Source organism: Trichosurus vulpecula, chromosome 7 (genome assembly GCF_011100635.1).
Source record: "Trichosurus vulpecula isolate mTriVul1 chromosome 7, mTriVul1.pri, whole genome shotgun sequence".
Classification (NCBI taxonomy): domain Eukaryota; kingdom Metazoa; phylum Chordata; class Mammalia; order Diprotodontia; family Phalangeridae; genus Trichosurus; species Trichosurus vulpecula.
The window spans coordinates 242,233,936-242,522,293 of record NC_050579.1 but is presented as its reverse complement, the minus strand read 5'-3'; the positions used below and the strand labels follow the sequence as shown (position 1 = coordinate 242,522,293).

Sequence of the window (288,358 nt, the reverse complement as noted above, 5' to 3'; positions counted from 1 at the left end):
CCTCTGACATTGTCGATCACTCTCTCTTCCTTGATATTCTCTTTTCTCCAGATTTTCAGGACACCACTCTCTCCTGGCTCTCCTCCCGCCTATATGACTGCTCCTTCTCTGTCTGCTTGGCTGGATTGTCTTCCAGATCATGATCCTGTCTCTTCTCTTTCTGTGCCACTTTACCAGGTGATCTCATCAGTTCCCATGGAAATAATCACTATCTCCATGCTGATGATTCTCAGATCTATTTATCCTTTCCTAACATCTCTGCTGACCTCTCATCTCACATGTACAACCGCCCTTTAGCTATCTCAGAATGAATGTCTAGTAGACATCTTAAATGCATTATGTCTAAAAAGGAACTTGTTGGCTTACTCATTACTGGAGAGGGCAGCATCATTTTCCCAGTCCCTCAGACTCACAACCTGGGAGTCTTCCTGGCCTCCTAGCTGTCTCTCATCCCCCAGATCCAGGCTGTTGCCAAGGCCTGTCATTTTCACCTTTGCAGCATCTCTCAAATATGTCTCCTTCCCTCCTCTGACACTACCTTTCTTGGTGCAAGGCCTCATCACCCCACCCCTACACCATTACAATAGCCTACTGGTGGGTCGGCCTTCTTCAAATCTCTCCCTACTCCAATCCATCCTCCATTCAGCCGCTAAAATGATTTTCCTAAGGTGCATGTCACCTCCTTCCTCATTTAAACTCCAGTAACTCCCTATTGCCTCTAGGGTCAAATATAACATGCTCTGTTTGGCATTCAAAGCCCTTTATTTTATAACCTATCCTCCTCCTTTCCAATCTTTTTTTTTTGAGGGGGGAAAGCAGGGCAATTGGGGCCAAGTGACTTGCCCAAGGTCATACAGCTAGCAAGTGTATCAAGTGTCTGAGGCCAGATTTGAACTTTGGTCCTCCTGACTCCAGGGCACTGTGCCACCTAGCTGCCCCCTGACAGGTACTCTGATCCAGTGACACTGGTCTCTGGGACATTCCATGAACTCAAGACACTCCATTTCTCAGCTCTGGCCATTCTCTGGCTGTTACCCATGCCTGGAACGCTCTTCCTCTTCTATTCTGCCTACTGACCTCCTGAGCTTCCTTTAAGTCCCAAGTAAGCTATCACCTTCTACAGGAAGCCTTTCTTAACTCCTCTTAATTCTAGAGCCTTCCCTCTGTTAATTATTTCCTATTTATCTTGTATATGGCTAGTTTGTACATATTTGTTTGTATGTTGTCTTCCCCATTAAGACCATAACCTCCTTGAGGGAAGGAACTGTCTTTTGCCTCTTTGTATAGCCAATATTTAGCACAGTGTCGGGCACACAGTAGGTGCTTAATAAATATTTATGGGATGGATTGATATAATAAATTCTACAAGACTATATTGCCAAGTGAGTGGGGGAGAACAATAGGAAAGTCATTTAGTCTTTTTAAGCCTCTTTTCCTGATTTGTAAAATGAATGAAGGATTACCTCTGAGCTCCTTCCTAGCTTTAGGTGGGATCTATGATGCTCCTATATGGAGAAGATTCAGGACAATAGGAACAAGGGCAAGGAAAAATTATCTCATCTCTGGTCATTTTGGGGGACCTTCTATAGCTTGGACATGCTCTCTTTGAGTTTTAGCCAATAGACCTTGGATATAGGTGTAGCACCAAAGTGAAGGTCACAAACAGAATCTGGAGAAAATCTATGTGGAAAACATCCTTTGGTGTATTTAAATCACAGATTCAAACAGCTGAGCTCAAGAAAAACCCAGAGTATCCTAGTGGATTTAGGAGGCACTGCTATAAAAGAAAATAAAAGCCCACACTCTGACTGGGGTCAAAGAAGTAAAAGGCAAAAGTTCATGAGTGGGTGGAGAAAAATTACATTGTATTCTTTGGAGGGCTTCCTGCCTTCAGATATTCCAAAACCTTCTCCTCCAACAAACTGAACAGTTGAAGACAAGTGAATAGCCCATTCTGATTGAAAGTAAAAGTTTTACTTTGGGTTTAAGCAATATTCACATTTTTTTTTTGCTTTTATCAAGCTTTCAGAGGGTCAACCAGGGAGAAGATCACATTCTCTAGGTAGTAGTCACTGTTACCTAGGTCATCGGGCTCATTCTGCCAAGATCATAGCAGCATAGAGTTTAGAGCTAGAAGGAACATTAGAGCCCATCTATAATCCAATCCTCTCCCCAGGTTTATAAATGAAGAAACTGAGGACACAAATGTAAATGAAGAGTAGAGACAAGATTTGAACCTAGATTCCTTTGACTCTAAATCCGGTGTTCTTTCCATAGATTTTCAAAGGTGTGTTCCAGGGACCCCTAGGAGTCCCCAAGATCCTTTTAGGGATCACAACTAATACTCACACATTTATATTTGTATAACACACTTCTATTTGTAAGGAGGTAAATATCAATATGTAACCACATACAGATTTATGACAAATAAATATATAATAAATAAATAAAGATTCTTAATAATTTTTAAGAGTGTAAAGGGCACCCCCAAAGACTACAACATTTGAGAACCACTGTACCACACAGCCATGTAGAAGCAGCGGGAGCAATTTGTCCCCATTACCTTCCTTGTCACACAGAACCCACATAAAATACCTACTAAAAGAGCCAGCATGCTGTTTTTATAATACCTCCGAACTATTTTAGCCGTGAACAAAATGTTCCCAATTCTATGAATTGAGTATAAATTAATACTCATTAAATTTAATTAATTAATGCCCACTAAGTCTCAACTCACACTGAGCCTGATTTGAACAGCCAATCTGAGAGGGGGAAGGGAGGATCCCAGAGGGAGCCAGAAGCGTGGACAGCAAGAGCCATCCTAGAAACCTCTCTAACCTCACTTTAAATTCAACCCACCAATTCAATCAACATTTTTTAAAAAGGGTTGACGCAGTACCTCGCAGTGGAACAGGGTGCCTGACATAGTGGGCAGCAGGCCTCGGGCCTCTCTCCCATACTGCCAAGTGTGACCCTGGGTAAGTCACAACCTGTCAGTGGCCCCAGGCGAGTCTGTAAGACTTAAAAAGAAACAGCACAGAGAAAGTGCCCATCCCCATTGGAAGAGCTGCCAGTTTCTCCCTGGGAGCTCCCTACATGGATGAAATCTCAGATTTTCTCCCCTCCCCCGTCCCCCCCCCAAAAACCCCAAAACCAACAACTATGATCTTAGGCACTGAGAACACAAAGGTGAAAAAAGACACTGTGAGGTGGGAGGAAAACTATCCACAGAGAAATGACCATTATCAAGGCTGGCTGTGACACAGGTGATCAGAGAGGTCAAGGCGAAGATGCCAAAGGTCTAGCGTGGGACGCAGAGGTCGGGACTAAAGCCAGACGGCCTAGAACCATTAAAGCCAGAGGCTTCGGGCTCACCATGAGAGCCAACGTGATGCCACCGAGGAGCGCAGGGGTCCGAGGATGAAGCAAGGCTACGGGAGGGCAGCTTCGACCTACCTGATTCTCAGCTGGCTGGCCTTCAGGCCCTGGCAGGAGGGAGAAGGGCTGCTGCCCTGGCTGGGGTCGGGGGCCGTCCGTCCGGCTCCACATCCAACCTCGCCAGCTCGGGAGCCGCCCTCCCCAGACGATGTGGGGTCACCTGCCCTGCAGAGCCATGGCTTTTATAGCTGGGCTCCCCCTCACGCGTGTCTGATTGGCTTCTGCTCTCTGATGTCACAGGCGAGGGGATGCGGGGGATTGGCTGGTGGGGCCACGGTTACAGAGGCATGGGCGTGTTGGTTTCCAACATGAGGCACACACAGAAGCTTCCAGAAAAGGGCCGGGGTTGGGGGGGCGGGGCTTCTTTTATGCAGAAGTCACTTTCCTCAGGAGAGCTTTATGGATTTCATGCTGTTGGGTCATTTTTCAATTGTGTCCCACTCTTGGTGACCCCATTTTGGGGTTTTCTTGACCGACATACTGGGGCGGTTTGCCACTTCCTTCTCCAGCTCATTTTACAGAGGAGGAAACTGAGGCAAACAGGGTGAAGTGACTTGGCCAGGGTCGCACAGCTAATAAGTGTCTGAGGCCAGGTTTGAACTCACAAAGATGAGTTCAGGCCCAGAGCTCTATCTACTAGCTGCCGCATGGACCTCATAGAGGCTTAAAAACAGAGTATGTCAACCTCCTTGGAGCTCATGGGATTGTAGCTTTAGAGTTCAAAGGGACCTCAGAGGCTATTGAGTCTAATGCCCTTTTTTTACAGATGAGGAAACCGAGGCTGAGAAAATTCAGTGTTAGGCAGGATTTGAATCCAAGTCTTCCTAATAACCCTATACACACTATGCCACACAGTCTCAGTTTCCTCTTCTGTAAAAATGAAAGAGTAGTCAAAATCCCTTCTCTTTAGCTCTCTTATCCTATGATTTGACCTCTGAGTTATTTGGATTACCACACTCAGCAAAGGTCACTCTCAGTGGGTGGGATCAAAGGAAGTTTCATAAAAGACCCAAGCTGAATCTTGAAAGAAAAGGATTTCAATAAGTAGAAATCTGGAGTGAATTTATTAAGTGCCTACTGTTTGCCAGTGACTGTGTTAAATGCTGGGGATAGGAAGAAGCAAAAAATAGCCTCTGTTCTCAGGGAGCTCAGTCTAACGGAGGTGACAGCATGCAAACAATGTACAAAGCGGGCTATAGAGAGGATAGATTGGAAATAATCAACACAGGGAAGACATTAGAATTTGGGAAAGCTTCAGTCCATTTGAGGTGTTTGGGTGTGTGTGTGTGTGTGTGTGTGTGTGTGTGTGTGCGCAAACTTCTTATTCAAAAAAATAGAAATGGCAATAAAGATTATATTTTTTAAAAAAGAAGAAATAAATTCAGAGTCTCTTACATCTTCAGTCTGACATTGGATTACAAGAAAATCAATTATGATTTTTATTATTTGTGTGTTATTTACTGATCTGGGAGTGTGTGAACTAATACCCAGAATCCCTTGTGTGAAAAGTAGAGAGTTGTTTTGCGTGACTTCATTTGTAACATGAATATTATATTTCTTGCTTTCTCAGTAGGTGGGGGAGGAGCGGAGGGAGGGAGAGAATGTGGAACTGAAAAAAATGAATACTTTTTAAAAAGTATTGAGTTATTGTTTGAACCATATCATAACTCAATTCTCCACTTTAGTTTATTCACTGATCATAGAATTTAGAGTAGAAAATGATTTAGACAGGAAAGGGACCTTAGAGAGCATGTCTAGTGCAACTTAATGGGGGAAGGGAAAGGGATAAGCATTTATATAGCACCTACTATATGCTTTGTTGCTGTTCGGTCGTGGCCAACTCTTCACAACCCTATTTGGGGTTTTCTTGGCAAAGATACTGAAATGGTTTTGCCATTTCCTTCTCCAGTTCATTTCACAGATAAGGAAACTAAGGCAAACGGGTGCCCAGGGTCACAAGCTAGTTAAGTGTCTGAAGTCAGATTTGAACTCATGAAGAGTTCTGACTCCAGCCCCAGCACTCAATCCACTGCTCCACTTAGCTGTCCACCTATGCTTAATTTTTTTACAAATATCTCATTTGATCCACAACAACCTTTTGAGGTAGGTACTATTATTTTTTAATAAGTTAATTTATTTATTTTTAGTTTTCAACATTTGCTTCCATAAGTTTAAAATTTTCTCCCCCTCTCTTTCCTCCCCCTCCCCAAGATGGCATGCAATCCAATATAGGTTCTACATATACATTCCTATTAAGCATATTTTCACATTAGTCATGTTGTATAGAAGAATTAGAATGAATAGGAGTAACCACGAGAAAGAAAAACATAAAACAAAACAAAACAAATGGTTTGCTTCAATCTACATTCAGTCTCCATATTATTTAAAATCTAATTATTTAAAAATTATTTAAATTATTTAAAAATCATATAGTACTTACTATGTGCCACGCATGATGCTAAGTGTTTTACAATTATTTTCTTATGTGATCCTCACAACAACCCTGGGAGGGTAAGTGATATCATTATGCCCATTTTACAAATGAGGAAACTGAGGCAAATGGAGGTTAAGTGACTTGCCCAAGGTCACACAGCCAGTAAGCATCCGAAGCTGGATTTGAATTCAAGTCTCCCTGACTCCAGGTCCTGCGCTCTGTCTACTGCACTACCTACCACCCGCCTCTCACTGGTTAGATGAGGAAACTGAAGCTCTGACTATCCTAACTCCCCAGGAGTAACAGAGCTGGGATTCTAATCCAAGTCCTCTGATTCTTTTTTTTTTTTTAATTTAAATTTATTTATTTAACATATTTGGTTTTCAACATTGATTTTCACAACAGTTTGGATTACAAATTTTCTCCCCATTTCTACCCTCCCCCCCACTCCAAGATGGCATATATTCTGGTTGCCCTGTTCCCCAGTTAGCGTTCCCCTCTGTCACCCCACTCCCCTCCCATCCCCTTTTCCCTTCCTTTCTTGTAGGGCAAGATAAATTTCTACGCCCCATTGCCTGTGTATCTTATTTTTTAGTTGCATGCAAAAACTTTTTTTTTTGAACATCTGTTTTTAAAACTTTGAGTTCCAAATTCTCTCCCCTCTTCCCTTCCCACCCACCCTCCCTAAGAAGTCGAGCAATTCAACCTAGGCCACACGTGTATCATTATGTATAACCCTTCCACAATACTCATGTTGTGAAAGGCTAACTACATTTTGCTCCTTCCCAATCCATCCCGCTTTATTGAATTTTCTCCCTTGACCCTGTCCCCTTTCCAAAGTGTTTGTTTTGATTACCTCCACCCCAATCTGCCCTCCCCTCCATCATCCCCCCCCTTTTATTTTTTTTTTTATCTTCCTCCCTCTTCTTTCCTGTGGGGTAAGATACCCAACTGAGTATGTATGGTATTCCCTCTTCAGGCCAAATCTGATGAGAGCAAGGTTCACTCATTCCCCCCTCACCTGCCCTCTCCCCTCCTCCCACAGAGCTGCTTCCTCTTGCCACCTTTATGCGAGATAATCCACCCCATTCTATCTCTCCCTATCTCCCTCTCTCAGTATGTTGCTCTCTCATCCCTTAATTTCATTTTATTTCTTTTAGATATCTTCCCTTCATCTTCAACTCACCCTGTATCTACTCTCTCTCTTTTACATATATATATATATATACATACATACACATATATACATATACACATAGATATATACATACATACACATTCACTTATATATATACATAAACATATATATACATATATATGCATATTCCCTTCAACTACCCTAATACTGAGTTCTCATGAATCATACACATCATCTTTCCATGTAGGAATGTAAACAAAACAGTTCAACTTTAGTAAGTCCCTTGCAATTTCTGTTTCTTGATTACCTTTTCATGCTTCTCTTGATTCTTGTGTTTGAAAGTCAAATTTTCTATTCAGTTCTGGTCTTTTCACTGAGAAAGCTTGAAAGTCCTCTATTTTATTGAAAATCCATATTTTGCCTTGGAGCACGATACTCAGTTTTGCTGGGTAGGTGATTCTAGGTTTTAATCCTAGCTCCATTGACCTCCGGAATATCGCATTCCAAGCCCTTCGATCTCTTAATGTAGAAGCTGCCAGATCTTGGATTATTCTGATTGGGTTTCCACAGTACTCAAATTGTTTCTTTCTGGCTGCTTGCAGTATTTTCTGCTTGACCTGGGAGCTCTGGAATTTGGCTACAATATTCCTAGGAGATTTCTTTTTGGGATCTATTTGAGGAGGCGATCGATGGATTCTTTCAATTTCTATTTTGTCCTGTGGCTCTAGAATATCAGGGCAATTCTCCTTGATAATTTCTTGAAAGATGGTATCTAGGCTTTTTTTTTGATCATGGCTTTCAGGTAGTCCAATAATTTTAAAATTCTCTCTCCTGGATCTATTTTCCAGGTCAGTGGTTTTTCCAATGAGATATTTCACATTGTCTTCCATTTTTTCATTCCTTTGGTTCTGTTTTATAATATCCTGATTTCTCATAAAGTCACTAGCTTCCACTTGCTCCAATCTAATTTTTAAAGTAGTATTTTCTTCAGTGGTCTTTTGGATCTCCTTTTCCATTTGGCTAATTCTGCCTTTCAAGGCATTCTCCTCCTCATTGGCTTTTTGGAGCTCTTTTGCCATTTGAGTTAGTCTGTTTTTTAAGGTGTTGTTTTCTTCAGTGTACTTTTCAGTATTTTTTTGGGTCTCCTTTAGCAAGTCATTGACTTTTCATGGTTTTCTTGCATCCTTCTCATTTCTCTTCCCAATTTTTCCTCTACTTCTCTAACTTGCTTTTCCAAATCCTTTTTGGGCTCTTCCATGGCCTGGGACCAGTTCATGTTTTTCTTGGAGGCTTTTGTTCTAGGCTCTATGACTTTGTTGTCTTCTTTAGGCTGTATGTTTTGGTCTTCTTTGTCACCAAAGAAAGAATCCAAAGTCTGAGACTGAATCTGGGCACGTTTTCGCTGCCTGGCCATATTCCCAACCAACTAACTTGACCCTTGAGTTTTTCAGTGGGGTATGACTGCTTGTAGACTAACGAGTTCTATGTTCCACGTTTGGTGGGGAGGTGCCAGCTCTGTCAGACCCTCACTACTCCTTCCCCAAGAACCCCCAGTCCAGACTGGGCTTAGATCTTCAGCAGGCTGTTGCACTCCTGCTCTGATCCGCCACTTAATTCCTCCCACCAGGTGGGCCTGGAGCAGGAAGTAACAACAGCTGTAGCTGCCCCACCTCCACTGCCCCCGGGGCTGGAAGCCGGAAACTCCTTCTACTCCCGCAGCTTTTCACACTAACCTTCTCCGCAGTCTTTGGTGTTTGTGGGTTGAGAAGTCTCGTAACTGCCGCAGCTCACTGAATCAGGGCGCTAGGGCCCCCTCCGCCCGGCTTCTGGTCTGGATGGTCCACGCCGCTCAGGCTGGGCTCTGCTCCACTCCGTTCCCAGCTCCCAGCTCCCTGTGGGATAGACCTCACTCAGAGACCATCCAGGCTGTCCTGGGCTGAAGCCCTGCTTCCCTCTGCTGTTCTGTGGGTTCTGCCGTTCTAGAATTGGTTCAGAGCCATTTTTTATAGGTTTTTGGAGGGGCTCCCTACGGAGCTCACTCCAGTCCCTGCTTACCAGCCGCCATCTTGGCCCAAGTCCTCTGATTCTACAGCCAGTTTCAGGAGGAAACTAAAGCACTGAGAGATTAAATGGCTTTGCCCAAGATCACACAAATAGTAAGCAGCAGAGCTCGGATCTGAACCCAGGTCTTGTGGCTTCAGGCCTAGTGATCTTTCCATTACACAGATTTCCTTCATTTGTTGAAAGAAAAGAAAGACTTGCCCACACTCTAGAAGAGCTAATGTGCTATCATAAGCAAATAAAAATATCCATAAACAGAACCGGCAAATACATAAAAACACGTATAATCAGCCAGAACTGTACCCTAAGTACTCAGAGGCAGCAGTATCATTGAGGTGGAGCAGAAGAGTTGTCGGAGCCAGACCACATCCTCAGGTGGCAGGCCTCAGGTTAGGGGATGTTAACAGGAGAGTGGGGTATAAGGTGAAAGGTGCTTATAAAAGGGTGTAGCCATCCTCCCATTCTGAACAGTCCCAAATTACACTTCTTGGAGAATCAGGAAGGGTCAGTAATTACTGAAGACCCTTCCAGGTGTCTTCCTTAATGGGAAGACACATAAGAAGAATAGCTTGGGGGTGGAGGAGGGCAGGTGAAATTTCTGGGTGTTTGGATAAATTCTAGATTGTAAAACAATACCACTTTTTATTCATTTATCCTGCTAATTAAGTATAGACTACAAGGAGAGGTTTGTGCTAGACCCTGGAGATACAAAGTTTAGAAAACACACAGTTCCTGCCCGCACAGAGTTTATAGGAAAGGAAGGACATGACACATGCAGAAAACTATGCTATGTGATACATACGCAGTGCCTAAGAGAGGGGCAAAATAATAAGGAGGGGGAGAAGAGAAGAAATCATTATGGGCAGTATAGATCAAGGAGGAGGTGATATTTGAGTTAACTATAAAGAACAGATGGAAAACCATTTCCCAATAGATCAGTGGGCAAAGGATATGAACGGTTTTCAAAAGACAAATTGCAAGCTATAAACCACCGAGTAGAAGAATGCTCCGAATCACTAATAACAAGAAAAACGCAAACCAAAATAATGCGGATAACGCCCTGAAAATTAGCAAAGGCGACAAAAGATGGGAATAGTCAGAGGTGGAGGGCTTGTGGAAAGATAGGCACATGGGTGCATTGTCGGTGTAGCTATGTGAATCAGTATAACCATTTTGGAAAATAATTTGGAATTACTCACATAAAGTGGCTAAGATGTGCAGATCCTTTGACTCAGAGATTTCATTACTGGGCTTATATCCCAAAGAAACCATTGATAAAAAGAATATCTCCATGAACCCCAAAATATTTATAGCAGCACTTTTTGCAATAGCCAAGAACTGGAAACAAAGATGCCCATCCATTGGGGGAATGGCCAAACAAACTGTATTCCATTTGTGTAAAGGAATAAGACTGTACTGGAAGAAATAATGAATATAGAGAAGCATGGAAACCTACATGAACTGATGCAGAGTGAAGTAAGCAGAGCCAAGAAAACAATGTATACAATGACTACAAGAACATAAACAGAAAAAAAAAACACAAAAAAATCAAAAGCAAATGTCACAAAATTGCCAACAATGGTGATGTCTACAAAGAAGAAGCATGAGAAGATGCCCCCACCTCATCCCTTTGCAGAGGTGGGAAGTCTTACTATAGTACGTTGAACAAATATTTCTGAATTTTGCAATGTATTGATCAGTTTCGCTGGTTTTTTCTCTTTTTTGCCTTTAAAATATTATTCATTTTATAGGAAGGAAGGAGAGATACAGAAGGAAATTTTTATGATGTAAAAAAACCCAAAAGACATTAATAAATATTTATTTTAAGCCACACTGACAGAAAAGAAAGAGTTGATGGAGTTTCATAGGGGACAGTACAACCAAAGGGGAAGGGGAAGCTTGGGGCAGGGGGAGAGCAAGTAGTACAATTTGACTGAGGTATTGAACTCAGGGACTGCAGAAGCAGGCAAAAGGGCTGGGAGAGTAAGGTGGTTCCAGGTTGGAGGGCCTTGCATGGCAAGCTTAGTAGTTTAAACTTTATTCAGTAAGCCATTGAGGGGTTTTGAATAGATAAGTGCCACCAGTAGATGCATGTGTGAAGGGAGATTACTCAGATAACTTGTGAAGGACAGACTGGAGAGGGGAGAGAGTAAGTAGACCTTTCCAGCCTTCTTATATCTTACTCTCCAACACATATTCTTCCATCTAGGGACACTGGTCTCTTGGTTGTTCCATGAACAAAACACTCCATTTCTCAGCTCTGGGCATTCTTTTTGGCTGTCCCCCATGTCTGGAATGCTCTTCCCCTTCAGCTGTAACTACTGAAATCCCTGGCTTCCTTTAATTCCCAACTAAAATCCCATCTTTTTCTGGAAGCCTTCTCCAACTCATTTTAATTCTAGCATCTTCCCTCTGTAAACTATTTCCTGTTTAGCCTGTAGATAGTTTGATTTGTATATATTTGTGTATTGTCTCCCTCATTAGATTGTCAGCTTCTTGAGGGCATGGACTGTCTTTTGCTTTTTTTTTGTATCCCCAGAACTTAGCATAGTGCCTGGCACAAAGCAGGAGCTTAATAAGTGTTTATTTGATTGATTGATTGAAGTAGGGTGATAGAATTACAGAATAAGAAGATTTACAGCACATTTACTAAGTGCCTGCTGTTTGCAAGTTATTGAGGTAAGTACTGTAGATACAAATTCATAAGTGAAACAGTCCTTAAACAGTTTTTAATCTATAGGAGAAAACAACATCAATATACAGAAGTAGATGCAAAATAAACACAAGGAAATGGGACTGGTGTGGTTAGCAGCTGCCTGGATCAGGACGGATCTCAGGTAGGAGATGAGATCTGATCAGAACTTTAAAGGAAATGAGGCATTTTGAGAGGCAGAGGTGAGGAAGGAGTGCATCCCAGAGACAAAGGAAACAGCTTGTGCAAAGTCATGGAGGTAGGAAATGGCATGTCATGTGTGAGGAACAGCAAGAGGGACAGTTTGGGTAGAGCCTCAAGTGGGTGAACAGGAGCACAAGGACTGGAAAAGTAGGTTGAAGCCATATTGTGAAGGGCTTCAAATGCCAAACAGAGTAGGTAGTATCTTACAGGTAGTAAGGAATCACTGGAGTTTATAGGAAATGACAAGGTAAGACTTATGCTTAAGAAATATTCTGAAGGGGGTGGAACCAAAATGGTGGCTGGAAAGCAGGGACTTGTTTAAGCTCTCCCCCAAATCTCTCCAAATACCTGTAAAAAATGGCTCTGAACAAATTCTGGAGCTGCGGAACCCACGACATAGCAGAGGGAAACAGGTCTCCAGTCCAGGAGAGCCTGGATGGTCGCCGGGAAGGGGTCTATCGCACGGTGCTGAGGGTGGAAGGTAGCCCAGCATGGGCCATGCAGGGACAGACCAGACCCGGAATCAGCCAGCAGGAACAGGCCTTGGGGCCATGAAACGGTGATCTGTGGCAGTAACCAGACTTAACCCACAAACGCCAAAGGGCAGGTTAGGAGGAAACTGCGAATTCAGAGGTCCAGCATCCAGCTCTGGGGGTGGAGGAGGTGGTGCAGTGTCAGCCACTTCCCAAATCCTTGGCTCACACTGTGGGAGGAATCTAGCAGCATATCAGAGTGGGAGTGCAAGGAGCACTTTTTGGGCACAAAGGCAGATTCTCTTGCTGTGTTCTGTGTGGATCTATATTGCAGTCCTGGTTGGCGGTTCTTGGGCGAGGAGGAGTGCTGCTGGGACAGAGCCTGGGGTGACGGTGGAGTAGAAGTAGCTCTGAAAACAGCAGTGCTTGGACCCTAAAGCTTGGGACAAAGTACTCTCTACTCTACAAGCAGTCATATTCTGATAAAAAGCTCAAGGGTCAAGTAGTTGGGTGGGAACATGAACAGGAAGTGAAAATGGACTCAGACTCAAACTCAAACTCTAGATTCCTTTTTTGGTGACAAAGATGAGCAAAACATACAGCCAGAAGAAGTCAACAAAGTCAAAGAGCCTACATCAAAAGCCTCCAAGAAAAATACGACTTGGGCTCAGGCCATGGAAGAGCTCAAAAAGGATTTGGAAAAGCAAGTAAGAGAAGTAGAGGAAAAATTGGAAAGAGAATTGAGAGTAAGGCAAGAAAGCCATGAAAAACAAGTCAATGACTTACTAAAGGAGACCCAAAGAAATACTGAAGAAACTAACATCTTAAAGAATAGACTAACCCAAATGGCAAAAGAGCTCCAAAAAGCAAATGAGGAGAAGAATGCCTTGAAAGGCAGAATTAGCCAAATGGAAAAGGAGGTCCAAAAGACCACTGAAGAAAATACCACCTTAAAAATTAGATTGGAGTAAGTGGAAGCTAGTGACTTTATGAGAAACCAAGATATTATAAAACAGAACCAAAGGAAGGAAAAATTGGAAGACAATGTGAAATATCTCACTGGAAAAATCACTGACCTGGAAAATAGATCCAGGAGAGATAATTTAAAAATTATTGGACTACCTGAAAGCCATGATCAAAAAACGAGCCTAGACATCATCTTTCAAGAAAGTATCAAGGAAAACTTCTCTGATATTCTAGAACCAGAGGGCAAAATAGAAATTGAAAGAATCCACAGATTGCCTCCTCAAAAAGATCCCAAAAAGAAAACTCCTAGGAATATTGTCACCAAATTCCAGAGTTTCCAAGTCAAAGAGAAAATACTGCAAGCAGCCAGAAAGAAACAATTTGAATATCATGGACACACAATCAGGATAACACAAGATCTAGCAGCTTCTATATTAAGGGATTGAAGGGTTTGGAATATGATATTCCAGAGATCAAAGGAGCTAGGATTAAAACCAAGAATCACCTACCCAGCAAAACTGAGTATAATGCTCCAAGGCAAAATATGTATTTTCAATAAAATAGAGGACTTTCAAGCTTTCTCAATGAAAAGACCAAAGCTGAATAGAAAATCTGACTTTCAAATACAAGAATAAAGAGAAGCATGAAAAGGTAAACAAGAAAGAAAATTCATAAGGGACTTACTAAAGTTGAACTGTTTTGTTTACATTCCTACATGGAAAGATGATGTGTATAATTCATGACACCTTTCTCAGTATTAGGGGAGTTGAAGGGCATATAGACAGAGGGCACAGGATGAGTTGAATATGAAGGGATGATATCTAAAAAAATGAAATAAATTTAAGAGGTGAGAGAGGAATATATTGAGAGAGGGAGAAAGGGATAGATAGAAGAGGGTAAAGTATCTCACATAAAAGTGGCAAGAAAAAAGCAGTTCTGTTGGAAGGGAAGAGAGGGCAAGTGAGGGGGAATGAGTGAATCATACTCTCATGGGATCCAACTTGAGGAGGGAATAACATACACACTCAACTGGGCATCTTACTCCACAGAAAGTAAGGGGAGGTATTAAAAAAGGGGGGATGACAGAAGGCAGGGCAGATGGGGGAGGAGATAATCCAAAGCAAATACCTTTGAGAAGAGACAGGATCAAGGGAGAAAACTGAATAAAGGCAGACAGGAAAGGATGGAAGGAAATATAGTTAGCCTTTGACAACATGAGCATTGTGGCAGTGTTTTACATAATGATACATGTGTGATCTATGTTGAATTGCTTGCCTTCCTAGGGAGGGTGGGTGGGAAGGGAAGAGGGGAAAGAATTTGGAATTCAAAGTTTTAAAAGCTATCCTGCCCTACAAGAAAGTAAGGGGAAAGGAGATGGTGGGGGGAGTGGGGTGAAAGAGGGGAGGGCTGACTGGGGAATGAGGCAATCAGAATATATGCCATCTTGGAATGGGGGAAGGGTAGAAATGGGGAGAAAATTTGTAACTCAAAATCTTGTGGAAATCAATATTGAAAACTAAAATATTAAATACATTTAAATAAAAAAAACTAAAAAGAAAAAAGATTTGTTAATATTCCAATTAAATAAAATGTTGAAAATTTTAAAAAAAGAAATATTCTGTTTTTGTTTTTAATTTTAATCTTAAAATTTATTTAGTATTTTTGAATTTTATTAGTAATATCATTTTGTCAGCTGATAGGAGGTTTGGTTGGAGGAGGAAAAGACTTGGTTAGGGAGATCAATTAGGAGGCTATCATAGTAGTCTAAGATGCCCGATGGTTGGTTGGTAGCAATGGGAACAGACAGGAGAAAATGGAAGTAAGATTTTGCAAAGCTAGAATTGACAGGACTTGGCAATTGATTAGATATGGGAGGTAGGTGAGAAGGAAGAGTCAAAGGTAATACACGGATTTCTTTCTAAGACTTTTCATCTTTTATGTCACTGACAGATTAACCTTTCCTACAAATAATAAAAATTCCAATTTATAAGGTGCTTTAGAGAGGCAGTATGGCTCTGTGGATAGAGGGCTGGACTTGGAGTCAAGAAGATCTTTGTCATTGCCTCAATCAAACTGAGTCCTGTTAAAGACCTTTGCTTGAAAAGGCCAAGGTCCCCCCCTGGGCCATCTCCAGTCATCCTGATCCATATTTGGCCACTGAACCCAGATGGCTCTGAAGGAGAAACTGAGTCTGGTGACCTTGCACAGCTCTCCCTCACTTAAATCCAATTCACTTGCAAGTCATGGCATCACCTTCCTGATGTTATGGTCCTCTCCAAGAACGAAGGACAAACAACAACCCCTCCAGGTATTCTACAATCTAGTTGACACTGGCCTCTTTGCCGCCAATTACATGCATTTTCACTAGCTGCCCCCATACCTAAAATACTCTCCCTGTTCATCTCCATCTCTTGCCTTCCTTCGAGTCTCAGCTAAAATCTCACTTTCTGCAAGAAACTTTTCCCAGTTTCTCTTAATGCTAGTGACTTCCCTCTGAGACTATCTTCAATCACCCTCTATTTATCATCTTTGTACATAGTGGTTCACAAGTTGTCTCCTCCATTAGAATCTGAACTCCTTAAGGGCAGTTACAGTTTTTTGCCTTTCTTAGCATCCCTAATGCCTGGCACATAGTAGATGCTTAGTAATAGATGCTTTTTGGTTTGACTATAATACAAGTACATTCAACACCTGCAGACCAGATGAGGTCCAAGGGGGAAAAAGTCATTACTAACTATAGAGGATCAGGGAAGGATTCTTGGCAATGGTGTCTGAATTGAAATTTAAAGGTGAAGAGGGAGATCGAGAATATTCCAGACATAGGGAACAAAATGAGTGAAGGCACAGAGGTGGAAAAAATTAGGTCATGTCTGGGATATAGATAATGGTTCAGTTAGACTGGAATATAGAGTATATGGCAGGGGGTAATATGAGATAAGGGTAGCTAGGTGGCATAGTCGATAGAGTGCTGGGCTTGGAGTCAGAAAGACTCATCTTCCTGAGTTCAAATCTGGCTCATACACTTACTAGCTGTGTGAGCCCAGGGAAATCACTTAACCCCGTTTGCCTCAGTTTCCTCATCTGTAAAGCTGGAGAAGGAAATGGCAAACCACTCCAGTATCTTTGCCATGAAAACCCTAAATGGGGTCATGAAGAGTTCAGTCACATGACTGAACAACAATATGAGATAAAGGTGGAAAAGTAGAGGGACACCAGATTGTAGAGTATCTCAAATGCCAGGTAAGGGAATTTTACTAGCAGGGAACTATGAAAGATTTTTGACCACTGGAATAATGTGATCAGAGTTATAGTGGAAAGAACATTGGACCTGGAGTCAGGGGACTTGAGTTCACATCCTGTCTCTGACAATTAACTTTGTAATCAGTGGAACATCATTTAACCTGTCTGAGACTCTCATCACCTTTAGCCTGGACTACTGTCTAGCTTTCTAACTGCCATCGGTGTCTTGTCTTTCCTTACTCTCCATCCTCAACTCAACTGCCAAAATGCATTTTCCTAAAATGTAGGTCTGACTACGGATGGTACTTCCATGTTCAGTGAGCTCCAGTGATTCCCTATTCCCTCCAGGATCAAATACCAGTCCTTTGTTTGACATTTAAAACTCTTCATAACTTTGTCCTCTTCCTACCTTTCCAGCTTTCTTATACTTTACCCCGCCCTCCACAAACCCTACAATTCAGCTACACAGACCTAGTACTGTGATTCACGGAAAAAAAGCGCTCCAATTCCCTTGGTGTCTTTATACTGACTGTCCTCCATGCCTGGGATATTCCGCCCCTTATCACAAATACTTAATTTCTCTCATTTCCTTTAAGGCTCAGCTCAAATCCCACTTCTAACATTAGGCTTTTCCTGTTCTCCCCATCTGCTAATACCTTCTCATTTCAGATTACCTTCATCTACACTGTATATATCTTCTGTGTACCTAATTATTTACATGCTGTCTCCCTCATTAGACTGTGAACTCCCTGATGATTTTCTTTGTATCCTCAGTGCTTAGGATGGTGCCTGGCACATAGTATGTGCTTAATAAATGCTTTGGGTCTCAGTTTTTTTGCAAAATGAGAGATAATGAAACCTTTTATGTCCTACCCTACAGAATTGTAATGGAAAAGTACTTTTGTAAATCTTAAAAGATAGCTCTCTCTCTCTCTCTCTCTCTCTCTCACTCTCTCTCTTTCTCTCTCTCTCCCTCTTTCTCTCTCTTTCTCTCTCTTTCTCTCCGTGTCTCTCTGTATATATACGTATGTGTGTATATATGTGTATGTATATAAATATATAGATTTATATATATTCAAATAATTAAGTGCCTACTACATACTAGGCTCTGTGCCAAGCTCTGGGGAGACAAAGACAGGCAAAACCAGTCAAACGTATCTTGGATTTCACTGTAATATAGGGAACTCTACATAAGGGAACTAAGTCTACACGAGAGGTTAAACGAAGGACTTGCCCAGGGTTGTGTTAGTTATACAACCAGGATGTGTCAGAGATGGAACCTGAGCTCAGGCCTTCTTGACTTGGAGGAACCGGATTGTGTAGGTGTATACACAGACACACAAAGACACACACGGAAACACACGCATATCAGCTTTCTCTCTCTGTATCTCTGACGTATATGATTTTAGCTGTATTATTCATATATCTGGCCTATTCTGGTGATCTCATCGATGTCTGGAACTCTCAACAGAAAAACTTCCACCATGATGGGAAGGTCTTAGATCAGTAGCTTGTAGAGGTATACATTACACAACCCTCTCAGTAAGAATATATTTAATCCATATTCCCATACATACATTTATGTGTGTGTTTGTACATATGTACATGCACACATACACAATACGCACATACATACATGTATATATGCACATATACAACACATATACACACATGTATATGCAAGCACACAACGCACACACATATGCACAAAGGCATATGTGTATATGTTTATACATATACACATGCATGCATACATGCACACATACATACATGTGTGCGTGCACACATGTATATGACTGAATTAGGTGGTGCAGTGGCTAGAGCACCAGGCCTGGAGTCAGGAAGACCTGAGTTCAAATCTGGCCTCAGACAGTTACTGGTTGTATGACTCTGGGCAAGTCACTCAACCCTGATTACCTCAATTCCCTCATCTATAAAATGAGCTACAGAAGGATATTGCAAGCCACTCTATACCTTTGCCAAGAAAATCCCATGGATTTAAAAGTCCATGGGGTCACATTGAGTCGAACTCAACTGAATCACTGAACAATTACTGAACTAATGTATTATGAAACATATAAACACAAACATCACAAAATATATAAAAATAGAAATTTTAAAAGATGGGAGAAAGTTGGAATGAACGTTTTAAATTGTGCTTATTAACAGTGAAAAAACATTATAACTCATTAATATTGATATTTTAAATAAAATTTTAATAATATTTTGTGATTGAATATACTTCATTATTTTTTTAAAAATTCTGTATATAGTGGGACTACAGAGTGGAAGACTTATACATAGTAATTGTTAGTAATTAATAATTAATTATTCAGCTACTCTATATAGTCAGCCATGTAGGTGATTTTTTTTTCTTTCAGGATTTTTTAAAATAGAAAGATAACACAATGCTACAATCCAATAATAATTCATAATGGGTAGTGAACATAACAGTTTTCAGCAGGCATCATATTTTTCTGTGTGTAGATATTCACCATATTGTACACAGTGCAAAAACAATAAACAAAAATTAATTGTCTCTGATTTTGACTCAGCAGAAAACTTTCAGTATGATCTGGTCCTACTGAGCAGATGGTAGGGGTGGTTGGGTGGTGTAGTGTCTAGAGCAATGGACATGGATTCTGCAAAATCTAAATTTGAATCCTACATTAGACTCTTACTAGCTATGTGACACTGGGCAAATAACTTCACCTCTGTCTGCCTCAGTTCCTTATCTGTAAAACAATTATGATAATAGCATGTAAGAGCATTGACCTCCCCCAGGTTGTTGTGAAGACAAAATGAAATAATATACATAAGGTACTTTGTGAACTTGAAAGTATTGTTAAAATGCTGGCCTTTATTATTATTAATTTCCTACTCACGTTTGGATGTTTTAATTGTGTTTTTGTATAAATGTAATTAATAGGCAAAAGACCAGTTTGCTTAAACTGTAGAATTCAGGAAGGGGAGTAATATATAAGGAGGCTGGAAAAGTAGAGATTGGCAAAAATTGTAAATGTCAAGTCAACAAGCATTTATTAAGTACCTATTATATTCCAGGCACTATGCTTAAAGGTGAAGATACTGAGAAAGAAAAAAAACAAGAACCAGTCTCTGTTCTTAAGTAGTTCACTTTCTAATGAAGACACCATGCAAATACCTAAATAAATAAATAAATGTAGATAAATTGGAGATAATCTTAGAGGGAAGGGACTAGCATTAAGGGGGAATCAGGAAAAGTTTCTTATAGAAGATGAGATTTCATTGGGGAGCTGAAGGAAGTCAGGGAAGGAAGGAGATGAAAAGGAGAAGGGAAAGAGTTCCAGGTATGGGAGATGGCCAGTGCAAATGCCCGTAGTCAGGAGACGAAGCAAGGGAACTAGTGTCATTGGATCTTGGAGTTCCAGGAGAGGAGTACATCTGGCCCTGGTCCAGAAACCAGGCCTTAAGGACAACTTAACCACTGAGGTGACAGTACTCAGTAACCTTCAGTAACTCCCTCTTACCTGCAGGATCAAATGTAAAATCCTCTGTTCAGCATCTTGTACTATTAGGAGAGGAGTAAGGTGTGAAAAAGACAAGAAAGGTAGGAAGGGGCCAGGTTATGAAGGGCTTTAAAAAGTCAGAAGGCTTTATTTGATCTTGGAGGTAGTAAGGGGACACTAGAATTTTTTTAATGGAGCAAGGGGTTGATATTGTCAGAGCTGGGTTTTGGAAAGACCACTTTCATAGCTGGCTCCTTCCTACTTTTCTAGGTTGTTATTTCTTTTTCTACTTTGTGCTCTTTCATGCATTCTACAATCCATCTATATTGACCTGCCTGATGTTCCTGGGGCAGGAAACACCATCTACTGACTGTACATTTGTCCTGGCTGTCCCCCATGCCTAGAATGATTTTCAGCCTGACCTCAAGTTTCCTGGCGTCCCTGGTTCCTTGTTTAAGACTCAGCAAAGGAGGCAAAGCCAAGAAGGCAGAGTGAAGGCAGGGTCTTGCCTTAGCTCTCCCCCAAACTCCTCCAAATACCTTTAAATAATGACTCTAAACAAATTCTAGAGCAGCAGAACTCACAAAAAGACGGGGTGAAACAATTTTCAAGCCCAAGACAACTTAGAAGGTGGGTGGGAAAGGTCTATTCCACCAAGGTGAGAGGGGAGTGCAGACCAACACACAGAGCAGACTTGGGGTGCCACAGGCAGTAATAGTGGTTTCAGACCTCTCAGCCCACAGACGGTTAGGGGATCGGACAAGTCAGGAGATTTACAGGGATCCCTTTGCCGGCACCAGGGATAGGACTTTGTTGCATTAACTTAGATCTGGGTAGCAGTCCTGGATCTTAGTCTCAGTGTGAGGAGAAACTAGCACAAGAGAGCTTGTGGCCGCAGGGGAGTAGGGACCCTGGTCACAGTTCTAGGGTTGAAAAGAGTGCTTGTGGTGGCTCACAAACCAGTGCACAGTACAGGAGAGTAGTAAACACACCTCTCCTTAGATCATACCACCTTGGAAGAACTAAAAATTTACAGGTCCTTTGAATTACCTCTGAAAACAGCTGTACAAAAAACCCGAAGCTTGGGACAGTGCCCCCTTCACTTGGGAAGCAGAACCCCACTTTAGCATGGAGTTAAAAGTCAAGAAATAGGCTGGAAAATGAGCAAACGACAGAAAAAATTTTTGACCACAGAAAGTTATTATGGTGACAAGGAAGATCAAAATACACACTTAGAAATCAAAATTCCTGTATCCAAAGCCTCAAAGAAATGGTCTCAGACCATGGAAGAGCTCAAAAAGAATTTTAAAAATCAAGTAAGAGAAGTAGAGGAAAAATCGGGAAGAGAAATGAGGGTGATGTAAGAAAATCGTGAAAAAAGAGTCGACAGCTTGGGTAATGGAGGCTCAAAAAATACTGAAGGAAATAAAAAAACCTTAAAAAACAGAATAGGCCAAATGGTAAAACAGGCACAAAAATCCAATGAAGAGAAGAATGCCTTGAAAAACAGAATTGGCCAAATGGAAAAGGAGGTACAAAAGCTCACTGAAGAAAATAATTCCTTAAATGTTAGAATTGGGTAAGTGGAAGCTAATAACTTTATGAGACATCAAGAAACAATCAAACAAGCTCAAAAGAATGAAAAATAGAAGAAAATTTGAGATATCTCATTGGAAAATAGATAATTTAAGAATTATTGGACTACCTGAAAGTCATGATCAAAAAAAAGAGACTAGACATCATCTTTCAAGAAATTATCAAGGAAAGCTGCCCCAATATTCTAGAACCAGAGGGTAAAATAGAAATCTAAAGAAGCCACAAGTCATCTCCTAAAAGAGATCCCCAAATGAAAACTCCTAGGAATAGTATAGCCAAATCCCAGAGCTCTAGAGTCAAGGAGATTGGCTAATATGACAGAAAAAAAAAACGACAAATGTTGGATGGGAAAATTAAAACAGTCATGTACTGTTGGTAAAGTTGTATGCTGATTCAACTACTCTGGAGAGCAATTTGGAACTATGCCCAAAGAGCTATAAAACCATTCATACCCTCTGACCAAGCAATACCACTACTAGGTCTGTATCCCAAAGAGATAAAAAACAAAAAGGAAAAGGACTTATGTGTACAAAAATATTTATAGCAGCTCTTTTAGTGGTGGCAAAGAATTGGAAATTGAGGGGATATCCATCAACCGGGGAATGGCAGAACAAGTTGTTGTATATGATTGTGATGGAATACTATCGTGCTTTAAGAAATGATGATCAGGGGCAGCTAGGTGGCGCAGTGAGTAGAGCTCCGGCCCTGGAGTCAGGAGGACCTGAGTTCAAATGTGGCCTCAGATACTTGACACACTTACTAGCTGTGTGACCTTGGGCAAATCACTTAACCCCAATATTCCTGCCTTCCTCCCTCCAAAAAAAAAAAAGAAATAATGAGCTAAGTGCTCTCAGAAAAACATGGAAAGACTTACATGAATTGATGCAAAGTGAAATGAGCAGAACCAGGAAAATGCTGTACATGGTAACAATATTGTATGATGATCTACTATGAATAACTTAGCCATTCTCAGCAATACAATGATCCAAGACAATTCTGCATGACTTATGATGAAAGTTGCTATCCACCTCCAGAGAAAGAACTGGTAGAGATTGAATGTAGATCAAAGATATTTTTTTCTTTACTTTCTTTATTTTTTTTGGATTTTTTGTCTGTATTTTCTTTCACTGAATTGACTTACATGGAAATGTGTTTTACAAAACTATATGTGTATGATCTATGTCAAATTGCTTGCCTTCTCAATGGGGGAGGGGAGGGACAGAATTTGGAACTCATACTTAAAAAAAAGACTGTCAAATTGTTTTTTACATGTAATTAGGAAAAGATAAAATATTAAATAAGATTTTTTAAAAAGACTCAATTCATATCCCACCTTCTGCAAAGACCTCTGTAGCTCCTCCCACCCTTCCTTCCCCCTCCCAACCAATACCACCTACTAGTGCCTTCCCTCTGAGAATACCTTTCATTTATATTGAATGTATCTTGTATGTACATGATTATTTGTCAGTTGTCTCCCCCTTCCTAAGGTGAGCTCTTTGAGAGCAGGGACCTCTATTTATGCTTTTCTAGATCTCTTGTTTTTTTAATTTTCTTTTTACAAGCATTTATTGTCTCCCCACTGTCCCCCAAAAGAATAATAAAAACAAAAAACAAAACCCTCACAGTAAATACGGGTAGAACAGCAAAACAAATTTCAGCATTGACCAGATCCAAATATGCACAGGGAGCCATATTTTTGCCTTTGTTTGTATCCCCAGTACAGTGTCTGGCACATAGAAATCTCTTAATAAATGCTTTACTGACTGACTTTCATACTTAAAACTCCTGCCCTAGGGCCCGCTGTCCTGATTAGTATGATCAACTAAGTTATCCCTTCCACATCCAGATTCTCCCCACTGAGGTTTCAATATATTGTGGGTTGGCATAAGAAATTAAATGGGAATTTTGTGGAAGCTGCAGACAACACATGAAGGCCAGCTGATGACACAGAAGAAGTTCAGAAATTCAGAAATGCATAAAATATATGTATGGTATTGTGTAGTATCAATATATTTAATCTTTTCATACAATAATAATTCAGACTTCTCTGGTAGGAAGGGAGAGCCAGAAAGTTTTACACGGATTTTTCAGATTTGGGGGACACCATGCCCCTAATCCCTGTGATGTGGAAGGGATAACTACATCTAAGAGCGGCTCAAGCCATACTAATGTCACTCCTCTGTGATGAATGACCACCTGCCCTTCCTCCTTTCTAGTTTTGGAATCACAATCAAATCAACCCCTACTCCCTATATAAGTGATAATCTTCCTAAACTTTCAGGAGTAAGGAATCTACAGCCTCGAGGCCACAGGTGGCCCTCTAGGTCCTCAAGTGCAGCCCTTTGACTGAATCCAAAGTTTACAGAACACAGAATCCCCTTAATAAAAAGACTAGTTCTGCAAAACTTGTACTCAGTCAAAAAGCCACACCCAAGGACCTAGAAAGCCACACGTGGCCTCAAGGCTGCAGGTTCCCCCACCCTGTTAAAGGCTCTACTCAGCAGCCCAGTAACTTTTTACACTAAAATGTCACTCTCTGGCTGCTACTCTCTAATAGGTGTTTTGTCCCCCTATTAGAATATAAGCTCCTTGAGGGCAAGGGCTGCCTTTGATTTTGTTTTTATATTCCCAGAACTTAGCACATAGTACAATGCTTGATAAATTTTTTTCATTCATTAACTCCATTCATTCATTCATTCATTCATCCATCCATTCATTCATTCTTTCATTCATTCTCTTCACCTATTTCCTACTGAACTAGTATAAACTGGGAAGCAAAACAATACTGACCAAAAAAACATATACAAGGTGAGGAGGGATATGTCAGGTAGTGTGCTAGAAAGGGCCCTGATACTTCTTCACCAGTGGTCATGAGACTCAGAAGGCCTCCATTCCAATGAGAGGCAGCTGGAGAAGTAGAGAGAGTGCTGGACATGAAGTCAGGAAGACCTGAATTCAAATTCTGCCTCAGATACCCAATAACTGTGTGACCCTGGGCCTCAATTTCCTCAACTGTAAAATGGACATCATCATAGCACCTGCCTCCCAGGGTTGTTGTGAGAATCGAATGAGATGCTAATTGGAAAGCGCTTAGTACTGGCACACAGTAAGTGCTATATAAAGGCTAGCTGTCATTATCATCATCATCATTATTATTAGGGTGGATGGCAATTTAACTTGGTCCATGGTAAGCCTACATAAATGTGAGCTGCTGCTATTCCAGGCCTCCTTCCGCTACTTAACCAGCAATGTGACTTTCTGTCAGTCACTCACTTAAATCTCCGGCTCTCGCCTTCCTCACTTATAAACTAAGGAGATTAAACAAAATCTCCTACGTCCCTTCCAGCTTTAATATGATGCAGCCTCAGTCAAGGAGAGATCACATTCAGAGGCATCTAAGTGGTGCAGCAGACTTCAAGCCCTGAGCCTGGAGTCAGGAAAATTCGAGTTCAAACTCTGCCTCAGACATGTACTAGATGTGCGACCCCGGGCAAGTCACTGTCTGCCTCAGTTTCCTCGACTGTAAAACGGGCACAATTATACTACCTGCTTCACGGGGCTGTTGTGAGGATCAAATGAGATAATATTTGTTAAAAAAAAAAGTTCTTAGCACAATGCCCGGCACATATAAATACTTATATAGACACTATATAAATACCATATAAATACTTATTCCCTTCCCCCACATTTGCTCTGGCCTAGATTCACCGAGAAGAGACACATCCATCTAGCTAAGTGACATCATACATGGTGACTGAGTCCCAGTTCCCTGTTTTTGTGTTCCCATGGAGCCCTGGTTTCCCCAAATGTAAAATAGAGATAATTATGCCTATACTACCTGCTTCCCAGGGCTGTCATGTGCAAAGCCTTTATAAATGTTAAGAAAAGCAAGCTACATAAATGTGAGCTGTTCTCGTTCATATGACGATGAACCTCTTTCCTTTAAAAGTGTTATAAAACATCTTTTAAGAAATATTTTTATTAGAGGCAGCTAGGTGGCGCAGTGAGTGGAGCACCGGCCCTGAAGTTGGGAGGACCTGAGTTCACACTTGACGCACTTACTAGCTGTGTGACCTTGGGCAAGGCACTTAACCCCAATAGCCCTGTGTTCCCCCCTCTAAAAATTTTTTTTATTTTTACTTTTAATATTTATTTATTTTTAGTTTTCAACATTCTCTTTTATAATAAGATTTTAAGTTTTAAATTTTCTCCCCCTCCTGCCCTTTCCCTTTCCCCAAGCAGTATGCAATCAGATATAGGCTATACATGTACGTATTTCCACATTAGTCATGTTGTAAAGAAGAACTGGAACCAAAGCGAAAAACTATGAGACAGAAAAGAACCAAAAAAAAAAAAAAAGAAAGGAAAAATAGTATGCTTTGTTCTGCATTCAGATTCCATAGTTTGTTTCTCCGGATGTGTATGGTATTTTCCATCATGAGTCTTTTGGAATTGTTTTAGATCATATAATATATCTTTCTAACTTGCTCATTAAATATCCAATCCAATCTAAAAAAGAATTTACTAAAAACCTACTGTGCACTAGATACAATGCAAAGATAAAGAAAAAAAGGTAACCCTTCCTACAAAGAGCTTTCATTTAAATAGGGGTAAGATGGATTACAATAGATAAAGTATCTACACATATGATAGACTCAGGAAGGATCAGGAAGGATCAGGAGCAGCTAGGTGGCACAGTGGACAGAGTGCCAGGTCTGGAGTCAGGAAGACCTGAGTTCAAATATGACCTAGTCACACTCCCTAGCTGTGTGACCCTGGGCAAGTCACTTCACCCCGTTTGCCTCACTTTCCTCATCTGTAAAATGAGCTGGAGAAGGAAATGATAAACCACTCCAGTATCTTTGCCAAGAAAACCCCAAATGAGGTCACGAAAAGTCAGACATGACTGAAACAACAGGAAATGTAGAAAGTGACCCTGAGCTGAGTCTTGCAGGAAGCTAGCCATTCTAAGTGCCAGAGGTGAGGACAGAGGGCATCACAGGTATGGCAGACAGCTTGTGCAAAGCAACGGAGTCAGGAAATGGAATGATTAATTCAGGGAACAGAAAGTGGTCCCATCTGGCTAGAACACAAAATGAGAAAAAGGGAATGATGTGAAATCAGCCTGGAAAAATAGATGGAAGCCAGATTGTGAAAGTTTCTAAATGCTAAGATGTGAAGTTTGTGTTTTATAGAGAGAATCAGCTCAGTTTCATCTGCAAATTGGTAATCCGATTTCCAGTGATATGTTCTTTATAACAAAATTTCACTATGTACAGAAAATACAATTTGGAGACCCTGTTGGTTACAATGGAATTTTACCAGCATGGAACTATAAGCATTGGTTTTGCATTATTAATGGGTTTTAATTCTTCCTTCCAATCGGTTGACAGCTTTCGTGTGTTGGGGCAATTTATTCCTCAAATGACTAGAATACTTTGATGTCACATTGCTGTCTTCATCTAGTAACTGGTAAATATTTCTATTCTTGGTGAGTCTGTCAGACAGTTAATGGGATTTGAACCTGTGGGCTTTGACTTAAATAGGATTAACCCCCTCCTGGCCCTATCTCCCAGCCCTTTGTGTTGGGCAAGGCCTTGGCTAAATGTGGAGATGGCTGGTTATTCTCGGCAATAAAAATGAGCAAATAACATAAGAGCAGCCATCCCTCAGAAAGCTCAGGGTTGACCTCCATTTGACCTTGAGACTCCAAAGAAAAGAGGGAAAAAAAAAAGGTCTTTAACAGACAAAACCGAGCTCTGAGCCAAAAGATAGAGAAGGGAGATTGCTTACTTTTTGATTACTTTGTTTAAACCAAAGTACTCCACAGTTTATAATCCTTTATTAGAGCTTATTAGGGAAGGGAGACTTAACGTCTATTTAGAGCTGAGAAGAATCTTGGAATAAACAAGCTAATGTTTGGAAAAGAGTCCCTGGGCCCTCTCTTTGCAGGCCTTGTTTCTCATAACCATGAAAAATTGCATTTCCTTGTGCCTCGAATCTTCCACTGTCCTGTGCTTATTTTTATACCTCATCCACTGCATGCCTCTTGGTGCCATTTTGGACAATCTGAAGGTAAGTGGCCACTGGATGGCAGTCCAAAAGCATGTATGGGGGGTAGAGATGAAGGGGAGGGGATCACTGGGTGTGTACTCTACACACAATGATCAACAAGCATTTTATTAAGCACCTAATATGTGTCAGAAACTGAGCATTGTTGTTGTTGGTTAGTGTTTGACTCTTTTTGATCCCTTGGGCCACACTGTCTGGGGTTTTCTTGGCAAATATACTGGAGGGGTTAGCCATTTCCTTCTATTATGGATTACGGCAAACAGAGGTTAAGTGATTTGCCCAGGGTCACACAGTTAGTAAGTGTCTGATTTGAACTGGAGTCTTACTGACTCCAGGCCCAGTGCTCTAACCACTGAGTCATCTAGCTGCCCTTAGGGCATACTAAGGGAGCATAGTAGGTGGTTAATGCTTGTTGGATTGAATATTGATTTAAATACAGGAACCATGCCAGTTCATGTGAGTAAGAATTCTATTATAGTGCCTTGCATCCAGGCCTTAAGAAATATTTGTTGAATGTATTAATTCTAATACCAATAGAGTAATGACTTCTTTGCATCACTAGAAACCTGAGGGATCAAAGAGGTCCTACAACTTTTATTTGGAGAACTGCTGTTGTATAGCGTGGCTTCATTAGTTAATATGGAAATATATAAATATGTACATGATATACATCAGATAATTATGAGAGAATTTGGGAAATCAAGGGACTAGAGGCCTCTGATTGGGGCCTTCCATCTCCTGCTGTACATGTCCCCTGAGGTAAGGCAAGTAGCTGCAGGACTTCCATCTCCCCCTGCCCAGGGAGACTTCTACCTCCTGCTGAGCACCGCCAAATTTTCCATTTCATGAGAAGAGGAGGAACCTTCCATATGACCTCACTTCTTCCATCTTCTGCTGCTCTTGTCTCCGGTAAAAATCTCTAACCTCCTCTCGGAAGTGGAGTGACTGCCTTCCACTTAACATAGTCATGTCTGGTCGCACCCTACACATCCCAGGGATTCTGAAGCCCTGTAGGTCATTGTGCAAATGCCATTCACCATCCCCTACCACCCAGTTCCTTATTCCCATCCCCTTCAACGCTTCTACCTCAAAGTTCCAACCAAACACTACCCAGCCCTTCCATTGTGCCCTCTGGAATACCTCTTCTGTAGGCGACAAATTTGCCTTCACCTTCAATCTTTTCCTTTCCTGCTCCTTCCATCATCTAACAACCTAGCTACCACGTCCAGATGACACAGCCTCCCTGGCCACAGTTTCCATCATTGGCAGTACCTTCATTCATTCCCTGTCTGCTCCCTGGGCCAGGCAGGAGAGTCTGACTACTCCTTGCTCCCCATTGCTACTTTCAGATTCTCCCTCTATCTCCATCGCTCAGTAACCTCTCTTCCTCTGAGGGTCATACAATCCATGTCTTCTACCCAGTCAAAATCCTGTTGGCTGTTGTGGACAAACCCCCACACCGCTCTTCTTCCTTCTTCGATGAGTTCAGTAAATTTTTTGAAATTTTTCTCTCCTCTCTCTTCATACTAAGGGTCTTCAATATACATACCAACTCCCCCCTCAAGTACCCTAGTCACTCAGTTTCTCTCCTCACTTCCCATGGCCTATTCTTCCACCCCACCTCAGCCACACACAAAGATGGTCACACTCTTGATCAAGCCATCACCTACAAATGCACCACTTCTATGGTGCTTTCTAAGAGTTTTGAAATCCCTTTATCTGGTCGTAATCTATTGGTTGTTCACCTCTCCCTCTGCCTTCCCTTGACCCAACCCTACTCTTTGTCATTCCATGACTTCTAATCCTTTTAACCTTCAATTCTCTCCAGGTATCAATCCTGCACTGGCCACTCCCTTCTTTTCTCCATTTGATCCTGTGGTGAACCAGTTCAACTTTATAACTTTTTTCCTTGAATCCCTGACCCACTGGTTGTACCCTGCCAAGCCCCAGCCTTAGATTATTCCTGCTATCTGCCCCCTTTGCTCCTATACACACAGTCTTGAATAAGGCGAGACTATCACACAACTGTTCTGATTGGGTCCACTTCAAATTTATGTCACATGACCTCAACTGGGCCCTCACTGCTGCTAGGCAATCCTACTATACTTCCCTTGTCAACTCACTATCCCACTCTCCACGGCAGCTCTTCCAAACCTTTTCATCCTTTCTCAAACCTCCCATGGCTCCCCCACACCCACCCTCTCAGCTGACAACCTTGCCTCTTACTTGACAATAAAAATTGAAGCCATTTTCTGTGAGCTCTCTCTCCTCCTCCCCTCTTCCTTATATCACTCAGATGCCTTTCTATCTCCTTCATTCCTGTCTCACAAGAAGAGGTGGCCCTGCTTAAACCCCTCCATCTGTAAAAATGATCCAGCTTTATCCCATCTCCTCTAAGAGACTGCCCCTCTGGCATCTCCATTCTCTTACTTATCTTCAATATCTCCCTGTCCACTGACTCCTTCCCTGTTGTCTATAACCACGACCATGTCTCTTCCATCTTCAAAAAAACTCTCACTTGATCTTTCCATCCTCTCTAAATATTGTCCATATTTCTTTAGTCTTTTGTAGCTAAACTCCTTTAAAAGACCATCTACCAAAAAAAAGCTATCTTCACTTTGTGTCCTCTCACTTTCTTCTTAACCCTTTATAGTCTAGCTTGTGACCTTATCATTCCACTGAACTTGATTTTTCCACTGTTACTAATGATTCCCAATTGCCAAATCCAATGGCCTTTTCTCAATCCTCATTCATCTTGGCCTCTCTGAAGCCTTGGATGCTGCTGATCATCCTTTTTAACGTGATACTTTATTCTCTCTAGGTTTTCAGGACACGGCATTCTTCTGGTTCTCCTCCTACCTATCAGACCACTCCTCAGTCTCTTTTGCTAGACTCTCATCCAAGTCATGGCCACTAACCATAGGTGTCCCACAGGTTCGGTCTTAGGCCCTCATCTCTTCTCCTTTTATGCTAATTCACTTGGCGATCTCATCGGGTCCCCTAGATTTAAACACCATCTCCATGTTGAAGATTCTCAGATCTATCTATTCAGCCCTAACCTCTCTGATGACTTTTGTTCTCCTGTCTTCAACTGCCTTTCAGTCATCTTAAAACGGATGATGAGTAGACATCTTAAATTCAACATGTCCCAAACTAAACTCTTTATTTTTCCTCCTAAACCTTCCCCTCTTCTAAACTTGCTTATTATTATAGAAGGCACCATCATCTTCCCAGGCCCCTAGGTTGACAACCTAGGGTGGTCCTCAATTCCTCACTCTCTCTCTCATCCCTCCCCGCCATATCCAAGATGTTGCCATGGCCTGTCAATCTCACCTTTGCAGCATCTCTCAAATATGCCCCCTTTTTGCTTCTGACACTGCCACCACTCTAGTGCAGGCCTTCATAACCTCATGCCTTGATTATTTCAATAGCCTGCTGGTGAGTCAGCCTGTCTCAAGTCTCTCCCCAGTCCAATCCATCCTCCATTCAGTCACTAAAGTGATTTTCCTAAAGCACAAGTCTGATCTGAGCAGGTAACCCTCCCTACTCAATACAAGATGCTCTGTTTGACATTCAAAGCCCTTCCTAAACTAGCCCCCTCCTACCTTTCCAGTCTTCTTACACCTTATTCCTCAATACATGCTCTTTGATCCAGTGATACTGGCCTCCTGGTTGTTCTCCGTATTAGATCCTGCTCCATCTCTGTAATATCAATTAAGTTGGGACTTTTTTTTTTACTGTTTTAGAATGATAAATTAATTAAGTGTCTTTGATTGAGCCTTACTAGGTGCAAAGCCCCAAGCCCAAACCTTGTGTTGGTCTTTCACCCCCACAGCAGCTGCTAGCCAAATTGTTGAAACAATCTCTCAGCTCCGGGCATTCTCTCTGGCTCTCCCTCATGCCTAGAAACCTCTCCCTCTTCCAGTCTTATTACTGACTTCCCTGGCTGCCTTTAAATTCCAGCTAAAACCCCACCTCCTACAGGAAGCTTTCCTCAACCCCTTTTAATTTCAATGCCTTTCCTCCATTAATTATTTCCTATTTTTCCTGTGTACAGTTGGTTTGTATATATTTATTTGCATGTTGTCTCCTTCATTGGATAGTAAGCTCCTTGAGGGCAGGCAATGTCTTTTGCCCTTTTTTATATCCCCAGTGCTTAATACAGTGCCTGGCACATAGTAGGCACTTAATAAATGCTTATTGACTGATTAGAGGCATCAGGAAAGCCTTCATGGAGGAGCTGAACGTTTTGGTTTGAGCTGAACTTTTGAAGGCAACTTGAGATTCTAAAAGGGAACATAAGGAGACTGGATAAGGGCCTGGAATGACAAAAGTTCTGGGTTCAACTCTGCTGGTGCCAATCTACGTGACCTTGGGCAAGTCAACTAAACTCTTAAATCTTAATGTGCTGCCTGGAGCCATAAGAGGTTAGTCAGGAACAAGAAGTCAGACTTGAACCCAGATCTTTCTGAGCTCTAGTCTTCTGGGACTAGCCCCTCATCCCCTACTCCATATTGCCTTACCTGTGATCGTAAGATGCCCAAGTCACAGGATGCTTTGCCTGAAGTCATCAAAAATCCTGAATTGTCTATGAAACACACATTAACCACTCCAGCTGGAAGTGGACCTTCCTGCCCCCAGAAACCCAGTAGGACTTATTGTCATATTATTTGGTACTATTTTCTTAGCTTTTTTTTTTTACATTGAGATTAATAATAGCGATAGTTGACATTTACATAACTATTTTAAGATAAGCAAAGCACTTGACATACATTGTCTCATTGGATCCTCATGCCAAGCCCATGAGGCAAGTGCCACAGATATTATTATAACTATTTCAGAGATGTGGAAACTAAGGCTGAAAGGCCTTAAGTGACTTGCCCAGGGTCACACAGCTAGTAGAATGTATGAGGTAGTCTTTAAACCCAGGATCTCCTGACTCTAAGTCCAATGCTCTATATACGGTGACAATTCTTTGGGAAAAACACATCACGGAGCACATGAATGACCAGAGATGGACAGGTCATCTAGCCGGATCCCAGGATAACAGATGGGCACCCCTACTGTTGCCTCAGTAACGGAGGATGTTAAAAGACTTCGAGGAAGTACTTTACCATGTTGGGTAGATCCTCTGTGTATAACTTACAGAAAGACAAGGAAAAGAATCACAGAAGATGAGGAATTACTGACCTAAACAGGTGGATAGGAGCGCTTATGCCGGTGAGATTTTGATCTCTGGAAGTTTGTCTTATCTCCCCACTGACACTGTAAGTTCCTCGAGGGAAGGGACCTTCTGGGTCTTCGTAACAACCCCTATGGGGGTTTGCACAGTGCCCTGAATACTTGCTTAGATTTCATTGGTTTGATTGATACAAGGAATAGTATTACAAGATTTTTACTTTTGTAATCAATAACAGAATAATAGACTTTTAGAGACAGAAGAACCTTGGTGACCACAATACCATTTCAGTCTATAGAATTGTCTGTTCAAGTCATTCCTATTGCCACTAAGATGAGATCAGTGCAAAAATTTGGAAAGAAAGGGGAAGGAATGAGCATTTATTTGTGAAGCACCTACTGTGTGTTAGGCAGTGATAAATGCTTTGCAAGTATTATTTCATTTGATCCTTCCAACAACCCCTATGACTTTTTGTTATCATCCTCATTTTATGGTGGAGGAAACTGAGTTCAAGTGACTTATTCAGGCTCTCACAGCTTGTGTTTGGGTTTAGATGTGAACCCAGGTCTTTCCGATTCTAGGCCCACTGCTTTATTCTCTGTACTACTTACCTGCCTCTTAAAAAAAAAATAAAGACTACAGGAATTTCATCTGCTTGTAGATTTACAGCCAGAAGAAGACCTTGTAGGTCATCTAATCCAATCCTTCATTTTATAGAGGCCGTGAGGTGAAATGAATTGACCAAGAATGCCCAGGTAGGAATTAACAGAGCTGGAATTTGAGCCCAGGTTAACTCTGACTTGAAATCCAGCATTCTTCCCACTGTATCATGTTAGTAGAAAAGCTTTTTGTTTGTTTGTTTTTTTTAAGTGAAGTTCTGGTGCAGGTAGGTGGTGAGGCAAATAGAGCACTGGCTCTGGAGTCAGGAGGACCTGAGTACAAATCCAGCCCCAGATGCTTGTCACTTACCAGCTGCGTGACCTTGGGCAAGTCACTTAACCCTAATTGCCTTGCCTTCCCCTTTCCAAAATAAAAAAATAAAAAGTGAAGTTCAGAATTCCGGATCTACTCTGATTATAGAGGAGAATGCCCATAGGAGCATAAGGTTTAGAAGGTGTTTCAGAATTTGGTATTTTTTTTTTTTGGTTACTGTTGCTATCAAGTAAAAAGTATGCTCTCTGAGGACAGGGACTTTTTGATTACCACCATTGTATCCTGGTCAGCTGTTTTTCAGTTCCATCCGATGTTTCTTTACCCCATTTGGGGTTTTCTTAGCAAAGATACTACAGTGGTTCGCCATTTCCTTCTCCAGCTCATGTTACAGATGAGAAAACTGAGGCAAACAGGGTTAAGTGACTTGTCCAGGGTCACACAGCTAATAAGTGTGTGAGGATTTGAACTCAAGTTCTTCTGACTCCAGCCAGGCACTCTATACACTATCCCGCCTAGCTACCCTGGTAAAATTGATTATATGTATGATAAAGAAAATCTGTTACTTTTATACCAATTTAAAGGACTAATACCTTTTTCTACTAGGTAAGGGTTTGGGACAAAGAGAGAAGGGAAATATGTCACAGGATCTTGGGCTGTACCTAGCAAGTCTCTTGTCTAGTGTAGCACACAACACACAGCCAGGACAAGCAATCAGGAAAGTCGCTCTCAAAACTTTTTAAGATTAATTTATATAGGGGGAATGAAGATGGAAAGGTCTCAAGGAGAGACCTTGGTCCTACAGACACAATGTCCTATGGGATGGGATTGGGGGATATGGGATGGAAACCACTGCTCACTTCTGGTTTCTGTTTGAATGAGTAGTTCTTGCTAACTAAGTAAGTTCAGTTGTTTCTACCTACTAAATGAGTACAGGTGCAGTCAGAACCCTCCAAAGTTTAGCACCTTACCCTAGTTACGGTTTTATAGGCTGGAGAGGTGGAAGCAATGTCAAGGACTCTTTAGTCCAATCATCTCATTTTACAAGTGAGGAACCTGAGACCCAGACACAAGTGACCTGCCCCAGGTCACACAGGTGTTAAATAACAGAGCCTAAATCTAAATCTAGGTCTTCTGACTTCAAATCTCATAATTCAGATACCCGGTGAGAGGGGCAAGTTTTCACTGTCAACCAAAGCAGGAACCCAAAAGGGAAAAAACAAAGGCAAGGTGAGGTTCATCTCTCTCTCTCTGTCTCTGTCTCTCTATCTATCTCTATCTCTGTCTTTCTCTCTCTGTCTCTATCACTATCTCTCTCCCCCCCCCTCCCCTTTTCCACTCTGGTTTTTATTCAGGGTGTTCATTTATCTATCTAAACTCTCATTATCATTTTCTGTAGTCTCACCTTCTTTAATCTGCTTTTCCTTATGATGGATGCTTGCTTTGCCTGGATGGCATTCCATGATTCTCCTGTGATCTGAACCCCATTCTTCTGCAAAAGGAATCCGTCCTGATCCTACACTTATAAGAGTCTATTTTCCCAGGTACCTGGCAAAAATTGCCACGAAAATTAGATGTAGGATGATGGGAAAGCCAGGAAGTCATAGGTATTATTATTATAATAGCCCATAAGAGGTCACTGTAATATAGCTTACCAAATGCTTTCCTCACACCCTCTCTGAAATAAGTGGTGAAAAGTATTAGTATCCCCGTTTTATAGACAAGGAAGCTGATTCAGAGAGGTCAAAAAACTTGCCCAGGTGACGTGTCTATTAAATGGCATATTAAGTCATCATGCATTATTAATTCTTTTAGTGTGAATTTATTTATTGGATGATTTCTAATCAATCGGCAACTGGGAATATGAGAGCGAGAAGAGCAAATTTGGATAGGCAAAGGAGAGAGAGACCTAAAGCAACCTTGAGCGGAGGAGACAGGACAAACATGGGGCAGGCCATAAGCAACCAGAGAGACTGCACGAGGGCATTAAGCAGAGGACTTAGAAACCAAGAGGAAATGAAGGGGACTTGGAAAGGTCATAGATTTAGAGCTGGTAGCTTCCTTAGAAATCAAGTGTATATTTTCTTTTTTGGTTATGTTTTCCTTTAGGTTTTTCTTTCTCATGGTTACTCCCATTTGTTCTAATTCTTCTATACAACATGACTAATGTGAAAATTTGTTTAATAGCAATTTACATGTAGAGCCTATATCAGATTACATACTGCCTTGGGAAGGAGAAGGGAAGGGAGGGGGAGAAAATTTAAAACTTATGGAAGTGAATGTTGAAAACTAAAAATAAATAAATTAACTTTAAAAAAAGAATGAAAAAATAAAAATATAATTTTTTATTTTGTTTTTAATTTATGAAATAAAGAAAGCATTTCCATAACATAATTTAATTTAAAAAATTTGCACATGAAATGGCAAATCTATTATGTACAACTTGCTATTTCTTTTAAATATATAATAAAGTTATAATGTAAATTTCAAAATAAATAAATACTCTGTCCATCTTAAAAAAAAAGATATCATCGCGTCTTATCCCATGATTTAACAGATGAGGAAACTGAAACCCAGAGAGATGAAATGATTTGCCCAATGTCATGTAGTTAATAGTCGCAGAGCTAGGATTTGAACCCGTATACTATCACTCCAAATCTGATACTCTTTCTACTGCATCTGCCTAGGGAAGGGGAGGGGGCAGAGAAAATGCACTACCGAAGATAAACTTCACCAACCTTCTTTTAGGCCACCCTGTTCCATCTGACTTAAAAGTTCATCAGTCAAAGCTTGGTGGATTTCTTCTTATTAAAATGTATGTGTTTTTAAATCGATGTTCAAGAGGGTTCACATACAGACACAAGGATTTTGTCCAATTTAAAATAAACTAATTACCACCCCCCCACACACACACCCGCCACAATCCTACCCCCTCAAAGCCCTCCTCATTTCCCCCTATTCAGAAGTTAGACTTTGGCATCCTTCTGGAGATGTCTATAAAACTGTCACATCTGTGTCACCTCTTTCACATGAATGTTGCCAGGATTAATGAAGTCTATATATCTAAAGTTCTTCAAGGTCATTTGGCTGAAAAGCACTCTGTAGGCACGGGAACGATTATTACTCTATTATTAAAGCCTCGTGCTCCCCACTCAGTGCCATTTGATGGCCTGCGTCCAACCTTGAATAAAACCTTGTTAAGAAAAAAAAAAAGGAACATCTCTCTGCGTTATTGGCTACTGAAGACGTAATGATTCTTCAGGAATAATTAGGGGAAGGACTTTGCGTCAAAGCCTGATAGAGCAAGTTATAAATCAAAGCTGATTTTGTGACAGTGTTTGTCATTTTAAAGATAAATTCTTTTTACAACTTAAGACTCCAAAATTATTTTTTTATCCACAGCCGTCCTCCCCCTCCCCCCATGGTCCTCCTCCCCCTTCCCCACGTCCCTCCTCTACCTTCCCTCCACGTACTTCCTCCACCTTCCTCTCATAGTCATCCTCCCCCCTCCCCCGACGTTTCTCCTCCACCCTCCCCCACGTCCCTCTCCCTCTCTTTCCCCCTCCCCCTCCCTTCCTGTCCCTTCTCCACCCTCCCTCCACAGACTTCCTCTTCTGCACCAAACTTCTGATCATAGGATTACAGATTTAGAGCTAACAGGGACCTCAGAGATCATCTAGTTCACCCCTTTCCTTGGACAAATGAGGAAACTGAGGCAGCGGAGAAGTGAAATGACTTACCTAAAGTCACACGGGGCACAGAAGGAAGTAGAAAATCTTAAATCTCGGGGGCGCCGTGAATAGAGGGCTGAACTTGGAGTCAGGAAGACCTGTGTTCGAACCCCGCCTCAGATAATTACTAGCTGTGTGACCCTGCACAAATTATGTGACCTCCCTCATTCTCAGTTTCCTCATTTGTAATATGGGCTGCCTCCCAGGGCTATTGTGAAAATAAGATGAGATAACATTTATAAAGCACTTTGCAAACCTTAAAGTGCTCTACAAACGTTATTTTTATTAATTATATTATTAATTATTGTATTAATATATTATTAATTATAATTTTATTAGTTATTACTACATTATCATCCTGGGCTAGGCTATTCTGGTACAGTGGAAAGAACACTAGCTCTGGAGCCAGAGGGCATGGGTTCAAAACCCAGCTCTGAAACTTACTGTCTTTGCAAAATTAGGGGAGTCACAGTCTCCCTGACCCTCAGTTTACCCATCAATCAAATAAGACAATTGCACAAAATATCCTCCAATGTCCCTATCTCCTCTGTTTCTCTGACTAACTATGATCCTTGCATCCAGTTGGCCAAGCCATATATAGAATCCTAGAGCTAAAGGGACTAAACTCTCAAGGTGGTGAAGGGAATAAGCATTCATTCAATAAGCACCTACTATGTGCTGGGTGCTGTACTAAGCTTTTCACAAATATTACCTCATTTGATCCTCACAACCATCCGGTGAATTAGGTATTAACATTATCTCCATTTTGCAGTGGAGGAAACTGAGACAGGCAGAAGTCACTTACCTAGGATCACATGGTCAGATAGTGTCTGAGGCTAGGTTTGAACTCAGATCTTCTTGACTCTAAGCCTAGTGCTCTGCCCACAGTACCCCCTAGCCGCCTCTAGCTAGTTAGTGAGTGTCTAAATCAGGCCTGCACAACATATGATCCACAGCTTGCAGCTCACCAAAAGAGTTTCGGCAGCCCTCAAAAAAATGTAGAGTTGCCAGCGGGCACTTGCTTCTATTTGTCACATGATCTGTGGCAACCAACCATCATCAGTCTGTCTCTAGTCTAACCTATCTGTGGCCTGAAGAGGTTTAAATTTTAATTTAAAATTTTAATTTTGTTCCCTACCTACTGCCAAGTTGTGCAGGTCTGGTCTAAAATATACACTTCAGGTGATTGCCACTCAGTCTCTTGAAATTCTCTAGGGATAGAACATCCACAGCTTCCCTCAGCGCTAGTGATCACAGTTACAATTCTGCTTTGGGGACAGCTTTCTTTAAAACCTTTCCCATAGCACATTTAGGGAAGTGCAGAAATATGGAAAAAGAGAGACAGATTTAAGAAAGTGTTTTCCACTCAGTACTTATATTGATTGAAGGTAAGTAAAAAGTATGAGGTGGGAAAAAGTGGGAGGTGGGCAACATAAGCCACAAGCCTTTCACTTCTGCTAAAGTCTAAAATCATTTACCTAAGGACATTCTTTCATTCATTCATTTTCCACAACAAATATATATTAAGTACCTGCTCTGCGCAAGACACTGTGCTGGACTCTGGGAGATGCAAAGATGCCTGAGCCGTAGTCCCAAAGACCAAAGAATCAAAGGGCTCTCACTGGATGAAAGTGATTATGGAATAAAAGAAACAGAGGCATATCCTCAGGGGGAAAATATTGAAATAGCATCCACATTTGCATCAGAAACAACACTGGATGTTCTTTAAGACGAGAACAGTAGGAACTGGGTGCAACCAAAGAGTCTCTGGAGAAGATAGAGCTGAAACTCAATAGTTTTGAAATCAACTTTGAACATATCTTAACACTTTCACAACATGACTATTATGGAAGTGTTTTGCATAAAAAATAATTTAAGAGTATTTTTTTCCAATGTAAAGACAAATTTTAAAATTCATTTAAAAATTTTTGAATTCCAAATTTTCTCCCTCTCTCACCTTTTCCCTCCTTGAGATGGTAAGCAATTTGTTATAGGCTATATATGTGCAATCATGTAAAACATATTTCCATAGTAGTCATGTTGTAAAAGAAGAAACAGACCAAAAGGAAAAAACAAACACACACAAAAGGTAAAGAAAGTAAAAATAGGATGATTCAACCCACATTAAGACTCCATCGGTTCTTTCTCTGGATGTGGATAACATTTTTCATCATGAGTCCTTTGGAATTCTCTTAGATCATTGTATTCCTGAGAATAGCTAAATCATTCACAGTTGGTCATCATACAATTTTGCTGTTACTATTTGTATATATAGGATTGTATTGTTCTCCTGATTCTGCTCATTTCACTTTCCATCTGTTCATGTAAGTTTTTCCAGGATTTTTTGAAAATATTTTTAAACAACAGTGGGGTATGGAGAGGTGGCGCATGCCTGAAATCTCTGCTACCCAGGGGCTGAGGCTGGTGGATGACTTGAAATCAGGCGTTCTGAACTTCACTGGGGCTAGATCCAATCCAGTGTCCAAACTAAGTCCAACATCAATGGAATGAGTCACTGGGTGGGGAAGATGAGGCCACCAGGCTGCCTAGGTAGGGAAGAACTGACTTAGGCCAGAAACAGGTCAAGATCAAAATTTCTATGTTGATCAAGACAGATAGACAGATAGATAGATAGAGAGACAGATAGATATTTAGGTAGATACATGACAGATTGATACATGATAGTTAGGTGATAGATATAAAGATAGATGATAGAGATAGACAGATGAGAGGTAGATATAGAGATATATGACAGATTATAGAGTTATATAGTTAGAGATAGATGATAGATAATGAATGGGTGGATGTATAAAATAAAATAGCAGTGGAAACACTGGAAAACAGTATTAACACTGTATTGTAGTAGGACAGAAAGCCCAGTTGAAATAGAATAACCACTGAAGAAAGTAATTCAGCTGGAAGAAGATTGGCGAATAATGTGGCTAAAAGCGGCAGATTTGGTAGAGAGATGAAAAACTAGAACCACTGGATTACTAGGGTTCTATAGACTATTTGAGAAGATAAAAGATTTGTATAAGAAAATATCCCCTTCTCAGAGGTACAGAAAATAAGTGACAGACTGTAAGTTGAGAGAATTCATAGAGTACCAATAAGGAAAAATTCAAAATTCAACTCACCCAAGAGCATCATCACCGAGCTTCAAAATATTTTAAAAAATCCTTCTAACAGTCAGAAGGAAAAGTATTGCTTATCAAAAGCATCAACTTTATTCTCACAAGATTTTTCTGCAAAAATGAGAAATGACAGAACTTATATAAAAATCTTAAAACCTGGGCTTTTACCCCAGAGTCAGTTTCTAAGAAAAGCAAAACAATTTTTTTTTAAAGGAAAAGATGATCATTTGAAAATCAAGGGGTTTTGACAATTCTTGAAAAAATTGTTCAGCTTCAGAACATGTTAGGCCTTAAAGAAATAGAAAGGGCAGAAAAGGAGGCAGCTACATGGCTCAGTGGATAGACCACAGGACTTGGAGTCAGGAAGACCTGAATTTAAATCCAGTTTCAGACACTTCTTAGCTGTGTGATCCTGAGGGGGTCACTTCACCTCTGTTTGCCTCAGTTTCCTAATCTGTAAAATGAGGCTATTAATAGCACCTATATCACAAGGTTATTTCGAGGATCAAACGAATTAACATATGTAAGGTACTTTGAGAACCTTAAAGCAGTATGCAAATTGCCAGCTACTACTATTGGAAAAGCCGTGAAGAAAAACTATAAAATATAAAAAAGAGACATTTTAAAAAGGAGGAAATTGTTGATCTTTTTAAGCAGATCTAGAGAAATACTCTGAAAATTTAAGTCCTTAGAACTTTAGATGGTAGATCTCTCACAATTAGTATGAACTGGATCTTACCTCAGTATGATAACTATAGGTAAACAGCAGCAAGATAGTAGGTAATCACTGAGCGGCACCTTCCTGGAAGGGAAGGAAAAAAAAAAGAGACAGTGGCAAAAATAATTAAAAGTATCATATAAATAAGCATCTCTTCATGGACTATTTGGTCTTCACACCCTGCAGTATTCATGTTGAACACTAGCAACGGGATCACCATGAAGGTAGTTGCAACTTCTGCAACATCATCTGTTACAGAGGATGAAATAGAAAAATTCTGCCGAATTCTTGATTTTTTAAAAAAATTTTCATTTGTTTTGTTAAATATTTCCCAATCACATGTAAAAAATTGTAAAGATTCATTTTTGAAAATTTTGAGTTCCAAATTCTCTTCTTTGATCACGTCCCCCCCCCACCCCTTTAGAAGGCAAGCCATATGATATCCATGATACATGTGAAGCCACTGCAGGCTACTTGATAAAATCCTCTAACCCAAATCAACATATTCAGTACCTTACCACTCAGAAGCTCCAGTGCCAAAGTGGACATGGGTGAGAATGACTGGATGGTGTTTCAGAGCTAAGAAGTTAGAGGCCAAAGCCTGTGTGAACTATATATGTATGATACATACACAATGTTGTTATTGTTGAGTGATTTCAGTCATGTCCAATTCTCGGCAAAGACACCCAAGTGGCTTTCCATTTCTAATCCAGCTCATTTTACAAACGAGGAAATTGAGGTAAACAGGGTTCAATAACTTGCCCGGGATCACAGAGCTAAGTAAGTATCTGAGGCTAGATTTGAACTCAGGAAGATGAGTCTTCCTAACTCCAGGCCTGGCACTCTATCCACTGTGCCACCTAGCCACCCTATATCCACAATACATATCTTTATGGCATAAATATACATACTATATGATACATACACACAATACATATCTATATGTCGTAAACACTATATTCAGTAAGTGAGTTAGAGGGGAGCACTGACCAATGTCCCTCAAAATGAAATTGACCAGGAATCTTTTCAGAATAATGCGTATAAGAAATTCAATTAATTCAAGAAGAATTTATTAGGCATCTATTATATCCAGGATACTATGCTAGGCCTAGGATGATGATGATGATGATAATAGTTAGAATTTATATAGTAACTGCCATGCACCAGGCACTGTGCTAAGTGCGTTACAAATATCTCTCTTGATCCTTCCAACAGCCCTGGGAGGTAGACACTATTATCCTCATTTTACAGATGGAGAAACAGAGGCAAATGGAGACTAAGTGACTTGCCCAAGGTCACACAGCTAGTAAGTGTCTGAGGTCAGATTTGAACCAAAGACTTCCTGACCTCAGACCTTAAGCTCTCTCCAATGTGCCATCTCAGCCACTTAGGTGTTAGGATGCAAGAAAAAGATGAAAAAATCTTGCCTGCCCTCAAGGAGATTACTTTCTACTGGGTAGCTGAATATGTTAATGGATAAGTAAATGCAAAATAATTTGAGGAGGAAAAGAGCATTAGTGACTAGAGAGATCAGGAGAAGCTTCATGAAGGTGGTGGCACCTAGCAGAGCTTAGAAAGAAGCTAAGGATTCTATGAGGTAAAGATAAGGAGGAAGTGATTTTAAGCACAAAGAGATGGGAAAAGAAATATTGAAGTTGGACTAGTTGGCTGGAATGTAGAGTATGTGACAGGAGTTAGGTGGAATAAGTCTGGGAAGGTAACCTACATGCAGTCAGTCAATAAATACTTATTAAATGTTAATAAGTTCCAGGTACTGTGTATACATACAGTGTGTATACATACATTGTGTATACATACAGTCTCTGTCCTCAAATAGCTCACAGCTTAGGTGGGAAGACAACATACAAGCAATCAATGATGTACAAACAAGATATAGACAGGGTGAGATGGAGATGATCAACATAGAGAAGACACTAGAATTAAGGGGGTTGAGGAAAGGCTTCCTGTAGAAGGTGGGATTGTAGTTGTGGGAGAGGGTTCCAGGCACGAGGTACAGCCAATAAAAATACCCAGAGTCTGAGGATGGAGTATGGATAGGGAAGAAGAGTACATAAGGTGAAAAAATGGAAATGTAGTAAAAATTTGTTGTTCAGTCAGTTTTTCAGTCGTGTCTGATTTTGTGGCCCCATTTGAGATTTTCTTGGCAGAGATAATACTAGAATAGTTTGCCATTTCCTTCTCCAGTTCATTTTACAGATGAGGAAACTAAGGCAAACAGAGTGAAATGACTTGCTCAGGGTCACACGGCTAGTAAGTGTCTGAGGTCACATTTGAACTCAGGTCTTTCTGACTTCAGGCCCATAGCCCTATTCACTATGAACTTGTATAGTACCTACTTTGTGCCACACACTGTGCGAAGTGCTTTCCAAATATTATCTCAATTGATCTTCACAACAACCTAGCAAGCCAAGTCCTATTACTAGCCCTATTTTTGCAGTTGAGGAAACTGAGGCAAGCAGGTTAAGTGACTTGCCCAAAATAACACACATAGCTAGTAGGAGTCTGAGGCTGAATTTGAACTCAGTTTTTCTTGTCTACAAGCCAAGTGCTCTATTTAGTAAATTACCAAGCTGGGGGTTGAGGGTGGGGGGCAGAATGCAAAGGGCTTTGAATGCCAAACACAAGATTGTATGTTTGATACTGGAGATGATAGGCTGTCACTGGAGTTTAGTGAGGAAAAGGGTGACATGGCAAGCCACTTTTTAGAGCAGGAAAGCCTTAATCATTAATTAAGAAGGGAAGAATGCAATTGATAGCTGGGCAGACAAATTAGCCAAACTCCTGTGGGCTTTAAATAGCTAAGTCCTAGAGACTGGGAGGCTATGCCAACTCAGGAGCACTTTGTGGCGGGGGCAGGAGTAGATTTTTCCCTCTTGTGCTCCCCCTCCCCTGGGGTCCCCATCAGCCATCTAGCACCATATATAGCAGCTGCTTGCCCAGAGGGCGGCACCTCATCTAGTTTTGAAAAAGTTCAGGGGCCCAACTGAAGTAGCAGAGAATCATACTCCAGACAGACACAGATACGGAAAGGCAGTCGTGGAAGGGAGGAAGCAGCCTGGAGGAAGGAGGGCCCTGGTTACGGGCTCAAGAATCAGCCTTGACAGAGGCAGAGAGGAGGAGAGTAGCTCTGGGCTGGGAGCCCAGAGGAGCAACCCGCCCAGCAGAGATGCTGCACCCAAGGGAAATCTTCTCGAGGACCCTTTGGCAAGAGGATAGATTTCCAGGCCCTGCATGAAGAGGAATTGTGAGTTGCCATTGACTTACTATCCTACACATACATCTCACTAACATGGGGACCCACTCTTCCTTATATGCTGTGTATATTTGTAGGAGAATAAGCCCCAGGTTCATAGAGGGGAAGTGTTTTGTAGCTTCTATCTAGCTTTTGGGACAGCTAGATGGCACGGTGGATAGAGCGCTAGGCTTGAAGACATGAAGACTCATCTTCCTGAGTTCAAATTCAGCCTTAGAGACTTACTAGCTGTATGACCCTGGGCAAGTCACTTGACTCTGTTTGCCTCAGTTTCCTCATCTATAAAATGATCTGGAGAAGGAAGGGGCAAACCGCTCCTGTATCTTTACCAAGAAAACCCTAAATGCGGTCATGAAGGGTTGGAGGTGACCGAAGACGATTCAACAGCAACAACAATCCTTACTAGGCCACCTTAGTAAATGCATGTACTAAAAGCGAATTGTGCCTGCTTCCTAATTGTAATGGGAAGCACGCTGGTTTTAGAAGTAGTCGGCCACAGAGTACCCTAGAATCCAAGATTGCTGCTGCCCTCTGGGAACCTAACCTGAGTACAGGCGGGAGGAGTAACCCAGAGTAGGGATAACAGAACAATGCCTGAGTATTAGAGTAACGGTAACAGATCTTCTCAAAGGTAATGACATAAATATAACATATCCAAACTGAGGAATAATAATAATTGATATTAGTATAACACTTTAAGGATTATAAACAATTTTTTTGAGGAGGGAAGGCAAGGCAATTGGGGTTAAGTGACTTACCCAAGGTCACACAGCTAGTAAGTGTGTCAAGCGTCTGGGGCCGGATTTGAGCTCAGTTCCTCCTTACTCCAGGGCCGGTGCTCTACTTACTGTGTATAAACAATTTTATATATATTAACTCATCTGTGTCTGTCTGGAGTGTGATTCTCTGCTACTTCCGTTGGGCCCCCGAACTTTTTCAAAATGACAACAAATGACATCTTTTGGATGCAGCCAAAGTAATACCTGGACTTCTTATATCCTCCGTGACAACAGCAAACACTTTTCTTAAGTATGCCTGTTCTATGCCTTGATATCAATAACTGGAAAGTCATCGAACAAGTTTATCTCTTCTTCATATATTTCAAGATATCTTGCAAACACTTTAATTGTCTTGTCTTATAATGCTGATGACAGAAAAGGTTGATTTGAGAACCTAAGATTGTGAAATACTAGGGAAAGGAATCGTTTATTTTTAAGCTAGTTTTTATTTTTTGTTATTCTGGACTTGACAAACACCCACAGATCTGAACACTTCCATATACAAAGAACTTAAAAAAAAGTATATGAATCCATAAATTTCTATCTGGTACAGCTTGATTTTAAAAAAATTATATAATAAATTCAACATGTTAGTTTCAAAGCTGAACTGTCTCTGTGTGTCTCCCACTGAACTTCCTTATGTTCTCTTCTGTACATTAAAAAAATGTTTTAATGGCACTCTTTCCTCTCTTTCTTTTGGCATTGCTATTACTAGCTTCCCATTCCCCCCATTTTTAACCTACCCTTGTAATAAATAAGTATAGTCAAGCAAAACAAATCCATGCATTGGCCATGTCCAAAAAGGCATGTTTCATTCTGCACTTCTGGTCCATCACCTCTCTAGAACAAAGTTGGTAGCACACTTCATCATTAGTCCTCTGGAGTCTTTGTTGGTCATCACATTGATCAGAGTTCTTAAGTCTTTCAAGGCTGTTTTCTTTAAAATGTTGCAGTCATTATGTAAATTGTTCCTTGTTCATTTCACTTTGCATTGGTTCATATAAGTCTTTCCAGATTTCTCTGAATCCATTCCATTCATCGTTTTTTAAGAAGCAATAATATTTCATTATATTCAAGTCCTCTTTCTCCAGAAGGTCCATTTTTTTTCTACTATAAGATTATACTCAGTTTTACCAGATAAGTTATTCTTGGTTGTAAGCCTTTATTTTTTGCCTTTTGGAATAATGTATTTAAAGATTTTCTCATTATAATAGCATCTTCCAAAGTTCTGTGTGATTCTGACTGTGGTATGTTAGTTCTTGAACTCTTTCTTTCTGACTTTTTTTCTTTGACCTGGGAGCTCTGGATTTTAGCTATGACATTCCTGGGAGTTTTTATTCTGGAGTTCTTCCAGGAGGTGATTGGTGAATTCTTTCTATTTTAACAATGCCCTTTGGTTCTGAAGAGCTAGGCATTTTTCATTTTTGATTTCTCGAAATATTATATCTAGTTTTTTTGTTTGGTCATGTTTTTCAGGAAGAATGATGATTCTAAATTTATCTCTTTACTTCTTTTCCAGGCCAGTGGTTTGTTTTGTTTTTTTTTTTAAATAGTAGATCCCTCATATTTACTTCTATTTTTCAATCTTTTGGTATTGTTCTTACATTTCTTGTTATTTCATGGATTCACTGACTTTTGTTATTCCACTATAATTTTCAGGGAGTCCATAACTTGTGTAACATTTTCTGCCTTCTGTTCTAAGCCATTTATTCACCTTTCATTTCTTTTCTCCAGAGCTATCTTATGTCACTTCAATTTTTTATTTCTCATTTCATTTCTTCTAGGGACTCTTACAGTCTTTGTGGTCAAGAAGATCTGCTTGTAGAGTTACTTTCTTCTTTTGGGTTTATCTCTTGACCCATAATATCACTTCATAGTATTCAGTGTCTGCTTCTGCTTACTCATATCTCAGTTCCTGATTTGAGACTTTGTGTCAGGTATAAGCTCTACCGTCTCTTGTTCTCTTGGATTAGATGGTCAGGTTCTCTTTGGTCCTAACCTTGATTTCCTGGGGTTCTGAGAGTGATTTCCACATTCCCCTGGTGTAGCTATACACAAAGTGCTAGAAGGTTTCAGTCTCCCTGGGATCTTCCAGGTTCAGAGTGTGATAGGCTGCAGGGCCTTCTGGAGTATCTCAGGTCAGATTGCTATGGATTTCTAACTCCGGGACTTCCTGTCTAGGGTATTTTAGGTCGTTAACTCTCATCTATGACAGGAGCAGTTAGAATACTGAGCTCCCCATCTAAATACTCAGTTTCTGTATCCTGGGCCTAGAGTACTGTATGTTTCAGGTGCTCTTGGAACATCTCTGGTCAGTGTGCCTGGGGCATTATAGTCAGAATGTTCTCATGCCTCGCCCTGAGTTTAGTGTCAGAGTGGTCAGAGGGTTTCTGACCTGCATGGAGCTTCCTGATTGGCACAATCTGGTTTTCCTCCCCTGAGAATAGAATGTTATAGGTTTCAGATGCCCTTGGAACATCTCTGGTCACAGAGCTGGCAGACTTCTGGATCAGTGGTCTCATGGGATTCAAACTATCTTTTTGTGAAGCTCTAGGATAGATGATGGAGCTTTTTAATTCCTCTCTTTGGGTTTCTTGGTCATTTTAGATTTTTACAGCTGTACATGTGAGAGATCTAAGTTCTATACCACCATCTTAATGAGAAGCCTCAAGAATTACCATTTAATAAAAAATAATTAGAGAAATTGGATAAAATCATGACAAAAATGAGATAAAATCTATATCTCTCACCACAAATTAGCACAATGAGCTAAATATTTTTAAAACACCATAAAAATTGGAAGGAAAACAGAATGACATATTTCTCTCATTATGAAGATGAGCAATTTTTTCTACATGCTACATGATGGAAATTATTAAAGGTTAAGTAGATGGGTTTGGTCACATAAAATACAGGGTTTTGTGCAACAAAAACAAAGCATCCGAAATAAAAAGAAATAGATTTTAAAAAAATCTATAGCAAATTTATCTGATTAATTTTTTTCAAAGAACCAAAATCTGAAATCCATACTCTATAAGGAACCAATACAATACAAAAGTATTACCCATTCCACAAAGGAGATAAACATATAGCTCTCAACGGAAGAAACATAAATTGTTTCCTGTATCAGATTTATATCAGAGACATTTATTGCAAAGATATTTTAAACTATTTCTTTTTATTTCAGATACACTATTTTTATCTTATAAAAGTCAAATAATCAAATCAAAATGAAATCATATGTAAAATTATAAATTCCAAACTATTTGCTATTTATTCAAAGGAACAAATAAACTTTTTTTGTTGTTTTTTTGGCAGGGCAATTGGGGTTAAATGACTTGCCCAGGGTCACACAGCTAGTACATATGTCAAGTGTCTGAGGCCGGATTTGAACTCAGGTCCTCCTGAGCTAGTGCTCTACTCACTGCGCCACCTAACTGCCCCTACAAATAAACTTTTTACAAAATAATCACATCTTAATTATTTTTGGGCTCTTTTCCAATGTCTAATCTTTTGCTTTGACCCTGAGTAAGTCACTTAACTTTTCAGTGACTCCCCCCCAAATTCTTTTTTTTTCTTTTTATTTATTAACTTAGTTTTAGTTTTCAACATTTACTTCCACAAGATTTTGAGTTCCAAATTTTCTCTCCATCTCTCCCCTCCCCCCACCCTAAGACTACATGCATTCTGATTACCCCTTCCCCCAATCTGCTCTACCTTCTATCACACCCCTCCCCCCTTCTCTTATCCTTTTCCTTCCTATTTTCCTATAGGGCAAGATAGATTTATATGCCCCATTGCCTGTATATCTTATTTCTCAGTTGCATGGAAAACCAATTTTTAACATTTGTTTTTAAAACTTTTGAGTTCCACATTCTCTCCCTTCCTCTCTCCCCACCTACCCTCATTGAGAAGGTAAGCAATTCGACATAGGTTATAGATGTGTAGTTATACAAAAGATTTCCGTAACAATCATGTTGTGAAAAACTAACTATATTTCCCCCCATCATATCCTGCCCCCCATTTATTCCATTCTATCCTTTGACCCTGTCCCTCCTCCAAAATGTTTGCTTCTGATTACCCCTCCTCCCATTTGCCCTCCCTTCTATCATCCCTCCCTCTCTTATGCTCTTCCCCCTACTTTCTTGTAGGGTAAGACAGATTTTCATACCCAATTGAGTGTGTATGTTATTCCCTCCTTAAGCCAAATCCAATGAGAGTAAGGTTCACTCATTCCCTCTCATCTTCCCTTTCTTCCCCTCCATTGTAAAAGCTTTTTCTTGCCTCTTTTATGTGAGACAATTTACTCCACTCTACCTTCCACTTTCTCTTTCTCCCAGTACATTCCTCATCCCTTTATTTTTTAGATACCATTTCTTCATATTCAACTCACCCTGTGCCTTTTGTGTGCGTGTATGTACGTATATACATATATATACATAGACATACATATATATGCACACACATATGTATATATACATAGACATATATATGCACACACATATATGTATATATACATATATATACATAGACATATATATATATGCACACACACACACACACACACACACACACACACATATATATATATTCCCTCCAACTACTCTAACACTGAGAAAGGTCTTATGAGTTACAAATATCATCTTTCCATGTAGGAATGAAAACAGTTCAACTTTAATAAGTCCTTTATGATTTTTCTTTCCTGTTACTTTTTCATGCTTCTCTTAATTCTTATATTTGAAAGTCAATTTTCTATTCAGCTCTGGTCTTTTCATCAAGAATGATTAAAGTCCTCTATTTCATTGAATGTCCATTTTTCCCCCAGAAGTATTATACTCAGTTTTGCTAGGTAGGTGATTCTTGGTTTTAATCCTAGCTCCTTTGACCTCCAGAATATCCTATTCCAAACCCTCTGATCCCTTAATGTAGAAGCTGCTAAATCTTATATTATCATGATTGTGGTTCTACAATACTTGAATTGTTTCTTTCTGGCTGCTTGCAATATTTTCTGCTTGACCTGTGAAATCTGGAATTTGGCTACAATTTTCCTAGGAGTTTTCCTTTTGGTGTCTCTTTCAGGAGGTGATTGGTGGATTCTTTCAATTTCTATTTTCCCCTCTGGTTCTAGAATATCAGAGAAGTTTTCCTTGATAATTTCTTGAAAGATGATATTTAAGCTATTTTTTTATCGTGGCTTTCAGGTAGTCTAGTAATTTTTAAATTATCTCTCCTGGTTCTATTTTCCAGGTCAGTTGTTTTTCCAATGAGATATTTCACATTATCTTCTATTTTTTCATTCTTTTGGTTTTGTTTTTATAATTTCTTGATTTCTCATAAAGGCATTAGCTTCCATTTGCACCATTCTGATTTTTAAGGAATTGTTTTCTTCAGTGAACTTTTGGACCTCCTTTTCCATTTGACCAATTCTGCTTTTTAAGGCATTCTTCTCATTGGTTTTTTGGATCCCTTTTGCCATTTGGGTTAGTCTATTTTTTAAGGTGATATTTTCTTCAGCATTTTTTGGGGTATCCTTTAGCAAGCTGTTGACTCATTTTTCATGATTTTCTTTCATTACCCTCATTTCTCTTCCCAATTTTTCCTCTGCTTCTCTTACTTGATTTTCAAAATTTTTTTGAGCACTTCCATGGCCTGTGACCAATTCATATTTTTCCTGGAGATTTTGGATGTAACAGATTTGACTTTGTTATCTTCTTCTGGTTGTATGTTTTCATCTTTCTTGTCACCAAAGTAAGATTCTATAGTTTGATTTTTTTTCTGCTGTTTGTTCATTTTCCCAGGCAATTACTTGACTTTTTAGCTCTTTGTTAAGGTAGTACTTTGCTTCCAGTGTGGAGGGTATACTGTCTAAGGCTCCAGGGGTTTTGTGCAGCTGTTTTCAGTGATATTTCTAGGGACCTGCAAATTTTCAGTTCTTCCAAGGTTGTATGATCAAAGGAAAGGTGTTTATTCCTCTCCTGGTCCGTGCTCTGGTCTGTGAGTGACCACAAACACTCTTTTCTGCCTTGGAACTGTGAGGAGGATTTCCTGTCCAGAGCCACCACAAGCTCTGCCACACCTGTGCTCCTCCTTACCCCAGGACCAGCACCCAGGACTGTGACCCAGATTGAAGCATGGGCAAAGCAAGAGAACCCTGACCCAGTGCGAGCAAAGAGATCTCTGAAATTCCTCTCTGATCAGCCACTCGATCCCTCCACTATCCATGGGCTAAGAGCTCCAGAAGCAATCAATGCCACTGGCAATGCCACCCTGGGGCTGGGGCCAGAGTCAGACTGTGCTCCTCTCTCACCCAGGTCCAACAGACCTTTCCTTCTGACCTTCTAAGTTGTCTTTGGCATTTGTGGGTTGAAGAGTCTGGGAATTGCCACAGCTGCCAGTGTTTCAGTGCCCTGAGGCCTGTGCCAGGTTTGATGGGGGGCCCAGTCTGTGCTGGCATGGCCCATGCTTGATTGTGTTCCTCTCTCAGACTAGCGCAACAGACCTTTCCTGTCTACTTTCCAGTTGTCTTGGGCTGGAAATTTGTTTCACTCTGTCATTTTGTGGGTTCTGCTGCTCTAGAATTAGTTTGTAGTCATTTTTTACAGGTATTTGGAGGGGTTTGGGAGAGAGAGAGCTCAAGCAGGTCCCTGCTTTTACTCTGCCATCTTGGCTCCACGCCCTGACCCTCCAAAATTCTTTAGGACTATTAATTGCAGAATACTCGCAGATCTGCATTGGTGGAAGAAATTGCTTCCCTTGGAATTCCCACAATATCACAATTCTGGATCCTCCCAAAGAAATGAAAACCTAGAATCTTGTTGATAACTGTAAAGTTTATTTAAAAAAAAAACTAATTGAAGAAGAGATTCATAAGGGAGATCACTTCCAGAGGAGGGAAGGCTATGTATCCTCTGGCTCTTTCCATCTGTACCATTCCTGTACCCTTAGGACTTATGAGTCTTTCCATCTGTCCTTTGCTGATCTTTCATGAATAGCATCTAGTTGGGTCTTGAAGAATAGGAAAGATTTCAATAGGTGAACATTGCTGGGGTGAGGGTTGAATGCAGTGTGCATTCCAGGTGTAGGAAAGGACACCTATCAGTTCAGTAATATCAAGCCATCCAGGATTGCCGAAGCATAGAGGGGAGGGGAGGGAAATAAGCATGTATCAAGTATCTACTATGTGCCAGGCACTGTGCTAAACACTTTACAAATACAATCTCATTTGATCTTGACAACAACTCTGGGGAATAGGTACTATTATTATCTCTAATTTAAGGATTGAGGGAATGGGGGCAGAAAGCCATTAAGTTGCTTGCTCAGAATCACATAGTAAGTGTCTGAGGATGGATTTGAACTTAGGTTCATCCTGATTGTGGATGCTGTGCTCTATCTGCTTCGCCAATTAGCTCCTCTTCATATGGGGGAGAATGCTGGAGAAAAGGTTGAAAAGTGGTATGGACCCAGACTATAGAGGGCCCTATATGCTAAGTTAAGGATCATGGGGTCTATTTTGCAGCTTACGGGAAGTCATTGCTGGTTTTTTAGCAACAGAGTGAAATAGGCTGTCTCTTGTGTTAGAAGATTAATTTGATAGTGCTTTGTGGGGTGCTTAAGAGGTTTGAAGAGTGATAGGTAAGTCGACTGGTTAGGAAGATCTTAGGATAATTCAGGCATAAGATGTGAAAATGTAGAACATCACATACATTTGCAAAAGCAGTCACTATATTGGTTGTTCCTGTTTACTCTTTTTCTTTCTTATAATGGAGGGTTTGTTTTGGGGACTTCATGGTGGTAGTGAACTATCCAGGTATAAAGGTGATAAGAAACAGAAACATTAATAAACAATTTCTTTTAGTGTTCCATTGAACATCTGGGTTAGGAAGTGACAGAGGGAATAAATGATAAGCAAGGGGACAAATACAAGAGACAATTCAGAGATTGAATTGAAGGGTTTGATGACTTAGGGGATATGGACGGATTGAAGGAGAGGGATTAAAAAGAGCCAGACTAGCCATATTTCCCCTTAAGGTAATCCCTTTTCTCTGCTGCCCTAGGCTTGAGGCCCCACTGGCTGTATTTCCCTATTGTTAAGAGCCTGTAACTAGTGCCTAGCTCTGTTTAACCACAACATCAAATTGCTTTTTACCGAAGGTTATTTACTTCAAAGACATGAAAGAATAAATGTGCCAACATTTTCCCCAATACCTGTTGTGGCATAGTCTCCCTATACTACCTCAATCTCTGGGTAAAGGTATAGGAGGTAAAGGATCAACTTAGCTCAGTTTCTATAAAGTGTAGGTCCCACCAAGTTAATGTCCAGATGTGGTATGTTTGCCAGATGAGTCCTCATCTCAGCTTCCAATTGCCTGGGTCCAGGAGGTCTCTCAGGTATTGATGTTGGATTATTCTGGAATGGTGGGAAACCAAAGTGCCCCTCAGTCCCTAGAAGAGTATGATGCTGAAATATCCTCCAGATGTTTTTGACACTTTTAAAGTCATGTCAGCTCAATTCCCTTCACTTAAAATAGAAAAGAAAAATGTAGAGGCCAAGAAGAAGGTCTCTTTCTTGAGACCTCAGAGAGGAATGGTAGCTAAGGCATTTCCCCTTAACTCATGATCTCTCATCATTCACCTAGCCACTGAGATTCTGCAAGAGGGGAAATGGTTGAAGAGAGGTAGCTAATGCTGACAGGACTTTTTGAATGCCTCTGAAACCAAAGAGTCAACCTTTCACCACATGGCTAAAAGGTGACTAGAAGCAATTATAGAATGTCTACAAATGCTCCAGTGAAGTCTAGCAAAATATTTATTACTAGTTGCTAGGACTGGAAATTGAGGGGATGCCCATCAATTGGGGAATGGCTGAACAAGTTGTGGTATATGAATGTAATGGAATACTATTGCGCTATAAGAAATGGTGAACAGGTGGACTTAGGAGAAACCTGGAAAGACTTGTATGAAGTGATGCTGAGTGAAGTGAGCAGAACTAGGAGAACATTGTACACAGTAACAGTCACAGTATGCAATGACTGATTTTGATAGACTTTGCTCTTCTCAGCAATGCAAGGACCTAAAACAATTCCAAAATACTCATGATGGAAAATGCCATCCACATCCAGAAAAAAAAAATGGAGTCTGAATACAGATCAAAACCAGATTATTTTCTTTTTTTTGTTTTGTTGTTTTATGTTTTTCTTTCTCATGGTTACTCCTATTCATTTTAATTCTTCTATACAACATGACTAATGTGAAAATATGTTTAATAGGAATGTATATGTAGAGCCTACATTGGATTGCATACCATCTTGGCGGGGAGGGGAATTTAAAACTTATGGAAGTGAATGTCAAAAACTAAAAATAAATAAATTATTAAAAAATATTATGAAAAAAATAGTTGCTAGGAACAGTGATGAATGTCAAAAACTAAAAATAAATAAATTATTAAAAAATATTATGAAAAAAATAGTTGCTAGGAACAGTGATGGAAATACAATATAAGTTAAAACCTCACACCCCTCAGATTGGCTAACATGATAGAAAAGGAAAATGACAAACGCTGGAAGAGATGTGGAAAAACAGGTACACTAATGCACTGTTGGTGGAGCTGTGAATGAGCCCAGTCATTCTGGGGGACATTTTGGAATTACGCCCAAAATGTTATAGATTATGCATACACTTTTACCCAGCAATACTTATTAGGTCTGTATCCCAAAGAGATAAAAGAAAAGAGATCTATATATACAAAAATATTTGCGATAACTCTTTTTGTGGTGGCAAAGAATGGGAAACTGAGGGGATGCCCATCAATTGGGGAATGGCTAAACAAGTTGTGGTATATGACTACTGCACTGTAAGAATTGATGAAAGGGATGGTTTCAGAAAAACCTGGAAAGATTTATATGAAAAAGTGAAGTGAACAGAACAAGAAGAACATTGTGCATAATAACAGCAATATTGTAACAATAATATATTGTGAAGACTTAGCTACTCTGACTCACAAAAACTCCAAAGGACTCAGGATGAAAAATGCTATCTATTTCCAGAGACAGAACTTATGGACTCTGAGTGCAAATTGAAGCACATATTTTTCACCTTGTTTTTTCTTGCTTCTTTTTTTTCTCAACATGACTAAAGTAAAAATGTGTTTTGCCTGACTCCATATGTATACTGGATATTATATTTCTTAAGTTCTCAATGGGTGAGGAGGGAGGGAGAAAATTTGGAAGAGAAAATTAAAAATTTTAAGTATCCCCCCTGCAAATACAAGTTAAAAGAAAGACAGTCCCTGCCCTCAAGGAATTTACATTTTGATAGAGGAAAATAATACAATCTTCATAGGGTATCATGAAAAGAGATGTCAGGAGTAGAGTCCAGGAATGAAAGAGTAAATGTGGTTAGCCTGAGCATTTTCCTTAAAACAGAGTTTTAAGTTGCTTCCCTTACACATCATCGTAATTTTCTGGGAAGCAAGTTCTCTAGCATCCTCCATTCAAAGAGGCTACTTTGACCAAGCAAGCTGCTGGGGTCTTTGCATGTACCAGACCCCCTTTACAAAAGAATTATGGATTTGGAGCTAGAAGGGAATCTCAGAGGTCCTCTTATCCAATCCCCTTATTTTCTTTTGTTGTTGTTGTTGTTTTTTTTTTCATTTTCTTAAAAATTTATTTAATATATTAAGTTTTCAGCATTGATTTTCACAAGAGTTTGAATTACGAATTTCCTCCCCATTTCTACCCTTCCATCCACTCCAAGATGGAATTCTAGTTGCCCCGTTCACCAGTAAGCCCTCCGTTCTGTCGCCCCACTCCCCTCAAATCCCCTTTTCCCTTATTTTATTGTAGGGCAAGATAAATTTCTATACCCCATTGCCTGTGTATCTTATTTCCTAGTTGCGTGCAAAAGCATTTTTTTTGAACATCTGTTTTTAAAACTTTGAGTTCCAAATTCTCTCCCCTCTTCCCACCCCACCCACCCTCCCTAAGAAGGCAAGCAATTCAACATAGGCCACATGCATATGATTATGTAAAATCCTTCCACAATACTGATGTTGTGAAAGGCTAACTATATTTTGCTCCTTCCTAACCTATCCCCTTTTATTGAATTTTCTCCCTTGACCCTGTCCCTTTTTGAAAGTGTTTGTTTTTGATTACCTCCTTCCCCTATCTGCCCTCCCTTCCATTGTCCCCCCTTTTTTTATCTTCTTCCTCCTTCTTTCCTGTGGGGTGAGATACCCAATTGAGTGTGTATGTCATTCCCTCCTCAGGTCAAATCTGATGAGAGCAAGATTCACTCATTCCCCCTCACCTGCCCCCTCTTCCCTTCCTACAGAACTGCTTTTTCTTGCCACTTTCATGTGAGATAATTTACCCCATTCTATCTCTCCCTTTCTCCCTTTCTCAATATATTCCTCTCCCATCCCTTAATTTGATTTAGATATCATCCCTTTATATTCAACTCACCCTGTGCCCTCTGTGTGTGTGTATATATATATATATAATATATATATGTATAAACATACACATATATGTATATTCCCTTCAGCTACCCTAATACTCAGATCTCATGAATCATACACATCATCTTTCCATGTAGGAATGTAAACAAAACAGTTCAACTTTAGTAAGTCACTTGTGATTTCTCTTTCTTGTTTACCTTTTCATGCTTCTCTTGATTCTTGTGTTTGAAAGTAAAATTTTCTATTCAGTTCTGGTCTTTTTACTGAGAAAGCTTGAAAGTTCTCTATTTTATTGAAAATCCATATTTTGCCTCAGAACATGATACGCAGTTTTGCTGGGTAGGTGATTCTTGGTTTTAATCCTAGCTCCATTGACCTCTGGAATATTGTATTCCAAGCCCTTCGATCCCTTAATGTAGAAGCTGCTAGATCTTGTATTATTCTGATTATGTTTCCACAATACTCAAATTGTTTCCTTCTGGCTGCTTGCAGTATTTTCTCCTTGATCTGGGAGCTCTGGAATTTGGCAACAATATTCCTAGGAGTTTTCTTTTGGGGATTTATTTAAGGAGGCAATCAGTGGATTCTTTCAATTTCTGTTTTACCCTTTGGCTCTAGATATTCATCAGGACAGTTCTCCTTGATAATTTCTTGAAAGATGATATCTAGGCTCTTTTTTTGATCATGGCTTTCAGGTAGTCCAATAATTTTCAAATTATCTCTCCTGGATCTATTTTCCAGGTCAGTGGTTTTCCCAATGAGATATTTCACATTGTCTTCCACTTTTTCATTCCTTTGGTTCTGTTTTAGAATATCTTGAGTTCTCATAAAGTCACTAGCTTCCACTTGTTCCAATCTGATTTTTAAGCCAGTGTTTTCTTTAGTGGTCTTTTGGACCTCCTTTTCCATTTGAATAATTCTGCCCTTCAAGGCATTCTTCTCCTCATTGGCTTTTTGGAGCTCTTTTGCCATTTGAGTTAGTCTATTTTTTTGAGGTGTTATTTTCTTCAGTATTTTTTGGGTCTCCTTTAACAAGTCATTGACTTGTTTATCATGATTTTCTTGCATCACTCTCATTTCTCTTCCCAATTTTTCCTCTACTTCTCTAACTTGCTTTTCCAAATCCTTTTTGAGCTCTTCCATGGCCTGAGACCAGTTCATGTTTTTCTTGGAGGCTTTTGATGTAGGCTTTTTGACTGTGTTGACGTCTTTAGGCTGTATGTTTTGGTCTTTTTTGTCACCAAAGAAAGATTTCAAAGTCCGGGTCTGAGTCCATTTTCACTGCCTGGCCATGTTCCCAGCCAACTTACTTGACCCTTGAGTTTTTCATCAGGGTATGACTGCTTGTAGAGTAAAGAGTACTTTGTTCCAAGCTTGAGGGGATGTGCTGTTGTTTTCAGAGCTATTTCTATACGGCCAGCTCTGCCACACCAGCACTCCTCCTTCCCTAAGAACTGTTAACCTGGACCTGACTCAGATTTTAAGCAGGCTCTGCCCTCCTGCTCTGATCTGCCACGTAATTCCTCCCACCAGGTGGGCCTGGAACTGGAAGCAACTGCAGCTGTAGTTCTGTAGCTGTACCTCCTCCCTGGCCAAACCAGAAACTCCTTCACTCTATCCTCACAGCTTTTCCCACTAACCTTCTCTGTTGTCTTTGGTGTTTGTGGGTTGAGAAGTCTGGTAACTGCCACAGCTCACTGATTCAGGGTGCCAGGGCCTGCTCTGCCCAGCCCCCAGTCTATCTGGTCCCAGCGCAGCCAATGCTGGGCTCTGCTCCCCCGGCTCCCAGCTCCGTGCACGATAGACCTTATCCAGCAACCATCCAGGCTGTCCTGGGCTGGAGCCCTGCTTCCCTCTGCTATTTTGTGGGTTCTGCAGGTGTAGAATTTGTTCAGAGACATTTTTATAGGTTTTTGGAGGGACATGGGGGGAGCTCACGCAAGTGCCTGCTTTCCAGCCACCATCTTGGCTCCACCCGCTATCCCCTTATTTTCAAGGTGAAAAATTGAAGCTCAGGAGAATTATAGGACTTGCCCAATTACCCAAATGAAGTGAGTAGAAGACCTAAAGTTCAAACCCAAATCCTTTAATGAAATCCAGTTCTCTTCCTACTGAAACATGATGAGATAATGAGTTTAGTTTTAGATGTATTGAGATGGAGAGAACAGCCCAATATTCAAGTGATCCATCTAGCCAATAACTGGAAATGTAAGTCTAGACTTCTGTAGAGGAATCAGGTAAACATTTAGGAGTCATCAGCACTGAGGTTAGAGTTGGAGTTGTAAGAGTAGATAAGATCACCAAGGAAGAAGGTTATAGGAAGAGAAGAGGACTAAGGACAGACATGGAGAATGCCTTTCTAACCTTGAGTGCTGAGCCTCTAGACGGACTGGGGGTATTGTGGCCATTTCCTGTTCTGTACACAAGCATTCTGTTAGTACCAGGTTCAGTCCTAGGGGAACCTGAAATGAGAGAGGATCTCTTTGACCTTACACTTGTTAAATCCTAAACCCCAGTGCCCTAGGTACAATTTTACTCATTGGCTCACATCTAGAGCCTCCTCAAAAAAGAGGGGAGTAAAAATAAAGGTACTCAATGTAGTGTGTATGAAACAGGTAATTTCTTTTTTTAAATTAAATTTTATGTTTTTCAATCAATAAAAACCTATCTTCCCTCCTTCCTACCCCCTACCCCCCACTGAAAAAGAGAGAAAAATAAAACCCCTATTACAAACATGTATAGACAAGCAGAACACATTTCTGTATTGGCCATGGGGGGAAAGTCTTATTCTGCACTATGAGTCTTTTTCCTCTCTGTTATTGCCTCCTCCTCAGTAGTCCTCTGGAACTGTGGTTGGTTGTTATGTTGATCAGAGTTTCTTTCAAAGTTATTTAACTTTATAATATTGTTTTCAGTTTATAAATTGTTCCCCTGGTTCTGCTCTCTTCACTTTTATAAGACTTTTACAAGTCTTCCCAGGTTTCTCTGAAATCATTCCTTTCATCATTACTTATAGCACGATAGTCTTCTATCCCGTTTATATACTGTAACTTGCTCAGCCATTCCCAGTTGATGGACACCCTCTCAGTTTCCAGTACTTTGCCCCTGCAAAAAGAACTATGAACATTTTTGTACATCCTTATTTAGAGTTTATTTGCTTAGGATTAATTCTTCTCTTAATTTACATTCCCTCTAATTCTCCTTTCCCTCTTCTCTTTCCCTCTTATTTCACCACTGAATGAAATGTATTTCTATACCCAACTCTGTGTACATGTGTATTCATCACTCCTTTGACCAGTTCAGATGAGAATGAGGTTCATCAGTCAGTCCCTCCATCTCTTCCTCCTTGTTTGAATAGACTTCTACTTGCCCAATTATGTAAGGTAATTTTCACTAACTTTCCTCCCCAAATGTATTCTTCTTCCCCTCTCTTTCCATTTTTCTTTTAAGATTAATAAGGTAATTACAGAGCCATTCCCAGGCCTTCTGACTAACTAGGTTCCCTATATAACCCCAATAATGATAGAGGTTAAAGGAAACATATATATGTATATATATAGATATATGTGTATATATATGTGTGTATATATACATATATATGTGTACATATATATATATATTTATATATATATACACACACACACACACACATACACACATTATCTCCCCATATTAGAGTGTTAGGTGTTTATCCTTGTTTGGTCCCTTATGGTTGCTTGCTTATGTTTATCTTCTTATGGCTCTCTAACTATTCTCTTTGCATTTCAGAATTTCTTCATAGCTCTTGTCTTTTCATCGTGAATGCTTTGAAGTCTTTTAATTTCATTAAAAGTCCATTTCTTCCCCTTTATAATAATGCTCAGTTTTACTGTTTAAATTATTCTTGGTTGAAAGCCTCTATTCTTTGCCTTCTGGAATATCATATTCTGAGGGATTTGCTCTTTTCTGATGGTAGCTGCTGAATTGCATATGATGCTGACCTTTGCTCCTTGGTACTTGAATTCTATCTTCCTAGATACTTGTAGTATTTTTCCCTTGACCTGGAAGCTGTGGATTTTGTCTATAATATGTCTGGAAGTTTTCATTTGGGGGCTTATTTGTGGAGGTAACCAGTGTATTCTTTCTAGTTCTACTTTGCTCTGTGGTGCAAAGAGATCAAGACTGTTTTCTTCTATGATTTCTTAGAATATGAGTTCTAGGCTCTTTTTTTTTTTGGTCATGGCTTTCAGGCAGTCCAGTGATCTTTATATTTTTTCTCTTCAATCTTTTTCTAAATCAGTTGTTTTTACTAAGACATACCTTACATTTCCTTTTACTTTTTGGTTCTTTGACTTTGTTTTTAAAATTTCTTGTTTTTTATGTAGTCATTAGCTTCTATTTGGTCCATTCTTATTTTTAGGGAGTTTGTTGCTTGGACAAGGTTTTATACCTCTTATGCCAAGTTGTTGATTCCCTTTCCAATCTTTTCTTCCATAAATCAAGTGCTTTCATTTCATTAAAAAATGGGAGAGGGCGGGCATAGAGCCAAGATGATGGAGAAAAGTCAAGGATTCACCTGATCTCTCTCAAATTTCCCTCCAAACAACTTCAAACAACTTTAAATAATGCCTCAAAACAAATTCTGGAGTGGCAGAACCCATGAAAGGATGAAATGAAACAGTTTTTGAGCCCAGGACAACTTAGAAGGTTGGTAGGAAAGGTCTATCACACCGGGCAGGGGTGGGGGAGAGTGGAGCCAAGTCCAGTAATGCACAGGCCATGCCACAGGAAACCAGCATTGGGGATGACTGAATCTACAGACTCACTGCTTCCTGAGCTCTCAGCCCACAGATGGTAGGGGAGTCTGTCAATTGGTCAAAAGGAGATTACAAAGGTTCCTTTGCTGGCATTGGATGCAGGACTCTGCTGTATTACCCATACTTGGATCTGGGTCACAGTCATGGGTGAGGAGGAGCCCTTAGCACACCAGAGCTTGCAGCTGCAGGACAGCAGGGACTCTATTCACAGTTCCAGGGTAGAAAAGAGTGCTCATAATTGTTCATAGACCAGAGCACAGGCCAGGAGATTAGTAAACACATCTTCTCTAGATCGGGCTGTCCAACCTTAGGTTTTTATTAAAACAATAGACAATATATTTTCATATGCCATTTTAGTGACAGCTCTGTGGTAGCTTGGCTTCCTTTACTAAAGCATTTATGTAAATTTCTATGCCTGTAGGCAGGCCGCATAAATCACACTGCGGGCTGCATTTTGAATAGCCCTGCTCTATATCATACCACCTTGGAAGAACTAAAGCTTACAGATCCCCAAAATTAGCTCTGAAAATAACTGCACAAAAACCCTGGAACTTAGGACAATTTCCCCTCCACCACAGAAGCAGAGCCTAACTTTAATATAAAGTTAGGAGTCAAGAAATAGGCTGGAATATGCAATGATCTAAGACAATTCCAAAAGACTCATGGTGGAAAATGCTATCCACATCCAGAGAAAGAATTATGGAGTCTGAATGCAGATCAAAGTACACTATTTTCTCTTTTTTGTTTTTTTTTCTTTCTTGTGGTTTTCCCCTTTTTTTCTGATTCTTCTTTCACAACATGATTAATGTAAAAATATGTTTAATATGATTAAACATGTATAGCCCATATCAGATTGCATGCCATCTCAGGGAGGGGGTAGGGAAGGTGGGGGGAAATTTAGAACTCAAAATCTTATAAAAGTGAATGTTGAAAACTAAAAATAAATAAATTAATCAAAAAAAAGAGAAATAGGCAAGAAAATGAGCAAACAAGAAAAGATCTTGACCATAAATAATTACTATGGTGAAAGGGAAGTTCAAAAGACAAACTCAGAAGAAGATGATAAAGTCAAAACTACTATATCCAAAGCCTCAAAGACAAATGTGAATTGGTCTTAGGCCCAAAAAGAATTCCTGCAAGAGCCCAAAGAGGATTTTAAAAACCAAATGAGAGAGGTAGAGGAAAAATTGGGAAAAGAAATGAGAGTGATACAAAAAAAAATCATGAAAAAAGTCAATAGCTTGGTAAAGGAGGCACAAAATATTAAAGGAAATAACACCTTAAAAAACAGAATAGGCCAAATGGTAAAACAGGTTAAAACAAATCCAATGAAGAGAAAAATGCCTTAAAAAGCAGAACTCGCCAAATGGAAAAATATATACAAAAATTCTAGGTATAAAGTCCTGGAAGACTATAAAACTCTAAGGAAGGATTCTAGGAAGCAACCACTCCTCTTGTGGGAAGGGATAGAATACAATCTGGAAGTAATTTGTTACCTGTAAACTAGCTAGAGTAGATGGATCCAGACAACTGGCCCCAATAATATGAAATATTCATTGAATCCAGGTGGTGCTTATCTTTCTTGTCTTGCTCGAACCTGATGAAGCAGGGAGTATAAGCTCCAACAAGCACATTTAGTCCTGATATCAAGAGAAACTTCCTTTGAAGGTCTTCAAAGTGCTAACCTTAGTGCTATCCCTCAGAGTATCAAACTTAAATAGAAATGGGGACCACTAAACTATACATAAAGATCCTTGAAGGACACATTTTGACTTAGAAAATCACATATTAACATTATCCTTATTTTATTTTATTTTTTAAAATTTTGTTAAATATTTCCCAATTAATTTTTAATCTGGTTTGGGCCTTACTCCACAGTGTTGTGGGACACTTGTAGCCTACAGATCAGATATTTGACACTTCTCTCTTAGAGCTATTCCAAAGCAGAATGCACTGCCCAAGAAAGTAGTAGGCTTTATGTCATTAAAGCTCTCCCCCAGAGACTGGATGATTGTTTTTTGGTGTGTTGCTGGGGGGATTATTTTTCAATTACAAGATCAACTAGATGGCCATGGAGGCCTCTTCCAACTCCCAAATTCTGTGATTCTATGGCTCCTAAAAATGGGTCACAGCTAAAGCTTGCTGGAAGCCCACTGTATTTAGATCTTGTGGAAGATGCTAGATCCTGGGGTAGGGTTTTTTGGGTGGGTGCCAGTTTTGTTACCTATAACAGCTGATTCCAACCCTTTAAAATGGGCAGTCAATGAAAGCCTTGCACTGCATTTAATTTATACTGATAGGTCAGTTAAAAGTAAAACGAGTCAAACTGCCCCTTAAGGAAGGCAATTGGCCCAAACATTAAGACAGGTCAGGTCAAGATTTCAGTGGTATGCAAACAAACCAGGATAAAATAAAGTAATTACATTCATTGACTTATGCAATAAATCTTACATATTTTTATACCTTTAAGAAGTACTTAATATGCAATATGTCCTACTTTTGTTGCAATCATATATTTACATTTGGCATGGATTTTTTTTTTATTTTTTTATTTTTATTTTTTTTAATTTAAATTTATTTATTTAACATATTTGGTTTTCAGCATTGATTTTCACAACAGTTTGAATTACAAATTTTCTCCCCATTTCTACCCTCCCCCCCACTCCAAGATGGCTTATATTCTGGTTGCCCTGTTCCCCAGTCAACCATCCCCTCTATCACCCCTCTCCCCTCTCATCCCCTTTTCCCTTCCTTTCTTGTAGGGCAAGATAAATTTCTACGCCCCATTGCCTGTGTATCTTATTTTTTAGTTGCATACAAAAATTTTTTGTTTTGAACATCTGATTTTAAAACTTTGAGTTCCAAATTCTCTCCCCTCTTCCCTTCCCACCCACCCTCCCTAAGAAGTCAAGCAATTCAACCTAGGCCACACATGTATCATTATGTATAACCCTTCCACAATACTCATGTTGTGAAAGGCTAACTACATTTTGCTCCTTCCAACCCATCCTGCTTTATTGAATTTTCTCCCTTGACCCTGTCCCCTTTCCAAAGTGTTTGTTTTGATTACCTCCACCCCCATCTGCCCTCCCCTCCATCATCCCCCCACCTTTTATTTTTTTTTATTTATCTTCCTCCCTCTTCTTTCCTGTGGGGTAAGATACCCAACTGAGTATGTATGGTATTCCCCCTCAGGTCAAATCTGATGAGAGCAAGGTTCACTCATTCCCCCCTCACCTGCCCTCTCCCCTCCTCCCATAGAACTGCTTCCTCTTGCCACCTTTATGCGAGATAATCCACACCATTCTGTCTCTCCCTATCTCCCTCTCTCAGTATGTTGCTCTCTCATCCCTTAATTTCATTTTATTTTTTTTTTTTACATATCTTCCCTTCATCTTCAACTCACCCTGTGTCTGCTCTCTCTCTTTTACATATATATATATAAACACACATATATATATATACACATACATACACATACATACATGTACACATAGATATATACATACATACACATTCACTTATATGTATACATAAACATATATATATATATGCATATTCCCTTCAACTACCCTAATACTGAGGTCTCATGAATCATACACATCATCTTTCCATGTAGGATTGTAAACAAAACAGTTCAACTTTAGTAAGTCCCTTGCAATTTCCATTTCTTGATTACCTTTTCATGCTTCTCTTGATTCTTGTGTTTGAAAGTCAAATTTTCTATTCAGTTCTGGTCTTTTCACTGAGAAAGCTTGAAAGTCCTCTATTTTATTGAAAATCCATATTTTGCCTTGGAACATGATACTCAGTTTTGCTGGGTAGGTGATTCTAGGTTTTAATCCTAGCTCCACTAACCTCCGGAATATCGCATTCCAAGCCCTTCGATCTCTTAATGTAGAAGCTACCAGATCTTGGGTTATTCTGATTGGGTTTCCACAATACTCAAATTGTTTCTTTCTGGCTGCTTGTAGTATTTTCTCCTTGATCTGGGAGCTCTGGAATTTGGCAACAATATTCCTAGGAGATTTCTTTTTGGGATCTATTTGAGGAGGCGATCGATGGATTCTTTCAATTTCTATTTTGCCCTGTGGCTCTAGAATATCAGGGCAGTTCTCCTTGATAATTTCTTGAAAGATGGTATCTAGGCTCTTTTTTGGATCATGGCTTCCAGGTAGTCCAATCATTTTTAAATTATCTCTCCTGGATCTATTTTCCAGGTCAGTGGTTTTTCCAAGGAGATATTTCACATTGTCTTCCATTTTTTCATTCCTTTGGTTCTGTTTTATAATATCCTGATTTCTCATAAAGTCACTAGCTTCCACTTGCTCCAGTCTAATTTTTAAAGTAGTATTTTCTTCAGTGGTCTTTTGGATCTCCTTTTCCATTTGGCTAATTCTGCCTTTCAAGGCATTCTTCTCCTCATTGGCTTTTTGGAGCTCTTTTGCCATTTGAGTTAGTCTGTTTTTTAAGGTGTTGTTTTCTTCAGTGTATTTTTCAGTATTTTTTTGGGTCTCCTTTAGCAAGTCATTGACTTGTTTTTCATGGTTTTCTCGCATCCTTCTCATTTCTCTTCCCAATTTTTCCTCTACTTCTCTAACTTGCTTTTCCAAATCCTTTTTGAGTTCTTCTATGGCCTGGGGCCAGTTCATGTTTTTCTTGGAGGCTTTTGTTGTAGGCTCTATGACTTTGTTGTCTTCTTTAGGCTGTATGTTTTGGTCTTCTTTGTCACCAAAGAAAGAATCCAAAGTCTGAGACTGAATCTGGGCACGTTTTCGCTGCCTGGCCATATTCCCAACCAACTAACTTGACCCTTGAGTTTTTCAGTGGGGTATGACTGCTTGTAGACTAACGAGTTCTATGTTCTATGTTTGGGGGGGAGGTGCCAGCTCTGTCAGAGCCACACTCCTTCTTCCCCAAGGACCCCCAGTCCAGACTGGGCTTAGATCTTCAGCAGGCTGTTGCACTCCTGCTCTGATCTGCCACTTAATTCCTCCCACCAGGTGGGCCTGGAGCCAGAAGTAACAACAGCTGTAGCTGCCCCACCTCCGCTGCCCCCGGGGCTGGAAGCCGAACCGCAAACTCCTTCCACTCCCGCAGCTTTTCCCACTAACCTTCTCCGCAGTCTTTGGTGTTTGTGGGTCGAGGGGTCTGGTAACTGCCGCAGCTCACATATTCAGGGCGCTAGGGCGCTAGGGCCCCCTCCGCCCAGCTTCTGTTCTGGATGGTTCACACCGCTCAGGCTGGGCTCTGTTCCACTCCGTTCCCAGCTCCCAGCTCCCAGCTCCGTGTGGAATAGACCTCACCCAGAGACCATCCAGGCTGTCCTGGGCTGGAGCCCTGCTTCCCTCTGCTGTTCTGTGGGTTCTGCCGTTCTAGAATTGGTTCAGAGCCATTTTTTATAGGTTTTTGGAGGGACTCGGGTACGGAGCTCACTCTAGTCTGTGCTTACCAGCCACCATCTTGGCTCTGCCTCCTGTGAAGATTTTTATACATTCTTTAATTTTCCATCATGAAACCATACTTATATTATATATTTATTTTCTTTTTAAAATTTTTATTATTTTTATTTTTAGTTTACAATATTCAGTTCCACAGGTTTTTGAGTTCCAAAATTTCTCTCCCTCCCTCTCCTCCCCTCCCCTGCCCAAGACAGTAAGTAATCCAATGTAGGATCTACATTTACTTTCACATTGAACTTATTTACATAATAGTCCAGTTGTAAAGAAGAATTATAACCAATGGAATGAATCATGAGAGAGGAGAAACAAAACCAAAAAAGAAGAAAAAAAAGAGAGCAAATAGTTTTCCTCAATCTGCATTCAGATTCCATAATTCTTTCTCTGGATGTGCATAGGTTTTCATTCCTAGATCATGAACCCATTTTGACTTTATTTTGGTATATGGTGTAAGATATTGGTCTATGTGGATACCAATTTTCCCAGCAGTTTTTGTGGAATAGTGAATTCTTAGCCCAGAAGCTGGATACTTTGGATTTATCAAAGAGTAGATTTCTATAGTCATTGACTTCTGAGTCTTGTGTACCTAACCTGTTTCACTGATCTACCACTCTGTTTCTTAGCCAGTACCATGTAGTTTTGAAGACTACTGCTTTATAATACAGTTTGATATCTGCTATGGCTAGACCACCTTCCTTAGCATTTCTTTTCATTAATTCTCTTGATATTCTGGAACTTTTGTTCTTCCAGATGAATTTTGTTATTAAAAATAACAGCTCTATAAAATAATTTTTGGTAGTTTGATTGGTATGGCACTGAATAAATTAATTTAGGTAAAATTGTCGTTTTTATTATATTAGCTTGGCAATCAGTTGCATGAGCAACTGATGTTTTTCCAGTTATTTAGATCTGACTTTATTTGTGTGAAAAGTGTTTCATAATTGTGTTCATATAAGCCCTGGGCTTGTCTTGGCAGGTAGACTCCCAAATATTTTATAGTGTCTATAGTAACTTTAAATGGAATTTCTCTTTCTATTTCTTGCTATTGGGTTTTGTTAGTAATGTATAGGAATGCTGAGGATTCATGTGGGTTTATTTTATATCCTGCAACTTTGCTAGAGTTGTTTATTATTTCAAGTAGTTTTTTACTTGATTCTCTAAGTAAATCATCATATCATCTGCAAAGAGTGATAATTTAGTTTCTTCTTTGCCTATTCTAATCCCTTCAATTTCTTTCTTTTCTCTTATTGCTAAAGCTAACATTTCTAGCACCAAATTGAATAATGGGGTGATAATGGACAACCTCGTTTCATTCCTTGATCTTATTGGGAATGTATCTAGCTTATCCCCACTACATATAATGCTTGCTGATGATTTTAGGTAGATGCTATTTATAATTTTAAGGAAGACTCCATTTATTCCTATGCTTTCTGGTGTTTTTAATAGGAATGGGTGTTGTATTTTGTCAAAAGCTTTTTCTGCATCTATTGAGATAAATCATATGGTTTCTGCTAGTTTTGTTGCTGATATGATCAATTATGCTGATAGTTTTCCTAATATTGAGCCAGCCTTGCATTCCTGGAATAAATCCTACATGGTCATAGTGTATTATTCTTGTGATAAGTTGCTGCAGTCTTTTGGCTAATATTTTATTTAAAATTTTTGCATCAATGTTCATTAGGGAAATTGGTCTATAATTTTCTTTCTCCGTTTTGACTCTTCCTGGTTTAGGTGTTAGTACCATATTTGTGTCATAAAAAGAATTTGGTAGGACTCCTTCACCTATTTTCCCAAGTGGTCTATAAAGTATGGGAATTAATCGTTCTTTAATTGTCTGATAGAATTTAAATGTAAAACCATCTGGCCCTGGAGATTTTTTCATAGGGAGTTCAAGATGGCTTGCTCAATTTCTTTTTCCGAGATGAGGTTATTTAGGTATTTTACTTCCTCTTCTGTTAACCTGGTCAATTTATATTTTTGTAAATATTTATCCATTTCCCTAAGGTTGTCAAATTTATGGGCATACAATTGGGCAAAATAATTCTGAATTGTTGTTTTAACTTTGTCTTCATTGGAAGTGAATTCAACCTTTTCATTTCTGATACTGGTAATTTGGTTTTCTTCTTTCTTTTTTAAAATCAAATTGACCAAAGGTTTATCAGTTTTATTGGTTTATTGTTTTGATTTCCTCTTCATTAGAGGTGAACTCACCCTTTTCATTTTTGATACTGGTAATTTGATTTTCTTCTTTTTTTTTAATCAAATTGACCAAAGGTTTATCAATTTTATTGGTTTTTTCATAAAATCAGCTCTTAGTTTTATTTATTAGTTCAATAGTTTTATTGATTTCAATTTTATTAATCTCTCCTTTGGTTTTCAGTGTTTCTAATTTGGCATCTAATTGGAGATTTTCAATTTGTTCTTTTTCTAGTTTTTTCAGATGCATGCCCAATTCACTGATCTCCTTTTTATCTATTTTATTCATGTAAGCATTTAGAGATATAAAACTTCCCCTAAGAACTGCTTTTGCTGCATCCTATAAGTTTTTGTATGTTGTCTCATTATTGTCGTTCTCTTGAATGCAGTTATTAATTGTTTCTATGATTTGTTCTTTGGCCTACTCATTCCTTAGGATTAGATTATTTAGTTTCCAATTAATTTTTGGTTTATCTTTCCATGGTCCTTTATTACAAATAATTTTTTTTGCATCATGATCTGAAAAGAATGCTCTGACTATTTATGCCTTTCCTGCACTGGCTTGTGAGGTTTTTATGCCCTAGTACGTGGTCAATTTTTGAGTATGTGCCATGTACCACTGAGAAAAAAGTATATTCCTTTCTATCCCCTTTCAGTTTTCTCCAGAGGTCTGTCATATCTGCCTTTCCTAAAATTTTATGCACCTTGTTAACTTCTTTCTTGTTTATTTTGAGGTCAGATTTATCAAGTTCAGAGAGGGGGAGATTGAGGTCTCCCATTATTATTGTTTTGCTGTCTATTTCCTCCTGTGACTCCCTTAACTTCTTCTCTAAGAATTTGCATGCTAAACCACTTGGTGCATATATGTTGCTCCATTGTCTATGGTGCCTTTTAGCAGGATATAGTGTCCTTCCTTATCTCTTTTAATTAGATCTATTTTTGCTTTTGTTTTGTCTGAGATTAGGATTGCTACCTCTGCTTTTTTTACTTTAGCTGAAGCACAATATATTCTATTCCAGCCTTTTACCTTTACCTTGTGTGTATCCCCCAGTTTCAAATGTGTTTTTTGTAAACAACATATTGTAAGATTATGGTTTTTAATCCATTCTGCTATCTGCCTCCATTTTATGGGAGAGTTCATCCCATTCACATTCACAGTTATGATTACTATATGTGTCTTTTTCTCCATCCTATTTCTCACCCCCCCCCCCCGTTTATGCTTTTATTTCTCTCTTTTCCCTTCCACTCCTCAAAAGAGTTTTGCTTTTGACCTCCACCTTCCTCAGTTTGCCCTCCCTATTGATTCCCCTCCCTTATCTTACCCTTTTCCCTTTGCTACTTCTTCCCTCCCTTCTGACCACCCCCCCCTTCTCTTTCTCCTTTCCCCTCCTACTTCCTGTAGGACAAGTTTGATTCCTATACTTATCAGAGTATGTTATTTCCTTTTTGAACCAAATCTGATGAGAGTAAAGCTCAAATACTGCTCTTCTCCCTCCCTTCTTTCCCTCTACTATAATATGTTTTGTGCCTCTTCATGTAATGTAATTTACCCTTTTCTACTACCTCTTTACCTCTTCTTCCAGAACCATCCCTTTACATCCTTTAATTGTGTTTTTATCATTATATCAGTTATTTTATATTCATACCCTCAGTCTATGTATATTCCTTTCAATTGTTGTATTAACTGTACTATTCTCAAGATTGACACATATAACATATATAAAACAATATAATCCCATATAAGGTTGTAAACAATTTGCCCTTATTGATGAGCAAGTTTTCCCCCCCTGTTTACCTTTTTATGTCTCTCTTGACTTTTGTATTTGAAGATCAAATTTTCCATTGAGCTCTGGCCTTTTCATCAGGAAGGTCTGGAATTCCCTTATTTCATTGAATGTACCTCTCCTTGCCTGAAAAATTATACTCAGTTTTGCTGAGTAGTTGGATCCTTGGTTGTAGTCCAAGCTCCTTTGCCTTTTGGAATATCATATTCCAATTTCTTCTGTCTTTTAATGTAGAAGTTGCAAGATCCTGCATGATTCTGACTGTAGTTCCGTGATATTTGTATTGTTTCTTGCTGCTTGCAGTATTTTCTCCTTCACCTGATAATTCTGAAATTTGGCTATAATAATTCTTGGAGTTATCAATTTGGGATCTCTTTCAGGGGGTGATGGGTGGATTCTTTCAATGACCATTTTACCCTCTGGTTCTAGGACCTCAGGGCACTTATTTTTGATAATTTCTTGGAAGATTCTGTCCAGGCTCTTTTTTTCATCATTGCTTTCTGGTAGACCAATAATTCTTAGATTGTCTCTCCTGGATCTATATTAAAGGTCAATTGTTTTACCAATCAGATGTTTCATATTTTCCTCTATTTTTTCATTCTTTAGATTTCGTTTGACTGATTCTTGGTACCTCATAGAGTCATTAGCTTCTACTTGCTCAAGTCTAATTTTTAATGAATTGTTATCTTCATTTTCCTTCTGAGCCTCCTTTCCCATTTGGTTAATTTTACTTCTCAGGGTGTAATTCTCTCTAATTAGATTCTGAATCTCCTTAGCCATTTTTGCCAATTTTACATTTTAAAGATCTGTTCTCATCAGTGAAGTTTTTTTTTCCATTTTTTCTTTTACCTCTCTAATTTGGTCTTTAAAATCCTCCTTGAGCTCTTCCAGGAGTGCTTTTTGGGCTTGAGACCAGTTTACATTCCCTTTTGAAGTTTCAGATGTGCATATAGTGTCAATGCTGTCTTCTTCTGAATTGCTATTTTGATCTTCCCTGTCTCCATAAAAAGAATCAATAGTCCTTGGTCTTCTTCATGTTGGTTAACGTTTTTGTGGCTTTAAAGTAGATTTTTGCTTCTGGGGCTCAGGGGGCTCTGTCCCAGGCTTCTTGTGCTGGGAATTGTGGACCTAGTTACTGTCTTTGTGTGCTGTGGCCTCTGGTTTAGTGAGGTGTGGGGGAGGGGTGGTCTGGCTGCTGGAAGTCTCCTCTTCCCCCAGGGCTGGGTTACAGCCTGAGTGGTCTCAGCAGTTGTCTACACTGATGTCTGCCACTTCCCCTGGATTGTGAAGGCACCTCCACGTTCCTGGTGTTGACTCTTGCACCACCCCCCTGGGGCTCAGGAACTCCTGCTGTTTGACTATTGAAGTCCCACTTCTGGCTCCTCTATTTCAGAGTTTCTCCTGAGGAAGTATTATCTGGGTGAGGAAGGGAGGGATGAGAACCATTTTGCCTGGTCAAAATGACTCCCAGAAGTTCCAGAAGGCAAGTTTCAAACCTTTAGACTGTGGGCTGCAAACTTCAGGAATAGTTGCTCTCATAGCTGCAAGTGCTGCACTGTTGCCTCCTGTAGCTCCGACAGACTCCTGTCCTGGGCTGGGAGGCCTGGAGATCACCACCGGTTTCACATGCCCAGCCTTCTCCCAGCCTGGATCGCTGTCTGAGTTCTGCAGCTGCTTCTGTTTTGGTGTGGTCTGGTGCAATTCCATGGGCTGGGCACTCTCCCAGCCTACAGATCTGTCCTGTCAACCCTGCAGACTCTCTTGCCATGGAAATTTGTCACACTCAGTCTACTAGTGGCTCCTAACTCTCTCAAATGTGCCCAGATTCACTTTTTTTAGAGGTATCTGACAGAATTTGTGAGAGAGCTCTGGTAAGATGCTGTTTTCACATGGCCATCTTGGCTCTACCCCCTATCATGTTACATATTAAACATATTGTGTGTAAGGTGGATTTTTGTTATTCTTTCTTATAGTTTGGTTCCCAGGATCTATAGCTATAACAATCTCTTGTTCCCAGGTGTTAGATATGAGTTCTCACAATCATGGTTCAAAACATCTCTACCATGGTTGCACATTGTTATATAATGATAAATAATATAAACATTTGTGCTTTAATCGTAAATATCCACAGCCACTGCACAATGAGATATAAGGATGAGATAATGTAAAATTGGCTGTTGTTGGCAATATGCCTTCTTTGTCACCCTATAAAGCAAGTGGGCACTGGTCAGTAAGTGGGGAACCCTTACGGTTGAATGCACAAGCTAGAATGGTGTGGTGCCTTGATTGGCCTTTATCAAGGCTTGGGGAGAATCTGCGTTTGCCTCAACTGGTCCCCACTGAGGCTTGACGGGATTTAGGACAGTGCACAGGCTCTGTCTGTCTCAATTGACTCCATCGAGATGCAGGGGTAGTTGCCCCCCCTTCATGCTGGCCCCTTCAAGAAGGGTGATTAGGGAATGCTATAGGAGTTGGTGCTCCCATTACCAGCAGCCCCTTTGAGAAGACTAGGCTAGAATAAAGTAAGATTATTAACCCTTCTGAAGCTGTCCTTCCTGTCCTTCCTGTCTGACCAGATCAAGAGTGAACCTGTGCTAGCAGCCGTCCTGTGTGTTTACCTGTCTTATACTTATTTTTAACAAACAGTCCATTTTACTATCTCTAGCCTTGATCATAACCCATAGGTTTTCAATGGGGTTTAAATCAATTGAGTTGAAAGGCCCACAAAGCATGTTTATCACCATTTCGTGGATAAATTTCCTAACATTTAATGATGTGTGGCACGGTACAAGGTCATGTTGAAATATTTCATATCTATTTGGGAATTTCTGAGGCAAACAAGGTTAAATGACTTGCCCAGATACAACTAGTATCTGAAGCCAGATTTAAACTCAGAAAGATGAGTCTTCTAAGCCCGGTGCTCTACCTACTGCAACACCCCAGCTGCCCCCAGATCACAGAAGCCAGCCATATTTGTACTGCATGGCCCAATTACCTATATTCTTCATAAATAAAAACCAAAATCTATTTAAAAAATTATTTGGAGAAATAGGAAGAATTCTAACTGGGAATCAGGAAAGTCCCTCTATTAGAAATAGTCCCCAGGATGATGCAGACTTCATAACAACCTGGAAAAACCTACACGACATAATGCTGAGTGAGCGGAGCAGAGCCAGGAGAACGTTGTGCACAGCCACAGATATATGGATTCCGTGAGGACCAACCCTGACATACTGCGCTTTTCTCAGCAACCTAAGGGGCAAGGACAACTCCAGGGGACTCACGATGGAGAATGCTATCTCCATCGAGACAAAGAACTGCGAAGTTTGAATACAGACTGAGGCACACTACATGCTCGCCTTTTTTGCTTCTCTTTTGTTTTTGTTTTTGGGTTTGTTTTTTTTTTTTTTTGGTTCTGTTTCTTCTTTCTCATGATTCATTCCATTGGTCAAAATTCTTCTCCACGACTTGACTAGTGCATAAATTAATTCAATGCAAAGTCATACATGACAGTTATATGAGACTCCATGCCGTCTTGGGGAGGGAGGGGGGAGGGAGGGGAGAAAAACTGGAACTCAAAACTATGTAGAACCGTGTGTGGTAAACTAAAAATAAATAAAGAAATTTATAAAAAAAAAATAAAAAAAAAGAAATAGTCCCCAGGCTAGACTCTGAAGGAAACTAGGGATTTTACAAGGCGGAGATGAAGAGAGAGAACATTTGAAATATGTTCAAAGACAAAGAGATGGGAAATGGAATATTGTGTGAAAGGAATAACAACTAGTTGAGTTTAATTGGAACCTTGAGTTAGTGTAGGAGGGTAATATACAATAGGCCTGGAAAGAGAGACTGGTGCTAGTGCCAGATTGTAAAGAGTTTTAAATGTCAGACAGAAAAGTTTGTATTTTATCCTGGAAACAATAGAGTGTCATTAGTAAAGGAGTAAGATGACCCAGTTTGTGCTTTGTTATTTGGCCATTTTTCAGAAGAGGGCGTGGAGAAGGAAGAGACTAAAGGGATAACAAGTGAGGAATCTTTTATAGTAGTCCAGGTGAGAGTATATAAGTACATGAATCAAGGTGGTGGATCCAGATGAGGATCCAGAGATATTGTGAAGTTAGAATTTGTAGGACTTAGCAAATGTTTACATGTGTGGGGTGGGAGTAGGAGTGGGGCAGAATGAAGAAAATGACTCCAAGGTTTCTAACTTGAATGACTGGAAGGAGAATGTTGCAATCAGTAAGATTATTTAGGAATGGGGGTAGGTTTTGTGAGGAAGATGAGTTCCTTTTTGAACATCTTGAATTTGAGATGCCTATAGGTCATCCAGGTATGATGAGGTGACTTTGCACAGCCCTCCCTCACTTAAATCCAATTCATTTGCAAGTCATGGCATCACCTCCCCGATGTCATGGTCCTTTTCCTGAATGAAGGATAGGCAGCAACCTCTGTGAGTACAGAACTTCCAGTTGAACAACACAGCTTTTCTTTATCTTTCTTTCTTTCTTTTTCTTTCTTTCTTTCTTTCTTTCTTTCTTTCTTTCTTTCTTTCTTTCTTTCTTTCTTTCTTTCTTTCTTTCTTTCTTTCTTTCTTTCTTTCTTTCCTTCTTTCTTTCCTTCTTTCTTTCTTTCTTTCCTTCTTTCTTTCTTTCTGCCTCTCTGCCTTCCTTTCTCTTCATATAGGGTATCTGATTGAGTCAGAATGAATGTAAATAATAATTGTTTCTGTTTAGGACAGAAACCCTGAGGGTCTTCCCTCCCAGATCTATTTTTTAAAGAGGCCATTCTTTGTGTCAATCACTGAAAGGGCATCCTGGGCAGTCTCCAGTAGTCCTGTTCCATATCTGGCTACTGGATCTAGATGGCTCCAGAGGAGAAAGTGAGGATGGTGACTTTGGACAGGCCTCAGTAACTTAAATCCAATTCACTTGCTTGTCATGGCATCACCTCCCTGATATCATGGTCCTCTTCGAGAACAAAAGATCAACAGCAACCAACAAGCAGGTACAATGTCCAATAGGCAGTTGCTCATAGGAGACTAGATCTCAAGGGACAGGTGAAGGTCAGAAAAGTACAATTGGAGAGTTATGTGTACAGAGATGAGAAAGCAGAAAAGGACCCAGGATAGACACCCAAGCAAAGTAGGACAGATTTTTGGCTTTTGATCCAGCAAAAGAAACTGTAAAGGAGTGGTTGGAGAGAAAAATGGAAACCAGGAAAGTCCAGTGTCACGAAAGCCAAGAGAGCTTCTAGGAGGAAAGATTGGCCAAGAGTATGAAAAGTCACTGAGAAGTCAAGGATTAGGAATGAAAAAAGGATTTAGCCATTAGGTGATCATTTAACAGATTCAGCTGAGTGATGGGATTGGAAGCAACTGTGAGGAAGTGGAAGCACTGAAGAGAGACAGATTTTCTAGTTTGGCTATGAATGAATGAATGAATGAAAAATATTTCATTAAATGCTTACACTGTGACAAGCACCAGCCTCATCACTGGGGACACAAATACAGAATCAAAGACAGTGCATTCACAGAGGCTGCTGGTGGCACAGTAGAGTGCTGGATCTGGAGTCAGGAAGTTCTGAGTTCAAGTTTGGCCTCAGATATTTATTAGCTATATGACCTCAGGTAAGTCACTTAACCTGTTTCCTCAGGTGTAAAATAGGGATAATAATATCATCTACCTCTCAGGGTTATTGCAAGGATCAAATGAGACAATATTTGTAAAATGTACAATACCTGGTACATAGGTATTACATATGTATTCCCTCCCCCTTTAAATTTTTTTTGGAGGGAGGGAAGGCAGGGCAATTGGGATTAAGTGACCTGACCAAGGTCACACAGCTAGTAAGTGTGTCAAGTGTCTGAGGCCGGATTTGACCCCTTTAAATTCTTTGAAAATTTTTTTAAAAATAATTTTCTGTATTTAACAAACACCAAGTAAAATGACCATTTCTACATACAAATTAGAACAGGAAAAAATAGGATTATATAACTGATATTTTCTATTACTTATATACAGCTTGCTTTTCTTTTTAGGTTTATAATAAATTCAACATGTAATTTTGTAATTTTCAAAGCCATCCTATTTGTCTGTTTCCTTCTGTTCTCTTCTGTTTATTTTTAAAAAAATGTTTCAATGACCTTCTTCTGTATGTATGTTTCTCTATGTCTCTGTCTCTCTTTTGTAACCCTATTGCTAGTTTTCTTATCCCTTCCACCTTACCATCACAATTAAGGGTGAGGGATGGGAGTCGGGAAGGACCCTCACAACAAATATGCATAGTCAAGCAAAACAAATTGGTCATATTTGCCACATTGGTCATATAAAAATATGCCTCAATTTGCATCTTGAGTCTATTACCTCTTTGTCAGAAGGTGAGTAGCATGTGTCATCATCAGTCCTCTAGAATCATAATTGGTCATCTCATCGATTATCATTTTTATATGTCTTTATAATATTCTCATCATATAAATTGTTCCCTTGGTTCTGCTTACCTCTGCATTAGTTTATACAAGACTTTTCAGTTTTCTCTGAAAATCTTTCTCATCATTTTTAAAGCAAAATAATATAGTTGTTCTTGACCCTCCATGACTCCTTTAGGAGTTTTCTTGGCAGACACTGGTGTGTTTTGCCATTTCCTTCTCCAGCTCATTTTACAGATGAAAAACTGAGACAAACAGGGTTAAGTGACTTGCACAGGGTCACACAGGTATTGTCTGAGGATGAATTAGAACTCATGAGGATGAGTCTTCCTGATTCTAACCCCATTGGTCTATATACTGCACCACTTAGCTGCTAAAAAAAAATAGCCCATTCCATTACAATCATATACCATAATTTATTCAGCAATTCCCTTAGAGGGACACTTCCTTTGTTTCCAGTTCTTTGCTACTCTAAAAAGAGCTGCTATAAATATTTTTGTACAGGTGGATCCTTTTCTCTTTTTTATGATCTCTTTGGGATACAGAACTAGTAGTGGTATTGCTGGATCAAAGGGAATGTACAGTATTGTAGCCCTTTGGGCATAGTACCAAATTGTTCTCCAGAATGGTTGGATCAATTCACAGCTCCACCAATAATGCATTAGTGTTCCAATTTTCCCACATCTTCTCCAACATTTATCCTTTTCCTTTTTTGTCATAATTGCCAGTCATATAGCTATGAGGTGGTACCTTGGAATTGTTTTAATTTGCATTTCTCTAATCAATAGTGATTTAGAGCATTTTTTCATATGACTATAGATAGCTTCAATTTCTTCATCTGAAAACTGCCTGCTCATATCCTTTGACCATTTATCAATTGGGGAATGACTTGTGTTTTTAGGCAGTATTTCTTTTTAAAAACTTTTATTGATTTCTTTTGTTTTTACATAACTTTCATTTCCGAATATATAGCCATCTTTTTCCCACCCAAAAAAACCCATTTTCAGTAACAGGCTATAAAAACAGAACAAAACAAAACAGGTGTGAGGGGGTCTAAAGGAGGAGGAAATTGTTAAGCAAAACTAACCAAATACATCAACAAAGTCTAATTGTATATAGAATATCTTATAACCATAGTCTACCATCTCTGCAAAGAATGGAGGGAAATACATTTTCTCATCTGGAAGAAATTATTTCTAATAAAGACAGTCTTCCTGGTTAATTTCCCTGAAGATGAAAGTCATAGCATAGGCAACTACCATAGTGTCTTAAATATATTTATTGAAATGGAGAAGCAGTGCAAGACAGTAGAAAGATAGCTTGAGTAGAAGTCAGCAATCCAGAGTTCTAGTACCTGCTTAGCTACTTAGAGGTTATGTAACTTTGGGTAAGCCATTAACCCCCTTCAGTTTTCTCCTCCACAAAATGAATACTTTAACTAGATAATATATAAGGTTCCTTCCAGATGTGTCATTCTAAGAGGAAAGATGGAAAAAAGGAAACATTTATTAAGCACCTACTATGTGCCAGGCTAGCAGCTAGGTGGCATAGTAGATACTGTGCCTGAAGTCAGGAATTTATCTTTCTGAGATAAATTCCTCCTAAATATTGGTAGTATAGATTAATGATTTTTAAGTTCAAACTACTTTCCTGATTGATATCACTTAAAGGGGAAGGAGTACCCCAAGCTTATTTTTGAAATCTTGGCCCCTTTCCCACAAGCTGCTAATTATAGAAAGGACTAACAGAACTCGTTAATAGCAAGTAAACCCAACTTATCCAAACAGAGAACAAACAGAAATAAGAGAACTATACTGATTATAACACACTAGACAATATTCAGAATGAACAAACTCTCCTACTAGGAGCAAGATAGCTCAACCAAGAAAGAATCCCTGATCTCACCTGGATCCCTACTTGTTAATCTTCCAAAGTCAATTCTCTTTCTTTCTAGAGTTCCCCTGAAGAAGATCTGGAACTACATATGTCCTCTCTCAAAGCAGGAAGTAAAAAAAAAAAAAGACTCTTCTCTCTCAAATTCTCGAGCCAACTTTGCACCATACACAGGCACCCTCCAGTGAGGAAGGTCACCTGGCGAAGCAACCTGACAACTAACTGCTCCTACGAGTGTTCCAACAATAGCTATTGAAGACCCTACAAAGAAAATTTGCCACCAAGGTTCTTGGCATTGTCAAATGTTTCAGTATCAGAAATTGATATGATTTTATTAGTGAAAATGACAGTAAAGAAGAGGCATTACCGTCTGCTTGGCCACTGACCCCTAAGGACCATGCGAACTTTGAACCCGACAACTTACAGCTGAAATCTTCCATATTATTGTCTCCACAATTAACACATGATCTCCTTGATATCAGGGACTGTCTTTTTTTTTTTTCTGTTTGTATCCCCAGAGCTTAGTACATAGTATGTGTTTAATGAATTCTTTATTCATTCATTTATTCATTCTAGGTTTGAACCCAGAATTACGTTCAGGAATGTTCCTAGCTGCATTTTTTGACAGAGCAAAGAAGTAAGTATTGTGACAGATAAAAAGTTCAGGAGACAGAGTTTCTGGGTAATATATAATTACTTTATTAATTATGGCTAGCAGATAATTAATAAAAAGGTCATTTGTCTGTCTCTCCTAAACCAAAAATGGATCATGGCAGTTTCTTGATGCTTATATGCCCTTGGAAGAGTGGGCATTCCTGATAGGTGGCATTCAATTCTGATTGGTTAACAATTATAATGAGAGATTGACCTATTCTAGTGAGGGACTGGGGAACATGTCACTCCCAAACCACCCCCAGCTTTGGGCAATCTAGACAAAGGATCTAAGGGCCACTCCCACCCCCCAAATTTGAGTAGAACAAAATGGGCTGGAACTCACTCAGATTAAATTATTTGTAAAGTTTTTCTAATTGGGTGGAACAACAACTCCACCTAGGTAAGATGGTCTAGGTGTTTAAATTTTGGGGCATGGTTAGAGATCTCCTTGAAAGAGGGGACTTTGAATGAAGAAATAGAAAAAAGGAAAACACCCTGCATCTCCCCAATAATTGATTATTTAATAATCATTTCTCTCATTATTAAGGGGGTGTCCATCAGCTAGGGAATGGTTGAACAAACTATGGTGTGTTCCTGTTGATCTCCTTGCCTCAAGTCTCTCTATACTCACACTGACCATATTACTATATTATTCAATAAACTCCGATGATTCTCTCTTACCTTCAGAACAAAATACATTACAAAATACTCTTTTTTAAAGCTTTTCATATCTTGGCCTCTTCTTCCCTTTCTGGTCTTCTTGCAATTTGTTTCCCTCCACACGCTCTACAATCCACCAGCACTAACCTTCCTGTTCCTCATACCTGACACTCCATTGTCCATGTCTGTGCCTTTTCACTGGCTCTTGCCAGTGTTCGGAATGTTCTCCTTCCTGACCTCTGCCTCCTAATTTTCCTTATTTCCTTCAAAACAGCTAGGAAATTAAACTTTTACAGAAATCAAGGCCTTGAGCAAGTGGAGTAAGCCCCTTGATGGAATTTCAGACACCCTCTAGTGAGTAAGTGTGAAGGGGATGGAGGGAGAAAAGGAATAAGCATTTATTAAGAACTTACTATGTGCCAGGTACTGTATTAAGTACTTTACAAAAATTATTTCATTTGATCCTCACAACAACCCCGGGAAAATAGGTACAGTTTAGGAAACCGAAACAGATAGGAGTTATGTGACTTGCCCAGGGTCACACAGCTACTATATTTTTGAGGCTGGATTTGAATTCAGGTCTTTCTGACTCCACCAGTCCCAGCATTCTATCCCCTATGCCACCTAGTTTTGTGGGATGCTTTATGATATGACTAGGTCTTCCTCTTGTAGAGGGGGAGAAACAAATGTAGAGGGGAAGAAGAAACCCAGGGATCCCAAACCAAAGTTCCCAGAGTGAGGCTGCCTGGAATGAATTTGCAGATACAAGCATTCTTTAAGTCAAGGAGGCAAAGGTTTATTATGCTTTTTCAGCAGGCAAGAGTTCTTAGGGAACCTGCAACCATACAGAGGTGCAGGGGGAATCTTTATAGAAGCTAACAGGGGACTAAGGAGGGGGGGACATGTCAGTTAGGTGTTTGGGGGTGGGATTAGGGAGTGGTTTAGGGCGTGTTCAAGGAGTGGTTAGTTCTTAAAGGAACATGCATATTTAGTATCTATTGCGCAAGTGTATTACCCAGAGTTCTCTAGGAACTAGCCCACAGGGAGGTTACTGGGGGGTGTGGTCTTTACTGTGAAATGTCACAAAGTTCACTCTCTGTGCGGGCTAAAGGAGAATCTCTATGTGGTTTCTTATCTAGGGTCTGGTTAGACAAAATACTATCTCTAAGATACATGTTAGAAAGGTAAGTGAATAGTAAATATGGTTATGACTCAGTGTACAGTCAATTATCAGCATCTGGAATTCAATGTATAGTTGTTTACTGAGGAAGAAGCAGAGATAAGTTGGGGCAGGCTGCCCTTTGGCTAGAAAGAGATAGCCTGGGATAGAATGTTTTGAGAACAAGATATATTTATGAGAACTGGATGGTGCTTCGGAATTGGGGTTCAGGCACAGGCACCCAAGCAGAGGCTGTTAGAATTTAGGGTCCAAGCACAAGCACCTCATCACTCTGATCCATGAAAATCATACTGTCTACTTTGGTTACACTAAGGGCAGTCTTGATAATAACTGACATTTTGTAGCACTTTAAAATTTGCAAAGCACTTTACCTTCATTATCTTTGTAACCCTTATTTTGAATGTCTATCTCAAAGAGACTTTAAATATTGTTGCTATAGCTGTAAGGACTTGGAATGTCAGGAGAAAAGCAGTTTTGTGCTGGTAGTTCAGAAAGTCAGCTGAGAATGTCTTACTATAGAATTGGTTGAGAAAATGGCTTAACGTGAATCTCCTCACTCTATGGAATGAGAGAGACCATTTTATCTGTGATCTTGGAGGATCTATGAAGAGTTTGTGGAGAGGTCAGGGAGAAAGAAAGTAAAGACTACCTTCTGTCTTGTGAGAACTGTGGTTAAGTGTTATATTACGAGGAAATCCTAGAGAGAGAAGTTTATAAAGAGAATTTTAATAAGAGTCTGAGAGAAGCTGAAAAACTATTTTCTATCAAATTCTCCAAAGGATGTGCCAATTCCTAATAGGTATTCTTCATTCAGCCATTAGGTTTTTCTACTATGGATTGTCAATCTGATCTCTTTTGAGTGTTTGTGGCTCTCATTAAACTGTGTAGTTTTCTGAGTCTTGCTACAATTAGCATAATCTTAACTTTGAATAGGAGCACCTGGAGAATTTCAGCATCTATAGGGAATCCCTCTTCCATTTGGACTCTGCTGAGGACATCTTCCATAATTGTGGCAAACACCTTAGGTGAATGTATGTATCTATTTTATGCTTCACTTGATATGAATGATCAAAAAATTGTTGATTTTATTGACCAAGAAATCTTGTATTATCTAAACATAGGCACAGAAGATACCTCATCGGGAAAAAACTTTTGTTTTACTAGTAAAATAATTTTTTTTGTTTTTTTTGTTTTACTAGTAAAATAATTTTTTTATAATCAACAAAAAAATAAACACAGTGTGTGCTCTGAACCCTTTAGTATGAGTGTGAAGATATGCCCTACTATACAAAATTGTTTACAAAAGCCTACCTATTCACTTCTCATATTTTTCGTCAATAATATCCTTGATATATGTGTAGGATATTTTAATAGAAATTTTATAATGATGAGAGAATAAGTATATGGGTCAATAGTTACCAATGATCTCTCAATTGCCTTATTCTTGGTAATGATACTGTTCATGATTTTTGTAAGTGGCATCTTCTCTCCTAGAAATCAGTTCTAAAATACTTTAAAAATTGTGTAATCTTCAGCATGGATTTTATCTGTGTGTATTTAATCTGGAGCACTTGCTATTCCTAACTTCTTGTTCTTAGGTTCCTCTTCCCTTTATAGCACATCTGGCACTTAGATGTTGAGTGCAAAAATAATAGATGCACTGTCATTGATGCCATGAACACATGTCTACAGAAATGCTGGCCGATTGCCCAAAGGATGAGTGATCAAAAGATGTGAACAAAGAGTTCCCAAAAGAATAATTGCAAACTATTAGCAACCAAATGAAAAATAGCTCTAATTCACTAATAACATGAGAAATGCAAATTGAAATAATTCTGAGGTTTTAGCATATTGACAAAGATATCAAGAGATGGAAGTACTCAGTGTCAGAGGGTTTGTGAAATGGGCACACGTAGTCTTGGTGGAGCTGTGAATTGATCCCACCATTCTAGAAAGCAGTTATATTAATCTATTCTTAGAAAAAAAGAGTGATTCAAATGTCTATACGCTTTGATCTAGTGATCCCACTGCTAGACATGTATCTCAAGAAGGTCAAAGACAAAAAGAACCCATATACATGAAAATGTTCATTGGAACTTTTTTTTTGTAGTAGCAAAGAAATGGAAATAAAGTAGATGCTCACTGATTGGGGAATGACTAAATAAACTGTGTTATGTAAATTTTAATGGAATATTATTATACCACAACAGACAATGAATGTGAAGCATACAGGAACCATTGGGAAGATTGATATGAACTGATGAAGGGTGAAATAAGCAGAACATGAAAATTATACATGACTGCATCAATACAAATGTAAAGAACAAAAACCTGTAACTAAATTGTTGTGTAATGTAATGTAAAGAACAAAAAAACTGTAACAAAATGTTGCATAATATAATGTTCATGAAGATTAGCCTTAGAAAAGAGTTGAGAAAATGCTCTTCTCTCCCTTATTTACGGAGATGACTATGGGATATTGCATATACTATCACACTCAAGCTGATGTGTTGACTCGTTACATTTAACTCCTCCACCTCCTCTTCTGTATTCTTTGCTATAAGAGATTATTTTTCTGGGTAGGAGACGGGGGAAGGATATATTTGGAAATGAAAGTGATGTAAAAATAAACATAATTTTTTTTAATGCTGGCAAATTCATTTCAATCAATAAGTCTAGTCAGTTTGCTGGTCCATAAACATTTATTAAACTCCTACTATGTGCCAGGCAATGAGATGGAGACAGAGACAAAAATGTAACAGTCTCTATCCTTAAGGAACCTACCTTCTATTAGTGAGATAACACATACCCATATAATGTATACTGTCTGTCATTAGGACCATACTCAAAGCTTTCCAAATTGGTAGGGCCTGCTGGAGCTTGTGCTCCACTGACATAATATTCATGAACCCAAAGAATTTAGAGTCTGAGTAATTATTATTTTCCATTAATATTAAAGGGGTGGCAGGAGACCGGGGGAAGCAGGCAAGAGTTGTTTTGACAATGAGTTATAGCATTACTTGTTTTGTTTTACATCTTTCCTTGGGCTAAAGTGACTCAGCCTTATTTTTAATAATTTAATAATGGATCTTATTTAATCTCTTTGTATCCTCTTACCTAATCCTCCTTTACATTAAGGGATTAGTGCAGAGAGGAAGATGTTGCCAGACAATGAATCACCTTTGCTTACCTGCTGATCAAAAAGAAAACAGATATGAGGGCAGAAACACTAGAGAGGTTGAGGAAACACACAGACCCTGATCAAAAGACTAAGTACAAAGACAAATTGTCCAGTCCACCAAAATTTATTACAATTTCTATTAGTAACAGACAGAATGAACAGCCCTGAAGGCATTCTAATGATATTCATCAGTGCAGCCTCCGCTAAATTCAAAGCTCGTATAAGAAATGGACACCATTGACTTTGTCAACCAGACAAACAGGCTTTAAGCTATTTCTCCAGTTGGGGTCGGGGGAGTGGGAGAAGAATGAAGAAGGAAACATAGGGAGAAAAGGAGAAATCTGGAGTCTGAACCACTGAGACAGCCCTATTGGGATTCCATAACCATGGGTCTTTGGGCGGTCAGAGGATAGTGGTGAGAAGGCTGTGGGCATTTGGTGCAAGGACTGCCAAAAGCAATAGAATAGGAACTAAAGACAAATTTAATACATTTTGTAATTTTGCCCAGAATTAGTTCTTCCCTAGTTATGCTCACAAACAAAGCAAAGCTAACCCGCCTTTTCAGGGATCAAACCAGTGATGTTGGCTATGGTCAAATGAGTTAATTTTAATTTGCTCTTAACCTTACTCTGAACCAGTTTTATGCAGCAGGGACTACAAATCTCTCCCTTCCTTTGATAGAGCAGCTGCTCTATATTTTTTCCCTTTACAAGATGTTTGGAGAAGAATAATTTGAATAATCTGGCCCAGATGCCCCAAGGAAATAAAAAGGGGGAAAGGGACAATTAGGGAGATGAAGTCGGAGCTCTTCTTGAATTCTTAGATCTAGAAAGAAGTGCGATGAGAGCAGGAGGCACACCTGCTGGACAATGGGGGAAAGAAGCAAACTAGTGTAAGTAAGCAAACAAGCTTACATTGTGTTGAAAACGAGGACTTGCTCATAAAGCACAAGTCAAGATAATTTCTTAGCCCTGAAGAAACCTTGCAAAATGAGACCTGGAGCTGGGGAGGGGGGATCATGTATGTGCTAAAGAAGGCTTAAGATGGACAAAATTGTAGTTTTGAACTATAAATGCGTGGGGAGAGTCTTTCCATATAGGCCTATTGTTAGGGAACTGGTCCCCTGGGAAGGCAACAAGCATCATCTGCTGGAAGTTGAGGAGAATGGCAGAACTGGTCCAATCATTCTGGAAAACAATTTTGTAATTATACCCAAGAAGTAAGTCAATTATGGTCCAGCAAATACCAAAGAAACTAAAGAAAAGGCCTGTATATACAAAAATATTTATAGCAGTGCTTTCTGTTATAAAGAACTGGAAATAAAGTAATGACTGAACTCATATGGTACATAAATGTAATAAAATTATTACAAAAGTGCTACAAGAAATGACAAATATGAAGAAATCAGGTGAATTTGTGAAGACTTGTATGAAGTGATGCAGAGTGAAATGAATAGAATCTAGGAGAACAATTTGCACAATGACCACAATAAAGTAGAAGGAAATAACCTTGGAAGACTTTAGAACTTTGATCAATACAATAACCAACACGGACTCCAAAACATAGGTTCCCAGACTGGGTGCCCCTGGGGGGCACTGGAATGATGGGGGAAGCGGTGGAAGCAGTTGGGAGGCATTGAATAAAAATAAGGGGGTGATGGAAACATAAGGAAAGAAGATAAGAAAATTTTGAAAAAAACATTCAAACATGTTTCATCTGTTGTATAACAGAGTTAAAGTCATAGTGATTACATTATTTTCCAAATAAACACACAAAATGCAAGTTATAACCAATCAGTGGTCAAGTCCGCCCACAGGTCTTAACAAGCAAATGTTGGTAGGTATGAGCATGTCACGCATTGTCAGGAAGTCTAGTATGCATCAGGTAGGAATGCGTGTGTGTGATGACTTGTTTATAATATGACACTATGCAGTTACATGATGTAATACCACATCATCAAAATTTCAATGCAGGAAAACCCCCACAAATTTACAATAAATTATTAAATTTAAGGTGTCATTTAAAAAATACATATTTTATATTTTTGAAATGATGCAAATTTTAAAAAAACTGTTAGAATATTAAAGAAAGTAGATTTTCAGGGGTGCACTGAGTATTTTTTTAAAAGGGGGTGGTAGGTCACATGAGTTTGGGAAACTCTGCTCCAAAAGATTGATAATGAAGTATGCCTATATCTCTTGACAGAGAGATGATGTACTAAAGTTGGAGAATGAGATGCCCATTTTTTAAAGTTGTGGTTGAGCTGTTTTGCTTTCCTTGCCTGTATTTCTTTGTTATAAGGGAGTGTTTCTATTTGCCAGTCAGCCAGGCAGTAAGTATTTATTAAGTATCTTCTATGTGTGAGGCACTGTGCTAAGCACTGGGATACAAAAGAGGGAAAAGATGGTCCCTGATTTCAAGGAGCTCACAATTTAATGGGAAGCAGGTGACTTAGTGGTCTGTGATTGAGATTTAAAAAAAAACTAGAAAGAAAAAACATTAATAAAACATTAAAAATAGAAGAAAAAAGTTTAGAGGGGGATAAAAACAAAAAGGAAATTGTTGTTACCACCATTATAAATGTTACATAAATTTTTCAAAAGCAAGCTATTCGTAGTAGAAGTTTGATTTATAAGCCTCCTTTTGTTTTTTCTTTGTATACTGAAATGTTTCTATAATTGCTATGTTAATTATTGCTAAGTCAAAATAAAAAAAAGAAAATTTAACAAAAAGAGAATGGCAAAGGTGTAGAAGATAGGGAATGAGGCTGGCAAAAGAGCAAACACAATAGGCTGGTGCTGAGAAGAAATAGGAAGGAGAGCTGTGGAGGATGGAAATGGAGAGCAAGGGCAGGGAGTGGTGACTGATGCCACCTGCTGAGAGCTTCAGGAAATAAGTCTTAATGTGGAGGAGCAAATCTCTGTTGCCTCCTGTGGAAGCCCTATCCAGGACATAGCGAAAACCCTGGGTGTCTTTTGATCCACCTCCCTCCCAACAGTAGCAGGGCAGTGGGGCATTGTGTCAGTTTAAAGGAGAAAAGGCAGTTCTGGCTTATGTCCTTTCTGTCTCTGGAATGTGTGACAAGTAGCTCACACTCCCTGGGCTTCCTGTGAGGGATGGGGAGGAGGAGCTAGACTACCTAAGCACCATGAGATCCCTGAGCACTCTGGCAACTAGAGAGATGAAATTTGAAATGCCAAATCAGCTGTCCTGCAAACTTCTTTGGTTTCTACATGGAAGTAAGGAGAAGATGGCTAGAGAGTAGAAAGTGATTCATTTTGATAGCCAATCACAACTCTGTAAGACCAATGATGAAGAATGCTTTCCATATGTTATCAGACAAGGGACAGACTAGAGGTGCAGAATGAGAAGTACATTTTTTGAAGATACTTTCACATTGGACAATCATAGACAATTTTTGGATTTGTTTTATCAGATTGTATTTATTCTAAGGGAGGATTTTTTTTTTTTGGAGGAGAGGGATAGTTAGGGATACGGAAGGTAGTGATAATGATGCCCCCCCCAAAGAAGAAAATAAAATAAAGAGTGTTAATGAAACTTTTTGTTTTAATTCATAGAAAAGGTGGGACAGAGTCAAGAAGGTGGAGTGAGAGGAAAACATTTTTGTTTAGCCCTCCCAATATACCTCCTCCATAATAACCTAGAAAATATGCGACCAAATTCTGATCAAGAAATCAAGAAAGGTCACAGTCAAATCATTTTTCCAGCCCGTGGCAGGTTAGGGAGACAAAAAGAGAAGTCTGTGGATACTGGGGTCAGGACTGACCAGGAGCATTCTAGTGCCTAAGGACGGAAAGGGACCTGAGAAAGAGCACCAAAACAGGATGTACTGGAGTAGAAAGATCCCCAGGGACCCTTGAACTAGTGCTAGGAGCAGGAATAGGTGCCATCTGGCAAGGCGTTGACCCCTACTATCCAGTTCAGGGTCAAAGACCCAGCATGGAAAGGAACAAATGGAACGGAGTTTAGGGCTTTAGCTGAATACTAAGCACATACACACACACACACACACACACACACACACACACACACACACACACACACACAAAATTCAGAAACTTAACTGTGTGGTTCTCAGTCCAGTAGCAGAGCAGTAATTCAGTTCTAACCATTAGCCCAGCACAGAAGCCTACAGTGAAAAAAGCAGGGCAGGAGACAAAACCAAAGGTAAGCTAGCAGATCAGTTGCTCTGAACCTAAAGAAGGCTTTAATGGGCTAACAGGAACTGAGTCCAGCAACACTCTACCAAAACTCAACTGTACACAAGCCAACAGACATGAATCTGAGTCAAGAATTTGCAGAGCTCAGACCAGGAGGACTGGGAACAGACTTTGGAAGTACTAAAAACTTGTAGGCCCCCAGATTGAGTTGCGAAAGCAATAGAAATTCAGGCTAGAATTCTCCCAAGAAATGAGCACAGCATTAACATAAAGTCCAAAGTCAAGAAGTAGGCTGGAAGAAAAAATAAACCAAAAAAGTACCCAACTATAAAGAGCTACTATGGTAACAGTGCTCCAGACACAAGCACAGGAAAAGACAGTGATTGGAAAACATCTACAAGCAAAGCCTCAAAGAAAAATGAAGATTGGGCACAAAAATTCCTAGAAGAGTTAAAGAAAGAGATTTTAAAATTTTTTTTATTTATTTCCCAATTACATATAAATTACATATAAAAATTTAATATTCATTTTTTATAATTTTTATTTCCAAATTCTCTCCCTCCCTCCTGACTCATTGAGAAAGCAAGCAATATCATATCGATTATACCTGTGAAGTCATGCAAGGAAATAAAATTTTGGAGCAGCAGAGGCAACAAAAAAGTTGGGATGAAACATTTTTCTGGCCTAGAAAACTTAAGAGGTCAATAGGAAAAGATTGCAACACTGGGGAGGAGATTAGTCTGAAGTCAACATATGCAGCAGCAGCAGCTTTGGAAGCTCTCAGTCCAGAGACAATGAGGGGGTTGGTCAACTGGTCAGAAAGAGATTACAGGGGGCACTTCACTGGCATGGGTACAACTGGTGCTAATAGGCAACTCTATTACCTATACATAGTTCTGTGTCTCAGTTCCAAGGTGGAGAGAAGCACTGGTGGTCAGTCACAAGGGAACAGTGGCCCTGGTTACAGTCCTAAGGCAAAGATAAGTGTTAGCACATGGAGCTGCAAAAGACCAGAGATCCTTCCTTGGTAAAGACCAGAATACAGACCAGGAGAGAAGTGACTGTATCTCTTCCAGGATCACACCACTTTGGAAGCACCAAAACCTTACAGACCCCTAGAAGTAGCTCTGAAAACAGTAGCACAAAAACTCCTGAAGCATGGGACAGTGCTTCCCCACCCTGAGGAGAGCAGAGACTAACTTTAACATAAAGTTCAAAGTGAAGAAATAGGCTTGGAAAAGAAGCAAACATACTGTTCTTTTAAAAAAGAATTTGACCATAAAAAGCTACTCTGGTGGCAAGGAAGACCAAGATGAACTTAGAAGAAGACAACAACATGGAAACAGCTACCCACTCCCCACCAAAAAAAAAAAAGCTTCAAAGAAAAATGCATATTGGACCCAAGTCCAACAAGAATTCCTGGAAGAGATAAAGAAAGAGATAAGAATAGTAGAGGGAAAACTGGGAAAAGAAATGAGTGATGCAAGAAAATTATGAAAAGACAATTAACAGCTTGATAAAAGAGGCACAAAAATATATTGAAGAAAATAACATTTTGAAAAAAACAGAATTGACTAATGGTATGAGACACAAACATTCACTGAAGAAAAGAACTCCTTAAAAAGCAGAATTGGCCAAGTGGAAAAGGAGGTATAAAAACTCAATGAAGAAAATAATTCCTTAAAAATTTAGAATTGGGCAAGTGGAAACTAATTGGGCATGAGGTAACAAGAAGCAATAAAACAAAGCCAAAAGATTGAAAAAATAGAAGAAAATGTAAAATATCTCATTGGAAAACCAACTGACCTGGAAAATAGATCAAGGAGAGATAATTTAAGAATTATTGGACTACACGAAAGTCATGATTTAAAAAAAAAAGGAGCCTAGACATCAAATTTCAAGAAATTATCAAAGAGTACTGCCCCAATATCTTAAATCCAGAAGGTAATATAAAAATGAAAAGAATCCACCAATTACTTTTTTAAAGAGATCCCAAAATGAAAACTCCCAGAAACAGTATAGCCAAATTCCAGAGCTCCCAGGTGAAAGAGAAAATACATCAAGTGTAAAGAAAGAAACAATTCAAATATCATGGAGCCACAGTCAGGATCACACAAGATTTAGCAGCTTCTACATTATGAGGTCAGAAGGCTTAGAATATGATGTTCTGGAGGGTAAAGGAGCTAGGATTACAACCAAAAATCAACTACCCAGTAAAACAGAGTATAATTCTTTAGGGGGGACATGGACACTTAATGAAATAGAGGACTTTCAAACATTCCTGACGAAAAGACCAGAGATGAATAGAAAATTCGATTTTTAAATACAAGACTCAAGAGAAGCATGAAAAGGTAAACAAGAAAGAGAAATCATAAGTGCTCCAAGAAGGTTAAATATTTACATTCCTGCATGGGAAGATGATACTTTAAACTCCTAAGACCTTTATCAATATTAGGGCTGTTAGAAGGAATATGCTTAGATAGAGGGCACTGATGTGAGTTGACTATAATGGGATGATATCTAAAAATGAAAATTAAGGGGTGAGAAAGAGGGATGCCCTGGAAGAAGGGGGAAGGGATAGGTAGAATGGGGTATATTATCTCACATAAAAGAGGCATGAAAGAGGTTTCGTAGTTGAGAGGAGGATGTGTGTGGTGGTGGGCAATGCTTGAAATTTACTTTCATCAGAATTTGTTCAAAGAGGGAATAACATACACACTCAATTGTATATAAAAATCTATCTTACCCTATGGAGAAGTAGGATGAAAAAGGGGTAAGAGAAAGGGAGACAGAGGTGATAGAAGGGATGGCAGATTGTAGAAGGTAGTGGTCAGAAATAAACCCCTTTTGAGGAGGAAATGGAGGGACAGAGAAGAAGAAATGGGAAAAATAGGATGGAGAGAAATATGCAGTAATCATAACTCTGAAAAAATTACATCAAATTTCTCTGATAAAGGCCTTATTTTTCAAATATATAGAGAACTGAGTCAAAGTTATAAGAAAACAAGTCATTCCCCAAGTGATAAATGGTCAAAGGATATGAACTTTCAGATAAAGAAATCAAAGATATTTATACTCATATGCAAAAATGCTCTAAATCAATATTGATTAGAGAAATGCAAATTAAAACAACTTTGAAGTACTACCTCACTGCTATCAAATTGGCTAATATGACAGAAAAGGAAAATGACAAATGTTGGAGGGGATGCGGGAATATTGGGACAGTAAAGCACTATTGGTGGAGTTGTGAACTGATCCAACCATTCTGGAAAGTAATTTGAACCTACACCCAAAAGGCTATAAAACTATGCATACCCTTTGATCCAGTAATACTACTACTAGGTCTGTATCCAAAGGGATTTTTAAAAAAAGACAAATCTAAAAATATTTATAGCAACTCTTTTTGTAGTGGCAAAGAACTGGAGATTCAGGGGATAGCCACATTAATTGGGGAATGGCTAAACAAGTTGTAGTATATAATTGTGATGGAATACTATTGTGCTATAAGAAATAATGAGCAAGATGCTTTCAGAAAAACCTGGAAAGACTTACTTGAACTGATTCAAGGTGAAGTGAGAAGAATTAGGAGAACAGTGTATACAGTAACAGCAATATTGTACAACAATCAACTATGAATGACCTAGCTATTCTCAGTAACATAATGATCCAAGACAATTCTGAAGGACTTATGATAAAAAATGCTATTCACCTCTAGAACAAAAACTGTGAAACTCTGTGTAGATTAAAATATATTTTTTTAAAAAAACTTTATTTTCTTTAGGTTTTTTTTTTTGGGGGGGGTCTGTGTTTTCTTTCACATGACTAATTTGGAAATATGTTGTTCATGACTGCACATGTATAACATATCAAATTGCTTGCCTTCTCAACAAGGGAGGAGTATAAGGAGGGAAGGAGAGAATTTGGAACTCAGAATTTTGAAAAACAAAAGTTAAAAATTGTGGGGTTTTGTTTGTAATCAGAAAAAATAAAATACTGAAAAGGATCCTTACGAAAAAGAATTTTTTTAATTAACTGGAAACTTGTAACAGCAAGCACCCTAGCATACCCAGGATGGCTCGCTGGCACAATCTGCTTTTAAAGAAAAATAGCCTTTAAAAGGGTTAACAATCTTACTTTTAATTACATTCACTAGTTCAGGGGAAGAGCCAGCATCCTGAAGGTTAGCGAGAATACAAGCAGAGAAAATACAAGCAGACAAATTAGCATAAAGACCAACAGACAGGGCTCTGACTGTCTGATATAACAACAATGCTGCTTGCAGCTACTGTGGCTGTGTAAGGACAATAACAGGAGGGCTTCTAGCACAGGTTCTTTGATTTGCTTTTCTAAGGAAAACAACTTTAAGGGGTTTACAAATCTCACTTTAATTCTATTTTTTCCCCTTTTTTTGGAGGGGGGAAGGCAGGGCAATTGGGGTTAAGTGACTTGCCCAAGGTCACACAGCTAGCAAGTGTGTCAAGTATCTGAGGCCAGATTTGAACTCAGGTCCTCCTGACTCCAGCGCTGGTGCTCTACTCACTGCACCACCTAGCTGGCCTGCAAATCTCACTTTAATCAGACATACATATATCCTTCACTTAGTTCAGGGGAAAAAGTCAGCATCCTGAACTTTAGAGAAAACACAAATAGAAACTACAAGCAGAAATTATATAAATGGAGCAAAACAACACAAATCCTCAGACAGGCTTCTAGCTGTCTGTCCAAGACATTACATATATAGTTACCAGAGAGAGAAGCAAGGGTGGGGCTCCTTAACAGCTACCCAGAGTCTCCACACCAACACTCTTCCAATGAGTGAGCTGCAAACAAAATGCTAACCTCAGAGTATATGTACCCTTTTTCGGGGTCAGAGTGTTTCACACTTCTTGAGGGTTTCACATCTCTTGTGACCTACCTAGCAAAAGGGTGTGGGCCTTCCTAGAAACAAAGGCAAGGCTCAATCAAATGCACTTGATTGCCTTAGTACTGAGAAGCACTCCAAAATAAAAGACAACAAAAAGTCTGACTTTGCTTGCCATTACACCTGAATCAAAGCAATATTGCTATATGCTTTGCATAATCCACTGGATCGAGAGAGGCTTTACATCTGAGTAGTCGAGGGGTCTGAATATATGGCTACTCAGAGTCTCAACCAGGAAACCAAAAGATCCTTCTCATAAGGGAACCCCCAAAGCAAAATACCAACTCAAAATACATATACATTTCTGAGAGTCAGAAGGCATCACAACTTGTGACTCAGTGCCTAATCAACTTAGTACCAAAAGGTGTGAAAACCTTCCTACAAGCAAGCCTCCCCTAAGCAAGCTTCCCTTAATGGGCTCCACATGAGGCCTATTAATGGGCAGGAAAGATCTTCATAACCCATTAACATTACAAAACTAAGTAACTTAATCTTAAAGAAGAGGTGGTTCAAAGAACAAATCTTTCATTAAAGCTAATGACAACAATGAGACAACACACAAAATTTTTGGGATGCGGTGAAAGCATTACTTACGGGAAATTTTATATTTCTAAACACATCAATAAAAGATAGAAAGAATAGAACAATAAACTGAGCATGCAACTAGAGAAATTAAAAACCCAACAAATTAATTCCCCCAACTTAAACACCAAAATAAAAATCAAAGGAGAGATTAACAAAATTGAAAGCAAAAACAACAACAACAACAACAACAAACTATTGAATTAATAAAAACTAGGAGCTGGTTTTTTGTACGCGCACACACACACACACACACACACACACACACACACACCCCATCGGGTGATGTGATTTTTAAAATAAAGAAAACCAAACCAAATTAACAGAATCAAAAATGAAAAAGGTGAATTATTGTTGAGGTCAGGGAACCAAAATGTTGAGGTTTGAGGGTTTAGGGGTGCTCAGGACACCAAAATACCAACATTTCAGGTCCTGCCAAATGAATTTGACCCAAGTCTTCTTACAGTCAAAGGAAAACAAAGTTTGTTAGAGATTCGCCATATTGGGTAGACTCTTAAGGAGCCTGAGCATTTGTGACACTTGTCAATAAGGTGGGCCAGAACGATCTGAGCTGAGCTACATTGAATCTGAGCACCTTCATGGAGGCAAGATGGATCTTATATACAGAAAGATTGTGTGAAAGACCTAGAGTGATCGACTAGTCTGGGGTGATGGAAAGAGGGGTTTAGGGAGGGTCTTGATGGGACTTGGGTGAGGCCAGACTTCAAGAATGGGATTAAAGGTGGGAAATAGATGAAGGCTACCTGGAGATGACAGACAATGGAGGGCTTGGGTAATAGATTTGGGCATAGATATTTTGATAGGATTGAGGATGGGAAGCAGCTGGAGGCAATCCAGAGATAATCAGACAATGGAGGGCTAGACTAGCTTATCTGGGCATGAAAAGCCAGATCAAGTGGGAAGACTCAAAGTGGGTTCAAGGGGGTTCCCAGAGACTGTACCCCATCATTAACAACCAATGAAAATGAAATAAAAGCAATTATAAGGAACTATTTTGCCCAACTATATGCCAATAAAACTGATAATGTGAATGAAATGAATGAATATTTACAAAAATATAAATTGATCAGAGTAAAAAAACAAGAAATAAAATATATTTAAATAACTCTGTCTTAGAAAAAAAGTTGAACAAGTCATAAATGAGCTTCCTAAATAAAAAACCTCTGGACCATATGGATTTACAACTGAATTCTACCAGACATTTGGATAAAAATTAATTCCAATTCTATATAAAATGTTTGAAAAAATAGATAAAGAAGGAATCCTACCAAATGACACAAATATGGTTTTGGTACCCAAACCAGGGAGAGTCAAAACAGAAAAAGAAAACTACAGAGGAATTTTCCTAATGAATATTGATGTAAAATTTAAATAAAATACTAGCAAAAAGATTATAATAGCAAAATATCATAAAGCTCATACACTATGATCAGGTTGGATTTATACAAAGAATTCAGAGCTGGTTTAATATTGTTGTTCAGTTGTGCTTGACTCTTCAAGACCCTTTTTGGGGTTTTCTTGGCAAAGATACTGGTGATTTGCTATTTCCTTCTCCAGCTCATTTTACAGATGAGGAAACTGAGGCAAACAGGGTTAAGTGACTTGACCCAAGTCATACAGGTAGTAAGTGTCTGGGGCTAGATTTGAACTGAGGTCTTCCTGACTCCAGGAAAGTTGCTCTACCCACTGTACCACTTAGCTGTCATGGTTTAATATTAGGAAAATTATAAGTACAATTAACCATTTTAATAACAAAAACAATAAAAATTATATGATTATTTCAATACATGCAGGAAAAGCTTCTGATAACATACAATACTAATTCTTGTTTAAAAAAAAAACACAAAAAAGCACAGAAATAAGCAGAAGTTTCATTAAAATGATAATTGGTATCTATCTAAAACCAAGAACAAGTATCATCTGTAACAGAGATAAGTTAGGAGTCTTTCTAGTAAGATTAGGGGTGATGTAAGGATTCCCACTATCACTATTATATTCAACATTGTACTAGAAATGCTAGCCAAAGCAATATGACAAGAAAAAGCAATTTAAAGAACAAACACAGGCAATAAAGAAAACAAAACTATCACTTTTTGTAAATGAGATGTTGGTTTACATACAGAATCTTAGTTGAAACAATAAATAACTTTATCAAAATTGTGGGATATAAAATAAACCCACATAAATCCCCAGCATTTCTGTATACAGTATTACTACCAAATTTTAGCAGGAAGAAATAGAATGAAAAATTCCATTTAAAATAATCACAGACAGTATAAAATACTTGGGAGCCTATGTGTCAAGATACACATAGGAACTATATGAACACAATTACTAAGCACTCTTCACAAAAATAAAGACAACTAAACAAATGGATATAAATATATTAATTGCTCATGTGTAGATCAAGCCAATATAATAAAAATAACAATACTGCCTAAATCAATTTCCCTATTCAGTGTCATACCAATCAACTTACCAAAGAGGTACTTTATAGAGATAGAAAAATATAGCAAAATTCACCTGGAAGAACAAAAGATCAGGAATATTAAGGGAAGCAATGAAAAAAATGGGAAGAAAGGGGCCTAACTGTACCAGATCTCAAACTACACTTCAAAGCTGCGATCATCAAAAAAATTTTGGTATTGGCTAAGAAGTAGGTTGATTAGTATAACAGATTGTGTACAAAATGTACAAAGCAAATGATCAGAATAACCTATTGTTTAATAAACCCCCAAATTCCAACTATTGAGTCAAGAACTCAACTATTGACAGAAACTCTTAGGAAAACTGGAAAGTAGTCTGGTGAAAACTAGGCATAGACCAATATCTTACACTGTATACCAAGAAAAGTTCAAAATGGGCACATGATTTAGACATAAAGGGTTATATAAACAAACTAGTGGAGTATGGAAGAAATTAACTGTCAGATCTCTGAATGGGGGAAGAGTTCATGACCAAGGAGATAGAGTTGTTCATAGAATGGCTGAACAAGTTATGGTTATTTAAATGTGATGGAACACTATTGTGCTGTAAGAAATGATAAAGGGGAAGGTTTCAGAAGAACCTGGGAAATCTTGTATGACCTGATGAAAAGTGAAGTGAGCAGAACCAGGAGAACAATTCATACAGTAACGACAATATTGTAAAGGTAATCAACTTTGAAGGACTTAGTCACTCTGATCAATACAACGACCAGCCACGATTCCAAAAGACTCATGATAAAACATGCTGTTTACCTCCAAAAAGAGAACCGATGGACTCAGAATGCAGATTGAAGCACTTTTTCTTCTATTTCTTTCTTCTTCTCGCTTTTTATTGGAGGGAGGGGAGGAAGGCTAATGTAGAAATTTGTTTTGTCTATAAATTTTTGTAATGGTTTTTATTTCTCAGTGGGTAGTGTGGGGGTGGGGAGGAGGGAGAGAATTCTGATATGAAAATGAAAAATCGAATTTTAAAAATTAGACATAAATAAAAATTTAAAGAATTCACAAAAAAGAATAGAAGTCCAGAGGATAATACAGACAAGTAGGATAGCTTTAGAACTTAACATGTTGAGTATTTTATATACTTAGTATAATAGGAAATTGGCCAATTGAGACCCAGTTCTGGGAGTATGAACACATGGATGTTTGCTAAGATCCCTATTACATTAAAAAAGCACAAAAGTCTATATACAATATAGATCATGGTTTCATATACAATCCTTTTTTGTATATGGAAATTTTCATGTGTTTTGCTGTATCTCAAGTTCAGAATAAAAACAAATTAAAATATGGAAAAAGAAACTTAAATGAGGAAAGAATGAAGAAAGGAAAAGAAGGGAGGAAGGAAAGAAAAAAAGAAGGAAGGAAGGAAAGAAGAAAAGAAGGAAAGAAGAAAAGAAGGAAGAAACATATCTATATTTTCTCATCCTGTATGAGTCTTATCCATTGATTCTTCACAGAGGATAAGCCCAAAGGATAAGTGGCTTTCCTCTAGAAATTGTTATATTTTGTGGGTACCAGCCTATCACTGGATAAATCAAACATATTAAATAAATACAAATTAGCAAGATGCTGTCATTTATACTGAGCCATGACTGTAATGACCTGTTTAAGGGGAGCCATGCACCTCCTCTCCTGCTACTTCCCTCTCCCCCAACCCCAGGCTTCAGGATTACAGGTGTACCTTGTGTTATTGTGCTTTGCTTTATTGTATTTCACAGATATAGGGCTTTTTTTGTTTTTGTTTTTATTTACAAATTAAAAGTTTGTGGCAATCCCATGTCGTGTAAGTCTATCAGAGCCATTTTTCTGACAGTATGCACTCACATCATATCTCATGTGTCACATTTTGGTAATTCTCACAATATTTCAAACTTTTTTCATTATTATTATATCTGTTATGATCAGTTAACTTTGATGTAATTGTTTTGGAGCACCACAAACCTCACCCATAAAAGATAGATAAATAATGGATAAATGTTGTGTGTATTGTGCTCTGCCAACTGGCCATTTCCCATCTCGCTTCCGGTCCTCCCTATTCCCTGAGACACAGCAATATTGAAGAACAATATCCCTAGTTGATAAAACAGTGGCAATATTGAAAGAAATTCTACTATGGGTAAAATGCTATCAAACAACATCTCATACTACAGAGAAATCTTTCATGAAAGGAAGAATCAATCGACGAGGAAAACTTCATTATTGTCTTATTTTAAGAAAATACCACAGCCACAGCCTCAACCTTCAGGAACCACCACTCTGATGAGGCAGCAGCCTTCAAGATCAAGGCAAGACCTTCCACCAGTAAAAAGATTAAAACTCTCAGAGGGCCCAAATAATGGTTAGTATTTTTTAGCAATAAAAATATTTTTTAATTAAGGTATAATAGATATCAATCTATCTATAGACATAATACTATTGCACACTTAATAGACTATAGTATAGTGTAAATATAACTTTTACATGTATTGGGAAACCAAAAAAGTCATGTAACTCGCTTTATTGTGATATTTGTTATTGCAGTGATCTGCAACCCAATCTGCAGTATCGGAGGTATGCCTATACTTTCCAATACTCTATTTACTCTCTTACTCACTTCGTCCCTCTAGTGGCCAATAGTAGTACTCGCAGCACTGTTCTTGTGGCCTTTAAGAATGTAATCTCTTGCTATGATGTGATAAAATAAATCTCATGACATTTCAATGCTACAACTACCTGTTTTTTCATCAGTGTGACTATTCCTTCTACAAGAACAGCAACAAAGAAGTGAAAGAGAAATCCCAGGAGCCTGAATGACTTGCAGACTACAAACTTAAAGCTTTGTTCAGTTGTTTCAGTTGTGTCTGACTCTTTGTGACACCATTGGGGGTTGTCTTAGCAAAGATACTGGAGTGGTTTGCCCTTTCCTTCTCTGGCTTATTTGACAGATGAGGACACGGAGGCAAACAGGGTTAAGTGAGTTGCCCAGGGTTACACAGCTAGTAAGTATCTGAGGGCAGATTTGAACTCAGGAAGATGAGTCTTGGATTTCTCCCACAACTCAGAGTGAAATTGGCCCTTTGAGCCAAGAGTTACAGCCTTTTTCTCGAAACTTATCTCTGTTTCATAAAATCTGGCTACTTTTCTGCTTAAAGCATCTAGGTGTCCAGTAAATATATATAGAGCACTGGTCCTTGAGTCAGGAAGACATGAGTTCAAATTAAACCTCATATATTCATTAGCTGTGTGATTCTCGGCAAGTCACTTAACCTCTATCTCAGTTTCCTCATCTATAAATGGGAAGATAACAACACCTACTTCCCAGGGTAGCTGTGAGGATCAAATGAAATAATATTTATAAAGTACTTAGCACAACACCTTCCACATAATAGGTGCTTAATAAATGATTGTTTCCTTTCTGTGTGTTTACTTGTCTTCTAAGCATATTATTATGATAAATGTGGTTAAACATTTCATTGCTAATACATGTATGTCCTTGCTCAAATGAAATACCATGTTCAGGAAGTACCTAGGAAAGAGAAGTAGATTTATGATTGTGGTATTTTGTTAGAACAATTCTCTGGCTCGGAGATTGGAAGTGAAAAAAAGAAAACTATTGGTTAATATTTTACAATTTCCCAAGGCAGAGGATGCATTTATGCCAGGCTTTCTTTTTAGGCAATGAGATAGAAATTATCTGGGGGTAGGGTTTCAATAGTTGGGTTGAAACTGGGGTGGGAGTGGGGGGGGTGAGACCTATGCTATTTTCATTCCCTTTCCCTGGACCTCCTCTCCCTTGGTTTAAAAGGAAAACTCATCCCAGAGGAGAAGAAGGGAGGGAGTTACAGGGCATGAGTAGCCCCAAATGATCCCTGCCTGCTTCTACAGGTTAGCAGCCCATCACCTCAGTGTTACATAATCATCGCTTTCCCTCTTCTGGCAAACAAGGTGGTCGGACTAGATGATTTCCACCTCTAAATCCTGATCCTTCCCCCTCCACAGAATGGTGGCACTGAGCACCTGAAGGGGCAGAGAAGGGTGACACAAAAGAAAAGAGTGGGCTGGAAGTCAGAACCAAAGATAAGCTCTCCGTGCTTCTCAGTTTTGCTGTGGGTCAACTCTGGCTGTCTAGGCATGGAACTCTGAACCTCAGATTCTTCTTAGAAAACAAATATATATGCTGTCACTGGTCAAAGATATTGAGAGGAGGAGAGAGAACAAACGCCTGTGATTTGCTAGGTATTGTGCAAAGCACTTTTATTAAAAACACATTTAATCCTCATAACAACCCTGGAAGGTAGGTGCTATTAGTATTCTTTTTACAATTGAGGAAACTGAGGCACACAGCAGTTAAGTCATTTGCCCAGGGTCACACAGCTAGTCAGTAGTGGAGAACAAATTTGAACTCACATATTCCTGATTCTAAGACCAACATTCTATACACTGAGCCACCTTAGCTGCCTCTATAATAATAATTAATAATTATGTGTCAATCTGTTTGCAGAGCGCTATTTCTATTACCTCATTTGCTATGGATGCTGTTGTTGTGGCCGCTAGGTGTGGTGGTGGCTAGAGTGCTGGGCCTCAAGTCAGGAAGACATGAGTTCAAATCAGGGCTCAGATACTTCCTACCTGTGCGACCTTGGCAAGTCACTCAACTTCTGTCTGGCTCAGTTTTTTCATCTGTAAATTGGGGGTAATAATAGTACTTATCTTCCATGGTTGCTGTGAGGATAAAACGTGATAATATTTGTAAAGCACTTTGTAAAACCTAAAGTACTATGCAATTACTATGTATCCCTATTTTAAAGATGAGACAACTGAGGTTTAGAATAATTAACTTCTCGGGGTCACACAGCTAATGAATGTCACAGAAAATATTTGAACAAGTCTTTCTGACTCTTTCCAGCATTCTGTCTACTACTCTGCTACCTCCAATGCTGACCAACTACACAGGCTTCTTAAGTTTTTTTTGAGGTGATGATAAACTGCTTATGTTGGTGGGTTGATGGGAAGCCACAGAGAAAGATTAGGTGAACACTTTGGGAAGGAGGTGGTAAGTACAACTTCATTTCTCATAATGTCCTATTCTGTTTTCTCTTCCCAGAAATCAACCAACCAACCAATCAATCAATCTACATGTGTGTACATGTGTGTGTGTGTGTGTGTGTGTCTGTGTGTGTGTCTGTATGTGTGTGTCTGTGTGTGTGTCTGTATGTGTGTGTATTAAGTGCCTCCTACTTCCAGGCACTCTTCGAGGCACTAGAGATACCAACAAAAATGAAACAGTCTCTGTCCTGAACAAGTTTACATTCTATCAGAAGAAAGAGCATATAAATAAGTTAAGCATATACAAAAGAGATATGTGTAACTCTTTTTACAACCATGCCTGAAGTATTCTCCCTGAGGATCAGCCCTGTGACCTGCAGTGAGTACTTGTAAATGTATAGACTTGCTGATTGCAGGAGAGAATACAGGACTTTGACCCTGCATAACCGGAGATGGGACTTACTTCAGTTTGTAGGAAACAAACTTTGAAGGGAGGACTTTGAGAGAGATAAGTTGAGAGGGAGAAGAGGCAGAGAGAAAAGAGAGAGAGAGGAGAGAGAGAAGAGGAAAGAACAGAGGAGAAAGAAGTGTGGCCTGGATTTTGAATGGCGAATTAGAGCACCAGAAAGCAGATATGTAAGGGAGCTGGTCACCATCATGTCCTTTCGACTTCTAGCATCTATCCACGCTGAGAGTATCAACCGTATCTTAATATCATTTCTTCTTTCCTGGTTTTAGCTGAGATCTTATCTCATTCACTTAGCTGAATGTTCTCTCTCTCTCTGTATGCATGTACACATATATGTATGCATGCACGCAACATACATGTAATGAACATTTTAGCCAAAGAATATATATAGCGCACATGTTGGTTTTTTTCTGAGTCTATATTCTCTCCCTCCCTCCTCCCCTCTCCTAACTGAGAATAAGAAAAACAAAACTCCAGTTAAAAACAGTTACAGTAAAGCAAAACAATTTCCTGCATTGGTCTTTGGTACATTTTAATATCTATAACTTCTTTTACTGTTTGCTGCTTTCTTTGGTAAAGAGGCTTACTAACTATTCTCCATGGTCTTTTGTGTAACCAGTAATTGGGTGAAAGTGGCTATGCTGGTAAGTGTAAGCAAAGGGCTACTTTGAGTAATAATAAGAATAGCTTTAAGGTTTGCAAAGTATTTTATACATATCAACTCATTTAATTCTCACAACCAACTGGTAAGGTACGTACAATCACTATCCCCATTTTACAAATGAGGAAACCAAGGCACAAAGAAGTTAAGTGATTTGCCCAGCTCCAGAACGCCCAAAGGTAGGATTCAACCTTGGGTCTTCCTGACTCTAAGTCCAGCACTCTTTTCAAAGGTTAGAGAAGCAACTTTTCAAAAGGCGGCAGATAGATAAAATTCTGGCAGATGGCATGCTGACAGTGCCATAATCCTCCAACCATAAGCAAAAATGGGCCAGGTCCCCAATATGACACCTACAGGGCCGTGTGTTTATGTTTAGACAGCACAACACATTTTACATACAAAATTAATTTAAAATAAATTTTTTGGTGGGGGGACTGAAAAGGTGCGTATCAGAGAAGGTTTCAGGGAAATGTCTCTTGAGCTGAGTTTCGAAGGAAACAGGATTCTAAGGGGGCAGAGGTGAAGTGAATAGTGCAGGGGCGGGGAACCTGCGGCCTCGAGGCCACCTGTGGTCCTTTAGGTCCTCAAGTGCAGCCCTTTGATTGACTGCAAGTTGGCCTCGAGGCCGCAGGTTCCCCACCCCTGGTTAGGGCATCCCTGGTATGAGGCAGAGGATATATATTGGAAAAGAGAGAGACTTGAGGCATTAGAAGAATGCTGAAATAGTCCTAGTGATAAATAAGGGTATGAGCTGTGGTGGTGGCCTGGTGAGTCCACAACAGTTATCAAAATTTATTGAGGGAATGAGTAAATGAAGGAAAGGGAACCCATATGAGAGCGGTTGTGACGACAGAAATGACAAGATTTGACAACAGATGGATGTGCGGGGTGAGGGAGAGTGAGAAATCAAGGATAATGGGGATGCTAACCTAGATGAGGCACCCTTGAAAGAAACAGGGAAATTCGGAAGGGATGTGGTTTTTTGTTTGTTTGGGGGGAGAGTAGTCAATTCAATCCATCGACAAGTTCTTATTAAACGCCTACTCTTGCTAGGAACTGTTCTAGACATTGAGAATACAAAGACAAAGAAAGAAATCGTTTCATAAGCTCATTAACTTACATTTCACTCATACACATATAAATAAATTCAGACTATAGACAAGGTAAATACATTTTAATTTCGGGAAGGGGGGAGTATTGGCAGCTGGGGAAATTAGGAAACACTTCATGTTGGAGGGAAGCTCTTGGGCTCAGCTTTGAACGGAGAAAGGGGATTACAACTCCCACCACGCTGTCTTCGCAGTAAATTCCACGCCTTCAACTCCCTCCCTACTCTGCCCTTCCCCCGCGCTCGAGTTCGGAAGTCGGACTACAACTCCCACAATGCCCTTGTGGCTCTCCTGCCAGCACCACCTCCCTCCCGGCAACCCCGGGAAGAAGACTACAGTTCCCACAATGCCCTGCTCGCTCTCCATGGTGTTGTTGCCCCTTCCCTGGTTTGGGACGCTATAGAGGAGATCTCCTACGCTAGGCCCCGGGGCCCGCCGTGTCCTTTCCCCGGGACTGCGAGGCAGTGACGTGCCGCTGAGCCCCGGGAGGTAGAACCAGGGGCTTCCCCCACTCCCGTCTCCTTCCCGGTTCCCGTGCCCTGTCGCCCGCCTGCTTCCCTTCCTTCCCTCCTCCTCTCTACCCTTCCTCCCTGCCAGACCCCCTCCCCCCGGCGGGTTCCGGGGAGCGGAGCTGCCTGAGGCGGGGGCGTCGGCCGCGGCCCCGGGGGCTGAGGGAGGGGGGCAGCGGAGGCGGAGGCCGGAGGAGAGAAGATGGCGTCGGACCTGGAGCCGGAGGTGCAGGCCATCGACCGGAGTTTGCTGGAATGTTCCGCTGAGGAGACCGCGAGGGTGAGCTCCAGGACCCGGAGGACGGTCCGTAGGGGGTGGTCGAAGTGTCTGGGGAGGGGGACGCCGGGACCCGCTGGGCCGCTCCTGCCCGAGCCCGGTCACTACACTGCCCGGAGTAACGGCCTCAGAGAGCGGCCCCCCTCCCGCCGTCCCGTCGTGACCGTCCCTTCCTGTCCCAGCGGCGGGGCCGGGACTGGCTGTCCCGCTCCCTCCTCTTCCCCTCCCCTCCCTAGGCCCGGGGCCGAGCGCGCCGGCCGGGGCATGGACTCTTCCTTCTCCCAAACTGTAAAATGACCCTCTTGGGGCCAGCAGCCCCAGCCACTTCTTGCCACCGAGTCTTCCTCTTGGCAACTTTGGAAAGATCACCCTCTCCAGGTTGTAGGGTGTCATCGAGAGGCTGCTCGCTCTCCCTCGCCTCGGGTCTCCGCGAGGAGCTTGTAAACAATTGTAGCATCTGACGACCCCCCCCCCCCACCTGTCATTCAGCATTCATTGGAGGTGTCCAGAAATCTGCTCTCCTGGGGGACAGAGTCGGGACAAAAGAGCAGGCTCGCTCTCCTTCCTTTCTTCGCCTCTATTCTCTCCTCTTTTCTGTCTGCTCTTCTGTCTTCTCTCTCTCTTCTTCTCCCTTTCTCCTTTCCTATTTCTCTCCTCCTCTTTTATCTCTCTCCTCTCTATTCTGTTTTCTCATTTCTCTTCCCTGGGCTCCTCTCTCTCCCCTTCCTCCCCCACCCCTTTTCTCTCCCCACCCCCTTACCTGTCTGGCTTTCTCTCTCTCTCTCTCTTTTTCTCTTATATCATGTCTTGTCTCTCCCTTCTGGCTTATCTCTCCCCTCTACCTCCTCTCTTCCCTCTCTTACTTCTCCCCTCTTCCCCTCTTCTCTCTTCTTCCCCTTTCCCCCTTCTTCCCTTCTGCCTCCTTCTTCCTCTTTTCCCCTTTTCTCCCTTCCCCTTTCTTCCCCTCTTCCTCCTTCTCTTTCCCCCTTTCTCTTCTTCCCCTTCTTCCCCTTCCCCCTTCTTCCCCTCTTCCCCTTCCCTCCCTTCTTCTCCCCTTCTCCCCCTTCCTTCCCTTCTCTCCCTTCCCCTTTCCCCCTTCTCTTTTTTCCCCCTCTGCCCCTTCTTCCTCTTTCCCCTTCTTCTTTTTCTCTCTTCTCCCCTTCCCTCTTTTCCTTTCTCTCCCCTATTTTCAATCTCTCCTCTCCTTTTCTCTCCCTTTCTCAAAACTCTTCTCTCTTTCCTCTTCCTCTCTCTTTTCCCTATATCTCCTCTCTCTGTCACTTTCTCCTCCCCATCTCTCCCTTTTCTCTTCTTCCTCTTTCTCTCTACTCTTTTCCCTCCTCTCCAGTTCCTTCTTTCCCTCCCCCCACCCTTTTCTCTGAAAGAAGTCACTTTTACAGAGGAGCAGATCTACAATAGGGCACCCACTACTTTTAGTTTGTTGTTCAATGGTAACCCTTCATAACCCCATTTGGGATTTTCTTGGCAAAGATTTTGGAAGGGTTTGCCATTTCCTTCTCCAGCTCACTTGAGGATGAGGAAACTGAGACAAACAGGGTTAAGTGACTTGCCCAGAGTCCCACATCTATTAAGTGTCTGAGGCTGGATTTGAACTCGGGAAGATGAGTCTGGAGCTCTATTCACTAGGCCACCTAGCTGACCTACCTTTACTTAGGCTTGTATTGGTATTAGGAAGAGTTATGACCAGTAGTGTCAAACTCAAATAGAAATGAATATTGACTTAGAAAGACTACAAATTAACATTCTCTTTTGTATTATATTTTTATTTATTTTGTTAAAAATTTCCCAATTACATTTTAATCTAGCACTAAGCTTAAATTTGATATTTCTGTACTAGGCCATTCTTTTTATTGTTTTTAAACAAAACTGTGTCAGATGAAGCCAGGGAACTGTACTTTGTGGGTTTTTTTAAATGGCAGTAAAAACTAGCAGAATTTCAAAGTGACCTTTATAGAATACATGACATCTCTTCTGAAGTGAAACCTTTTCTGAAAGGACAAGCAGGAGCACTAAGAGCAGATCATCTAGATTGCCTGTAAATAAAACTGAAAATAACTTTAGTTTCTCAGTGATCCCTTGGCATAGGTACCATCTCCAAGGCGCCAGAGCTTTTTTTTTTTAAGCTACTATTTGCCTTGAATGACCTGTGAACTTATGGATGGCTATGTTTGAAAGGGAGAGAGGATGTTGCTCTGTTAAATGAATGCTTAGAAGTTCTCTATGAATGGGAGAGTGTATTGAAGTGAATTTGACTGGATAAAGGAAAGGGAGGGATGAGGGAAGGGATTAGGAGGAAGTACCAGAAGGATCTGTAAATGGAACTTAGTGTACTGATATGTTGAATCTGTGTAGCAACTTTCCTCAAAGAATCAAAAATGTTTAGTCTTCAGTCTTTTTAACTATACTATAGAACTGTTTGGTTGGACTTCACTTCCATCCATTTTATACTGAATTGTAACTTTATCCACCCTACATCTAAAGATTAGAAAACCTTTGGCTAGACTTTGCAAGTATTCTGTGTTGGCTCATGGAAGCATAAATGGGAATAATCTTCACTAAGTAAATAATGAGATAAATGGCAGCTAATCTACATTGATAAGGTATTCTGTTCATATTTGAGCCATACTTTAGGTAGTTGGTTCTCTTGCCGTTTAGTGCCTGTGTGACTGGGCAATTAACCTCTTTGTACCTTAGTTTTCTCATCTGTAAAATGAAGCAGTTGGATTGGACTAGATGACAACTAAGTTTTTTTCTTGCTCTAGATCTGTGATTCTGCTTCCCTAACATCTCTCGAATTCTTCCCCTTTTTCTTCTATTGCTTGAGTTCAGGCCTTTATTACCACTTGCCTGGAATATTAAAATTCTCTTCTTTTTTTTTGGAAAAATGCTTTATTGATGTCTTTTGTTTTTAACATCATCATAATACTCCTCGACTCCTAGAGAACCATTTCATATAACAAATAGTATTTTTTAAAGCCAAAAGAAAGAAAAAGAAGAGAGAAAAATCAGGGCAACTAATCAATACATTGAAAATTCTGAAAACTTTTATAACACCCGTAGACTGCCCACTTCCAAGAAGGAGTGAGTTGAGAGTATCCTTTCATACTTCTTTTTGAGTTATGCTTACAATACCTATCTAAAGGTGCTCTTTTCTTCCCCCCAATCCATCTTTAGTATTGTCAAAAAAATAATCCTAATGTATATATCAGGTTATGTCACTCCTCTTATCAAAAATCTCAAGGGACTCCCTATTGCCTTAAAACCAGACTGAAATACCACCTCCATGAAGCCTTCCCTGATTTCCCTCTTCCTTCCCCAGTCAGTGATATTGTTTTCCTTAAATCTCACATAACACTCCATACCTGTCTAAGGTACTTACATGTTATTTTGCATTGTTTATGCCTTGGTTGTATTAGCCTATTAGATTAGAAGTTTTGTGAGGATAGGATAGGGGTCCTAATTTATAAAAGCTTTTATCTTTTCCTACCATCTACCAAAGAGCTGTACGCAAAATAGGCATTCAGCAAATATTTATTGAATAGAATGGAATAGTGAGATTGTAGTAGAAAACTAGTAAGAAGGCCTGTACTAGAATCCCAGGCTCCTAACAATATACAGTACAATAGACTGTAGCACCACACTGATTGAGAGATAAAGGGGTTGCAACTGAAAGTCATTAGTTTGGATTTCACTGAATTAAAATTTTTGGCAACTTTCCAAGTTGCATTTTATTTTTGTAATTTTACTTTTTAAATGGGTTAAAGCAAAGCACTGCTAAACAAGTTAATAATGTAAAGAAGAAAAATGTTTGATCTGGGAGTTGAAAGTTAACAATGCAGTTGGCTCTGCATGGGGCCATCATGTACACTGATTAAACAATGTCTATGCTAATTATCGAAATATAAAATTCTTTGAGTAATATAATGTACAGTCTCTTCCCTGCTCCCTATTATCATCTGAGTGTTATTTATGTATTCATTTATTCATTCATTTTTGGGCCCCTTCTGTGATGAACACTAGCTACTGTTCTGCCTCTTAGGGTCTTAGAGAGTTTTCTGAAGTACTAAGTGGTTAAGTGACTTGCCAAGGGTCACAGAGTTTGTGTCAGGGTGTGAATTCGAACCCAGGCCTTCACTCCAAGACTGACTCCAGTATCTCATGCTGCCTTCCCACTAGAATGAAATACTTCTTAGATATTTAAAAGAATTGTAATTTTTGTCTTCCTTCACCTATCCAAATCCCAACTCTTCTAAACCTTGGTTAGTCTTTGTGAATTGTAATTGAAAAAAAAAATCATTGTCTGGTGGCTAGCCTGATGATCAGACTCTGAGTTAGGTTGGTCCTGGAATAGTAGCTGATTTATTCTGTCTCCAAGGCCATACATGAAGTCTTTCCTATTAACTTCCCTATTGGTATAGTAGAAAAAGAGCTGAACTGCATCAAGAGAGACCTAGGTTCAAGCCCTAATTTTAACTACCTTATAAATTACTTGACTTTGCTGATCCTTTTCTGATCTGTAAAGTGGGGATAATAATTCCTACATGGTTTGTTGGGGATCAGATTAAATAATGCACATAAAGTGCTTTTCAAACTTTAAAGCCCTGAATAAATATCATTTATGAAGGCACCATCATTAGATTATAGATTTAGAGTTGAAAGGACTCTAGAAGTTATCCAGTTGGAAACAGCACCTGGAGAGGTTAAGTTACTTGCCCAAAGTCACACAGGTAGCAAGTGGAAGAGTCAGAATTGGAACCCAACCCCCATGTTTGCCTTTTTCATCTGTGCCAATTGGAATCCTGTTTTTCCTTCAAGGCTTAGCTCAGGTGCTACCTCCTTTGTGAAGCTTTACGTGAGCCTCCCGGTCATCAGGTTGTTGTTGCTGTTTTTTAATCTCATCAAATTTTCCAGAACACTTAAATTTATCTTTTTTTTTTTGCCACCTTTATTCTCTACTTTATATCTTACATAGACTTATCTGTGTGCATGCTGTTATCATTCCATTAGCAATTATTTCCTGGAGTGCAGGAATTGTTTAATTTTTGTCTGTATCACCAGTGTCCAGCACAATTCCCTGCTCTGGGTGGGTATTTAATAAATGTTTGTTGTATTGAATTGTAGGGAACACGTCAGGGATTGCCCTCCATTGTTAAGGCCTTCAGGAACTAGGGGTCACTGAATGTGCTGGATAGTAATGAAGTGGCATTCTTTTCACAGTATTCTCCAAGTCAGACTGATTTTCCCCTCAAATTCAGATGAATTAATGAGATTTTATTAATAATAGCTTTCATGTTAGTGCTTTTATAGGGCTAAATAGAGCTTAAAATTAAATTTCAATTAAATAGTGACATTTGAAGAAAGACAAGCAAGTAATTTGTTATAAAGGAGTAGCTTTCCTTTAGCATCTTATTTTAGCTGGTGACTGGTTGGAATCACATTATCATTGGAAATTGTAGCTAATGAATACTTGTCTCATCTTCTCATTTCTTATCCTTAGTCTGTAACTAGATCAAATGACTGGAAACATACTGCTTTTCCTAAGGTGTACTTAACACTGTATGACTAGGGATGATCTTCTGCCTATCAGGGATCCCATCTGTCACTTCCAGCTCAGGATTACAGGCTGGATGTTGCAACCAGTCCTTCAGGAAAACCCAGAGAAGCCAGTGTCCTGGGATACAAGCCCAAAGGGCTTTGGACTTGGAACTTGACTGTATTCCTGACTCTGGACTTTCTCTGCCATGTTATAGAAGGCTCCTCATACAGGAAGTTCGTTCCACCCCTGGATTTCTCATACTGGAAGAACATGCTGACCCTGTGGTCTTCCTCTGATTGACTATTTCCTCCCAGAACATTCACTATAAGAAATGAGCCCAGACTAACCATTTAATAACAATAACAAAAATAACTAGCTAGCTTTTGTATAGTGCTTTAAAGTTTGCAGTTTGCAAAGCTCTTTAAATATGTTACTCACTGGATTCCCCACAGCAGCGCTTTAAGGTTGGTGCTGTTATTTCCATTTTACAGATGAGGAAACTGAGATATATAGAGGTTAAGCGACTTGCTCAGGGTCAAACAACTAGTCGTGTCTGAGGTGGGATTCAAATTCAAGTCTTCCTGACTCCAAGTCCTGCACTTTTTACTGTATACTGCTCTATCTAGCTTTCTCTAAATGTTTTCGTTCTTCTCTAGGTTCCACTTATGACTCTACTGACTACCATGCTGTCTCCTGGATCTTCCCCCGCCCCCCACTTACTTTTCAGCTTCCATTTATGTGTTGTCTTCCCCAATTAGAATATAAGCTCCTTGAGGATTGAGACTGTCTTTCTGCTTGTATTTGTATTCTCAGTATTTAGCACCGTTCCTGGCACATTGTAAGCACTTAATAAATCAAGCTTGTTGGCTTGATGTGTCCTTGCTTTCTGTTGATTAGTGTAGCTTCTAAATTTTGATTTCTAAGATTACTCTTTATTTTGCTGCATATTTATGTAATTATAAAAATGTCCTTTTCTTCCTACTCCTATTTCTAGTCTTTTTTTCCTTGACAGAATTGTTTTTATAGGAGGTATGGTTGTCCCAGACTTATTCTTTTTGTCTACATTTCTTGTACTACTAAGTTTGAGTATAATGTCACAATTAAGTGTTTCCAGTTTCTAATTGTTGCTTTTAATTAAGGATATGCTTTAGTTAAAAGTAAACTTGCATGTTTGGAATTAATTTGTAGAATTCCTTAGAATGTAATGATTTATAGTTGATTTTACAGGTGATTTTATAGTTTATTCATAGAAAAATTTGATGTACATTCCTATAGCAGAAGCAGCTCTGGTCTTAGAATCAGCAACTTGTGTTCAAGTCCTGTCTCTGACACTTATTAATAGTGAATTGTAGACAAGTCAGTCACTTAACCTCTAGACCTTTGTTTCTTATCTGTAGAAGGGGGCTAATACTCACACCACCTACCTTACAGGGCTGTAATGAAGAAAGCAGTAGGGTACAGTGGAGAGAAGGCCAGATTTGGAATACAAGTACACTGTAATTCAGATCTTGGCTCTTTGACCTTGAGCAAGTCATTTTTCCTCCGTGGGCCTCAGTTTTCTCATCTGTAAAATGAAAGGATTGGATTAGTAGGAGAGTTGAGATTTCCAGTAGTGATTCCTGTCATGATGTAAACAGCTACATCTAGTTTTAGAATTTCTGATTTTCATACGTTATTTTTTTTTAAGTAGGAATATGCTGGGAGTATACCTGTTAAGACAAACCCAGGAACTACATGAACATAATTATAAAACACTTTTTATACACATAAAGTCAGATTTAAGTAACTGGAGAAGTAGTAATTATTCATGGGCGGGCAGAACCAATATAATAAAAATGACAATTTTACCAAAGCTAGTCTACTTAGTCAATGCCATCCCAATTAAACTACCAAAATATTATTTTATTGAGCTAGAAAAATAATAATAAAATTCTTTTTGGAAGAACAGTAGGTCAAGAATATCAAAGGAATTAAAGGGGGAAAAACTAAAGGAAGGAGGTTTAGCAGTACCAGATCTTAAACTATAAGACAGTAATTATCAGATCTGGTTCTAAGAAATAGAAAGGTGGATCAGTGGAACAGAGTAGACATACAATATGCAGTAGTCAATGATTACAATAACCTTGTTTGATAAATGTAAAGATTTAAGGTTTTGGGATAAGAATATACTATTTGATAAAAAAAAAATTGTTGGGAAAACTGGAAAGCACTCTGGCAGAAATTGGGTATACATCAGTATATCACACCATTTACCAAGATAAGGTAAAAATGGATAGATGACCTAGATATAAAGGGACATAGCATAAGAAACTAGAAGAATATTGAAAATATTACCTATTAGACTTAGGGATAAGGGGAATTTATGAATAAACAAGACATAGAGAGCATTGTGAGATGTGAAATGGATAATTTTGATTACATTAAATTAAAAAGGTTTTGTACAAATAAAACCAATGCAGCTAAGATTAGAAAGAAAGCAGAAAACTGGGGGTTGAAATTTTATAGACATTTTCTCAGATAAAGGTCTCATATCTCAAATGTATAGAGAATTTTGTCAAATTTATAAAAATGAGTCATTCCCCAATTGATAAATGGTGAAAGTATATGAACAGGCAGTTTCTCAATGAAGAAATCAAAACTATATATAGTCATAAGAAAAAATGTTCAAAATTATTACTGATTAGAGAGATGCAAATTATAACAACTTTGAAGAACCATTTCACATCTATCAGGTTGGCTAAAATGGTAGATGGGGAAGATAACAAATGTTGGAGGGTGTATGGAAAAATTGGGACAATAGCGAACTATTGGTGGAACTGTGAACTGATCCAACCATTTGGGAGAGCATTCGTATGCCCAACGGGTTATAAAACTGTATATCCTTTGACCCAGCAATACCACTATTGGATCTGTTTCCTAAAGTGATCAAAAAAAAAAGGAAAAAACCCTATATATTCTAAAATATTCGTAGCAACTCTCTTAGTGATGGCAAAGAACTGGAATTTGAGGGGATGCCCAGTAGCTGGGGAATAGCTGAACAAGTTGTGATGTATGATTGGAATGGAACACTGCTGTGCTGTAAGAAATGATGAGCTGGTTAATTTTACAAAATATGGAAAGACTTGTAGGAAATAATGAAAAGTGAAATGAGCAGAACCGAGAGAAATGTCGTATACGGTTAAGAGCAACATTGTTAAAAGAACAGTTATGAACAATCAAGTTGTTTTGAATACTACAAATACTTAGATCAAGTGCAGAGGACCTATGAAGGAAGATGCTATCCGCCTCCAGAGAAAGAACTGATAAAGAGAAGCACGCATAGTATGGTTTTGCATATATTTATAAATATGTCAAATGATAGGCTTCTTTAGTGAGTTGTAGAGAGGGAGGGAGGGAGACAGTTTGGAACTTAAAGTATAACAAAAAAAAATATTTTTTTAAAAGTGGGAGCATATTGTACTATAAGAAAGGATGAGCAGAATGCCCTCAGAAAAACCTGGAAAGACTTACAATGAGTTGATGTGTACAAGTAACAGCAATATTATAAGATGATCAGCTGTGAATGACTTAGGTATTCTCAGCAATACAGTGATCCAAGACAACTCTGAAAGACTTAGAATGAAAAATGCTATCTATCCCCAGAGAAAGAACTGATACAATCTGTATACAGATTGAAGTATGCTTTATTCGCTTTCTTTATTTTTCTTGAGGTTTTTTTGTTTTGGTTTGGTCTGTGTTTTCTTTCACAACATGACCATTATAGAAATGTTTTGCATAACTATACATGTATGACCTATTTCGAATTGCTTGCCTTCTCAGTGAGTGGGGTTGGGGAGGCAGGGAGAGAATTTGGAACTCAAATTTTCAAAAACAACTGTTAAAAATTGTTTTTACATGTAACTGGGGGAAAACGAAATACTAAACACATTTTTAAAAAAATTAAAAATGGGAATACATCTTTATTGGAAACAAGAGACTTTAACCAGCCACTTTTAAAAACCTTAGTATTATAGTGAAATGTTACATAATAAGACTGGATATTGAGAAGGGTTACTCTATGTAAGTTTGTAACCTTGATTTGTATTATGTAATTTGTATTGCATCAACTGAAACATTTACTTAACCTGAATTGTTATTTGGTTTAGAATTTGTTTCAATGATCAAAAACTAAGTTTGACAGCACTAGTTGATAGTACCAGTAAGCTACATTAGTACTTTTAGATAACCTCATCACTTATCTCCCTGATATTAAAATAACTGAAAAAGGGGCTTCTTTTTACAAGATTTGAGACCATAAAATGAAGGAAAAACAAGTCATTCATTTCTGTTTTTCATACAGATCATGTAATTGTGTTGCTCCAAAGAAGAAATCAAGAGATTTGACAGCTTATTAGGATTGCATAGAGATTATTTTTTCAATCTTAATCCTTGATGATATTTATTCTTTTCTATGCATGTTATGTTTTGCCAATGGTGTGTTGAAAACATCTGATTGTTTTCTTTTTTGGAAGAACTTTTGCTCTACTTTTATTTGCTGTGAAACCTGAAATTTGTTCTTGAACAAATTAGTTCTAGTTTGCTAGTTCTAGTAAAAATAATTACCTAATAGAGTACATATTTTGTTTGTTTGTTGGGTGGTGACTGTTCACGTGACCTGACACTATTGGCTACTCTCTTTATTTGTTCCTATTTTCATCTCTGAACTTAAGGTATAGATTTTTTTTTTTTACTTAGGCCTTGTTCCCCAAAGGATAGACTGGATCCTTGAGATCTCTAGAGAAACACTATAGGTTGAAAGGATATCTCTTGTACAAAACAAACACAACAAAATTAGTGGTGTTTGGGAAAGATTTTCATTTAGGAGATAAAAGCATTAACTCAACCTGTCTTCATGGTTAAGTCCCTTGAGTTAACTTGCATTCCATTTTTATGATATGTTAACGAGAGGCAGTCCATCAACCTGGATCTAAGTCCTACTTCTACAATATACTGGCTGCATAATTTTCAAGTTACTTGACATCTCAGTGTCTCAGCAATTTTATAATTAAAGAAATTTGTTATTTTAAAATTAAAAAACATTCATTTTTTTCTCCGTTCTACCTCTTTCCACATCAGTTAAAAAAACAAAAAAACCAAACAATAAAAAAAAAATGCCAAACTCTTGTAACATATGCATAGGTGAGTAAAACAAATTCTCACATTGGTCATGTCCAAAAATGTATATTTCATGCTGCATCTGAAGTCCATCACCTCATTGTCAGAAGGTGTGTAGCATGCTTCATCATCAGTCTTCTGGGGTTATGATTAGCCATTTTATTGGTAACAAACCCAAACAACTTTCTAGGAATACAAGTTGTAGAACAGTTATAGAACAGTTACTTGCTCGAGCTCTTACTTACCCTGATGATATGGGTCCTGATCCATCAAAAAAAAAAAAACCAAAACCAAACTCCTTAAGAATTCTTAAATTCCATTGGGTCCTATTTGTTTGAGGGGGGAATGATGAGGGTACAGTCTCTGGGAACCCCCTTGAACTCTCCTTGAATCTTCCCACTTGATCTGGCCTTGGCCTGAGGCTATAACCTTACATTATCATTAGGCCCAAATCTCTACCTAACCTTGCCCTTTATTGTCCAGCTACTTGCTTGATACTATCAATATCCATGCCTTCAGCTACTTCCCAGCCTTAAATCCGTTCTCTTGGTTCCTGGAGTCCGACCTCATCCAGGTCCCATCAAGCCTCCTCCTTAGACTCCTCCTCAAGACCCTCCTTAAAACCCTCCTCTAGTCACCCCAGACCACCCCTCGATCCCTCCCACACTCTTTGTGTACATAATCTCCATCTTGCTTCCATGAAGGGGCTCAGATTCAATCTAGCACAGTTTAGATTAAATCTGGCCCACTTGTGAAAACAGGCATCACAAAGGGTGGGATTCCTTAAGACAACCCAATATGGTGAAGCCTTAATAAACTTTGTCTTTTTCCCTCGAGAAAAAAAAAGAATTCTTAAATTCTTAGAGTTCTTGAGTTTCACTTAAAATGTGAAATTGACTAGGAAGAAAAAATTTTTTTTTAAGATCTTTGGAATTGAAAACTTTTTTTTTTTTGGAGGGGGAGAGGCAGGGCAATTGGGGTTAAGTGACTTGCCCAAGGTCACAGAGCTAGTAATTGTGTCAAGTGTCCGAGGCTGGATTTGAACTCGGGTCCTCCTGACTCCAGGGCTGGTGCTCTATTCACTGTGCCACCTAGCTACCCCTGGAATTGAGAACTTTCACTTAGAAATATTCCTAGTGCCTATAATTTCTTGTTTGATTTTGATTATATAGCTCAGAATTAGGAACCATTAACTAATTTTGACTCTTATTTCAGTGAGAAATCTTCAATGTTTGCAGGTGATAAAATATTTTGTAGGAATTTATCCTCAGTTGTACAAATTTTTGGAGAATTGGAAGAAGAAATACGGCTCTGTAGTCTGTATGTAATATTAGCATTGACCTTGGACAGAGCACGTTAATAGTATCATAATAGAGTGTAGGGAAATGGCACATGGGAGTGATATCAAGCTATTAACAGTTTAGTTTTTAAAACTAGATATTCTACTTTTTATACGTTTAGAGATAGTCTCAAGTTAGGGCAGCTAGGAGGCGCTGGAGTCAGGAGGACCCGAGTTCAAATTTGACCTCAGACACCCCAATTACCTGCCTTCCCCTCTCAAAAAAAAAAAAAAGTAAATACTGCTATGTTTGTGCCAGGTGAACATTACTGTGGCGTCATGTAACCAATAGTTTTGATAGCAAACTAACTCATTCTGAAATGTTTCAGAATTGTTTTCTGTGCATAAATACTAGCTAGTTATGAATTGTTGGTTGTGTTAGCTCAATTTTAGCACCAGAGAGCAGATTAGCAGCCTATTGTCACATCTGAAATGCCAGCATTGATTTGGTTTCCATCCAAGATACAACATGGAGGTGGGAGAAAGTCAAGTTCCTTGAATGTTGGGGATGAATGATAGAATTGGAGAGATGGAGCATACAAAATAGGACTGAGGAAAAATAATAGAATAAATTACCTTTAGAGTAATGTGTTACAAATTTAAAGAATACTTTCCTCAAAATGGTCCTGTGGGTTGGGTAGTTCAGGTATTATTATTCTCATTACGCAGATGAGGAAATTGATGCTCAGAGCAGTGAAGGGACTGGGCTAGAATCACAAGCTGAGTCTTCTCATTCCATCTCCAGTGTCACTTTTCCAGCAAATAGAAGGACATGAAAAATTGAAAGGAGGAAATAGTGACTTTAAGAACTGACTTTCCTTTGCAATTTTAGTAAGCTTATTTTCACTTCATTAAAAATAAAACTGTTCTATAGTAGAATTAGCATTTAACAGTGGTTTTGTGGAGGATTTATAAAGAAGACAAAGACTGGAATTACCCAGAATAAATGGGATTTTATTCTGTTATCACTGAGGGAATGTCTACTCTGATCATAAAATCATGGATCCATCAAAGCAAAGCAGAATTTTAAATGAAAATTTGAAATTTATCTTAAAAAGGGCCAATCAGCAGCACTTAATTTATACAAAAAATAATTCATTAGTTTCTTTTTCTTTTTTTTTAACTGGTAAGGTATTCTGACTTGACTTTTTTTTTTTTTAAAGAAATGGCTACAAACAAGTGACCTGACTAGAGAAGTATACCAGCATCTAGCCCACTATGTACCCAAAATATATTGTAGGGGTCCCAACCCTGCTCCACAGAGAGAAGATATGCTCGCACAACATGTTTTGTTGGGACCCATGGAATGGTATCTTTGTGGTGAAGATCCTGCATTTGGATTTCCAAAACTTGAACAAGCAAACAAACCTTCCCATCTTTGTGGCCGTGTTTTTAAAGTAGGAGAGCCTACATACTCTTGCAGGTAATACATCTTCCTCCTAAAGTATTAATATATTTTTGCTTGAAAACTTTAATATATTTATTTCTATTTACCCATATCTTATTTTAAGAAAATAATTGGAACGTTCCTGTAACGAGCACTTATTAAGTGCCCATCATGTGCATGTTGGGACTACAGAGACACAAGAACAAATTCTCTGCCCTTATGGAATATATGTTCTTTTTTTTTTTCTTTTTTTTTTTTGGTGGGGGCTGGATACAACATTTACACATGATCAAGTACAAGAAAATTTGAGGAGGGAATGAGCAGCAGTAATGGAAGGCAGCAAGAATGGCTTCCCGGAGGAGGCAGTAGCACCTGAGCCTGAGCTATTAGGGAAACTCAGGATTCAAAAAGGCAGTGGTTAAAAGGGAATGCATTCTTGTCCCGTGGGTCAGCTTGTGCAAAGGCATGGAGGTGGGAGAAGGAATGTCTTGTTTATAGAACAGCAAGTAAGTCAGTTTGATTATAACGTAGAGTGCATGAAGGAGAATTGTAATATCAGCCTGGAACAGTAGTCTGCAGCCCATATGTAAAGGGTTAAAATGCCTAGAAGCAATTTTTGCCTACTGTAAGAAAAAATACATTAAACAAATATGAAATGTTCACTTTTGAAGTGATGAGATTTGCATCATAATAATAGCTGTTTCTTTGAGTGTTTGATACTCCTACCTGTTAGAACAGAATGAAAAGCTTTGTTTAAAATGGGTTACTCTGTTTCTGTTTTGTTCCCTGGCCTGCTGGCCTATTTATTACTATTCTTCAGTTAATCCATGACTGCTGCCATTAAACTGTTCTTTGGAGTTTAGAAGTAGAAAACCATTTCTTTTGCTTTATCTGATTCAACCTTGCATAGTGGCTGCTCAAGTTTTTTGCTGTTGCCCACTGTCTTTTTAAAAATAACTTTTCATTATAAACTTACTAACAATCTCAATAATTATGAACAAATAAAATATGGAATACAATCCAGACTAAAACCTTACACTGAAAACTATTTATATTTTGATAAAACTATAAACTTAAACAAAATACTAACAGTAACAATATATTTCTCTTTTATCTCTTCTATTTGCCTTAAAAATTTTTTATATTTGTGTAGTCCTCATTGTGTCTGTTCCAGTCTACTTTTTTTCACTTTGGATTATTTCATGTATCACAATGTTTCTGTGTGTTCTTTGCATTTGTCATTTTTATTGTGTAATAATATCAGATAACATTAATGTGCAGCAATTTATTCAGTTACTCCCAACTAGTGGGCCATGTGGATTTTGATATTTTTTTTTTTCCCTTTAGGCAGCTCTAAATATTTTTATATGCATCCTTAGGATATCCCAAAAGATAGGATCATTGAGGATTATTTTGTGACTCTCACCATATGTTGCCAGATTTTTCTCTAAAAAGATTGTACCAATTTATACAACTCACCAACTAAGTAATAGTATAATTGTTTCTCCATAACTCTACCAGCATTAAATTTATCATCCTAAGTTATTTTAATTGATATGATGTAGTACTTTAGAGTTTGGGGGTTTTTGCTTTGTATCTCCCTTTGCAATAGAAAGTGTGAACAATCTTTCAAGTGATTTTTAATAGCTTGTGTTTACTACTGTGAACACTTTAACCATTTATACATTGGGGAATCGGTTTGACTGTTGTAAATTATTAGAAACATTTTATGCAAAGATTTTCCTCCCCAATCTGTTCTTTTTATTTTGAATCCGAGGCTTTTGTCATGTTTAAAGTACTACTTTAAGTTTATCAGATCCACCTCTTTTGTCTCTTGTAATTTCTTCTGTTTGTTCCTCTAAAATTGAAAAATTTAATATTCTTTTTTCTTATTTATGGTTTGGCTTTTTATATTTCACTACTGATTCAATTGGAATTTATCATAGTATATGTTATGAAGTATGAATCTGAAGTTGTTTTTTGATAAACTGCTATGCAGTTTTCTCAGCAATTTTATTGAATCCTTATTCAATGATTCTTTTCCCCAATGTTTTGTAATTTTATGTTTATTAAGCACTGACTTCTACACATGTTTGGTTCCTTTTCTGTTTTTTATTATGTTCCATTGATATATTTTCCTATTATTTATCCATGATTTTGTCATTTTGACTACTACTGTTTTATAATGTATTTTGAAATAATAGCAGGGTAAAACACCCTATATAAATGTTTTACTCCAGAATTCCTTCTGATATTCTGGTCTGTTTTTCTTCTATAAAAATAAGTTTTATTGATGTCTTATGTTTTTACACCACAGTCTGTTTCCTAACGTACCCTCTCCCTCACCTTCAACCATCTTTGTAACAAAGGAAAAACTGACATAGTGTCCATAACTGACAGTATATGTAATATCCTGCACCTCTTTCCTGAGAGGATTAAGGTATTTCTGTTCTTTGAGATGAGGTTAGTCATCCCAACTATTCAGAGTTTGGCTTCTTTTTAGCCTTTGTTTATATTATAATTATCATAGGATCATAAATTTAGATCTATAAGGTACTTTAGAGGTCATCTAGTTCAACGCCCTCATTTTGTAAATTGAACCCAGAAAAGTCAACTGACTTGCCCCAAAGTGACAAACATATTAAGTAGCAGGGCTAGGACTTGAACCAAGGTCTTCTGTCTCCAAATCTTTCCACTGAAACACAGTTCCCCTTGTATGTTGTTCTGTTTCTATATTGGTTCATAAAGTCTTCCTATGCTTTTTTGCATTCCTCATATTCGTTGTTTCTTATAGCATAATCATTTTCCTTAATATTAATATACCACTATTTGTTCACTTATCCCCAGTTGATAGGCGCATACTTTTTTTTCCTGTCATAAAAATTGCTGCAATAAAAAATTGCTTCTGGTATATGTGGCAGGCTTTCTGTTTTGCAGCTTCTTAGGATGTATAGCCAGTAGTGGGATTGCTAGGTCAAAGAGAACGAACAGTTAAGTTTAGTGGCTTTTCTTGTATGATTCTGAATTGTTTTCCAGAATGATTAAACTGAAACATAGCTCTAGTGGCAGGGGAGATTGCTCTTAATATTTTTTTTTCCTACAATTTCCCTTGATATTCTTGCCTGTTTGTTTTTTCATAAAAATTTTAATGTCTTTTCTGATTCTAGACAGCTGCTCGTTGGTATCTTGATTGATTGAATCACGAAGTTAGTTTGGGAAGTATTAATGTTTTAGCATATTGGCTCAACCTAGCCATGGGCAGAAGGATATCCCTTCATTATTAATTTCTTACTTTATATCTTGCCAAGATCATTCAGAATTTGTGTTTATTTAGGCCTTGTGTCTTGTTAATTCAGTGACCAAATATTCAATTATTTGGTTATTATTGTAAGTAACATTTCTCCTTGTATTATCTTTTTCTGATTTTTGTTAGTGATATGTAAAAAATGTAGATAGTTTTTGTGGATTTATCTCAGACTTTGTTGAATTGCTGACATTATTCATTATTAATTAACTTGTTTAGCTCCTTATGTAATGAGAAAGTCCATGTAATCTGGAAATAGGGATTTTTTTACCTTTTCATTGCCCCAATCCCTTCATTACTTTTTCATAACTTTTTTTGCTATAGCTAAAATTTTAAAATTGTTAAATAGATGTGTTAAAAGCTTTTCACCTGTTGTTGGTGTGAATGCCTCTAATGTTTCACCTTTCAATTAAAATTCAACAAATATTTTTTAATCATCTAATTCCAAGGACAAAAATTAAATAGTCCCCATCCTTAAGGAGCTTAACCTTCTGTTTAGAGACAATGAAGCATGAGCATAGATAATGACAGGATAAGGAAAGTTAATGAGGAAGAGAACTGTAACAGCTTGGGAGTGTCTAGGAAGGCTTCATAGAGGAAGCTTCATATTTGAACATTGAAGACATAGTTTCCAAAAGATGGAAAAGAGGAGGGAGTGCATTCTAGTCATAATAAATGATTTAATGAATGGTAATTTGGCAAAGAAGCATTGAATTTTCAATATGACTAGTAGGATACTTTGGCTGGAGCATTAAGTTCTTTTTTTCATATTATTTTTTTTTATTAATTAATTTGTTTTAGTTTACAACACTTAGTTCCACAAATTTTTGAGTTACAAATTTTCTTCCCCTTCCTCTTCTTCCCCCACACCTCCAAGATGACATGTAATCTAACATGGGTTCTACAATAAACTTATTTTCCCAATAATCAAGTTATAAAGAAGAATTATAACCAATGAAATGAACCATGGGAAAGATGTAACAAAACCAAGAATAAAAGAAAAAAGAAAAAGAGAGAGCAAATAGTTTGCTTCAATCTGCATTCAGATTCTGTAATTCTTTCTCTGGATGTGGATAGCCTTTTCCATCATGAGTCTTTTGGAGCTGTCTTAGTACCTTGCATTGTTGAGAAGAGCCGAGTTATCAAAGTTAGTCATCACAGAAGCAATGTGTTTTTGGTTGTGTACAATGTTCTCCTGGTTCTGGAGCATAAAGTTCTTTAAGGGTATTAGTATGAAACCAACCATTCCATGAATGCTAGCTCTTGGTTTCAATTATATATATTTTTAATTTAATTAGAAAAATATAGTCTTTTTCTATATTTTTGTGTTTTGCAAAAAAACACAAATGAAGGATATATTTTATCAAAAGCCTGTTCTATTACATCTATCATTGTAATCATATAATTAGAACTTTTATCATATTCATTATTTTTCTTGTGTTGAACCATTCATACATTTCTGGTACATACTATCTTGGTTGTACTAAATTTTTTTTATGCGTGACTGGATTCTTCTTACTAACATTTAGTTCAATATTTTTGTACCTTTATCATTAATGATACTAGTCTGTAATTTTTTTGTAGCTTATTTGTGTTAAGTTTGAAGGTTAAAACCATAATTAGCAACACAGAAAGAACTAGAACACCTGTTGACATTATGTTTAGGGATTATTTGTTCTTTGAAGGTTGGAGAAATTCACGTGTCAAGTCTTGGTCCTGATACTATTTTTTTTTCAGGTAGTTCTTTAAAGGCCTGATTTCTTCTTCTGAAATCATTCTCTTTAGGTTATCTATTTGCTGTTTTTTTCAGTGTGGTATTTTGTATCTTTAAGATAAACCATTTTTAAGTTAAAATTTTTATTAACATAAATTTCTGATAAGTGCTTTAATTGCTTTCACTCTTGTTTCAAATTTTGAGCATTTTGTAATCCTTTTATAAAATAGACTTTTCTAGCTATACATTAAATTCATTGAACTTTTTAAAAAGCCAGCTTTTTGTTTTATCAATTAATTTTTTGTTTGCCATTTTATTAATTTATATTCTGATGTTGATAATCTCTCTTTTTCATCTTTCCTTTGGGGGTATTATCTTGTTCATGTTCTAATTTTCTATAATGCAGACTCAACCTCCATTTGTTTTCTCTTTCTCTTACTATAGTCATTCAGCTCTTTCAATTTACTATGCTACTCATAGTACTCAAATTGCATTCCATAAAAACTTTTTTAGGTTAAAGTTAACAAGTTCTGCTATATACAGGATACTATGCTTAGCATTAGGGAGATACAAAAATGAAAAAAAATAGCAGTCCCTCTCCTGAAAGAATTCATAGTCTATTGGAGGGGTGGAATATCTTTGGTGTATTGTATATTTCCAGGCTTTTCTCATATGCACTCTCAGATGTAGCCAAACTGGACTTTTCTCTTCTCCCCAGCACATTTAGTGTTCTCCATGCCTTTCCTTGCAGTGTTCTGTATATCTGGCCTTTTGATATGTAGTATTTGTTGTTTTGATTAAAGTAACCTTTTGACATTTTTATAATTAGTTTCTTTAATACAGGCATAGTCTAATAAATCACTTTTGAATGTCCTTGTGGATTTGTATATCATTTCTGTTTAATTCTATGCTTGTTGAATTATGGTCCATAAATGTAGTATTTTAAAGTTCTGCCCTCTTAAATTTGCCTAGGATTTTTTCATGACTAGGAATAGAATCAGTTTTTGTGAATGTTCCATGTATACTTTCTACTTTAACTTCAGATTATTCAATGATTTGTTCAAGTCTATAATGTTATACATCATTTCTAATACATGTTCTTGATAGAAGGGTAGTAGAATATGCTGCAGTAGTTTTCAATTTATTTCTTGTAAAAATGTGAACAAATGTAACTGCTGTATTTTTAACGCATATGTATTCAAAATGATAGACTCATTTTCTTTATGAAATTTTATTTTTGATTGATGCTTTTTGTTTTTATCATATTAATTTCTAAATATATCCATTCTCCCTTACCCTATGAAACTACCCATTATAACAAAGATTAAAAAAGAAAGAAAATAAAGCAATTCATCAAACCAACACATCAGACAAATACGACAGTATATGCAGTATTCCACACTCATTGTCTTCCATCTCTACAGTGAAGGAGGGAGGTGTATTTTCTCAACTCTTAACTAGTGCCAAGCTTGGTCATTATAATTTTAAAATACTTAGTTTCTTTTTTGGTGTTGTTATTGTGCATATTGTTTTCCTGGTTCTCCTTTATTCTGCTTAAGTTCATACAAGTCTTCCCATCTTTTTCTGAATTCTTCATGTTCATTTCTTAAGGTACAGTAATATTCCATTTTATTCACGTATGATAATTTGTTTGGCCATTCCCCAGTCAATGGGAACCTACTTTGTTTCTACTTCTTTACTAATCCTCCACATCAAGTGTGCTATGAATATTTTGATATACTTGGGACTTTTATTTCTTTGACCTCTCTTAACAGTGGGGTCCCTGAGTTAATAAGTGTGTGCATTTCATTCAGTTGGTTAGAAAAAACAAACCATAATTCCAAATTACTTTCCAGAATGGTTGAACCACTTCATTGCTTCAGCAAGTGTATTAGTGTGCATGTTCTCCCATAGATCTCCAATATTGACTATTTCCATCTTTTATCATTTTTGCCAATTTTATGCTCATTTTCAGTGGTGCCTTTAAGCATGATATGCTTTCCTTACTTATCTCTCAGTGCTTTCTGTTTTGAATTCAACATCATCAGCTATCATCAATGCAACTCTAGATTTGTTGTTTTTTTTTTCACCTAGACATAGCATAATACATTTTTTTGTGGCACTTTCAATTTGAAATCTTCATAGGAGTTAGTTAATAAGATTTAGAGATAGTATAGGCCTTTGAAATTATCTAGTCAGCCTCTCTCTTAGGAAACTATCTCTTTTGGAAACTGAATGCTTTCTGTGGAGATATATTATTGAATTCTATTTTAAAATACATTCTATAATACTTTTATTGGGGAAGTTATATCCAGCTGGTAAATTTTATATAGTCTATCTTTGTTGCTATTCATTTTATCAGAAGGAAATAGCAACTTTCTTATTTTACTTTGCTGTTTCTAAATCAAAATTAAAGAGTCAGTGTAGTATATAATGAATAGAGAAATGGCCTTGGAGTCAGAAAGACCTGAATCAAATCTTATTTCTGACACATACTAGCTGTATGACCTTGGCCAAGTCCCTTAATCTCTCATTGCCCTAGGCTACATTTCAAGACCACAGGTTGCAGATGACATTGTTGGCCCAGGGAGTTTCTTCACCAGGACTGCTCCCTGCTGATGAAGTCATGGGTCCAGATCAAAAAAATTTACATTTAGCAAAAGAATACTAAACACAAGTCCTATATTTTAAGCTATTAACTCTGTAAATATCTTGTTAATAGACCTTAAAGATAGATGATACCTTAGGGGTCATCTAATCTAACCCTTTCCTTTTGGAGATGATTAAACTCATCTGCAAAAGAAGTAGCTGGAATCTCAAAGAGGTGAAATTACTTGCTCAATGTCAAAGCAGTGGTAAGTAGCAGAGCTGGGATTCCAACCTAGATCTTTTCCAAATCAAGTGCTCTTTTTACTACACCATATTCCCATTGTCCCTCTCTCTAAAACTCAGCCCCATCCCATTTGTCAAGCATAGGACCTTAACCCTGAAACTGTCTCTGCACCCACCCTACCACCACCAAAGATTCTTTTGAAATTTGTTTTTCTTCTCTATGAGTTCTTTAAAGTCAGTGATTTTTAAATGTTTATCTTTTTTTTAAAACATGCAGAATTTGCTGGAAAACTCATTCTTTGAGGGCCATGTTTTAAAATTTTTATTTCTGGCATGTTCTGCCTACTTTATTCTTGCTTTTTATAGAAAAATCATGTGAGATCTTTTTATGATAAGTAATCTCTTTCTTCCTTCTGACAGCTTGAAAGATTTTTTTCTTTGTCATTGTAGTTTTGAAGTTTGACGGTGATGTGCCTGGGTGAGTTGAATTTTGAGTTTCTCCTTGGGTTCTGTGAATTCTTTCTATTTTCAGAATGTCTCTTGTTTAAAGAATTCTGGGAAATTTGGGGGGATGATTTCTTGAAATAGAATGATCAGATTTTTTCCCTTTGTTATTTTATGTGACCACCAATAATTCTGAGGCTTCCTTTTTTTATTCTATTCTTTAAGATCTTCACTTGCATCAGACCTTCCTCATCTTTCTAGTTAAATTATTTCGAGGGCTTGTTTTTCTATTTTAGCAGCATTTTATGCCATTCTGTCTTCTACTGTATTACTTCTGCTTTTGTTTGCCTTCATTGATAGCTGTCAAAATCTCTGTATTATTCTCCCTTGTACTGAGTTATATCATCATTACTTACTACCAGATCTTTTAGCAACATCCATTATTTTATTTCTCCTCATGAATTTGTTGCTGATTTCAATCCTTCTTTGTCTTTTATCTGCTTAATTGTATACTTCAGGATTTCTTGCATTATTTCTAATGCTGCTACTCTTTTAATATTAACAGTTGAACTTTTTGCTTCCATTGACATATATAGACATTAAATTATGAATAAGGGCATAATAAAGGAAAATAGGAAAAAGGAGCATGCAAGCTGAAACAGACAAAAATATGAATGATTATACATGTATCTGTAACTTCCATTACTTGTTAATCATTAACTTCATCTTTAAAAGATGTACATATTGACTTTGATATCATGATATACATATTGTTACTATTTTCCAGATCCTTTATGACCTTTACTCCGCATATAGCAATAATTTGTTGCTGTTATTGTGATCTTTTGTTACATGGTGGTAATCACAGTATATATTTCTCTTTTGGTTCTGCTTTCTTCATTCTTGATCTTACATCTGATTTTATTTTAGTACAGTTCCTTCTGGTTCTTTTCCTGATAGTTATTTTACTCCATAATGACTTTTTATTTTTTCTAAGTTCTCTGTTGTGTTTTTTGTGGGTTTATTTTTTGAGTGAGATTGTCTAGAAACTTTTTTCAACATTTCTGTTGTATTTTAGGAGGATCCTGAGGAACCAGGTTCCTGTGAAATCTCCCACTCCTTCATCTTCTTTAAAGTTGCTATTGTCTCTTCTTCCACAAACATTCAGCCAAGTAGACTTGTATTGCAGTGGTGGTGGATAGACTATGTTCTAGGATGTTGCTGCTGGTGATTCTGTGCAGAAAACTGTAGAGGTTCCCCATTTCATAATTTGGAATATTGACTCTGCCCACAAGATGCATCTATTTATCGAAGAAATTAACCTTAATTGTTCTCTGATTCAGTTGCTGTGCATATGTATTAAGTTGCTGGTCTATTTTCTTTCAAAATTTATTTTAGTTTAATTTTTCAGTTAACCTGGCTAATCTATTGTTAACACAAGCAATTTGGACCTTTATTGGGAGCTTTTCTCAAGTCTTCCGCAAGTACAGTATAGACCCCTATTTAAAACTGGAGGGTACTTTAGAATAACCCCTCATTTTACAGATGGGAAAACTCAGGTCCAAAAGGTTAAATGACATTATAAGATACCATAGGAAGAAAAAGCAGAACTGGGATTTAAATCAGATCTAGAACTTTTTCCATTAAACCACAATATGTCTGGAATATGCAGAGATTTTGCTGTTGCTGGGGCTAGCCAGTAGGGGAGAGCCTCCTGTACTTTCTTGCCATTAAATAATCATGTACATTTCATAAAATGATATGAAAGTGAGAGAGCTTCAAGAAAACCAGGGGCATATGTGTTTATAGGACTAGGAAATAAGAGGAAGCTGGTGGATCGTAGAATATTAGAGCCAGAGAGGACCTTAGAGATCATTTGGTCCAAGTTTCTTCATTTGTAGTTGAGGGAACAGCCTCAGAGAAATGAATTATCTGTGGTTATACAATTAGTGACAAAGTCAAAATCAGAACCCAGTTTTCCCAACCACTAGTCCAGTGCTCTTTCCATTCGCTACCTCATGTGTTCAGCATGCATAATAGTATATTGTTAAGTGGGAGCCAGAGGGAGTCAGAATAAAGAATCTCAGAGTTAGAAGAGACTTCAGAGGCAGTAATATAATCCATCTTGCCCCTAAAAAAGAATCTGTTCCACTACCTACTGGACAAATGGTCATCCAACTTTTGCTTATATATCTCTAATGAGGGGGAACCCATTTTTCACCCAAGATAGCTTGTTCAACTTTTGGATAGCTCTAATTATTAGGAAATTTTTCCTGTAAATCAAGGTGGGAGCCACATTTGACAACCCTTCAGAAACTTGAACATAGCTGTCATATCTCTCCTTTCCCCAAATCTCCTCTTTTCCAGGCTAAATATTCATGTTTTATTTGGTAAATTCTCATATTTCATGACCTCAAGACCCTTTATCATCCTGGTCACCCTCCTTTGGGAGCTTTCCAGCTTATCAGTGTCCTTAAAATGTGGCTTTCAAAACTAAACATAATACTCCAAATATGATCTGACCAGGGCAGAGTACAGCAGGACTTTAGCCTGCCTGTTCCTGGATGCTCTGCCTTTCCTGATGTAGCCCAAGATTCCATGAGCTTTTTTGACTGTCATAACACATTTGACTCCTTGAACTTATGGTGCAGTAAAACCCCAAAATCCTTTTTGTGTGAACTACCATATGTGGCCACACTTTTCTAATTGTGAACTTGTGAAGTGAATCTTGAACTCAAGTGTGAGACTACATTTATAGTCATTAAATTTAATTTTATAAGATTTTATCCACATTTTAGCCTCTAGAAGTACTGATGGGTTCCTCATCTAATGTTAATCTCTTCTAGCTTTGTGTCATCTACAGATTTCAATATACCTTTAACTAAGCCAGTGGTGTCAAATTGAAATAGAAATAGGTAGCACTAATACATAGATAAGGATCTCTGTGGGCCACGTACAGATTTAGTTTTAAGATGTAATGCTCACTTTGTTTTATTGCATTTTTATTTATTTTGTGGGAGTGTTGCAGGCCCATGGGATACGTGTTTGACATTTTTGATCCAAGTCATTGATCAAAATGTTAAATAAGATAAGACCAGGCACAGGTTCCTGGAACATTCCACTGAAGACCTCCTTCTAAGTTGATAAACCAGTAATGACTACTCTTTGAGTTCAGCCATCCAACTAGTTCTTAATCCATTTAACTATATACTGTCATCTAGCCTGTAATGTTCCATAGTGTAAGTCATTTACCAGCAACAGGGTCTTAAAGGCTTTGGGTGTTAAAACAACTCATTTACATAGTGTTTTAAAGTTTTTGGAATCATTTTGTCTAACAATCCTGCAAGGTAGGTAGTGCAAATATTTTCCTCATCTTACCAGTTAAGAAAAAGAGGTTGTTGGAGATTGAGTGACTTTTCCATGAGCCAATAAATACCCAAGGTGAGATTTGAGCCCAAGTTGCTTGATACCAGGTCCATTACTGTTTCTACTTTGTCATATTGCTTATATGTGTGTATAAAAGCCTCTTTTCAGCCTTAGACTGGTTTCCTAAAATTGATATTTTGGGACTTTTATCAATCTGGTAATAGTTCTCAAATGCATTGACAATAGGTTCGTTTGTTTTTTAAAGTATGATTTCCCATAGTTTAAATGGTTATGAACCAGTGGATCATGTGGCCTAGGTATGAGGTAGATTCTAGTTTGAGAATTTAGGGCAGCAGATATTTCTTGTGGAGGTAGGTGTTCTGAAGAGATCTGTCTTCTGGGGAAAGGCAGACTTTGGTAGAGGTGGCGAAATGAGTTGTAAGGAACTGAGGAGGTTATCTAGCATAATCAGTATTTCATCAGAAATGCTACATTTCTGACTAGTTATCATTCAGCCTCTATATGAAGACCTCCAGTAAGTGGGAACTCATTATTTTGTCTGAGCAGTCCATTCTAATTTTAGGATCATAGATTTAGAGCTGGAAGGGACATTAGAGCCTATGTGGTTTCAAACCCCTTATTTTACAGATGAAACTAAGGCCCAGAAAGGTTGAGGGACTTGCCTAATCACATAAATAGTAAGTAATAGAGCTGGGATTTTTAACTCAGGTCTTGTGTCTCTAAATTCAGCATACTTTTTCAAGCAGAACAAGTATCACCCCTTTTCCACCTGAGAGACCTTCATATTTTTGAAAGCAGCTATCGTCTTCTCCCTTAGGCTTCACCCTTCCAGGTTAAACATCTCTAGTACCTTTAATCAGTCATCGTATTTCACAGTTTTGAATCTCTTCACTAAACTGGTCACTCTACTCTGAATCTACTCCAATTTGTTAACTTCCTTCCAAAATGTAGGCCCTAGAACTGAGTAGAGTTCTCATTGAGCACACAAGTTGTTTGTTATTTAGTGCTTCTGCTTTTCTTATCAAGTCACTATTCCACTCTCCAGAAACTTTTCCAGAATTTTCCAGCTGTATCCCGGTTCTCCTCAGATTACTTAGTAGATTGTGAGTTCCTTGAGGGAATGTACTTTTTTTTTTTTTTGCTTTTTTCTTTATCTCTAATACTTAGCATGCTGACTGACACATAATAGACACTTAATAAAAATTTTTTTCACTTTACTTGTAGAGTTCCTTAATTCTCTTATTTATCTCAGCAATCTTCAATCCTCACAACTACTTCTAAGGATCATCTCTTCTGTTCTTCACTCAGGTTACAGGAAGAAGTAACATACTTACTCCTTGCTAAATGCCAGTGTCTTTGAACCCCTTCATTTCTCTTCCATGACTTTGCTTTAGCAAATATCCCCCCTCTCTTTCATGCATCTTCCATTTCCCCCTTTCTATTGACTTCTGTCTTCCAAATGTGCTCAGGTCTTCACAATAATTAGAAAAAAATCCTTTTTTGATCCTATCTTTTCATTCAGCTATTATTTTTCTCCTTTTATTGCCAAAATTCTTGAAAAAGTAGGAGTCGATACTCAATGTCTGTACTTGTGTACTTTCTCTCCTTACCCCTCACCAGTCTGAGTTCTGTTTCCCTCTACTGTGTTGAAACTTTTTTCAGAAGTCACCTATATTTCTGTCCTCATTCTTCTTGACCTCTTTGCAGCATTTGGTGCTGTGGACCACCCATTACATTCTCATCATTCTTTCTTTCTTTGGCTTCAGAGATACTGCACTTCCTGTTTGTTTCTCTACTTCTCTAAGTCTTCTTTCCCTGTATCCTTTCCTAGCTCTTCATCTTTTAAATCCTTTGAATTCGATAAGGTGACCTTCAGTGTTCTACCCTTAACTCTCTTCTCTCTTATATTCTTTCTTGAAGCAATCACATTTGCCCTCATGACTTTACCTATCACCTCTATATAAATTATTCCCAAATCCCAATCTCTAGCCCTGACCTTTCTTTTCAGCTTTTCCTATTTCTAATCATATGTGGATCTACCTGAATGTATTACTGTCTCCTCAAACTAAAAATGCCCCAAACTTTCTCCCTAAATCTTCTCCTTTTTGACATCATTATTTACCTGGTATTTCATATTTCAAACCTTGTTTTTACCTTTGACTCTTTTCCCTTCCTTCCCTTTCTTAACTATTCATGTTTTAAGTCCTGCTGATTTTATCTTTTCAATATGTCTCACATCCTGTACTTCATCTCTATTTATATAGCCACCACATGTGTAGATGCCCATCTTTACTACTCTAATGGATTTTTGCAGTACCTTCATATTCTTCCATCTAGTTTGTCATACTGCTGCCAGGCTAATCTTCTTTATTCATAGATCTTTTACCCAGAAAGATCTTTTTACTCAAATCTTTTGCTCAGAAACATTTAGAGACTCCCTGTTATCTACCGAGTAAAGTTCAAACGCCTTACCTGGCACTGAAGGTCGCACTTTTTGTCTACACCCAACTTTTTGAGCCTTATCTCTTATAGTTCACTACTACATATTTTACATTTCAGTCAGTATGGACTGCTCTGTTCCTGAACGTGCCTTGAACTTTCCAATCATTGTAACTTGTGTCAATGGCTCTGTGACAGTGCTCTAGAACTTTATGCAATCAGCACACTGTCCTCTACAAACAGGCATATCTGAAGGACTTCTTCATCTATAGGGAATGCTCTTCCATTTGGACTCTGCGGTGAACATATTCAATGACAGTGGCAAGCACCTTCAGGGAATATCTCACCCTGTTTTATGCCTTATTTAATAATCAGAGGATCATCAGAGTAAGTTACATATTGTAACTGTTGCATATCTATATGGCTGTTGCATATCATTCAAGCAATTCTATATGATTTTATTATAGGCATGGGAGATATTTTGTTGAAGGAGAGGCTGACTTTCTGCTTTTTGCCCTACTAAATTAAATGCTTTTTGGGGTCATTAAGTACACTAGAAAAATTTGTTTTGTTTACTGTCAGTTTTATAACTATAAAGATGTGATCTTTTGTAGAATAGTATTTGCAAAATCCTTCTTGTTCCCTTTTTATACCACCATCAAAGACGGGGTGTGTGTGTGTGTGTGTGTGTGTGTGAGAGAGAGAGACTGTATTATTCTCATAAATGTTTTATAGACTATAAAGGTGGTTTTTGGTGATTTTGTTGGTACTGATTCTTTCTTGGTCATTTTTTGGGTAGGGTTAATAAGGTTTCATTTGTTCTGTAACATCAGTGTTCTCTCTTTTTGTAATCTATCTTGAGAATTAATCATTCAGTGCCCTCAAAATTGTCTCTTGACAGCATATATCTCCTCTGTGCATACTTGGTCTGGCCCAAATTCTTTTTCCTTTTTGTTTTCTTCCATGCCATTTCTACTTTTTTGTAGCTAATCTGGGACTTTGAGTCCAAATATGGTAGCTTCACTTGATGATGAAGAGTTTGTTATAAAAATCTTTACAGATCTTTCTCTTTTTTTGTGTCCGTCATCCTTCCAGTTTCATTCTTAAATGCCTGTAGGATGACTTATGGATCTCTCACCAAGCTTTCTTTAAATTTATTTTCTTCTCCATTGCTTCTTATTGTTTTATGAGGTAATAAATCATTATCTTCTACTATCCTTCTCTGTAAGATTTCTAAAATGGATTTATATTTTAAACTGCTGTTGTAGTTAGTTGACATATCTCTCAGCTTGGCAAGAAGATCAAATATTTGTTGGCTGAGGTGATTTCTAAGCCCTTTTGGTAGCCTCACCATGGCAACTAATTTCTATCAGCTAAAATTTAGGAAAAAGTTATTATCTATATCAGTATCCCTTTCCTTTATTATGCATTTGGTGAGACCTAATAAAGGCTTAGTGATTAGAATGTAATTAAATTATTCTCTTTTCACTTATCTTGGGTTTCTGAACTATTTTTATAATCTAGTGTGTTCTCATTGGTAGAGAAAACAAAAGGAAGAATAAGAGTTAAGCATTTCTGCCTTCTCTCCATGTTATGTTATCATTTGGTTCTTGCCTTTCCTTGATCTTTATCTTGCCCCCATATAACTTAAAAGTTTTTGTCAGAATTATCATTTATCACAAATATTACATCAGTCTGACTTTTAGTCTTACTGACTTTATTCCCTTTTTTTTTTTTTGGAGGGGGGAAGGCAGGGCAATTGGGGTTAAGTGACTTGCCCAAGGTCACACAGCTATTACGTGTGTCAAGTGTCTGAGGCCACATTTGAACTCAGGTCCTCCTGACTCCAGGGCCAGTTCTCTACTCACTGCATCACCTAGCTGCCCCCTTACTAACTTTATTCTTACCCAGCCATGTTGCATTTTTGTATTCATCCTCAGTTACTTGTCTTTGTTTACTTGTATTTAAAAATTTTTAGTTAGTTGAAGGACTCGATATATACTTGCTCTTTAGTTAGCTTCCCCTTTTCTTCCTTATTTTCTTCCTCAGAGTCATCTATGTTTGTGATATTAGAAGGTAATTTTGGAGGGGCTCCTATTCTTCATGATCTTTTTTCCTCCAACACTCATGGTATATACTACCTGTCCATTCCCTACATTGTATGCTATGTACCTTTCCAAAGTGCATGGTAGGTGTCAAACCTGTTGTTTTCTTTTTGTTGTTTGTTTCATCCTTTTAAAAATTTGTTTTTTACTTTAAAAACTTAACAAAAAAGAGTATTTCCATACATAGCAAAACATAAAAAGAGTATTCTCTGCAGAACTGTGAATATCCATTCTAACTGCTTGCTTTATTAAAAAAAAAAGGTACATAATAAATTCCATTATTTTTAAAAACTATCCCAGTTGTTTTTGCTTCTTTCTGAACTTTCTTTTCTGTGCATTTAAAAAAATGTTTCATTGGTCCTTTTTTGGGGGGGGGGCATCTCTGTTGCCAACCCTCTTGACATCCTCTCAACTCCTCTCCCAATTAAAAGAGAGAAAGAAAGCAAAATAAATAAAACTCTTGTAGCAAATAGACATTACATTCATGTCATAGTTTGTTCAGTCATTCTTTAATTGTCTAAGAGGTGATCTGAGCTATTAAATTCTAGTTTTTTCCTTTATCTTTTTCCCATTCACTCTCAGAATCAACAAGTTTTGTTTTGTTCATAGCTGTTCCCTCCTTTGTGTCCTTCCTTCTTTTTAATCCCTTCATCCTCCATATTCCCATTTCCTTCCTTGTTGAATTTGATATATTTCTGTACCAAGTTCTTCATGTGTATGTTCAATTCCTGTTCATTTCAGGTAAGCTTGAGGTTCCACTCCCCCCCACCCCACTTCTTCCTCCGTGTCTGTATAACCTTACACACACTATGATAGAGTAAATTCCACCCCCTTCTTCCTCCTTTCTACATTACTAGTATAGTCATATTCCTTTTACTCTCCCTTGTTTTGGCCTTCTTCAAAGCCTCAGAGCAGTACTAATTCATCCTCATGACCTCTATTTTTCTTTATTGACTTCCTCAATGCCCTTTGAAGACATTAAGTTTCTGAAGGGACTATTGTTTCTTGTCCCCTATCAGAATGTTAACACTATATCATAATGCTGCTTTTTCCAGTTCAAATAAATTTGTCTTTCTAGGTTTCTCTGGATTCTTGTGTTAAGAATTCAGAGCTCCTATTCAGCTCTAATCTTTCCATCAGAAGTGTTTGAAAGTTCTCTGTTCCATTAAAAGTCTGTTTTGCCCCCCTTTTAGGTTTATACCCAGCTTTGCAGAATAAGTTATTCTTGGTTATATAAGCTTGTTTCTTTTGCCTTTTGGAATATGATATTACAAGACTTCCTCTTGCATAGAGAAGTTGCTACGTCTTGTGTGATCTTGAATGTGGTTCCTTGGCACTTAAACTACTTCCTTCTTTCTGAATGCTTGCAGTATTTTTTTCTTTTGACATACAAGCTCTGGATTTTGTCTATGGTTTCTGTCAGAGGTAATCAATGGATTCTTTCTGCCTTTACCTTCTGGTTCTAATAGATCTAGGCCGTTTTTATTTGTGATTTCTTGAAATATTGTGTCCGAGCTTTTTCTTCCCCCACCAGAGTTTTCAGGGAGTCTTATAATTCTTAAATTATCTCTCCTTGATCGATTTTCTAGGTTAGTTGTCTTTGATATTAGCCATCTTACATTTTCTTCAATTTTTTTTCAGTGTTTTGATTTTATTCTAATATTTCCTGTCTCATGGAGTCACTGATTTGTGTGGTCCATTTTAGTTTTCAGGGAGGCCATTTCTTGGGTCAGGTTTACTACTTTAAATCTTTAAAGCTATTTATCATCCTTCCAATTATTTTCTCAAGTACCTTCTTTTCATTTGTTAGCCCTTGCTTAATTTCTTCTAGTTATTCATATAGTTAGTCCTTGTAGAAAGTCAGTTTTTTTCCTGTGTCTCTGCAGTTATTAATTACTCCCTCCTACTTTGCAAGATCTTTTGATTTGTAATAATTTTTCATATTGTTTGTTGTTTTCTTTGTTTTACTCATCTTTCCAGCTTTTGATTCCTAAATTGGGGCCTTGCGCTAGGGCCAGGCTCTGCCCCCAATTTGCTTTGGGGTGGAGTGGTCTTGTACTGGGTTGCATGGGTTCCTACACTTTCACTTTCTGGCGTTGGCCCCCCTGGAACTTTGAAGTTTAGACCACAAGATCTTCAGGGCCTTTCTCTGGTATCTCAGGATACAGTGCTAGGGACCTCAGAGCCCCTGAGCTTGGGGTACCCTTCTGTGATACCTCTTGCTCTGGTGGGCCTCCTTCCCAGCTCCCTTCTTCAGTTTCTGGCTTGACTTCTTGTACAGGCCTGGAGTGAGAGAAATAATTGTGTTTCTCATTGGATTTCTTCATCATTATATGTTACTGTGTAAACTTTAGAGTTTTGTTGGAATAAGTATATGGAAGCTGTACCATCAGCTTTGCATTGAGGAAATCATCTTGGCTGAAAGTCTAAACCTGTTGTTTGTTTGTCAGGCAGTCAAAGGTCCTAAAGTCACTTCTTTCAAAGACTCCATTCATTTCTGATAAAGCTAACATTCCCGTCTCATTGGTTTCAGTCAGATCCAAAATAATCTTCTGCCTTCTGAATGGTGAAATTAGTAGCAAAGTATGTCAAGGATTTCTCAGCTCTGTGTAGTTGAAGTTCCCCATCATTACTATATCTTGACTCTTTGCCAGCTTTTTGGTCTATACTTATTGCACATTTTCTCCTTCTGGCGTTTTATCACCAGTTTCTTGTTTCTCTTTCTACAATCTAGTTCTCCTACCTGACTAATCCTTCTCCATCTTCTTTGCAAGATCACTATTTATGACCTATGTGTGAACATTTCCCTGATCTCTGTCATGGTCTTCTTTTTCTCTCCATCATTAATCTTATCCACACTTGTTAGTTCAGCTGTCATCTCTGTGTGGATGATTTGTATATCCACATACCCAGCTCTTTTCTCTCTTTAGTTCTAGACCTACATTACCAGTTGCTTACTGGACATCTTCACTTCAACAACTCATAAGCATCTCAAACTCAGTATGTCTGAAACAGAATTCATTATCTTTCTTCCTAAACCCACCCTTTTTTCTCTTTCTCTATCTGTTAAAAAGCTTCCCCAGTCACCCTTTTTTGCAGCCTGGAGGGGTTATTCACCTGGCTCATCACTATCACCTACCATCTGGGGTCATTTGCCAAATTTTGTTTATTTTGCCTATGTGACTCTATACTTCTCATACCATAGCCACTTTAATTCAGGTCCCCTTCATTACTCTCCTAAACTTTGTATTGCAATAGCTTCTTAATTGATCTCTCTATATCCAGCCTCTCCCTTCTAGTCAATCTAAATACAGCTCCCAGATGAACATTCATAAAATCCAGTTCTAACTATGTCACTCCCCTACTTAAAAAGCTCCCTAATGTCTTTAAGATAAAGTACAAACTTCTCTGTTTAGCACTTAAAGCTCTTCACATCCATCTACAACCTATCTTTCCATGCTGATTTCACATTACTTTACAGTTATTGTTACTTCTCTTCCTTGATTATCAGTGTGATTTTTAGGATTGCTGAAGTGAACTGTGCAAGGAAGGGCTTAAAAAAATTTTTTTTTCTTCTTTTTTCTTTTTATTCTTGATGGAATAGGTGTCCTTTTGGCCTCGTAGGTTGCAATATGTGAGGTTGTGAGTGCCCCACAGGTTGTTTTGGTTGAAATCTGTGACATCAGTTTTTTATTCATGTTTTGTTTTGTCTGCTTGATTTATATAAAGGGAAGAGGTAACAACCAAAAGACTTGTAATTTGTGGATTAGTTTATTTCATTGTTACTAATGAAAAAACTTGTGTTTTTGACTCAAAAAATTATTCTTAATTATAATATTGATTTAATTATTCCTTGGGTTTATTTTTAAAGAAGTAAGAATAGTAGTCACAGAACAGGAGGACAGTTAGAAGTGCCATTTAGTTTTCACAGTTGATGTGTGATTTAGAGCTATAATTTAATATAAGTTGAATGGGTTAGCAGGGAAGAAGAGGTGAAACTCAGAGTTCTCTTTGTATGGTTAAATTGGTAACCTTATCCTCCAAGGATATTTATTACCAGGCAAAGATAGCATTGTATGAAGCACTCTTCATAGTGGAGAATTTTGCTGAGGGTTTTGTTTTGGAAATTTTAAAGCCAAAACACTTAATCTCCTCAGTTCCAGTAGCTCATCCCTAGCAGCAAGGAGAAAGGTGGGTTTTTTGCCTTTTTTTTCTTAATCACTTAAAACACCTATTTGGAGGAATTACTTTTTTCCTTTTAAGACTGAGTGGAACAGAATTGTTGCTTTCTATTTTTTGCTCTCGTGAAATTTTCAATTGCTTCTATCCTTGCCGCAGATTTTCTTTTAGGTTTGTCCTACTTCTGTACCTACTCTACCTCATCTACCAGCATGCAGTTGTAAAATCTGAATTTGAGGCTATCATGGCCTTTAAATATTTTTAAATTTATTCCATCTCTAGTGTGTACTGTGCAAAAATTGGGAAAATGGGGGGACTGACCAACTTCTCCATGTTGTTTAGTGCTTCCAACCAGTCTCATTTTTCAAGTGTTGTAATGCTGTGTAATCGTTTTCACATTGGACCAGGTTAGACCACCAGCATTAGTGATATAATGCTATTTTGGCAAGTAATTGCCCATTTCTAGATGTGAAGAAGGATTAAAGCCCTAAAGAAAGGGTTTTTAACTTTTTTTTAGCATGATGGCTTGTCTCTTGAAGCCTATGGACTCCTCAAAATATTGTTTTTAAATTTGTAAAAATAAATGTGCAGGATAAAGATGTAATTTTCTGCCTGTCCAAATTCAAGGACCTAATGAAATCCATTAATTGAAGCCATCTTTTTCTTCCCTATCACATATTTTAGTAGGAAAGGGTCATTTTTCCCCAAGTCTCTCATCATTTTTATTTAAGAAACCAGTTTGCCTCTGTCAGTGAGAATCAGAACATGAAAAGAACTTCTCCCTTGTTGCTTCTTCTACCTTTAGAGGGATGAAATTATCACTAACAAAAGCCATTAGGCTTTTTGTGAACTCTAGGTTAAAAACTCCTGTCTTAAAGATTTACATAGAATCCTTTAATATAAAGCTTTGGTTGGCAACTGAACTAAGCTTAACTATTTTTTGAAGTAGATTTTTAATGAATCTTGTTTTTTCACCTATATTTCCTGCTGAATTTCTTCTGTAAAAGAAGGAAAAGTTCAGCAAAACTACTCAATATATTGATAAAGTCTGACATTATATGCAGTGCCCTACACCTGTTGACTTCCACTTCTACAAAGGAGTGAAAAAGGTGTCTTTTATCTCTTAATGTCCAGGCTTGGTAATTTTAATTTTACAATATTCAATTTCAGTGGTTTTTTTCTTCCTACTTGCATTGTTAGATGTTGTTTTCCTGCTTATCCTTACTTTACTTTGCATATAAATCTTTCTGTATTTTTCTGTATTCATCATGTCCGTTGTTTCTTACAGCATAGTAATTTTCCATTATGTCTATGTACCACAGTTTTGTTTAGTTATTCCCTGATCTTTGAGCATCTACTTTGTTTTTAGTTCTATGATTCCACAAAAAGTGCTGCTGTAAATATTTTGGTGGATATGGGGCTTTTCTATTTGTCATTGACCTGTGTGGCTGGTGTGCTTTACTAATGCCAGCCAATCAGCAGGTTTTGCTCCCTGATTTTTCATTTTGGAGGAATATTTCTTCAGGGAAATCTTGCAATCCAAAGTCTGTGCTGAAAAAAATGGTCATCAAAACAAAATGAATCTAGTTTCAACTTCAAATGCAAGTCTTAGCAATTGTGTTGACACAAGGATAAATTGAGTAAGCTTTTCACATTATTTGAAATTGACTTAGGGATGACTTCACTCATAGGTTTTGGGGGAGAATTCCCTCAGGTATAGTTTAGAAACCTCTTGGTATCCTGACTGTTGTAGGCTATGTTCTCATTTGAAAATATTACATTATGAAATACATCATTCTGTAAATTGTCCTGATTTTCTCTTCTTTAATTTTACAGAGACTGTGCTGTTGATCCAACTTGTGTTTTATGCATGGAGTGCTTTTTGGGAAGTATTCACAGAGAGCATCGATATAGGGTTAGTAATGTCTATAATAGAGTATATTGATATTCTACTGTATTTTTTCCCCTGTGGTAAGATTAAAAGATTTAAAATAACACTTAAGTTAACAGCAAAATATTAGGTAAGCTTCTTAAAAGGACATGATAACTACTAGTGAGAAATGAGTTTAAAAAAATGTTGAGTGCTTGCTTTGGCATTACATAGGCTAAAATTGGAACGATACAGAGAAGATTAGCATGGCCCCTGCGCAAGGATGACACGCAAATTTGTGAAGCGTTCCATATTTTGGGGGGAGCAGCTAGGTGGTGCAGTGAGTGGAGTACCGGCCCCGGAGTCTGGAGGACCTGAGTTCAAATTTGGCCTCAGACAATTGACACACTTAGTAGCTGTGTGACCTTCAGCAAGTCACTTAACCCCAATTGCCCTGCCTTCCCCCCTCCAAAAAAAAAAACCAAACTAAAACAAAAACAAAAAATGTTGAGGAAGAGATGGTCCAAAAATTAAAACCTAATCAAAGACAGGCATCAAAAAGGATTGTTAACCACATTTTTCAATTTATCTGTTTTGCTATTTGTTTTATTTGCATTTTTATGTGCATTATTTTTAATCATTGCTGTAACTTCATTGGGTGGATTATTAGTAAATTAGAGGAAAGAGTACTGTGGTTGGGAGTGTGAGGTAAAGAAAAGGATAGAAGGAAAGAAGTAACCCAAAGTAACAAAAATTACCATTAAAGGGCCTCATTTGTCTACTTCCATCACGATTATCTTTCTCCTATAGAAAACTAATGTTTTAATGTTGAGTACTATCAAGTTAGGGGAGGGCCCAGTTGAAAAGCACTGTGCCCATTAGCACTTTTGCCCATAGTTGTTGCTACAAATAATTAGTACTTTTAAAAATTCAGAATACATATTGCTTTGACATTAGTTGTACAGATAAAAAGTAGTCATGTGTCTTAACTTTACCTTTTCCTGGTGGTTTCTTTAGAAATTGAGAACAAAGCTAGGCATAGTTAGAGGGCAATAGACCCTCTATTTACATGAAACTTCTCCTTATACTTTTTAAAAAAAGTTTTATTGATATCTTTTGTTTTAAGATCACAGTCATTTCTGGAAATATATCACCTCCCCTAACTCCTTCCAAGTTGAACCTTCCCTTTTAACAAAGATAGTTAAGCCAAAATGCTTCATACTGACCGTGTCTAAGAATGTTCATGAGATTCTGCCATGTCTATAGGACCTTTATTAGTTTTTCACTTGTTTGATTTGTCTTCCCTTTAGTGATCTTTTAATTTACGTTATTGTTATCATTATGTATATTCTTGGCTCTGTTTATTTCGCTCACTATCAGTTTGCACAAATCTCATATTGCCTTGATTCCTCTTTTTTATCATTTCTGACTGCATAATATTACATTCATTCACCATAGTTTATTTAGCCATTCCCCAATTGATAGAAACCTGCTGTTATGAATGTTTTCATTTATTCACTTTTCTTATATTCCCTATACCTAAAAAGGTAAAAGACAGAAATAGCTGGTCACTGCTAGGCTAAGAAAATGTGCTGAGAATTTGTTATTATTGACTGCCTTCTTACATGTTGGTGATGTGAATAATAGGAGCTATGAAATTCTAGGGAAAGTGAGCTCTGATTCTCTAGGATGCTTTTATATTCTATTTCTCTCTCTATTAGATCAGAGAAATGTCCATTTCTCTTTGAACCATCCTATCTATAATAAAAGGCCAAATAAGCGTGTATATAAATTGGTGGGGTGCTGTGAGGGGATGAGCAGTGTGGTACAGTAGAATGCTGCGTTTGGAGTCAGAGGACTGATTTCAGATCTTGACACTTTCACTTGCTACTTGCATGATCTTGGCCAAATCACTCTCTCTGGGCCCGTTGCTAAATGAGGAGCTAGGCTATATGATCTCTGATATCCCTTCCAACTTTAAATCTATGTTCCTACTTCTCTTGACAAATTCTCTAAATGCTTCTTAGAGCTACTAATGGCAGAACTGAATTTAAAACCTTGTTACAGCAATATAAAAGTGAATTCTGGGTAGCTTGAATTTTTCTTCCTCCAGTTATTGTAATCTTTTATGATAGCAAAGTCATCATTTAGGGAGAACTTAGTAAGCTTCACCCTAGGATTTTCCATGTCTGACACCTGTTTTTAGCTTCATTATGATATCCAAAGTGGAATTTCCCTTGTTCCTAATATTGACCAGTGGAGAATACTTTTAAGTTATTTTTGCATTTAAAAATGACTATTTCTAAATCCTATGGGTTTTTGTTGATCTTATGCCTGTTATCCAACTTTATACCAACTGAGTCCCCTTTCCAGTCTTTTAGGGAGAAAATAAGCCATTAAGAGGGTTGAAAAAGAAATTTTTTGGAAAAAAAAATTAATTTATTTATTTTTAGTTTTCAGCATTCACTTTGAGTTCCAAATTTCTTCCCCTTCCCCCTAAAGATGGCATGCAATCTGATATAGGCTCTACATATACATTCATATTAAATATATTTTCACATTAGTCATGTTGTAAAAAAGAATTAGAACCAATGATAGGAACCATGAAAAAGAAGAAACAAAAAGAGAGCAAATAGCAAATAGTGTTTTTCTATCTGCATTCAGACTCCATAGTTCATTTTCTGGATGTTGATTGCATTTTCCATCGTGAGTCTTTTGGAGTTGTCTTAGATCCTTGCATTGCTAAGAAGAGGTAAGTCTATCAAAGTTGGTCATTGCACACTGTGGCTGTAACTGTGTACAATGTTCTCCCGGTTCTGCTCACTTCACTTAGCATCAGTTCATGGAAGTCTTTCCAAATTTTTTCTGAAGTTGGCCTGCTCATCATTTCTAATGGAACAATAGTATTTCATTACATTCATATACCACAATTTGTTCAGCCATTCCCCAGTTGATGGGCATCCCCCCAATTTCCAATTCTTTGCCACCACAAAAAGAGCTGCTATAAATATTTGTGTACATGTGGGTCTTTTTCTCACTTTTATGATCTCTTTGGGATACAGACCTAGAAGTGGTCTTAGAAAAATTGTTAAAAGAAATTTCTGCAATTGGCCATTTAATTTAAACCAGAGTGCAGTGCAGTTTAAGAATCTTACCTTAAAGCAAAAAGCAATAAATGCTTTGTAATGACAGCAGAGATGCCATTATCCAGGTGGCTTTTCTATTATATCTGAGTTGCTAGCATCCTTATGATTTACCTAAATGAGGGAAACTTAAGTAAATGATGGTATCAAAGGACAATCTCTGAATTTTTATTAGGTTTGCTTAGTGTTTCTGAACATGATAGACGTAATGGAAACACCCAAGTGATAAAAATACAGGTCATATACACAAAAATGTTATCTGAAGGTTTTAAAGTTTAAATGGAGCATTTCCTGTTATAACTAGAGTGCAATATCAAATGAAAATTCTTCATGTTCTTGGACAATATAGCTCTAAACCCTTTAAAAATGTCCATAAAATGTTAGGCACTATAAAGTAGCTTATATCCTAAAATCAGTTAGATTAGTCTAGTTATGTTCTTTTCATTAAAACATCAAGAAGGCATGGACAGATTGGAAGCTACATCATTGGGAATGGCATCAATAGACATTACATGCTGTTTAATGAAGGTACTCCAAAATAGCTGTAGAGATATTTTGTGTTATCCAGGGGGGAATTATGACACATCAAAGTAGTTTTAATTCCTTAGTACAATTATATATACTCTTTTGGTTTTAAGTAAATGTGTGATGTTGACTGAGTGTTTTCTTACCATTTTGTTTTAAGATGACAACATCTGGAGGTGGAGGCTTCTGTGACTGTGGCGATACTGAAGCTTGGAAAGAGGGTCCTTATTGTACAAAACATGAACTTAACATATCTGAAAATGAGGAAGAGGAGGTAATTTTTTTCCCTCAATATTACTCTTAGGAACTGCAATTTGAAGAAGCTTATGCTTTATTCAGGATTTGGGTAAAAGTACATTAACTAGCAGATAGGATTAGAGGTGACATTCACTATACAAAAAAGATTTATTACTGACCCTTCTGGGATACCCTTTCTTTCTTCCTCCCCTCTCCCCTTCTTTAGCTGCTTTCCTGTGCAGGGGACTGAGCTCATGATCTCCTCTGAATGACCAATACTAACCTAGTTGGGAGAGTTGGACACTTGAGTCCACTCTCTTACCCTTTCTGGTTCCATACTACTACCTTGTGTCTGGGGTTCAGTCTAAGAGCAGCTCTGAGCGTACTTGTGCTTTTGGCCTACCACTGAGCTCCAGACATTGAGTTTCTGTTCTTGGTTTCACTGAGACACCCAGTGTTGCTGCTAAGTCTATGACCAGCTCTGGGCATCCCTGCACTCTCTAATCAGTATTTATTATAATTCACTACACTCCATTGACTTTTGCTTTTGTGTGGTCTTTGGCATTTATGATTTTTGGAGAATTCTCATTGGTTCTTGAGGGTTTGTATTTTCCCTACTAGTTTTGGTAGCTCTGATGATTCTTGTATGATGCTAAATAAGACATGGTAATATACTTACAGCCTACATTGAACACTTCATTTTGTTCTCTTCTTTCCCTGCAGATCTATTGACTTTAGTCAGTGTCTGGCAAATATAAGCCTTTGGTCAAAAAGATTCAGTACCAACCACTGTTGTTGCTGGAAAAACAACCAAAGCACCTTCCATATCAACATTGTGTCACTAGCATTTCGTATAAAGAGTACATTATTGCTGCTCCAGATTAAACATTTCTTTTTCCTGCTGTCAGCTCTTTTATTCAGATGTCTGTTGTGTAGTCTTGAATTATCATCTTTGTTCTCTGCCATTTTACACTGTTGAATGTTAACAAAACATGAATTCGAAGGAAGATTAGTAAAGATGGTATGCATTTTTCTTGAATTTTTGACACATTAATTGATTTTTTTTCCTGTGCTTCTGATATGAAGTTTGAGAGAGAAAAATGGAAGCTAGTCCTTAGTGCTATGGCATTATGGAAGCACTCTCTGCTTCAAGTGTCCACTATATTCTCTACTCAGCTGCCAAATTGGTCTTTTTATAGTACAAATCTGACCTTATTCTCCCTCTCCCTCCAGTTTAATTAACTTCAGTGGTTTCCCTATTGCTTCTAGCATCAAATATTAAATCCTGTATTTGGTCTTTTAAAAAACTTTTGTATTTTATTTTTTCCCTAATTATATGTAAAAACATTTTTTAACATTCATTTTTAGAAATTTTGAGTTCCAAATTCTCTCCCTCCTTTCCTTCATCCCTCTTCCTAAGACAGTAAGCAATTTGGTGTAGGTTATATGTGTGCAATCATTCAAAACATATTTCCATATTAGTCATGTTGTGAGAAAAAAGACATAAACCAAAAAAAAACCCACAAAAAAAAGAAAGTGAAGAATAATATCCTTCAGTCTACATTCAGGCTTCACGAGCTCCCCCTCTGGATGTGGATATAGTTTTTCATCATGAATCCTTTGGAATGTCTTAGATCATTGTATTGCCAAGAATAGCTAAGTTATCCACAGTCAATCATCATAAAACATTGCTGTCACTGTGTACAATATTCTCCTGGTTCTGCTCACTTCATTTTGCATCAGTTTGTGTAAGTTTTTCCAGGTTTTTTTGAAATCATCCTGCTTGTCATTCCTTATGGCACAATAGTATTCCATTACAATCATAACACCTTGTTCAGCTATTCTCCTATTGATGGGAATCCCCTCAATTTCCATTTCTTTGCCATCACGAAAAGAGCTGCTATAAATATTTTTGTATCAATAGGTGCTTTTCTCTTTTTTAAAAAATCTCTGGGATACAGACTTAGTACTGATATTACTGAATCAAAGAGTATGCAAATTGTTCTCCATAATGGTTGGATTGGTTCTGTATTTGGCTTTTAAAGCTGCCCCATAATCTGGCCCCTTCCTACCTGTGTGTACACACACACACACACACACACACACACACACTCTGCATTATATTGATACTCCGGGCATTTTCACTGTCAACTCTCTTGTAACTCTCATTCATCTCCATTTCTTGGCTTCCCTGGTTTTTATGTTATTTCCCCTAATTCCGTCCCACCCCTTTGGTTTCCCCAGAGCTTCATATAGTTCTTGGCACATAGTAGGAATTTAATAAATGCTTATTGTCATTTAAGTAATATCAATTCAATTAAAATTTCGAATTAACCCAAAATTTCACATATCTTTGCTATTACCATCCCTTTTTTATTTTTTTAGCACAGATAATTAAGAATTGGTTTGGGTTTACAAAATATATAGCAAAAAAAACCCCAAAAGATTACAGTTCATTATAATTCTTCAACCTCTGAATCAGTTATTCTGTAGAAGTAACCACAAGAAATAGTGGTTAGGAAGTAGCATAAAGAAGGCCAATGTTCTGATGTTATATTTCTTCCTGTGGTTTAATAAGTGGCCTATAATCAAGTTCCATGTATGTGTTGGGCCTATTTTTCTCTTGCATGCTAATGAGATGCCACTTCTCCGTGCGTGTTTTTGCTGTACAAAAGCCGTTAGGCTGAACTATAAGCAGGCTTTTATAGTCTTCTTTAGAAGACCTGATTTTTTTGGAAGGAAGAAACCCAAATGGTGTATGGTTCTTAAAGGAGCTGGAGAGATGACAGGTAAAAATTGCATTGCAAAGAATGAGAAATCTTTGGCCTTTTGAAGATGTTACTTTACCTTTCCTGTTTGTATTTTGGGTCTGTGGTAGAGATAAGAATAAGACTGGATACAGGACTTTCACCAGGATGTTAACATCCTGGGAATGGATGAGGGGATCCTTTTGCATGGATGAGGGGAAACAGTCTGGAGTAGGGGTAGGGAACCTGCTGCCCTCTAGGTCCTCAAGTGCGGCCCTTAGAATCCAAACTTCAAAGAACAAATTTCCTTATTAAAAGGAGTTGTTCTATAAAACTTGGACTCACTCAACAGGCTGCACCCAAAGACCTAGCCTCAAGGCTGCAGGTTCCCCACCTCTAGTCTAGAGACTACCATCTCTATACCTTATTGTATACCTATGCCTCAACGTCTTCTGCCGACTAGCACCATATAGTCTAGCTCCATTCCCTTGGGCTGGCACCCTAGGAACCTGTAAGGCTTGCCTTCCTTCCATTCTAATCCCAGTGAGGGCAAAGGCCAGACTTCCTGTGAGTAGCACGCCTCTTCTCTCTGTGCAAACATACCCTCAGTTGGACTGTCATTTGTCACTGTTTCCACCCTCAACTTCCCCAAAACAATAAGGTATATCCCAGATGAAAAAAATTCCTGATTCTGTCTCTGTTCTGCTTCCTTATCCCCCATCACCACCATAAGACACTCTTTTAGACTGGACTTTAGTGTGACCCATGGAGAAAAATTGTTCCCCCATAGCTTCTAAAGAACACGGGTACCTTATGTGTCCTTAGCATACTTAAGAGCCTTTCCGTTTCTGTCCTGGAAAAAGGAAGGCTAAAACTTGAGCATCTTGATTTTCTCATTTGTAAAATGAATACATTATTACTTCTAGATTTTGCTTTATTGTTCTGGTGTTTTAAGATTAGACTGTTTAAAACATTTTGCCATCTTTGATGGCACTGTGTAATACCTAATGTATATTATTTTTTAAGTTGCGAATTTAGTTACAAATAATACAGCGTGTCCCAAAAGTCTTTGTACAGTTTTAGGCTTTAATAATTGAGTAGCCATTAAAAAAATTAAACTGCACTAAGACTTTTGGGACATCCTGTATAGAGTAAATTTCCAAATAAAAACTTAAAATCCAGATTATTTGCATTTTCACTAGAGAAAAAATAGTAATAAGATATTTAACCAAGTAATAGTAGCTGAAATGTTTATTCTCTTACTTCTTGCCAGATCAGTCTGTGTACTTAAAATTTCTTTTACCTTTGTTTAAATTGATTCCTTTTTGCTTTTAAATTTGCCTTTATTCTAAATATATCAGTGTTATCCCCTCCACACTTCCCCTACCCAGTGAGCTATCCCTTGTAATAAGGAATTTTTTTTTAAGGGGGAAGAGGGAAGAAAGCAGTTTAGTAAAACCAACCAATCCTTTAACCAAGTCTGACAACATGTTTGGTGTTTCACACCCGTAGTTTACCATTTCTTTGGTGAAGGGAGGCAGTTTTTAAACTCTGCTTTAGGGCCAACCTTGGTCATTTTAATTATGTAGTGTTTAGTTTTATTGTTCTTTTTGTTTATTTTGTCATAGCCATATATATTGTTTTCTTGGTTCTAATTATTTGACCTTGCATCTATTCATATAAATCTTCCATGTGTTTCTGAATTGTTATGTTCTTTCTTAGAGTGAAATAGTAATATTACATTCATACTTGTTTAGCCATTCCCAGTCAATGGCATCTACTTTGTGTACATTTTTTTTGCTACTGAAAAAGGGCTGCTATGAATATTTCAAAGTATTTGGTAACCTTTCTTTTTATCTTTGATCTCCTTAAATAATATAACTAGCAATGTGATCTCTGTGTCAAAGAGTGGACATTTGAGTCATTTGTTTACCATGAAAAGTTATTATAATTCACAGTACTTGAAGCACTGTATCACTGTACCTGACTTCCCATACCATCTCTAGTATTGACTGTCTCTATCTTTTGTGTTTTTCGCCAATTTACTAGGTTTAAGGTGAAACCTTGGAATTGTTTTGGTGTATATTTCTCTTATTGTAAGGGAACTTGGAACAATGTTTCATATGATTATCATTAGCTCACACTTATTTTTAGTACTCTTTATTACCTTTTATCACTTCTGGGAATGGCTTTTGGCATTTTCTATTTGTGTTGCAATATCTACATATTGTAGATATTAGAGACCTCTTTAAAGCGTGTGTTTTTTCTTTAATTTCTTTAATCATATCTCTCTAGCCTGAGTGTTGTAGATTTAGAGCTGGAAGGGATGTTTGAGGTCATTTAAATCCAACTGAAGTCTATAGAGGCTAAGTATCTTGGCCAAGGTCTACAAGTAGTATAGTACAGGTAAGATATTGAGTCCAGGGCCTTTAACTAAATCCGATACCAGTGTCTCAGCAGCAAGCCTTCAAACAGCACAATTTAGTTTCGCTAGAAGAATCATCTTAATTTTTTTAATACATCCCTTCCCTAATTGCCTACTTAGTGAGCTCCATTCCTTGTAACAAAAAATAAGCAAGAAAGGAAAACAAAGAAAACAGTTCAGTAAAACTAACCAACATATCAACTGAGTCTGACAGTAAATTCAGTGTTCCACATTATAGCCCCAACTCTCTCCAATGACAATATCTTTTCTTTAAGTACCAGCTAATTTTATAATATTCAGTCTTGTTTTGTTTCTTGTTCTTCCCATTATTGTTGTCATTGTATATATTGTTTTCCTGTGTCTGCAGGCTTTACTCTGCTTCAGTTCATGTAAGTTTTCCCACGCTTTCAGTTCTTCCAATTGTTTTTCATAGCGTGGTAGTTTTCCATTACATTCATGTGCCACAATGTGTTTAGCCATTCTTCAGTCAATGGATAGCCCACATTTTTAAATTTTATATGTGTCATATTCCAATTTCTTTTGTTGTTACTGACCTTCCTAGGAAAAGATCTGCTATGTTCTTGATTAATGTTCTTTGTCATGGCTTTCTTTCTTCGGGAAGCTTCAAGGATTTTTTTCTTTGTTGTGATTTTGGAGTTATATAATAACATATAGCATATCTATGAGAGTTGAATTATGAACATCTTGTCACGGTTCTGTGGACTTGGCAAATTTTAAAGTATTAAGTTTTTGTTTCTTAAATATCTGTGTGAAGTTTTCATAAATGTTAAGTCATTTTTTTAGTCATGTCTGACTCTTCATGACCCCATTTGGGGTTTTCTTGGCAGAGATTCTGGAGTGGTTTGCCATTTCCTTCTCCCATTCATTTTACAGATGAAGAACTGAGGCAAACAGGGTTAAGTGACTTGCCAGGGTCACATGGCCAATTAGTGTCTGAGACCAGATTTGAATTCAGGAAAATGAGTGATCCCAAAGTTGTATTTTGATCTAGCTTCCAGAGACTTCACTTGTTGTTTTGTGAGGCTACTCAGAATCTCTTTCCATTTCAGCTATTTTATGAGCTTATCTTTGTACTTCCATTTTGTTGTCTGTGATTTTATCTTTAAGTATAAAGATGATTCTGCTCTCGTTTCTTTATTTTGAAATTGTTTAGATTTTCTTTTATTCATATTGGTCATATTTTCCCATTTTCTTATCATATTTTTTGGTATTACTTAGCTCAGGCTAATTCTGTGATTCTTTTCAACTACACCAATTTCTTTCATTGTCTATCCTGATTTTGTTTCCAGTGCTAATTTTTCCTTGACTTCTTTAAATGTGTTCATTATCCACTTGAAGATGTCTTAGGGGTTAATATCTTCTGTAATTTATTTTTCTATCGCATTATTCTTCATACTTCAGCCTTTGCTTTAGTTGAGCCATACTTTTCAAAAATTATATTTATGTTCTTTTATCTTTTGTGAGTTCTTCTATCCCTTGTCTCTTCCAACTGCTCCTGGTTCTTGTTTATTTAATCTCTCCTACTAATCTGCTTTTCCATTATTTTAACTGTTATCAAGAAATTTTGGTGATTACTGCTTTGTAATATTGTCATAAAATGATGTTATAGAATAATTAACTGGAAATATGTGTGTATATCTATATTTATATATCTGGAGTAAGACTGGTGGCAAAGTGACCAGTTAGGCTGTTGTAGCAGTCATATGCCTGTATAAGTTGGTAATTGTGAGAATGTAAAGAAAAGAATATTTAGTTTCAATCCACTGTGACATCCCTTTCAGGATCCTCTTGTACATTTAACAGAAGATATGATCGCAAGAACCTACAACATTTTTACAATCATGTTTCGCTATGCAGTAGATATACTAACATGGGAGAAAGAAAACGAACTACCGTCAGATTTAGAGATGCTGTAAGTACATAACTTGTTTATCCTTTGTGTTTTAGTGTTTGTAGGGTCCTTAATGCATTGTTTCTATAGAGGTCATTAGTGGACTTTGAATACCTAGGGATTTGTCACAGAAGCCCTTCCTGGGCCCAGGAAGTAGTGAAAATAAAATGGAGGCTAACCACCAGTGTCTGTTATTGTATCAAGTTAAGTTGAGTTAGATTAGCTTATAATGTTGGATTTTCAGGTTTGTATTTAAACTAAGAATGATGAAAAAAGTTTAACCCATTTTGAGTTCCTTTTAGTTTTTGTTTTGTGAAATACAGCATTTTGGCAACAGCTGGATAAAACATTAGTCTTTATTTTTTACAGGGCTTAAAGTGAAGTTTTAGAAGATCTGAACTATTTGCGTTGTCAGTTAGTGATTGGATTTAAACCGTGAACTTATATCTCAAAGATTCAAGTACTCACATGATAGAGAAGAAATAATGGCTTCAGCCTCAGTTACTTTTTTCAGCAACTGGAAAAGTATAAAATGTAGGCAACTAAAAGGGATTTTGCAATGAGCAATAAAAGCAATAAATTTTGAACTTATTACATTTTTATTATGACTGACCAGATAGAAAAATTAAACCATCAGCTTAACCATGAGTCTTTTTTGGAATTAGTGAAAACCTAGACTTAGTGTTCCACTTAGTGTTGTAACCAAAATAAATTTTTTTTTAAGATTTGAGAAACCAGTAACTACATGATTTCTTAATCCCACAGAGGGAAGAGTGACACTTACTATTGCATGCTGTTTAATGATGAGGTTCATACATATGAACAAGTAATTTATACCCTTCAGAAAGCTGTTAACTGCACTCAGAAAGAAGCCATTGGCTTTGCAACCACAGTAGATCGAGATGTAAGTAATATCATTTTATTAATGGTGTAAAAGAAGATTTGCTAAAGAGAATTCTAACATTTAATTTTCTATAGTAACTTTCTTCAGAGATAATTACAGTGCATCTGAGCTAGTTCTTTTTTCTAAATGTAATTCTATGCACATTATTAAGTAATTTAAAAATACTCCCTGATAACTAAAATTATTAGAAGATATCAGATTGCTATTATTCCACCAGGGAGAAAAAGTGCTCAATTGTTGAGTCAGAAAGAATTAATCCTTATTGTACTTTAAGATGTAATTTATTGAATGATGGTTTAAAAAAGTTTAAAAAGTTTGACACACATCTTTGAATTTGTTTTCTATCTAGTAATAGTCAGAGCCATTACTTATATGAAATAATATAATTATTAAAAAAGAGTGTTCAAAAATTTTTTCTTTGTTTGAACTTATTTAGGCTGACTGTAATTCAAAAAAAAATTTTATCTTAAGGGACGTAGGTCAGTTCGATATGGAGATTTCCAGTACTGTGAACAAGCAAAATCAGTGATTGTGGTAAGTAATATTAGAACCATCCTATTCTATATTAATAGCAGATAGCAATTCCAGAGTTTATTGGTGTTTTTTATGGACTTTACTGCTCTTCTCATTTTAAGGTTTACCATACCAAAAAATTTTAAGTATTTCTAATTATTGCATGCACCTATTCTAGATATCTCTCCTCCCGAACCCCTTCCCCCCAATTATTTAAAAGTTATAATTGAGATTTAGGGCATGTATAGATTTTAGATAAAGCTTATGTTTCCTCCACCTTCTCTTCTCTGATACCAGTATGTCAGAATAATGGCTTTTATCAGAACGTCCACTGTTCACCCAGAAAAGTTTCTGGACCATCCATGGATAGGGACTTTAGGCAGTTCCATTGGAATGAAATTGATATATTAGCAGCCAAACTTTTCAATTCAAGGGATCTTTGCCTTTCTTGCTTCTAAAATCTTCTACAGGGGAAGGACATTTGCTATTTATTCTGATAGTGTACCTGATACTAGAATAACAACATTGTCATTCAAATAGACAAAATATTCCTTACAATTAGTGACTCTGTTTCCTCATTGTAGAGTTTGATGGTGTTGGACTATCTGACATCTGAGGTATCTTCCAACTCTATGTGATGCTATAAGTACTAGAAGTATTACAGATGGAGAAACTGACTCTTTGAGGTTCAATGACTTATTGATGGTTACAGTTTCTGAAGTGAGGTTCGAACCCAGATCCTTCAATTTCATCTCTTCACATCATTCTGCTTAAATATTGAACACATTTTTACTCTCATAATGGACTTAATGTTTGCTGTTCTTTGTGTTTAGGTTAATAGTTTCAATTTTCAGGAGGTTTCTCTGCCAATAAGAAGTACTAAACCTGTATTTTTAGGGTACATTACCACAAGTTGTCAATAGTTGTGTTGGAAATATGGATTTTCTGCTTCACCAAGTTTGAATCATGGTGATAGGAACAAGGGTGGGGTTAACCCTATTTATATTCTTAAAAAATCTGTATAGTTTTTAAAAGTTAAATTATTAAAACATAAGCAGTAAGGAATACTTTCAGACAAACATAAAAAATGAGATTTTAAAAAATAAATAGTATATTTTTGTACTTTTGCTAAATTTTAATTATTATCAATTTTAACTTGATCTTTAATTATATTCCCCAAACCTACTGATAAATTCCTGACTTATTTTGAATTTATTTTTTAATCAGACTTGAGATCAGTTTAGAGTTAAAAAATACCTTTGACTCTTTCCTCACTTAAGTGCTAAATAGTACCAGACTGGTTTGGTTGCTTTGTGTTTTCTAATACCTTAGTTCTGAGGTAAAACTCAGTTTCTTGTCTTCTGTCAGTACCCCCAAAGCAAGAAAGAAGCCAGACACATTGCTAAAACTTCATGGCAATAGTTTGCAACTACATATATTTCTTTTTTCAGTCAGAAGAGAATAATCCACTCTTTCACAGCGACTTATAACTTTTACAGAATACCTTCTGTTGCACACTTAGTTTTTTTTTTTCAAAATAAAGAGGTTACAGCTCTTGCTTTTTCAACAGAGATTTAAATTTTTGTAATTTGGGGAACAAAATCCTAGGACATGTCCTTAAGCAATAGAATTGGGTTTTGTTATAATAGCTCCTTATGCATAGTCTTCATCTAAAATTTCAGTGATCATTAAATCAAAAATATTTAAATTAAGGAGTGAGAATATATCTTGAACATTTCCTGTAACTCAGCTGCTAGTGATACTTAATTTCAAAAGGGAAGAACTTTTAAAATTGAACCATCACATTTATCAATTCTAAACTGGAATATTAAAAACATTTTTAAAAGCCATTCATCATTATTAACAAGTTGGATAGAAAAAAAAATTAACTTCCATGTAATTGTGTAAAGATGAATAAGGCAGGAAATTACCTGGCTCTCCCAAATTCCCTCCAAAATAATTTAAAATAGTGCCTTAAGATGAATTTTAAAGCAGCAGAAGTAATTAAAAGTTGGGGTAGAGAAAATAAAGGTTCAAACTCAAAATGAAGTCAAAACAGCTACTTGTAAAGCTTTGGGAAAAAATGTAAAATGGTCACAAGTCCAAAAATAGTTCTTGGAAGAGCTTTAAAAGGGCTTTAAAAATCAGTAAGAGAGATAGAGGAAAAATTGGAGAAAGAAATGAGTAATGCAAGAAAATCCAGAAAATTGTAAAAAGAAAGTCAACCAATTGGAAAAAGATCCAAAATTTTACTGAAGAAAATAATTCCTTAAAAATTAGAATTGGGCAATAAACTTTAAAGTATATTAAGAAAAAGAAAAATTAGAATCGGGCAAGGGGAAGAATGGATATTTAATGAATTAAAGGACTTTTAGGCATTCCTGAAGAAAAGACCAGAACTGAACAGAAAACTTGACTTAGAAATACAAAAATTAGGAGAAACATAAGGTAAACATGAAAAACTAATCATAAGGGGTTTAATAAGGTTAAACTGTTTACTTCTTATATGGGAAAATGATATTTCTAACTCTTAAGAATGTTATCGTTACTAGGATAGTTAGAAAGAGTATACATGGATAGAGGACTTAGGGTTGAGTTGATTATGATGGGGTGATTCTAAAAAATAAAATTAGGTAGGGAGAGGTACAATTATAAAACTTCTTAACTTAGGAATAGGAAGACAAGGGGATAGGATAAGGGAGGGACTCTTAGAAGGATGTGTAGATTAGGGAGGCAATAGTGATAAGTAAATTAGACTTTGGAGGAAGGATAGAATAAAAAGAGAAGGATAAAGTACCATAGATAATACTAAATCAATACTAATCGTGTATGTACCAAATGCTATAGCATCCAAGTTTATAAAGGAAAAGGTAAATGAATTACAGGGGAAAATAGAGAACCAAACTATACTAGTGGAAGACTTCAACTTTCCCCTCAAAGAACTAGATAAATCTAACCAAGATAAGCTAGACATGATGACATCGAGAGAGAACTGAATGGGAATAGAAAGGAATATACCTTTTTTCTCAGTGGTACATGGCAAAAATTGTCCACATATTAAGGCGTGAAAACTTTATGGTCAAATGCAGAAAAGCAGAAATGTTAAATGCATCTTTTTCAGATCATAATACAATATAAATTACATTTACTAAAGGACCGTGGAAACACAGATTAGAAATTAGTTGGAGACTAAATAACCTAATCTTAAAGAATGAGTGTGTCAAAGAACAAGTCATAGAAACAATAAATAATTTTATTAAAGAGAATGAGACAGCATACCAAAATTTATGGGATGCAGCAAAAGCAGTAATCAGAGGAAAATTTATATCTAAATGTTTCCATCAATAAAATAGAGAAAAAACAGATCAGTGAATTGGGTATGCAATTAAAAAAAAACTAGAAAAAATCCCCAGTTAAATGCCAAATTGGAAATCCTAAAGATTAAAGGTGAGATTGAACCCACAAACACCAAAGACAACAGAAAAGGTTAGTGGGAAAAGCTGCAGGAGTAGAAGGAGTTCACGGTTAAGCCACCGCCCTGGGGGCAGTGGAGGTGGGGCAGCTACAGAACTACAGCTGCAGTTGCTTCTGGCCCCAGGCCCACCTGGTGGGAGGAATTAAGTGGTGGATCAGAGCAGGAGTGAAGAGCCTGTTGAAGATCTAAGTTCAGTCCGGGTTGGGGGTTCTTGGGGAAGGAGGAGTGCTGGTGTGGCAGAGCTGGCCCATCCCCCCAAGCTTGGAACGTAGTTCTCTTAACTCTACAAGCAGTCATACCCCACTGAAAAACTCAAGGGTAAAGTTAGTTGGCTGGCAATATGGCCAGGCAGAGAAAATGCACTCAGATTAAGTCACAGACTTTGGAATCTTTCTTTGGTGACAAAGAAGACCAAAACATACAGCCAGAAGAAGTCAACAAAGTCAAAGAGCCTACAACAAAAGCCTCCAAAAAAACATGAACTGGTCTCAGGCCATGGAAGAGCTCAAAAAGGATTTGGAAAAGCAAGTTAGAGAAGTAGAGGAAAAATTGGGAAGAGAAATGAGAAGGATGAGAGAAAACCATGAAAAACAAGTCAATGACTTGCTAAAGGAGACCCAAAAAAATACTGAAAAATATACTGAAGAAAACAACACCTTAAAAAATAGACTAACTCAAATGGCAAAAGAGCTCCAAAAAGCCAATGAGGAGAAAAATGCCTTGAAAGGCAGAATTAGCCAAATGGAAAAGGAGGTCCAAAAGACCTCTGAAGAAAATACGACTTTAAAATTAGATCAGAGCAAGTAGAAGCTAGTGACTTGATAAGAAATCAAGATATTATAAAACAGAACCAAGGGAATGAAAAAATGGAAGACAATGTGAAATATCTCATTGGAAAAACCACTGACCTGGAAAATAGATCCAGGAGAGATAATTTAAAAATTATTGGACTACCTGAAAGCCATGATCAAAAAAGAGCCTAGATATCATCTTTCAAGAAATTATCAAGGAGAACTGCCCTGATATTCTAGAGCCACAGAGCAAAATAGAAATTGAAAGAATCCACAGATTGCCTCCTCAAATAGATCCCAAAAAGAAATCTCCTAGGAATATTGTCGCCAAATTCCAGAGCTCCCAGGTCAAGGAGAAAATACTGCAAGCAGCCAGAAAGAAACAATTTGAGTATTGTGGAAACACAATCGGAATAACCCAAGATTTAGCAGCTTCTACATTAAGAGATCGAAGGGCTTGGAATACAATATTCCAGAGGTCAATGGAGCTAGGATTAAAACCAAGAATCACCACCCAGCAAAAGTGAGTATCATGCTCCAAGGCAAAATATGGATTTTCAGTAAAATAGAGGACTTCAAGCTTTCTCAGTGAAAAGACCAGAGCTGAATAGAAAATTTGACTTTCAAACACAAGAATCAAGAGAAGCATGAAAAGGTAATCAAGAAAAAGAACAAGAAAAAGAAATTGCAAGGCCTCACTAAAGTTGAACTGTTTTGTTTACATTCCTACATTGACAGATGATGTGTATGATTCATGAGACCTCAGTATTAGGGTAGCTGAAGGGAATATGCATACATGTATATGTTTATGAATATATATGTATATGTGAGTGTGTATATATGTATATATATGTGTATATATATATATGTAGAGAGAGAAAGAGAGAGAGAGAGAGAGCGGGCACAGGGTGGGTTGAAGATGAAGGGAAGATATCTAAAAGAAATAAAATAAGATTAAGGGAATATATTGAGAGAGGGAGATAGGGAGAGATAGAATGGGATAAATTATCTCGCATAAAAGTGACAAGAAAAAGCAGTTCTGTAGGAAGAGAAGAGAAGTCAGGTGAGGGGGAATGAGTGAATCTTGCTCTTATCAGATTTGACCTGAGGAGGGAATACCATACATACTCAATTGGGTATCTTACCCCACAGGAACAAAGGAAGAAGATGATAAAAAAAGGGGGGGGGATGATAGAAGGGAGGGCAAATGGGGGTGGAGGTAATCAAAAACAAACACTTTCGAAAGGGGACAGGGTGAAGGGAGAAAATTCAATAAAGGGGGATAGGTTAGGAAGGAGCAAAATATAGTTAGTTTTTCACAACATGAGTATTGCAGAAGGGTTATACATAATGATACGCATGTGGCCTATGTTGAATTGCTTGACTTCTTAGGGAGGGTGGGTGGGAAGGGAAGAGGGGAGAGAATTTGGAACTCAAAGTTTTAAAAACAGATGTTCAAAAACAAAAAAAAAAAGTTTTTGCATGCAACTAGAAAATAAGATACGCAGGCAATGGGGCGTAGAAATGTATCTTGCCCTACAAGAAAGGAAGGGAAAAGGGGATGGGAGGAGAGTGGGGTGACAGAAGGGAGTGCTGACTGGGGAACAGGGCAACCAGAATATATGCCATCTTGGAGTTGGGGGGAGGGTAGAAATGGGGAGAAAATTTGTAATTCAAACTCTTGTGAAAATCACTGCTGAAAACTAAATATATTAAAGAAAAAAAAATTAGTAACTCCAAAAAAAAAAGATTAAAAATGAGATTAATACAGCTGAATGTAAGAAAACCATTGAATTAATAGTAAAATTAGGAGTTGGGTTTTATGAAAAAAAAAACAATAAAATAGATAAACCATTGGGTAATATGATTTTTAAAAAGAGAGAAAACCAGATCACTAGTATCAAATTAAAAGGGTGAATACACTACTAATGAAAATGAAATTAAAGCAATTCTTAGGTGTTATTTTGCCCAATTATATTAAAATAGATTTAACATTAAGTGAAATGGAAGAATACTTGCAAAAATATAAATTGCACAGATTGACAGGAGAGGAAATAGAATATTTAAATAAACCTATTTTAGAAAAAGAAATTGAGGGGGCGGAGCCAAGATGGCGGCTGGTAAGCAGGGACTAGAGTGAGCTCCGTACCCAAGTCCCTCCAAAAACCTATAAAAAATGGCTCTGAACCAATTCTAGAAGGGCAGAACCCACAGAACAGCAGAGGGAAGCAGGGCTCCAGCCCAGGACAGCCTGGATGGTCTCTGGGTGAGGTCTATTCCACACGGAGCTGGCAGCTGGGAGCTGGGAACGGAGTGGAGCAGAGCCCAGCCTGAGCGGCGTGGACCATCCAGATCAGAAGCCGGGCGGAGGGGGCCCTAGCGCCCTGAATATGTGAGCTGCGGCAGTTACCAGACCCCTCGACCCACAAACACCAAAGACTGCAGAGAAGGTTAGTGGGAAAAGCTGCGGGAGTAGAAGGAGTTCGCAGTTCGGCTTCCAGCCCCGGGGGCAGCGGAGGTGGGGCAGCTACAGCTGTTGTTACTTCTGGCTCCAGGCCCACCTGGTGGGAGGAATTAAGTGGCGGATCAGAGTAGGAGTGCAACAGCCTGCTGAAGATCTAAGCCCAGTCTGGACTGGGGGTTCTTGGGGAAGGAGTAGTGAGGGTCTGACAGAGCTGGCACCTCCCCCCCAAACGTGGAACATAGAACTCGTTAGTCTACAAGCAGTCATACCCCACTGAAAAACTCAAGGGTCAAGTTAGTTGGTTGGGAATATGGCCAGGCAGCGAAAACGCACCCAGATTCAGTCTCAGACTTTGGATTCTTTCTTTGGTGACAAAGAAGACCAAAACATACAGCCTAAAGAAGACAACAAAGTCATAGAGCCTACAACAAAAGCCTTCAAGAAAAACATGAACTGGCCCCAGGCCATAGAAGAGCTCAAAAAGGATTTGGAAAAGCAAGTTAGAGAAGTAGAGGAAAAATTGGGAAGAGAAATGAGAAGGATGCGAGAAAACCATGAAAAACAAGTCAATGACTTGCTAAAGGAGACCCAAAAAAATACTGAAAAATACACTGAAGAAAACAACACCTTAAAAAACAGACTAATTGAAATGGCAAAAGAGCTCCAAAAAGCCAATGAGGAGAAGAATGCCTTGAAAGGCAGAATTAGCCAAATGGAAAAGGAGGTCCAAAAGACCACTGAAGAAAATACTACTTTAAAAATTAGATTGGAGCAAGTGGAAGCTAGTGACTTTATGAGAAATCAGGATATTATAAAACAGAACCAAAGGAATGAAAAAATGGAAGACAATGTGAAATATCTCCTTGGAAAAACCACTGACCTGGAAAATAGATCCAGAAGAGATAATTTAAAAATTATTGGACTACCTGAAAGCCATGATCCAAAAAAGAGCCTAGATACCATCTTTCAAGAAATTATCAAGGAGAACTGCCCTGATATTCTAGAGCCACAGGGCAAAATAGAAATTGAAAGAATCCATCGATCGCCTCCTCAAATGGATCCCAAAAAGAAATCTCCTAGGAATATTGTTGCCAAATTCCAGAGCTCCCAGATCAAGGAGAAAATACTGCAAGCAGCCAGAAAGAAACAATTTGACTATTGTGGAAACCCAACCAGAATAACTCAAGATCTGGCAGCTTCTACATTAAGAGATGGAAGGGCTTGGAATGCGATATTCTGGAGGTCAATGGAGCTAGGATTAAAACCTAGAATCACCTACCCAGCCAAACTGAGTATCATGCTCCAAGGCAAAATATGGATTTTCAATAAAATAGAGGACTTTCAAGCTTTCTCAGTGAAAAGACGAGAACTGAATAGAAAATTTGACTTTCAAACACAAGAATCAAGAGAAGCATGAAAAGGTAATCAAGAAACGGAAATTGCAAGGCCTCACTAAAGTTGAACTGTTTTGTTTACATTCCTACATTGACAGATGATGTGTATGATTCATGAGACCTCAGTATTAGGGTAGTTGAAGGGAATATGCATGTGTGTGTATATATATATATATATATGTTTATGTATATATATAAGTGAATGTGTATGTATGTATATATATGTGTATGTATGTATATGTATGTATGTATGTGTATATGTTTTTATATACATATATATGTATGTATGTATATATATAAAAGAGAGAGAGCAGACACGGTGAGTTGAAGATGAAGGAAAGATATCTAAAAGAACTAAAATGAAATTAAGGGATGAGAGAGCAACATACTGAGAGAGGGATAGGGAGAGATAGAATGGGGTGGATTATCTCGCATAAAGGTGGCAAGAGGAAGCAGTTCTGTGGGAGGAGGGGAGAGGGCAGGTGAGGGGGGAATGAGTGAACCTTGCTCTCATCAGATTTGGCCTGAGGGGGAGTACCATACATACTCAGTTGGGTATCTTACCTCACAGGAAAGAAGAGGGAGGAAGATAAAAAAAAATAAAAGGGGGGGGGAATGATGGAGGGGAGGGCAGATGGGGGTGGAGGTAATCAAAACAAACACTTTGGAAAGGGGACAGGGTCAAGGGAGAAAATTCAATAAAGCGGGATGGGTTGGAAAGGAGAAAAATGTAGTTAGCCTTTCACAACATGAGTATTGTGGAAGGGTTATACATAATGATACATGTGTGGCCTAGGTTGAATTGCTTGACTTCTTAGGGAGGGTGGGTGGGAAGGGAAGAGGGGAGAGAATTTGGAACTCAAAGTTTTAAAATCAGATGTTCAAAAAAAAAATTTTTGCATGCAACTAAAAAATAAGATACACAGGCAATGGGGCGTAGAAATTTATCTTGCCCTACAAGAAAGGAAGGGAAAAGGGGATAAGAGGGGAGGGGGTGATAGAGGGGAGGGCTGACTGGGGAACAGGGCAACCAGAATATAAGCCATCTTGGAGTGGGGGGGAGGGTAGAAATGGGGAGAAAATTTGTAATTCAAATTGTTGTAAAAATCAATGCTGAAAACCAAATATGTTAAATAAATAAATTTAAATAAAAAAAAACAAAACAAACAAACAAAAAAAAGAAATTGAGCAGGTCATAAGTGAACTTCCTATAGGAAAAAACATCAGGATCAGATGGATTTCTAAGTGAATTCTACTAAACACTTAAAGATCAACTAATTCCATTATTGTATAAATTATTTGAAATAAAAGGCAACGAAGGAGTCCTACCAAATTCCTTTTGTGAAACAAATATAATGCTGATACCTAAATCAGGAAGAGAAAAAACATAGAAAGAAAATTACAGACTAGTTTCTCTAATGAATATTTATGCAAAAATCCTAAATAAAATATTAGCTAGGAGACTGTAACAATATATTACAAAATTATACACTGTGACCAAGTGGGATTTATACCATGAATGGCAGGGCTAGTTCAATATAAGGATAACTATTAACATAATAGATACATACAGAAAAAGCTTTTATCAAAATATAATACTCATTCCTATTAAAAAACACTTCAAAGCATAGATATAAATAGATTTTTTTCTAAAAATGATTAAAAATAAATCTAGCTAAAATAATCAACAAGCATCTATAATGGGGATAAGGTAGAAAAACCTTCCAGTAAGATCAGGAATGAAACAAGGGTGCCCATTATTAGCAGTATTATTCAGTATCATACTAGAAATGCTAGCAATGGCAATAAGAGAAGAAAAAGAGAAATTGAAGGAATGAGAATGGGCAATGATGAAATAAAACTGCCTTTTTGCAGATGATATAATGGTATACTTGAAAAATCCTATAAATTCAACTAAAAAATTAGTTGAAAAAAAGAAAAAATATTAGTTGAAACAGTAATTTCAGCAAAGTAGCAGGCTGTAAAAACACTTTTTTATGAATAAAGTCAGATTTAAATAATTAGAGAAATGATACTTGTTCATTGGTGGGCTGAGCCATAAAAATTACAGTTCTGTCTAAACTAATCTACTTATTCAGTGCAATCTCATTTAAACTACCAAAAAATTCTTTTGAGTTAGAAAAAAAATAATAAAATTCATTTGGAAGAACGAAAGGTCAAGAATATCAAAGGAAAATTGGGGGGAGGGGGAGAGGAGGAAGGGAAAGAAAATCTGAAACGCAAAAACGTGCAGAACTGAATATTGTAAACTAAAAATAAAAAATCTTAATTAAAAAAAAAGAATACCAAAGGAATTAATGAAAAAAAATGTAATGGAAGGAGATCTAGCAGTACCAGATCCTTAAAATGTATTATAAGGTGGTAATTATCAAAAACTATCTGGTATGGGCTAAAAAATAAAATGGTGGATCAGTATAACCAAGTAGACATACATAGTAGTAAATGATTATATTCATCTGTTTGACAAATGTAAAGATTTAAGCTTTTGCAATAAGAGTTCACTATTTAGTAAAAAAAAAAAAAAAAACCTGGGAAAACTAGAAAGCAGCCTGGCAGAAATTAGATATAGACCAATGTCTTACACCATTTACCAAGATAAGGTCAAAATGGATACATGACCTAGACATAAAGGAAGCTATCATAAGTAAATTAGAAGAGCGTGGAACATATTACCTATCCGATTTATCAGTAGGAGAAGAATTCATGAATAAACAAGAGATCGAGAGTATTGTGGAATATAAAATAGATAATTTTGAATACATTATATTAATAATTTAGTATTTTCCCCAATTAAATATCAAAACAATTTTAACATTCTTTTTTTTTTTTTCAAATTTCGAGTTGCAAATTCTCTCCTTCCCTTCCACCTTCCCCCATTGAGAAGGAAAGCAATTTGACATGTGTAGTCATGGAAAACACATTTCTTCATGACAGTGTGAAAGAAAACACAGACAGAAAAAAAAAACCCAAAAAATAAAGAAAAACTATGCTTCAGTCTGCATTCAGTCAGACTCCACCAGTTCTTTCTGTGAAGATGGACAGCACTTTTCATAAGTCCTTCAGAATTGTCTTAGTTCATTGTATTGCTGGGAATAGCTAACTTATTCACAGTTGATCTTCATATAATATTGCTGTTATTTTGTACAGAGTTGTCCTAATTCTGCTCACATCACTTTGCATCAGTTCGTGTAAAGTCTTTGGAATACAGACCTAGTAGTAGTATTGCTGGCTCAAGCAGTATACAGAGTTTTTAGCTCTTTGGGCATAATTCCAAATTGCCCTCCAGAACAGTTGGATCAGTTTACAACTCCAGCAGTAAATTAGTGTCCCAATTTTCCCACACTGTCTCCAACATTTGTCATTTTTTTGCCCATCAGTAGGAGAATAGCTGAACAAGTTGTTATTATTGTAATGGAATACAATTTTGCTATAAGAAATGACGAGCAAGATGCTCGTGGAAAGACGTATATGAACTGATGCAAAGTGAAATGAGCAGAACTAGGAGAACATTGTGGACAGTAACAGCAATGTTATATGATGATCAACTGTGAATGACATAACTATTGTCAGCAATAGCATGATCTAAGACAATTCTGAAGGATTCTTAATGAAAAATACCGTCTACCTCCTGAGAACTGATGGAGCCTGAATGAAGATTGAAGCATACTTTTTTTCAACTGTCTTTTTCTTTTTCTTTCTTTGTGTTCTCTTTTACAACATGACTAATGGAAATGCTTTGCATGATTGCACATGTATAACCTATATAAAATAGATAACTTTATCAATGAGGGGGCAATGGGAGAAGGAGAGAGAAATAATTTGGAGCTCAAAATTTCAGAAAACAATTGTAAAAAAAAATCTTTACATATAGTTGAAAAAAAATTATGTTAAAGCATAAAATAATTTTAAAATGAACTAAATATATTTACCTAACTGAGCAAAAAACAACTTTAATTGGGATCAGAGAATAATATGATGAGGGGCAGCTAGGTGGCACAGTGAGTATAGTATTGGCTCTGGAGTCAGGAGGACCTGAATTCAAATGTGGCCTCAGACACTTGACACACTAGCTGTGTGACCTTGGGGCAAGTTACTTAACCCCAATTGCCCTGCCTTCCCCCCTCCAAAAAAAAAAAAAACCCACCAAACAGAGAATAATATGATGAACCAGATACTTAGGTGCTAAAAGAAAAGACAAGATTGGCTTCACAATCCATTAAGTAGATCACATATTTTTGAGCTTCTAGTTTAATTGTTATTTTCATTTAATAAAGTTTAAGGAAAAATCAGGCTATAGAATATTTAAAGGAAGTGGGGGGATTGTAATTTTTTTGTTGACTCTGTAATAAAAAAAATATTCATGGCCTATGAGTACCTTGTTTAGAATGTAAACAGAAAAGTTGACACTATCACAGATTTATGTGAATTGTTTAGATGACAGTTTGAAACTTTAACCTGTTTTAGTTTGGTCATCATTAAACTTTCCCGTGAAAATAACACCTTTTTATCATATGTTGACATATTGACTGCATTAACACATTGAGGTAATTGGTAAAGAATTTTTGAAAGGCACATTGGTCAGCATATAAGGAAAAGTTATGGAAATACTAAAGATTTTTTTTAAACTGTTTAGATTTTGGACCAACTTTCTATGGTAGAATTTCTTGGGAATGGTTGTTAGATGTTTAGGTTTCATATAAAGTGTGGCTCATTTTTTCTCATATAATTTGTAAGAAATAAATCGCCATGTTTCAGGTGAACAGGTATTTGCCCTTAATGGCAAATAGTCTAAAATATTTAAGACAAGCCAAGTGTAATGGTCTATTTTGTGCCCACATGCAGTCTTGCACTGTGAAACTTTGAATCCATGATTTCATCAATGTAATAACTTTTTCAATCAGTGAAGATCCCAGGGTCTTTATACTTTCTCATCTATGATTCTTTTCATGTTTTTCCATAAATCCTCCATAGACCTACCAAACATAGGAGAGGCCTTCCTCTTACTCACTCAATGTTAATATTGTTCTATCACTGTTAATAACGTACCAACTGAGCTGCCTCTCTGTCATCTTTTATTCTTATTGCGAGGAAGTATGTAAAAATGGATCATCCCTTTTTCCATTCACAAATAGTCTCAATTAAGTCTTTTACACCAGGTCTTACATTTAACTCATCCTTGATAATTTGCTGCAACCTTGATTATGCATATTATATCTTTTTTTTCCATTTGAGCATCAAATTCAATACAGAAAAAAACCTTTTCACTTACTGGTTTTTTTTTCAAGTAGTTTAGATGTAATGCTATAGCATTCAGAATCAAGAACCTTTTAGGTTATTTGCTATTTTAATTTTCCTGAGACTGTGGTTTTTCATCTAAGTAACATCACTGAAATAATGTCGGCCCTTAAGAATGAGGCTTTTGGGGCAGCTAGGTGGTACAGAGCACTGGCCCTGCAGTCTGGAGGACCTGAATTCAAATGCAGCCTCAGATACTAACTAGCTGTGTGACCCTGGCCAAGTCACTTAACTCTGATTTCTTTGCCAAAAAAAAAAAAAGAATGGGGCTTTTGCAGACTTGAGTAGTTAAGGATCATTGCTATGTTAAACAAAACAATTACTCAAATCTTAAGTTCTGTTATTCATTCTGCTTTTTCTTTTTAAGAGAAATACCAGTCGACAGACTAAACCATTGAAAGTACAAGTAATGCATTCAACTATTGTTGCACATCAGAGTTTTGGTTTGAAGCTTTTGACTTGGCTTGGCAGTATTATTGGATATTCAGGTATGTTATCCACTCTCTTAATAATGGGCTAAATATTATTAAGGAATGTTGTAGCGTCATATCTAAAGCATTTGAAAAAACAGCAAGTGAAGAGATTTTTTAAAACTTGAATTTGATGCCCTCAACAACTCCCCCCACCCCCATTTCATCGATTTGCATGTGTAGATATGCTCAGGGTAATCTATATTTAGTTCTTAGTTTGACTCTTTATTGGTGTTGGTCATGTTTAGACTTGGGGGTTTCTTGTTGTTGTTATTTTGCTACCAGAATGTTTTCCTTTATATTTTTGTCATCAAAATCCTGACTGATTTGTATTTGAGTAATACAGTTAAAATAGAACATCTTGCTTTGCTTTCCTCCATATAGTTTGAGAACTTGCCTATAGGGCATTTTGTATATGTTAATCGTCATTAGAGAATTTAGATCCTTCATGGTTCTCTATTTCTCGTGTGCCTACCAAAGCCCAAGAAGCAAGCATTATTCCTGGCAGAGAAGGGAAGAGCAGGGGTGTGTCTGAGGTCTCCCACATACCTTATTTGAGAGAAGTGCAGAAACAGAGCAGTAACTTTGAGAACTTCCAAGCATTTTTGTCAAATACCTGGAATGTTTTTGCTGTCGAGTTTTCAGTACATTTTCACATTATTTTATGCCATATAGCGATGTGAGATTCTGAAAATTTAGGGGAACCTATTTACTGGCCTATTAAATTGCTAAGTGAATTTCATAGATTTTTTTTACGCCTTCATTAAAGTTTTTTTTCTTTGATGATAATAAATGGGAATATTGATATTTTCATTTCTATTCATTCCATGTTCTCTCAAAAGAAAAATTTCTCATTCTTGAAATTTTAAGGAAATTTTTATCCATTTTTTTTTTAGAGCATAGATCTCCCTGTCTTTCCCAGGCGAAGTCTAGCAGCCATTCATGCCTCTAATACGAGTGTTGATTAGCACAGGAATTTTAACCTCTGTTTCCAAATTGGCCTGGTTTGCCCCTTAAACAGCCTGATAACCTCTTGCTCTTTAGGGTTCACCATATTGGTTTTGGACTTAGTGTAGACACCTCATCAATTTAGTACACTATGGTTCATAACTCCCGAGCTCAAGTAATCCACCACCCTTAGCTTCCCCCAAAATGTGGTATGTACCACCTGAGGCTTTTTATTAAAAGGAAAAAAAGAACCCTTATTTTCCTAATGATCTTAATATTGGAAGGTGACACACAGCAATGATTATAAATTGTCTATTATATTGATTACGGCCAAGATGGGGGGGAGGCTCCTTTATTTGAATACTATTTTTGGTGGGGGAACATAATTTGGAAACTCTTGGTTTGCTTTGTTAATTTTTGTCTTAGTAATTATTTTATATTTGCCTTGAAATAGAAAGTACACATTAGTAATTTTGTCACAGATTAGTTATTTCTTAATATTTGTTATATTATGAATTACATTTTTAAAATTTATGTTCATATTCTAACAAAATGTTTTGTTACCTGTTGTACTTCCAGGCCTCTTTTGTATTGTTTTTCTGCCTAAAGTTGGATTATAAAGTAATACAGAAATACAGATATTGTTTATAAGTAAATACTAACTACAGAATAGGATTATAGATCATAGATTTAGAGGTGGAAAGGTCTTTAGAGGTCACTAAGTCCACCCCCGCCCCCGTTTTACAGATGAGGAAACTGAGACCCAGAGAGGTGAAGTACTTGCCCAAGGTCACAAAGGTAGTAAGTGGTAGTCAGGATATGTACCCAAGTCCTTTTATTCCCAATCCATTACTTATGTATTTACTGAATTTTTAATCATGATTTAGCTGGCACTTAAGATTATTTCAAATTTTATATTTATAAATATTGGTAGCAATAAACCAATTGTTAGTATAAAATTCGCTCAAGAAAAAATTGTAACAATAATAGCATATACCTGTATGTACGTATTATATATGCACACATACATTTTATACATACATACTGCTGAGTAACTTTATAAAGCATTTTCCTTACTGCTACCCTGTTATAATAGGTAGTATATTTGTTATTATTAAACTATTTTACTGATAAAGAGCCTGAGGAATAGAAAGGTTCCATGCCTTGTTCAGGGTCATGAGAATAGTAAATCTCAGACCTGGGATTAGAATCCCCAGATTTTTTTATTCCATTTCTTGGGCTCTTTTTATAGAATACTTTGTGAGTTGGCCATTCATAACTTGCTGACCCTTTTTGTTATTTTACAGATATATTTGAGCTTTGAGAGCATATGTAGAATAGCTCAATTTAACTTGGTATTTGCATTAAAATCGCCATTTAAAATATTTTGATGTCTTCAGTAATTGTTTTGTCACTCTTTATGTCTTTTTAAGATGGACTACGTCGAATATTATGTCAAGTTGGTTTACAAGAAGGACCAGATAGTGAAAACTCTTCTCTTGTGGATAAATTGATGCTTTGCGATTCAAAATTGTGGAAAGGTGAGTCTCTCTAACTTTTTTTAAAGTTAAAAAGGAAATATATTCAAAATAGTAGAAGATTCTTTTTTGAAAAGTTCATTTTAGCAGATGTGTTTAATGGTTTTATGTTTTGAGTAACTGTTAGATAAACTTTAGTTTTCTGTATATCCTTTTACAAATAGAATTTTTTTAGTCAAGAAATTCAGTTTCATTTTTAGACAAATTTAGGGTGTAAATTTTAATATGTTTTCACTTTTGCTATATTGAATTTGTGGCAGAAAATTAGACATCAGTGAGATTCTTTATTTTTAATATATCATTCTAAAAGTAAATATGAATTTCAGTATCTGCTAGTGAAGCACAGATGTACTGTCCCTGAAGAAGAGCTAAAGCTGAAATCCCTGAGCTTTATTATACAGTTTTAAAATTCCTTGGAAATAACTTTGTTTATTCTTTTCCTCATATACCCTGATCTTTTCCTTAATAGGAGCTAGGAGTGTCTATCATCAATTGTTCATGAGCAGTTTACTTATGGATTTGAAATATAAGAAACTATTTGCCATCCACTTTGCAAAAGTAAGTAGTTTTTCAGCTTGGAAAATAAGCACTAAAATAAGCAGCCTAAATAATGGACTGGTTCAGGCCAATAATACATAGAGCTGGCCATTTAACAGCTGATAGCAAAGTCACAGCCTGCAGCCTACAACATACGTAACGAGTGGACATGCAGCTGCTTCCTGAAGATCTCCAGTGGGGAATCACCCGCTCCTACCTCCTGCTGCCACCTGTTCTGTGCTTAGACGTTGCTCATAGTTAGGAAGTTTTTCCTGATATCAAGCCTGAATTTCCTGCCTGTCTCCTAGTTCTTTGGGGCCAGACATTTTAAGTTTACTTAGTATGTATTTAATTGAATTTGTTTAAAGGGATTGGAGTCCAAAAGAAAAATTTAATAAAAGGCAGCTGTTTCTCATCCTTTGTTAATTGCAGAATTAATAGGGCTTCAGAAAAGAGCAATCCCCTTTTTAACTTTCCTGTGTCTTGTCAAACTAATGAAGCCTATGGGTTCTTTCTCAGAATAATGTTTTTAAATGTTATAAAATTCACAGGATTAAATGGAGATAAGTTTTATTGAAATGTAATTATCAAAATGTTTTAAAAATACATTCACAGACTAACCTCAGGTCAATAATCTCTGACTTATTTATGCCAGTACAATGTATATATTCCTATACTTAGCTCTGAATGGAACTTGAAATGGCAAAATGAAGATGGAGATTTTAAAGCTATCATCACTGTGAAATTAAGGTGCTGCCCCTTCTGTGGACTTTTAGATATAGAAGATAGTGTTAGTTTAATATATATATATGTATATGTATATACTATCTGCTTTAAAAGTCATGAATTCTAGGACATGTGCATTTGGATTCTCTCCTCTTTTTAGCAGCCCAAAATTAAATTACCTGCTCTGTAGATAATAACTGCAATGAAGTAAGACCCAGAAATAATATCATCAGGAACTGTCACATTGCTGATATTTACCTCCTCTATTATATAATAATATTTTGAGAATGATTTGTATCTTCCTGTCAGTACTAAGCTGCTTCTGTGTACCTCACAGAAATACGGTAGCAACCATAAAACTAGATTTGGTTCTCAGAGATTATTTGAATGATTTTAGAGGGCAGGAAGACTCCTTTTTATACCAGTACTATCTCTTTGAATTTCCTCAGTACAGACTATTCATTATAACTATTAGAAATTTGGTCCGTGTGGATTAGAGGTGAATTTCCCCCTTGTTGTTTAGAATTACCAGCAGTTGCAGAGAGATTTTATGGAGGATGATCACGAGCGAGCAGTGTCGGTGACTGCTCTATCTGTCCAGTTCTTCACTGCACCTACTCTGGTGAGTAGTGCTCCTCTTTTCTTCTTAACTGATAGTTGGCACTCCTTGCCTTTTTTTGCCTTCTTAATAGAACTATGAGCGTTTGCAGAGTGATTATGTGACAGATGACCACGACAGAGAGTTTTCAATCGCAGACCTCTCGGTACAGATATTCACGGTTCCTTCTCTTGTAAGTACTGAAAGAATAAGAAGAATTTTCCTATTTTCTATTAGTGGCACTAAAGCCTTAAATTTTAGACTACTGAGATTTACATTTGCCCCAATACAATAATGTTCCACCTGTTTTGAAAGCCTGACTTAGGACAACCTCAATCACCTGAACACAGCACCATGAGAAAAAGCTTCTTAGTTGTGAAAATAACTGTCAGAGAACATGTACATTTTATTTGTCAGGAGCATTACACTCAGACTATAACCATTTAGAGTTTCATATAAAATTAAACCTTTGGTTCTTGTATTTATTGTAACCAAACAGCCAAAGGTAGGGGAGCTGCTAGAAGCTGATATGCTGAGACATGTGAGGGAGGGAGGAGGCAACAAAATTATCAGCCCTAGCAGGTGTTACTTCCCAGTCCAGTAATTCATTAAAAAGACTCCTAGTTGCTAAGATAAAATTAAATTATGTTCAATCATTTGTTTAATAAGCCATAGAATTAAGTAATACATCTTTGAAATATTTTTATCAAAAGTGAAGCAGTAAATAATCTTCAGTTATCTAGAAAAAATATAAAAAATATTTTATATCTCTGTCAAAGGCTGTATGCTAGACATAGATACTTAATGAAATGTATTTGGAACACCATTTTCTGATGATACTGGATAAAGGAGGTATTATTGCAGTCTTATTTTGTAGTGCAAGCTCCTTGAGAAATGAGATTGTATCACTTTTTATGTTTGTATTGCAGTGCCTAACACATAGTGGGCACTGTAGAAATGCTTGTTAATTGATTGATAAGACTACTTTTACTTTACCGATCCAGTATTCCATAGTTGTACCGATGTAAGTTATAGCTCCTAAAACTTTGCTGAAAATCTTTAATATAGACTTCTATAAAAATTCCTAGAACACAACATTATTCGGTTGTTAACACTTGCTAGCCCTTCCTATAATAGGAGAAAACCTTCTTTGACATTTACCTCATGTAAATTGTTGTACACTACCAGCATTAGGCCATTGGCATTTGGGAAGTGGTTTACTGTATTTAATCAAGTTCTAAGTGTAACAGAGAAAAGTGTAGAATTAAGTAAAATTATTTACGTTGCTGAGAAATGGGTGAGGATGAAACTGTTGTCAAGACTGATTAGCTTATCTGTTTCAAGCAAATGAGGCTAAATACACAGGCCAGATCCCCTTACAGGTCAGTTTAAAAATTATTCTATGGTCACATTAGGTCTAAGCCTAAACAACCATTCTGCCCGGTATGTGGCATCCGTAAGAGAATGTGGGTAATTCAGAATATATTCCTATGACTGGGAAAACTACTGAGATAGCATGTTCTTCTGGCAGTAGTATCTTTTTTTTTTAATAAGAATGACTGCATATGAGGTTATCCTTTAACTTTTTCTTTTCCTGATTAAGACAAAACCCCACTTTCTTCAAGGTCCAATTTCCCAGCCTTTTAAAAATCATTTAAATTTTTCCCCAAAGTATCATTTATTTTGTATGTCCTTCATCTGGGTGTGACAAAATATTCCATAAAAATCAACATCTTGAGTACTTGTTCATTTGTCAGGGTGCCAGTCTTTTCTTTTAGCACTGGTTTTGGCTTGATTTCTTGCCCAGCCTAACTGTGATGACACCTCCTGCTCCTGCTTGCTTTTTTTTTTTCTCTCCACGTATATTCCTGATTACTTCTGATCACTTCTCGAATTATGATGCTCATGTTGATTTCTGTCCCCGCCGTAGAAAGTGCTAAAGTCTTTTTCCTACTCTTCTCCAAGTTGGTGATTTCCATGAACATAATTTCTTCCTTCTGAATATTGACAAAGGTATTAAATATTGCTGAACCACATCCCATCCCTTAAAAAAAAAAAACCCTCTGTTTGTTGGTATCCATGAAATAATAAGTAGCAATTCTTGAGAGTTGGGTACGAACCAGTTTTGTTCTCAGTTAATAATAGGATAGTTCAAAGAGATTGTTTTCAAATAATTTTATTATATCTTACAATTAGTCTGTATTCCAGTTTATTTGACCAATTTGTGTGTCCTGTCTACACCACATACAGTGCAACTCAAGAGGAGTTGGTGAGCACTGAGACTTATTCTTATCCTATGAATTTTTCCAGAGTGTTAGAGGATTTGCGTTATTTTGAACATACTAAGTTAGGTGTGTGGTGGGAGACTGGCATCTCTAAATGAGGCTGAAAATTACATAGAGTGAGAATGTTTAAGGTAAGTAACAGATTGATATTCTGAAACAAAGTGAAGAGAAGACATATACAAACAAAGTAGAGTCCCAAGGATAGTAAGTGTTACTGTGGTGAATTGGAGCTGTATAATTAACTCTAAATATCCATTTCATTAGAATCCAATTCATGTAGAACTGCACGTTGAGAAACTATTAGGAATTCAGAGATTAGAAAGTTACAGAAGTATCAGACACAAGTATTAGACACAATAGCAAGCCCCTTTTGAGCTTTCCTATTTGTAACTTTGCCAGCAGAACTATAATAGGTTAAGTCAGATTTGGGCTTTGGAATTTCCCTGGGCCAAACTAGTGAATAACTCTTCTTGTGTTGGGTAGAATAGTAAAAATGACCCACTCTATTAATTAATAATTTGGCATCCAGTCAAGAGAAGCAGAACCCTGATCAATAAGTTTAGTGGTTATAGAATCATTTACAGAAATGGAAGGAACTTCAGAGGTCATGTAGGCCAACCCTCTCATTTTATAGATAGGGAAACTAAGAGCCCTAGAAGTTCACTGACTTATACAAACTTATACAGGAAGTAAGTGGCAGAACTTGGGATGTGAACTCAAATCCCTTGACTCCAAGTTCAGTGTTCTAGATTTAGCCTGCTTTCCACTGCGCCACAGTGCATCTAAGCAACTGTATTTTAGCACCAGAATATGAACAAATTATTGGCCCTCAAAAAAAATCTGTGCTCTTATTTTCTAAAACAAGACAATAATAAATACCATATTCTGTTCCATTGATATTTATTAACAGCTTTGAGGTTTCCTTTAGCCTCGAGACTTCTTGTCATCTTTTTTCTCAGTACCTTGGGCTGTATTGCGTCCAGTTTCACTTGAGAGTGAACTAACGAAAACTCTTGCATCTTCCCCTTTGGAACATTTTTCTCTTACCTTTTCCATGCAAATTTCTGAATTTATAATCATCATGAGAGTGTGGTCAACCTGACACAGCTTGTTACTTCCTCTTTGTTTTGTAAATAATATATGCACAGTCTAACCTAGGTAGTCACTAAGTCCCTTCCCGTACACTGGCCCAGATGCTGGGTGATATCAAGTGTACTCAGTGGGGTTGAAAGGACAAGACTTAAGGAACAGTCTGTTGGAACAGGAAAGCAGCATGGGATCATTGGGAACATCAAAAGGTTACATTCTATAATTATAGTTGGAAAGTCTTGACTAAGGAGAATGCATGAAATAAGGTCTGTCACTTCTCACAGAGCTCTTCTGGCATAGATTTCCTATTATATCTTACATTTCTTATCTATTATCTTGTATTTCTTATCTACATATACACATTAATTCAAGTAAATATGTAGCTTAGTTCTGCCATTAAACAGACCATTGTACATTTTAATTTAAAAGCAAGGGCCTCTGTAATACCTCAACCTCGCTGAATAGTTTCTGTCCTCATAAAACAGTGGGAAAACAACATAATTAACAATAACTAAGAAATATGAGGAAATACCTATTATTATCTTGCCTGTTGGGGGTGGGTTAATAGGCCCTAAATAAAAAATATGTATTGTTTATGAAATATGTTTTGTCTACCCAGTGGATAGTTTTTTATTACAAAATATTCTAATATACTTTTGTTTAGGCTCGAATGTTAATCACAGAAGAAAATCTTATGACTACCATCATCAAGACTTTTATGGATCATTTAAAACATCGAGATATCCAGGGCAGGTTTCAATTTGAACGATACACAGCCTTGCAAGCCTTCAAGTTCAGGAGGGTTCAGAGCCTTATTTTAGACCTCAAGTAAGCAGTTGCTTAATTTTTAAACCAATTAAGACTTAAATGTTCAACTGATCAATGCAGTACCCAGCTACAATTCCAGAGGATCCATAATAAAGCATGCTGCCCACCTTCTGAGAGAGAGAGGGGTGGTGGTCTAAAGATAGAAAATGAGACACACATTTTTTGATGTGGCCAATGTGGGCATTTGTTTTGCTTGACTGTGCATATTACTTATAAGATTTTTTCTTTTTCTTTTCCCCCCTCTGGAAAAAACAAAGTGAGAAGGGGGAAAATAAATATTTGTTCATTGGAAAAAAGTAAACTTAGTGTTTTTTAAGACTTTAAGTGTAAAAACTCCTATATTTTTCTTTTTTTTTTTCCATTTTGTTTAGATATGTGTTAATTAGTAAACCCACTGACTGGTCAGATGACCTGAGACACAAGTTCCTAGAGGGATTTGATGCTTTCTTAGAACTGCTAAAATGTATGCAGGTATGTGAACCAACGTATTTTTAAAATGTCAAGAGTGATTTTGTTTTTGTAGTTTATTATTAAAATAAGCCCCGTCACATTTGAAACATCTTAATTGGGGTAAATTTACATCTGGGGGTAAATTTACATCAGTTTGAATCTAATGAAAAAGCATTATCAAGATGTTAAGTGAAAGGATTTTATCTAGAAACGGTTTATTAATCTAGTATTCCATAAATCTTTTTATGTATTGTTAACACTTAAATTGTTTCCTTAATTTCTTTTGAGGGGTACAGCTATGTTTATTATTACATGTCCATGTATAAATGAATACATACATACATACATATATAATGTTATTACATTGTAGTTTACTTGCGTGGGAAACCATAATATTAAATTTTCACCATTCTGATTATTTGCTTGATAGATGTTTGTATACTAAAATGAAATTGTTTTTCCTCTGTTTATATTTCTTTTCTGGAAAAGTCCCAAAAGAGAGACTGAATTTTCCAGCAAGGACCAGCTGTTATATTTTAACTAGTTTTAATTATAAAAAGACAGTTATATACATAAGGTTAAGTATATATGCCATTTTGGTCTTGCAATAGCCTTTTTAAAGGAAAAAAGTTTTTAAAAGTTTTTTTAATATACTTAAGATATTTTGGGATTTGACTTTTGCATCTAATTAGCTCTGCTAATCCCATGACAATTCGATCTAAATTCTATAAATTTAATTTCTTTATGGACTGAGAGAACTTAGCTTTTCTGTTTTTCTGTTATCAGTTTTCTCTCAGTCTGGAAAAATGTTTTAGTTTCAAAGGGGAGAACTATTATGAAAAAGATTATGCTCTGAGAATATGTGGGATAGTTATACAAATTTACCCAACGACTTTTTCATTTATTTTTAAAAATCTTGCAATAGATTTTGCACAAGAGCATTGAGCTGAAAAGGGATTTTGAAGATTTCCTTTAATAAAGTACAGTCTTTCCCATATAGGACAGTTAAATTTCAGTAGAATTATTATGTTAAATTTATAATGTATTTTGATTTCTAAATCATATTTGTTTATGCTTAGGGAATGGATCCAATTACACGCCAAGTAGGACAGCATATTGAAATGGAACCAGAATGGGAAGCAGCTTTTACACTACAAATGAAATTAACGCATGTCATCTCCATGATGCAGGACTGGTGTGCTTTGGATGTAAGTTTCTTTTGATGTGTTTACTTATGTGTCAGCTTGCACACAAAATCAGAGAGATATGTGAAGAGGAGCTTTAATGGATCTTGTTTTCAGTGAAGATCTCTTTTATCCTAAAACAGAAGTTTGTAAAAACATCAAATAAGATTTTCATTGTTTGTACATTTGTACCTGTGATTTGCAAGGACTAGGTCAACAAGTACTTTCACTTCTTCTCAACAGTTTCCAAACTTTAAACAATTGTTTCCACCTTCTGAGAATGATTTCAAGGCAGTTGAAGGCATTATGTCTAGTGAAGAAAAACTTAATTGTACATTATGCTATTTGGTTTATACTGTTTGCCTTAGAAACTATAATTTTAAGTGATTTTAAGTGTACTCTTAGCAGGGTGATTTGCCTTTGTCAGGTATCTGACTTGAGAAGGTCACTAATTCACCACTGCATATGATTCTGGACGGCAGGCTTTCAGAAGTAGATAGGCCCTGTACATGTACCAAAAGCAACCCTATGCCATAGGCCAGTGACACTCCACAGGTGTGCCGTGAATTATATGACACTTGTAGTTGCAAGCTCTTGTAGAACTGTCTCTCCCATTTTATGAAATTTAGACTTGAAATTGCATGTAGGCCATAGGCTCTTCCCCATAGTGTGTTTGAGCTACTATGCTGTTTTAAGTATACTCTGTATCAAGTACCAATGGTGGTGATATACAAAACCAATTGAAGATATAGGCCTTGCTCTCCAGATTATTGGGTTTTTGTTTGTTTGTAACTGAAATTCAATTTGAGCCATTTGGGTTCTTTCAGACCAAAGACCTCATCCATCTATCCATCCAAACACACATACATACATATATATGTACATGTAGTTAATGTAGTGTGAAAAAGGTCCTTATTAATGTAAGAAGTCAAGAAGAAACTTGAGACCAAAAAAAAACTGTATGAAACCTAGTCTATTGTGAACAATCTAAACACTGGGGAAAGATTCAGTTTTGTACATGAGTTAGGTATCCTAAATGATCAAGAGATAATTAACTGTTGTTTGTCAATCTTTCTTCCGATTCTATTTATCAGTCCTTCTGATACACTTATTTCCTTGTCGATATCATCCAGCCTCATGTCTTCATTTTCAAATACTTGTTGTGGTGAATATACTACCAGCTTGAGACAGATGACTCCATATTCATACCTTTAGCTCTATTCTGTCATCTGTGCATAAAGCCTAAATTTGTAACTGGAATCTCTATTTCTTTTCATTCCTCAAAGCCACTGCCTTAGTCTAGATTCTTGTAAACTTGTGCCTAGATAACGGCAACAACTGGTGTCCTTGCCTATCTTCTCTTCTCCACGTTCCTTATTCTCTCCCATGGCAATTCTGTGTACGTCAAGTTCTGTGGATTAATAATGAAGTATTCTTACTGAGAATAATCATGTCATTTTCTTGCTTAAGAACTTAGAATGGTTCTCCAGTGACTACCACATTAATTACCACGTCATTTCAAAGCCTATCATAATCTGGCTCTACTCTGCATCTCTCACAAAGTCTAGTTTTAACTGGGGGAGGAGGGATGTAGGAGGCTGGGCCTAAGCAATCATAAAGTCTAAAAAAAAAATAGGGCCATTGAAACATTTTTTTATAATGCACAAAAAAGAACACAAAGAAGTTTAGAAGGAAGCACAGGCAAGCAAAACAGTTTTGAAAGTAACATGGAATTACAATCTTTTTTTTTTAAGTAAATGAATGGTACGAAATGAAATCATAGTTGCAGAGAGTCCTCTTTTTGTGTTTTGGTGTATATATGGACATGTGGGGTTTTTTGGTGCTTCAAGTTCATAATTTTTTTTTTAAAAATTAAGATTTGAGTCAGAAAACTCAGGTTCACATTTTAGTTTTCCTACTTGCAGCATATGTATCTTTGTACCAGTCCTTTAACTTCTTACTTCTTTATCTGTAAAATGAAGTGTTTGACTTAAATTATCCCTTAGGTTTCTTCTAGCTCTAAATTGATAATTCTGTCTATTCAACTTTCAGCATTAGGGATCATCCTTCATTATTACTTTCAGCACTTCTTATATTAGCTAAAAGCTGATGTGGAATTATCTCCATGACTTTGCTTATGCTGCTCCTTAACCTGGAAAACCTTTTCCTTTACTCTGCATATTGATAATCTACCCATCCTTTAAGGCTTAGCTCAAATCCCACTTTCTCCATGAAGTCTTCCCTGACATACTTTTCTTCTGAATGACCTCTTCGTACCCCAATCTTAAGCATTTACAGTGTGTCTTAGTACTTTATATTCTGTTGTTAAATTGTTTCTCTGACTAGTCTATAAGTTCAATGAAAGGATACTTCCCATATCTCTTACAGCGCCTAGTGTAAGACTACATATGTAGTATTTGTTATTTAATTTTACTGTTATTGATTCTCCAGGAATAAATTGAAATAGGCAGTTTGGTACAAATTCCACCTATTCCTGGTATCCACTGCCTGGGGTGGCCCTTCTATAATGCCCAAGGCTTGCTTCCCAGCAGTGACTCTGGACTTTTTGGGGGTCTTTATGCTGTCCCCACCCCCAGGTCTTGTGCCCTATTCTGTCAGATGATCCTGTTCTGCTTTTAAATAGGAATCAGTTTTCTAAGTTAATGTATAATTAGATAACAGCTGTTTTATCTTTAAACTGGACCTCTGTTTATTGATAGAGGGAATTCGTAGTGAGGGAATTCCTTCTGCCAATAAAGATTGGCAACTACTCTGAACTTAGAGTGTTAGAGAGTTGCCTAGGACACTGAGAGTTTAAGTGATTTGTCCAGGATGCCACAAGTTTTGGGGCAGGTCAGTGGTGGAGGCATCTGTTTGCTATGGCTGACCTTGCTGTCTTCCACAATTATTGGTGATTTTACAATAACCTTGCAGGAGGTGATAGAAGAGACCGTAGAAACCCATAGTACTACTATGCTAATGTTCTGTGATTCCCTGGTCCCTCTGTCATGCCACCTCTTCTCAAATAACTTTTTAGAATGTTGTGTCTAAATGAGATCTTCGATTTTATGATCACAAAATAATTGTTGTTTTTGGCCTGGGATATGGGTATTGGTTGTCTCTGGAGTCTGGCCTTTACTGAATAGTGCACATCCAATCCTCCTTCCCAGGAAAAGGTGCTGGTTGAGGCATACAAGAAATGCCTGGCGGTGCTGATGCAGTGCCATAGTGGCTTCACCGACGGGGAGCAGCCCATCACATTAAGCCTCTGCGGGCATGTGGTCGAGACCATTAGATACTGTGTTTCCCAAGAAAAAGTTAGCATTCACCTTCCAGTCTCTCGCTTACTTGCAGGTAAATAATCTTGAAAACTTGCAGTTTTCTTTTTTCTTAATTTATGATACCATCTAGTATAGAGTATAACCTGTAGAGCAACCTAAATTTAGCTGTATATGCAGATCTTTTTAGGAAAAATTACTTTTAAAGATTTTTGATTGCTGTCTTTTGTCTTTATATTACAATAACTTCTTACATTATGCCCTCCAGGTAGTTTTTTCTTTGTAATTCAAGAACATTTAATACTGAGACTGTATCATAAAGCAGCTGCTAATAAATAGAAATTATCTAAGCCTTTGCTTCTTCACATTTGCTGCTTTTATAAATATCTAAATAAATTTTAGGTCTAGGGAAGGCCTGTCACTTATTGGTTATTGCTGCTGACAAAAGTGTTTAGGGGAAGATTTTTTTAAAAGGTTAGTTAATATGCTCCAAGTAATGAGCCAAAAAGAATTTATAAGTGCCTACTGTGAATGTGTCAAGGACTTTGCATTGGAGATACAAGTATTTAAGCAATCTCTGCTCTCAAAGAACTTACATTCTATTGGAGGAGACAGTAGGTACATGTATAAGTTCAGGTCTGAGTGTTTATAGAAGAAATGTAAAGAAAATAGATACAAGGTCGTTGAGAAGATGGCACCGGAAAGGGAGGGGATCAGAAATGGGTTCATGTAGAAGAATAATAGAATTCCACATACAAGAAACAGAAGTCTATTTTGCCTGGATCATAGTATGTGGAAGGGGAATAATGTTGAATAATGCCTAAAGTGATAGGTTGGGTCTAGGTTTTGAAAGGGGGCTTTAAAAACCAAACAGCAGTTTTGATTTGATCCTAGAAGCAAACCATAGGGAGTCATTGGACCTTATTGAGTGGGGGGTGATATGGCCAGATCTGCACTTAAGGAAGATCACTTTCACAGCTTTGTTGGGGGATAGACTGGAGTGGGGAGAGAATGAAGGTAGAGAGACCTACCTTATTGTAAGAAGACCATTGTAGTAGTCTAGGCAGGATGGGATGAGGGCCTAAGGGGAACCTAGTGAGCCCTAATAGGTAAGATAGAGATTGAAGCTATTTGCTTGCCAGAGTCAGGAATCTATAACCTGCAGCTTTCCCCTCTGTCATGGAGCCATTTTGGCAGAGCTGTTACAGTATTGATTGGGCATGTGTTGCCCTCTTCCAGGATACTACCTATTGTTTCAGGCAGTGAGGGAAGTTAGGGAAAGGGCTCTCTAAAGACCCTATTTCTTTAATCTTATTTGACTATGCATTGTAAGATGAGTACTAGACCTACACAAGGATTCTTTATACTTTTATGATACAAGAAGATTCCCCTTAGAATCTAAAAGATCTAGGTCAAATTCTTACTCTGATATATTATAGCTGTGTGTCAATAAGTTATTTAACATCTGAGTGCTCCATGCAGTCTTAAGATTCGTAAATTGCAAATAAGTTTCCGGTCTTCTTTAGTGAAAGGAATTCCCAACATTGAAGAAATCTCAGGTCTGAACACTAACACCCCCACCGCCACCTCAAATGTACTGAAGTGATAGCACGACTCTAGTCTACTGTTTGTGAATAGGCCATTCAGCACAGTGTACCACAAAAATAAAATTTTCATATGCAGGATATATGTGTTCAGAGAATTATTATGTTATCTTGCTAGTATGCCTATGTGCCAGACACTAGGGATTTATACCCATTTTGTAGCACTGGAGAACTCTTGTCCATTCTGTTCTGACCCTAGAAGTTAGGATAGCTCTGGTTCTGAAGTATTTTTCCCAAAATAATTCAAGAGAGTGTTTCAACAATCTGGCTAGCAGCTTCTGTGGGGGTGTAAGATCCACCCACAACCAGCACCCAGAAAGCTGCCAACATACTGCAAAAGCACAGGTTCTTTTGATCTGCTTAACTGAGGAAAGCTACGTTAAGGGGTTTGACAAGCTTACTTTAATTCAGCATACAAATATCATTCACTTAGTTCAGGGGAAAAAACCACCACCCTCAACTTCAGAGCAAAATACAAACAAAGTACAAATATCAACAGACAGACCTTGTCTGATTCAAATCCCAATACATAGTTACCAGAGTTTAACAAAGTCTCAGCATCCGGGTTACAAGCTGGAGGGCTCCTAGTTACAGCTGCCCAGAGTTTCTGCCTGAGCACTCCAGCACAATTGAGAGCCCTAAACAAATTACAAACAGACAGATCCAATACAATTCATAGTTACCAACATCTAGGTTCAGCCCGGGAGCTCAGAACAAGGGCTGGCCCAGAGTCACGCACGCCACCACTGCTGTGAGAAAGCGCTCCAAAGAAGAGAAGGCCAACCCCTGGTTTTATATCTTTTTCAGCGTCACACATGCGACTCACCCATGTGACCTAAAATCGTCACAAAGAGGCGACTTAAACCCTCGTGGTTTAAGAGCCTCTGATGTCCCAAAGCTATCCTCAAACCGATTTGTAAACTAGGCCCTCCCCTGAGTTAGCCCCACCTTGGGCCCCACCTGAGTTACCAATCCACACCCACGTAGGTTTTACACCTAATAGGGGTTTGGGCCTGGGGCTTAGCACGTAGTAAGGCTCAATGAAATATACTGAATTACTCAAAGCAAACAAACCAAACTCTTCAAGGGCACCTGTTGAGCTAAGTGCTAAGAGCCTATTTTGCTTACCAACACAGAGAGCTTGTTTGTGTGTATAGGTATTCACATATATATATGTATATTCACACATTTACATAGGCATTTATGTGTGTACACACATAGGCAGCTAGGTAGTACATTGGATAGATAGAAAGCTGGACTTGAAATCAGGAGGCCTGAGTTCAAATTCTGTTTCAGACACTAGCTGTGAATTCATGGACAAGTCAGTTGACCTCTCTTAGCTTCCTCATCTCAATCAGTTTCCTCATCTATAATAACACTTGCCTCCCAGGGTTGTTTGAGACTAAAAGAAGGTAATATTTATAAAGCACTATATAATGTTATTATTGTTTTTATTGCTAATATTGTTACTACTAGTACTTCTACTACTAATAATAATATAAAGGGTGTCCCAGAGGTCTTTAATAGCTTAAAACTGCCCTGAGGCTTTTGGAACATCATATGTAATATGTAGAGAATACAAAAAAATTGTCTGATAGAGTTATAAGTATAAAAAGGTATTTTATCATACAATTTTTGCAGATGATAGTTTCTAAAGAGCTATAATTCTGTGAGGAAATTAGGTGGTATAGTGGATAGAGTGTTAGACCTCATCAGGAAAACTGAGTTCAAATTCTGTTTCAGACCCTTACTAGCTGTGTGACCCTGTGCAAGTCACTTGTCCTCTCTCAGCCTCAGTTTCCTTATCTATGAAATGAAGATAATAACAATACATATCTGACAGGGTTGTGAGGATCAAATGAAATAACATATGTAAAACACATTGCAAATCTTAAAGGACTACTATGAATGGTAGCTGTTATTATCAATATTATCCACGCAAACCTTTTGATCCAAGAACCTGAGCCAGTGGCAGTAGTAGAATACTAAAAAGAACATTGGCGTAAGACTCCCGTGCCAAGCCCCTTTGTCATTAATTAATTCTGTGACCTAAGCAAATTACTTAACCTTCCTTGTTTCTTTATCAAATGATGGCGTTGGACATTTTAAGACTAGAAGGTGTCTCAATTCTCTCTTCAGTTCTAAAATTCTATGATTATGCCTATCATAAACCTCTAAAGATACGTGGAAATTGTAGAAGGCTGATTTAGAAAGTGCAGTATGATTTCTTCACACAGAAAGGAAGTAGGAAGTGTTGGGATCTTGTCGCTTTCTCACTCTAAGGCTAGTTACTCACTGCCCCAAATCACTTAGAAGGCGTTATTGAAAACCTATTGACCATACATACAGCTGAGGGCTCTGAGGGAATAAATAGTTCCCTGGCCTCAATGTATGTTCATCATTAAGGACATAAAGTTACAGGCTCTGGAAATTTGTGGGGTGCCAGATTGTTGTCACATCTCTGAGACGGAACAGCCTAGTGGATGGACAGCTGGAATTGGATTTTGGTCAACCTGCCATGTTAAAAGGAGTTACTCACCTTGGAGTTCCTTATATCAGTGAAATCACAGGCCCGGTTCCTAAGAATAGAGACATGAAACAACTAGAAAACAAGTTCGAATGTAAAGAAACAATGTGATAGGCAAATATATTTAAAAGATGAAAGATATAGAGTAAGGAAGTCCTTTACAAGGAGTGGAATTGAAGAAGGTCCTTTGGGAGACATGTACCTTGAGGACATCCTTAAAAGAAGTGATAGGCTTAGGTCTGAATAAGAAGAGAAAAACAACATAAATGCAGTGACCAGAGTGGAATAAATTCTCTGAAGGGAGAAGATTGTATCTTTATTTTTCTGTCTATCTTAGCTCTTAACATATTATGCAGTGATGCTTAATAAGGATTGCTAAATTTTCAGTTACATGACCCACTTTCAGTAGACCATAAACCTGTTAAGGTGACTTGGCACATAATGGTCATTTTGGTTCATTGTAAATGCTTGATTTGCTTTTGCTGTGTTGCAAGTATATAGTTCCCTCCTAGTGTACTACTAGTACATTTCCACTAGTCAGTCAGTCAGCAAGTATTTATTAAGAACTTCTGTGTCCTAGGCACTGTGGTAGGCAGTGAGGATACAAAGAAAGGCATAAAAAAATGTGGTCCCAGCTCTCAAGAAACCCACAGTTTAATGAGGGAGATAATGTATACCAAGGAAATACAAGATAATCTCCGAGGAAGAGGACTAGTGAAGGAGAGGGGGAGCAGAGAAACAACCAAGAAAGGCCTCCTGTAGAAGTTCAGATTTGAACTCAGTCTTAAAGAAAACCGGAGAGGCCCCATCCCCATTCTATTTTAAATAAATACATACCCTCTCCAGCTGCTAATAGCCAACCTCCTTAAATGTATAGTATATTTATTTTGCTTTTTTCCCCCCTGTATATGCTTCTTTATGTATTGGTCATCTCCCTGGATCAAATGTAAGCTTAAAAGAAGGGACTGTTTAATGTTTGTGTTTGTATCCCCAGTTCCCAGTGCCTGGAACAGTGTAAGGCTTAATAAATGTTCTTTGATTAACTAATCATGGATTTAAGATTTAGAGCTAGAAGGGACCTAAAGAGATCATTGAGTCTAACATCCTTGTTTTTACAGATGAGAAAACTAAGGCCCAGAAAGTTTAAGTGGCTTGCCCAAGGTCAGAATTTGAAGTCACATTCCCTTATAGCACACCCACCATTCTTCCCAGTCCAGTCTGCTTCTCCAGCACTAGAATCCTGAGGTGCTTCTTCATGTTGGTTACTATGGAAATGGACTGCATCCACACAGTCATCATTTCAAACCATTTAAATCAAAAGATTTGCTTTATTGTACAGTTCATTTAAAAATTTAATTGGTAACCTTATAGATATGAAGGGGTTAAAAAAAGTTAAGTGGAGGAATTAGAAAAGGTTGGTTGTTTCTATATTTCTTTCAGAAAAATTTTTTTTGGGTTTTGTGTTCCCATTCAGGTTTACATGTATTGCTAAGCAAAAGTGAAGTGGCATATAAATTTCCAGAGCTACTTCCTCTGGTAAGTGTTACTGAAATTTAAAAGCAAATTCCTGTTTCTGTAGCATTCCTGTTATCTTTGAGTCCCAAACTTACGTTTATCTTTAAAAGTAAATTTTTTTTTAAATTGTACTTAGTCCAAAGTCTCCCTGCCTATCTGCTCCTGTTAATACAGTACATTAGCTAAGATTTTATGTGGCTTTTTTATTTGCAGAGTGAGCTCAGTCCGCCCATGTTGATAGAACACCCCCTTCGATGCCTTGTGCTGTGTGCCCAAGTACATGCAGGAATGTGGAGAAGAAATGGATTCTCTCTTGTTAATCAGGTTAGTATCTCAAATTTGAGGGGAAGGTTTTACCCTATTTCCCAGCCTCTAATCAAGGCATAGGAAACGCAGTGGCTAGAGGTTAGAGCACAATGAATAGAGGGTAGAGTATGGTGGATAGAGTGCTAGACCTGGAGTCAAGAAGACTTAAGTTGAAACCCAGCATTGGACACTAGTTGTGTGAGCCTGGGCAAGACACTTAGCTTCTCTGTGCTTCAATTTCCTCCTCTGTAAAATGGAGATAATTATAGCATTTACCTCCCAGTATTATTGTGAAAATAAAATGAGATAATATTTGTAAAGGACTTTATAGACCTAAAAGTGCTATATAAATGCTAGCTATTATCATTAGCTGTCATAGTTTTCATGGCACTTAGTCATTGATTTAAATGCTACAATAGAAAAGAAAAACCACAAATTTAATCATAGAACCCAAAGTTCTCATATTCTATCATTGGCAGGTATATAAAAAACATATCGTCAAAAGTAGAAAAGCAAAGCAATAATCTAGAGTTCATTGTCAAATTGAGCTAAAAGCTACTATTATATTACTAAAGCTCAAATTTTAATTATTGTCAAATTCCACCTAGTTTAGATTCAATTTGGGGTTTTGTTTTCTTTTTTTCCATAGCTATTGGTCTTATTTTTGGCTAGAAGGCAAGCTGGAAATAGGATAGGGGAGTTATGATTACAGGGATGGATCTAGGGGCCTTGTTCTCCTGGCAACCTTAGAAATACTACTTAATCGTATTCATCCCTTCATCAGTGAAATTGGCCCTAGAGGCAGCATGATGTATAGGAAAGGATTGGATGTGGAATCAAAAGAACTTGTCACCCCTGGTATTTACTACCATGTATGAGCTTTAAAGAATTACTTCCCTTTTCTAGGCCTCAGTTTCCTTATCTGTAAAATAAAGGATTTCTTCTAAATGGCGTATAAGGTCCTGTGAGCTCCTAGTACAGTAACATGGCTATTTCCTCCAACATTTCAGGTCATATCCCATCCATACCTTCTCCTCCTATGTGAAACTTTTCCATGTTCTTCCTCCCTTAAGTCCTCTAAGGTCTTCTCAGTACACCTGAAGCCTTTCTCTAAATCTTTTCATGAATAAATTGAAGAAACATGACAACTTACCTCCTCTAGTGAGCACACATTTCCTAGAGAATATCTTTTTCAGTTGTACACAATGAATGTCCAATACAAAGTCCAACTTAAAGAGGGATTCACTCAAAGGGTTTTAGATTTAGAGTTGAAAGTGACCATTGATTCTGATATCCTCATTTTACATATGAAGAAACCAAGGCCCAGAGAGGTGAAGTGATTTGCCCAGGGTTACACAGTGAGTTGATGTGTGAAGTGGGATTCACACCCAGGGATTTCTTTTTCCAAATCTAGCAATGTAATTTCTTCATGATTTCTTCATGATTCCTTATGGATAGTGAGGTCCTGTAGATGCTCCCATTTGTGAATGGCATTGTGTTGGTTGCAACAAACCCCAGAACTTAGGAGAATCTTCTGGAAGAGGACAGTAACAGCTCAAAAGAGTTTGATATGACCTTCCATCCAGAAAAGACCAAGATAGCCTAAAGAAGTTTTACATTAGATATGTCTATATGTATGTGTATCTTATGTGTATATGCATGTGTATGTACATTTACATATGTATATGTAAATGTGTGTAGTGTGCATATATTGGACAGATAGTACACATAGTTAATTAGGCCCAAGACTAAACAAGAGAAGGAAAGGGACTTGCATTGCCTTCAGGATACTGCAGAGCTTTTATGATGCTTCTTTGGAAACAAAGAACCATCTTTTTCATATGAGCATTCTAATAGTGTAGTGTTGGCAGACCTGGAACAAAGCAGTCTACAAAGAACTGAAAATATAAATCACAAAAAGTAGTGATACAGGGATGCATGACAGATATAAGCAGATTGAAACATATAAACAGTGAAGAGTTTTGGAGAAGAACAAGAGTAAAAGAAATTATCAGAGAGATGTATGATTGGAAGAGAAATTGGGTTCATCCTGTGTCAAGAGTGAGGGTCAACAAAAGGACTGCTACAGTATACCATCCTTGGGGCAGCTAGGTGGCGCTGTGAGTAGAGCACCAGCCCTGAAGTCAGGAGGACCTGAGTTCAAATTTGACCCCAGACACTTGACACATTCCCTAGCTGTGTGACATTGGGCAAGTCACTTAACCCTAATTGCCCTGCCTTCCCTCCTTCAAAAATGAAAAAAAAATTTAGAGTATGCCATCCTTATCTTTGTAATATCAGGAGAAAACAAGAAAGGCCTCCAGAAGGTTGGGTGGATACCCTGTGGGAGAATTATAGGAAGACATGGACAACAGTAGCATTCAGTAGACAAGCATAGATGGATTATGATCTGCATCATTGGAGGGAATATCCAAATTGATGAGATCACAGATTTGTGTATCTTTTACACAGCTGTTTGTACAAGAGTATTTATCTATAATATGTCACAGCCTACTTGGTCCTACCATGTATCTCTCTGTACTGCTTGAGTCTTCTACAGTTTTGATTCTTCAGAGGTTGTAATGTTCCATGATTTTCAGCTATATCATATATCCATAAATTATTAGTGTTTACAAAGTAGGGTTTTCTCTTAGTGGAATGCCTTGCAGTAATTGAATATGCTGTACATTTCCTCAAACACATTCCAGCCTCCTCTGCTCCCATCTAATTTTGAGACCTGCTCACAATTGTTGACCTGCAAATGGTCTAAAACGTGCAGCATACCTTGATCTGCAGAACATAGAGTTGCTCTTATTGCTCCATGACTACACGTACATGATGGGTTGATCAAAAAGGCTATCATTTATCGTATGCTAGAATGTTTTTGTACAAATAAAAGACAAATTATTTAGGAAAGTTGATGTGTGTGGTGTGTTGTGTTTTTTTACAGATTTATTACTACCATAATGTGAAATGCAGACGTGAGATGTTTGACAAGGATATAGTAATGCTTCAGGTAATGGGACTAGATATCCAGCTTAACACAGATTTTTTTTATTGGTGTTATCACAGCACTCAGAAGGAAATTGTTTTTTTTTAAATCCTAGATAAGAGAATAAGGGTAGTAACATGAATATAAGGAATAACACTATTAAAGGAGAAAATGTCCAAAAAAGAATATTTCAAAGAGAAATAAAATATTTGGTCAAAATTATATAAAATGTATAGATTACCTCAGAACTTACAAAGATGTGATTAAAGATAACTGAAGTGATACTTGGAAATAGCAATAGTCAAAAAGTTGTCACATGTCAATTGCATATTCCTCACAAGGAAAAATTGAAAAATCCCTAATATGGTATTCTGCCTTTGCGAAGCTGCTGCTTTTAGTGATTTGTTGGTGTGGAATTGTCATGCATTTTTTTAAACATTTTTAAATTGTCCATGTAAGTCAGTGTATTCAAACTTGTTAGCCACCAGTATGAATATAAGCTGGTAAGAAATTGCTATAAAGGGTCAAGACTACACATTTTTCAAAAAATGTCCAGGGAATTGGAAGAGTCAGGCACTCTGAAAATCAACAACACTTGTTCCCAAATCTTAAGTTTAAACCTTTTCTCTTTTGTTTCAACCTTTGTTTTAAACAGACAGGTGTATCTATGATGGATCCAAATCATTTCCTAATGGTAATGCTCAGTCGGTTTGAACTTTATCAGATTTTCAGTACTCCTGATTATGGGAAAAGATTCAGCTCTGAGAATACCAATAAGGTAAGATACATAGTTTTCCAAATATCTATCACATCACTAATACATCTTTTAGCACGTGAACAGCAAAGTCAGTAAAGATAGGAAATGGAATTTAAAACCCTTAATCTTGCCCTATATTATCAGAGTATGAATCTGATTTCTACATGGTTAAATGGTGAATAACATATATAGTCCATTTTAATGACTTTTTATTGAACAGGTTCATATATAGCATTGCAGATTCTTTTGCCTCTCCCTCCCAAAAAACCCAACATACTGTGTAAAATTGTAATATTTAACAGTTATTTATTGAACACATTTTATTATTTTGCAAAGTATTATGCCAGTCGTTATGAAAGGTTTATAAGAAGGAAAAGACAGGTATTTTTTTTCTTAAAGGAATCTGTAATTTGTTTTTAAGCAGTCCCAACATATGGAAGTTCTGCTGAATCTCAGAGATAGTTTTATAGCATATTAAAGCAATATGACATATAACTATTATTTTTGTTAATCCTATAGCATTTTTCTCCCTCAAAGCTAAATTTATTTCAAGCATATTATATTCCCTCAACATTTACTTGTATTGGGGAGAGGCAATTATTGTTACTCCTCCTTTATACTAATTCAGTATATTTGTACTTAACTTTGACTACTTCCTTTTGAAGAGTTTACTTATCCTATTGTGCTTTGAAAAGACGGGTTGGTATTTCGTAATTTGTATCTTATTTACTGAACTAACCAGACCTGCTCATTAGGACCATGGTACTTCACCCTTAAGTAGCTCCTCTATACATAATCTTCTGGCTACTGAGGAGAGACTGTGGTAGATTGTGAAGGCAATCTTGCCCATCAATTGCTAATCTGAAATGATTGGAGTGTACAGATAGTACTCACAAATTTGACTTTATGTAAAGAATTCTAAAAGAAATCCACATTCCAAAAAACACCTATGTTAACTTTACTGTACACTACCATGGTCTGACTCTCTCTCCACTGCTGCCCCTCGGCTGGGCACTCCATGGCCTCCCACCCCCACCAAAAAAAAAACAGACCCTAAAACAAACCGTTCAAGTGAAAACAGAGAACAGATATGCAGAGAAACCCCTACTGCTGATCAGGAGCATGGCTTGAGACCTCTGTCATGCTAAAAGAGACCTTTACCCTGCTCTGCCCACCCACCCATGTGTCTGGTCCCCTTATGTTTCTTCTGTCTGCCCATGCTCAGGTATTGCATATCCCGACCTGGTCCCCACATGTCACCCATCCTCTCCCATCTGTGTCTGTCTCCCACGTGTCCTTCCTCTTGGTTCTGTCTAGGCCCCCATGTGACTAGTCCCAGCTCCACTTGTTCCTCCTCCTGCTCTAGCTTCTCTGTCCTGGTCCCAATGTGTCCTTGAACTGTATGCCAGCCCCTTCCTCCAAGGATGTGTGGCCCCCCTCCCCACATCCATGGGCAAATTCACATTACATAGAAAGTAGAGGTCTATGGAATGATCCATTTATGTAAAGTGAGAACTGTCTGTATTTGGAATTAATTAAAGTGTTGTTTATTTAGGCTTAACTCTTACAGGTTTTCTCTTTTGTTCATTCTTTTTTTTTTTTTGAAGGGGGAAGGCAGGGCAATTGGGGTTAAGTGACTTGCCCAAGGTCACACAGCTAGTAAGTGTGTCAAGTGTCTGAGGTCAAATTTGAACTCCAGGGCCGGTGCTCTACTCCACGACCTAGCTGCCCCTTGTTCATTCTTAATATAAGTATAAACAACTTCTAGTTTCTCTCAGGCCCACATTCTTAAAAATGTTTTTTTTGGGGGGGGGTGACTATGGTATAAAATCAAAAGGCATCAATAAAACTTACCGAATAAAAAAAGTGATTTATCCTGCAGATTTAACCAAGGAGACCTTTAGGTTTTTTATTTATTGAAAGTAGGAGTATTTATTTACTAAAAGTAGGAGTAAAAAATAGGCTTATTCATTGCTTTGTACTTTTGACTTCTTTTATATTATGCAACTCTTGAAATTTCTGGGCTAATCTGATTAAAGTTGGTTGAAGGCGTGGAAGAATGTGGAGAAGGAATTGAGAAGTTGGGTTTGGAGGGTTTTTGAATTGTGAAAAAGACCTGAGATTAAGTTTTGGGGAATGGAAATTTGAGAGGACTTAGGCTAAAAGAAAAAGGGCAGAATCAGGAGAGAGAGGATGGAGGAAGAGTAGAAGAAAGGTGGAAAGACACAAAGGAAGTTGGGCAAGTCTGTTGAGGAGCTAATGAAATGAAGAGATTAATGGCTCCTGAGTTGGAGTCCAACAAGTATTTGCTAAGCTAGCTGTATGAGTTTCTAGTAAGAACAATAAAGGACTGAGATTTTTGCTTCCAGAATGTAGAGAGAGCAGGGTGAATTTTGTAGTGGCCTGAATAGCATGTGTGACATTTCCTTCTGTTAACAGTCAAGCAGTCATTATCCATGTTCAAAATACACAGTGGTTTCCCTCCTAGAAAGAAGTTAAGCATTAGAAGAATAATTCTCTACAGAGGCAGAGAGGAATCCTTATCTGTGTCAGAAAGTTAAAGGAGTGAGGGGAGAGGATCACTGAACATTTGAAGCTCTTCCCACGATGGTGGAAGCTGGAGTCTCTACAGAAGAAACAGCTTTCACAGTATTCCAAAGAATGCTGATAGTGAGCCTCAGGCAGCATCTAGGGACTGACCATCCAGTAAGGGTTAAGAGAAAAATTAATAGGTATTTAGGGCCTTTTACTGAGGAGTACTAAAGCAGCTATTTATTGACACGACATTAACTATAGAAAAGTCAGCTTTAATTCTCGCATCTGGACAGTGTGAGAACCTTGAAAGATTTGTGAAACTTGATGAATGTTACCCTCTTTTGATTATCTTCATGATCACAAGTGATACTTGTAGGAGGAATCTTGAAAACACTGAACAGCTTTAGATAATGATGATAATAATAATAACTAATATTTTATAGTACTTTTCAGAGTGCTTAACAAATATTATCTTGTTTTATCCTCACAGCAACATTTAGCCATTTTACAGATGAGAAAACTGAGACTGAGAGAGGCTAAGGCACTTGTACTACATCACACATGTAGTAAGTGTCTGAGGCCAGTTTTGAGCTCATGACCCTGACTCCAATTCCAGCTCTTAGACCACTGTACCACCTAAATAACAAGCCATATTTTCATCACTTCTGCCAAAGCCAGACTTCAGAAGAGAAATGGCAAAAATTGCTAAGATCTGATACCTGAGAATAAAATTGGAATTTCTGAACTATGGACACATAGTTAAAATACCGGAATGACAGTCTCCTAGACAGGGATGGAGTGTGCCTAAAAGGACTGGTAAAAATGTTTTTGCTTGAAGTCTTAGAAAGCTTTAAAAAAAGGCTTTAAACCAAAATGGATGGGGGAGGGAGAAAACCTATAGAGAGAGTAACTACAGTGTAGGAAGAATAACCGTACAGAGAGACCTAGAAATTGACAGGAGACAAAATATAAGAGAGGAGCTGTCAATAAAAGCCATGGCTTCAAATGCCTAGACACAAATATATGTGGCGTAAATACCAAGAGAGCAGTCCTAATGCAAGTTGGCAGATTTGTCCTCATATAGGCACCACTGGAACTTTGTTAGTATGGGCCGCGTGGTTGGATTATGTCTCTTGGAGGGTATACCGTAAGTGAAAGGCACAGGAATGCAGTGAGAGCAATAGTAGCAAATATTCAGAAGATATACTTACCTGAAAAAACCCAGGAAGTAGAATGAAAAGAAGGATGGTAGAGAACTCCAATCTTATTTGTGTGCTCACTGCTAAATATAGCCCTACTTAGGTATCCAAGAAGCATATCAAACTCAACATGTCCGAAACAAAACTCATTAACATCCCCCCCATCAGTCATGTCTGATTCTTTGTGACCTCATATTGGATTGTCTTGGCAAAGATACTGGAGTGATTTGCCATTTCCTTCTCTAGCTCTTTAGACCAATGAGGAAACTGAGGCAAACAGGGTTAAGTGACTTGCCCAGAGTCATACAACTAGTAAGTGTCTGAGGCTGGATTTGAACTCAGGTCTTCTTGACTCCAGAACTGGCACTCAATCCACTGAGCCACCTAGCTGCTTCATGCCACTTACCAAAAAACTCACCCCTCCTCGAAATATCTCTATTTCTGTGTCACCCTCATGCTTAAGAAACTTCACTAATTCCCTGTTGCCTCTGGGAAGAAAATACAAGTATTTTTGCCTGACAGTTAAAGCCCTTAACAATTTAGCTCCAGTTTATCTTTCCAGACGGCGTATTATTTCTGTTTACATATCCTGTAGTCCAGCCAAACTGTCCTGCTTGATATTCCTCAAACACAGTATTCTGCTTTCTGCTTTATTGGTTCATAGATCTAGAGCTCAAAGACCATCTAGTTAAATCCCTCATTTTACAGATGAGGAACTAAGGCAGGCCCAGAGAATTTGATTGACTTGCCTCTGGTCCCATTGATTGTAAGTGGTAAAAGCAGCATATGAACCCAGCTTTTTTGAGTCTAGAGCCAGTGCTCTTTCTACTATGCCTCATTGTCTCCCTAATATTTCACATTATATCCTTTTAGACATTATATATTTCAGCCAAACTGACCAGCCTACCTGCTGGTCTGCTACCTGACATGTAGTGTACTGTTGCCCATCACTAGAATGCTCTCCTTCCCTACCTTCACTTCATAGAAGCCTTAGTTGCCTACAAAGCACACTTTAAGTACCTACATCTCCTGTTGGAAGCCTTTCTTTATTCCCCCAGTTGTTAGTGCTCTCCTTCTGTGAAATTACTTTTGATTTACTTTGTATGTATTTTATAAATACTTAACTACACATATATTGTTTCCTCACAGTATAATGTAAACTTTTTGAGGACAATGATTGTTTAGTTTTTGTCTTTGTATGCCTAGCATCTAGCACAGTATGTGGAATGTAGAAAATGCCAAATAAGTGCTTGTTGAATTGAAGATTCATGGTTACAGAAGCAGGAAAAACAATATTGTCATTGGATTATACTGAAGGCCTCCTGGACAGAAAAAGGAAAAGATGAGGAGTTTGGGAAACAGGCACATGATATAATAGTGATAGGTGACTTTATATGACTGTCTGCTGGATTTCTTTCTTTGGAAAAAACAGAGGAGCTAAGAACATTTTTAGTCTATCTTAATAATAGTTTCATCCTTCAAAAAGTGAGATCACCAACAAGATGAACTTCTGTTCTGAAGCTAATTCTCACCAAAAAGGATTAACAGGTTGCAGGGATGATTATGAAAGGGAACTCATCAAGAAGTGACTACTAGATCTTAGAATTTGTGATTGATCAGAGGAAATCTAGACATAATATTATAGGCATCATAAATTTTAAGAGAGCAGATTTCAGAGATTTCAGAGAAAGGATGGCATGGCCTAAAATTCTGCAGGGGAATATACCCCAGGAGGAATTGGGTTGTCTAAAGAATCCAAAGTGGATGTAGAGAGAACTCATTACTCAGATTTTTAAAAGATAAAAAGAAAATTCAAGCAAGAGAAGGTGAATGCACAAGTATGCTAGAGCCCTATCAGAATAGGACACCATGAGTTGAACCAGGCAAGAAAAACTAAGAAAGGATGTGGTGGTGGTGGTGTTTTTCATTTTTAAGCTTCATTGAAAAAAAGATTAAATAAAGGGAGAGGCCTGTAGTTGGTGGGAGGAGGGGAGGTAGCGAGTGGAATGGTATTAGTGGGCAACAGGAAGAATAGCTGTTCAACTCTTATTTTCCTTCTATTTTCTCTGATAAGAGAGTTGGGACTTTAAAGGACAGCACAAAAATAGCTAAGAGGGAGTTGAACTTCAACATTAATAAAGATGATAATACGAAAGCAGCCAGCTTCCCATAATGAGTGCAGGTCAACAGGCCCATTCAAACTACATCTCAGGGAACTGAAGGGCTTGATAAATGATTTCTGAGACTTTGTCAGTATTCTTTGAAAGATAGTGGAGATTGGAAGATGTTCTACAGGACAAGGGAAAGGGAAAGATACCAATTTCCAAATCTGGGAAGAAAGGTCAATAATTTTACCCACTACTTCCAGCCAAATTCTTAAACATGTTAAAAGGATGAAAAGTGAGTATCTAGAAAAGAAGTGGTAACCACAAAGAGTTAGGGTAGCTTTATCAAAGACTGAACTCATTGACTTTTTTGACAGGGACTTGACCAGGAAAATGTCACAGGTGCAATTTGCTTAGATTTTAGCAAAGAATTTAACAAAATTTCTCACACCATTCTTGTGGGAGAAGTAGAGAGTACTGGGTTAGACAATAGCTGTAAATGGATTTAGTCCTGGTTGAGTGGAAGAACCTTAAAAGTAGTTATTGGTTCAATACTAGCTTAAAAAGAAGTCTTTTGTGGAGTCCCTAAGGGATCTGTGCTTAGTGTAGTACTATTTAACATTTTTGTAGGTGATTTGGATAAATCCATAAGTAACTGATACTTCTATAGTGCTAGAAGGTTTGTACAACACCTTTATTATATTATCTCATTTGATAATAATCCTTTGCAGTAGGACTTACTTCAACATTATTAGTCCCATTTGACAAATGAGGAAACTGAAACTGGTCACTTACATCTAGTTAGTGTTAGCTATATTGAGAGAAACAGAATTTGAACTCAAACCTTCCTGATAACGGCGTTCTTTCCACTGTGCCATGCTGTTATTAACAGTATACTTTTCAAATTCACAGATAACCCAAAGTTAATAAGTTGAGTGACAGAAGTAGGATCTTAAAAAACTCTATGCCTTAGAACATTGGACTGAATCAAATCAGTTGAAATTTAAAGATTAAATATAAAGTTTCACATTTGTTTTCAGAAAACCAATTTTACAAATCAGACTGGGTGGCAGGGCTAGGTATCAATTTGTCTGAAAAAGACCTGGGATTAGAGGCAAAGCTAAGATGGCGAAGTAGAGGGAGCATTCTGTTTGAACTCTTCCAACATTCCTCTCAAAACAACTTTAAAATAATGCATCAAATTGAATTCTGTAGCAGCATAAACAACAAAAGGTCAGTGAGACTTTTTTCCAGCCAGAGACAGCTTAGATGGTTAGAAGGAGAGGACTGCTACAGTGGAGTAGGAGCTGGCCCCGTAGCACAGCACGGGTGTGGACCTTTATTAAGTGGCGGTGAGAGCAGCAGCAACAGTTTCAGAAACTTTCATCACCCAGAGACAGTAAAGGGATTAAACAACTGCTGAAAAAAAGATCACAAGAGACCCCTGGGCATGAGACTGGGCCCTGTTTAGCAACTCCATTGCCTACTACCCAGTTCTGTGTCACAAGTTCAGGGCAAAGAGGAGCACTGTGGTTGCAGTTCCAGGGCAGAGAGAGAGCAGGGGCCCTAGTTCTAGGTTTCAATTCCAGGGCAGAGATAGGAGTGCTCGTACTTCTGGCTTCAAGGGAACAAGGCCCCTTTCTAGGTAAGGACCAGAATACAGACCAGGAGAGCAGTGATGACACCTCTACTACAATCACACCACTTTGGAAGCACTAAGAACTTACATCCTCCCCCAGAATTAGCTGTGAAAATAGCAGAGTGAAAAAGTCTGAAACTTGAGACAGTGACAGTTCCCATCCCCCACTCCAGGTGAGCAGAGCCCAACTCTAACATAGAGTTCAAATTAAAAAAACAAAAAACAAAAAACCTAGAAAAATGAGCAAACAGCAAAAAGAGAGCTTGACCATAAAAAGCTACTATGGTGAGGGAAGCTTAAGACACAAACTTGGAAGAAGACAGCAATACAAAAACATCAATGAGCAAAGCCTCAAACTCAAATGCAGATTAGACATAAGCCCAAGAGGAATTCATGGGAAAAGCTAAAGAAAGACATATTTTTTAACTTATTTATTTTTAGTTTTTCAACATTCACTTCCATAAGATTTTGAATTTCAAATTTTCTCCCCCTTCCCTTCCTTGCCCCTCCCCAAGATGGCATACAGTCTGATATAGGCTCTACTTATGCATTCATACTAAACATATTTTCACATTAGTCATGATGTAAAAAAGAATTAGAACTAATGGGAGGAACCATGAGAAAGAAGAAACAAAACAAAACAATGAAAGAAAAAGAGAGCAAATAGCATGCTTCCATCCGCATTCAGACTCCAAAGTTCTTTCTCTGGATGTGGACAGCATTTTTCTATCATGAGTCTTTTGGAGTTGTCTTAGATCCTTGCATTGCTGAGAAGAGCTAAGTCTATCAAAATCAGTCATTGCATGATGTGATTATTACTGTGTACAGTGTTCTCCTGGTCTGCTACCCTCACTCAGCATCAGTTCATATAAGTCTTTCTAGGTTTTTCTGAAGTCCACCTGTTCATCATTTCTTATAGCACAATAGTATTCCATTACATTTGTATACCACAACTTGTTCAGCCATTTCCCAGTTGATGGACATCCAGTCAGTTTCCAAATGTTTGCCACCACAAAAAGAGCTGCTATAAATATTTTCATACATGTGTGTCCTTTTCCCATTTTTACGATCTCTTTGGCATACAGACCTGGAAGTGGTATTGCTGGGTCAAAGGATATGCACAGTGTTATAGCCCTTTGGGCATAATTCCAAGTTGCTCTCCCAAATGGTTGGATCAGTTCACAACTCCACCAACAATGCATCAGTGTTCCAGTTTTCCCACATCTTCTCCAGTATTTATCATTTTCCTGTTTTGTCATGTTAGCCAATCTGATAGGTGTGAAGAAAGGTATTTTTAAAATAAGAAACAGAAACTTGATTTTAAAAATCCAGTAAGAGTGATAGAGGGAAAGTTTGAGAAATAAATGGTAGCAATGCAAGAAAATTAGAAAAAAGAGAATTAACAGCTTGGTAAAAGAGAGTTACAAAAAAAATAGTGAAGAAAATAACATCTTAAAAAACAGAATTGACCAATGGTAAAAAGAAGTACAAAACCTGATTGGAGAAAATAATTCCTTAAAAATTAGAATTGGACAAGTGTATGCTAATGATTCTATGAGACATCAAGAAACAATAAAAATCAAAAGAATGAAAAAAAATGAAATATCTCATCAGGAAAACAACTGATAGATTTAAGAAATTTAGGAAATAGATTTAGGAGAGATAATTTAAGAATTATTGGACTACCTGAAAGCAAAGCCATGATAAAAAAAAAAAAGAGCCTAGACATTGTGTTTCAAGAAATTACCAAGCAAAATTGCCCCTGTATCTTAGAAACATATGGCAAAATAGAAATGGAAAGAATCCACCAATCATCTCCTGAAAAAGATCCCAAAATGAAAATTCCCAGGAATATTATAGCCAAATTCCAGAGCTCCCAGGTCAGGGAGAAAATACTGCAAGTGGCCAGAAAGAAACTATCCAAATACCATGGAGTGACAATCAGAATCACACAAGATCTAGTAGCTACCTTGATCAGAGGGCTTGTAATATGATGTTCCAGGAAGCAAAGGGCTTAGAATTCCAACCAAGAATAACCTACCCAGAAAAACTGAGTATAATCCTTCAGGGGGAAAAATACATGTTTAATAAAATAGAGGACTTTCAAGTATTCCTGATGAAAACACGAGAGCTGAATAGAAAATTTGACATTCAAGCGTAAGACTCAACGAAAGCATAAAAATACAAACATGAAAGAGAAATCATAAGGGACACAATAAGACTAAACTATTTACATCCTATGTGGGAAGATGACATACGTAACTCCTAAGAACTTTATGATTATTAGGGCAATTAGAAGGAGTCTGCATAGACAGAGGGCACTAGTGTGAGTTGATTATGTTGAGATGATCTCAAAAGAATGTAAGGGTGACAAAGAGAGTTACAGTGGGAAAAGAGGGAAATGAAAGGAAGAATTGGGAAAATTCTCTCACATGGAAGAAAAGGAAGAGTTTTTACAGTGGAGGGGTATATAAATCTGTCTTGCCCAACAGGGAAGTAGGAGGGAAAGAGGCTAAGAGGAAAGAGTGGAGTGATTAGAGGCAGAGCAAATTAAAGCAGGCAGTGGTCAGAAGCAAAACAGACTTTTGAGGACCAAGATAAGGTCAAAATGGATACATGATTTAGCTATAAAGAGTAAAATGAAAAGCAAATTAGGGTAGCATGGGAAAGATTAACTGTTAGATGTATGGATAAGTAGAGTTTTTATAACCAAACGAGCTAGAGAAGATCATGGGAAGTAAAATGGATAATTTTGATTATATGAAATTAAAAAGTTTTCACTCAAAGCCAATACAGCCAAAATTAGGAGGAAAGCCAGAAACTGGGGGTTTGGGGGAAGGGCAGTGGAGAGAGGAACCTTTACAGCAAGTTCCTCTGATAAAGGCCTCATTTCTCAGATATGTAGGGAACTAAGCCAAATTTATAAAAGGAGAGCCATTCCCCAATTGACAAATATTCAACAGATATGAACAGGCAGTTTTCAGAGAAGAAATCATAGCTATTAACAGTCATATGAAAAAATGATCTAAATCGTGAATAATTAGGAAAATACAAATTAAAACAACTCTGAGGTACTACCTCATAGCTATGAAATTGGCTAACAAGACAGAAAAGGAAAATGACAAATGCTGGAGGAGATGTGGAAAAATAGGTGAGGTACACTAATGCATTGTTGCTAGAGTTGTGAACTGATCCAACCATTCTAGAGAACAATTTGGAATCATGCCCAAAGGGCTATAAAACTGTACATACCCTTTGACCCAGCAATATCGCTACTAGATCTGTATCCCACAGTGATCCCCCCCACCCCCAGAAAAGGATCTATATATAAAAAATATTTATAGCAGTTCTTTTTGTGGTGTGAAAGAATTGGAAACTGAGAGGATGCCTATCAGTTTGAGGAATGGCTGAACAAATTGTGGTATGTGATTATGATGGAATACTATTGTGCTATAAGAAATAATGAGGGGGATGGGTTCAGAAAAATCTGGGAAGACTTATACAAACTGATACAGAGCAAAAGTGAGCAGAACCAAGAGAACATTGTACACAATAACAGCAATATTGTAATAATGACCAGCTATGAAAGACTTAGCTAATCTGATCAGTACAGTGATCCATAATAATTCCAAAGGGACTCAAAAAATGCTACTGTCTACCTCCAGAGAAAGAACTGGTGAACTCTGAGTACAGATTGAAGTATATTATTTTTTACTTTATTTTTCTTGCCCTTTTTTGGGCAACATGGCTAATATGGAAATATGTTTTGCATGATTTCACATAAATAATGGATATCATATTGCTTACCTTCTCAATGCTTGTAGGAAGGGCAAGAGAGAGGGAGAGAATTTGGAACTCAGAATAAAAAAAAGAATGTAAAAAACCCAACAACATCCTGGAATTGTAATCTTAACATGAAGTAGTAGATAATATCTAGAGTATTAAGTTCAGTTTTGAGCACTACATATAGAGGTGGACATTGATAAATTTGAGAGTATCCAAATTAAAGCAGCATACCTAGGGCAGATCTTGAAGCACCATGCCATGTGAGAATCGTTTGAAGGAATTCAGGATATTAAACCTAAAGAAAAGAAGACTTGGGGGAGGACATGATTAGCTATTTTTAAATATTTCAAAGGCTGTCAGAGGAATTAGACTTATTCTTCTTAGATCCATAGGATAGAACCAAGAGCCGGGGGGGTGGGGGTGGAATTCCCAACAACTAGAGATATCCTATAGTGAACTGGATTGCTTCTTAATATAGTGCATTCTTTATTAATAGAAGTCTTCAAACAATTTCTTGAAGTGGTATAATATATTGCTTCTCCTGTATGTTGTAAGAAAGCAAATATTCTTAATCAGGAATAAGTTGGACTAGATGGCCTTTGACATTCTCCATGACTTTCATATTCTGTGCAATATCAGACAATGTTTATTAAGCATAGTGAAATAAAACAGATGCCATTCCTCTAATGCTTCCACGGTAATATGAGGTTGAGGAATCCTAATTCTGTTTTTTCATTTAATTGCCCGTTGTCACTCTCCATTCACATTTCTAAAATAGGCTCCAAAGCACTGAACTACATAGGAGCATTGTGTGGGATTTGTGTGACTCATGCAGAATGGTCATTGCCAAGTAAAATTGGCAGTTGTTTAATTTATAAACAGTATGAGATTTTGGATTCACTTACTGAGGAACACACACTCATATAATATAAATATATATGTATATGTATACATTTACGTATAAATATACACAATATATAAAATTGGTCAGTATACAACTTAATATTTTATTACTATTTGAAAGCCTAAATGCATCATTTTCCTTTTGTCAAACCATAAAGTGTGCTTTTTCAAACTTTTGCCCTTTGTCTCTCCATCCCTTATTTATAATAGGATGTCGTTCAGCAAAATAACACTCTAATAGAAGAAATGTTGTACCTCATTATAATGCTTGTTGGTAAGTTTTTGAATCTATCACAAATATAAATTTGGGTGGGTCTTACAGTTGCACATAGCTCAGAAATCCTAATAACACTTGGTATGTTACTGAAATTCAGTTCCTAGGAAAAGATATTACACACATGATCCTTCTCTCCTTTAGTTAGGTATGATGGAGGATTTGTGAAGGATGGCTCTTTAGAGTACCATCAACCTAAAGGGTTCTAAGGTTTGAGGAGATTAAAGGAAGAAATAGTAGCACACTAGAAAACAGAGTATTCAAAAGACTAGTGTGCTACTGTTGTTGCTGAGATTCCTGGGAAGTGATCCAAATGGTTTCTCTCCATCTCTTTGGGAAGCAAAAAAGTTTTCTTGGCATTGTTAAGGATAACAGTTTTAATTAGTGAACTATGGTTACTACAAAGGTTTTCTATACTTCTTTTTTTCCTCTGATTTCTCTTGCCTCCTGTCTTTCCCCTCATTCTCTGCTATTTTAGGTCCCTTATAACATCTTCATTGTACTCCACAGAAAAAGAATTGTAGTTACTGCCAGGGAGAGTGAAAATGGGGAAATGTGATGAAAAACAAAGGTTTTGTTTGGTGTGTTTTTTTTTTTTTTACCACAACATAGATGGACTTTTTCCCTGCTTACCAAGTAACAGATGAAATGAGAAGAGGCACTGTTTTTACTGTTTTTACTATCTGCCTATTACCTGTCCTCCTTTACTACATTCTACTCCCGACCCCCCCAAACCAGCCAAGACAGTAATCTATAGAAACCTGACATGACTATGATTCAACATGGTTGAGGTTGTTAATTAAATGTGGGATTCTTTCCTCCTATTTTCCAAGTCCAAGCCTCTTTCCTGCCTGTTTGTGGACCCAAGAACTCTTTAAACACCCATTGGTTTTGGTGACATTTGCCAAACCATTCACTTTCCCACTGCAAAGGCAGACAAACAGAGGGATACAAATAGAAACATATAAACAATTGCCTGAGTTACAAACCTTGTAGCTATTAAATCTATATGATTATATACTTTTTTCCAATTTAACAGGAGAAAGATTTAGTCCTGGAGTTGGACTTGTAAATGCTACAGATGAAATTAAACGCGAGATTATCCATCAGCTCAGCATTAGACCTATGGCACATAGTGAATTGGTAAAGGCTTTGCCAGAAGATGTAAGTATCTAAAACTTCACAATACATAGAACAACATAGAACTTTATCAGTATCAATTTCCTATTTTTTCTTCAAGTTTTCCCAAACTAAAAATAAAATACATCACTTGAATGTGCTACAGGGAGCAAATAGAAAGTCCTTAAAGATTTGTGCTTTTTATATTTATTGTATAATAAAATCTTGTACAATGCAATAAAAAGTTTTTGCATACCCACTCTTCTATAGTAAGTAGGAACTTATGAAGGTACATATGAAGTATACTTTAGCAACTTATGGAACAGTGAGATGGGGAAAGATTTTCCTTCCACTGATGCAGATCCCCCTCTGTTGATTTGGGGATGGTTTTCCAGAATTGTGGTTGATGAAAAATTAATTTTCATAGGATTAAGTTGATGAGCCTCTTCGCTCTTAACTAGTCTGATCCTTAGATAACAAGCATCATTTGTCCCATGCTCCAAAACTGTTTTAGATTGATAGAAGCTATCACCTTCAGTGAGACACTAAGAGTAGGATTTTATTGAGGAAAATGAATTTTAAATTTCCTTAATACTTTGAGTAAAGAATATTTAAAAATAAAAAACCATGTTTAAAGATGCCAGATGACCTGTATATTGCCATTAGTTTCATGAAAAACAATTTAGATAGAAGGTGATAAATTACTCAAAATATTTTTTTGCAAAATTTATTTTCAAGTTGTAGTTAATTGAGGTGATGCATGTAAATGTGTGTAATGCATGCAAACCTTAATGTGAGATACTAAATGTCAGTAATTATTATTAATATGGGCTTAGCATTTTCATTTAACCCTTTCTAGGCCTTGATCCCATACGGTAGTGGCATTTGATGATGTTCTTTGAAGTTATATTAAGCTTTGTAAATGTCAGCACACAAGAAGATCTTATACAAGTACATACATTGTGTATGAAGCCTCTGGTACTATTAACTAGTGATATGAAACACTTCTTTACCTATTATGCCATTCAGGAGAACAAGGAGACGGGAATGGAGAGTGTAATTGAAGCAGTTGCCTGTTTCAAGTGAGTTTACTTTCTAAAGTAATATTACATTCTAAAATTCCATTTTCTGAAGATGGCTGATTTCTCTAGTAGTAAGCAGTGAAGTGTGAAGTTTAATTTCACAGTGCCATATTTTTGGATAATTTCTTCTTGGTTGACCTAAAATTCTATCACATACCTTAAAAAATTAAATTAAGCCTACTTCCCATAATAATGTGGGACTACAGGAAACACAGAAATTCTCATTTTAGTCAATATGGCTGCCACCATTGAAGCTCACTGAATTACCCACAAGTGATTTTTTTGTATATTGATTACCTTAAAAAAAAAAGTGGTTAACTTGAGCAGCTGTTTCAAATAAATGCTTTGTACTTCTTGAATTATCTTTCTTTGTTCTCTTTGGCATTCAGCTTTTCTGCCTAGACTGTGTGAACCACCCTCAGCAGTTTTTAATGACTTCAGATCTTTGAGGTTTAGAAAAGCTTCTTAATCGTACTTTATCTACCCTCCAAAATATATCACCATTAATATGTTTGAAATGACCACTGATCTGAATAAAGTTGGGAGGGAAAAGCCCTCTTTTACATAGGAAGTTGGAAATTTGTTTTCAAAGCTATATTAAATATAATTCCATTCATATTAAAAAAAAATTAACGTAGCTTGTACTTTAATAATTTTCCTTCTAAATTTATTACAATAAACATTTTTTCTTATGCATTTTGAAGTGCCAGATACTGAAACAAGGGAACACTACATCTTCATCAAAAACAAAGAATCATAGCACCAGGAAATACTATGGCATTAGTATCTCTTTTTTGAAAAAATTCTTAGTGCCTTTTGTTTTTATATCAAAGTGATTTCTGGAAATTTCTCTCACTAAAATTTAACTTTCCATTGTAACCAAAAAAAAAAGTTAAAAAATTTTAAGAAGCATAATTAATTATATAAACAACAAAAAACATGATACTTTCCATAAATGCAGAAAAAAGCCTTTTACAAAATAAATTAACTCATATATCAAAATTCTTTAAAAACATAGTCATTGTGGGACCCTTGTTTAGTGTGATATAAAATAGATATATCTAGAACCAAGAGCATGGATGTGATGGAAAACATTAGAAAGATTACCAGTACATTTTAGGTAAAAAGTATGACTGTCCCCTTTCCGTGCTGTTATTTGACATAGTTCATAAAGTCATAGCTCTAGAGCTAGAAGGGACATTAGAAATCATCAAGTCTGATCCACTTATTTTAAAAATGAAGAACAGAGGCCCAGCAAGGTTAAATAACTTGCTGGTGGTATAATTGGCAGAGAAAGAATTTGAAATTAAGTCTTGTTACTCCCAGGTTGAGCTGTCTGACCTCACTCTTTCCAGTGCACTCTGATACTTCTATAAGTATACTTCTAGATAATAATTCTATAACAATAAGGCAAGAACAAAATCAAAGGCATAAACGTGAACAAAAATGGAGACAAAGCTATCCAGTTTTTTGGAGAACATAATGATGTATTCAGAAAACCTTAGAATCAGTGTAGAAACTAATCAGAAGCATTATTGGCTTCAGCAAAGTAGCAGATACAAAATCACTAACATGATCCAACCCTAACAAAAACCAGGAAGAAAGAATTAGAGAAATTCTCTTCAAAATTAATTACAAAATACATAAAATATCTAGGAGTCCCACAGAAGTCATAAATAAATATCAATATGAATACAAAACATTCCACAGAAAGAAGACTTAAATAGCAGTTCAGCAGACTTGGTTAGGTCAGGCCAGTAAAATAAAAGTGATGATACTATGTAAATTCATTTATGGATTTGGTGCTATGCTCTTCAGGTTATTGAGGAGATACTTAATAGAACTAGATAAAAGACGCAAAATTCATTTCGAGGAATAAAGTCTGTTATCTCAATGGAAATAATGGGGGGAAAATAGAAATGAAAGGAGAATTGTATTGTTAGGCCTCAGACTATGTTATAAAGCAATAATCATCAAAACTACTTAGTGGTGAAAGATCGAATCAGTAGAAAGACTATATAAGAGAGCCAGAAGCAATTAAAAAAAAATCTAATGCAGCATTTGATAAGTATGACAAGTTGTGTATAGAAAAGACTTCCTATTTGATAAGAACTCCTGGAAAAACTGTAAAAGTTATAAATTAGGTTTAGCTCTTTCTAGATTCTTGATCCAAGATCAGGGTCTTTGAATGAATGTACAAGGGTGAATGTAATTTCAAAAATTTAGCAGTAACAATTGACATCATTATTTTTTATTTATAGGAAACCTGGATTAACAGGACGAGGCCTATATGAACTAAAACCAGAATGCACTAAAGATTTCAATCTATATTTTTACCACTTCTCAAGAGCAGAGCAATCTAAGGTAATTAGGAAAAAACATGTACTCAGAAGCTTTCTGTTATTAGCTACTTAAAGTCAAATTGTAGGCTGTTATATTTTATATCAGTTTACAAATTTTCAAGATTCACAGTTAGGTGTTTCTCTTTCTCCTCATTCTCTTTCCCTCCATGTATCCAGTCAGTTGCTAAATCTTGCCATTTCTATTTCAATGTCATCTCTTGCAATTGAATCATTCTGTCTCTACTCAGCTATCATCTTAGTTCAGACCTTCATCGCCTCTCACCTTTATTGTTGCAGTGGCCTCTCTGCCTCAGGTCTCTGCCTACTCCAGTCCATCCTCCTTATTGAAGCCAAAGTGATTTTCTTTAAGTGAAGATCTGACTCTGATACCCCTACCCAGTAAACTCCAGTGGCTCCCAATGTTTTCAAGGCTCAACTATAAATTCTTTTTAACTTTTAAAGTCCTTTACAACCTTTCTCCAGCCTCTCTAATAATATTATCCATTACTCTCCCCTCCCACACTCTGCTCTCTAGGTGACGACTGGTCTCCTTGATTCTCAAAGGTGACTCTGTGCTGTTGGATTATCCATCCTTCTTGCCTGGCCTCCACCTCATAGAATCCCTGTCTTGTTTCATGACTCATATTGAGAACCACCTACTACATGAAGGTTCTCCTTAACTCCCCTAACTGCTAGTTCCCTCCCTTCTAGACAACTAAATATTTTTTGTACATATTCTCCTTACTTTTTTTCCTACATATACTTATATATGTCCTTGTTCTCTCCCATTAGGATGTGAGCCCCTTGTAGATAGAGATTATTTCATTTCGTTGTATTTGTATCCTTTCCACCTAGCACAATGCCTGGTGTAAAGTAAGCAGTTTACAATACATATTGAATGATTGAAATCATTTTAATTACAGTGGTTTTTTCATGAAAATTTATTGAAGTCTCATTTTTTAACCTCAAGTTTAAAATTTGGTCAAGTTTCTATAGGTTCTCATTCTAATTGGACTTTTTTCATAGAGTAATATAATCTAGAACTGGAAAGGGGGGACCTTGTGGATCATAAATCCAAATTCTTCATTTAACAGACATGGAAACTAACACCTAATTGGATTTCATGGCTTGCCCAAGATCACACAGATTGTAAATTACAGCCCCAATCTGACCCTGGGTCCTCTGACTATCAATTCAAATTCTTCCTGCTACCTCCAGCTATGAACTGTAAAAATTCAGTAGTTCTCAGTAAATTGGACTAAACTTTTCATCTCATAATCAGAGTTTTGATTTGCATCTTTGCTATATCTTTATTTGAAGCTAAGCAAGTTTGTTTTAAATATCTTTTCTGTACTCCCCCCCATTTTTTTTTAGTAAAGATGCTTTGGTTGATTAAAAATATATATATATATATATGTATATTTATATTTATATATATATTTATGTTTAAATATATATATGAATATATGTTTAAATGCTCTCACAACTTTTGTTGAAAATAGTTTTAAGGAATATAAATTTGCTCAAGCTAAATGGTAATCCTCTTGTTTGCTAATAGTTTGTGTAATTGATAATTCGTCATTTGCTTAGTATTTTTAGGTATCATAATTGAATTTTAATCTAAATAGCTTTGATTTTTCTTAGGCTGAAGAAGCTCAAAGGAAATTAAAAAGGCAAAATAGGGAAGATACAGGTAGGTGGACCTCCAAAGAGGGCATCTTTAGTTTCTCTTTCTTATTCAGTAATATTTATTGGATATGTACTGTGTGCAAGTTGTTGGAGATTTGTGTGTAAGGCTGTGATGTGAGCTGGGGATAAAAACAGTTCCTGTCCTCAAGGAGCTTGTAGATCAATAAGTAATATAAAAGGGAATACAAAGTAATTTTTTGCATGGAGATGAGATAGTAAGGACTAATAACTGAATGAATTAGGAAAATCCCAGGATAGGAAGTGGCACTTGAGTTGAGCCTAAAAGAAAAGTAGGATTTTTGAGAGGGGAAATACATTCTCAATGTGGGAAATAAAAGAGAGAGAATGAAGGTGAATCTGTCACAGGTGTGGCACTCCTACAGCCTAGGGCATAGTAGGGGAAATAAGACTTACATAAGTGATTATAGTCATGATATAGTATTAAACCAGGTGAATTCACAGGAAAAAGAAAATCTTTCTTCCCAGGAAGAATCAGGAAAGGTAACATTGAAGGGGGATGTATGAGGGAAGATAATCTAGAAGAGGAAATTTCTGTTTTTTTTTTCAACCAACAAACATTTTTCTTTCCTTCCCACTTCCGTGGAATAAAAGAAAAACAAAGTCCTTGCTTTAAAAAAATGCACAGTAGAGTAAAACAAATTCCCATTGTCCATTTCTAAAACTTTATGTCTCATTCTGCATCTTGAGTCCATCACCTCTTGTAAGGAATTTCAAGGCAAGAACAGGAGAGCATTGAGGAAGTGCTAGAGGTGACCCAGTTTTTGCTGAGCCTAGATTTCAGAGGGGTCAGCAATGAGACTGAAAAAGAAGACGTTAGGACCAAAGTATGGATTATGAGCCAAAAAGTTTATACTTCATTCTATAAATAATTAGTCCTTAAAAGTTTTGATCTGGAGTGTTGGGGAGAATGTACAGATGATAAAAACTTTGCTTTCCCAAGATTAATCTGGGCTGCCAGGGCATAGGATGGATAGCAAGAAAACCAGCTAAGAAGGTACTGTGTTTTCCAAATGAGAATTAATTAGATGCTGAAATAGTGTAAATATTAGTTTGTAGAAGAAACTAATAACAAATTTGTTTTTCAGCACTTCCACCTCCTGTTTTGCCTCCATTCTGTCCCTTGTTTGCAAGTCTAGTTAATATTTTGCAATCAGATGTTATGTTGTGTATCATGGGGACAATACTTCAGTGGGCTGTAGAACATAATGGATATGCTTGGTCAGAGTCCATGCTACAACGGGTAGGTTTGAAGATATTTTCAATTTTTTTTTTATTTTTAACTTAACAGCCACCAAATAATCAGCATTTACAGAGGCAAAGTAAAACAGAAAAAGAGATTTTCTACATGAAACCATGAATCTCTAATACATACAGGTTTTAGTATATGATAAGTTCAACATGTAAGCTGTCCTTGTTAGTATTTCCTTCTGACCTTCTTTTCTCTTCTATACGTTTTTGAAAGTATTTCACTGACCCTCTTCTCTTTTGTTTGTTCCTTTGTTTTGACAACCTGTTTACTCGCCCCCCTCTCCCAGTCAAGATAATTTCATGAAGATTTTAATGCTACTGTGTTTGAACAGAGAAAGAACAGTGTGTTTTATAGTGAATTGTAAATGCTGTTATCATGTGTCTATCTGAAGAAAAATGTGTTCATGATACATATTTTACTACCTTCACATAAATGTGAACTTTCTTTGGTTTAGGGTTGTAGCCACCATTTTTAGAACCTATTTGGAAGGAAATATGCAAAGAAGGAGAAAAATCACATCTTTATTCCTAAGAAAAGCAAAGTATAAATAAACATGTAAAATATGCATATAGAATTTAAGAGAGCTATGTTGGTTCAAGAATTTCATATGGCTCTTTTGTAAGATGTAAGAGAAAAGTTTAAACCTTTTCAGATATTTAGACTGAATTATAGAAGGAAAGTTATGTCTTTAAAAAATGCTTAGGAAGATTTTTAATAATCTTTCTCATGTTAGTTTAGACCTAGTAAAAAGGTGGGACTGGGCTCTGTGGGCATGGGCTTAGAGATGACAGTTGATTCCAAGCTCTCGTGATTATTACCAGGTAACATGTGTGCCAAATGTGTAGTTCTGGACTTTTGTCATGAAGTAGCATTGGTAGCCAGCTATTTCAGAAGGGATTTTGGATGACAACTCCAACTGAACAGATATTTATTGATTAGCTACTCTTTGCAAGGGACCATGAAATGAAACAGTTCCTACCATGAAGGGGCTTGTGTTTTTAAATTTAGCTAGGAATTGACCTTTGTATTTTCCTCTTATATGAACTTGAATTAGTAGTTTTTCTTAAGATTCTTTATGAGAAAAACTACTGTAAAATTTCATTTGAAACCCAATCTGTATGTCTTTAAAATTCATCTTTTCTATAGCTTACAATTTGGTCTTTCTTACAACAATTGAATTATCAGATATTTTCTTCTTAAAACTTCTGTTTTACTTTAGGTCTTACATTTGATTGGAATGGCACTACAAGAGGAAAAACAGCATTTAGAAAATGTCAGTGAAGAGTCTGTAGTGACATTTACTTTCACTCAGAAGATATCAAGTATGTCTCAACTTTATTTCTTAATTTTTTTGAGCACACATGTGATTTCATTGCTATGGGGATCTCCCAGTGAGGAACTTCCTTTACCCATGCAGATTAGCACCTTCTCTTCGACCAACACTATTCTAGAATTGGCTAGTTCCTGGGAGTGACTTGTGACTTGCCCAGGGTCACATGGACAGGATAGAAAGAAAGACAGAGAGACACAATGAGAGAGAGAGAGAAAGGGAGAGAGAGGTCACGGTCTGAAGTGGAAGCCAGCTCTTCATGACTCCAAGGTCAGCTTCTTATCTACTTTGCCTCCCTTTGTGAAAATGAAGGCTATACATCTTTTTAATAAACTGTGTAATCTCTAAAAATTTTGATCATAAAAGGCACTAAATGAATTGAGGCTAAGTATCCATTTCCTTTACTAAGCATCATTGTGCTATATGCAATTACAAATCTACATGTATTTTTTTTTTAATTTAAAAATTGCTCAGTACATCTGTAGATACAGCAGTCTGTTAGACTTTAAGCTCCTTAAGAGCAGGGACTGGCTTGTTTTTCCTTTCTTTGTATTTGCAGTGCTTAGCATAATGCCTGGCACATAGTAGGCAATTGGTAAATGTTTGATGATTGACTGGAAGACATGGACATAAGTTGATATGTTTTAAAATCATCACTTTATCTTTTATCCTTTATCTTTATCTTTCCAATCTACAATTTAAAAACGAAGCTATAAGGGGCTGAACTTGTCCTGGGGTGGTGGTAATAGGAAGATAGGCACACTGAGCTAAGATGGAAATGCCAGTTTTGGTCCCAGAAAACAGTTGATGAAACATATTTCCCTCCTCAGTAGAGGAATGAGGAACTGAGGTGTGGAATGTTATCACATGCCATTAGAAATGGAGTTAGAGAGGTTAGTTTTGCTTTGCTATTTTTCTTTCCTGGGAAGAAACTGGAGTGGGGGATATATTGGAAAGTAGCTGGGATGCCAAAAATAAAATCAATCAACAAGAATTAGTTCCTACTATGTGCCAGACACTGCTAGTCACTAGAGATAAAAGATAAAAATTAAATAGTCCCTGCTCTGAAGGAGCTCATATCTATTGAAGGAGACAACATGTATACATGTGAGTATATACAAAATATGTAGAAAATAAAAGATAAAGTGAGGAAGGCATGCATTTTAAACAGGGGAGGACAAGCCTGTACAAAGACCTGAAAACGTCCTGTAAGAACACTATTTTGACTGGACTTTGGAGTGCATGAGGGTGAATAAATGTATCAAGCAGTTGGAGACAGATTTTGAAGGGCTTAAAAATGCCAAAACAGAGGAGTTTTTATTTGAACTTAAAGTTTATAGTGCATCGCTGGAATTCAGCAGGACAATTCAGATATATATGATCAGAACTGTGGAGGATATTGAGGAATATCACTTTTGCATCCTTTTTGGAAGATGGATTGGGAAGTGCAGGTATAGAAACAAAAAATTTTTTAAAAATTTAATTTTAAGATTGTAAGTAACTTTGGAGAGAACCATCAGTCTTGTGATCAGGTTGAAAACCAGATTACAGGGATGGAGCCAGTTAGAGGAGAATTAATGAGTCATCAAATTTACCTCATCAGTTAGTCACAGGTCCATCTTCAAGCCCATTTCCATTGATTTACACCTACAAGTTTTCAGATCTTGGTGCCCCTTTTATAACCACAGCTCACAGAAACACAGAATTTGAGTTTGAAGGCATTGTAGTGGCTCTCTAGTCCAAACCCATACATAAAAGGAATTTCAGTATAAGACACCTGAAAAGTAACACAGCTTCTGCTTGAAGACCTCCAAGAAAGGAGCCCATTGCCTCCTAAGGCAGCTCATTCCATGTTTGGACAGCTAGGAACAGTTAGTAAGTTTTTCCTCACATCAAGACTAAATTGGCCCCTTTGCAGTTTTCAGTTATTGCTCTGGTTCTGCCCTGTAGAGACAAAACAATTCTAATCCCTCCACCATCAGAATCTAGGAAGTCAAATAAGTGCCCTGAATGACAGTAAATGTTCAGTCTTTCTGTGGAATGGTATCCATTTGTAAGGACCAAAGAGCCCTACTAATTGCCTTAGCAACAAATATTGGATCTCATTGTCGAGTGGCAACATAATGAAAGCCAAAAGTAATACCAGTTTAGAATATGAACTCATTCGTGGTATTTTATGGAGAGAGACAGTGGGTGGCAAAAACATAAGAAAACATCAGTAATTGCCTACCTATACATCTGCTTCCCCATCTCTAGAAAATCTTTATAACAATAATCTACATACTTAACAAAAACATCCTGAAGGAGGGTATGCAAAGGGCATAGACATGCTTTCACAAGTGGTGTTCTATAGGAAACAACGTCTTATAGTCACATAATTGACTGAAAGGTACAGAAAACAGAATATCCCATAGTGCTTATTGTTTGTTGAATATAAAAAAGCAATTAATTTGGTAAACCATGCTTTGTCGAACATGTTAAAATAAAAAAAAATTAATTTGAAAAAATAAAAGGTCTAGTATATATCAAGAGAAATAAGGAAAAGAGCTAGGGACATAGGGAGAATAGCATTTCTAGACCTGAAACTGTATTCTAAAGTACCAGTCATCAAAGCCGTCTGGTATTAGTTGAAAAATAGGTGTAGATCAATAAGCAGACAAGACAAGGGCGAATCGGAAGCAATGGAATTCGGTAACCTGGTGTTCAGATCGGTGAAGCAAAAGACATGTGAAAAACTTCTAGAATTCCCAAACCCTGCTGACCTCCAATCTCATATCTCTGCCTGCCTTTCAGACATTTCTAACTAGATGTCCAATAGACATCTTAAACTCAGTATGTCCAAAACAACTTACAGTCTTTTCCCCTAAACCCTCCCTCCTCTCCCTCACTTTGCTGAAGTGCAGGTCTAATCATGTCAAACCTCTCCTCTACCACAGCCCCCTACACCCATTCAGTAAACTCCAGTGGCTCCCTGTTACCTTCAGGATCAAATACAAAATGCTTTGTTTGGCATTCAAAACCTATCATCACCTAGTATTCTCCTCTCCAGTCTTCCTACACCTTACTCGCCAACACATACTCTTCGAACCAGTCTGTTGGTCCCCCATCCCTGGAATCCTCTCCCTCCTCCACTTTGCGTACTGACCTCCTTGGTGTCCTTTAACTCTCAACCAAAATCCCATCTTTTACTGGAAGCTTTTCCTTAACCCCTCATAATTCTAGTGCCTTCCCTCTGTTTAATTATTTCCTGTTTATCCTTTATATAGCTTGCTTGTATATATTTGTTTATATGTTGTGTCCTCCATTCAGCTGTAAACTCTTTAAGGGCAGAGATTGTCTTTTGCCACTTTTTGTATCCCCAGTGCTTAGCACAGTGCCTGGAACATAGGAGGCACTTCATAAATGTTTGATTGTTGATCAAAAGATGGATCAACAGATATGACTTAATTTTACCCTTAGATTATAAATATCAAATGAAGCATAGAAATTTTGTGCTCACAGAATTGTCACTGTCGTGAAATATGTCCAATATAGAGTCCAAATAGATCTTTTTGTTTGCAGATGACATTTTATTGATTGAAACTTCATGATATTTGTTGAAATTCCCTCAGATACTTTTAACTTCACATTTCTTCAGTCTCCTTAACTCTCATAATCTTCTATTTCTAATTCAGGTATACACAGAGATGGTTTTGTCCTTGATCTTGCTATCACCCACAATTATTCTGCTTATATTTTCATGAATTCTAAAATTCCTTTATCTGATCATAATATTTCTTCATTCTGTGTCTCTGTCCTTAACCCTATTCTTGATCCTAATCATGACCTTCAGTTCTACTATCCTTCAGTACTTTGCCAGATCATGATCCCTGCACTGGCTGTACTTTTCTTCCTTCCCAATATCAGCCACTTGGTAAACCAGTTCAACTCTGCATTATCCTCTACTCTAAAATCCCTTTCCCTCTTTTCATAAAGCCTTTCTCATCAAACTCCCAACTTTGGATTACTCTTACCATCTACCTTCTCTTCAGTCACTCACATGTTCCTAACTGGAAGAAGTCACAAAACAAGGCTGTACCCCAGTACAAATTTATGTTATATCACCTGGTCTATCACTACAGCAAGACAATCCTTCTCTTCCTTCCTAATCAACTTTCTATTCAATTTCCTATAGTAACTTTTCCAAACAGCTTCTCTCCTCAAGCCTCCCACAGTACTTCCTCCTCCTGCCACCTTTTCAGATAATAACATTGTCTCATAATTTACCCAAAAAATGGAGACAATTTGCTTCCAACTGTTTCTTCTCACCTTCTGCTTATCTCACATCCCTCTGACAGTCTTTTCCTTCACAATAATCTATCTGCCAAGGCATGCATCTTTGATCTTATCTCTTCCATCAGATTGCCCCTTCTGTCATCCCCATTCTCTCATCCTCGATCTCTCTTTATCCACTGATTCCTTTCCTAATGCTGGCAAATATGCCTAAGTCTCCCCCATCCTTTAAAAGTTCTCACTAGATCCTACCGTTCCTGCAAGCTATCATCTGATATCTTTCTTCCTGTTCTGATCCAACCACACTGGCATACTTGCCATTCCTCACACTGAACATTCCATCTTACATCTTTGTGCCTTTTCATTCATTGGCTGTTCCCCATGCTTGGAATGCTCTCCTTCCTAACCTTCAACCTTAGCATCCCTGTTTTACCTTAAGATTCATCTCAAATGGTATTTTCTTCAGGATGTCCTTCTCAATGTATCCCATCTTTTCATCTACTCTCTTTGTGTCTGTATGTGCCTATTTAGGTACATGTCTTCTAATGAGGAAGATTGTGGTCTTCTCCATTAGAATATAAGATCCTTAAGAGTAGGAGAAACTCTGTACTCTCCTCCTTCTCTGTACACTAGTGTTTAACATAGTACATGGTGAGTAGTATGCCTTCAGATGTTGGTTAATTGATTTATTTATTGAACCCTGGAACTAGAGCCATTTGAATGAATTTCAGAGTCATTCCAAAGATTTTACCCTAATTTTTCACCCAGGAAAAACCAAATAGATGGATAATGCCTATTGTCCATACTGTGGTTTGTAGTTGAATGTGCTGCCCATAGGACTAAGTACATTTTCTTTAGAAAAACAGTGTAGTTGGACATTGAACTTGTCCCAGAATTGACTAGGAAGAGAAAAATGGACTTGATTACATTTGGGAAATGCACAGTGCTTTTTATAACCTCAAATTGCTCCCTAAAAACAAGAATCCATCTTTTCTAACAAATGGTAGCATTCTTCCATTGATCCTTTATAGCTATGAGACATGGAATGTCTTGCAAGTCATGCACAGGGCCACAGAAAGACATATTGTTTATGTAATAGGTGATAGCATATTACCAATGAAGAATGACTCAGGAGGATCTGTGTAAAAGATATTGTCAGAGAAATGTGTGCTCAGAAAAGGAAGTAGGCTACATATGTAAAGAGGGATAGCCCATGCTCCTTCAGTACCCTCGAAGCATAGGAAGACCTACACAAGGATAGTGTAAGTATAGACTTCATGTGGTGGAGTTACAGAAAGACCTGTACACAGAAGTTGCATGAAATGAGAAGTTGTGGATAAATTGTGATTTTTGCCATTGAAGGAGAGTACTCACATCACTGAGGTCACAACTCCATTGTAATGTTGTTGTTATTACTGTTAACAGCTTCAGTAATGCCAGGCATAAAGGATGTAGTTACAAACAGCATTTATCAGTTTTCTCTTCTCTTTTGCTTGTTTTTCTTAGAACCTGGAGAAGCACCCAGCAATTCTCCTAGCATACTAGCTATGCTGGAAACACTACAAAACGCCCCCTACTTGGAAGTTCACAAAGACATGATTAGATGGATATTAAAGGTAAAATTTCCTACATTACTGTTAGCGTGGGTAGCATGAATTATTGACTGCTTATGAATGAATGAATGAGTAAATGGATGAATGAATGAATGAATGAATGAATGAACAAAAAAACATTCAGCATTCAATATGTGCCAAACACTGTGCTGAACACTAGGGTTACAAATATAAAATATTTTGACAAAAGAATTAGGGAAAAGAGATGTGGTATATTGAAAGTATGCTGGGCTTGGAAATGAAAAACCATAGCTCCAGCTCCAGCACTAATTCTCTGTGTCTCCTTGGGGAAGTGATTTCGTTTCTTTTTTCTTTCTTTTTTTAATAGACTTTTAATGCCATTAAGAAGATAAGAGAGAGTTCTTCCACCAGTCCTGTGGCTGAGGCAGAAGGAACAATAATGGAAGAGGTAAACTATGGTTGTTGATAGTATAAGCATAAGTAATATGTTGACATATTAACTTTTAACAAAATAAATTTCTAATTTCATCTTGTATTACTGATAATCAACTACCCTTTTGAATGTCAAGAAATTGATGGCCATATTTTAGAGTATTGATTTGTACTTGGTTTCATTCTTTCTTTGGCTTTTACTGTCTTATATTTTAGGCTTAATGGTAGATATCTCTCTAACAGCTTTGCTCAAACAAAAACACTATATTTAGATCTAATTTAGATGTAATCGTTAAGCTTCCAAAATGCCTAATTGAATCTCATTTCAGAGCTCGAAGGATAAAGACAAAGCTGAGAGGAAGAGAAAAGCCGAAATAGCCAGGCTTCGGAGAGAAAAGATCATGGCTCAAATGTCAGAAATGCAAAGACACTTCATAGATGAAAACAAAGAACTCTTTCAGCAAACATTAGAATTAGATGCTTCTACATCCGCTGTTCTTGATAACAGGTAAATAAATATTTCTACCCTTTTTAGGAGATGGATTGATGAGCAGCTCATCTATAACATATATTGTAGAGCTGAATTACTCGTTCCTGGCCATATACATAGAGCTCATATGTATCAAAGGCAAGGCCTGAAGTCAAAGTTTCTTGACTTCATATCTGGCTCTCTTTCGACTATACTGTGCCCTGTCATTTCTAGACTAAGATAATTCAAATATTTCACCTTAATTTTTAATTGGGCATTTTAAAAACTTAGATTTGATGAGTTTTTGAAAATAGATTTTTGTATAAATTCTTTCCTCCTGCCTGTTGCTCTCAATCCAAAGTATTTAACATCTTGGTCTTATCATCCTTAGTTCTGATTTTATGAACTGCTCTGTCCAAAGTCCCTGTAGTACTTTAATAAAGTTTTGCTACTGGGATGGTATGGTGACAGAGTTTTAAGATGTGTTCTTAAATCAACTTATAGATAATGTACAGTATAGATGAAATAGATTGCTGAATAGCTCAGGGTGCCCTATAGTTAAAATAATATTATGTTTACCATTTATTTTTTAGCCAAAGCAGAAATGTACAAAATTTGAGGGTTTAAAGCATAGGTTTCCAAAGTAGGTTAATGCCAACCCCTGGAGGGTGCTGGAGTGATCCAGGGGGGCAATAGTAACCTCGCAACTGGGGGGCATTGAATAAAAATAAGGGGGTGGTGGAAGCATAAGGAAAGAAGAGAAGAAAATTTTGAAAAACTACATATTTCATCTGTTGTGTAACAGAGTTAAAGTCATAGTGATTACATTATTTTCCAGATAAACACACAAATGCAAGTTATAACCATCAGTAATCAAGTCCACTGACAGGTTTTTACGAGCAAATGTTGGCAGGCGAGTGTGTCACGCATTGTCGGGAAGTCCAGCTTGGATTGGCAGGAATATGTGCATGTAATGACTTGTTTACAATATGATACTATAGTTACATGATGCAATATCACATCATCAAAATTTATCATTAAAGGGTTAAAGAAAGTAGATTTCCAAGGGGGTGCTGAGTAATTTTTTTTAAGGGGGCAGTAGGCCAAACAAGTTTGGGAACCTCTGATTTAAAGGAACAATGGGCCTTTAATTTTCTGACAGCAAGAAGCAGTCTTACAGAAGGAACACAGCAGTCTAGAAGGACTAACGGACAGTAAAGAAATATGCAGGATGTAGACAGGAAATGGATTCAAGCAATTATTTAGGGTAAATAATAATTGATAAAATTCTCATGAAGAAGGCCCAGGTTTCATATTAATTTTTCAGTCTTGTAAGATTTAAGCAAACTTTGAATCTGAAGTTATATACATGTTGATTCATGTTGATAGAAGAGTTTTTGGATATTTTCCTCTTGCTGAATTGAGTAAATCTTTGAAATTTTGATTTGTTAGCAAGTGGCTTGTGAATAGGTATTTGGATATGGTTTGAATTCAACTACATTTATTAAATGCCAAGTAACATAACTGTAGTTCTGTTGAGTAATATGCTGTAATTACCCGGATGTCTTAGGATCATTAATTACAATATATTTAGCCACGTATTCATGAATTTCTTTTTATTTTAGTCCTATGATTTCAGATACCCCCCTCATAGCCTTGGGCCCTGAACAAACTCAAGTAACTGAACAGAGGCAAATTGTTACTTGTATTTTGTGTCAAGAGGAACAGGAGGTTAAAGTTGACAACAAGTCTATGGTACTAGCAGCATTTGTTCAGCGGTCAACTGTATTGTCAAAAAACAGAAATAGATTTATTCCGGATCCAGGTATGTCACTTCTGTCATAGCCATAATCCTATTCCAATTCAGTAATTGATATGTTTTGCCTCGTTTTTTATTAAACTTTTTCATTTACAATATTTATAAATTTCTAATTTTTCTATTTTTCTATTATTTTTATTTATATATTTTTGTTTTTACATTGCCTATATTTCCCCAGTATCCCTTCCTCTTCCCCCCTCCCAGCGAGCCAACAAATAGTTGCTGGGGTTTTTTTTTTTCTGAGAAGAAAAGGAGAAAAAAACCCACAGCAAAATCAATGAATTAGGGGAATCTGATGTTATTTATATTTAATATTCCAGCCTCTACAAAGGAGCCTGGCAAAGGGCATGGACATAGGCATTTCTTTCAATGTGCCAATGCTTTTGGATTTCCTAACAAGTTTGATAAATAACAATTTATTTAAATACCAAGTCCTAATTTTAGGAATAGTTTATTGATTTGATCTGTCCTGTAAAATTTTTTTGAAGTCCTGCTTTGTAAATAGTTTAGAAAAATAATTGATCTCTTAATACTTATTAATAAGCCAGTACTTACTAATTTTCACAGCTTGAAGTCATGTACTTCATTACTTCAAAAATATGTGATTTCATTGGTAGAGGCATTCCCACCAACCTTTATAGAAGGTGTCATGAGTTACTATGGTCAAAATAAGCTCCTCAGCTGATGACCAACTTTCTGGTGCTGAGACTCTGTGAACTAAGCTAGGCCAATCCTCAATGATACTCTATCCCTGAGGCCATACTCTGGTTCTTCACAGCCTCGGAGGACCTGCCTGCCAGAGCTTGCACTCCTTTTTCCTTTTATTTTTGAACACAAGAGTTTTTTCTTTTGTTTTCAGTTCCAAATTCTTTCCCTGCCCAAGAAGAAGGCAAGAAAAACAAAACCAATTATAAATAGTATAGTCACAAAACAAATTTCCATGTTAACTGAGTCCTTCGGTTCTCTATCTGGAAGGCAGATAGCATATTTCATCATGATTCCTGTGGAATTGTGATCGTCTTACTAGTCTTTCAAAGCTGATTATCTTTATGACATTCCTGTTGCTGTGTAGATTCCTGGTTCTGCTTGCTTCACTTTGCATTAGTTCATTGTTATCATTAGTTCCCAGGTTTTTCTGAAACCCTTATCATCATCATTTCTTACAGCATAATAGTATGTCCATCACATTCACGTACCACAACTTGTTCACCCATTCCCTCAGTTTCCAATACTTTGCCACCACAAAAAGAGCTGCTATAAATATTTTAGTACATACGGAGCCTTTTTTTCTTTCTTTGATCTCCATAGGGTATAGCTCTAACATGAGTATTGCTGGTTCATAGGGTATACACAGTTTAATAGCCTTTGGGGCACAGTTCCAAATTGCTTTCCAGAAAGATTAGACTAGTTCATAGTTCCACCAACAGCTACACTCCTTTTCTACTTACCAATTCCCTGCTGTCTGCAAGCATGCTGAAGTAGAGTCTCCTCTATCTTTAAATTTTTTTTAAAACTTCACTTGACTCCACCTCCTCTCAAGCTCTCTCTCCTCCAAATGCTAGAAGAAGCAGTATATTCTTGTTGCCCCTCCACACACACTATAGTTTAGTAACACCTGCCTGCTGCCTGCCTGTTCTTCATATTGGATACTTCGTCTTCCTTCTCTGTATCTGAGCATTGGCTATTCTCCATGTCTAAAATGCTTTTCCTCCTAACCTCCGCCTCTTAGAATTCCAGGCCCTGCACAAGACTTTCCATCTACTCTGTGTGTATCTTCTATGTCCTAACTTTTGTGTATGTTGTCTCTTCTGTTAGAATGTGAGCTTCTTGAGAGGAGTCACTTTTTCTCTCTATCTCCTTCATGTAGTACATGCCTGGCATTGATTGATTGAGTGAATGATTGATTTTCTCCAAAAGTTACCAGTAGCCTTTTGTCCATCCTCCTCCTACTTGAACTTTCTGTAGCAGGTGGCTTTGGTGAATGCCCTACTTTTCCTGGACATTTATGACTTGGTGGGCTTTTATGATACTGCCCTCCTTTGGTTTTCTTCCCACCTGTCTGACTACTCCTTTGATGGATCACCATTCATATTCTACCCCGTAACTACTGTGACCTACTCCCTCTTATCTTCTGCTTCTATACTCTCTTTGGTTACTATACTCTCATAAGCTCCCCTGGATTTAATGATCTCTATGCAGGTGACTCCCAGATCCATATATCAAGCCCTAGCCTTTCTTATATCAACTACTGCCTCTTGGACATTTTGAATGGATATACTATAGGCATCTCAAACTCATTATGTCCAGTATAAAACTTCCCCTCCACCCCTCTTCCAAACATCCCTATTTCTATCAAAAATTAACTAGCCTTCCAGTCAGCTAGGTTATAACCCTGTAATCAGCCTTGACTCCTCACTCTCCTTCATCCCACATATCTAATCAGTTTCGAGGTCCTATTTCTTCCTTCCCAACATCTGTCAGTTCTGTTCTCTTTGTTCTCAATAGCCATCACTGTTCCAGGTCCTCATTACCTTTTGCCCTGGACTATCACAGTAGCCTTCTAATTGCTCTCTTTGCCTCAAATCTCCCTCTGGTCCACCTTATTGACCACACAGCTACCAGATTGATATTCTTAAAGCATAAGTCTGACCACATCACTACCCTGCTCAGTAAAATCTAGACAGGGGTGGGGAATCTATGGCCTCAAGGCTGCATGTGGCTCTCTAGGCCCTCAAGTGCAGCCCTTTGACTGAATCCAAACTTCACAGAACAAATCCCCTTAATAAAAAGATTTGTTCTGTAAAACTTGGACTCAGTCAGAAGGCTACACCCAAAGACCCAAAAAGGCCACATGTGCCTTCAGGTGGCAGGTTCTCCACCCCTGCATCTAGTGGCTCCCTATTAACTTTAGGATTAAGTACAAACTCCTCAATTTGGCATGTAAATTCCTTCACAAGCTGGAGCCACCCTATCTTTCTAGTCTTAGTATATATTATTTGCCTTCACACACTCTACAGTCCAGCCAAACTGGCCTTGCTGTTCCTCACATGTGATATTCAGTCTTCTGTCTCTTTACCTTTGTATAGGCTGTTCCCCATTTCTTAAATGCACATTCTTGCCCTATGAGTCTTTCCCTTCTTGCCCTGTGAGTCTGTCACTTATAGTCCCTACTTTCCTTCAAAGTCCAGCTGAGGTGCCACCTTCTGCATGAGGCCTTGCCTGATTCTCCTTCCCCTCCAGATGTCAGTGCCTCTTGCTCAAAATTATCCTGCATTATATGTATTTAGTATTTGTTTATTTATGTGCATGTTGTTCTCCCCTGCCACTCTTAGTAAGCCAAACTCTTTGAGGCAAGAGATTATTACCTTTTTGTCTATCACTGGCAAAGGACTTGATGGTGTCAAGTAGTAGGTGTTTAATAAATGCTTGTTGATTAATTTAGCCTTTGAGAACCTAGGGTCATTTTTAAGCCATGATGGAGAATTGAAATAGAACTTTTGGGAGCACATTTTTTCATATGGAAAGTAAATGCTTTTTTCCCCCCTTTTTGTATAGAAAAATATGATCCATTATTCATGCATCCTGACTTGTCCTGTGGAACACACACTGGTAGCTGCGGGCACATAATGCATGCCCATTGTTGGCAAAGGTAATTTGCTAAATTTGTAAATTAGTAAATGTTAAGATTATTTCAGTTCTTAAAATTGAACTTTTAAGCAATTAAAGGGAGTTCAATGCCAGAAAAAAGAACTCCAAAATTGCAAAGACAAACTGCCTTATCACTATTAGACAAATTATAAAGTTGATGTACCCAATTTATTGAAAATAAAAGTGATTTACAAATATTCATGTGATTGTGTAGATACATACATATAAATAAGGTAGCATTGCAAATAACTATAACTCTTTTTTCCCTTCTAAGGAAGATACTGCATAGTGACAAATATTAAATACTATAATTGGGAAAGGAAGATCTTAATAGTGAATTCAGCTCCAGGAAGGGTGCTTGGGGCATGGTATCTTTTCTGTCTTTAGGTCCAAATTAAATAGCCTTGGTTCCTAGGGAAGTAGTACTAACTAGTTATTTCACTGCTGCTAAAGGGGACTCCCAGATTGGGCTCTGTCCTAGTGCTGTCACCATCTTGGCCGTTGCCATTTTGTGTAGAGTAGGACCTAAGCCAGCCATAGAGTTCTTTTGAGTTTCCCCAAGCCAGCTGGAGTTCTTGGGAAATAAGGCATTATCTTTACTACTTGTGCTACTATTTATACCCTTCCCTCCAAATACATATAACATGGGATTATTTGACCATTGTGGACATAGAAATATTTTATTGCAAAGAACATTTACTTAAAGAATGACATTTAAAAGTATGACTTTGGTTGAAGGACCTAACAATTTTGTTAATACTTAAAAAACTCCTCCTTTAAAGGTATTTTGATGCTGTACAAGCAAAGGAACAAAGAAGACAACAGAGATTACGTGTGCACACAAGCTATGATGTAGAAAATGGAGAATTCCTTTGTCCCCTTTGTGAATGTTTAAGCAATACTGTTATTCCTCTGCTTCTGCCCCCAAGAAATATATTTAACAGGTACTCTAATTGTAACCTCTTTTTGCTTTTTTGCTCTCATACTGTGTCAGACTCAACTTTCTTCCTTCCTTTGCTTCCTAGCAACTCCTTAGAGTTTAGGAACCTATTAATTTTGATATGTTTTTTTGTTCCTCTTTCTTCCCAGTACCATTTTGTTGGTTAGGTCAGCTTCTTATAAGACAAATGCATTCAGCCCCTTCTTATGCAAGGTTGTGATGTGCCATGACAAGATTATAAATGGACTGGAAAATCTAAAATGTAGTACTGCACTCAGAACATCATATATACTCAAGTATTAGTAACATAGCATTTTAAACAGTTCTTTTCTTAAGAATAATCTGTGCTTCATGCGTTGCTGTTTGGGTTCTTTAAAAGAATTTAAAATCAAATCCACTGTTCACGTAACTATAATATTGAGATTACTGAGTTGAATAAGAAAAGGAATGAGGCATTTTATCCTCAAGTTTAATTTCAATTTTTAAATATTGGAAGGTAGCATGATGTTAAGATGAGTGTGGTTTTTGGGTGAAGGATATCAAAAACAAAGATTAAAAGTTTCAGAGAACTACATTAGAAAATTATTATTCTATAGTAGAACACATGTCATTCAAGCTATGCTATCCAAGCTAGACTCTTATGTGGTTGAATATTTGATTCTTTTTCTCTCATTACAGATTTTATTTTGAAGGAAAGGGATGATGTATGGTCTATCATTGATAACTATATGGTGAAAAGTGAACTATTGTGAGAAAACAGTGATAAATTGTTTCTTATAGCACCAGGACTTAATTTGCTACACCTTGTTGTTGATAAACAGCTCCACAGTAAATATATTTTACTTCAATCTGTAAAAAATTATTTTGAGTTATTCAGAATTCAAATATGGAGGTCATGGGTTTTTTCTTTTATATACACATGTATACATGTACATATATGTGGTTATGTATGTATGTGTGTATAGAGAGAGAGAGAGAGCTTAGTTAAGAGTAGTTGATGCTTTGAAGTTTAAAGTTCCACTTTTGCAAAACATAAAGACAAACATATGCTGAGTTATTTTTATTAATAGTAGACTGATAAATAGCAATTTGTTTTGAAAGTATCTATATATGGTTTTTTTTTATTACTAACTCAAATGTAATTTTTTTTCCTTGTAATTAGTTGAAAGAATTGAAGTGTACATGTGATTATTTGAAGAACTACTATGTTTAGTATCTTACTCTTGCCTGTTTTTTAATACTGCTTATTGTTTCTGACAGACTAGATTCTTCTGACCAACCAAATCTTGTTCAGTGGATTAGAACAGTATCTCAGCAGATAAAAGCATTGCAGTTTCTTCGGAAAGAAGAAAGTACTTTTAGTAAGTTTGATTTTATTTTCTCCTCAAGGGTACTTCCACAGGGGCTGGCTGAGTTATTGTTTTAATTAGAAAATCTACCATGTCACTATTTGACTTAGAACTGTCAGCTTTGCTATCTAGTTCCTTATTCATTCAAAATACATGAAGCTTACAGCAAAAATATTAAGCCTCTCTTTTTCAGAGCAGCTGGGAGTAAATGATATAAAATTTAATTTTTTGTGTTCTAGCAATAATGCATACTATTAGAGAGGAGCCATCATGATGTAGTGTATAAAACACTGAACTTGGAGTTAGGAAGGCCTGGATTCAGATCCTACTAGACACTTACTATCTGTGTGATAATGAAAAGTCCCTCTTTCTTAATCTCATTTGTATAATGGAAATAATAATCCTTATCGTACCTACTCATAGAATTGTTTTGAAATGAGATAATGTTGTAAAGCATGGTGTAAATTTTTTAAATGCTATACAAAGTCAGTTATTATTAACACACCAGCTGGTTACATTATTACTGGCACTACTTCATCATCAAGAAATATGGGCAAATTTGTACCACTGTTTAAGGAAGCTGGCCTCTCATACTTTCCCTCCTTTTGTCTTTCCATCAGAAAGTCAGGGTTATTTCAAAAAAGATGATTATGATGATGACAGTAATGACAGTGATGACAACCACCTCCATATTTTAGCAGGTCCAGTTGTTAGGAGGCTTTCTTTATGTCCTGCTGAAATCTATCTCCTTGTACCTTAGGACCTTAGAATCATAGAGTTAGAAGAGTCTTTAGAAAAAGTTGTCTAGTCTAGTACCCTCTTTTACATCTCAGGAAACCAGGAAGAGAGGTAGAGTAACTTTCCCAAGGTCACAAAGGTAGTAAGTGAAATAACCAGAATTCAGACTTAAATCCTCTGACTGCAAATCCAGCATTCTTTTCATTGTACCTTCCACCATTGAACCTAGTTCTGCCCTCTGGGCCCAAAACAGTCTTTACATGTGGAAGCTCTTCTAGTAATAGAAGACAGTGACTTTCCCTTCCAGTTGTTCTCTTCTCCAGGGTATACATCCCCACTTACTTTAGCCTCTCCTTGGGTGGTACTAATTCAGGTCCTCATCATTCTGATTGTCTTCATGTAGATATGTACCGCCTAATCAGTGTCCTTCCTGAAATGTGACAATTGGAACTGGACTCTGTGCTCTAGCCAGGAGTAAAATGGGATTCTTGTCTGTTGGATGATATTCTGGATACACACACAAACACACACACACACACACACACACACCACATTAATGTAGTCGAAGAAGAACATATGAATATATTACTTTAACTGCCACATCATATTATCAATTCACTAATCTCGTACTCCTCTAAAGTGTCTTTATATCTTCTCTAGATGGACATCTACTTTTTTATACTGCCTACTTTTATTAAGGCCTACTTGGTAAATCATAAAGTTCTTCAAAATACTCCTATGTTGTCAGAGTTAAACATTGCATGTGATTCTGGTTCATATGCTTTTTTTACTCTCACAACAAAGATTTATATAGCTGATTCACATTTACATATGTGAAGTACATTGTGAAAAACTTAGAATGGATATATGTGATAGATACATGAACATATGTGAAAAACATTGTGAAAAATTCTCTCTCTATATCCTGTACTTGTATAGTTAATTTTTTTGTAACATTTATCCCTTAAGTATATCGATCCCTCAAATTAAACTTTATTTTATTCCATTTAAGCCATTATTCCAGCCTGTTGGGATCCTTTTGGAATTCCAATTATGCCATCCAACATCATATTATCTATTCCTCACAGCTTCAAGAGTCTTTGGGGCCAATCACTCAGCAAACTGTAACTATATTAGCTGGCATTTCACATTTATTCCATAGAGGGGGTTAAGAAGCAAGGCAACCCCATGTTTAGAATTTCTGGGATTGTATCTGTAGCTTCAATGAACTATCATTCCTTTTAAACAACCAGGAAAAGTATTTTAGTGGTGTGTGTGTCCACATATATAATATGTAGCTTTTCTTGTAGGCAATATATCTTCTGAAAATTCAGAAAGTATGATTGAACTACAGCTCCCTGAAGGATTTAAGCCTGATTTTCGACCGAAGTAAGTCCTGTCATCTTAAGTAAGCATTATAAATATACAGTTCACTTTTTTCTATACCTTACTGTTTTTATTGATATCTTTTACTTTTGCATGACTTTCATTTTCAAATATGTCCTTTCCTTCTCCCCTACTTATAGAGCCATCTCTTGTAACAAAGAATAAAAAGGAAAGGAAAAAGAAAAAAGTTCCACAAAATTAGCGAATCTATCAGCCAAATCTGAGAGTATAGGCTGTGTTTCAAAGCATAGGCCTCCCACCTTTTCCTTGAAGGAAAGGAGATGATTTTCTCATCTCTTCTTCAGAGCCAATCTTGGCTATTATCATTATTAGATAGTATTCAGTTGCTTCTTTGTGTATTTCTTTTATGTTATTGTCATTGTATACGTCGTTTTCCAAGTACTGCTTATTTCATTTTGGGCCCTTTTATATGAATCTTTCCATGTTTCTCTATATTTTTTTTTTCTGAGTTCATGTTTTATTTCAAGAGCTATAGATTACATGCTAAGTTGACAGCAGGTCCTTTAGCCAGGGAACTTGATGATGGACAAAGTATACACACACACACACACATATATACTGGGCTCCATTTATGTTTCTTTCACAGCTGGAGTTTTTTTAGACCTTGCCTTGAAGTAAAGTATGAGCAAAGCGATTCCTCCATAAGTGGCCAGTACATAATTCTTTCTGCCATTAAGGGTGTATGAATTGAAGTATTTCTTAAAACCAGTGAACTGATACTGACTGTCAGATTCTGGACCTGCCATAATTGAAATCCCGACCGTAGGACCCACCGCAGCCGCTGCCCTTCCTTCTCTATATTCTTATATTGGTCATTTATTACTACACAATAATACTCCATTCCCTTTGGGAGACATTACCTAGTAGATGGACATCTACTTTTTTATACTGTCTACTTTTATTAAGGCCTACTTGGTAAATCATAAAGTTCTTCAATATACTCCTGTGTTTTCAAAATTAAACATTGTATGTGATTCTGGTTAATGTGCTTTTTTTCCTCTCACAACAAAGATATATATAGCTGATTCGCATTTGCATATGTGAAGTACATTGTGAAAAACTTCATATTTTTAAAAACTTACAGATTGAACAAATAGAGGGAATAGTATCCAAGAAAACATGCTTTCAAATTAATGTGAGTGTACAGTATTTTGGAACTAATGCCATACTTGTCCATCTCAGGAACCCATATTCTGAAAGTATTAAAGAAATGCTAACAACATTTGGAACAGCCACTTACAAAGTAGGACTAAAGGTTCACCCCAATGAAGAGGATCCCCGTGTCCCCATAATGTGTTGGGGTAGCTGTGCATATACTATTCAAACCATAGGTAAGTAGTTGACCTCTATAAGGCCCACCGTAAGTCAGAATTTATAGTAATGTAAATGAAAGTTATAGAACTACGTCAGCAATAATATCCATATTGACAGATTATAAATTATGAATGAACATTAAAAAAAAAATTTCACCTTGGGGACTATGACTTCGTATAGTTCAGAAGTAACACCATTTCAGTTTTAGTTCTTCAATATTAAAATATTACAATGAAGTGACTTAAAAATTCTCGCACCTAAATTTGACCATTATATTGCTTTCTGTAGAAAGGATATTAAATGATGAAGAGAAACCATTATTTGGTCATTTGCCTTGCCGACAGGTAAGATCTCACCTTTCCCTTGTTTCTGTGAAAGTTGTGGATGGGGTAAGTTTCAGCTACTGTTTAATGGTTTTTTTTTTAATTATGAAATAGCCACTTATATTTGGTTTCACCCCCTTTGTATTACAATCTGTTCTCATATGGTACTTAAAATTATTTTATTTACTTTTCATGAAGACTTAATAGGCTTCATCAGTTCAGCATATGCTGAGTTTCTGCTATGAACACAACAAAAAGAAAAAATGAAACAAAACAAAACAAAAAAACAGACCATCTGCCTTGCTCTAGAGCAGAAGTGTCAAACACACAGCTGGGACCCATGGGGCCCAAAGCAGATTAAAATGCAGTTGGGAGATCTTTAACAAAATAAGTAAAAAGAATATAGTAAATCATAAATAATAATAGATTTTAAAAGTAAGTCAGTATGCAGCCTGCAAGGATCTTTCTGTATAAAGTGGTGGCCCTTTTTCTCCTTGAGTTTGATACCTGCTGTAGAGGGTCTTCAAGGGTAATAAAACCTGAGGACAGGAGTGGCAAGGGTGTCTATGAGGAGAAGTGGAGCCCTCTTGGATGAAACATACTTCTTTTCCTGTGTGGCAGTTGTAGATGCGACTGAGTTCTTATTTTGGCCATAAATAAGTAAATTAGTTCCCTTGAGCTCTTGTTCCTATGTTAATAAATCACTGAAATCGAAAATAGACATCACTTATATGGCAGCATAGCCGCCAACTGGCCGATGTTCCCTGTTCTCACCGTTACCCTTTGGGGACTTGAAGGAATAATTGCGGCATCAGAAATATTGTTCCTGTCTTGTTGCATTCCTGTGTCTCTTAAACCCTTCTATAATAAGTTGGTGGAGTAGCAACCCACACCTGAATGAGTTGTTTCGAGTACAACAATATGCTTTTGCTTCTGGAGGTGAGAAGTGGAAACAGTGAGTGGTCAGAGCTGTATTGAATGGAAAGAAAATCTAGTTTATTCAGCCCGCTTGAGGTACAGTGTTGGGCAGGTATTTTTCAGTCTTTTAAACTTTAGGGGGTCCTTTCTAAGTGTAGTCTATTGTTGTTCTGCAGTTGTTACTGTTGTTCAGTCTTTTCAGTCATGTCCAACTCTTAGTGATCCCATTGGGGGTTTTCTTGGCAAAGATACTGGAGGGGTTTGCCATTTCCTTCTCCAGCTCATTTGACAGATGAGGAAACTGAGGCAAACAGAGTCAGACAGCTGGGAAGTATCTGAGACTAGATCTGAACTCAGAAAGATGAGTCTTCCTGACTCCAGGCCTGGCACTCTATCCACTGTGCCACCTAGCTGCCCTGTAACATGGTACTTTTCTATAATTCCTCTAGAAGTCTGTATTTTCTCAGAGTTAAGTTTACCTCCCCTTAGCTTATTACTATCCGTTGGTGTCTGTGTATGTACGTATGCATGCATGCATGTAGGCATGTATGTACATGTGTGTATAAACATGCCCCATTCCTCTTCTTATCTCAAACACTAAAGCCCTTCAGAGACACAATTCCATTCATCCAAGTCACAATCAAGACATTATCTGCTACACCATTTGTATGATATTTTTGGCATTTATATAACTGAAGTATTACCTTTTTGGGGCAAATCAAAAGGCTGGGAAGTAATATGAATTTACTGTAGTGATTTCCCAAATAGAACAAAATTTTCTCTTCTACATTTTAAATAGTTGTTTCTGAAGAAATAGAAATAATTCATCTGTGGCAGTTTTTCTTAATAGTTAGATTTCCGTTTTCACATTTCAGGACGACTGTCTCAAGTCATTAACAAGATTTGCAGCTGCACATTGGACAGCAGCATCATTTTCAGTGGTGCAGGAACATTTTTGTATACTTTTTGCATGTAAGTTTTAATATATTGAAATGTTTTTGTTAAATAACGAATATAAAATAATATAATAAATATTCATTTTACTTAGTGAAATAATTTTTTTCACATTTCAGCATACTTTTTTAGTAGAGCAAGCCCTGAAATAATAGTTGAACATATATCCCTTTCAGAACAAACTAAATTCTGTTTACCAGTTGTTTATTACAGATTCATTTGTGTCTTGTGGAAAAGTAGATTTAGATAGATTTTTTTATTAAGTTTTGAAATGAAAACTTGGTGTTGCTATATGTGATCTCTATGAATTAATTTATGTACTAATTCAGTTTTGTTTTTACTCTTCAGCACTAGTGCCTAATGAGAAATATGGAAATCTTCCATGCATATTAGATATTGACATGTTTCATTTATTGGTGAGTGTGTTCATGGTATTCCTTTCTATAAAGCTGGGTTACCCACATGGTTAAATTGGTCAAGAGCAGATATGGTGGTGGGTAGGGAAGGATTATCACTTGTAATTATTACTATTTTAGATTTTTTTTTTTAAGAGTTTGATTGTTAAAATCTCTTTTGGAAAAGCTATAAAAAAAGTACTGAGAAAGAGAACTGTTAGTTAAAAGAGTTTTAGCGGTTGGTATCAGGAGTCTTCAGTTCTAGTTCTGAGTCAACATTAAGGACTAAAATACACTCTGTGACTTGAGCAAGTGACTTAACTTTTCTGTGCTTCAGCTACCTATCTGATGCGTAAGTTTCCATCCACTCTACTTAATTCACAGTGTAGTTGTGAGAATATATGGGATAATATTTACAGTTTTTATTGCATTAAGGAAGATGTAGGACAAATTAAATGATTTAGGACAGAATGTTCATCTCAGATCCTTTGGTTCTTAGGTGATTATTGTTGGCCAAGGATGAGTGAGAATTCCAGTTTGTGTTCTCTACTAAGGAAGATCACTTGATGAGATGATGATTATTAGATTATAAAATAAAGAAATGTAGAAAACACTCTAGTTAAAGAAAGTGAAGGAAAATTGAAAATAAAAACCAAGAGGCACACAGTAGAGTACCTATTTCATAGATCGTCCTGTTTCTGTCCTTTTATCTATGAAAATGTACATGGCTATTGATGACTGTCATACTCATAATTTTAAAAAATAAAGGAAGAAAATGAGGTGAACATATTTTTATCCTTAAAATATCATATCTCTTTCCCAGGTGAGCTTGGTACTCTCGTTCCCTGCTTTGCAGTGTCAGGACTTTTCAGGGTTTAGCCTCACCACTGGAGATCTTCACATTTTCCATCTTGTCACTATGGCACACATCGTACAAATCTTACTTACCTCATGTACAGGTAATGACTTCTGCTTACATTCTTTTGATAATTTCTTTCAGAAAACACTGAGTTAATCTCACAGTGTTTTTTTTAATACCTAAAAGATGAATAATAATGTAAATTATAATTGGATAACTCTGCAAATAAAGTGTTTTGGAGTTGGAGCAATTCATTTTTCCAATGAATAAATTAAAATTCTATGGAGAGATGACATTTTATTTTTATTTGTTGCCTTAAAAAGAAATTCTCACTTGTTATGATACCATCTACATTTAAATTAGTATAGTGCAAATAAGTTACTAAGCAAATTTAGTTGGTTGCATTGATTTTCAGTTTTCAGTTTCTAAATAGAACATTTAACAACCCCAAAAAAATTCTCTTGAAGCACATTTAGTTATGTCAGTATCTTAAATACTTGTTGATAGTACAGAAAGGGGTGGTGTATGTAAGTCCTGAGAGTTTACAGTGTAATAGCTGTACTGCTAATACATGAAGATTCACATAAGATCTGTTTTTTACAACAAATTTTAAAAGAATGTATTGAGTCAGTTTTACTCAATGGATGAGGATATGAAGAAATTTAGACCTGATGTATCCAAATTTGACAGAAGATTAAATATTTGACAGAAACCAAAGAGGTCTTTTACTAATCATGTTAATATTTTGGTTTTTTGTTAAAGTTAATTTTAGTCTACTCTGATTAGCACTTATACATTATTATTTCTAAATACATTCCATTGGTAATTTCTTAGTTCATTTATTCGTAGGTTTTTTTGAAATACTTTTCTCACTTACGCTGGAAATTCTTTGGGAGAGAGCATATGATTAAATATAGGCAGTGGGGAGAAAAGAGGCTCAAGTGGACTGAAGTGGACATAGTATAAGAATGGACTGCAGGACAGGTTCAGAGAGGAGATAAAAGTTAAAGATGAACTGCAGCATGATTTCTAGTGGAGTCAAGGCAAATATTCGGGGTTGGTTTGTCTTTAAGGAGAGTTAAGGAACCCAGGCAGTTCTTTCTTAACCCCTATCTCCTAATAGCTATGCTCCTCTCATCATAACTCCTTTTTCTCCAAAAGATGCAGTTTTTCAGAGCTAATCTCAGAGAAACAGCCTTGAGTCATAATCAGTATTTCATTACTTAACTAGTTTCTTAATGAATACATTATTCTGCCCTAGCAGAAACCTTTTTTGGTCCCTGGGTGGCCTGCTTATTGAGCTGAGGATGACCCTTTTTGTGTGTTTTCAGATTCTGCTCATCCTAAGTAACTAGGGAAGAGGGAATATGGAAGTAAAGCACCCCATCTCAAGCGTTTTACTTGAGGTCATAAAGTGCTCGATGTTATTTGGAAATTAATTGGTGGTGTTTCATTTTCAGTATACCTTGCTGGCAAATATAGTATACTAATATTTCCTTATCTTTTTAGAAGAGAATGGTATGGACCAAGAAAATCCTACTGGTGAAGAAGAGTTAGCAGTGCTTGCTTTGTACAAAACACTTTGTCACTGTGCAGGAAGGTAACATCTGTTCTACACAGAAAGCATGTTGCTCTTGTACATGAGCTTTACCATGTGAAAAAGGTTGTTGACATGCTGTAAATGCTTGTAATGTAGCATTTTTTATTTTTACGTTTGAATTCCTTGTGATGCAGTTAGGTAGCACTTTTAACCCTTCCCATTATAAGTAGGTGAACCATACACCTTGCATTGTCAGTGAGACCAAGGAGTGGAGTTGAGCCTTTTTGCCTGTCGTTGCATGAACAGTGAGTGGCAAAGTGAGTAGAACTCAGAATCAGAAGCACTTCCTGCCTCCCTCAGATATCATCCAGTTACTTTCTTAACCACCCATGTCAGTGATTCCCTGATTGAGCAGCACTTGAGGCTGCTTGCTATAGAAAATACAAAGAGGTACCAAGAAATTCTCAAAACAAAATTATTTTTAATTCAATTAGACTTTTTCAAGTGGTTGTTTTCCCTACTTAAATAGTTACTCAGCAATCCCAAAACTTTGTTACCAACAGTTAAGATCAGAAGGGATTCTTTTCATTAACAAGGGTTCCCTACAACTTTTAAAAAGTGACTTTCCCTTTTGCATTTTAAATATTTACTTTACAATAGCACACAGTTACACAATTTGTGGACACTTACAAATATGTACATAACTGTTGGTGCTCTAATGTGAGATCTTTGACCAGGGCCTGAATAGACTTATAACTTAACCTGGGGTCTGTGAACTTGTTTTTGTTTTGTTTTTTAATGTAACTATATTTCAATATAACTGGTTTCTTTGTAATCCAATGGATTTCTTTTCTACATTTAAAAACCTTATTGTGATAATGGTTCCATAAGCTTCATCAGACTGCCAAAGGGGTTCATGTCACAAAAAAGATTAAGAACCCCCTGAACTACATGACCTCAGTCACACCAGTATTTACATTATTGCTCTAAATGAAGGTAAAAGAGAAAGGGAAGTTGTAGTTAAATGCAAGAACTGCTCACAGGTTCTTCTTAGAGAGGAAAATAATGAGAGTTAGTGGAATTTATTTTGTTGTGCATCCAAAGGCAACAAGAAAAGTCATTTTATGGGATTTGGTCAGCTCATGGCACTGTCCATCATGAGCATTCATAAACAGACCACTTTGAAGACCATTGTCATTAACCCACCACCATCTGTTGAAGAAGACTAGGAGGTAGAGAAATTATAGAAAGAACAGGGGGCAGCTAGGTGGCACAGTGAGTAAAGCACCAGCCCTGGAGTCAGGAGGACCTGAGTTCAAATCCGGCCTCAGACACTTGACACACTTACTAGCTGTGTGACCTTTGGCAAGTCACTTAACCCCAATTGCCCTGCCTTCCTCCCTTCAAAAAAAAAAAAGAAAGAAAGAAAGAACATAAACCCAACAAATGAAATCAACACAAACTTGATGACTTTAATGCAAAGTTGGGAAAAGTAGGGACTGCCAAAAAATTTACTGGAAAATGTGACTCAGTATTAATAAACAAAAAAGGCCAAAGGTTTGTAGATTACTTATGTGAACCTCTCACCTGTACTCTGTGTATCAGAAATACTTGTTTCAATAAGGGAGTTAGGTACTGGATATGATGAGCATTAAAGAACATCACAAAAATGAAAATATATTCTAATAGGCAGGAAATAACCAATTACAAATATGAGAGTCTTTTCCAAATCAGCTGCTTTTGTATAGTCAGACTTGACTTTTCATTGACTTTTTAGAATGTGTCAAATTGAGAATTAAGATAGAATTAGGAGAAAAGAATTAGAAATTAGAAGAAAGAATAAAGATGAGAAGGTAATCCATAAAATTAAAGCAACTCCAACCTATTTAAACAATCTATTGATAGTGGGTGGGAAATTGACATATATTGTAATTTTTTAAGGAAGTTGAACCAGTGTAAATCAATTGCACAATAAGGAAGCCAAAAGAAATTCTTTTAGCTTGTAAACACTTGCTCTCATTGTCATGTAGAGCAAATTGGTTAATACCAATTTAAAATATAAACTTGTTTGAAAAAATCTTTTGGAGAAGAGTGGTGGAAGATTATGAACCATATTGTTTCATAAAATAGCAAGAAATTGTGGAGAAAACACAAGTTAAGAGCTTGGAAAAAGATAACAATTTAGCCAAATCAGCTTGATAGGATTTTAGAAGGAAACTTAGAACAACATATAAAAAAGGAAAAGAACTAGCAAGCTTCTGGTTATAATATCTGATATTCATAATTATATTTTAATTATCATTAAAAACTATTCTTTCTGTTAGTGATGGTGGACCCACTACATTTACATCATATCAGTCTTGATCTGCTGTGTAAAAAAGTAGAAATAGTACTAAAGAAAATAAAACTGAAACCCGTCTAGACTAGACCAAGTACGCATAGAGGTGGCACAATTTTGAGAGATCAATCCTGAAGATACCTGAAAGAGGGGGAACATACCAAATGAAGAAAGTCACAGACATAATTGCTACTAATGAAAAGTGATTAAGAACAAAATCAGTGTCCAATAATCTCTATGTCTGTTCTCTCATCTTTAGAAAATACAAGAATAATCTATACACTTATCAAAGGCATCCAAATGAAAGTATGAAAAGGGAACAGATTTATTAATCAAAATTTTATTGATGACTTTTCTTTTTATATTAGTCATTTCCAAATATATTCTCTCCTAAATCCCTTGACCCAGTGAGCCTTCTTTAACAAAGGAAAAAGCCTAGTATTTGATAAGCCCAAAGATCCCAGCTGTTGGGAGAATTCTCACTATTTAACAAAGACTATTGAGAGAAAGGGAAAATAATCTGGCAGAAACTAGGTATTGGCCAAAATCTCACCAGCATATACCAAAACAAATTCCAAATGTATTAGTCTAAGTCCGTGTGGCATATACATAAAGGATGACATCATAAATTAGAGAAGCAAGGAAGAAATTACCTTCCAGATTTATGGATAAGAGAAGAGTTCATAACCAAACGAGAGATAGAGAGGGTCACAGAAAGTAAAATGGACAGTTTCGATTACATGAAATTAAAAAGTTTTTGCACAAAAACAAGGCAAGATTAGAAGAGAAATAGGTAAATAAGAAAAATCTTTGCAGTAAGTTTCATAAAGCTTTCATTTCTAAGATATATAGAGAACTAACTCAAATTTATAAGAATAAGCATCATTCTCCATTGGATAAATGGTCAAGGATATGAACAGTTTTTTTTTTGGAGGAAAAAATTCAATCTATCTATAGACAAATGAAAAAGTGCTCTAAATCAGTAGTGTCAAAATATGGCCTGCAGGCCTAATGTAGCCCAAAGCACTTCCAGGTATAACCCAAACCAGATTAAAATATAATTGGGAATGATTTAACAAAACAAAACAAAAATACAGTAAAACACAGATAATACATTTTAAAACTTAAGTTAGTATGTGGCCTGCAGGGATCCTTCTGTACAATTTAGTGGTCTTTGTTTCTATTTAAGTTTGATATTAGTATATCTATAGATTTTATATATACATATGTATATGATACTATTATATCAATGTATTATATCTAAATCACTAATAATTAGAAAAATTAAAAATTAAAACAACTTTGAAGTTTCGCCTCACATCCATCAGATTGTCAAAGTTAACAAAAAAGAAAAATGACAAATCCTGGAGGAGCTATAGGGAAAATGTACGGCTGGTGGAATGGTGAATTATTCCACTCACTCTGGAAAGCAGTTAGAAACTGTGCACAAAAAGCTACTATGTATTTACCCTTTGAACCAGCAATTCCACTCCTGGGTCTGTACCCCAAAGAGATTAAAGAAAACAGATAAGGACCCATACATAGAAAAATATTTATAGCCGTTCTCTTTTTGGTGGCAAAGAGTTGGAAACTGAGAGGAGGATGCCCATCAATTGGAGAATGGCTGAACAAGTTATATGAATGTGATGGAATACTATTGTGCTGTAGGAAATGATTAAGGGAATGATTTCAAAAAAAGCTGGGAAGATTTGTATGAATTGATACAGAATGAAGTGAGGAGATCAAGGAGAACAATTTATACAATAACAGAAATACTGTGAAGACAATCAACTTTGAAGGTTTTAGGAACCTTGATCAACACAATGACCATGATTCCAGTGGACTCATAATGAGACAGGCTGCTCACCTTATAATAGAGAGGTGATGAACGTAGAGTTCAGGGTCAGACATTTTGGACATGGCCAGTGCACATATTTGTTTTGCTTGACTCTACATGCTTATAAGAGGAGATTTTGTTTTTTCTAGCTTTCCCAGTTTAGAGCAGGGCAGGAAGATGGGAGGAAGAGAAGGAAATCCTGATTTAAAAATATAAAATTCAATTGGAAAAAACCCAACAGTTAAGAAAAACCATAGCAGATTATTTATCGAAATAGAATGCAAGAGTCCACTACATTTATTGTTTGTTGCCTTTTTTTAAAAAAAGCATTTAAATTATGCAGTGTACAGTCTACAAAATCTGACATCAGAAAACTGTATAAATGGAAAGGGAGGTGGGCTTAACACGTAGTGAGAGCAAGGAATAACCAAAGCATAGCTCATTGATACTTGTGTAATATTAAGTAAAGCATCACACATATGTTTGATTGACCTCCTGTGGTGGAATTACAGGTGAACATGGACATGAATTGCACACAGTGAACATTTTGGATGAACTATTAGAGGCAGTGTCCACATTAGCAAAATCACAAGTCTAGCAAACTTGATAAAAAATTTATTTTACAGCATCTTTTCTATAAGCCAGAGAACACTTATATGAGTCAGTAACATTTTGAGGAAGATGGAAGGGTCAAGGCAAGATTTTATAAAATCAAATAATAGTAGCATAAAGTCACTGACATAGGTTCTAGGGTATCTGATTTATTCTGGGTACTGTAACCTGCCAGAGCCCAGCTGGGGAAGACCCTGTCTATCATGTATATCAAGAAAGTAGTTAGAGCCGTACATGAGACTTGAACATTATGGCTTATACCTGCTGTCCTGCATGCTAGGTGGTATCATTAGCTTAGTAAACTGCCTCTCTGAAATAGATCTAGCCTCAGACTCAACTGTTCCGCCTTATTTTTATTCTATGTTCTAACTAAAGTGACCGTTTCTTGTTACACTTCCCAATAACAATTCATTTTGTACTTAAGTGCCTTGAAAGAAATTCCCTCAGGCTGGCATCTGTGGAGGAGTGTCAAAGCTGGAATTATGCCTTTCCTGAGATGCTCTGCCTTGTTTTTCCATTACTTAAATGGAGTACCTGCCCCATCTGAAATCCAAGGTAAATTACTGAGTTATGAGTTATTGGAAAACTTGTTCTGTCATTTTGCTGTGAATATTTGAGGAAAGATTGATTCAAAAGAATGAAAACAAATTAAAATTACTAGCTGCCTGACTCTGAGCAAATCACTTTACTGCCATCTGCCTCAGTTTCCTCATCTGTAAAATGGAGATAATAAAAGCACTCACTTCTCAGGGTTGTTGTGAAGATAAAATAAATCATATTTGTATAGGAATGTATAAATTATACTACAGTTATTCACTGTCATTTACATTAATATTGTACTGCTTCATGGAGAGATTGAAGTTCTCACTTGTATAGATCTAATTTGACGTACTATTCCAAGTGTACAATATCAAAAGCATCTTTAAGCAGCTCAATAATGTCTGTAGATTTTTTATATCTTTTATTTAATGTTACTAAAGATAGAATTAAAAAAAAACTAAGCCAGTTTCAAGTACCATGAACCTTAAAATATATGTGGAAGTTGTAATTCAACATCCCAGCAGTTCTCAATAAGATCAGTTTAAATGTTGTTTTGATTGCATGTTTTACTGTTCTTTTGGATACTTTATTTATACTTTATTCATTTACCAAGTAACAAGTCTGAATGTGGCCATACATCATAAGCCAAAAGGAAAGAGAAATGACATCTAAAAATAGTCCAAGACTTATGATGAAACATGCTGCTTCACCTCCCAACAGAGAAGGGATAGGCTCAGGAGATAGATTAAAGTATAGAGTTTTTGGAAATGGCCAATGTGGGAATTTGTTTGGCTTGACTATGCATATTTGTTACAAAAGTTTAGTTTGTTTTTTTCTTTTTCAAGGGGCAGGGGGAGAAGGAAGAAGTGAGAAGGAATGAAATAGATTTTTGTTAATTGAAAAAAATTAAATTTTAAAACATTTAAAAATTTAAAATAGTCCAAACTCCTGAAACATTTACAATTCATGACAAATAGAATATCTATTTTAACCGTTAGCTTTTAGCAAGGATACACCCATCTCTCACAATGACATTTTAAATTTATATAAGAATCTTTACTTTCTAAAACACTGTCGTATTCTTTGTCTTATTTTATTCATATAATAGCCTCGTGAGCCCAGGTCTATTTGTAAAATATGTCTATTTTACAAAAGGCAAAACTGAGAGATCCGAAGAGGCTAAGTAATTTGCTAGAGGTAACACAGTAAGTCAGTGGCTGAGGCTGTAGTCTAAAGCACAGGTCTTTTAGTGTCCACGCCAATATTCTTTTCACAGTAGTAGGTTGCTAGTAATATGGCTCCATCATTTTTAATTTATCTAGAAAAGTTGGAATGTTTCCTCCTTTCTTTGTATTATTAGCTTTTTTAAAGGACCCTCCACTATTGATTTTTTTTTATTTTAATCCTCATAATATAGTTTTATTTGATGTTTATGCCATCTGTAAAATTTGTACATTTTACATTTTATCTCTTTTCTCCCTTTCTTATCTCCCTTTAGTAATTGGAGCAAATCAGTTTGAACATTTATGTAGCTATCTTTCTCTGCCAAACAACCTCATTTGCCTTTTTCAAGAAAACAGCGAGATAATGAACACGTTAATTGAAAGGTAACAAAAAAAAATTTCCCTTGGTTATAATTATCCTGAATTAAAGTGAAAAGTTCACTTGTTCTGTTAGGTTTATGTCTAGATGCACAGCATCTCTCCATCATAGACATAGGGCACCATGGGAACCTGTAGCTATGTTCTTACTGGAGGGCAGGGTATGACTGAGACCTTTGTAACAACCTGCCACAGAGCAGGTCATGCATTGTCCTGAGCAAAATCTAGATGAAACTTAGGAGTATTTGCAAAGCTTATCAATAACAAAAACAGAATGGAAAGAGGAATTTTTCACCTTATTAAAGCAACAAACCTTACAGACTTTAGTAAATAGAGTATAGAATCAGTATTGGATGGATTCTTAAATATCTACTCTGAGAATTCTGTATGAAAAGAAACTGAAGCCAAGAGAAGCTGGGCATTGTGTGACTTGCCCAAGGTCATAGACCTGTGGGGGATAGAGCTAAGACTGGAACCCAGACCTCCTGATGAGCAAACGTGCTCATTCTACCTCTGCCAGGTCCTCTCTGTGGTATGGGAATGAAGGTTGCAAAATCAAAATGAAGCTTGTCTATCTGTTTGTGCAACCTCAAAGAACCCTTACTTGGAACCATTTTGTAGTTGTTTGCAATTATACATGTGAAAGTAATAAAACTTTATTTTTTAATATCTCATAATCCATCCATGCCACTGATTCACAGTGGTTTTTCCTCAGTTAATTTGAATTCATGATACTTTCCTGGATTTGCAAATTCAAATACTGACCATTATGGTACAGTGAAAAGAGTAGTTTGCTTTGGAGTCAGAGGACCTGGGTTTGGATCCTGGTACTTCCTATCTGAGTAACCTTCAGTAAGTTGCTTAACTTCCATTGGACTCCATTTCCTCATCTGTAAAATGAAGGGGTTGGGCTAGATGGCCTCTAAGGTCCTTTCCAGCTCTAGAGAGCCATGATCTTGTGATACTGCATTCAGAAAATTTGCGCATCAAATACAGTATGTCTTCCATCTTTCTTTAGCATAAGGAGTATACTATTTTAAGCTAGGTGATTTCTTTCTTCAATACTGGATTTTAATAATTACTGCTTGGTAGCATAAATTTGTATTAAAATTTTCTCTTACTAGATGAAAGTGAGATCAGAGAAACTGAATAATTACAATTAGAACCAAAAACATACAATAGATTCCTGTTTAATAAACCCAAGGTCACAAAACATTGCTGAAGAGAATAATTCAATAAAAGTTAACAGCCATGCAGTTTTGCAGCACAGTAAAAGTGCAATTAGGTACTTATCTGACACCATATACTACAAATTCTGAGTGGATCTAAATGTTAAAATAATAATAATGACAAATTAAAAATTAATATCTATTGAAATCATGAAGAAGAATAAAGATCCTATCCCTCAAAAAAGATAAAAACATAAGAGGAAAAAATAGATATATTTAATTAGATCAGCTCAGAATGGGGCACAGAATCAAGTAGGCAGTTTTGGTTATCAAAAATTGTTACGTACTTTTAAACAAAATGTAAAGTGTATTGGAATTGCAGTTTAATGCAGTTTTATTTTTGCTTATGTGTTTAAATATTCTTTTGTTGATGGTTACCAAGATTGGACTTGGAAATTATAGTTCTGCTTTATTATAAATAAAAATATAATTTTTTTCCCCATTTAAGTTGGTGCAATAACAGTGAAGTCAAAAAATATCTGGAAGGTGGAAGACAAGCCATAAGGTAAGTGAAAGTATATAAGAAATCTGGGAGGAGGGGGAATGATAACCTTTTCATCTTAGTTTTATCTTGGTCATAGATTTATTATATAGACATTTTCCATCTATAAAAATGATAAGTCATAATTTAAAGGGATAAATTGACACTGAATGAATTACACATAGGCATGTTCCATTTTTGTATACAAAGTCAGCATTTCTTTTCACTGTTTTGGTAGTTGCTTCCATCCACTTAGGAGGAATTTGCTTTGGCTCAAGCTATTTTCTTTAGCACCAAGAATGCCACAGAGCATGAGCATTTAGTAAAAACAAAGTCATTGCTTAGTTAAGAAATTGCAAACTCTAGAAAAATTCATTTCTCTTACATTTCCTACTAGGCTTTTTTTTTTTTGAGAACTAGGCTTACTGTTTTGAGACATATAGGTTTGCCTTCCCTCTCTACTACCCCCTCATTTTGTTGTGAATTAGACTTCCAGGATGTTCGAGATCAAATAGTCTTCTAAGATATGCTTCAGATTGGCATCTTAAGTCTAGAAAGAATTACGTTTAAACTATCATTTTGTTGTTTGTTTTTTTAAGATATCCTCTGCTAAGAATTGTTGATAGCTGTTAATATATATGTACAACAGTGCCAGTACGGTGGCCTTATGGGTACAGTGGTAACTTGCTGTTGTCAAAGTTGGAAAAACTTCACTCTGGATTTGGATGTGTGTGGACCGTCTCAGTTATAACCTTAGGATCCTCATTAACATCATATTCTGTTTTGTTTTAGCTATGCAAGAGAGTCTAACAAACTAATAGACCTTCCAGATGATTACAGCAGCCTCATTAATCAAGCATCTAATTTCTCGTAAGTTTTTTGCCCTATTGCCATTTTAAGCCATGAAATCTGATGCCATTGGGAGCACTCAATCATTTTACATAAAGTTTGGGGGCAGGGTTCTAATTCCTTTTTGAGAACCATAAAATTAACCCTTCATAGTACTATTTAATTTCTAAGAATGTCTTCCCAACATGTTTTGGGATAAAGTACAAGGAAAAAACTTGTAACAATTAATTACCTAGAAGTTTTCAAAAACTCTATAATAAAAATTCTAGAGAAACCATAAAGCTCTAACCACACTTGTGTGTGTTAAAGAAATAACTTGTGTTTCCATTGGCCTTTGGAAGGTGCCCCAAATCTGGAGGGGATAAGAGCCGAGCACCCACCCTGTGCCTTGTGTGTGGGACCATGCTGTGCTCCCAGAGCTACTGCTGCCAGACTGAGCTGGAAGGGGAAGATGTTGGAGCCTGCACTGCACACACCTATACCTGTGGGTCTGGAGTAGGGATCTTTCTGAGGTAAGGACTTGTGTAGTTCTTAGCAGGATCATTCCAGGCTTTGTGGGTCCTTTTTCTTCCTTTCAGGACCTGAGATGTCTTTGAGACAACTTTTGAGACTATTGCAGCACAGTAACTTGGAGCCTATAAGACCTGAGTTCAAATTCTACCTCAGTTGTGTGACCCTGGGCAAGTCACTTAACCTCTCAGCCTCAGTTTTTTCATCTGTAAAATGAGGTTGATAAAACCACCTACTTCACAAGTTGTTGTGAGATTCAAATGAGCAAGCTGTAACATCTTAGAAAGAAAACATGATGTAAAGAAATATATGGTAGAAAAAAAGATATAAAAAAAATAAATAAAAGGCAGCTAGGTGGTGCAGTGAGTAGAGCACTGGCCCTGGAGTCAGGAGGACCTGAGTTCAAATCCGGCCTCAGACACTTGACACATGTACTAGCTATGTAACCTTGGGCAGGTCACTTAACCCCAATTGCTCTGCCAAAAAGCAAAAAAATTTTAAAAAGATGAGCTAATCACTTTATAAGAGCAAGATGAACTGACTACCCAGATGCTCCATTGTTATCAATATCAAGAGAATTCAAGAAAGGCTCCAGAAATGTTGGATGAATCCCCTGTGCCAACCTATGGGAAAATATGGACAAGAATCACACAGGGTTGGTAGGCAAGAATGCAGTCTGCTTTGTTGGAGGGATCACAGATCCACTGGAGGATTGGAGTTTGAGTTTCTTTAAAATCTTTTCTTAAAAAACTACCCAGTTCCTGCCTTTGCTCCTCTTCTACTAATTCATAGCACATGCTAAACTATATTTTCATATTCTTGCATATTAATGACATATAATCATATATGATGGATACATGGGTTTGTGGTAGGAAAAGACCTCATTTTAGGTCAGCTCAGGTTATAATGAGGTCGTACTGATGTTTCCTAAGTAGATGCATACAAGACTTCATGTACATTCTGTTCAGTAGCAGGTTGCATTATGAATCTCCCATTTATCTGAAGTTATACTCAAACTTTGGTTACTAACACAGAATGTTTCTTTATAGAGTACGAGAATGTCAGGTGCTGTTTTTAGCTGGAAAAACCAAAGGCTGCTTTTACGCTCCTCCATACCTTGATGACTATGGAGAGACAGACCAAGGACTCAGGTAATACTGCATTCTTAGATAATGACATGGGTGGACCTTCACATAGTATTTACAGGTGGCACGGACCTTAGAGACTATCTTATGCAACACTCTCATTTTAAAGATGAAGAAACCCCCATTAGAGACGTAACTTACTTAATTAACATTATGTAGGTAGTAAGTAAAAGATCTAATGATAAATCCACTGTTAAACATGTTACACATCTGATGATATCATTGATTATATTTCTGGGTCTCCAGGGCCTCTTTTGCTCAGTGGGGAAAGAGATCAAGTTTGTGATCCTCTGAATGCCCTTAAATGACTGTTTCTTACCAAAATTTGGGGACCAGTTAGGCATAGTGTTGACCCAGTCCCAAGAAATCAGATGGGCACTGGTGCCAGAGTGATGGATGGATGGATGGTTTGGGCGGGGGATAGGGGACGTTGGGGAGGTAGGGATTCTTCTTCCCATGAGCCCTCAGTAATCCAAAAGAATCATTTTAGCATAGTGATATTGACAAAAAAGTACCTTCTTTTCCCATCCTTCACTTCTGATAACTGACCGACTTGTAGGCTACTATGTAACAGCATAGGGTAGTATTGTCTTAAATACGGAGGTTAAGATTACAGCCAGCGCTCCTGGTGGCATTGTGATAGAAGACTGACTCTGATTTAATTTAGGTAAGTGACAGAGATAAAGAACATGACTTACTAAGTGAGAGACATCAAGAGAGTGAGAATGAGTATATGTAACAGTAACACTCTTTGGAAGCTCTGCCAATTTTTTAAAGTGTGTGTGTGTACGTGTGTGTGTGTGTGTGTGTTTGTATGTATGTGTATATATAAAAGATGTATTTATTTATAAAAGATTTTTATATATAAGATTTATATATGTAAAAGATTATACATAACATATGTAATATTTGTGTGTGTACACGATTTATTTAAAGAACAAGGAAACCTCTCAGGGCATTACATGCTTTCCTTACCTTCCTTATCCATACCTCATCTTCCTCTTAACTCCTCCTGTGAAGAATTTCAGTGGACGGTTCCATTGTCTTTGCACAATGTGCTTTGCTCCCACAAGCACTTACTGCTGCTTCCAGAGGACATTACTACAGACCATGCCATTGCCCCCACAAAGGTTGGGGAGTGTTAGCTGAGGTAAATGACTGCCTTGCCATACATAAAGCACAGATACTGAGGACAGGGAGTGTGAGGAAGCTGTAGAGTAACTAAAGCAGGGCAGCTAAGTTATCTGTACCAGACACAGGAAGACATTCTGAGTGGTACCTCCTGACCCAAAGCTGCTATTTCATGATGATGATGGTGGTGATGATGGTAATAGCTCCCTTTATGTAGCACTATAAGATTTTCAAAGCACGTTCCTTATTACAGGCTTATAAAAGTGGGTATGACAAGTATTACTGTTGAATTTCTAAAGGAGAAGAATGCAGCTCAGTGACTTTTCCAAGGTCACAGAGTTGAGCCCAAGTCTCTGCCAGCCCCAAGGCTAGTATGTCACAGCTCACCGCTCCTCCTGCTGCCTGAGACTGCCATCCATCCTCTCCTGACTAGTTCTAATTGTCATCACCTAAATACATTTTTCTCCTTTCCTGTACATGTGCCCAACTCAGGTACTGACAGGAATACCCCTGGTTAAAGGGAGGAGAAAAAGGAGGACTGGGAGACCAGAAGCAGGAACTTGGTACCTTGTGTATAATAATTAGAGCTGCAGAATGGTGGTACCTAAATTAGAACTTGAGTGAGTCAGAGCTTTCTGCCTGCCTCCCCAGCTTCTGAGATTGAGTCACACTGGGCTTGGACAGCTATTTAGCTGTGTGACCCTGAATGACCTTGACCTCTCTGTGTTTCAGTTTCTTCATCCGTAAAATGAGGGGTTTGAACTTGATGACTTCTAAGGTTCTCTCAAGCACTGAATGACCCTATGGCCTTCAAAACAGTGTCCTGGTTCCATCTTTAATGGAACGATTTCCCTTGCTCCACTTTTAGGAGATAATTTACCACCAAAATGGACACTGTGATTATTAAATGAAGCTCTTGAAACAATCCCTTCAAATGCAACCTGACAGATAGTTTTCTGTCTGTCACAGCAAGGGAAATATAGACATTTTTCCCTTTCAGCCCATGGGCTGCTCCTGCCTGTCTAGCTACTTTTATCAGTCCTTTCAAGTTACCGCTAACAACCACAACAGCTAAACCAGAGTGAATTTTGCACAGGGACCGAAAATGCAAACTTGCCTTCTTCATTATTGTTAGTGGAGGGGAGAGAGAGAAAATATTGGAATGACTGTACCTAAGATGTTTCTCTCTTACAGGCGTGGGAATCCCTTACACTTGTGCAAAGAGCGATTTAAGAAGATTCAGAAACTCTGGCAGCAGCACAGTATCACAGAAGAAATCGGGCATGCCCAGGAAGCAAACCAGACGCTTGTTGGCATTGATTGGCAACATTTATAATCACTTAGCTTCGGAGAACATGAACTTTGATTTTTGTAACCCAGTCGGCTTTTCAGACGAGAGAGAGTAGAAAATAAGGTCTACTGAGTTTGAAAATAAATTCTTTATTTAAGCTTTTTTCCCCCCAGTTTTATTTTCAAAGTTTTTGGTTCCAGGGACTGGGTAAACAGCATCTTCCTTCAGCGGGTTCCTTCTGTCAGCACTGTTTGCACTACCCTTCCTTTGGATGAAACTTCTTGGGGTTGTAGCCCCCAATAAGGCACTTCCTTTTGCTGTTACAAGAGTGTGACTCTTTTTGGAAGCCTGCTTGTGAGTTTACTCACAAATGGAGAGACGAGACGATTGCCAAGATGGATATTTCCCCTAGTTGTCTTTGGCCATTCTCCAGTGATCTGAGCCATTTTGCATTATTTATTATCCTGCATTTCAGGCCTGAAGCTGATCACATTCAGGCAAGGAAATGAAGCAATTACGCCGTTGGGCGTGTGTCTGTGTGTCTGTATGTCTGTACATGTGTGTGCATGTGTGTGTTTGTGTGGGCAGACTGCCAAGTGACCTTTTTATCTCTTAGACTCCAGGTTTTCCCTGGGAAACTCTGTACACTTGGTGCGTGGTTTGCCTTCCAATTTTATTTTTCCTTCTGCTGAAGGAACAATAGCTTTAAAAGCAAAGCAGTTAAGTCTAACGTGTCTCTACTACATTGCACTGTTCCCAATGATTGTGTGAATGGCACGGGGGAGGGGAGGGCCACTTGGGGGAGGAGTTTTCCTGGAATATGCTGATTGGTTTTCAGTATTTTTAAAAGGTTGACATTGTATTTTTGAGGCTCTTGTTTTTTGGTGATTTTGAGATTCCGTGCACAAAGAACTCGCATTAAAGAGCTTTTTGAATAATTGGGGGGCAAAGGGGGGAGGGAGGGGTTGTGTAAGGAATATGCCGCTAATTTTTTTTCTTATCTTTTACTATCCTAGTTTTTCAGATGCAAATGCTCTTTGGCTTAATTTCCAGGAATAAATTATTGGAAATGTTTGCTCCTGGAATCAAAGCCTACAGAGGTTGAAAACTCAATGTTATAAGGATGTCTTTCCTCTACAGCATTTCTCTGGACTGATTTCCTTTCTACTTAACCTGCAGCACTCAATATTTTTCTCACCCGGCCCATGTCACAGTGGGCCCTTCTTTAAAATGATCATTCTTGGGCCTCGTCCACCCTTGCCTAGGACGTGGCTTCCTGGAAAGATGTCTGCTTCAGGTCTCTTTTATAAATATATGCTAGAATAGCACAGACACTCAGACTTGGTATACTGATATACCAGGAGCCTTTGAGATTTGCTCTTATGTGCTTGGAGATCAGCATGCCAGATGGTGCAAGGTGCAAATCAAGACTCTCCTTTCTTTCTAGGTCACCATGTTGGTAAAGGACTAATGAATACAGTGAATTTCCTTGTTTTTAACTATGTGAGTGACCCTTTCACCTATTTTTCTTTGGACCCCTGAGAAGTTAATCCTTTGAATGTCCATTATGACTCCCAAGTCATTTTTCAGGGGTTTTATAGAGTTAGTATTTTAAATCCTTTTTGCATACCACATGGTATGTACTGGGAGGAAATCCATGAGTAGGATTGCAAATCCAGACTTTGTAATAAAATAAACAGCAATGCAAAAGCAATGTAAAGTAGCCAGCATCAGCTCTGTTTCCTCTCAAAATAGTGTCTGAAAGGACTCCATCCTTTCTAAGAGCACTACTAAACCGTCTTCCTTCTTCTGACAGGCACACCTAGCTAAGAGCAGCAAGAAAGTCCAAACTGGAATCCAGTCACTCTCCACCTTTTCTTTGCCTTCAAGTAGAACTAAATCCTAATGTTTAGGCTGTGCATGGTGTAGACATTTTTTAAAACAGTTGATTCTGCCTCACCTTCCTTTAGGCGCTTCTCCATAGGTTCACAGAGTGCTTGTTTCAAATTGCAAGGCCAGTTTGACTTTTTTTCCCAAAAATATTATAAAGGTTTCAGTGTAGGCACTTCTTTAATACAAATACACCAGCTACTGTGCCTAAACCCCCAACATCCTGAGCTAGCAAAGAAAAATCGATTCTCTCAGGTTCCATTATCTAAAATAGTGAGGCTTAGTCGTCTTTGAGAGAATTATGAATTCGCATAAAATAGTAACATAGAGTTTTGAACTTTGCGAGGGTTTATTTGAGAGGGGAGGAGTTGGGTTTGTTCTTCAGCCTAGTCCTCTTCTTTCCATAATGAGCTATCTTTGTTCTATTATTTGTTCCGCATGTATTTATGTTCATTGTAGAAATGTTTATATAAACAAACTTTCAATATCAGGGGGAGTCATACCTGTTAATAAATTGGCTATAACTTTAAAATCTGTGGACAACTTGTAAAATTTGGAATGTATCATATGTAAAAAAGCTTAAAAGGTATCCAAATAAATGCTTTAGGTGTGGATGTTAACATCATATTGGCCTATTACCCTTTCTTAAGTTTATCATATTAAATGCTTCGGAACAGTTTTTACCCACTCACCTTGCTGATAATGTGGGGCATTTGTATTAAGCTGAAAATTAAAGTGATTATTTTCTTAGTGTCAGTTATAGCCATTAGCTGAACCCTTCTCTTCACCTTCTCAGAGAACGCTTGGTCATCACTTTGCTCGATTAAGGTGCACAGTAAGTAGGTGTGACAGCTTGTGACCTTTCTGCTTTGGATCATGACGGATCTCAGTCCAAGAAGGAAAGAGGGCTGGTGGGGGCCTCCCCACAGCCGAAGGACTTGGGTTTGGTTGGAAAAAGACTGAGGTTTCAACTCCTCTGGGAATTCTCATATTCTAGCTTCCTCATCTTAGGGCCTTATTCTAACTTGTTACCCCAGACGTTGCAGGCTTAAATGATCCTGTCTGAGAAAAAGAACAGAAGGTTTTCTTCTTCTGACAAATTTCCCAAAACGAGTTAATGGGAAAACAGAAGAAGGAGACACTTTACAAGAGAAATGCACTTTGTATCATAATCTTTCCCTTTGGGAAATTGAATAAAACCAAAAGGAAGTGGCCGGGGATGGGGGAGACTTGGATCAGTGAATTTAATCTCCAGGTTATGTTATTTGTCTACTTATCCTCCACTTTCAGAAGAGAGATGATGGTGTGTCCCCTTGCTCATGGTCCTGCATTCCCCTGTTCAGACTTTGTTTAATATGAGTTAGGAAGATCCCTCCTTCATCCTTCCCTCCTTCCACTTCCCAATCACCTTTGAGTTTAGTGATTTTTCAAAGACGCCCTGAGTTCTTTCTAACAATGTCCTGCCAAACCCTTTGAATCCTCATGGCTGCTGCCTTGGAGACCTACTCTTTTCTTGTCCCATCACCGGGAGTGAGTTTTGTTTAACCGTAAAAAGTGGAGGGAACTTAATCGTTGTCTTACCCTGTCTTGACTAAGCCGAAAACCTGCTAGCCTGGGTTGTGTCCCGCATTAAGATTGTCCTAGATGGGGTGGGAAGGTGCAGAGCTAGCAGTTAATCTTCTTAACTATATGAAGGTTACTCAAGGTTTATATGCCCTGAAGTTATCAACTAGCCATACTCAAGACCTGAAAAATAGAAGTTGTTCCATGTTCTCAGTCTGTACACAAATCCCTTATCCTTAGGTGTTCCAGATAAACTTACGGCTTCTATTTTATGATGGGTTTTATTTTACTTTTAAGTAATAAATCCCTACTTCCCTTAAAATTCTACTCTGGTGACTTACCATGGTGCCAAGGTGACTCGAGGTTCTTGGAAACCCGAAGGCCTGGAAAGGTTTCAAGTACAGACCTGACAACAAGGTTGTGTATCTGTTGCGGAAGGACCAGCCTGGCTCAGTTAAGAGAGGGGGATCATCATCGGATGCTGGGCCACCAAGTGATGAATTTTTTTCGGTCACAAAAACCCACGAAGGCTCTCTACTAAGATGAAGGAATTAATGTAGGGTGTGCCCCTGCCAAATCACAGACTTAGAGTACTGAAATAAAAAGTCCCTGATTTGTCCCCAGTATGGGGACAAATGTCAGACATGGACGTAGAACAATAAGTCAAACCAATTATCTACTAGATTTTAGGCCTTTTGAGGACAGAAGCTCTTTTATCTTTACTTCCTCCACAATGCCTGGAACTGTTTTGCATACAGCAGATAATAAATACAGAATTGAACTGCTCATTTGGAAGACTAGCTTTATACCGCTAGCGAAAGTGAGTATAGACAGAAGGAAGAAGTGGCTGATGATAAAGACGACTTAGTCATTGGTGCAGGTGAGCAGAGCCTACATAGAATCTTCCCAGAGAATTTTTCATCTGTAAGATTACCAAGATTCATGGTATTCAATGAGGTGACTTTTAACATCCTTCCCCAAAATCACAATAATTTGAGAACTGACAATGCCAATAGACAATACTCATTTGCCCCTTGTCTCCAATTGCTCACAGGCTTTCAAAGTGGCTTAAGTTATTCAGTCCCATATTTCTTCCAACTCCCTTAGGTTCCCCAGTTGTGGGAATGTGTGTCAGCTAAAGTGAACAGTCAAAGAATTCAAAGGATCAGGTCTACAAATATGTTTCTGTATGGTTAATTTTCAATTAAAAGCAAAACATAACTGAAATCTAAACTTGGGCTCAAATTCCAATTAGTTGGATTGTCTAAAGTTTCTCTTCCGGTGGATCAATAGAAGATATCACCAATACAAGATACTGGTCTTTAAGAGCAGAAGTGTCTCAAGTATCTTTTCAATAGTTAATACTAACATTAGCCTGAGTTTGGGTTTCAGTGTTACATACTGTATTAAGTGACATTCATTTAACCAACATTCTTCTTAAAATGTTTTTAATGGCTATGTTACAGCTGACAACAGCATAAGTACAAGTGTGAGCCTAAAACAGCATTTGCGTGTGGCATTTGGCCCTGGACAGGGGCACGAGCATAGGTAGCTAATACATAGCTTTCCTGTTATAGTGAAAAAACTTAAAGTTAATACAGGGACTTTGAAGAACTGTTGCTGGGCACGTAGTTAAATGTCTTCATCTACGTTGGGAATAGGCAGGCCTATGTTCCGATTCTGAGGAAAAAAAAATTGCAGTCTTCAGCCGCAGGATAGAAAAACCTGTGTAGGTTGCCTGGGAATACAGTAAAAACCAATGGCAAAGCAGAGACTAGAACTTGGGGACCTGGACTCTATCCAAGGTTCCAAATTGTTTCACTCTAATCACAAGGGCAGAGCAAAGGGCAATGATATCCAGTCAGATAAAACCTCAGACGTTCCCTTCATTGTGGATGTAGTGAGAAGGCAAGGAGTGGACTGTGGAAAGTACTTCCGTTTCATTGGGACCACAACTGCCTTGATTGGATTGAAGTAGTCACAGGAAAAAAAAAAAAAAACATCTCCAGGAAGTCCCCTTCCCTCTAGCCCCAATAGCAGAAAGACTGTATGTTCCCTCTTCTAGCTTTGGTTTTAGGGGCTGCAGAATGGGCCTTTAATTAAGTGGTGATCCAACCAGCAGGCAGATCCCTTAACTGGCCCTTCGGGGCTGTGATGAGTATCTGCTTTGGACTAGTGTCTTAAGATTTTAGGTTGGAGGCAAGATCATTCTTCTACTGTACCTGAATGTATCTGAGCAGGGTTCATTTTCTCATGTCTAGCCTCAGGACACAAGCCAAAAGGGCCTTTCTCAAGGTAGGCATCCCAGAAATACGAACCCTCACTGTCTCTTACCCGGGAGGCCCAGGATAGGTTGGGAGTATTGCCTGTGGAGTCCTATGTGGCTCTTGGACTTATCTCCCAAGAGAGATGCACAATATTCCTCAAAGGGCAAGTGTTTCATTTAGGAGACATCCCTGCTGCCCTTCAGGGCAAAGATATAATCTGATACATTTTTTCTTTTTTTTTTTGGAGGGGGGGGAAGGCAGGGCAATTGGGGTTAAGTGACTTGCCCAAGGTCACACAGCTAGTGTGTGTAAGTGTCTGAGGTCACATTTGAACTCAGGTCCTCCTGACTCGAGGGCCAGTGCTCTACTCACTGCACCACCTAGCTGCCCCGGATATTTTTTTTTAAAGAAATCCAGTGTGGCAGTGTCTGTCCCAGAACTGGGTGTAAGTGAAGGTTTTGAGATGCCATGTGCCAGCTATGGTTACCTTTGACCTGCTCTGCTCATGGCTCTATCTAAAATGAATCACTGAAGAACTTAGGACTGTGTCAAAGACCATCCTTATGTCTAAAAACAGGGAAAGGGCTGGAAATTCTTTTTCTTCTTTGTTCACACGCTACTTTAGGACCATCAAGGCCTTGAAGGTCCTGTCCCTCTGGGAAAGGAGAAATCTTGGGCCCTGGTCTGGCCATCCCCACCTCCAACCCCCACCTTCCAGCATCCCCAGCATCAATGGTGCAAAGGAGTTGCGCTACAATTTAAAATCAACAGTACATTTTCCAGACTCCTCTAATGTGATCCCATCTAGACTCATCGAGTGATGCTTTTGTACACATGGTCTTGGAAATAAAGCAGACCTGGAGTTACCAACGGGACCCCGAGCATCCTCTCTAGCTCATGCAGAGTAGAGCCCCAGCCAGGGTCTCTAGTTCCTGAATTATTTGGGTGATGCCTGCCCAAAGAATATGCAAGGGAAGTGATTAAAAAAAAGTGAGAGGACCACTGAATAGAGTGCGGAAATGGGAGAAGAGAGTGTGTATACAGTCAGGTAACCATCCCTGGGACGTTAGGATCATATTTACATACAAGGGGAGCAAGAAGAATTGTGAATATAGCTATTTGCCCTTTTGGTAAAGCAGCCCCTTTCATGCGTTGGGGCCCACAAAACGAAGGGAGAAAAGCTTTGAAGGGAATGGTGAGGGTCTCTCCAGCAAGAGTGAGCTGGAGGAAGGCCCCTTTCCAAATACACCCGGCATTAGCGACCCTCCTGTTTGACCCACCCACCCACCGAGAAAGGGTTATTTCTTCAAGATGGTCATTCTCCACTGGGGGTCATGAATGTACATTAGATTAGGGGAGCAGAGTTTCCACTGCCCCTCTGAGTCCCACCACTTCCCCCTGTCAATGTTCAGGCAGGGGTCCCTGGCGGGGGCTCCCTAGAAACACCTCAGCTGGCTGTTGGGGCCTGGCCACCTTCACCACCCTCTGCTTCCACCTGGCTGCCTTTGCCAAGTTTTTTCAAACTCTCCAGGATGGATTTCCAGGTCTCCGATACACTCTTCTCCAGCAGCCAGCCTTCACTTTCGCACTCAGCGTCCTCAGGATTGGCCACGCTTTCCAGGGCTGTATGTAGGTAGCGCAGTCCAACCGTGATAGTCACCTGGGAAGGGGAGGAAGAGAAAATTCAGAGAACAAAGAATAACACATAGGGTAGTACTCGAGGGAGACCAAGGTCTAGGTTTGTTAGGTTTCTCGTATCTCCAGAATCAGAATTTCCAAAGGGGTTGTGGCCTCTCCCCTCGAATCTTTCAGAATGGCAAATGCCCTGGGATGGTGCAAATGTCTTCCTGATTGGTCATAGGGAGCTAAATTCAGTGACTTAGTGAAGTCTTTCCCTAATCCTTCTAAGCATCCCTGCTTAAAACCACCTCATCCAAGGAGTCTTCCTTGTTTGAGCCCACCCTACTCACCTATTGTTCTCCTGCTGGTTCACAGATTAATTTCCTGCTTGTGCTTTCCTGGTTATGTTCCCTACTCTATGCAATAGGCATAGTTTGGCTTGGTTTTTAAGTATGTGGAAGTAACCAAAAAAAAAAAAAACCCACCAAAACGTGACTATTCTTCTCCCTCTTGTTTCAATTTCATAAACTGGATTTTTAAAAGAGGCATATCTCATTTTGAGCAACAGACATGTTCATTAATTTGAAATGCACGTGGGGAGCTCCTAATAAAAAACGGGAGGAGCCCTGTTCCTTTGTAATACTAGCCATTTCCCCCATAAGTTCTCTGTTGTGGTGTTGGGGTTTTTTGGTTTGGTTTGGTTTGGTTTTTTTAAAAGCAAGTTTTAGTTCAGCATACAGAGCACTGGACTTGCAGTCAGAAAGAACTTATTTCAAATCCAGCCTCATACGCTTCCTATGTCTGTGACCCTGGGCAAATTACTTAACCTCTGTTTGTCTCAGTTTCCTCATTTGTAAAAAAAAAAAAAATAGGGATAATAGTACCTGCTTCTGAGGATTGTGAAGATTAAATGAGATAATATTAGTAGAGTGCTTTTCAAGCCCTAAAGGGCTATACAAACACAAGCTCTTTTATGTTAGACTGGCTTAAAGCAGGACACACCTAAGTTAGCATTTCTGTCATCACAGTGTCATGGGGCTGGTGCCATCCTGATCTATTATTTTCTTTTTGGAGGGGGGAAGGTGGGGCAATTGGGGTTAAGTGACTTTGCCCAAGGTCACACAGCTAGTAAGTGTCAAGTGTCTGAGGCTGGATTTGAACTCAGGTCCTCCCGACTCCAGGGCTGATGCTCTATCTAGCTGCCCCCATCCTGATCTATCATGAGGCCAGGGCTACGGTATGGCAAGACCCCTAAGTAAAACAGTCAGCCCTTTAAAACCCAAAGGGTGATAGGACCTTCCCCGCCTGCCCCCCACCACAGGTTCCTCGCCGACCATACCTTCCACCTAGCCCTAAGAGCCAACAGGCCAAATCTGTACCTCAAAGAGCCAGACGAGGAGCACGATGGCACCCATGGTGTTCATCATACTGCTGTAGTAATGGAGCAGGGCCTCCCGGCAGCCCCGGACCCACAAGTTGAGTTCCTCAGTCTGGTAGTCGTAGCTGTAGTGCGCAGAGTTGTTGGTGAGCTGGGTCTGTATGCAGGGCCGTGGAGAATTGGGGTTGCAGCAGCTGAAGGGGACGCCGTCCACCAAGTAGCGGCCATCCACATTGCTCTTAATGCGACTGCGAGGGAAGCAGACAGGGATAGCGGTGTGAGTCGGTGATCCTCGAGGTCGCTGGTTGCCTGGGGCTCAGATGGAGGTTGGCTATGGGGTGGGGTGGTGGGTGGGGGTGGATAAAGGGCAGGACCTAGACTCAGAGTTCAAGTACTGCTTTAGACACTTACTCTCTGTGTGACCCTGGACAAGCCACTTAACCACTTTCTGCCTCAGTTTCCTCATCTGTAAAACTACGGTAATATTGTTCAGTATTGTTCTGTGGATCTAATGAGATCACTCTAAAGGACTTTGCAAACCTTAAAGATCTATATAAACACAATTTATTACAAATTATTACTATCTCTAGAGGTCAAGGTCTACCATCCCTCTACCTTGGAGAGGCTTCACAGCAGGGAATTCAAGAAGACAGAGCATCCTCTGCCTGACTTTCCAGGCTCTCCACAATCCAACACCAACCTCCCTTTTCAATGTCACCTCTCATAGATCTCCCATTGCTCCAGTAAGACTGGTCTCACTTCCACTCCAATGCACCTCGTTGTTCATTCCCAGCACCACACCTGACACACCTTGATCCATGCCGTCCCTCCTCTTCAAGTTCTACCCATCATTCAAAGCCCACTTCAAGCGTCACCTCCTCCATGGAGCCCCTATCCTTCACCTCTCTAAACTATTGACTCCAAAGAGATCAAAGGAAAAAGGAAAAAGCACCCATATGCCTAAAAATACAGCAGCTACTTTTGTGATAGAAAACTAAGGGGATCCCTGCTAATTGGGGAATGGTTGATCAAATCATATGAATATGATGGAATATTATTGTACAATAGGAAATTATAGGGGGAATAGTTTCAGAGAAATCTAGGAAGACCTCTCTGAACTAAGGCAGAATGAAGTAAATAGAACAAACAACTTTGAAAGCCTCAAAAATTCTGATCAATGACCATGATGACCAACCATGGTCCAGAGAGGACCAAAAATGAAGTAGGCCACCCACCTCCTGACAGAGCCAAGTAATGGACTCGGGGCAGGATGAGGTCTTTTTGGACATGGCCAGCTGGGAATTGGTTTTGCATGTATGTATGTGTGTATGCATGTATATGTATACATACATATATACATGTGCGTATGTATATTTATTACAAAAATTGGAGGGGTCCCAATGGTGGAGGGAAGGATGAAAAGAAAAAAAAATTTGCTCATAAAAATTTTTCATCTAAAATATAAATTTCCATTGAGCTGATAATAAAGACCATACATTTTTTAGCACTAGTTAGCTTCTAAACATTTCACGTGTGTGAGTTAGTCTTCTTCCAAACTAAACTGTAAAGTCTTTGAGGGTAGAAACTGTCTTCTTTTCTCATTGTCTCTCACAGACTGGGTATGCAGTAGGTGTTAAATAAATATATATTGGCCTGATTTCCCCAATTCTTTAGCTTCAAAGAATGAGTGGGGAGGGCCATCAATGGGGACTGAGCTTAAGCCCAGCCAGAGCACTTCAGAGAAAAGTAAAAAGTGATAGGAACAAATTCCCATATAAATATAAACATCGGGGAAACAGATTTCCTAAAAGTTTTTTTCTTGAGCCCAACCCTCCACTAATCAACATATATTAAGCACTTACTCTATATAGAGTGCTCTGCTGGGGACCAGTCTATACAAGCAAATTCCTTGACTTACACTTACAGTGTAAGAGAGGAATAAGACCCAAATATAGATAACCATAACAATAGTAATGGCCAGCAATGGAGAGATACATGGCAAGTACAAGGAGGCTGCAGCATGTATCCACTGAGGACAAATGCTCAAAAATGTAGCATAAAAAACTTTTTGGATCTGCAATGTCATTAACATGGGGAATTCCAAAGGAGGAAACTCCCTGTACCAATGCATACTAATTAGTACCTACTGGGGCTACTGAGAGGTAGGTAACTTGCCCAAGATCAGAGAGCCAGTGTGGGGCAAAAGCTCATCTTGACCAGGTCTTCCTAAGGCCATTGCTTATTGTCTAAGTCAAGACCTCTTCAACTCAGTCCCATGAACTTGATTTTGAGAATATTTTGTTAACTGTATTTCAATATTATTGGTTTTCTTTTGTAATCTAATGATTTTTATGTTATGCATTTAACAAGTCCTTTGTGAAGGGATCTATAGGAAGGGGTCCACGGTGCAGAAAAAGTAAAGAACCCTCCCACTAAGCCAAGACACCTCTCAGTATAAAGGGTATCTTCAAGTAAAGTTCTGATTGGAGGACATGGGCTGGGCACAGTTGCTGCTGGGGGCAAGGGAGGCTTGTGGATCGCTTGAGCTCAGGAGTTCAGAGCTGGAGTAGGGCTAACACTCATCATGTACTTGTACTAAGTCTAGTACCAACATGGTAAGCCCATAGGAGTGGAAAGCACCAGTCTACCAAAGGAGAGGCAAACTGCCCAGGTTGGAAACAGAGCCTGGAAAAGCTTCCCTGCCAATCAGTAATGGGGTCAGGCCAACAAGTGACCACATATTCTAGCCTGGGCAAAATAGGGAGGGCCAGTCTCTCCCCTACCAAAAAACGGAAGGACATGGCCTAGTCATGTTGTAAAAGTAAAGGATGACCAGTGGGTGGTCTAAGTATTCTACTGGTCTCCACATAAAGGACCTAGAGAAGAGGATCCAGTTGGTTGGGTACCATTTTCTGCATAAAGCCTTCTCTGCTTCCTGCCCCAACTGCTATTGTCCCGCTTCCCAAACTATCTTCTGTTTAACTAGGCAGCTAGATAGCACAATGGAGAGAGTGCTGAACCTGAAGTCAGTAAGCCCTGAGTTCAAATGCAGCTTCGGACCCTCACTTAGCTGCATGACCCTGAGCAAGCCATTTCACTGCTCTCTGCCTCAGTTTCCTCATCTGTAAAATGGAGATGATAACATCTGCCTGTCAGGGTTGCTGTGAAGATAAAATTAAATATTTGTAAAGTGCTATGAAATGCTAGCTATTATTATTATTATTAACTACTTCACGTATATATGCAGATAAGCTTTATATTTATGCTGTATATATTTTTATGCATACTTGACATCTCCCCCATTAGAATGCAAGATCATTGGGAGTAGGGATTTTTTCATTTTCTGTCCTTGCATCCCCATTGCCTAGCACAGTGCCTGGCATGCAGTAAGTGCTTAATAATTGCTGTTTGATTGGTTGGGAGGGATTCTCTGTGAATGCTCTACCAGAGAACAACACTGAGGCTCTCTCTCTTCCCCTGAGCCTTTACCACACTGTGAAGAGGTGAAAAGTATGCCCATGGGCCCCAGTGCTCTGACAAAACAGTGTCTCCCCAAAATGAGAAGAACTGAACCAGAAGTAGAATGGTAGGGGAGGAAGAACACTGATCTGGAGTTAGAAGACCTAGGTTCAAATCCTGTCTCTGATACTTGATCTCCAACAAGTCAATTTCCTTATACGTAAAAATGAGGGATTTCTAAAGTACTGTCTTCTAGCTCTGACATCCTGTGATTCTAGAGGGTTCAGAGAGGCAGCATCTCCTGAGATATGCAATGGTTTTATTGTGGTGAGGTTCAAAAAAACCCCACAATCTCAGAACTGGTGACCAAGACACGGGCTTTACCTAGTCTATGGTATATGTGAGGGATGTGGGACAAAAGAAACATTTTCCAATATGTGGGAAATTCAAGGATATAAAAGCTGACAATTGCACATGCAGTGGAAAGAGGAGACCCGGGTTCTAATCTTGGTTCTGTTATTAGTTAGCTATGTGACCTTGACCAAGTCCCTTGACTCCTCAGGGCCTTGTAAAACAGAGATGATAGGGGCAGCTAGGTGGCACAATAAGTAGTACAGTACCGGCCCTGGAGTCAGGAGGACCTGAGTTCAAATCCAGCCTCCAGACACACGTTCTAGCTGTGTGACCTTGGGCAAGTCACTTAACCCCAATTGCCCTGCCTTCTCCCCTCCAAAAAAACCCCCAAAACCAGAGATGATGGCATTGCCTCACATTTAAATAACACTTCACCCTTCCTAAAGGATTTACTCAGATACTAACTTATGTGAGATGCAGAATAGCATGATACAGTACGGAATCTGAAATCTGGAAGGCCTGATGTCCAGTCTTGTGGTAGATTCTTACTAACTGTAACAACACTGGCCTTTTAACTTAACCTCTCCGTGTCACATCATCCTCATCTGTGAAATGGGGAACAGTAGCATCTACCTTGTAGGGCTGCTGTGAGGGTCCAATAAGGTAATGTATACAGTGCACTTTGCAACCTTAGAGTGCTTGATAGATGCGAGCTGCCGTTTGTGTTGTCCTTAAAACAGCTCTGAGGGAGACAGAATTCATGAACTCTGAGTGCAGATTGAAGCATATTTTTTTCACTTAAAGAAATAAAAAAAGAGGGGCAGCTGGGTGGCGCAGTGAGTAGAGCAGGAGGACCTGAGTTCAAATCCAGCCTCAGATACTTCACATACTAGCTGTGTGACCTTGGGCAAGTCACTTAACCCCAATTGCCCTGACTTCCCCCCTGCAAAAAAAAAAAGAAATAAAAAAGAAGACGTGACAAAGAAGCAAAAAAATTAATAAATAAAGGCTCTGAGGTAGGTTGGCATGATAAGGATTGATAAACTCATTTTCCAGGTAAGGAAACTATGTCCCAGAGGGGCCTATTAATTCCTATGAGGACACAAGTCAGTAACAGATCCAGATTTATCATCCACCTCCTGCCCAATCCATCCAATTCTTATCTGGGTCTTGATGTGGAAGACTAAGGAGTGCGGATAATCTAAATGAATGAATAAATAAGGCTTCCTTCTAGCCCAAAGTCGTTCTTTTTCGCCTAGGGTAGGATTAGGTTGTTTATTTCTCTTTTTCTCCCCCTCTTCCTGCCCCCCCCAAAAAAACCCCATAACCTGTTACTGCACAGAAACCTGGCCACCAGCTTGAGACCCAGTGACTATGTCTTCAATGGCCTATGCAAAGTCTTTAATGTGCTCTTCTCTGTCCTTGGTGCTGAAAAGATTTTGCTGTTGATAAATCATGTCTGACCCTTCGTGATCCCACTTGGGGTTTTCTTGGCAAAGATACTGGAGCGGGTTGCCATTTCCTTCTCCAGTTCATTGTACAGATGAGGAAAGTGAGGCAAACAGGGTTAAATGATTTGCCCAGAATCACACAACTAGTGAGGGTCTGAGGCTGGATTTGAACTCAGGAAGAGGAGGCTTCCAGATTTCAGGCCTGGCACTCTATCCACTGCACCACCTAGCTGCTCTTGCTGAAAAAATACGTAGACTGAAATGCTACAAAATCAAATGAACAGAACCAAGAAAAGGATTTATACAATAGCAGCAATTTAAAAACAAGCAACTTTGAAAGACCTAAGAATTCCAAACAAACAATTTCAGGGAACCCATGATCAAATATGCAACTTGACAAAAAGGTGATGGAATCAGGGTTCAGAATAAGACATCTCGGACAATGTGGGAATGTGTTTTGCTTGACTATGCATATTTATTACTTGTTTATTTTCAATGGGGGAGAGGAAAGGAGAGAAAGTTGATTTCTATTCATTAAAAAACTAAAATTTATTTTTTAAAGCTGCAGTAGCCTGAGCACCTGCCCAGAAAACTATACTTGTGACTTGAGGGCTGGTGTAGGTGGAAGCTACACTACTGACCCTACAGCCCTAAGCTCCGCACTGTGCTTGAAGATATGTGGGACACAAGCAAGAATGAGCTATAGTCAGTTTGAACCAACTGGGGAGCTGATATTTCAAGTTTCTATGTGAGCATTTACTACCTCTGAAATTGTCGAACACTACACATCAGGGGCTTTGTGTCGTTTTGTTGATTGTCTGGACTTCAAGTGAGAAACTCTAAGGGTCTTTTCCTCCCAGATTGATTCTTTTGTGAAGGCAAAGTAGGCCACTTTTGCCTCAGTTCTTACCTAGCCTTTAACTACTGAATGAGTGTTGTCTTGGACATATAGAGACCTGAGAAAGACCTTAGCTTCAAAAGGTCTCCCACTGCATCCGGGGCCATCGCCAGTTGTCCTGACCTGTCTTGCCACTGGACTGGAGTAAGTGAGGCCGATCACTTTGCACAGCCCTGCCTCACGTAAATCCAATTTCATTTGCAATCAAGTCATCAACCTCCTGCTGTCATTGGTCCTCTTCAAGAACGAAGAACGAACAAGACTTCGAGTGAAAAAGAAGACATCAATAATACAGGGGTGTTTTAAGAGAACTGGTTGTTAAACATTCACCAGCACACCCCTGTATACAAGTAAAACATATCTGGATAGTTTCATGTAGTTCTAGAGAACATGCTATGTTAAGGGCATTGACAAACCAGGGTAGGCCTAGAGAAGGATGAACTGGATGAGGAAAGGCCTCAAGACCATGCCAAACAATGACTGGCTGAAAGAACTGAGACTATTTAGCCTACAGAGGAGAAGAATTAGCAGGGAATGGTGTTGGTTTTCCAGGCATTTAAGGAGCAGTGTGTGAAAGAGGGAGCAGGCTTGATGCCAGAGGTCTGTGAAAAGAACAAAGGGGTAGCAGTTGCAGAGAGAAAGATTCAGGCTCAATACAAGGATATGCTTCCTAACAATTACCATCAGCCAAAAGTGGATTGGGCCATGTTGTGTGGTAGTGAGCTACCAGTGGATGTCTTCAAGCAGATGCTGAATGACCATTTGTTGGGGGTATTAGAGAGGAGATTCCTACCTAGATAGAGATTGAACTTGACGGGCTCTGAGGTCCCTTGCAACACTGAGGTCCTACAATTCCGTGATAGAAACCCCAACCCCCGTCCTCAAGCTTACCCTGTTGCTCAGGAAACTATTGGAGAACAACATAATTAAGAGGGAACAGTGTTCCAAAAGACTCATGATGAAAATGCTACCCACATCCAGAGAAAGAACTATGGAGTCTGAATCCAGATCAAAAGATATGATTTTTTCTTTTTTTACTGTTGTTTTTCTTTCTTGTGGTTTGTTCTGATTCTTTTCCACAACATGACCAAGGTGGAAATATGTTTCAGATTGCATGCCATCTGGGGGCGGGGGGGGCGGGGAGGGAGAGGGAAAAATTTGGAACTCAAAATCTTATCCATATGAACGTTGAAAACTAAAAATAAATTTTTAAAAGAGGGAACAGTGTGATGGGAGATAAGGGAAGCATCAGTTCGAATTATAACAGTCATGGAGGAGGCCAGGCTTGAACTGGACCTTGAAGGGAAAGGAAAATTTGTATTTGCAGAGAGAAAGGGAAAAAGGAAAAAAGGAGGACCATTACCAAGGTCTCTTCTGCAATGAGCTTTGAATATCGATGATATATTTCCCTGTGGCCTACATAAGGAACAAAACTAGGATACTTGGGGGTTGGAGAGAGGGTACTTTAGGCCTAATCACCTGGACAGCCGTCCTTGGAACTGTTCTCCCTCTCCCCTTGCCCCCTAGACCAGCAATGACATTGCTTTCCCACCACTTTCTGCCTTCCCTCAGTAACAGACCTGGCTGACCACAAATGAAGTCTCAGCTCCCTGACTTTCCTAGAGCTGAGGGATGTTACCTGGGGGCATGCATCTCTCGAACCCTCTGCTATTAACAAAGTAACAAACACCCTGGCTTGTCAGATTACCCAGTTCTCTGTGTGCTCCGGTTGCAGGATCCTAGAATATTAGAACTGGAAGGTTTCTTAGAGATCGCCTGGCCCAATCCCATCCTTTGTTCAGGTAAGGAAACTGAGGCAAAGGAGGGGACGTGATCTCAAAGAGTCCTAGAATCTCAGCTGTCATCTAGTAGAGCCTAGGGCAAAACAGGCACCCCACCTCCCCAGCATTCCTGACAGTGATCCTCTAGTGAGGATCCCACCACTGAAGTAGAGTTACTTCCTATGAGGTTCCTGCTTACGTCAAGCCAGGCTTCTTCACAAATCAGGGACTGTTTGCATTTTTGTCTTTGTAGACCCAGTACCTGGCACGGAGTAGGCATTTAATGGCTGTTGTGAACCAGTCAATAAACATTTATTAAATGCCTACTCCGTGCCAGGCACTGGGCTAAGGGCTAGGGATCCAAAGAAAGGAGCTAATGGTCTAATGAGGTCTAACGAGGTTAATTGATTGGAATGTTGCATATATTTTCAGATACAATTAATGAGTGAGTTGGCTTTGCTGACCTGCTTTTTTTTCTCTTTTTTTGTCTTTTGTTACAAGGGAAAGGAACATACTCAGGAAATTGACTAATCTAAATTAGCCTCTTTGCAACTTTCAACTGTTGCTCCTAATTCTGTCCTCTGGAAGCAAGTAGGAAAACAAATCTGAACTTCCACTTGACCCCTCAAATACTTCGAGATGTTCCTTCTTGTTCCGCCCGAGGCAGCTAGGCAGTGCAATCGATATACCCCTGGATTTGGAGTGAGAAAGATGAATTCAAATCCCCTCTCAGACTGTCCCTTAGCTATGTGACCCTGGCCAAGTCATTTAACTCCTCTCATCCTAGTTTCCTTATCTGTAAACTGGGGATGATAATAGCAACTACCTCACAAGGCTGATGTGAGGATCAACTGAGATGTACATTTTGCAAACCTTAAAGTGCTATGTTTTAGAAGCACCTAGGCTGTAAAGTAGATAGAGCTGGCCCTGGAATCAGGAAGAGAAGACCTAAATTCAAATCCAGACGGACACATGCTAGTTGTGTGACCCTGGCCAAACCACGTCACTTCTCTCTGCCTCAGTTTCCTCATCTGTAAAATGGGATGATAAAAATAGCCCCCACCTCCCAGGGTTGTGAGGATTGAATGAGATGATATTTATAAAGTGCTTTGCACACCTTAAAACACTATATAAATGTTAACTATTATTATCATTATCATCGCTATCCTGAATCATTTCCCTTTCAGACTAGGCAACCCCAGCTCCTCCATATGACTGGCTTCTGGTCCCCTCACTACCTTCATTATCTTCCTCTGGACATGTTCTAGTTCGTCAATGACCTTCCTAAAATTTCACCTTCACTGAACCTAGAACTCCCAATGTGTGACCATGACATAGTAGAGCCCAGCTGTCTCCCTCCTTGTTCTGGACACTACAATCCTATAAATGCAATGAAACAGCAAGAGAGTTTCCTCCATATTTTTTCACTTATTTTTCTTGCTTTTTTTCAACAAGGCTAGTATGGATATACATACATATTTGCATAATATACACATATTTGTATAATTGATGTCATATTCCTTGCCTTCTCAATGAGTAGGGCAGGGGCTAAAGGAAGAGAGAGAATTTGGAACTCCGAATCTTTTACAATGAATGTCAAAAATAAATGGCATTTTTTAAAGAGAGAGCTTCCTCCTTACCCTACATCCTACTTGGGTTTGATTGATATGTATCATGTATATCAGCTATTGAATATCCTGGCATTTTGGTGAATATGTGGCATAATGGAGAGTAAGCTGGACTTCAAGCTAAGGAAGAAACTGGATTCAAATACGCTTGTGACCCTTACTAGCTGTGTGACCATAGGCAAGTTACTTAGCCTCTCTGGGTCTTAGGACATTCCTCAAGACTTAGTTACTAGGGCTGCTCTGTGTTGGCATAGGGAGTGTATACACACACACACACACACACACACACACACACACACACATCACAGCTCCTTGCCTTCTTAACCACCCTCTACAACCTATTTGAATACTAAAGAAACCTTTCTTTGAACTAACTCTCTCTCTCTCTTCCTCTCTCTCTCTCCTATCTCTCTCTGTCTCTCTCTCCTCTCTCTCTGTCTCTGTCTCTCTCCGCCTTTCTCCTCTTCTCTCTCCCTCTCTCTCTCTCTCTCTCTCTCTCTCTGTCTCTCTCTCTCCTCTCTGTCTCTGTCTCTGTCTCTGTGTCTCTCCTCTCTCTCTGTTTCTGTCTCTCTCCCCCTTTCTCCTCTCTCTCTCTCTCTCTCTCTCTCTCTCTCTCTCTCTCTCTCTCTCTCTCTCTCTCTCTCTCTCCTCCTTCCTTTCAAGTGAAAACACAAATCAGATGTAAAATCCTAAAGAAGTATTACTTGAACACCAGAAATGTAAAGTACAAACCAGAAATTATTTCATATATGTAGGAGCCTACTTTCCTGTCAGTTTGGTTAATTGAGAACTGATTTCATATAAGGTGGAACCTACTTTCACTCTAATGCAGTCACGAAAACAAGTTCACATGAACATAATCCCAAACACGGAAATATAGAATCATAGAAGAGCTAGAAGCTAGAAGAGACATTACAGCTTATCTCATTCAATTCTCTCCTCCCCACCACTTAAGAAACAAAGAAACTGAGGTCTAGATTGCCGTACTGATACACCCAAAGTCTACAGCAAGTTATTAGTGGTTGAGTTCTAGCTCTGACCCTACTGGACAAGAGATATAGATAGATAGATAGATAGATAGATAGATAGATAATAGAGAGATAGATAAGGGATATATATATATGTTCTGCATGTACTTATATACATATATATTGTCTCCCCTGATAGAATGTGAACTCCTTGAGAGCAGGGACTATTTCATTTTTGCCTTTGTAGCCCCACCAATCAGTACAGTGCCTAGCCTGTAAAGTGTACAGTAGCTGCCTAATACCTACTTACTGTACCTGCCTTCTCAATGCCTCTTCCAGACTGTGCCCTCAGGACAGCTGCCCCACTTATCCTCCCTTACTTGCACTATCGATCTCCATCTCATCACCACTGTGTGCCATTCACTGATGCATCAGCTTTTATACAACTGTCACTGGCTAAACCTACTCCCATTCCCATTTGTCTTCTGATTTGGTCTACAGATCAGAGCTCACAGGGTCTGGCTTTCCTTACCCACACCCCACTGTATATACATCTGAGGATCAATTAAAACACTTTGAAAATGTTGAAATGCTATAGAAATGTTAGCTGTTATTATTAAGGTCCTTTTGGTTATTTTAGTAGATCCAAGGTTCAATGTAAGTTGACAGAGTAACCAAGAAAGTAATGTAATCTTAGCAGCAAGCGCAGCTTCCAGAAATAAAGAGGTGACTGTGTTTGTGTTCTCATCTCTCATTTGGGGGGCTATGTTCAGTTCTAGGCACCACAATTCAAAAATCAAATTGAAAAACTGGAGAATGTCCAGAGAAGGGCAACCAGGAAGATGAAGGGCCTTGAGTACATGAAATATAAGAACTGGCTGAAGGAAATGGGATATTTAGTGTGGACAAGTAGATACTCAAGGGAGAAGTGGGAGCAGTGAGCAGCCATCAGGAAAAAGTAAATTGGACTTGTTCCATTTGGCCCCAGAGTCAAGAACCAGGACCAAATTGGAAATTGCAAAGAAGTGAATTTAGGCTTCATATCAAGAAAAAACTTCCTAACAATTTAAGCTTTCCCAAAGTGGAATGGACGACTTTGGGAGGTGATAGTTCCACCTCCCTGGAGGTTTTCAAACAGAGGCTGGATGACTGTTTGTTGGGTGTGTTTTAGTGGGGATTCCTCTCAAGTATGGGTAGGACTGGGTGGCCCTTCCAACTCTAAAATTCTATGATGTCTCCTTACCCTTCAGTCTGACTCTCTGATCCCCAGAAGATTGAGAACTCCCTGAGGGTAAGGACCATCTGTGTCTGCCCCCAGCAGACAATCCCCATTCATTCACTATACATTTAACAGACATTTTCAAAGTATCTGTCATTAAATGTCCTACACAGATGAAAAACAACAGTGGAGGAAAAAAACAATATTTATTAAGCATCTACTATGTTCCAGGAACTGTGCTGAGGGCTTTGCAAATATTTTCTCATTTGATCCCCACAACAACCCTGGGAGGAAAGTAGTACTATGATCCTGTTTTACTATTGAGGAAACTGAGGCAGACAGTGGTTAAGTGACTCACCCAGGGACACACAGCTAGTAAGTATCTGGAGCTAGATTTGAATTCAGGTCTTCCTGACTCCAGGACCAACTCTTCTCCATTAAACCACTCAGCTTTCAGACAAATAAGGAGAGGTACAAAAAATAAGGATGATATAATTCTAGGGCCTTCTTTCTTTTAATTATTTCCTATTGAACATGTGTATAGCTTGTTTATCCATATTTGTTTGCTTATTATCTCACCTGTTAGATTGTAAGCTCCTAGAAGGCAGAACAAGTTGGGGAATTCATGTCAATACAATTCAACAAATATTCATTAAGCCCCTTCTATGCACCAGGCAACTAGGTACCTTGTGCTAGGCAACAGGTAATCTAGTCAAGAGGCCTTTCCTGATTTGCCCAATTGCCAGTGCAATCTGCCTCCCCAACCCCCTACCCCTGGCTATCTTTTTATAGAGAGCCTGTATTTAGCTGTGAATATGGCATAGTAGAACGTAAGTTCCTTATTGCCAAGGACTCTTGTTTTTGTATTTGTATCCCTAAAGCCTGGAACATAGAAGGCACTTAATAAATGTTTATTGAGTGGTTGGAATAAAGCTGGTCAGAGAGACTGGAGCCCGGCAGTGGATGACCTTAAATGCCAGACTAAGCATTTGACCCTACAGGAAATGGAGAGCTGCAGAAGTTTTTTGAGCAGGTAAATTCTATGAGACATTTCCAAGGACAGGGATTGTTTCTGTTTTATCAAAATGAGAGCTCCCAAAGGGGAGGTCAGAAAGCCTCTCTTCCCAAAATTAGACACAGAATTGTCAACGGACAAGGTCTGTATCATCTCTTTTCTGCATCCACCTTCGTGTCAAGCACAGGATTTTGTAGATGAAAACAGGTTGGGGAGAGAGGAGGTCTGTGGTTTCCCAGGCTTCTCCAAGTTCCAGCATTGGTCCCCTTTCCTGGGGCCTCCCATTTTCCTGAATCAGCCCATCCTGAAGCCTCACCTTGTTTACCTGGGGTTTTGCCCTTGTTCCAATTCTGGATTAAGAGGCAGCTCATGCTCTTAAGCCAAAGCCAGGCCAAGGAGATCTCAAGTCCTAGGTCACTGAGGCATCTATTTATAACCTAGAGTATTTCCTAAGCTCCAATGATTTCCCCCTCAATCTCTTATAAATCCCACTTTTGTGAGTGACTTCAGGTATGGACTAGTTTCATTGTGGTTTTTGTAACTTGAATGCCTCTACAATGACTGGCACACAGTAGGTATTTAATAAATACTTGGACTATTGTGTATATTTTCAAACACAATTGGTGCATTGGTTGGTCTTGCTGACCTACTTTTTTCCCCTCTTTTTTATTCTTTATTATAAAAGATGGGGTGGGAGGAATAAGAAAGAATTATTTTTGGAATTGAAGGGGATGTGTCAAAGAAAAGAATCCATTTTTAATATAAAGGCGGGGAGAATGTGAGGTCTTCCTCAGTGTTGTGAGGTGTGTGAGACTTGTGGTCTTAACAAGGCCTGATAGAGAGGTCATACATAGCTGAATGAAAGATTTCCCTCAGGCAGAAAAAAACATGCCTTAATGAGAATTCATTCAACCTTTCCTGCCAGGAATTAGATTTTGCCTGGATAAGCACTATGATTTAGTACACAGCTTTCCCTGTACACAATTTTCTCTCTCTTACCTCCTTTGCACAGGCTATCCTCCATGCCTGGAACCCACTTCCTCTTTACCTATGCCTTATAGAATCCCTTCCATAGTCAACCAAGTGCTACCTCCTACACAAGGTTTATTGCAGTACCCCCAGTTGCTAGTAGCCCCCAATTACTTTGTATCAAATTGACATCTGTTCTGTGTTTGTTGATCTGTGTACACGTTGTGTCTCTCCCCTCTGAAAGAATATAAGCTCCTTGAGGTCAAGGATTAGTTTTGTCTTTGCATCTCTAGCTCAGTGTCTAACCTGTAGTAGGGCCTTGATAAATGCTTCTTGGATGAATAAATGAGTAGATGTATGTTGATAGGTATTTATTTATTGAGAACCTATTGGATATAAAGTCCTAAATAGAGCATCACAAAGGTACATACAGAAGAGGGAAGAACTATGATCTTCCTAGTTGGGGAGTCTCAGTCTGATAATTATATGCATAATCTTTGCCCTCAGGGAGCATCCAGTCTGACTGGAGAGACATAGTATTGAGAACAGCTATAAAAGTACCTGTCAATGAATATAAAACCAAACCAAAAATCAAAAAGTGCTCTTTTTTCATTGGAAATTGAGGGGATGCCCATTATTGGGGAATGGCTGAATAGGTATGGTATATGATTGCGATGGAATACTAATAAGAAATGACAAAAAAAGATGGTTTCAGAAAAGTCTGGGAAGATTTCTACAAACTGATACAAAGTCAGGTGAACAGAACCAGGAGAACATTGTACATAGTGACAATAATATTGAAACAATGATCTACTGTGAAAGAGTCGACTCCTCTGATCAATACGATGACCCAAGTCAATTCCAAAGGACTCATGATGAAAAATATTATCAATATCCAGACAGAGAACTGATAAACTCTGAGTGAAGATCAAAGCATAATTTTTTACTTTTTAAAATTTTCTTGCTCTTTTTTGCAACATGGCTAATACAGAAATACGTTTTGCACAACTTCTTCACATGTATAATTTATATCATATTGCTTGCCTTTTCTATGAGTAGAGAAGGAGTAGGAGGGAGAAAGAGAATTTAGAACTCAAATTATTAAAAACTAATGTTAAAAATAAATAAATAAAAGATATTTTAAAATATTTTTTAACCTCATCACTCCAGGTATTTAAGTTCTCCAAGTCATTTTCATCATGTTGCAATGATCGTGTTCGTCCCTGGGCACTATACATCCGATCAAAGCATAAGCAATGGCAATAAAATATGTATACATCATTTTACAGTTTACAAATATCACATCCATTAACTCTTGATCCTGCCCACAGCAACCTTGTGATGGGTGGGTAAGGTAAGGACTAAAGATCAGAGAGGTTGATTGACTTGCTTCAAGTCACACAGTCAGTGAAAGAGCTGGAACTTGAGCCCAAGTTTCTTTGGTCTCATTCTAGTGTTTTCTTCACTAACTCCCACTGCCTCCCTAACTGGGATGTTCACATAGATTTGTTCATCAATTTAACCAGTTGATCTGTTTGGGCCTCAGATAGATGAAGCACATAAAATGCAAGGGTCACTGGTGAGAGTGAGATGGGGTAGGGGAGGGAGGAGCCTGACACAGAACAAGCCAAAGGGTCAAGGGACAGGTAGGCATAGGGTGATGGGGTCCCCAAGATATATACCTGGATGGCAGAAGAGATGGCATTGAAGAAAACATCACCCACCTTTCTTTGCCTGCATATATATATAACATATATGTATATGTACATATACATATATATACACACATACACAAAGTGTGCACACTCACAAACACTGTTCGGGGTTGGGGGGAGATATGTGCCATGACAGAGCTCACAGTTTGCTAGATCTTGGTTTTTCTAAGTAATGACAAGTCTCAATAGTCTATGGTCACGTGAAATGGGAACCACATCAAAGGCTGTTTATCCTTTCTCTAACCAAGAACTACTCACAAGTAATGAAATAGATTAGGGCCCTTCTATGAATGATTTGAAAGACGCTTGACTTGACAGAAGTCATGGGTTCTAGTCCTGGCTCCTCCACTAAGGAGTTACATAAACTTGGGCAAGTCACTTCGATAGTCTCTGTTCCTTCACTTGGAAAATGAAGGAATTAGACTCAATGATCTCTTTAAGGTCCTTTTATAAAAAAAAAAGTTCAGCTTATTTTATTGTTGGTTTCACATTTTCTCCCTCTCATCTCCCTCTCCCCTACTGAATGAGAAGGCAATAAAAACAAAACCCATTACAAGCAAGCATAGTCATGAAAAACAAATTCCTGTATTAGCCAGATCAAAAATAAATGGAAAGGAAAGAAAAGAAGAGGAGAGAGGAGAAAGGAAAGGAAAGAGAAAAGAAAGGAAGGAAAAAGAAAAAAAGATGCTTCAATCTGTACTCTAAGGCCATCACCTCAATCTGGAGGCGGGTAGCACGTTTCATCATGAGTCCTCTGGAACTGTATTGATCAAAGTCACTAAGTCTTTTAAAGTCTTTACAATGTTGCTGCTATTGTATAAATTGTTCTGGTTCTGCTCACTTCATTTTGTATCTGTTCATATAAATCTTCCCAGGTTTTTAAAAACCTTTTTTAACCCTAACATTCTATGATTAGAGGGTCCTCAACCACTCGAAAACCTCTACGTTGATAGCCATCTCTCTGTCCTTCTCCCCATCACATTCTTACCTGGATCTTTGAAACCATCCCAACTGGGTCTCTCAAGTGTGTATGACCGGTTAGTGTCGCTTGTTAGAACATGGTGCCACATAGGTCCAAGTCATGAGCTTAGTCCCTTCCCCTCCACCATTTGATAGCATTCCCAACAGGGAGAGAAACCACCAGGAACCAGAACCACTCCTTCCTCCACTTCTCACAGAAAGACTCAGATTCTAACCATCTTGATCCTACAAAGTCTAAGAAACATAAGGATCATGACTTTCTTTGGTTTTGTAACCTCTTCCATGCCCAGCCCAGCACTGTGGACATAGTAGGTCTTGTTCCTGCTTAAAAAGTGACTGATGTTTCTATAGAACTTTAAGGTTTACAAGGTACTCTTCTCACTACAACCCAGTGAGGTGGGTAATAAGATTCATAAAGCGCTTTACAAATATTATATCATTTGATCCTCACAACAACCCTGAGAGGTAGGAGCTGTTATTATCACTCCCATTTTACAGAGGAGGAAAGGGAAGCAAACAGAAGTTAAGTGACTTATCCAGGGTTTCACAGTCAGTGTCTGAGGCTGGATTTGAACTTGTGACTCTAGGCCCAGCACTTTATCTATCACGCCACCTAGCTGCCTCACTAGTAGTACAAATGTAATAAATGCTATTTACAGATAAGGAAACTGAGTTTCAGGGAGTTTGAGGATAATAATTTAAGGATAATGGCTCTATAGCTAGAAGGGAACAAAAGTGGAACACTCAAAAGGATCACAGATTCCGAGCTGGAAGGGACTTTAGAGGCCATCTGGTCCAATCCCTTCATTATCCAGATGTGGAAAATGAAGCCCAGAGAATTTAAGGGATTGGTCCAAGGTTATGGCAGATCATAAGCAGAAGATTCAGATTTCATTCCAGGTCCCACTTTCACTGCCTCATGAAATGGCTTACCCAAATCCATACAGCCAAGAAGAGTCAAAGCCACTAGCAAGTCATGGCATCACCTTCCTGATGCCATGCTCCTCTTCAAGAACAAAGGACAAACAATAACCAAAACCCAAGTTCCCCATCTTGGGTCCAGTTACTCTCTCTGCTGCATCATGCTGGCTATTTGTGGAAGGAAAGCAGAGGAACGGAGGCAGGATAAAGACAATGGTACCTAAGAAGGTAAGAAGTTAGAACTTAAACTGTCATGGTGGAAGGACATCTACATTGGAAGCCAGAGGACCAGGGCTCGAATTCCAGCTTTGCTATTTACAACCTCTATGACCTATGGCCATATAACTTCCTTGGGGCCTCAGTTTCCTCACAGGTAAAATGATGGGGCTGGGCTAGATGGCCTCGAAGGTCCCCTCCAGCTCTAAACCTGTAATTTTCTGAGAGTTTCACTTTTGTCTTTGTATTCCCGGTGTCTAGTAGTTTCCGGCCCATGGTAGGCCCTTAATAAGTTCTTGTTGATTGATTGATGGTCATCCCATCTACTCTGACTCTGATGGAAGAATCAAAATAGTCTGAAAAAAGCCTGATTACACATGAGTATATCATGGGCCTCCACTAAAGTCCTCCCCCAATGCCTTCTAAAGACACAACAAGCATAGCAGACTGTAATGTGGACTTGGAATCAGGAAGACCTGGGTTCAAATTCCACCTCTGACACTTACCGGCTTTGTGATACTAGACAAGTCACTTAACCTCTCTAAGCCTCAGTTTGTATCTGTGTCTGTAAAATAAGGGGCTTGTACCAGAAGGTCCCTTCCAGCTCTAAACCTGTGATTTTTTGAGAGTTTCACTTTTGTCTTTGTATTCCCGGTGTCTAGTAGTTCCTGGCCCATGGTAGGCCCTTAATAAATTCTTGTTGATTGATTAATGGTCATCCCATCTACTCTGACTCTGACAGAAGAATCAAAATAGTCTGAAAAAAGCCTGATTACACATAAATATACCATGGGCCTCCACTAAAGTCTTCCCCCAATGCCTTCTAAAGACTCAACAAGCAAGCACAGTAGACTGTAATGTGGACTTGGAATCAGGAAGATCTGGGTTCAAATCCCACTTCTGACACTTACCGGCTCTGTGATACTAGACAAGGCACTTAACCTCTCTGAGCCTCAGTTTGTTTCTGTGTCTGTAAAATTAGGGGCTTGTACCAGAAGGTCCCTTCCAGCTCTAAACCTATGATCCCAGGACCCTCCATTCTCGAAGTCTGTGCCAGGAGACTACTAGCCCTGGAAAGACTTCGAGGAAAGATCCAGGGATGAACTGTGTTTGAAGTCTGAAGACCAACATAAATATCATTGATGCATTATAATGAAATCTCACCACAATATCGCGAAACCCCATTGTGATACCATGCTCGTAACGTTCTTATGGAACTCACTGCCCCTGGCAAGGTTGTTTTACCTAACCTTGTTTTTGGGGAACCAAGAAATCACATTTGGTATGTGTAAAGCATGGATAGGCTCATCATCACAAGGGTGATCACCAGGAAGTGACCTTTTTGGGGCTCCAGATACTCCTGAAGACTGTCTACCAGAGTGTGGAGGGAGTGGTTATAATCTGCCCATCTGGATAGTGGAGGGAGTCCCCACACAGAACCAATCACAGATACCTTGAGGATTAAATAGATCATGGATGCTCCTGTTCTCTGGGACACTGCTCATCCTCCATTATTTAGAGACTTTTTCCTCACAGTGGTTTCTTCACATCCATATGGCCTTAGGACCATATCACTGCTTGGGAGCTTTTTCTCCAAACAAGGAAAATGGCAAGAAATGGAGGAAAAAACCTCAACAGCAGCCCAACTTAATCTAGGCCACTAGCTTCAGTATGAATTTGGTAGGGAAGGAATTAGTTTGGGTTTGGTTTTTTTTGTCCAGACCTGTGCAGGGAACTCCTGGGGAGAAACTCCTTCCGCCAATGCAAATCAATCAATAGGTATTTATTAAGTGCCTACTATGTGTTAGGGTTTGGGCCAGGTGCCAGAAACACAAAGATAAAAAGTATCTCTGCCCTCAAGGATCTTACATTCTATCATGGGTGAGATCTTACGCATAAATAATAAGAAATAAGGGACTGAACTTGTGATTTATAAGCAGCTAGCTGGTGCAACGGATAGAGAACACTGGGTCTAGGGTCAGGAAGACACGAGTTCAAATTCAACCTCAGACACTTACCAGTTGTGTGACTTTGAGCAAGTCACTTGACCTCTGTCTGCCTCATCTGTAAAACGGGGGTCATAACAGCCCCTCCCTCCCAGGATTGTCATGGGGACCAGATGAGATAACAATTGTAAAGTGCATTACCACAGTGGTAGTGTACGATGAGCATTATATAAATGTCAGCTACTACTATGTCGCTGGTGTCATGAGCCTTTCACCATGCACATCAGCATTTTCTCTGAAACTTGATCTTACAGACTAGCTTAGCATACCAAGGCTCACACAGTGTGGGTCAGAGGCAGGACTCCCCAGGCTCTCTCTCCACTATCCCTACAACCCCTCTTGGTGCTTCTAAATGCATCAGAAGAGTGAGATCATACTACTAATAACAGTAAAATTTAGCAGCATTTAGATAATCCTTTCAGTTTAAAAAGTGCTTTATAAATATTGTCTTATTGGATAATATAACCCTCAAATAAAATTGCTCTCAAAATGGTATCCTCAAATGCCATGGTATCCACAAAAACATGATTTTTAAGGATTATTTTAAAAGAGGACTCAACACAGTGGTGTATTATAATTATTTGTGCCCTACTAGACTATAACCTCCCTGAGAGTGGGAGCTCAGTCTTATTCATCTTTATAATTTCCTAAAAGGATACTACTGGGTGTGGAAAGGGTTGTGTATATAATAGGCACTTAATTTTTTAAAATGGAAAACAAAGTGCAAACCAGATTTTGTGAAGCTGACCTTATTTGCCTCTAATTCAACACTGCTGTAACGAGTCCACTAAACACCCACTGATAGGTTTGTGCAGAGCAGAAACTAGGACAAAGAGGCTGGGCTTTCTTCCAGGGTGCTGACAGTCTGAGGGGGGCATATATTCCCCGCAGCAATCCTACAGCCTACCATCCTCATGCTTAATGGTCAGTCTCTCAAGATCCCTGACCTGTGCAACCATCAACCACCTCCTTGCCTAGCCCCAAGCTGCTACCTCAAGGGTCCTACCAGCTTGGTATACTTTTCCTAGGTACGTGCCTTACCAGAGACACATACCCTCCCCACCTGCCACCTGCCACAACCTCTTGGAGGATTGGAGTTAGTGGGATGCTCTAGGTAAGCAGGCCAGGCCTGTAGTCAGGCTACCCCATTTCTCAGAATTACTGTATCTAACCTTGATGGATCTGAGGACCTGCACCACACCTTTCATAGGAGATCATAAGGATCATAGCTCTTGAGTTGGAAGGGACCTCAGAGGCCCACCAATCCAAACCTTCATTTTACATGGCATGAGGAAAGTGACTTGCCCAAGGTCAAATGAGTAGTAAAAATGAGAGATAAGATCAGGTGTTGGGACATTCCACCCAAGGTGAGATCCAGAGGCCTTTCCACATTCCAAGTGTGCTTTCCATGGCCTGTTTCCATCCTGCTCCCTTAACCCTTAGTCTTCCCATCTATGATCTCCTAGGGTGTTTTCCCATGAGGGCCTGTTTGGGATAACTATCTCCCCATCGTGACCATATCAGAGAGTCTTTCTCCCTGGGGTCTCAGGGATCTCCCCATGTATTCCCAGCCCTCCTCTACTGAATTTACCCCATGCTCTAAAATTCCTAGTCACTTCTTTGTTGCCACAAGTCCATTGGGGGTTAAGAGGTCAAGTATCACCCTCTTTAAGAACACAGAGCAGAAACAGGCATAATATTACCCTGATATCGTTTTTACAGAAACATCATTAATACATTCTAATGGAATCCTGACATTTTGTCATGAACCCATTGTGACATAAACACAGTTCTTGTGGAACTTGCTGTCCCCTCCAAGGTTATCTCATATAAACTTGTGTTTCTTCAGAACAGAGAAAACACATTTGGTGGCATAATGCCTCAATTGTTATGGCACTTAGAAACACAAATAGAGAGCAGCATGGCTTGTAGAAGTGGGTGGTCAGAGAGACAGTGAGAGACAGAGAGAGGGAGGGCGGAGACAAAGAGAGACAGAGACAGAGAAACAGAAAGAAATGAAGCAATCTTTTTTTCAAACCTGCAATTTTATCAGCATAGGGATCTCCTGGTGAGGAAATCCCCCTCTGCCAACTGTTCTACATCAGAGAATTCTACAGAGCTGATCCGAGCACCGAGAGTTTTGAGAGATTTGTCTAGAGTCATACAAGCAGTATGGATCAGAGACTTTCACCCAGGCCTTCCCGGCTCCGAGGCTGGCTCTTTCTCCATGACATACTCATAACTAAGCATAGAATAAAGCAATTTATACACAGTGAACAGTCAGCCTACAGCCCAATTTTGCCTGAAGTGTCCAGCTCCTCAGGGCAAAATTAAGGGTAGGAGAAAGCCCTACTTTGCTCCTTCTGACAATGGAGTTTAGGGATTATCTGGAGAGAAGGTAAATCCAAGTGCTGGGTTTTTTTCGGATTAGTTTGGAGTTGGCTACATGTGGATTCTCACAGGACAAAACTACCACCTGGCTGCTGCTTCTCCTGCCCAAGAAGACCTGGGTTTCAGACTTGCCTCTGGCCTGTGTTGTTTATGTGGCTCTGGGCAAATAGCTTAACATGTCATTGGCCCTGGTTGATTCTTTAAAATTATAAATTTCAGTTAAGGTGCTGATCTTCATAAATGGAGGGAGTTTTTTCTCTGAAAGGAAGATCATTATGCTGGTGAAATCACAGACCCAAACAAAAATCATTACTATAACCGTTAAACACAACTTAGAAAATATAAAATCTATGACAGCTACATAAAACATGTTACTTACAATAAATATATAATAGTTATGTAATAGATAACATATGTAAAGCACTTCGTAAAACTTAAAGCTTGTTTGGCCTCACACCATGCTAGGAGAGTGGGAGGGATGTTTAAATGATACTAACTGTAACTGTACACACACACTCACACACACACACACACACACACACACACACACACACACACTGCCCCCATATATGAAGGACAGAAAGGCTTATGGTCCCCTCCTCCAACAGGGATTTACATCTCTAATCTCCACGCAAGGAGAAAACAAAATCCTCCAGCAATAACCTTCAGTCTGAATTTCTTTCAGTTTCAGGTGTAGTTAGTTAGGCACGCGCCCTGGGGTTCGATGATGTTCAGCCTTATAGCCTACTAGGAAGACACTTTAGGGATGATCTACACCAAACCTCTCATTTTTCAGAAGGGGAACCTGAGGACCAGAGAGGGGAAGGGACTTGGAATTCTAACATGTTTAAAGGTGGAAAAGCTCATAGAGATGTCTAAGCCAAACCTTTCATTTCAGGTGGCTGGATTTGGAGACAAGAAGACCTAGGTTCAAATCCTGCCTCAGACACTCATTCATTATGTGATTCTGGGGGACTCGATTCTCTCTAAGCCTCAATTTCTTCATTTGTAAAATGAGGATAATAATAGCACCTACATCACAGGGTTGTTGTGAGGAACAAATGAAATAAAGGACACAAAGTGCTTTGCAAACCTTAAATCACCATATCAAAGTTAGCTATTATTAGCTAATCTAGTTCATAGATTTAGAGCCAAGGAGATCATCCAGCTCAGAGACTCTTAATCTGGGGTATATGGTTAGATTTTATGGATAGATTTTAGAGGGTCTGTGATTGTGGATGGGGGGATTACATCTTTATTTCAATATTATTGGTTGCCTTTGTAATCCTATTTATTTTATTTTATGAACTTAAAACCATTATTCTGAGAAGGTCCATAGGCTTCACAAGACTGCCAAAACAGTCCAAGAGACAAAAAAGACAAAAAAGGTGAAGAACCCCTGATGCAATCCAACTCCCTAATTTTAAAAATGAGGAAACTGAGACCCACAAAAGTTAACTGACTTGCCCAAGTTCACACAGTTAGTGGTGGAGCTGGGGTGCCAACCCCATAACTCCAAATCCATTGTAATTGTTTTTACCCTACTGAGCTAGAAACCATCTGGGCCCAGGGTCATAAAACACTGATGAGTCTCAGACATAGTTCTGGGTAACATAAAAATGTGATGGTGGGAAGGAGCAAGGCTTGCCACTGGGACCCAGATATCCTCCACTGAGACAATGCCTTAGTGTGGCACTGCCTACCTCTCTCCAGGGTATATGGCTCATTAGTTCATCATATGATGTTGGAATGTCTGTAAGGTTGCCTCAGATTCATAGAGTAAGCCTTTTATCATAGTTATCTACTGCACCACTAGCTCTGAGACAATCCTCTGGTCACTATGGGCTCTTGATAAAAGGGGGACCAGCGGGCAGGTAGCTCAGTGTTACCACAGCTCAGTGTCTGCTTTTATAATGTCAACTTTGTGTATTAAACAAAGACAGGTCTCCAGCTCTCTCAAGTGCAAGAAAGGGAGGTCTATCTCGTTTCCTTTTATGTCCATCCCAGGGTCCTCCCTCTGAATCTCTTTTGAAATGACCTTCAGAGTTAGCTTATGAGCCACACAAGAAAATCAGTGGGGACCTAAACTGCCATTCCCCTGGATGCATCATTCATCCTATTCACTAGATTGGCTTTGAATATTCTTTTGATATTAATTTGAACCTAGCAACCAAAGGTATGGGTGGTCAGTGGGCATTTGTTCAGAAAAAGGACAGGAAGACACTTGACACAGAAGGATATTTTGTTTTACTATGATTACTGCATCAGAAAAGCAATGTGGTGAAATGGACTGGCCATGGAGCCAGTAAGATCTAAGTTCAAATCTGGCCTCCAATAAATATTGTTTATGTGACCCTGGGCAAGGCGATGAACCTCTGAATTCACCAGGCAACTCCCTAAAATCATAAATTACTGCCAAGTTGCTGGTCTGCTGTAGTAGAAGGAATTTCCATTCTAGGAGTTCCACTGGTGAAATCACAGATCGAGCAGTTGATCAACATTTACTAAGTGCCTACTAGGTACCAGGTGCTTTTGCTAAACCAAACAAAAAATATTATTATTATAATTGTTAATGTCAAGTTAGAAAATATAAAATTAATAATTCATGATTTCATATTTATATCAGTCAGTAAACATTTATTAAGCACCTGCTATGTGCCAGTCACTGTGCTAAGCATATACCTATATTTATATATCACTTAAAAGTTGGACAAGTGCTTTCCTTGTGAGGTGAGGTCCTTTAAACAACCCATATGTAAAATGAAGATCGACATTCTTCCTTCCTTAAAAAGATTATCCTTTTTTTTTTGTTCAAAGACAAAAATAGAAACATTTAAGGTCTTATTTTGTTACTATAATTTAAGAACAATGGGCTTCCTTGGGGTGAGATATTCTGTGGCAGAATCTTGGAAAATAATGGGGAAAAAGAAAAGAAAATATTTGAGTTTGGCCGGGATGGCATTTCTAGATAAAACATGCAGGGCCAAATCAGTCTGGTCTGATGGCTATTGATCAGTGAGTTGGGAAGGCAAATCATTTCTCAGAAGATCTCATCTGGAAATGAACAGTTCCCTCCCAATCTGATGAAGTAGATCCAGACACTCAGGTTTTCCTCCCTAAGGATCTCTAACCCAGTCATAGGTAAGGGCACCCTGACTGCCTCCCTTCCTCATCCACATGGGTATGCAAGTACACACACACACACACACACACACATGCACACGCACACACACACGCACATAAGCATATACATACACACAAAACAAGAAACCCCATGCCACTACTCACTCTTTAACTTCTTTGGAGGCAAAGTCCAGATATCGGTTGCTGATCCATTGGACTTCAAACCAGTCCCGGAAGCCATTGTTTCCACAGCACCTGAACTCAATCTGTAGCATGTCAATAGTCTTCTTCATGAAGCACCGACCTGGGGTGTCCGTGTCCCTATAGTACTTCATGCCATTCTTGAGCCCATGGGCCAGGGTACTCTCCAGGGAGCCCCTCATCAGGAAGCAGAAAAGAGAAACCAAGAAGAGGAGGATGTTGAACAGAACACAGATGATCAAGAAGGGCTTCAACCATGTCTTCCATTTGGAGTATTTTGCAGGGTCTAGAGCATCATAACAGATCTTTCCCCCAAGAGCATTGAAGATGCAAGCCAGCACCCCTACCCCAACCAGGAAGTTGGGCACAAAATGGCTCTCCGAGTTGTTCATTACCTCACTTCTCTTCTTGAGCTCAATCTTGAGGAATATTCCCAGGCTGAAGAGAATGATTCCAGTCAGCACTGAAAGCCAGTTCATAAGCCAGAGCCCCTGGGCTAATTTGACCCTCTTCTTCTGGTCGAATTTGACTTTCATCAGTGCCATTTTTACTGGCTAGAGCCCCAGGTGGGCTCTGAGCTCCTAAACTTGGTGAGCTTTGGAGATAAAAATTCAAGGTTTTTGGGGCACGGCGGATGGCCTCGTCTGCAGGGAGCCCTTTTCCGGTCTGGCCATCTCTTTTCCCTTATCCTAGGGCTCCAGTGAGCTCAGGAATAGGGGAATTAAATTCACAGTTCATCAAAGAAAAGTAACACCCACTGCTGTCCCTGGAACTCCGCGTTTGAGCAAAGGAGAAACATTCTCAATGTTGCAGATTATTAAAGTAGGATCTGCCAGAGAGGTCACCCTAATCCCTTTAATCAGACTGATCCAATTAGAAAAAGCCCTGCCAGCAGCAAATGAGGAGCGGCCATGAGCTTCTTCATTTCCCTCTCTAGAGCCTCATCAGGGTCTCATTGTGGATGCTGTAGGAGCATCAGGGAGAATGATGGGAAATCAAATCTTAGGAAGTGACAAACCAAAAAAAAAAAAAAAAGCCAAATGTAGCCAAACAAATTAGTAGTCACAGGCACAGTCTGGGGACCTTTTCTGGGAAAAGAGACTACTGGGGAGAGATGGCACTCCATACTACAAGGAAAGAATGGGCAGAGATGACTACTAGTAATCCTATCAGTGCCCTCTAGCGGCAAGGACTGAAGATTTAAACACAAGTGTGGCTACCTTCCCTAGTCTAGAGTTTACTTTAGCTTACAAAAAAAAGGGAAGAAGGAAACACACACACACACACACACACACACACACACACACTCCACATGCATATCCATTTTCCAAGACGTAAAAAAATTACTTCTCAAACTCCTTAAGCATGAAAGTATCATCTTGGAGTGATGATCATAAAACTATAAATTTAGAGTTCAAGGTGACCTAAGAAGGCATCCAGCCCCAAATCCTGAATTTTACTGAGGAGGAAACTGAGGCCCAGATTAAGCGATTTTCCCAAGGTCACATAGGTAATAAATTACAGAGTTAGGATTTGAACCTAAGTACTCCAGCTCTAGTGCTCCTTCTCTTGTAACCATACTATGTCTCTCAAAAGCCATCACTTTCTTGACTTAGTATCTCTGCTCACACTGTTCCCTATACCTGGAATGCCCTTAATCTCCCTTTTGCCTATTGAATTCCTAGAATTTGCCTGCTGAATTTTCCAGAAAAGGGGGTTCTCACTCTGGGCTGAAACAGATTAGATTTAGTCTTAGGGGAGCCTAACCCCAAAGAAAAGGGATTAGTTGCATTGTTGGTAGAGTTGCGAACTGATCCCACCATTCTGGAGAGCAATTTGGAACTATGCCCAAAGAGCTACAAAACTGTGCATACCCTTTAATGCAGCAATACCACTACTAGGTCTACATCCCAAAGAGATCATAACAAAGAGAAAAGGACCCACATGTACAAAAATATTTATAGTAGCTCTTTTTGTGGTGGCAAAGAACTGAAAGGAAACTGAGGGAATGGCCATCAATTGGGGAATGGCTGAATAAGTTGTGGTATATGAATGTAATGGAATACTATTGTGCTATAAGAAATGATGAGCAGCCAGATTTCAGAAAAACCTGGAAAGACTCACATGAACTGATGCTGAGTGAAGTGAGCAGAACCAGGAGAACATTTTACACAGTAACAGCAACGTTATGCAATGATCACCTATGATAGACTTAGTTCTTCTCAGTAATACTAGAACACTGCACACAGTAACAGCAACATTGTGCAATGTCCAACTTCAATAGACTTAGCTCCTCTCAGCAATACAATGATCTAAGACAATTCCAAAAGACTCGTGATGGAAAATGCTACCCACATCCAGAGAAAGAACTATGGAGTCTGAATGCAGATCAAAGAAGACTATTTTCACTTTTTTTTCCTCATGGTTTTTCCCTTTTGTTCTGATTCTTCTTTCATAACATGACTGATGTGGAAATATGTTTAATGTGATTGTACATATCTAACCTATATCAAATTGCTTATTGTCTTGGGGAGGGGAGAGGGAAAGGAAAGAGGGAGAAAAATTTGGAACTCGAAATCTTACAAAAATGAATGTTGAAAACTATCTTTACATGTAATTGGAAAAAATAATATTATGTGTAAAAAAGGGGAGAGGAATTAAGCTTTTTTCTCACACTTTTTGGTTCATTGCCTCCTCACTAGAGCGCTAAGGAAAATATCCAAAATAAAGCTTGTGTCTATGATCTCCCCAAAGGTGATTAACGAAGACTTCTCAGAAGTGTCCATTACACAATTAGACAATGGGTGCTGGATAAGACTGCAATTTATTTTCTCTACCAAACAAGAAATGCTTAAAAAAACAAAGACTCATAAGCATACATTAATAACATCCTAAAATATTTTAAAATAACCCATCATTTGTTATCCCAGGAAGCAAAGACAACTTTGTAGTACTGCTATATGCCTCAGATGTACTTTGTCAGAGTAACTCCCAAGGTCAAGATTTTCTGGCCAGCCAAGGCACTACTCAATCACCAGGGCAAGTTATTTAACTTCTTTGAATACCTCTGTAGGTAGGTTCACTGCCTTCTGATGCTGCCATTACACTGCTCTCTCTTGGACTGTTGTAACTCTGCTGTTTCCCACTAGGTGTCATATCTATAATGCTTCCCATCTCTATCATTCTTTGGGGCTTCTCTGCTCTCCCAGGGATGTGTCACATTCTATTGGTCTTATGGTTGCTGCTGGGCATTGCTCCTAGTTACTAGCTCCTGGGCTTCATCCAGTTAGGGCTACCTGCCAGCAATCTCAGCTCTGGTCTACAAGAATATAGTGACTAGAAAGCCTATCCCTAATAGGACTGCTCTTTGGTTACAGTTAAAGGCTATGAGCTTCCAATGCCAGCTAATTAAATGAATGCCACACATTAAGATTATCTCTTTTCTTTTAATACCTTTGTTGGGAGCTAAAATCATAGTCCTTTTACTGGACAACTATCCGATTTCTGGTTAGAAAGTTCCAAGACTTCTCTCTGGCTTGGCATGCAAATTAATTTGAGCTAGAGCAAAAGGTAAGGAAAAGAGGGGGGGTCAATTTCCTCATCCATATGGTCTGCCTTTATTATATCTGTCATTATATTATTTATTATATCTTTTTTTACTATATCTAATCAACAAGTAGTGACTATGTACCAGGCATCATGCTGGGATACAAATAAAACCAAAAACACAGTCCAAGAGTTCCCTATTGTAATGGGAGAGACAATTTGTAAATAACAAAGATATATACAGACAATATGTAAATAAATAAGATATATAAAAATTAAATGAAAGATAATCTCAGAGGGGGAAGTCAGTGGTAGCTGGAAAAAAGGGAAAGATCTTTGACCCACCAATACCACTACTAGGTCTGTATGCCAAAGAGATCATAAAAATAGGAAAAGGACCCACATGTACAAAAATATTTATAGCAGCTCTCTTTGTGGTGGCCAAGAAATGGAAATTGAGGGGAGGCCCATCAGTTGGGGAATGGATGAACAAGTTGCAGCATATGAATGTAATGGAATACTATTGTGCTATAAGAAATGATGAACAGGTGGACTTCAGAAAAACCTGGAAAGACTTATATGAACTGATGCTGAGTGAAGTGAGCAGAACCAGGAGAACATTGTACACAGTAACAGCCACACTGTGTGATGACTGATTTTGATAGACTTAGCCCTTCTCACCAATGCAAGGACCTAAAACAATTCCAAAGGACTCATGATGGAAAATGCCATCCACATCCAGAGAAACAACTATGAAGTCTGAATGCAGAGTGAAGCAGACTATTTTCTTTTTGTTTGCTTTTTGTTTTGTTTTGTTTTGTTTCTCATGGTTTCGCCCACTTATTATAATTCTTCTATACAACATGACTAATGTGAAAATATGTTTAATAGAACTGTATATGTAGAGCCTATATCAGATTACATGCCATCTTGGGGGGGGAGTGGGGAGGGAGGGGGAGAAAATTTAAAACTTATATTGAATATTGAAACTAAAAATATATTGAATATTGAAAACTAAAAATAAATAAATTAACTAATAAAAAAGGTGGTCTTGAAGGAGCCCAGAGAGTCTGAGTCAGAGGTGAGAGGACAGAGAATCTCAGGCATGGGAGATAGCTAGTACAAAGGGAGATGCGAGATGAGCATGCTATATGCCAGAAACAGCAAGTAGACCAGTGAGGGTAGCAAAATGTTAAGAAAACTAGAAAGGTAGGAAGGGTCTAGGTTATTAAGAGATTTAATAGAAAACAGAGCACCTTATACTTGATCCTAGAGGTAATAGCTAGAAAACAATAACAAGACTGATCTGAAGGAACAAAAAAAGTCAAGATTCTTGAGAGAAATAATGAAAAAAGTGGGTAGGAAGAGGATTTAGCTATACCAGATCACCAAAGCAGTAATCATCAAAACTATTTGGTACTGGCTAAAAAACAGAAAAGCTGATCAGTAGATTAGATTAGGTACACAACATGTAGAAGTAAATGAACATAATGTCTGATAAACCCAAAGACCTCAGTTCTTAGGGTAAAAATCTCACTATTTGACAGAAATTGGTGAGAAAATTGGAAAACAGTCTGGCAGAAATTAGGTTTAGACTAAGATCTCATACCACATGCCACAAGAAGATCCAAATGGATACATGACCTAGATATAAAAAGTCATTTTATAAAGAAATTTGAAGAGCAAAGAAGGAAATGCTTTTTGAAATTATGGGAGAGTTTATAACCAGACAAGGGTTAGAGCATGGGTGGGGAACCTGTGGCCATAAGGCCACATGTGGCCTTCTAGATCCGTAAGTGCGGCCTTTTGACTGAACCCAAATTTTACAGAACAAATCCTTTTATTTTTATTAATGCATTTTGTTCATCTTTTATATTTTTGTTTTATTTTTAAAATGGACATATTTTAAATACCAAAGAATAAAATAAGTTTCAACAAAATAATCCTCCTAGATTGGAACATTAGTAAGCCATAAGGGCTAAATTGATGGCCACTACACTCATTATTTAGTTCTAACTTCCCCCACCTGACTGGAGCCATTACCACATGAGGCTGGTTGGTGAGAGTTTATGAGGGTTGAGTACACCAGTCTGTTATCAGCTTTTGACAATGGTGCACTGTGTTTCTATCTGAAGTGGAATTTTTGAATAGTTGCACAACTCAACAATATTTTTTAATTCTGTCTGCTTAACAGTCCATCATGTCAAAGAAGACCAAGAGAACACTGTTAGAAGAAAACATATTTTTTAATGAGGATTGGGAATTGCAAAATTATCTTGTTCCTGCTAAAGATAAGATGATTCGCTTGCTTTATGATATCACCATTAAAGAATATCTGCAATATCAAC

At 38.0% G+C, this 288,358-nt stretch overlaps 3 protein-coding genes and 1 non-coding gene across 5 annotated transcripts; 2 read left to right on the top strand and 2 right to left on the bottom strand.

The window, feature by feature from the left end:
- Nucleotides 1-105,051: 105,051 nt before the first annotated feature.
- Nucleotides 105,052-250,965, top strand: UBR2 (ubiquitin protein ligase E3 component n-recognin 2). 2 transcript variants are annotated; one of them, XM_036769122.1, is made up of 47 exons: nt 105,052-105,476; nt 118,687-118,946; nt 141,151-141,229; nt 145,013-145,126; nt 152,064-152,194; nt 152,939-153,077; nt 153,549-153,611; nt 167,398-167,518; nt 169,882-169,989; nt 170,456-170,544; nt 171,942-172,040; nt 175,886-176,049; nt 176,421-176,520; nt 177,579-177,707; nt 180,854-181,037; nt 186,567-186,628; nt 186,821-186,931; nt 189,864-189,929; nt 190,561-190,683; nt 203,040-203,103; nt 204,143-204,267; nt 205,252-205,304; nt 207,566-207,668; nt 209,291-209,339; nt 210,442-210,596; nt 211,825-211,927; nt 217,714-217,823; nt 218,149-218,229; nt 218,543-218,721; nt 220,308-220,507; nt 224,057-224,150; nt 224,932-225,093; nt 226,350-226,450; nt 228,487-228,565; nt 229,766-229,914; nt 230,186-230,241; nt 232,014-232,110; nt 232,441-232,508; nt 233,311-233,446; nt 234,856-234,946; nt 240,098-240,228; nt 241,712-241,820; nt 243,492-243,548; nt 244,317-244,394; nt 244,715-244,885; nt 245,933-246,034; nt 248,354-250,965. In XM_036769122.1, the coding sequence occupies exons 1-47, from the start codon at nt 105,399-105,401 to the stop codon at nt 248,493-248,495; spliced, it is 5,265 nt and encodes a 1,754-aa protein (XP_036625017.1). In that variant the 5' UTR covers nt 105,052-105,398; the 3' UTR covers nt 248,496-250,965. The 2 variants fall into 2 exon arrangements, with proteins under 2 accessions (XP_036625017.1, XP_036625018.1); XM_036769123.1 differs by lacking the exon at nt 171,942-172,040 and adding an exon at nt 171,773-171,871.
- Nucleotides 141,396-141,502, top strand: LOC118858892. Its single transcript, XR_005011010.1, has one exon. It is a non-coding gene; the product is annotated as a U6 spliceosomal RNA (small nuclear RNA).
- LOC118858560 (ATP synthase membrane subunit DAPIT, mitochondrial-like) lies at nt 229,018-229,361 on the bottom strand. The gene has a single exon (XM_036769125.1). It carries the CDS (start codon nt 229,327-229,329, stop codon nt 229,153-229,155), a length of 177 nt encoding a protein of 58 aa, XP_036625020.1. The 5' UTR covers nt 229,330-229,361; the 3' UTR covers nt 229,018-229,152.
- A 4,652-nt stretch (nt 250,966-255,617) lies between the features above and the next one.
- Nucleotides 255,618-283,009, bottom strand: PRPH2 (peripherin 2). The gene is made up of 3 exons (XM_036768882.1): nt 282,429-283,009; nt 257,170-257,416; nt 255,618-255,830 (listed from the first exon to the last, which is right to left on the bottom strand). The coding sequence occupies exons 1-3, from the start codon at nt 283,007-283,009 to the stop codon at nt 255,618-255,620; spliced, it is 1,041 nt and encodes a 346-aa protein (XP_036624777.1).
- Between the last annotated feature and the right edge of the window lie 5,349 nt (nt 283,010-288,358).

Excerpts from the sequence above, each read along its gene's own strand:
- PRPH2 (XM_036768882.1), bottom strand. The coding sequence starts at position 283,009 with ATGGCACTGATGAAAGTCAAATTCGACCAGAAGAAGAGGGTCAAATTA. Across the intron at positions 257,417-282,428 it reads GCCTCCAAAGAAGTTAAAGA|TCGCATTAAGAGCAATGTGG; the intron begins GTGAGTAGTGGC and ends CTTCCCTCGCAG. Across the intron at positions 255,831-257,169 it reads TCCTCGTCTGGCTCTTTGAG|GTGACTATCACGGTTGGACT; the intron begins GTACAGATTTGG and ends TCCCCTTCCCAG.
- UBR2 (XM_036769122.1), top strand. The coding sequence starts at position 105,399 with ATGGCGTCGGACCTGGAGCCGGAGGTGCAGGCCATCGACCGGAGTTTG. Across the intron at positions 172,041-175,885 it reads TATTCACGGTTCCTTCTCTT|GCTCGAATGTTAATCACAGA; the intron begins GTAAGTACTGAA and ends ACTTTTGTTTAG. Across the intron at positions 190,684-203,039 it reads GCTCTGAGAATACCAATAAG|GATGTCGTTCAGCAAAATAA; the intron begins GTAAGATACATA and ends TATTTATAATAG.
- LOC118858560 (XM_036769125.1), bottom strand. The coding sequence starts at position 229,329 with ATGGCAGGTCCAGAATCTGACAGTCAGTATCAGTTCACTGGTTTTAAG.